The following is a 288,358-nucleotide window of genomic DNA, read 5'->3' as shown; positions in this document are numbered from 1 at the left end:
GTGTGGTGACAATCAAGATAATCTGCTCCATAACCTTCCCCAGCACCAAGGTCAGACTGACGATAGTTTTCTGGATCCTACTTCTGACCCTTCTTGTAGATGGGCACTACATCTGCTAGCTGTCAGTCAACTGGGACTTCCCACAATAGCCAGGACTGCTGATACATGATGGAAAATGGGTTGGCGAGCACTTTCCACCAGATCCTTCATTACCATTAATTGTATCCCACCTATTAACATAAAGTTGTGTACATCTAAGCGGTGTAGCAGGTCACTAACCATTTCCTCTTGAATTATGAGGGCTTCATTCTGCTCCCCATCCCTATCTACCAATTCAGGGGGTTGGGTACCCAGAGCAGGGGGGAGGGGGAGGGAGGGAATGAACAGATGGAGAAGGGGGAAGCCCTAATTCCTATGTCAGGCACCTCTATAATTTTTAATCCATCAATATCACTTGTGCCTTTGTTATTGCATGGCTCTCTATCCCCTAGCTTCACTGGGAATGCAGACCAAAGGACCTTGCTAGCACACCATCCCACAACCACTGGCATACTGCCCCCAGGCTTATCTCCAGCAAGCCTGTTTTTATCCCTTTCCCCCTTTCAAATCTGGTGTAAAGCACTTTCAGTGAGCTCTGTTAACTCTTGAGCAAAGATCTTTTTCCCCCTTAGAGACAGGTAAGCCACATCCATTGCCTGCAGGCCTTCTGTCTTGTAAATGACCCATGATCAAAAATACTAGAATTCTGCTGGTGACACCAGGCTCAGAGCCAGGTATTGATCTGCTGTGTCTTCCTGTTTCTCCCCTAATCATCATCTGCAACTGGAGGGATAGAAGAATATGCTACTTGTGCTTCTGATCCCTTAATCTGAGGGTTGCACCAAAGAAAGCTTTCTATTTTTCCATCTCTAACTCAGGCCCCTTGGAGGCAGCAGGCTTCCCTATGAAGTAGGTCTGGTCTGCATACTGGGTCTTCTGTTCCCTTCAGAAGGGAGTCTCCTCTGACAATGACACAACCTTTTGTCTTTGTGCAAACAGTTTTGATGCAGGGCATAAGCTGACTTAACCTCAGTGACACCTCCAAACTAGTTGAACCGTACTCCTCAATATCATTTGATTCCACTTGCAGAGCCTCATACCTATTGCACACAGATACTTGGGAAGGTGGGGCATTCGCTGAGGAGATGCACCAGCCACTCCAGGCAGGGATTTGTTGCCACTGCCCCTTGTCCATTAGGTCACTGTGTGCAGCCAGGTGGGGAGAAGATAGGGAATCCTCCATACAGTGTGTCCCTTCTGCCTGCTGGGCCTGTCCCATGGAAGGTAGGGAGCAACTCCAGTAGTCTGTCTCCACCTCTGACTCCCTGATACTCTTCAACATACTCACCTTCTCCCTGAGCTCTGTCACTAGGCAGAGGAGTTCCTCCACCTAGGTTCACCTCCCATGGTTGTGCTCACTCCTGTGCTGGTGTAGGAGTAGGGCTCAACCTGCAGCCTGACATCTGAGTGGTGGTGTGTTCCCCCGGAGCTCTGTCTGCAAAGCTGTGTCAGTTGTGGTGGGTGCTGAGCTCTGAGAGGCTTCAGTCATGTGGATACCATTGCTCCCTGGTCAAGCCTGTCCAGCTTCAGTGCCCTCCCTGCACTCTCCTGTGTGAACTGCTGCACAAACTGCTGTGCTGTACCATGACCTGGCTGGTTCGCCACGCTCAAAGTGGGCAAAAAGAGAATGCACACTATTTGACAAACAGATGCAACCTGCAACTTGAATTATATTTATTCTGTGTCATTACTGTTGGCATACATCATCAACACATGTGAGTTCATGCAAAAGAAGCTTATTCAGGGGACAGGACACAGCAGGTGGAGAGTGCTTTCTGGAATGAGGATATAATATTCTATGATTCTGTGATCTGCATTCCTTATGCTTTCTCTCTTCCTTCAATAAGTACACAGCATGAGTCCAGACAGCAAAACAAATGAGTGAAGAGAGCAGACAGATAGTAAATCATTTTTAGTACTACTAAATGGCGGGAGTTTCTAGAAAATGCCACTTGCAGTGTGAGTCACAAATATGTTATGTATATCAACTTTATTTTAGGGAAAAAATAAAAATCCCTACATTACATTTACATTGTTTGTAAATTAATTTAAATAAATTAATGTAAATAAATTTAAAAAGTTTGTAATAAAATAAAATTACAAAGTTTGTAATCTAAATAACTGTTATATGCAGAATAACTTATGAGAGAAGTAAAAAACTCACTTGTCCTGGTTTTGGCTGAGACAGAGGTGTTTTTTTGTTGTTGTCGTTTTGTTTTTACCAGAGGCTGGCATGGTCTTTTAAATTTAGGATGAGAATAATGTTGATAACACGCTGGTGTTTTGATTGTTGCAACACAGTGCTTACACTGACTTTTCAGCTTCTCACACCTCCCTGACAGTAAGGAGACTGGGGGCTCACAAGGAGCTGGGAGGGAACAGAACCAGGACAGCTGACCCCAGCTGTCCAAAGGGATATTCAATACCATATGGTGTCATGCTGAACAATAAAACTGGAGTGGTTGGCTGGGGTGGGAGGGACCACTGCTCAGGGATGACCTGGTCATTGGTGAGCAATTGCATTGTGCATCATTTGCTTTGTACATTGTATTATTATTATTATCATTATCATTATCATTTTTATTATTACCCTTCCTTTTCTGTCCTGTTAAACTGTCTTTATATCAACTCATGAGTTTCTTCCTTTTTTTTTTTTTCTCACAGTCCTCCTCAGCTGACTAGAAGCTTGCTAAATCTGAAGCTTGCAGTCTATGAATCCCACTGATGTTTTTCTTAATACCAAAGAGAAAACAAAGCTTGCTTGACTCTCTGCAGTTTCTACACATCATTTGGTTTCATCTGAAAATAAAGAGTACTGCAGAATATCCAGTATGAAGCTACTTGGTATCAAATCCTTTGTCAAACTCTTTGATATTTTTTTCTACATTGAGTCTGCAGTGGCACATGTACTATATACTGTACTTGAATTCACTCCAATATAGCCTAACCAGGGTAACTTCATGTAAGATAATTGACTTTGGTTTCTGAATATTGGGTAGATTCAGTGACTGACTTTAGAGCTTATTTTCTTATTATTATTTTATTTTGCCTAACAGCTTTGTTCATTCCTAAGCATAGACTAAAATATAACCCAAGCTTTGGACACTGTCAACAAACTGCTTGTCATTCAGTGATTTCAGAGAAAGAAAAAAAAAAAAGGAAAAGGAAAATTGGGGAAAAGGAGAAGAGAAGAGAAGAGAAGAGAAGAGAAGAGAAGAGAAGAGAAGAGAAGAGAAGAGAAGAGAAGAGAAGAGAAGAGAAGAGAAGAGAAGAGAAGAGAAGAGAAGAGAAGAGAAGAGAAGAGAAGAGAAGAGAAGAGAAGAGAAGAGAAGAGAAGAGAAGAGAAGAGAAGAGAAGAGAAGAGAAGAGAAGAGAAGAGAAGAGAAGAGAAGAGAAGAAAAAAAAAAGAAAAGAAAAGAAAAGAAAAGAAAAGAAAAGAAAAGAAAAGAAAAGAAAAGAAAAGAAAAGAAAAGAAAAGAAAAGAAAAGAAGAAAAGAAAAGAAAAGAAAAGAAAAGAAAAGAAAAGAAAAGAAAAGAAAAGAAAAGAAAAGAAAAGAAAAGAAAAGAAAAGAAAAGAAAAGAAAAGAAAAGAAAACGGAAAAGCACAAAGACTCCAATAAACCATCTTTCCTGAAATCCCCTGGATAAATCACTCCTTAATAAGTTCAAAGGCAACATTCCTCACTTTGATGAAGCTTTAAAACATACACATATTTGTTCCAGTGTTCCCTGCACACTCAGTACTCCAAGGTTCAGAGCTGTGGCAAACAATGACAACAAAAAATAGCAGAAGGCTTTTATAAACAGTTTTCTGACATGAAGCAAATGCAATTCAATGCTGACAAATGCATAGTGTAGGGGCTTGGTTGCCAATAGAATAACAAATAGAAAATGAATTAAATGTACCTGACTGAGAAGACTGAAAGTCATCTTAGCATGTATAGACATGCTGGGTTTGTGAACCTTCGCCCTCTTCTTCTCATGTCTACTGTCAATCTTTTTTTTATTATTATTTGGTTCTGTCCTCTTAAAAATCCTTTGACTTTATTTGTTTGTTAGTTTCTTTCTTCAGTGTGCCCTTTCCTTTTTATTGAACAGGTGACCACAGGCTACATAATATATAGTCTCTCTCAGAGGCTGGTATAACCTGCCATAGTATGTTTGATAACTCACACATCACTGAAATTGAATATATTTTTAATGTGGTTTTACTCTAAAGGCTGTATTTAGAAATGGCCTTACAGTGTTCTGTGCTTCTATTTTTTTTTTTTTTTACATTAATGCAATCCCAAAAATGGTCATTTAAACATATATATATACACACATATACATTTATTCTTCAAATATATATACTTCAAATTGATATTGTGTCCTCAAAGCCAAGCTGTTTTCCTTCCTTTTCATGCATCACCGTTTCTTTAAGCCACATCATACTCTATGTGACACTTCTGCTTTTGGTAGCTTTATTCAGACAATTCAAAAACTGACTATTGTATGTACCAAATCAAATCCATGAAAAGCTTTAAAAATAATTATGATAGTTACTTATTTGAAGTAACTGTGAAATAATGAATCATTATGTAAAAAGAAATGCTTGTAAACTAGATTTACCGTCCCCCCCCCCCCGCCACAAATGACTGTATTGCAGTCTAGTGAACTAAGATCTTGCCAGTCACAGAGGTCCATAGCTCCCCGGGTCTTTCTTTCTATTGTTTTTTAAAATGGGAGTGATGTGTCCCTTTTTCCTGTTACAGATAACTTTGACTTCCAGGACTTTTCAAATATGATGGGGAGTGGCTTGGCGACTACATCAGCCAATTCCATCAGGACCCTGGGATGCACGTCATCAGGCTCCATAGGCTTGTAGTTTTCTAAAAAAAAGCTCAATCTTCTTTCTTTATCTTCAGGCTATTTTTTTCCCCTTCTTTCTTGTTATACATATGTGCAAGTAGTTTCAACCTAATCTTTAGATGTTAACAGCCATCAGCTTTCAGGTTAATCAACAATGATACCAGATAGAATGCTGGAATATTTACTGCCATTATATCAGTAAGCATATGCTGTTTATTAAGTCTAGTTGATTTAAAACAAAACAAGCAAAACAAACAAAACAAACAAAAAGCCAAAAGCAAACAAACAAAACAACAACTGAAACAAGACTATTTATCAGCATATTTCTATTCTCTTCATTTTGATTCCTAATTATTTTCAATCTAGTTTATCTATGTCTGAATCCAAAAAGTCAAATCTGCATATACTGTTGCAAGCAACACACGGAGTAATGATCCAAGAGATATTAACCTTCTTTTGGTGATTAAAAAAAATACTTTTCATTCCTCTGGTTGCAAGACTAATTGAGTCCAGGTCTCCAGCCCTGACTCACCTTCATCTTCCCTTAATCCTTATTTCACTGTAATTGAAAAGATGCTTTAAGGGTTGAACAGATGCTAATAGTCTGGTCTATGAAATAAAATGTACAGAAAAGTCAACCCTGTGCCTTTCAGGTATATATAATAAATATTCTTGGGCTATCCCCATTCTGAACCACAATGTATATGGAAATAATGTGGAAAGAGGAAAAATATCAGTTCAAGGAAAACAGAAGAAACTATCAAGTTTCATATAACTCAAATATTTTGAAGCTTGGAACTAACACAAATACCTTTTTATATGGCAGTGGTCATTAGGGAAACTGCTCTATGCATGTTTGTGGTTTTGAAAGACTCTTCCCTATATATGTTTAGAATTAATTTCAGTTTACAAACCAGAACTACAGAAAAGAACCTTATCCTGCTTCTAAGACTTAATCTATTGAAACAGTTCTTATTTCATCCACTTTGGGACTTGCAGAAAAATTTGTTCTAAATCATTGGGTTGATATAGCAGCTCCTGCATTCTGGAAGACAAAACAAACAAACCATCATCAACAACAACAATAAAACTCACATAAACAATGAAACAGACAAAACCACCACCAACAGCAAAGAAATATTAAATTTCATTAAAATACTAAGGATGTAGGAGTACTGTGTACTATTCCAGATGAATCTTTTGCATTTTAAATCATAATCCATCATAGTCAATATAAGTTTTCCTATTTATTTCAAATACTTGGTGTCCTGCCAAATTCTATGTAAAAATTCTATGTAAATTCTATGTAAAATTGAAATTGAAGGCTTAATTTAAAATAATATCTATTTTTGATAAATTAACATATATAATTTAGAACTTGAAGTTCTCTGTGTGTCACTGAATAACCTTTCATTAGAATCACCTGAGTAAGAACTTCAGGTAATGTTATGATGTTTGTAAACATTACATAGTGGAAATCAATTCAACACAGTAATGCTTAACAATAAGATGCTTTGAGCTGCAATTGAATTAGTTGATTCAGAGACCTTTGAAAGGTTAGGTTGTATTAAGAACTTGAAGTTGAATGACAAGGTAGGAAAAAATAACTTGTCTGAAACAAACAAACAAACAAAAAAGACTGAGAAAGTATTGATTAGCTTAGCTTTATGTAGCTATGGAAAATCACACTCACATATTGGTGCAGAGTTTTTATAATTCCATATATATACATGAAATATATGACATTTGATAACTGCCAAATTGGAACACTAAATATAAAAGCAATTTTTAGGGGTGTATGTTGTGGGAGTGAATTACAGTAATTAGATTGGCCTTATATCCAAAGAGAACAGCATAAAGGAGCCAGTAAAATGCCTGGTAATCTAGTCAAAAGTTAAAAGAATCTTAACAAGTATTTATTTTTGAATATTTTAGCATACTTCTGGTGTGTTGCTTAATTTCATGGACATATGAAGTCTTTGGAATTGTGATTTTAATCAATACTGAAATCATTAATGTCACCAAACACTAGAAGAGCTGAGGTTGGATGTCAACTCTGAATATCACCTAATCTAATCGCCCTGCTGAATGGAGACTCCACAGCCACTCTGGGCAACCTGTTCCAACTTTCAATCATCCTCACAGTTTAAAAAAAAAAATTTTTTTAATGTTTAAATAGAATTTTCTATGTTTTGGTTTGTCTCAATTGCCCATTGTTCTGTCACTGGGATCCACTGAGAAGAGTCTGGCTACATCTTTAATGCCCCCCTCACAATACACAATCCCCAAAGCCTTTTTTTCCCTAGGCTGAGCAGTCCCAGCTCTACTAGCATCTTCTTGTATGACAGATGCACCAAATCCTTAATTATTTTTGTTGACCTTTGCAGGACTCACTCCATGTCTCTCTCATACTGGGGAAACCAGACCTGGACACAGAACTCCAGATGTGGCATCACCAGTGCAAAGCAGAATGGAAGCATCACTTCTCTCAATTGTTTGGGAAATGTAACTGCCTAATGCATCCCCAGAGGCTGTTGGCTGTTTTTGTTGTGAGGGTGCATTTCTGGATCATGGTCAGTTTGAGGACCTCCAGGGTTTTTTCTGTTAAGCTGTATTCCAGCTGGTCGCTCACCAGCCTTTACCAGTGCCTTGTATTCTTCCTCCCCAGGTGCAGAACTTTGTATTTTCCTCTTTTGAATGGTGTAAGATTGTTATTGTACCATTTCTCCAGCCTGGTGAGGTCCTTCAGAGTGGCAGCATCTGATATCTCAGCTGCTTGTCTCAATTTTTGTATCACCTATGAAATTGATGTGAAGTTTTTCATCATCTAGGTCATGAGTGAAGATGTTGAAAGGTATTGGCTAGAGAACTGACCCCTGGATTACTACAAGTTATTGGACTCCAACTGGACTTCATGTCCCAGGTCAGAATGCTTTGTGGCTGAATGTTTGGGCAGTTTGCAGTCCATAACAATTTACAGTTACCTAGCTTGTACTTCATCAGTTTGTCAATGAGGATATTAAGGGAGACAGTGCTGAAATAGATCCCAATGAGATCATAATCTGTAACTACACATAGACTTCAAATCCCTCTTGTGTATTCTCCATGTTGCATGTACTAGTGAACAGGCCAATAGCACCATTCTCCAGGAAGGGTATCAGAGTCTTCCCCATGATACTGTCTGATAAGCACTTCCTTATTTATGTCCAAGCACTTGGGGTAGCACCACTTCTGACATATTTTGCTGATTATGACATCCTCCACATCACCAAACACCCTCAGCTTCCCTACACAGTCTGCCACTTCTTCATTTGAAAGCTGCACATTCTCTCCCTCCCCATTGTTCCTGCTTTAAAGCTCTACTTGACATCTTGTCCAGTGCATTAACAAAGGTGGTTTTGTTCCCCTAAGTCTGGTGGATCTTGTGTCTTCCAAATATTTCTTGATTCTCAAAGAGGATCATAGTCATATGTGAGTCATCATGCATCAATAGGATATTTAATGTTTTTTGCAAAATGAGCTGAAGTATAATAAAGCCTGGAAGTATGACACATATATCCAAAATCCTGTCATTTTAGCAGAAGTTACTGAGCAAGTAAATTTCTGAAAGAAAATTGGAAAAGCAAAATAATAGTAATAATAATAATAATAATAATAATAATAATAATAATAATAATAATAATAATAATAATAATAATAATAATAATAATAATAATAAAAATAAAAATAACAAGAATGAATGCAATTAAACAGTGGGTAAAATTGTTCCTGCTATTTTGGCATTGAAATGTAATTTAAAATAATGTCATTCCAAACAGAAAGAGTTGCATGCTAAAGCATGCAGTGGAAGAGAGATGAGTTGTGAGAATGACTAATATATACACTTTCTTAGCATTGAGGCTACAATTAGACTGATATTGCTCAGGAGATCTTTTATTATGGTTTATACAATATACTAATCTAAACTCAACTATAGAATCATTAAGGCTGGAAAAGACCTCCAAGATCATGTGGTCCAATCGTCCCCCAACCACCAATATTACCCACTACACCATAGATTGTGTGTTGATATAGTCAACTACCTTAAGAATAGAGAGAAAACAATTAAGTTTGGATGAGTTGTGACACCAAGTTACCCCCTCAAAGTAGAACAAGTTTGAAGGATAAAGTTTGAAGCTGAATTTGTGAGATGCTATATAGTCAAACTCAGCAAGGTTAAGACCTTGTTTTCAAATGTTCTGACAATGAGCAGCTCCTGCTGAAGGAAATGGGATGGCAAAGTAATTTTGTCTTCTTATGGTTAGAATTAGTCATATGTAGTGCAAAGTAATTTGCAAATACTGAGTTTGGCTACAGAACAAGATTGCTGTGTGAAGCACCAAAGACAATTCTTACTTTTATTTTAATTGTAATATTGCATGGATAAATGTTTCTTTTTGAAACACTTGGTACCATATGAAGATGATTAGTTTGTTTCTGCTTTAGACTGCAGACTTACATTAATCCTATAAATTCCCAAATCCATATCAGACACTCTTCAATGTATGAAAAATTTTATTTTTATGTTCAAAAAGATATAGTGCTGAAAATAAACACTAAAAGAAAGGGAAATAAACCCCTTTGTTTAATAGTAGATTGCATAAAGTTGGGACTTTGAGTATCATGGGATACTCATGGGATAAACTGCCAAAAGGTCCTTCAGAATTAAAGTTAATGAATCAAACAAACAAATGTATCAGGAAGTTTTCATCAAGTTAAGAGGAAAAAAATGGGAACAACCAGAAACAACAGATGTTATCTGAAATAAGCTCCTTTATTTTCAGTCCTTTCTTTGGTCTAGATCTGTTCCAAAATTTGAACATTGGGTAAATGAATTAATAAAAACTTCTGGGGAAAAAGAGGAAGAGAAAGAGAAAGAGAAAGAGAAAGAGAAAGAGAAAGAGAAAGAGAAAGAGAAAGAGAAAGAGAAAGAGAAAGAGAAAGAGAAAGAGAAAGAGAAAGAGAAAGAGAAAGAGAAAGAAAAGGAAAAGGAAAAGGAAAAGGAAAAGGAAAAGGAAAAGGAAAAGGAAAAGGAAAAGGAAAAGGAAAAGGAAAAGGAAAAGGAAAAGGAAAAGGAAAAGGAAAAGGAAAAGGAAAAGGAAAAGGAAAAGGAAAAGGAAAAAAAGGAAAAGGAAAAGGAAAAGGAAAAGGAAAAGGAAAAGGAAAAGGAAAAGGAAAAGGAAAAGGAAAAGGAAAAGGAAAGGAAAAAGAATACAAGAAGAAGAAGAAGAAGAGGAGGAGGAAGGAAGGAAGGAAGGAAGGAAGGAAGGAAGGAAGGAAGGAAGGAAGGAAGGAAGGAAGGAAGGAAGGAAGGAAGGAAGGAAGGAAGGAAGGAAGGAAGGAAGGAAGGAAGGAAAAGAAAGAGAAAAGGAACCATTTACTGTTGAATAAAAACACCAATCAGTAATTGTTATGCTGGACTTATGCTGAAACAAGAAATTGTAAGTTTTTTACTTTTTTTTTTTTTCCTTAACTATATTATAAATACAAACTGCAATATAAATTATCATTATACCATGCAATTTATTATTTGTGCATAAAGGTTTTATTATTAACACTACTGAAATTACTTCTTAAATACTGAGAAAAAGTTTTCAAAAATGCTACAATTTTCCTATTCTCACTGCATGCATTTACTTTCTGGGTTTTTAGAACTGCTGTGCAAAAAGTTTGAAGCAACTACATAGAGAAGAGAAAACACCATTCACATTTACAGTGTAACAAATCTTAATTATTCATATAATCAGATAAGCCACAAAAAGTATCTTTCCAATGCTTTTGCTGTAGGTAAGTAAAACCATAACCAGACAGAAATCATAAATAAGTCACTTAAAATATTTTATCAGATTAATGTTATTCAATCAGTATTAATGTCTATTATGTTAATCATTTATCACCTGATAATAAAAGCAGCTGTTTCTTAAAAAGCCCAATGACTGAATGGCTTATTAACTATAAGAATGTACATGAGTACACTACTAGTAATTTTAGAAAGCCATGAATACGGGCCACCAGAAAACAAAAATCATCCTTATATATCTGTGATTATCTATTAAGATGTGTATTATTCATAGTTGTAAATAATTGCATTCTTATTTTCATTTAAGCAAGTAGAATACTTTTACCATCAAGGAAAAGTATTGTGATCCAATAATGGAAACATTATTATGTTTATTGAGAGATGGCAATCAGAAGGTGTGCAAAACCAAATTCCTTTCTTGAATATGCATGATTGTCATCTGAATATGGCATAAGTACCCAAAATTAACAGTTGAATGGTAAAGGATTAATCATCAGCAAGGTAGCTATGTCAGCTATGTAGATGTTGTAATGGAAGAAATCTTATGGGAGTTTATTCCTGGTGAGCACTGCTGACCCTGACTGCCGTTGTCAGACTCAATTTACTTACATTGTTTGTTGCTGTGGGACTGTGCCTTTACAGCTCCTGCCTACCCTGTCACTCTCACCTCCCCACTCCCTAGCAGTGACGTAGGGTCAATTGACCTTCTGGTGGACAATACCTATGAGAAAAGCTGTCATCACAAAGAAGGATGAGTGGGGATCACTAAATCTGAACAGAATTTTTTAATTGCTTTTAGAAATGGGTGTTTGTGTTTTTGTTTGTTTGTTTTTCACTTAACTGATCACTTTCTGACATATCCATGAACATGTCCGTCTTATATTTTTCTCTTAAAATATATTAAGTGTAGAAAGGATAAAGAATAATGTATTCTTTCCTGGGTCAACTCTTAAAAATAATTTTAAAGATAATAAGAAACAGGTGTTGCTTTTCTCAACTTAGTATATGATGTTGAATGAAAAAATAAGAGTTTTAAAATCAAATATTTAAGAAAATGAGAATTGTTATGGTACCTAAGGATGAATAAGAGGTGGCAAAATCTTATTAGAAAAACCTGCTCAATGTATCTGTATTCTGCTGATCTTATTCATTCAGACTGACTAAAAAAGCATGGTAATGCACAAAAGATATCAAGGAGGAAATTTTTTCATGTATAAATTTTCAGCAACATCTTTGGGTTTACAAGACACTCCTGTTTCCAAAAATGACTTAGGAATTTAAGTATTGTTAATATTTAAATTGAAGCTGTGATCCAATATGATTCTTCCCTCAATAATATTCTGATCCTCTTGTAGTGGAATAATGTAGATATACAACACAACGCATATTAAATCAGTTGAATCTGTTTTCCTAAGCATACTGACTGAATATATTTCCATCTTAGATTTTTATACAACAATCAAATAATGATTCAATGAAGCTTGATGAGTGCTGATATTTACTGTCTGAAAGACACAGATGTTGTACTTTGATAGAGTTCACAGGTGATGCAGTAATGAATAAGCAATCATTCTTACTCCAAAATTTAATTTGGACGAAACTTTGTTGTTGTTGTTTTCTTCCTTTATTTATTTATATTTTTTTCCTGTGCTGAATGTCTAGATTAATTAGGGAAATATCAAATCTTTATTTAGGGTCAATGTGTTAAAAATTATGTTCTGTTGTTCTGCATGTACTTCTTGCACTGATAGTGACATTGAGTTGGTAGATAGGGACAGGAAGCAGAATGAAGCCCCTATAATCCAAGAGGAAAGGCTTAGTGACCTACTAAACCACTTAAATGTACACAAGTCTATGCAGCCAGATGGGATCCACCTAGGGGTGAAGAGAGGTGGGAATCAAGCTGTTCTCCCGAACACCATGGGAATAGGCTGCTGAGGGAAGTAGTTGAGCCGCCATCCCTGAAGGTCTTCAAGAACTATGTTGATTTAGAACTTAGTAGAATGGTTTAGTAGTGGACTTGTTGATACTAGGTTAATGATTAGACTAGATGATCATGGAGGTCTTTTCCAACCTGAAAGGTTCTATTGTTCCATGAGTGGTACGGTAAATTAAGAAAAAAATAAAGATAGATAGATGAATAAATGTAAGTTTCCCTTGGACTTCCATGGTGAATTTCCATGTTCAATGAGTTCCAGAAATTGTCTGTAATTCTTAAATAAGTTAACCAAAAAACATCATAATCAGAAAAATAAAGCCTCACTCATTACATTCATTAAATTTCACAAGGGGTCCTCATATATTGATTAGTGTGCAGTTTAGTAAACAGTTTATGCTATTTATAAAAATGATTAAGGAAATGAAAATACACCAGATCAGTTTGGTGGGATTACTACTAGCAAATAACACAGCGCATTGTCAGTCTTTTTACTGATATTGTGGGTTTTACTGAAAATTTTAGAAGTCACCATCAATTGTAGAATCGTGGGATGTTCTCAGTTGGAACGGACCTTAGAAATCATCTAGTTCCAACTCCCCACACGTCTCCCCCCGCCAGGGGCACACCTCCCACCAGACCAGGTTGCTCACAGCCTCATCCAACCTGGTCTTGAACACTTCCAGGGATGGGGCATCTACAGCTTCTCTGGGCAACCTGTTCCAGTGCCTCACCATATTCTGAGTAAAGAGTTGCTTCCTAATGTCTAATCTAAATCTACCCTCTTTTAGTTTAAAATCATTACACTTTGTCCTATCACTGCACTTGCTGATAAAGAGTCCTTCTCCAGCTTTCTTGTAGGGCCCCTTTAGATACTGGAAGGCCGATATAAGGTCTCTCTGGAGCCTTCTCTTCTCTAGGCTGAACCCCGACTTTCTCCTCCTATCTTCATTGGAAAGGTTCTCCAGACCTATGATCATCTTCATGGCTCTCATCTGTACTCATATTAACAACTTTTTTTATGGTTCTGCAGGTCCTAGAGCTAAACACAGTACTCCGTGTAGAGTTTCATGAGAGTGGTGTAGAGGGGGAGAATCACCTCCCTCGACCTATGTCCCATTCCAATTGCTCAGAAGGCCATTCGTCAGTCACCCACAGTGAGATTAAGACACAAGCAAGGTCAAATGTTGTCCACCAGTGTATCACTTTTGTATAAAAAATACCAAAAGAGAAGCAAGACTTAAGAAAGGAGGAGTGATAGAAAATGTATCGTAATATAAGTAAAGGTGTCTTGTAGATTGCAATAGATAGTTACCACCATAGATCCAGCAGCATTCCGTTAGTCTGTTGTCTTCAAAGATGTGGCAGGGAGGTTCCCCTGTGTCTTGAAAAGGCGCTGTCTTTTTATAGTGTCCCCTCGTGTCTTTTTTACCTGGTTACCAAGGTAAGAGCTGCCAATGTATTTTGGTCTCTTTAGGCACCAGACGATCAAGAAGAGATATGCTAGCCATAGGAAAACTCTGCAATATTAGAGACAGAGCATAAATGCCACCACCCTGTTGCTCAAACTTTTGTCATCTGGTCTTCTCCCACGGTGATATGAATGATAGAAATAGAGTGGAAAATTTCAAGCAATGATTTGTATCATAGCCAATGCAAAATAAGAACAGGACAGCCATAACAATAACACTGTACTTATCAAACAATTACCACAGGTGATGTTTTTGGCTGATATACTGCTCAGATATGAGGTATAACATCCCTCATGGTCAGTGGTATAAATTGCATGTGAGAAACAACTCACCTGATTAACTATACATAACAAGGGATTAAACATGGAATAAACATTAACTTAACAATTACACGTAAAAGATAGAACAAAATACATTTCATCCAGGGTCCCCCTGGTAACCAAGAAAGCATGTTAGATTCCCTTTCTGTGTTTTCACATTTCTTTTATTTCCTTCACTATTTTCCTGTTGTTATCAGTTTGCAAACAGCAGTGGGTATCATTTAATTTTCCACATACCCCTTCTTCTTCAGCCAACAAATAATCTAGCACCATGCAGTGTTGGAAAATTACATTCCTCATGTGGCTGGATTGATCAGCCGAGAGATCAAGAGTTGAAGCATTCTGGTTAGTAGTTATTTCTAAAACAGCCTGCAATCTAATTATCCAATTTTGATTATAAATTGGTTCTCTTGCCCTGGAAACCCATTCATTGGGGTTCCATGTCGCTGGTCCATAATACTGTATTATTCATTGTGGAGGCCATCCATCTTTTCTACATTTCTGGGAGCTGCCTCCAACTATGGAGTAGTCAACTGACCATTTTTCCCTAATTAAATCATCATATACTCTTAATTCCCAGGGTCTTGCTTTGGGGTTAGACAGCAGAAAAAAATAGTGGCTATACATACCCTCCATAGCAAATCCCTGACCAATTTGTTGCTGCAAATTTGCTTTGAAGGTGTTGACCTAGACAGAAGAATGAATTTACCTTATCATGTGACTTGTCCTCTGGCCAATATTGTTCAAAAAGAAGGATGCAGCCACCCTCTCACTTCTCATTTGTTGTAGTCCAGTAAATATATCTTTTGCTATATTTAGTAAAATGCTATAGGCTCTGTTTTGACCCAGTAGTTCAAGACTTTAGCACTTACCTGTACATGCCTTAAACTTGTGACAATGTGCAGCTTGAATAGAAAAATTAGAAACATTTGGACACATACCTATAATTTAGTGGACACAGTGGTTCTGCAAAAAGTGTGGAGAAGTGGTAGTGGTCTGGCTTACAGTATCAGAAACACAAACTTCATCTCTTATCAATCTACTGCAAAATTACTTTCTATCACTTGACAGTAAACAGTGCTGATAGTAGGAAAGAGGTTAGATACACATTTTAAGAAAATGTAAACGTAAATGGACCCAATGGGAATAATGACAGGAGTCTCTTCATTCAGTTTATTAGGAAATAAAAAGAAAATTGAAAAGTGTTCTGAGCAGTGAAGTGTGCCTGTTGGTAAGTATACACTATACATCTTATATCTTAAACAGGACCTGTATAAGATCAATACTGACACTGTGAACATGATGATGGGGATCACTACACATCTTTCTCTTTCCTGAATTTCAAGATTGAGCATCAGCTGATCATTCCACCATCTATTTCCTAAAACCATAGGGTTTCATAAAAACTAAATGAAGTTCAGATCAAATACTTAGATCTCAGTGAGATTAAATAAGTGTTTTTTCCAAGTAAAATGGAATACAATAGTTCAAGCAGTTTAGCAATTTCTATCAGTGCATATGAAAGACTTCTGAAGAAGTTCTGAAGAAGTAATAAGAACTATTAAAATAGATATCTCCTCTGAATGACTTAAATCACTCCCTAGAGAAGAACAGTGAATTCTGGAGAACTCATTTGGAGAAACATTGGAAATTCACACAGAATTACTAATTAAAAAATGAATCAAAATCAGATTTAGATTTTTAATTGTCATCAACCACCTATACTTTCTAATTTGCTAACATCTGAGTGACAATTTCTAAATGAGGACAAGTATCTCAAAATCATTTTGACAGACAGCCAACATATTCCTCAGACTTTCTCCTGTGGATTTTTGGAAAATGCTGTAGGTGTTGAATTCTATACAGCTGAAGTGTGTAAAGCAAACATCTAGAATAAGTCTACAAACAAATTATATTTTTCCACCTTGATGCAGTATGACATAGATCAAAAGCTTTAGATCCTACTGAAACAGCAATCTCCTTAACCTTGCTAAATTCCTGACATAGAAATATGAAGTCTTAACAATGTGTCCCTCAAAACAAGTTTCAAGGTTAAACATAATACCAAAATTATTTAGTGAGAAGACAATTTTATATTCCCAGCAAATAATACCATAAATTAGGAACTGCTATTCAGCAGCCAAAATTAGATGGGCCAAAGAAAATCAATTCTGTTTTAAACACCAAATGTTAGTAGACACTCAACACTGAACATCTAATATTTTTCCACACTAGGGACAGATTTATCTAAGTCATCATGAACTGTCTGATATACCTATTATATTTGGATGTCATCAGCATAAATATAGCAATTAAGATCTTGCTTATAGAATAATAAGATAGTCTTCTTATTTAAAGTGATATGTTTCCAGCCTCAGTATCACTAAAGAAGCTTAAAACTTGTAACTGAGAACTTTAAGAAACACAGAAAAACAACTGGGAAAAAAAAAATTGTTTCTCTCTCATTCTCTTTTGATTTTCTTCCCCAGCCAATTAAAATAATGTGGAAAAGACTATTAATATTAGCACTTACTATATCTCTAGATTCAAAAATACCCAGGGTGTATTATGCCAGAGTTTTGATTTTTCAATTATTATTATTAAATATTATATATTTAACTATATGACAAAATTAGGTAGTTGTGTGCACAAGAAAGAAAGAAACCCTGCTCTCTATTCATGATGTATTTGTAAAAATTCCTAATGAGAGTAAGGGCATGGAGAGAGTGAAGCTTTTGAGAAGGAATTTGCAGTATTAGGATTTATAAACTGCTTGTTATGCAGCTCTGCTTAGTTGTTACTATCTAATTAATTATGGACTTGGGAAAAGGATGATTAAGCAGACAGCTTTCCTCCCCTTCCTCCTCCGCACCTTCCATCCTAAGAAAATACTGTTTAAATGTTACTTTAAATTTATCTTTCATTGACCTCTTGAAAGTTATGTTTTTGACTTACCTGCACATCATTGTTGGTTATTTCAGTAATTGTTCATGTTTCCCTAACTTTTAAAATTAGAAAAAATAAAAAATAAAAAATAAAAAAAAATCAGAGGAACAGATTCATTTATGCTACTCTTTTTTATGTTACAGACAGTTTTTTACTTTGCTGGAATTTGCATTCTTTAATTAATTGCACTGGGAGCTTCATGCAGAGGAGAACAGATTTCGGAAAAAGCTCATAAACAAGCAAGTAAAACAAAAGATTCAACTTGAAATATATTATCAAACTTCTGAGTTCTGTAGGAAGTATAATGGTATTTATTGCATTAATCTTTCTGTCTAAATTTAAAATAATTATATGAATAATTTTTTTAATCCCTTTAAAAAGGTAATATATCTTTAAGTTTTATTTAAGCTTTTACTGCAGCTGAGAAGAAATGTTCTTCCTGAATGCTCAAAAATAATTCTGGTGGTAATTTGGGAATTTTTCCCAAAAAAACGTGTATTTATGAACAGAAGTACATAAGGAAGTAAAGTAGTTTGAATGAAGAAATGTTTATGTAAATAAAAATGCATAGAAAACTACTGATATGTTTGATGATAAAAATCAGTTTCTACTAAAGAGCAATAAACATTTTCTTGGGCTTCAGCATTGACAGAAAATATTATAATTTTTAAATGAAATCTAAATCAGTTCTTGTTCTGTAATTGTGAAAACCTTGCTCAACATAGGTTATAAACAGCTTATAGATTTTTGGAAATAATAAGTTTTAACTATAAAGTCTACCAAAAATATGGTTGATAACCAAGCTGAGAAACTGAACTTCAAGTCACATGGATCATACAACATTCCTGTATCACAGTGAATTCATGTAATTGCTGACACAACTTTTTACTTACTTGGTATAATAAAAGTGGTAGATAATTTTTAGGTGTAACTACAGATTATCTCATGATTTTGCCAAAGAATATTTACACATCTTATCTGAGTCTGAGAGATAAAATATTCTTAACTTATATTTTTAATTAATTCATTGCTATTTCAACTTGGGGTAAAAATGACATGAATTATGGAAATTTCTTACTACACTGAGTGTTAGTTTTATTGTCTAATAATATCCACACAAGAGTTGATGTATATTTTCAAGTATGTGATTATGCTATCAGAATATGCTATCAGAATTTATGCACCACTTTTTACATTTGATTCTAATTTAAGATACAATTTAAGTAGAAGTAAAGTAACTCAGATTTCTCCTGCAAGGAAATACTTATATTCTTTGTGGTACAAGGAATCCTCCTGTTTTACATAGAAACACAGTTTTTTGATTGTACTATTAAACACTCCTCATAATAGCTCAAAATGGTCATTAAATCATTAACAGTTGCACAGTAAAAAGATTAAGCTATCTTAACATTGATATTTTTGATTACATTATTTTCAATATTTCATAAATTTTATAATACTTTTAAGATAACGGTCTGTATTAGGCTCAAAGCTATCTTGGCATTATATCATGTTGACAGCTAATCAATATAATTGATAATCTGTTTTCTGTTGCTCCATTGTAACTATCAAGTGGACCTTAACACATCTGAGGAAAACTGATAGCATTTTTATATTTTGAATTGTATTAACTGTATCACTACTGCACAGCAGAGTCTTGCTCTTATAAAAGACATATATAGACATCAAAAGACATCTTATAAAATCATAAAAATTATCATTTTCACTCCAGTTTTCAAGTGGTTAGAGTAATGACAGCTCCAGAAGAGCATCAAGAGATATAAAATTAATCCTCTTCCTCTTTTTTTTTTTTTCCCCTGCAGATAAAAAACATACATACACAGCTTAGTTGAGCAGTGTTCCCATTGCATATCCATTTCCATTAAACAAAATTAACTTCTGATGCAGGTTTTTTTTTTTGTCCTTTTAAATTCTAAAATACCGTGGACAAGAAATTAAGTCCTCCAATTATCCTATCACTACTTGCTGATATGCCCCATAATTGGTATCTAACCACAATACAAACGGCATTTCTTCCTTCCAAATCTACCTCCCCCAAAAAGTATTTAAACCAAGTCTCTCAAAAATACACTGGAGAGTACTCTTATTTGAATAACGCAGACAGAGGTAGTCCCTTTACTGTTTATCTCGCAAGTGAGCACTTAGACTTCTTGCTCAGGTGCTGGTGGATCTGGGGTATTTTCACTGCCAGATGAGTTTCAAGCTTGTGATTGCCACAGGAGTCATTATGTATATGGGAAGTTCTTCCCATATGTATATGGGAAGCTCTTCCTGTTCTCCTGGAGATGTGTCTTACCATATATATATATATATATATATAAAAGATTCACAGTTATAAAAATTGAAAATGGATACAAGGTGAGGTGAAAAACAAGTGAGAAGGAGATTTGTTTTGTTTTGGAAGAGTAAATCCTGAGATTTAGTTTTTGCCCAAAGTGTTTTATATTGGACATAATAGTTACGATACACTTCAGGTTTCTTAGTATGTGTTTAACCTTAAAGAACGCAGTGGTATAGACATCTCTATCCCTTACAGTTCTAGCCAGCATGTCTGACTACAGTTTTAAAGATTAGGAGTTCGGATTTATGTCATGTGTATGTATACATGTGAAATATAATTTTTGGATCTAGGGGTTTCTAATTCTTATCAAACTCTACTTCAGGTGCTTAAGTCTTCTGTAGAGCTTTTGAAAATTTCCTCCTGTCACCTACCACATCAACATATACATAAGTATCTGCAGTTTTCAAGGTCTCAGATGGCTGAGCTATGCCTAATAATAAAAGTCTTTTTTTTAAAAAAGACTTTTTTTAAAAAAAAGAGTGAATCATAGAATATCCTGAGTTAGAAGGGACCCACAAAGATCGTCAAGTCCAACTCCTGGCTCCACACAGGTCTACCTCCTCCCAAAAATTCATACCATATGATTGAGAGCATAGTACAAATGCTTTTTAAACTCCAACAGGCTTGGTGCTGTGACTATGTCCCTAGGGAGCGTGTTTCAGTGTGCGACAGCCCTCTCCATGAAGAACCTTTTCCTGATGTCCAGCCTGAACCTCCCCTGTCGCAGCTTGACTCCATTCCCTCAGGTCCTATCACTGGTCACTAAAGAGAAGAGATCAGCACCTGCCCCTCTACCTTCCCTCGTGAGGAAGCTGTAGGCCACAATGAGGTCTCTTCTCAGCCTACTCTTTTTCAGGCTGCATAGCCAAGTGACCTCAGCCACTCCTTGTATGTCTTCCCCTCTAGGCCTTTCACCATCTCTGTAGCCCTTTTCTGGACGCTCTCCAATAGTTTTTGAACTGTGATACCCAGAACTGTTCAGACTTCTGGTGAACTCTCAGTAAAGCCAAATTTTCCTGGCTACTACATATCCTTAAAAAAGTTTTTCTACAGTTTATTTAAGAATTTTCTGTAGCAGCCACTTTTTTCTTTTTTTTTTTTCAGATCTGAATTTAAGGAAAAAAAAAAAAAAAAGCTAAAAGAAGGATCTACAAGTGATAAATATCTAGTGCCTTTTTTGTGATTTTTTTTTTTTTTTAACAAGTAGGTGACAGAATGGGCAAAAATAGACAATTCAGAATGTTGGCTTTCTGTGCATGGTAACAAACAAGATATTAAAAAAATATACTTTTTTATGAGGAAAGAATGGGAGGAATTGGTAAATGGAATATTGGGAAATCCTCTTGGGTAAAGAATAATAATACTGAAATACCTGTGCCTGCTAATCAGGGGTGGAAGACTAAAGCCAGTATATCCAAAGAAGAGTATAAAACCAGCAAAGCCAGGACAATGTGGAAAGAATAACACTGCTTATCTGCTTATTTGAGAACATGAAAGGGGAAAAAAGAAATAAGATAAATTGAATCATGTGAAGTAACTCTCCTTTAAACAGCCTTGCATCTGTCCAGTACAGCTGGAACAGAACAATAAGTGTATTGTTGTGCTCATACCATGCACTTGCTGTTCCAGTCAGGAGCACCTGTGGTGCTCTCTCTGATGAAGCAACACCCCTGAGGAGAGCAGACTGTCCTTCTCTTATGATGAGTACACTCTGGGATTTGTATTTCCAGACTATTTATTGACAAATTTGTGTTGGTTCTAGTCAACATTGGAACAGGCATTTTCTGTGTGGAGACATCCAAGGAGATCTTTTAATAACATGTAAAGACATGCTCTTTAGAAATCATAACTGAAGCAAATCTGAATCCAGCACCAGACAGTTATCTCATCTAGATATATAATGACAGTGTCATGCATGCAACATGAACAATGTGAGGTATGGCATACCTTCTGCTGCTAGTACCTTAATTGTTCAGGTCAAGATCCTAGAATAAGTGTGCAGACTGGTAAACTTTCTGTGGAAGCCAAGATGCTCATCCAGGCATGAGAGTACAGTTTAACAAATCTTCAGTTTGAAATCAAAAGTGTTCAGTCTTAAGAAAGTTAAATAATCAAAGGAAATCACCCAGTGTCTGATTATCTCCCCAGGTTATCACTTGTGAACCATGCAGCTGTGCATATCCCTGCAAGCACTTTTGTCTAACATTGTTTAATGATGACTGATGTCCATTCCCAGACCAATATTTCAATTATATTCAGTTTAAATTCCTAGTCTTCAAAAATAAATGTTTCCCGTCATATAAGTGAAGCTTCAGAAGACTTGTTCACCCTCTGAATATCCTATGATTCCATGGCTCTGGTAAGACATTATGGTGGTTTTACTCAACTGGGTAGCTGAATTCCACCACAACTGCTCTCTCACTCCCCATCCTCAGGGGAAAAGTGGGAGAAAATATTGTGAAAAGGGGCTCCTCCATGGGCTGCAGCATTGAAATCTGCTCCATGTGGGACCCACAGGCTGCAGGGGGACAGCCTGCTCCACCAGGGGCCTCTCCACAGGCTGCAGGGGAACTTCTCTGAGCCTGCAGCACCTCCTGCCCTCCTTCTGCACTGACCTTTGTGGTTGCAGTAATGTTTCTTACTCCTCATTCTCCCAGCTGCTTTTGTGCAGCATTTTTATTTTTATTTTTCCCCCCTTTCTTAAGTCTGCTCTAACAGATGCACAAACAGCATCGCTTATTAGCTTGGCCCTGGCCAGCGGCAGGTTCCTTTGGAACTGGCTGAAATTGGCTTTTATCTAACATGGGGCAGCAGCTGTACTCTTCTCACAGAGGCCACCCCTGCAACCTTCTGCTACCCAAACTTTGCCATATAAACCCAGAGCTGTTTAACCTGTTAATGAGGATTCTTGCAGTACAAAACAAGTCTCTGAAAACTGTAAATGAATTCTCTCGTAATATTTTGTTTCATGAACTCCAAATAATGCTTTAACCTTTTATCTCCAAATTTTGAAGATTTTTCTCACCATTAAAAAAAAATCATGTGAATATTTTAAAATAACATTGATAGTTTCCCTGAATAAAATCATCCTTTAAATATATATATAATGAAAATAGTCAAATACTTATTTCTGCAGCCTGTAACATTTATTGAATCATAAAGGACATTGGTTTCTGATATACTAATTGAACTCAAGTATCCGATAAGAATGTAAAGAAACACAGTGAACACCTGATGTCTAAAAACATAATATACTTCTATGAAATTAGTTAATACTGATCTTTAAACTTGTAAATAAATTGTATTAGGAACATTATCTTGGATGTCTTGATGTCTTCCTTGAGGACCGGTGTTCCATTAAATGAATGCCACCTTGGTATACTTATCCATTTATAGAAATATTTTCATTAAGAAATATTTGTATTTATTATTTCAAATTATTATTCTCTCTCAAAGATTCTGTAGTTGTGCAATTTTTGAAGTTTTTATGTTGCACTGAAGTTATGTTTTGTTTAAAATATGAGACCTCTGAAACACATGATCTTTTGCAACCCAAATGTTCTGTAAAGAGAGAATTGCTGCTGCGTCTAATGAAATATTACCTGACACACAAATTCCTTCCTTTATTAGTACAGTAAACATTCTGTGATCAAATCCTGACCCCACATACACAAATTTTACCCATGATTCTATCCACTGTCTTAATGTTCAACAGAGCTACAAAACTCAATTGTTACTAATTAATTGCTGTCAGATAAATATAATTCAGTCTTCATTGTCCACTACTTTTTAATAGGTTCAAGGTTTATTGTTAAAAATCAACAAGAACATTTTTTAATTTCAATTTCTAATGATGCAAGTGCAAGAATTTATTTGGGTTCCTAATTATGAATTCTGTCAAAAATAAGGTTATAAGGTAAGTGGATAACTCTTTCCTTGTACATATCATTTTTTATAGTAGCAGGAGAAGAGTTGACTAGTATAGGTACAGCAGCAGGAAAGCCTTTATTGTACCCTCTTGTCCTGAGTTATTTATAACTTACAACCCTGCTTTTATAGCCTTCTTCTCATAGGAAAAAAATATCTCATCTGGGACAAGTACAAATAATTCAGCAATGAAGATTCTAAACACATCAGCTGAGAAGAAGCATGTCAGAATCTTTAAGTTGAATGGGCTGGTCTGCATAACACAAGGAGGAGATGTAAAAAATAATTAATTAGTTTCCATAATTTTTTGTTGTTGTTGTTGTTTTTTGTTTTTTTTGTTTGTTTTTGTTTTTGTTTTGTTTTTTTTTTAAGGGTCATCTAAAACACTGAATAGTCCCGCATGTTCCTCCAGGTACCAATCATTACAAAAGCATATTAAAATTCAACCTTAATATTAAATTTTATCAAACAGCTTGTATTTGTGATATGAATTAAAATTTAATTTTTACTTCATTATACTCTTACCCATGTATCAAGATTTTGCTATAAATTGTTAATAGCTCAGACAGGCATCTGCTTTAGTTGATGTTACAGTAATTTGCATTGGAAGTTTTGCAATAACAAATATTACTCAGACAATAAGCCAGTGTTGTATATCAACTTGCATTGGTTTGCTAACAAATGAGATTGTCATGTTATACATTTAACTGTATTTCAGTGATTAATTCTTCAAAATGGCATGATTAATATTCTTTGAAACTAACTTCAGAATAGTACAATTCAAAACCACGAGAATTCAGAACAAACTAAAAGTTTGCTATAGTTTTACCTGTTCTAGAGTGTGGCTGAACACATTCATTTTATTTCACAGGTTTGCCCAAATTTCTAGTGTTTTTTGTTTGTTTGTTTGTTTGTTTTAGCTGAAAATGGGAGCCATCCTTTTTTTTCTTTCAGATTTTCTATGATTAAAAAGTAATAGAGTAATAGAATGTGAACTACTTCCATAAAAGTGTATCTTCAAGTCGGTAAGTAAACTTTGCTTTAAGGGTGTAGATTCACTCACCACCACCACGCTTACACCCACTGGTTCCATCTGCAATAGTTTGGACTTTGAACGTGACAGATAAAGGGTGTCCCAAATGATTTTTAAACTAATCAAGTATGGAAAGCACATAAAAAAAAGTTTCTAATTTCATATTTTCCTGGTGGTGAACTGAGGCAACAAAGAACTTCTTCCCTGTTGAGATCTGACTTTACATTAGCTGCCTTGAAGCAGAATATTGCATGTTACAATTTCAGTTCACACAGTCCATAAACCTCATTTCACTTGTATAATGCTGGCAATAAATCTACAATGTGAGCATTGTTTCATGTGTATTTTAAGTGTGTAATTTAGATTCTTAAATGACTGTATTCAATAAAGATGAATTAATAATTTATATGCATTAACAGCAATCCAGGCTATTGGAGCTGATGCCCAGAGAAATACATTTTGAATAATGTAATGAGAATCAGTTCTTAGTGCCACCTCTTATTTTTCTTGCTGAACATGCTTTGTCAGAATAAAAGCAAAAACAAACAAGCAAGCAAACAAACAAAAAACACCACCAACAAATTCTTTTCTGTACTCATTAAAGATCTTGCAATCAAATATTTTGTTGTAGAAACATAGTTCTAGAGTCTTAATATCTGACACAGTAAATTGTTACCGCACACTGGAGAGCTCCCAGCTATCACTGCTGATATAGTATTTGGCAGGTATCATTCTAATCTTGACATAACAAGAAAGAATCAGGAAATGACAAGAAACTATACTCCTCTCCCTCCACCCCACCCCCTTTTTTTTTTTTTTTTATCAGGTTGGGGGAAGAGGTGAATAAGATTATTTTCATCGCTTTCATTAGAATGAACACATCCAAGACTAGCTTATGTATTGACTTGATTTTCCAGGGATCCATCATTCAGTTTCTCCAGAATTCTGCATATAGAGAAAATACAAGGGCTTCACAGAAGAGAAATGAAAATCAGACTGTAATTTTCATTACAGCTTTTGGAAAGACAGTATTTGCTTCTATAAATAGAGATGTGTTTAACAGAGAAATTAAACATTATCTCAGTTTTCAAGAGTATGAAAACTGAAGCACAGAAAGCATCTCATTCAGTATTTTGCTGGCCACTAACAGGGCCAGAAATAAAATGAAAATCTTTCCATGCTTTAACTAAATTCCCTGAATAATTGCATCTAGCAGGTATCTATTTTCTCTATAAAAATAATACTGAAAAAATTATATATAGTTTACATATAAATATATATATATATATAAAATGCAATCTTTACATAATGAAATAAAAAAGTAATGTATGGAAATAATTAAAAATGGACAAAATGAAGTATAAAGTTGACCACTAAGTGGGATTTAGGAAAAAACTAGCAGGGTTGTTCGATTACATATAAAGTCATGTAAAAAAAAAAAAAAAGGAAAAATGTTCTTGATTAGTCATACATTTTCTCCTGTTGCAAAACCCAACAATAGTTAGACTCTAAAGTCTGTTTACAGACTTGATTCAAGTATGCTTTTTCATACTTTTAACCAGTAGAGATATAAACAGTACCTCTGACAGATTTTCCACACTACAACACCTAAGCTAGCTTCACAGGCACAAAGGAAATAGAAGCAGCTCTTTTAACTGATTCACTTAATCAGAGCAGATGGTTATTGCCATTAGCTCATTACAGCTAATTACAGAAATTATAAAAGCTTGTATGCCCTAATGTAGTGGGTTTACATGGCAAGGTTTTGGTAGCAGGGGTCTATAGGGGTGGTTTCTGTGAGAAGGATCTAGAAGCTGCCCCATGTTTTTTCTATGTTTTTGTCTGAATTTAAAGCCATATTGAAAGCATAAAAACATTCACCTCCGAAAACGTGAAATATCTCTTACAACATAGTGTTGTATGTCCCCTTACCTGATTAACTTTGATTTCATTTACTTGATCACATTAATCACATACTAGGCTTGTCATTACTGTTATTATAAAATCATCTGAGAGTCATTTCAAAATCTTTACTCATAAAAAGAACTGCTTGCAATATAAATTGTAACTTGTCTGACAGATGTGTGTTCAATATACTTTGTTACCTATTTAATTTTCAGCTCTTCTGTGACAGGGGGAGGATATACATCAAGTGTACAAAATCAAAAATTGATTTAATGTAACCAACAGAACTTTCATAGTAGACTCTAAGACTTGTGACAACCCATGTTATCAATAAAAGGGTATAATTGCAGGGATTTAAAAAGGCTGGTTTCACGAGTGGACAGGGCTAAAGGAACAAAAGAATGATTTTAAGAATTCCTCGCACTGCTATCAGGGTCCATTAAGTTAAGCCAGAAGAAGGTTTTACAGCTGCTGAAAGAAAACTTCTGCATGCCAGGGAAATATATTGATGTTGAACCAAGCACCAGCAGATCACCAATACTTGCTGAATTATTGCCACTCCTAATTTCTAAGCAGAGGTATAACAAAGGAATCCTTGTAGTGTTCCATGTGTGACAAATGGTTTGTTGCATACGCTTTCTAACATTATGTTGCCTTGTTCGTACCTTAGGATTAGGTAACATGTTTTACCATACTAGCTAGGATAGGCACCCAGAACAAGCACCAGATAAGGCTATACTGATTATTGATAAGGGTTGCTCGAACTAGTAGCCTCACAGACATGAAGCTGCAATGGCTTAGCACCTCCAGCTGCAGATGGTAGCAAGGGACCTGGAAGTGTTGATCGATGCTCGACTGAACATGAGCCAGCAGTGTACAAAGCAGTAGGTGTTTGGTACAGGTCACACAAAGAAAAAACAGGATTTGACAGTCAAATCTTTTTCATAAGGATTATACTTTTTAGTGATTATTTTATAAAATTTAAGGGACTGAAAATGAAATGGAATGAAATGAATGAAATATTGTCTGTTCCTTAGTTGTTTTTGTTTTGTTTTGTTTTGTTTTTCTTTGTTTATTAGAATTGCCAGCACAACTAAAATACAGATGAATGTGAGAAACATTTACTCTGGTCACTGCTCAGTAAACTGTTGATAAATTCTCAAAGTTACTGAAAACTCCTGGAAGAAAGACTTAAAGTGGCAGTCATTTCCCATCCTTCCCAAACTGCTGCACAACTTCTGGAAGACAGTGTGGAAAAAAAATCACTCTCAAAATAACCAACAGAAATAAGCAAAGAAAATGATGTATTTAAAAGTGTTTAATCTCCCAAGTTGCATGTTTTTAGTGATTTGGGACGATTGATGGAGATTATATGGCTGGAGATTTTTATTTTGTACAGGCATAGTGATATTTACCTACTTAGGAAAACTGGCCTTACAAACCACAGTTCTTGTGATGTTTTATTGTCACATTAAGCTGTTTAATGCTGAATGCCATATTAGGCTTATTAAAACTTCTGTGAATCTCCCATTTATCCTGTTGACCTGATGTCACAGCAGAGACTTCTGTTACATCAAAACCATAACAGCTCTGGCATTCTGGGAGTGGGGCCAGGCTACAACTTTCCAGCTGCTTACTCAAGGACAGAACTTGTAGCACTGGACTCCAGTATCATGTCACCATGTATGATTGATACAGGGTCTCAGCAATTCCATCTTTCTGATACTCTGTCAACTGAAAGGCCCTTTCACCAGTTTTACATCTTTAGCTTGCTGAATCAATGCCAGAGAGATTCCATTGTCATTATGTATGTAACTCCAGACCATTGAAGTACATCAAAGCAGAGGTTCTTATGACATTGTTGGCCTGGAAAGTCAAATGGTGGAAATGGCCCATAGCTACAAAATCTCAAGTTCTTTTGTTAGTTACGAATGAACATGAAATTATGGAATAACTCCTTTCATCTGCAGGTACCCTAGATCAAGAGATATTTGTACTAAGTAAAAAAAAAAAAATAAATAAAAAATAAAAATAAAATAAAAATAAAAAAACTGTCATATGAAAATGCTTTAATTCTGAAGCTATCGTGTTGTCTTACAAATCATATCGGGGGACAAAACCATTTGTGGAAGGGTAGTTTAAGAAGAAAGCTTTTTGGGGAGAAAAAAAAAAAAAGCAATCGAAGGATTTCTTTTTTTTCAGTTACTGGTTTTGTTAAATCTGACGGTTACTGAGTACAGCAGCAGCATAATTTTATGCTAAATACTTCAATTGCAAGAACAAATGACTGGATTGCTGATGGATCAAGGCCACTGTTTGTAGAATTAATTCATTCTGGAGATCTCATAAATATTCACCACATTGCAAACAGCGACTCTCCCTCATGACTACAGCATATTGATTTTTATATTTATACCATAGATTCTTTCCAACTTAAAGAAAATTCTTCCACATTAGACTGTAAATAATTGATGTGCCTATTGATCTTGTTTAATATGTTTTAACAGTTTTTCTGAGTTTGTATACTTTATCATTGACCTAATGTAATAGTGGGAACAACATGTTATGACTGTCATAAACGGTTACTCAAGGGGAAACACAATTACCCCAGCACCTTTCAGATGTCTCATGACAGGTATGCTAATGTAAGTAATTATCGCTCTCTTTTTTATAATTCCTCTTATAAATGTGAAAGTTCCTTCAATCTCTCAAGTGTCCTCAAAAATAAATAAATAAATAATGTGTAGCTATAAAAAAAAAAAAATTCACTGAAGCACAACCAACTTTTGCAGTGATCAGTGGCACAAAGTGTAGTGACCGGCACTGTACCCCAGTGGTCAAAACTGGGTCCAGTTATGTTTAACATCTTCGATAATGATCTGGACAATGGTGAAGAATGTAACCTCACCTTCTGTAGGCACATCAGTGACAAAAAGAAGGTAAGAGTAAATGCAGTCCCACTGTACTGAATTCCTGCCTTGCCTCAGATGTTACTAGCAAGACTGGCCTTCATGAATCACAGAATTAAAGAACGGCTTGGGTTGGAAGGGACCTTAAAGGTCATCTGGTTCCAACCCCCCTGCCATGGCAGGGATGCCACACACTAGATCAGGTTGCCCAGAGCCTCGTCCAGCCTGGTCTTGAACACTTCTGGGATTGGGACATTTCACACCTTCTCTGGGCAATCTGTTCCAGTGCCTCACTGCCCTCTGAGTGAAGAATTTCCTCCTAACATCTAATCTAAATCTCACCTCTTTCAGTTTAAAACCATTCTCCCTTGTCCTGTCATTATCTGCCTGAACAAAATGTTGCTCTACATGTTTTTTATAACCCTTTTTTAACAATTGAAAAGCCGCAATGAGATCTCCTTTTCTGTAGGCTGAACAACCCCAGCTCTCAGTCTTTCTTCATAGAAGAGGTGCTCCAGCCCCTTGATCATCTTTGTGGCCCTCCTCTGAACCTGTTCTAACAGCCCCATATCCTTCTTGTGCTTGGGCCCCAGACTTGGATGCAGGACTCCAGGTAGGGCCTCATGAGGGCACAGCAGAAGGGGACAATCATCTCCCTCAACCTGCTGGCCACTTCTCTATTGCAGCCCAGGATGCAGTTGGCCTTCTGAGCTGCAAGCACACTCTGCTGGCTCATGTCAAGGTTTTTGTCCACCAGAACCCCCAAGTTCTTCTCTGCAGGGCTACTCTCAGTGAGTTCTTCACCCAGTCTGTACTCATGTCTGGAGTTTCCCCAACCCAGGTGCAGCTCCTTGCACATAGACCTATAGAATCTCATTAGGCACATTCACATGTGCCCAATTCTCAAGCTTGTCCAGGTCCTTTTGGATGGCATCCTTTCCTTCTATTGTTTCAACTGCTCCACTCAGCTCTGTGTCATCTCCAAACCTGTTAAAGGTGCACACAATCTCACTGTCTATTTCATAGAATAAGAATCATAGAATGCTTTGGATTGGAAGGGACCTTATAAACTATGTAATTACACTCCCACAAACATGGACAGGGACATGTCCCACTAGACCAGGTTGTTCATCCATCACCATCCAACTAGGCCTTGAACACTTCCAGGGATGGGGCATCCGCAGCTTCTCTGGGAAACTTGTTCCAGTGCCTCACCATGCTCTGAGGAAAGAATTGCTTCCTTATATCTAATCTACACTCTTTTTTTAAAACCATTACTCCCTGTCCTATAACTACACTCTGTGATAAAGAGCCCTTCCCCAGCTTTCCTGTAGCCCCCTTTAGGTACTGGAAGACTGCTATGAGGCATCACCAGATCCTTCTCTTCTCCCAGCTGAACATCCCCAGCTCTCCCAGCCTCTCTTCACAGGAGCGGTGCTGCAGCCCTCTGATCATCTTTGTGGCTTCCTCTGGACCCACTTTGTTAAAGTGAAAGCCCCAGAACTGGATGCAGCACTCCAGCTGGGACCTCACAACGGCAGAGCAGAGGGGTACAATCATCTACCTTGACCTGCTGGCCACACTGCTTTTGGTGCAGCCCAGGATATGGTTAGCTTTCTGGACTGCAAGCGCACAATGCCATCTTGTGTTGAGCTTCTCATCAACCAATGCCCCCACCTCCATCTCCTCAGACCTGTTCTCAGTCCATTCTCTGACCAGCCTGTATTTGTGCTTGGGATAGCCCTGGACCTTTCAGTTGGGCTTGTTGAACCTCATGAGGTTCACACAGGCCCACCTCTCAAAGCCGTCCAGGTCCCTGTGGATTTCATCCCTTCCCTCCAGTGTGCTGACCGCAAGACACAGCTTGCTGTCATTGGCAAACCTGCTGAAGGTGCTCTAAATTTCACTGTCCATGTCACCAACAAAGATGTTAAACAGCACCGGTCCCAATACTAACCCCTGTGGAACACTACTTGTTATTGATTTCCACCTGGACATTCAGATCTCGACCGCAACTCTTTGAATGCAACCATCCAGCCTATTCCTTACCCACCAATTGCTCTATCCATCAAATCCTTGTCTCTCCAGTTTAGAGACAAGGATATCATCAGGGACAGTGTCTAATGTTTTGCATAAGCCCAGGCAGATGATGTCAGTTGCTATTCCTCTATCCAGCAATTCTGTAACACCATCATAGAAGGCCACCAGATTTGTTAGGCACAATCTGCCCTTAATGAGGCCATGTTGGCTGCCACCAATCACCTCCTTATTTTCCATGGGCCTTAGCAGAGTTGACAGGAGGATCTGCTCCATGACCGTGCTGGGTACAGAGGTGAGACTGACTAGCCTGTAACTCCCTGGGTCTTGCTTTTTTCTCCTTTTCAAAATGGGAGTTACGTTTCCCCGCTTCCAGTCAGTGGGAAGTTCAACAGAGTTCCACAACTTGTAAAGCTTCTTGTAATTCAATTACAATGTGTTTAAAATTGTCCATTTCTTCATTTTCAACCTACTTGTAACAATTACAGATCTCTTTCTATATCAATAGAAGACAAGCTGTTTCGTCTAATGTAATCAAAATAGCCTTCCCTAAGCTAAAGACTCCAAGAATAATGATTAATGACATAGGGTAAGATTCATGATTACATGTGTAAATCAACAATAATCTTTGTTCACAGAACATGTTTTTGTGTTAGTTTTACTTTGGTCTTTTTTTTTTTTTATGTTTTGTTTTTACAGCCCGTGTTTGATTTTTTACTGAAAAGTTTTAAATAAGAGCAGCCCCTACCACAAAAATACTTTGCTGTATTGCATTGGTTGTATAAACAAACTCTATTTATCATCAGTAGGTCACTGAAGGATAGCAATATTTCATTCTGCTTACAATTTATAATTAAAGTTTTATCATTTTCTATGAGTTTCCTATGTTCAGAGGTACTATCATGGGTATTTAAATTATGAAGTTGGTTTGTCATGGCCCTTGCAGCCTTGAACCGTTTTAATTGTTGAACCATGTGGAGAAATGATTGGTATGAAAAGAAAATCATAGTAGTAAATTGTTGCACTTTAAATAGCTCCTTTCCATATATCACTGTCTATACAAAACCCCTCCAAATTAGCCTTGTTTAAATATTATTTGCATTTAAATTGCAGGATAAATTATAGATGATTATATGAACAAGACTAAATGCTAAAAACAGAGTTATATATTCTCTTAAATAGTAAAATCCACTAGTACACTTTGAATGAGGCACAGTTATAAGCAGGCTAGAGTGAAGGACCTTTGAGGAAAAATTCTTTTGATATTTGTAAGGTTAGGGGTTAAGAGACAGTGTAGAAAGGCACTGACTCTGGGTTCTGAATTGTGAATAACGGAAAGTATTTCCATGTTCTGAACAGTGTTTTTGTAAACACATCTTCATTCAAGTATTGTACAGCCTAAATGGATTTTCTATATGCTGAATTGTTTTGTTATTTTGCAGTTAAACTTCAAAACATTCTGCAGAATGGTAGCATGGTAATAGAGTGCTACAGTGTCACTTCTATCCATAGCTTAAGTAATGAAGATTCTAACTTTACATTGACACTAAAAAAAAACATTGTTAGGAAGCCCAATTATATTTTTTTCCATGCTCAGTTTAAATAACTGCAGCAGGTCAGTTATTCTGAATAACAAATCAGCTCCTTAGCCTTTCCCAGAAATAGTTTATTATTTGAATAATCCATCATTGATTTTCATTTTCCAAAAGGATGATGAAAGTTTTATAAAAGACCACTTTTCTTCTCCAGGGCCTTTCAAAATTCAAGACCTATCTATTTAATAGACTGCCAAGAATATAAGATGTGCATTTATTTCCCTTAAAAAAAAATCTCATGCAAAAGGCTATAAAATGGAAAATATAACTACATTTTTTCTATATGGGCTAAAATCTGTGGGGTTTTGCTTTATTGTGCAACAAGCTAAGAAAGGACAATGTATCACAAAATGCCTATTGAAATCTGTTAAAGAAGGGCATGGCAATATTCTTAAGAGACTAATAGTCTCAAAGAACTAATTTGACAGCAAAGTATTTTTCCAATTCAGAATATTATAAATGAGATCCTTGTCTGCAGTGGCCATGAAATGGTGGAGTTCAAGATTGTTAGGGCAGCAAGGAGGGAGCACAGCAAGCTCACACCCTGGACTTGGTCAGAGCGGAACTTTGCTCTCTTCAAGCATCTGCTTTGTAGAGTACTGTGGGATAAAGCCCTGGAGGGAAGAGAGACACAAGAAAGCTGGCAAATACTTAAGGATCATCTCTTCCAAGCCCAGGAGCAATTCATCCCAACAAAGAGGAAGTCAGGTAAGAATGAAAGAAGGCCTGCTTGAATGACTAAGGAGCTGTGAGAAACTAAGTTGTGCTTTTGCAGTAGAGAACTCATTTTCTGTATTCCAAGGTTGTTGTGTAGTTATAATAAGGAGAAATGCTAAGTAGATAAGTGGACAGTAGAAGGCCTCACTGTTCCAAAATAAGGTAGAAGCTTGAGAAAAACAGGATGGGAACAGTAAAACAAAGATCACAGGTTCTCAAAACATAAGGGGGGAGGGGGGGGAAGGGAAAAGGGAGAAATTAAAGGGTTGAAAAAAAATAAAAATTGTACATATATGGTATAGAGGAGCGTGAAGTAGCTTGTGAACCTGTAGTACTCAGCCAATGAGGAAACAGGGGAGGTGATCAGGTGTCAGGTAATAGGGAATAAAAGGTTATGATTAGTTTACTGTAATGTGTTCCTAATTGACAGAACGCCCACTATTGCAATTGCAAATAAAATATCTTCACAGAAGATCCTGTCTGAAGAAAATTATTTGAGATTTTTCTCACATGGTCAAACTCAAACACAAAAGGGTAGCACTACAGAGGGTTGAAGAAAGGACAGATAGTCTTGGAAGAATAGAAAGACATTTTTTTCTGAGCAGCCAGGGATGGAGTTAGGAAAGCTAAAGCCCTGGTAGAATTGAATCTAGACAAGGACATCAAGCATAACAAGAAGGGCTACTACAAGTACCTCAATGACAAAAGGAAGACTAGGGAAAATGTGGGCCTTCTCCTGAGGGAAACAGAAGACATGGTTACCTGGGACAGTGAAAAGGACAAAGTACTGAATGTCTTCTTTGTCTCTGAAGTCTTTAATAACAAGACTTCAGGAATCCTGGGCCCCTGAAGGCAGGCTGAATGGCTGGAGCAATCAAGATCTATCTTTTGTGGAAGAGGATCAAGTCAGGGAATACTTGGGCATTTGCAAGTCCATGGGCCCTGATAAGATGCACCCATGAGTACTGAGGGAGCTGGTAGGTGTGATTCTGAGGCCACTCTATAATTTTTGCTCACTTGTGGCAACTGGGAGAAGTGCCTGAAGACTGAAGGAAAGCAGATGTCATTCCAGTCTTCAAAAAGGGCATGAAAATGGACCTGGAGAACTACAGGCTGGTCAGCCTCACCTTGATCCCTGGGAAGGATGCGGAACAGCTAATCCTATAAGCCACTTGAAGGCATATGAAGTAGAAAAAAAAAATCATTAGGAATCATCATCAAGGATTGATCAAGAGGAATTCATACCTGACCAACCTTGCTGACCAACAGGTTCATCAATGTACCCTTGCTGCTAAGAAGGTATTCTCAGTATTCTTGGATTATTCTTTGCATTAGGCAAAATACCACCAGCAGGAGGTGATCCTTCCCCTCTACTTACCATTCGTGAGGCTGCAGCTGGAATACTGTATCCAGCTCTGGGCCCTCCAGTCCAAGACAGATGTGGACATACTGGAAAATATCCAGTGGAGGGCCACCAATATGATCAAAGTAATGGAGCACATCTCCTATTAGGAGAGTATGAGAGAGCTGGAACTGTTCTGATTGGAGAAGAGCAGGCTCAGGGGTGATCTTATCAATGTCTACAAATCCTTGAATTCAGGGTGCAAAGAAGATAGAGACATGTTCGTTTCATTGGTGCCTGGTGCCAGGATAAGAGGCAGTGGGCACAAACTGAGCACAGAAGGTTCCATCTAAAAATCAGGAAGCATTTATTTAATGTGTAGATGATGGAGCACTGTAAGAGGTTGCTCAGAGGGGTTGTGCAATCTCCCTCCATGGAGATCTTCAAAAGCTGCCTTGTCATGGTCCTGGCCAACATGTTCTAGGTGTCCCTGCCTGAGCAGGGGAGTTAGAGCAACTGACCTTCAGAGATCCCTTCCAACCTGAACCATGCTGTGATTTTGTGAAAAGATTGGGTGACAAAGAATCTCATCCTAACATAGAAAAACTATGAAAGAGTGTAGTAACTGTAAAAAACAACTACAACGAAATAAACTCCTAATAGTAAAGGTGTTTATTGAAAGATTTCATCAGAAGGATAAAACAGTCCCATCTGTTTCCTTGCTGTGACTTCCAGGGCAACAGTAATCAGCAACAGGGCTTAGAAAATGGTTCTACATAGAAGGATCACAGAGGACATATTTCTTTAAAAGATGAGAACTCCTCTATTCAGATCTAGTATGTTATTTGCTTTTTCAAATGTACTGTTTGCTTTTTGGATGTAAAACACTTAAGAGCAAAGACAAATGTCCTATTGTGCATCACATTAAGTGGCAAGCATTACCAACCTATTAAAACATGTCTACGAGTTACACAGAGGGTTTTTTTAATTTATAATATGCTTACAAGTAGTGCCAAGTCACACACACAGACATGCAAATATTGTTTTTATGAGGTCTTCACTTTCTGTTATATCCTCTTTTCAGACAGAATAATTTCAAGAAATATCAGAGAACTTTTTTAAGATAATTGTCCTGCTTTCTAAAAAGAGCAAGAAAGTGATTGCAACAGCAATATTGGCACCTCCTCAATCTGTCTGTATTGTTATCACAGAAGCAAGTACAGGAGCAAAGACACTGATAATGGCAATGCTTATGTGAGAAGTGAACATAAGGCAGGGGTAGTATGTCCCATACATCAGTTTTTCTTTGCCTCGTTTTGTATTTAAAACAAAAATGAGGTAACCAGTTTTTCTCAGTTATATTACACCAACATATTGCTATCCACCCACTCCCCAAAATTATCAGCAGTCTACAGCTTTTCAACTGCTGCTGTATAAAAGTGAACTGTGAAAAGAAGAGGCTAAAATAATCAGTCTGCTAAGTTTAAAGTTAGGCAAGTTTGGATGTCTTGCTTAGTTGTTCCTGAAAATGTATGGTTAGCAAGAGAAATCCTAGTCAGCAGTCTTTCAGAAACAACCTTCAAGATCCTTTTACTAGCATTATGGCTCAGAATATTCTCTTTAAATCGGTTTTGTGGGATTATTCTAGTTCCCAGAAATGGATTTTTTTTTAAGTTATACGATATATGTAGAAACATTGTTTGTTTGTTTGTTTGTTTGTTTGTTTTAAGATGTAGCCAATATGTCTCTCTAGGACTAACATGTCCCTTTGTCAAAAGCCAAAAATGAATAATAGCAGTTTGTATACATGTGACTGTGTTATCTTAAGACCTTAAGCAGAATGTTCATTTTCTGTAAAGCATCTAAGAACATATTAAACTTTTCATATAAGAGCAATTTGACAAGACCTTAAAGCAATGTATTTATGAAATAGAAAATTTATCTGATACTAGTTCCTGAACATGCAATAAGAATCAGTGTGCAAATACTAATAACTTAGTGCCTTGATCGGGCACTCATTTCCAGGACGGATTTTAACAAAAAATATTTTCAGAGCATTGTTGAAAAAGTTTTCTAGTTTCTGCAGTTTCTGGTTAAATTTTGATTTGCAGGGGCTTACTCTTTGATATATCTTTTCCTACTTGTATGGTGTCATTACCCCCACCTCCCCCCCACTTTATTATTTCGTTGGTGTAATATTTGCTTTATTGCTGCTGCCTTACTTTCTCCTGCATAGGTACTAATCCTTCTCTTTTAAACATTCCCTCTCTTTTTTCAAACAAAATAGTTGAACGGAATTTTAAATTCCTCAACAAAAACAGCACTCACTTACCATCTACTCTATGCCTACTCATTTTTGAACAATATTTCTCCATTCTACAGGCTCACAAGAATCACCTGCAAGATTTAAGTAATATGTATATATACAGTCACTGCTTTTGAGAGATGGATACAATTGAATCTAAAGCTTTTAACAAGTCTAAAAAATTAATTCTCTCTATAAGACCCCAACAGTTTGTTCAGAGGGGGAAAGAACATGTTTTACAACTGTTAACCATTTGTATTACATTTTTGACCTTATGATTTTTTTTTCTTGGATTGAAGAAAATACGCCAAAACCTCAGAAGATATCTGAATATAGAAGATGACAGCGTTAAGTGAATTGAGTCTATGAATAAATATTGTGAGGAACAATTGTTTGCTTTTGCAAAAATTTACACTTTTACATTTTTTTCTTGTTTTAATAAAAATTCTTCACAACTTTTTATTGTTCATGTCCAGCCCTCCCTCTTTAGATTGAAGGCATTAGACATAACCTATTCAAATAATATTATTTTTATTAAGAAAATCATAATTTAAAAAATGGATAATCAATAACAGAATTAAGTAATAAATCCACCACTACTTCTAATTTAAAATTTCTAATTGCTGATTCTGGAAACCATTCACACTAGTACAACTGCACTAATTATCAAATTAGATGAATCACATACAACTATTACTGAATTATAATTCTACTATCCATCCCTCCACACAGCACTTAGAATAGCTCAATGTCCAAGTGGAAACTGGTGACAAATGGTGCTCCTCAGTGAGGTCAAGTATGATTTAACATCTTTTTTTTTTTTTTTCTCATGGACAGTGAGATCGAGTGTACCCTCAGCAAGTTTGCAGATGACACCAAGATGAGTGGTGTGTTTGACATGCTAGAGGGAAGGGATGCCATCTGGAGGGACCTGACAGGCTGAAGAGGTGGGCCCATGTGAACAGCATGCAGTTGCCAACAAGGCCAAGTGCAAGGTCATGTAATCCCAAGCATGAATACAGGCCAGGCAATGAGTAGATAGAGAACACCAGATAGAGTGCTTCTCCCTGTGCAGAAGGATTTGGTGTTGCTGGTGGATGAAAAGCTTGAGATGAGCTGGGAATCTGCACTTCCACCCCAGAAAGCCCACCGTATACTGCACTGTATCAAAAGAAGCATAGCTAGCAGGTTGTGGAGTCTAGCTCCCCCAGGCACCTGCAATACAGTTTTCATTATGTTTTAACCATCCGCCTGACTATCTGGAAAGAAAAAAGACCCCAAGAGTAATCACAACAGTTTTCATTGCATGTTAACCATCTACCTTAAAAGGGAGCTAATGTGAGGGAGTGGGCATCATGGAGACAGGGCAGTGTCTCTCTCAACCGATTTCCTCATATCACCACATCAGCAAAAGTGGCTGACTGCACCTGAAATGGGAGACGAGATAGAAGACCACCATGGACCCTGAGACCTACCCCAGACTAATTTCTTGAACATTCCACTGTATGAAATACACATGCTTGAGAAAGGGTTGCATAGGACTTCTGAATCTACCCAAATTATCAGTAAAAGTTATAACCTTGTTGAAACCCTGAAACCCATATTCTCTTGTCTTATGACCCACGGATTCAAACAAATTTATTTTCTCCCTCGCCAAGTGGGACCCAGCAAAATGGGTCCCACTAGAGATACCCAAGAGCATCTCACCATCACTGTTCTTCATCTGGACACTGAGTAACTGACTGCAACTCTTTGGACATGGCCATCCAGCCAATTCCTTATCTATCAAATACTCTATCCATCTCTCTCCAATTTAGATAAAATATTATTGTGTGAGACGATGTCAAAGGCCTTAAAAGCCTTTATTCAGTTTATACCTATAGCAATAGAAAGCAATCAAACTAACGAATTGGTTGGGTTGGGGTCCCCACTATACCAGACTGCAGAAGAAAACACAATAGTGTGCCCCTAGATTACAAGGAGAGATAAAAATGAAAAGTTGGTGTATAACTCATTTAGTAAATATGATGATGAAGGCCCAGAATATGTGAAGATATAGAGAATGGTAACTATAAAGAACAGCATATTTTATAAAAAGAATGGAAGACATTAGAGAATGGTATACTTGTATGCCTGCAGTTCCTAATATGCTCAGTCAAGATGGCAGGAATAAGGCAAAACTTATGGTGCAGATGATGAGTTAATTGTTGAGATCAGAAATGACCAAGACCTAAAGACAACCCTTTTCAATGAGATTGCAGAACCCTATGTAGCATCAGACTATATTAAAGGCAAAATATATCAATATTGCAGCACTACTGATGAGAGAAGCACATACTCTCTGGTTTTGAGTATCGTTCAAATTCTTCCCAGATTCACCTTGTCTTATGTGCAATATTAGAAAAGTCAGCGGGAATGAGTAAGTTACCTGTGTCACTAAAGGAAGAGAACTGAAGGATTAGCAAAGAAGACTAAAACCGTTAGAGCTTCCTACCATAAATATGCAGTTGCAAGAGAGGGCAAATCCATTTTTCCTGTTTTATACACAGAGAACTGAAGCTTGAAGGTGCTAAGTGATTTGATGAATATGATTATTGGAGAGATGTAAAGTGAAATCTATGTGTATTTATATTTTTTGGTTGGTTGGTTTTTATTTTCCCCTTTTTCCATCAAAGGAGAATTTTTCTTATCCTATTTTCATATCTATTGCTTTTCTGATTCTAATTTTATCTTTGTACTGTGAAGATTTTAGGATATAGATAATTTTTAACTTCCAAACTGCCTTGCACAACATGACACTATTCTAGTGGCATCTTCTGGAAGCACATTTCTTTATAGTATAGAATAAATCATAAATAACAAAAATGCAAAAAAAAAAAAATGCAGTAGAGATCCTAAATAAAGTAATAAATTGCTGTCCAACCAGCTTCTGTAAAGATGCAAACCTTACCATTGGGACAAATCTTCAAGATAAAAAGAAAAGAAAAAGTGTTATTGCTTAGAGTTGTGCAACCCTTCTGCTGACGATGTGTATTCAGCATTCATTTAAAAAGTAAGCCAAACTATGTCATATATTTTTCAAGAGACAATGGAAACACAAAATTTATGATCATTGATTATTTCTGAAGGCTGGTACTGTGGATCTGTATTTGTCACTTCAATTGTACAAAGTCATTTTTCAATTTTTTTGTGGCTGGCTGAAGAGTTAGAGTGCAAATGGCAATAACACATTAAAATAACATATGTCAGAAATTTTGCAGAAGGAACTGAGAGCTGCCTTAACAGACCTTATAAAATATCACTCCTCCTATTGAATGGGGGGGAGTATTTCACATTTGTCTTTTAAGTTTATGTTTGAAGTCTACTTTGAACTGGAACTAGAGGATGGAGCTGTGAAGGAATTTCAGTTTGTGTCAGCGCATGTGAAGATTTCCTTTAAAAACATTGAGCTACTTATATTGTCTTCTACTAAACAATAAATACGTTTGCTATTTTAAAGGTCCTTGAATAGTATAAAAACATTCAATCATACCTTTAGCTGTTCCACTGCAACATACTTAATTGCAACATACTTAATTGTTGTCCTCTGTTGAATTCAACTACACAAAGATTATTAATTTCCTTTCTAGTTATGCTTCATTCAGGGACTGTTCTCCAGTGCTTTCTGGCCTAAGCTTTGCTCAAAGATTTTGCCAGCGTAAGTATATCAAACAGGAGTGTGAAAAATCATTTCCCTCTCAAGTACATTTCTTCTAGAAAACAGAAGTGTGTAGGGGTAAAGAGTAGATGTAAAGAATGTGAATGAAAAAAATAGTGAATTTGTGATAGTTAACCAATTTTATTGAGGGAACTGGTCTATCCTAAAAAAAAGTCCCTTTGTTGATTAGGTTTGTTGGTATGGCAGTTAACAACCACACTCTCTAATAAAGGAAAGGAATCATTTTTGCACTTCTCAGGTCTCCTATCCAGCTGCTTCCTTTGTTGTTGTTGTTTGTGTTGTTTTGTTTTGTATTTTTGATTGTTTGATTGATTTTTTTTTATTGTGTGTGATTGTTATTTTTCTCGGTGATGGTTTTCCATTTTTTTCTTTCTTTGTTGTGATAACTTCAACTTGGCATTTGCTTTCCATTCTAAAAACTGAGAGGATTATGTTTACAAAAGAAAGAATGTGTGAAAGATGTCCTTGGATTTCCTGGCCAACTCATTCCACCTTGGCTGTTATTAGCTTGATTCATTATACTTCAGTTGCATGGAAAAATAAGGTATGAATCTCAGGCAGCATCCCCTGGGGATGAAGCTTCTTCCCAAGAAAATCTGTCAAATCAGTTATGATTCAGATGATGTTCAGTTAACAGTAAACAACATGAAATGAGAACCTGTATTCAATTTCAAATCCAATCACTAAGCTAATGTGGAAGTGAGCACATACTCCATGAGACCAGGCTGACTTTCTCACTCAGGCACTGAGACATCTGAAATTGTTTACTCATCTAGGAGATCGGCTCTGTAACAGATGTGTTCTGCTGTACATCTATACCAATGCCAACAGCATTGGCGTTACACAGGAGGAGCTGGAGGCCATTGTGCAGCAGGAAAACTATGACATAGTTGCCATCACAGAAATATGGTGGTAATAGATGGTAAAACAGAATACAGAAGAATAAATACTACCTTACTGAAGAAGACAACTGTATTGGACACCAAAGAAAAAAGAGTGGTTATAAAAGAATGGTTATCAAGACTTTTCATCTTATTGGAAAACTTTCATTCAGAGCTTATACATCCTTTGGACACTGTGAAATCTAATCATAAAACACAAAGCCATAGGAAACCAAACTTCTGTGCACTGTATTAATCAAAGATCCACTTTTACTATAGCTGAAGTTAGAATATTTATTTTTATTTAAAAAAAAATGATACCTATTAATTAAAAAAAAAAAAAGAAATAAAAATCACTTCCTGTTTTAAATCCGTTAGAAAGAAGCTGTACTAAACTAATATATGCTAAAGTTAGAACCTTACCATTATAACTTTTCTTAATTTTACCATTAAATTCCAGACCATTTTCCTGTTTAGTTTAAATATTTTTTCTATTTGTTTTAATAGCCTTGGTTCTGTATTCTCTGTATGGATTGAGAAAGAAATCATTTGCTGAGGAATTTAGTCAAATTTACTAAATAATACACCAGCAAAGATTAGTGTGAGCAATCTTACGAATAGAGACTAGTTTCCACACTGGTTGAAATGAATACTAAACATCTGTGACTACCACTCTGAGTTTTGATCTGTTCTGTTCCTGAAACCTATACAAGCATTAAACTCCAGAAATAACTGCTTTTCACTGTTTATTTATGTTGCCTTGTTCTCATTTTTCTGGTTTTACAGGAAGTTATATTCCATGCTGTAATATCATTAAATGAATTTGATGTATTTTGAAAATATATGGAAATATTCATATCTTTAACCTGCATTCATAGTAATTGTATTTCACACTGGAAATCTGATGTTTCAGAAAAACAAAACAAAACAAAACAAAACAAAAAGTATATGGCACATATCTTATCATTTGGACATATAAATTCTGAGCATTTACAGTGAGACATGGTTATTACATGTACGCTTTGAAAAACCACTACCCTAAATGAGTCATTCATACTACTGAATGGAATTCCAATTTCATTGTTTTTCTGAATAAAATACCTTGATTTATTTAAAAAGAGAAGAATGAGGTGAAATGTTTGAAACATTAACTGTGGCAAAAAAAGTGAATAGGTGAAAGCAGAGCATTTGAATTACTTTTAACTTGTTGAGGAGAGATTTTTAAGCGACAAACAGGAAGAAGCATTGCATCTTCACTCTTTCCTATTAATTTCACCATTTCTGAATGTAATGTGGGTCTCTGCATACATCAACATCCAAAGAACAAGGCAAAACAAACACTTCCCCCCAATAAATAAATAAATATATTAATTGCTTTCTTAGGAACTTAACGTATTTTATTAATTAGGTATTTTTTCCAGTTTGTTTCCTTTCTTTTCAAGATATTTTTACATTGGGACTGTTAATAAATAAATATACATTTTAGATAATTTTAGTGATATTAATCTTGCAAATGTGCACATTTTCTTCAACGTACAACAAACTTCTCTTACATATTTTACAGCATCCATCATTCTTTCCATATCCTTATCAGTTTTAAATCAGAAAATACAGTTTCCATAAAATGCTGTCTTCTTTATTTATATATTTTACTTTGATTTACTCATAAATAATAGGACATTAAATATAAAGGGAAAGAACATTTTATCAAACTATTTAAAGCCTTTCCATAATAAATTCCATCACTTAAAAATAAACAAAAGGCTAAACTTGAAAATTAACAAACAAGCAAACAAAAGAACATCAACAACAAAAAGTCAGTCATGCATGGCTTTAAAGTATTTTCAATCAGACCTAAAGCATAATGCCTGTAAGCCTTGTTAATACAGAGGCACATGATTTAATAAAGTCAAAAGGTTCTTTCTTTATCAAAAAGCCTAAAAATCATGACTGCATTCTTATGTACTTCAGGATATTTTGAAACCAAAGCATACAGAGACACCTGTGCAAGGCCATAAGCTCCCCTAAGGTATATTGAGAAAGCTAATACACAGAACTAACACTATCAATCACTTTGCACATAGGAATAACAAACATTTCACAGAATGGCTTTTTACTCTCTCCCACTGGAAAAAAAAAATGGTACTGGAAGAAAAATTTTGCTAAAATAGTCTTCCCCAGAATGAAATTACAGTGACTAAGTAGCTATGAATAAGTTGTGCTTTAAATAAGGCACTTTTTCAGTACTTTGTAGTGTAATGAATTTTTTGCAATGTGATAAAATAGTAGTGGTGCATGCTATTGATTAATGGCATAGTGTGACATAATGAAAAAAAAGGTAAGTTTTTTGTTTGTTTTTGACTTTTAATAGAAGAAAAAAAAGCTGCTGCTGCACTGACAAGATCATCTTATTTCTGTATCAAGATTCATCTGAAATATGTAATATATCAAATACATCATAGTCTAACTCATTCATTCCAATACTGTTACATTATTCTGATATGTCATTTTTAGTATCTGGTTATTTCCTGAACAAGCATGTGAGAACATAAAATGTATGTGCGTGATCACTACTCTTCTAAACCGTTGTCTAAATGCATTGATTGAAGCAGATTAAAATGAAATTAAAACATTATTTTCTGGAAATTTCATGACACACAAAGTTCTTTATGAATGAAATCACCACAGGTTTTTAATGACTTCTAGAGAACACTTTTTGGGAGAAGTTACATTTTAAGATAGTATTAGAAAAAAAATCAACATAGTAGATTGGGAATTCTAATCCTTTTTTTTTTTTTTGCATTTATTTTAGGTTACTTTACTGCCTTCTTAAATGCAATGAGATATATATACATATATATATCCTATTATTGTATTGGTTTGAACAGTGTCAGTCTTCGACATCTAGAAAAATTGTAATTCCCCTTGAATTGAAGAAGGAATTTAATTCTTTAACACAATGAATTTTTTTTACTTTTGTAAAAAGTAAAAAGGTACTACCCAATTTTTACTTTCATAAAAAAGTACCTTTTGTAGCGTATTAGAGGAACAATTGCATAGCTAAAACAACAAAATTCTATTTTGTCAATAGTTATTGGTTATATACCAACACTTGCCAATCAAAAGAAAACTTTATGTAAATTGTTCCTTAATATATGTTTCTATATGCTAGGAATATGGACATCCTAAAAAGATGACGTGCCTTTTCAACCTTTCAGTGACTGCTGCAGCTGCTACAAGGAAACTATCAGTCTCCATCACAGTAATTTTATCTGTGTCCTTACTCTTTTCTCCAATAAGTATAAAATTAGAAAAGTGAAATGTACACATTGGTCCTCCCTATATAAGAAGTGCCAAACTCTCTTTTTATTCTACATACACATGCTGTGGCATTCTTTGCAATATTTCAAAACACTGACTTATTTATACCCAATCTAAGTTTTTCAGCTGAAGCTCTTGATTTCTCAACATGTTCAATTACTGTTGTAATAGTCCATCACATATATGTCTGTATATATATATATATATATATATATATATATATATATATATATATATAATATAAATCTCCATCTTTTCTCTGAATTTCTCTATTGCTGGGGATAGGATAGGCACTGTGTTATTCTGAATGTTGCTTAAAAGTAAAATCAGTTCTCGAAAAATTGCAACTTCAAAATTTCTTCTTCACCTGTGTGCCATTAAGGAAAAAATAAAAAAAAAAAAAAAAAATTACTGCTTGCATCATGGTAGTGCCTAAGAAAACTGTTGTTTCCATTGACAGTAACATTCTACTCTGGCCTTGTTGGAGGATAATATTTTTTTATTATTATTATTGGTCTGTTCTCTGTTATTATATTTGTCTGTTATTATATTTGGTCTGTTCTCCCATGTGCCTGGTGACAGGACAAGGGGGAATGGGCTTAAGTTGCACCAGGGGAGTTTTCGGTTGGATCTTAGGAAGAACTTCTTTACCGAAAGGGTTGTTAGACATTGGAACAGGCTGCCCAGAGAAGTGGTGGAGTCACCATCCCTGGAAGTCTAAAAGACATTTAGATGTAGAGCTTAGGGATATGGTTTAGTGGGGACTGTTAGTGTTAGGTCAGAGGTTGGACTCGATGATCTTGCGGTCTCTTCCAACCTAGAAATTCTGTGATTCTGTGATTCTGTGATTCTGTGATTATTTATTTTTTGGTGTAATTTGAAGAATTCAGTAGCATATGCAGGTGATGCTCTTGTAGCAGCAGATTTGGATAGTTGTGCCACACCACCTCTTCCACAGTCTGAGCTAATGAAAAGGTATAGCCTGCCCAGTCCCACTCTGCCCTTTCCTCTCCCCACCCATCATCTTACTACATCATGTCTGATGCTGACCATGTGCAAGATCAAGAATTCCTAGAGAAACTATGCTAAAAACATCAAAACAGGAAACAGTACAGTAGATGTAATTCTAATTTGCTGGACTTGCAGAGGGAAGAAAGAGTGTCTTTTTAACTATTATGTTAGGAAAAGTGGTTTTTTAATTACTGGCATTAATATATTTAAGAAAGAACTGTATTATATCTATAGAGATTTTTATATATATTTTTTAACTTTTATGAGGTCTTTAAAATGTTCGTCTATTTTTTCTTTTTGTGAAGGTGCAGGGACACTTTTTCACTAAGAATGACAAATTTCCCTTGTGTTATTAGGATGCATTTCTTAATAACATTTTTTAGTTAGAGGAGGTTCAGTAACTAAATTATTGAAACCTACCTAGCTTATTTCAAAGTTCTTAGGTGAAATCATTAATTCTGTCACTTTCTTCTAAATATTTATGGATTATATTTATGGATTGTGGATTAGAAATAAAGGGGCAAAATTGTTTATCACTTCATGCTTTTAATTAGAATAGAGACATGCCCTGTTTGCAATAGCAGACTTAATGAAGGAGTCAATGCAGATTCTCTTTCTGATTTTGCTTAAGCCTCACCTCTTGCATGAGAAAAGTGTCAATATTTTTTCTGGGTCGGAGGCATTCACCCATTTGGCCAGGTGAATGCCCCTCCTTGCTAAAGGCACCCTCCCAGCCATGCTCCCTCAGGCTGCCTCCTACAAGGGTTGGGGTGTCCACCAACAGTGCTGGCTCTGTCCATGCCTCCTCAGGCTCTCTCACAGGAGCTGCCAGCCCTGGGGGAGGGGGGGAGGGGGGGGGAGGCTCTGCGCTCCCCGGAGCTGCTCCATCTCAGGAATCCCCACCCCCACTCTCCCCATAGGCTGTGGTCCCCCACAGTGCTGCAGAATGTGTCCCCAAAGCTGATCACCTTGCAGAGTGTTGTGCCCAGCAGGCAGCCAAGCACTACACTCACTCACTTCCCCCTGCCATGATGAGACGTGAAAGAGAATCAGAAGTGCAGGAACTCATGGGTCAAGATAAATAGTTTTCTAGGTAAAGCCAAAGCTGTGCAGGCACGCAAAGCAAAACAAATATTTCATTCACCAATTCCAGTCAGCAGGCAGGCCTTCAGACACTTCCAAAAAAAATAGGGCTCATCATATGTAACAGTTACTTGGGAAGTAAAATGTGCACTGTGAACACAGTGAACATTCACACCCTGCTACTACCACCACCACTTCTTTCTTCTAGCTTTTATTGCTCAGCATGACACCACATGGTATGGGATATCCCTTTGGCCAGTCTGGGTCAGCTGTCTTTGTCCCCTCCCAGCTGCTTGTGCAACCCCAGTACCCTCACTGGTACAGGGGTGCCCGTGTGAGAAGAAGGGGGAGTGCCTCACTGTGAGAAGCTGAAAAGTAGGCATTGTAAGCACTTACTGTAAGCACTGTTCTTCAACAACTAAAACATTGGTATGTTATCACCACTATTTTCATCAAGAATTCCAAACACAACACCATACCACTTACTATGAAAAAACTTAACTCTATCCCAGCCAAAACCAGGACAATGAGGGAATTAGCATTTATAAGCTGATCTGGAGAAGGCATTTATTGCCTTATGGACTGCAAACTATAGTGGAACTATACTGTATCTGTGTCTTCTGTGAATGCCTATTTCCAGGTTCTGGTATGAATGGCAGCATCATAAATGTGAAGAAATGCCACTGGCCTTGTTAGACTTATGCTGATTTTCAGTGTAAAGCTGTTTTAGGACTGAGCTAAGTTGCAGCTTAGGTTGTACATATAGTTATCCTTGAGTGAGGGTCACACAGTTTATTTTCTCCCCCCTCATCAGACATTGGAGTTTAATAATATAAGTTTCAGGTCGATATTGATAGGTTTAATTTCCAGCTCTCCCATGTGCCATAGGTGCTTTTCAATGAATTATTCATTAGATATTTGTATCATCTGTATATACAAAATGAGATGCAATATCTGTGCCCTGTAAAAGCGCAGAGTGAAAGTTGCTGATTTGCTATTTAATATACCTGCAAGTTCCACATATATTTTTGAAAACACTATAAAAAAGATAACGTCTGCCCTCCATTGTCTATTTTATTTTTCTGTTGTAGTGTTAGGATTGCATGGCACCCTGATTAAAGTGAGTAACAAAGGAAGTAACTTCTAGATTTAGTAATATTGTTACTCCAAAAATTCTTTTTATTATATATAATTTGCCAACTTTCAGTGAGATAAAGAAAAACATATATTACAGTCTTGAAATTACACATAATGCTCAATCTGTTTTTCAACTAATGAGAGTATTTTTCTATATTTTAAGTATTATTTTTTAATAGTGCTAAAATATTAGGGCTTATTCTAACCCTGCTCATATTCCTGTTAGAGTGAGTATGAACTGGAGTACTTTACTTATACCATTCATAAATGCCAATGCCTTGAACAGAAGTTGTTCACAGAGCCTTGCAAGAACTTCCACTAAAGTTCCACAAATCAATCAAACAAACAGCAGCTTTCAGGAACTTTTATTTCTACTTCTATGCAAGATTGTCACCACATACTATACAGTTATTTACTTCTGCCAGAGACCCAGAAACTGCGAGGTAGAAAATCTAATGACCCAGAGTGGTTTCTTTGTAAGCACGTGGTCTTGAAAAGAAAACCTGATATAGAATTGGTTCTTAATAAAAGCTTTAGCGTTCATGGAAATACTTCATACAAAATAATCCTCTTAACAAATGTCAATGTGCATTGTGCAAGTTCCCCCCATTAGTCATTAACATGTCAAGGCTTTAGCATCTTTGCCATACAGCTTTACAAGGGAAATTCATTTTAAGAATATCCGGCCAATGTAAGCATTCTTTCAGCTTCAAAAGGTAATATGTCTTCTAAATTTTTTATGTATTTGTCATACATGCATACTGTGCAGAAGTACACATTACTTCGTAGAATGAAGCTTTAAATATTTAAAGAATGCACACTTTTCTGATGTTAATGGATAGTTTTCATTGTGACTCAATAAGAAATTGCAGTGGAGTTCTTAGATTTCAGATCTCTTTGCCTCTCTTTTGTGGCAAGTTTACAATGGATTCTATTGAACTGCTGAACTCTGACAGTCAACATAACTGAATTACACAATGGTAATCTTAGTATGTTGCAAACATGCATCATATACATATATTTTCTTATGACAAGGTGCAAAAGGTGCTGTGCTGGAAAAATATTGTAGTGTTTCTGCCACTCATTCATTTTCACTCCCACAACTGTTTTGTTATTAAACAATGAATGAAGTGATGAGGAACCCTCTTACTAGTTGGCCTAGCAGGAGAGCACAGAGACTCAAATATGCTTAATGGTAAAGCAAAAACAAGAGTAGTAAAGAAAAAAAGAGTTAATAAGATTCTTTCTTGGTGGTTAGCAATTGGGAGCTCCATATTGACAGAATCACAATCAAGCATCAGGCAAACAATCATTGCATTCCTGTGTTCACAATGGAAGAAATTACAGCATAATAACAGCATTATCAGCATTGCTGCTAGAAAGCTTCATCACTGTTATATGCAGCCAGATTATAATAGCCTACATATATTATGAAAGAGAATGTAGGAGAGGAAGACAGCAGGCATCCATGCTCCGTATTTGCAGAAGAGAGCACAAGTGGCTCATTTTCCTCAAGGTGCGTGTGAATTTAGAGCTCACAGGACCGGGCTCTTCCAATTGCTGTGATGAACTTGTGTGTGTACAGCAGTTTTAGTAAACATTCACTCTCTCTGATTGTGATGCTACGTGACCTCTTAAATATTCCAAAACCTCAAGAAGAGCTCAGCTGGAGTGGTTCTTCTGCAATGTCACAACTCCACCAGTCTCTAGAGGCAGATTACTTTTAGACTGAATTGATAGCTAGATTTTGTGCTCCTGGTGTAGTAGTTCAGTGCAGGAGCAATGTTCCTTGTTCCTCTGCTTGTCCCCTGGTTGCAAAAAGAAAATAAAAAGGTACTGCACTTTTCTCTGTTTGTTCCCAGAATTCCAAATCATTATTTTTTATTTTTTTTTGTCTTAATAGTTCAGGTCCATCATACCTCTCTGAACTTCCTGGAAATAAAGTAGACATTAATACATTAATTCAAAATGATTAATTGAAACATTACTTCTGGCACAGTTACAGATACTTCAGCTTTTTATTGATTTGAGTTTGGCATTGACACCTAGCTTTTCTTGCCAGTGTTGATGAGAGAATAAGACCTCATTACTAAAAAAAACAAGGAGCTACTGAGGTGAATGTACATATGACATATACGGTCTCTTAAATATCCCCACCTTAAGAGGGATCTGTCAGAGTTGTTTTTATTCACCAAAACAGTTCAGAAAGCTTTTCAGCTTTTTCCTTTAAATCTAAATATCTCAGGAAATTGTGTCTGTTTTGATTGTCTTTCTCACAGAAGAGTTTTGAAATCCACTCGTTGAGAAGATGAAATGAAAACCAGACCTCTCTGAGCAAAAAATAGACTTTTTTTTTTCAGAACTGTGTTTTGTTTTGTTTTGTTTTGTTTAAAAAAAAAAAAAAAAAAAAAAAAAAAAAAAAAAGCTTTTTAACAGGGAAGTAGTGGAGTTACCATCACTGGGGGTGTTTAAGAAAAGGTTGAAACTGGTGCTTAGGGACATGCTTAAGTAGGTGGCATTGGTAGTAGGGTTATGGTTGGACCACATAATCTTTAAGGTCTTTTCCAACGTTAATATTTCTATGATTATATGATTAAAAATTTTCTCTGAAGTGGAATGCAAAAAGAATTAGAAAAATTACAGAATAGTATTTCTGGTCTCCAGCAATCTCTATTATTCACATAGCTGTTGAACAGAATCTTCCTGAAGTTCTTGGTTAACTGTTTTCAGAAGAATAAATACATATGATTTTATCTGAAAATTGAAGAAAACAGAAAATACCAGAAAGAAGAGATGGGAGGGGAATAGAACATTTATATAAAGGAAGAGACTTAGAACCAAAGGACGACAACTAACCAGAGCAGAAGTGTTACTAGACCTTGTGCTCACCAACATAGATCATTAAAGAGGTCAGGATCAGAGGCAATCAGGGCAGCATGATCATGCAGTGGTAGTTTTGATCTGGAGCGATATGGATGGGCATAGTGAAGATTCAAGTCAGGACGCTGAACTTTAGGAGGCTGAAATTCCAGATGCTTAAAGAATCAGTGGATAGGATCTACTGGGAAACTATCTTTACGTATAAAGGAACAGATCAGAACTGGCAGCCCTTTAAGGACGCTTTTCATAGAGTGCAAGATTTCTGAATTCCCACATGTGAGAAATCAAGCTGGAAAGGCAGGGAAACCACATGGCTCAATAAAGACCTTTTGGTCAAACTGAAGTGTAAGAAGGAAATGCACAGTCAGTGGAAGCGGGGACAGGTGGCCTTGGAGTACAGTGATACTGCCTGGATGTGTAGGTATGGGATCAATAAAACCAAGGCACATCTGCAGCTGAAATTAGCAAGGGATGCAAAGTATAATAAGAAGGGATTCTATAGATACATTAGCCAGAAAGGGAAACTAAAGGGTGCACAACCTCTGATAAATAAGGTGGGAGAACTGATGACAACAGACATGGAGAAGGCTGAGGTACTCAGTTTTCACTAGCAGCCACTCTTTCCACCACATCTCTTAAGTCTCTCAAGTCCCTAAACTTTCAGACAGGGACTGGGGGAGTGAAGCTCCTCCACAGTTTTAGGAATGCTAAAATCAGTACTACAGAAGCAATACTGCATTACTGGAACTATTAATGTTTAATATCTTAATTGGTGACATGGACAGAGGGACTGAATGCACCCTCAGCAACTTTGCAGATAACACCAAGGTGAGTGGTGCAGGTGATATCTAAAGGTAAGGGATGCCATCTAGAGGGACCTAGACAGGTTTGAGAGGTAGGCACATGCAACTCTTATGAGGTTCAACAAGGCCAGGTGCAAGGTGCTGCAGCTGGGTTGGGGCAATCCCAAACATCAGTACAGGCTGGAAAAAAAGGATTTTAGAGCAGCCCTGGGGAGAAGAATCTGGGGGTGCTGGCTAATGAGAACGTCAGCATGAGCTGGCAATGTGTGCTTGCCACCCCAAATCGCAATTGACTCCTGGGCTGCATCAAAAAGAAATGTGGCCGGCAAGGCAAGGGAGGGGATTCTCCCCCTCTACTCTACCCTCATGAGGCCACACCTGGAATACTTCATTGAACTCTGGGGCCCCAGCACCAGAAAGACATGGACCTATCAGAGCAGGTCCAGAAGAGGGTCACAAAAAATTTCAGAACACTGGAGCACCTCTCCTATGAAGAAAGGCTGAGAGAGCTGGGCTTGTTTAGCATGGAGGAGAGAAGTGTTTAAGGACAGGTTTGGGCAACCTGGTCTAGAGGGAGGTGCCCCTACCCACAGCAGTGGGGGTGGAATTAGATGATCTTTAAGGTACCTTCCAAGCCAAACTATTTTGTGATTCTATGATTCTATGCTGGACAGGTGGGTTGAAACTAGAAGATGTTTAAGGTCCCTTTCAACCATTCTGATTCTATGATCCTAGAACAGCTGTGTAAGCCTGAGGTAAGTACTGCACCTGAACTGAAGGTCTAATAAAGCCTAATTCAAGAATTAACAATTTACCAATATAGCAAGGGAAATGGAAAAGCTCTAGAGGTGTCTGGAAGTTAATGATGCAGCATTGTGGTAACGACCAAATCAAATTCACAGTTCTCACTGCAAAAATACACTAAAACTAAAGTACTTCAGGATAAGGCTGTCTCATGCTGCTTGGTGCATTACTCCTCCTGATGTATTTATTATTTTTTTTTCCCTGTTCATACTGCTAACTGGATGTCCTGCACATAAATACATTCTAGTTGCCAACCACCAGCTACTTAATAATTTTAGAACTTTGAAGTCCTATTGAACCTGCTTTGGCAGGGGGGTTGGACCCGATGATCTTTCAAGGTCCCTTCCAGCCCTTACAGTTCTGTGTTCTGTGATTCTGTGAAATCAGACCTGGCTGAACATTGACCTAAATGGAGTGCAGTGTCCCCCATGGGAAATGAACTGGTGAGATATTTAAACTAAAAAGATCCCTTGCAACAGAGGCAGATTATCTGTATACTTCTATAAACTCTCCTGTATGTATGTTTGATGGTGACTGCTATAATTCTCACATTAAATAATAACTCGAGATTCATATGTCAAGCAGAAATAGATGTTATTCCCTGGGCTTCTATTTATATTTCTATTTACTTAGTATACTAAATTAGTATCATTTTCCCATGTAGGGATGCTGTTTTACTGTGACCTATGCATAACAATATGTTTTTAAGTCTTGTTTAGATTTTCCAAAAATGCAGTGCCCAATTCATAGCCTTGTTGCCTGTCCAACTGACTGGACTGCCTATAGAAAAAGGCAGTCAGTCTATCATAGATATGGAGATACCTACATATATGAATAGATGCTAAGAGGAAAAAAAAATCATTATAATAGGAATATATAACACAAGAGTTCAACGGAAAATCAAGTTATTTATCATTAAGAAAGGCTTAAAGCATACAGATATTTAAAAAGACAAAAAGACAGTTAAAATGTTTTTATTCTCATGAGCTCTGAATATATGTAACATGAATAATTTTAAATCAAAGTCTCTGTTGATCTGGAAGGCCTAACTGAGTTTAGCTTCTGTCTTATGGATCTTCAAGGAGTTTTGATTTCAGAATAATTATTTATGTATTTATTTATTTATATAGGCTGAGTAGCAGCATATAGCTCCTATCTTTTGAGCAGCCTTAAATATATATATATGTAATTCCAGACTGGCCCGTAATATAAGGATAGAATGTCATTGTCAAGGAAATAAGGATGGCAAATTTAGAACTTGAAAGGAAAGGGATAAGAGATTTGTTCTCCCACCAGCTGGCCACAGAGAAAGCTTGTTTTCTTGGGAGCACTAAAAAAAAATCATTTGACAGCAGATCTGAAAAGGTGGTCACAAAATAAACAGAGCTGCTAACAGGAGCTGTCACCATGCTTAATACTGATGAGTAGTAATTAATGCGGATTCTTTCAGGCAAGACTTGCAGGCTCAAATGGTGCTTAGTGATTCATGGAGGGAGAGGAAAGTGAGAGAGAGAAACTCTGAATGTGAATTTACCCCGTGTTAAAGTCTGGCAGCAATAGTCCACAGAGCCTTCAGCAGCAATGAAGTGACTCTGTGTATTTACTCACATTGGAAAATGCTTTAAAGGCAAGAATATTCACAGTTACTGGAGATGAACAAAATACATTCTTATTCTCTAATATACTTTGTACCTGAGGGCAATTTAGATCTTGATGGAAAATCTCAGCTTTCTGGATCATTGTTTAGAAACCACATAATAAGATTATTGTGAGGTTTATAAGTTAACTATGTGGTGGTCTAAGAATGAATCATTGAGAAAAAAGTTGATATGGATGATGATTGAAAAGCACTATTTTAATACCTTTCATTTAACTCAAGTGCCAACAATCTGGAGAAATATATTTTAATAATAATAATATGTAAGGTGTAAGATGTAAAATATAGGATATAAATTATGATAGATATAGATGTTTTATGTGTGAGAACCTTTTATCTCTTAAATTTTAGATGGAGGTGCACTAAGGTTGCATCTCATTATGCTCAGACAATCTGTCATGCTGTAGAAATGTTTATGCACTTTGGAAATACAATACAAAATTCCACAGTTTTCTTTATGATATTTTTAACATTGATCTTTTCAACATATGGATACTGTAATTTATAATAATGCAGAAACCAAGAGAGTGTGTTTTACATCACTGATAGGTTTTACACAAATCTGTGCATCACATAATAGTGATTATCAAACATAGTCCCACTGATATCAGGGGAGATAAAGCTGAGCTCTTGGATTTTTAGCTCTTGTAATGCTACAGCTTTTCTAAGTATAACTTGTTAGCCATTCTCATAGTATTCAAAACCACTGTAAATGTGTTGCTTTGCTACCTATTTCAGCTAGATGAAAAGTGCTCAGGGATGTCCTGCTTGTTAGATTCTCTGAAGAGTTATCAATCAGGAAACTAAAAAGTATGTCTTGTGAAGAATTTCTGAATGGGATAGTTATTTGGTGTGATTTACCCTTCAGCTATCTGTAGGCTCTGTATGGTTCAGCAGTAAAATCTGAGGAATGATGACTTGGATTAAGTTTTGTGGCAGGGTGACCTACTGGTAATTTATTCTTTAGGAAACACAGATAATGACAGATCTTTGTTCTGCGTATGGAAGACATATCATATATTTCCCAATGTAAAGGCAAGTTGGGGAAAATAATTTTAAATGTATTGTCAATTAAAAATAAAAGTTGAATAGTGAGAAATAAAGACAAATTAAATCAACACCTTCCCATTAACTGCTTCCCATGTTCAACTTCACTTACAGTTCATCTACCACCCTACACCCCAAGTCACACAAGGGAATGGGGAATAAGGGCTCTGATCAGTCCATCATAATTCCTTTCTGCTGTTCCTTCCTTCTCACAGCTTCCTTCCCCTGTGGGTTCTATCCACAGGGCTCAATTTCTTCAGGATAAACTTGCTTTGGAAAAGGTCCTCCATTGGCTGCACTGTGGGTATCTGCTCTAGTGTGGTCAAAACCAGTATCTTCATCTCAAGCAACCAGGAACATTACAGAGTGCAAAATTTTTTCAATATAAAAATTAAAGCTCCATGCCGCAAAGAAATAATGGTTAATTGATTACTTATGAGCTTCCTAGTGATTAAAAAAATAAATCAGTAATCAGAGAGATGTATTAGCATAAATTACATATGCTTAGCATAATAGCAAAAACACCAACCATGTGATACTCTGAATCTGACTTAAAAACATGAGTATGTATTGTTAAATTAACGACTCAAATTTGTTTGTCTATTGATTTTGATCTTTCACTCCAGACAATTTCAGCTGCACATAGGTTGCACTGAGAGAAACAAGTACAGTGAAAAGGTGTTAATCTGCCACAGGAATGGGAGATGTTGCATATCAGAAACTTTGGTAGCTCTGGCAGCTTGGAAAACTTTTTTCTTTTACTTTGAGCCTGGTATGGAACGTGCCATCTGGAAGTGTATTTCCTAGTGTATTCTTGTTTCATTACTAATTATTTCTACCTAGACATGAGGACTAGAAACTTAACATTTTTAGTGTGTGTAATGAAAACTCCCTTAGTGAAAGCTCCAATACCTGTGCTTTAAAACATTAATCAGGTATTTTCAGACTTACAGTAAAATCCCTGAGCTGGCAAAATATCAGCATTTCCCAAACAAGTTAGTTCAGCCTGCCTGCTAAGACGAGAATATACATTTGTTACAGGGAAATTCAAAGAAAATCAAGAGAAAATAGCTAATAAAAATGTGAATTATTTTATCTGTATGATATGTTTGGCAAAATGTTAATTCTTTCTTTTAAATAAACATCAAGCAGAAAGTGCCTCCCCAAAGCCACAAAGCAACCAAAGCATTCATAGATGACTCTTGATCAATTCTTATAACAGGCTTTTTCCATGAAGTACATTTCACCAAGTGTGCAAAGTGCAGCTCCCTGATCTCAGCTTAATGCATTTAATAAAACCTAATGAAACATTTGTAAACTTAATGAAGCACTCTGGAAATGAAAATAAAGGCAAGCCGATCTTCTTCTAAATGGAAACTAGACCATCATAGTAGTACTACTGAAATAACTGAAATAATACTAAGCTTATAATGTGTCTTTTGGGGTTCATCAGTAGGTTTTCAAGTAGAACAGAGTATCATAAAAATACTGTTACATTAAATAAAAATGATCACAGATGCATAAATAGTGCCAAACTTATTCAGAACTATGTTCTAATTCATTTTTTTTTAACTACTGACAGTGTCCAGTGTCATATTTCTCTGAAAATGGTGGAAAAAGAAAAGGGGGGGGGGGGAGAGAAATAAAATTGTTTGGGATAAAATTGATATCTGGATCTTTTTTACAGTTGCCTTGTCATTTCCCTCGCCTCCCCTCCCCTCCCCTCCCCTCTCCTCTTCCTTAATATACATATTAGCATCTCTGGAAGCTTCAGTCCGATAAAGGTCCCAGTTCTGCAGAAGCCAGGTACAGGCACCTTCTCTTTCTGGAAAGGCTATGTATGAGCCTCTTGAACACCTGTAAATGAGGTTCAATTAACTAGTGAAAGCCTTTGCTGCTTTCCTAGGAAGTGAAAGCTGGGAACAGGTGCCTTCCACTGTTTAATTCATTTTATATGAATTCTTGCATGGTCATATTGTATAGCTTTACCTTTTGAATTTATGATAATTTTTTAAGGAGAAGAATGATCTCATTCTTATTGAAATGATAAACTCCTTAAAATGAATGGTCTTCGTCCACAGCATTTTGTCTGTTTTCTAGTTGTTTGATGTCTGCTAGCACAAGCAGTGAATAAGCAGATATCCAGGACTTGGTACTTTTGGGGACGTTTTCAGAGTCAAGTTTAGAGTAACTTGAACCGTTGTTTCAGCAGAAAGGTTTTCCAATACTGTGAATGTACTAGAAGCTCTTGAATAAGATCAAGTGAGATGTGGCAATATAGTTTGTACATATGGACAATTCATCCCATATTATAAATATGGGCCTTGTTTGGCGTCATGTAAGTAAGTATAAAAAGTGCATTTTCACTGTTTTATCCAGGTCATCTCATGTCATCAGATTCATCCTGATGCTTTCTGGCTAGGACATGTATCACCTGAAGCATGCCTAATTCAGATACATGATTTATGAGGTAGGCTGGATTCACTGAGTTTAATTTGACTTAGTGAAAATTCTGAGAACTTACCAGGGGAAAATCAGTTATAAATCAAAACATCATATTTCATAAGATTTTACATTTTCTCCTAATATTTTAAAAATACTTCCTTAAGGCCTGATTCTATGGTAGTTTTCACATTAAGCTGTGTTACACTTTCCTGGATTTAAGTACAATGAATAAAGAAACTTCCTTCATGAGCATGCAGTGGCTAAACATGGGCTTTGATTATTTCTTACACAGGTGATGCTTCGTAAGGTTGAATTGTTTTTTGTTTGTTTGTTTTTTGGTTGGTTGTTGTTGTTGTTGTTGTTGTTTTGTTTGTGTGTGTGTTTGTTTCCCTAGTTTCTTATTTATATTGCAGGTTTTCCTAGGGAATAGCCCTAATTTCAACAGAGTTGGCACAGATGACATTGAAAGATCTTTAGAAGTTCTGCTCGTTTTCCAACATGGCTTGATTAGTCACGCTGTCCAACATTATACATGTAATCTAGGTTATGCGCATAGGATTTTTGGGTAAATGGTGGCCAGGTGTAGTCTATTAAGATATCTGAAAATTCTCTTCAGGTCTTTATCATAACTAGAAGAAGCCCAGGCTTTCATCTTAAAAAATATATATATAATAGTAATTTTAGATGCTTTACATTTTATGAAATGAATACCTTCATAGAGGTATGAATGGCTTCAGGGATCTGACATTACCTTATAGCATTGTGGCAAAAAGCTTACATACAAAGCAACTTCTGCTTCTCATATATTGCTTGTATAGCACTGTATATAGTGCTATATATAGTGCTTAGGTAGAAATTACAAGTGTTTATTAAAGTCAAATATTCTTGCTTGCAGGGGGATTACTACCTAGTATACCTCAGCTCTTTATGTAACAGCTTTTACTAACTTTATCAGAGTCTACAAGCTGCCTCTTAAAGAAAAGAGTAACTAGGCAAATTCAATGAATGCCTGAATGTACTTGTGTGTATATATGTGTGTCTAATCCAGCTATTTTAATAAATAGTCACATAAAGATTTTCAAATCAATCTGGGATGACACTGAAGTGACAATCATTACAATTTATTTTAATAAGAGAATGTGACGGGACTTTCATTGCTGTTAACTTTTTTTTGGATGAAGGAAAAAGACCTTTCATGAACATATTACATTTACACTAGGACTTATTAGAAATACCACTGGTATTTTCACTCTAATTCAGTAGTGTCTGTTCATTTTGATTTCTCAAAATGTAAATACTGAGAAATGGTATATAAATAATTAGTAATTTCCCATGTTTGTAAATAAAGTCTGATTTGTAACTAAAGTCTGACTTTAAGGTTTTCTCTGGTCCAGATAAGATTTTAACTAAGAATTTCCATTTTGTCATTTGTGTTGACAAGTCAGCACTTTAAAGCACCTAGCAATTCAGTCCCCTTCTTAACTTTATAGATTCAAATATAAAAAACAGACAAATAAACAAACAAATGAAAATTGTAATGTATCTGTCCTGCAGCTAAACGAAGTTTCATATATAATGCTGTCAAAGTAGTCCTTTCAAGAAAGGCTGATTTTGGTGTTGAAATCTTAAACACTGAATGTCAATGAAATAAATTAATTGAACTTCACTGAAACAAAGCCAGTTAAAAAACATATTCACTTTCAGATAACCAATACATTATAGAATTATTATCTAATCTTATATAACATATAACTCTTTGGCATGTCTTTTAAAAGCATATGGTTAACATTGTTACTAAATGATACAACTCTGTTATATTGTTGGAATAAAATATGAAATGGTTTCAGTTTCTGAGAACAGGTTATATTATTTTTTTTTTAATTGAGCAAAAATTTATACATTCTATATCATGTCATCTCCTTTTTAAACTGTCTTAACTACATTTTACATTTGGTGATGGTGATGGTTTTCATTTATTTGTTTGTTTAGTGGTGAGGAAGGACTTGGAAAATATGTAACTGAATGCAATCATATATTTTATTTAAAATTATATAGAAAACTAACTCACATTAGAGTAAATTTCTCACATTACAATGCTTTAATTCTGTAGGTAAAAGAATTATGCCCTAATAAATAACTAGCATACCCAGTGACTAAAGTGGAGGAGGTTGTCAGTAAAAAAAGGCACGTAAAAGAACATATGCACTTTTATAATGTTAATTATCTTTTGTTTTTCTTTTATGCACATGTTTAATGCTTAAAGTTTCTTCCACACTGAGAGGGAAAGAAATATATATATATATATTTTTTTTTTTTGCTCAAAACCAATTTTGGCAAATTATCTCATGTCACAGTCACACCAAGCAATAGTACCTAAACTTTATATTTCAGGTTTCCTGTTGTATTTATCCTTATTGTATCTAAGTCTTCTTGGACTGAGTTACACACCTCTGATGAGATCCCAAAGACACTTTCAGAGATTCTTTGTTCTTCCTCTTTCACCTACAGAAGAACCATAGATTGCACACACCCAGCTTTAATCCTTTAGATTGCACACACCCAGCTTTAATCCTTTAATCCTTTTTTTTTTTTTTTTTTTTTTTTTTTTTCTCCTTTCAGTTCAGAAATGACAGAAGCTGGACCTTCTCACAGGAGTGATTTTTTCCAAAGCAAAGCCATCTCCACTTCCCAGGTGCTTCTTCTCTCTTTTCTGTTTCCTGCATGTTGACAAGGAGATATAGAATAACTAGTGCAGCAGTGTCCTAAGAGCAGATAAGCCTCCATCATCCATCTTTACCAGCATGGTTGTTTAGAATCGTAGAATCACAGAATCATTAAGGTTGGAAAAGATCTCCAAGATCATCTGGTCCAACCAGCCACCAATATCACCCACTAAATCATGTCCCTAAGTACCACATCCAACCTTTCCTCAAAGTGGGGAGTTTTAGATTAGAAAAAAGCAATTATTTACTATGAGGGTGGTGAGGCTCTGGAACAGGTTGCCCAGAGAAGGTGTAGATGCCCCATCCCTGGAAGTGTTCAAGGTCAGGCTGGATGGGGCTTGGAGCAACCTCGTCAGGTGGGAGGTGTACCTAGATGGAATTAGATGATCTTTAAGGTCCTTTCCAATGCAAACCATTCTGTGATTCTATTAATTTATGCTGGGCTAAAATGTACCATAAAATAAGAGCATTTTGTATGTTGAAAAAAAGACATTGACATTCACATTTCTATCAAAAAAATAAAAATAAAATAAAATTACCTGTCTGGAAAGAAATAGTTTCACCATTCCTGGAAGTTATTCATAACCCCAACCTTAATGTTGGTTATGAGAGGAAGAAAGACATTAGGAGTCCTGCTCCTCAAGATACATGTACTCCCAAAATGGAGTAGTCTGTGGTGTGGCTATATATTATATATGTGTGTGTGTGTGTGTGTGTGTGTGTGTGTATGATCCTATAATCTCTCAGAAAGCCATACACTCCACTTTCACATGGGTACACTGACATTATATAGTTATAGGTTGCTTCAGGAGTGAACTGTATGTGTAATATGAGATTATTATGCTACATTTAGAATAGGCTTTTCACTTACTGTATGAAGGTCAATGTGTGGATTTGAAGTCAGTTGTGCAGCCCTGTAAACTGCCTGTGCTGTAAATCTCAACAAAGTGCGTATGGTATTAATAATACTTTACTAGCTGTGTGTCAAGGTCTATCATGCCACTGATTCTCACACAAAAGGAGCCATGATATGTTTTGTTACCAACTTCTATCACACCCAGGGTAATTTTGGCTTCTTTTTTTTTTTTAGCTACAGTGAGATACAGGTGTTCACTTCCACATTTTTAAAAGCCTAATAAAATGATATCATTTCCCTCTCCACTTTTTCCTAGGTTCTAAACTGCACTCTAGCTGTCTTGTCAGGAACTCCTGGTACACCACCTGGAGCATGCTCCCATTAATAAAAGTGACTGTACCAGAACAAACAATAGTTCAGATTCTGCCATCTACCTGTCAAAGAAACAACAGCCACTAGATTGCAAAATCCATTATCATATCACACCACCCATTTCCTATTACACCTGCCATGCAAGACATGCCATAACTCAGTAGGGCAGCAATGTGTGTTGATCAATTTTCTTTCTTTGTGCTCTGCAATGTTTTGTTTTGTACCAATATGCACTGTTTTCAAGCAAATAACATTTTGATTTTTATAGCACCCTCCTTCATGTATGTCCCTGTCCTCCTGTGTAAACTGCCTGGCTGCCTATCCAGCCTGGAAAAAATTCCTTACTTTTGCTTCTTTAGTCAGATAAAGTATCTGCTGAGTCAATTGCTTTCACAATTAATGTGGTCAGCTTATGCATACTTTAGGAAACAAAGGCTCTTCCTTCAAATATTTGTAAAGACAAAACTGTCCTGTGGCAAAGGAAGTAACACCATAATTCCGGCTTAGGCATTGATAAGGTAGCAAATCTTTATTATCCTTTGTTCCTGTAATAAAACTTATAGATGTTAGCTTGGCTTCTTGCGTCTTTGAACATAGTCTGAACTGAGTTTCCTTGGAAAAGATTATTATAGAAGTTTGTCACTGGTTGTGTTTTTGTTTGTTTGTTTGTTTGTTTTTATTTTTACTGGATAGCAGTTGCCTTCACTTAAGCAGGAAGGTTACTGTGTTATAATGAATTGGTTATTGTGCCTATAGTCACTAAAGTTTTTTCTGATTTTTTTTTTCAGGTTGTTATCATGCCATCGCATAAATTACTATCATTTGCTTGTCTTTTTTTTTCAGTTTATGCATGTAATAAAAGCAGTAGTGAATGCAATGGAGAATGAACAGCAAAAAAGCAAAGAGCAAGGATCTGAGGTATATCATACACCAAGCAGAGGAAAAATATGTTATGTCTGAGTAAAAATGAGTGTACATATGTAAACCCACAGTTCCTTCTTATCCATAAGTGAATTCATATCTAAATAAACAACAACAAAAATTTTATGCCTTGAGTTCTTGTCTGTTTTGACTTGTCCAGACTTTTTATTTTTTCTCTTTTTATTCACCCTTAAGTTCTCTTTGAAAACATAGAAATATTTCAAATAGAAAAGTACCAAGAGAGAAATATCATTGGCTCCCAGTTGTAATGTGAGAACCTAATAAATTCTGTGGGTTTTTTTGTTTGTTTTGTTTTGTTTGTTTGTTTTTGCTATTCACTTATGATTTTCCTTTTATATTTGTCTTTATTCCCTTACTATTAAAAGAACCCCCTGGTTCCAAAGTCTGTAAGTGGCCGATAGGATTTTTTTCAGTTAAATACACTTAATGTGTTGTGTAATAATTGTCTGTCTTAATCCTCTTTTGGTTTCATCTTTTCTGTGTACATATTTGGGTCTAGAGAAGAACTTTTATTCTCAAGAAATTAAAAATTGAAGAAGAAAAAGAAAAAGAAAAAGAAAAAGAAAAAGAAAAAGAAAAAGAAAAAGAAAAAGAAAAAGAAAAAGAAAAAGAAAAAGAAAAAGAAAAAGAAAAAGAAAAAGAAAAAGAAAAAGAAAAGAAAGAAAAGTAAAAAGGAAAGGAAAAAGAAAAGGAAAAAGAAAAGAACTATTTTAGGAAGGAATTTGAAAAAGGGGAAAACATCTCAGGTGATTTGCCACAATATAACAGTATTTTCTTTAGCAAAGGGGTAACATGTGAGTGCTTTATCACTGCCCCACATTTCTAGTGTAATTTTTATTTTCTATGAACATAATAGGATTTCTTGCTTTTTGTATATTTTGTTACACCATAGTCTTCTGTTTATTTAAGAAGACTACAAGAGGTACTGACTAGTCAAATCAAATTGTCTAATTCTGCATTTTATTACAGTTACAAAAGACATGCCAAATGAAATACTTGAAGATAAGGAGTAGTAAGAATCTTAACTCAGAAGGTCTTAGTAACGTAAGCCAGGATTTTGATACAGACAAAGAGACGGAGATGCATTATTTATCAGCAAAAGAAAGCTGTGAGTAGAAACCAAACAGGAATTCATCTAGAGGCTGATTTGGGGAAAAATGTTAACGTTAGTACCAATAGGCTTCCTGGTATAGGAAGTATAAGGAATTATCTGAATGTGTGTTGGTGAAATAGGACATGTTATAACTATATGATGAAATCAGGAGGGAGATGAAAGAAGAAAAAGAAAATTCTCTGTTGTAGTGGACTTTTTGAAGTGTTTCTGACCATGCATTTTAATTTGATTACATATTTAATTTGCTTACAAAACATAGCATTTCTTTTGCTGTTGTGGTCTACCTAGAAACAAACTGAAGAGTGTACCTTAAGTTCAGACTAGGCTGCAATTCAGAATTAAATTGTAAAATAACTAAATTGAAATTAAATTGAAATTAAATGAATTTAAATTGAAATTAACTTTTTTTTTCTTCATGTGCAAGCACATAAATAGTGGTTTTATATGTAAATTCTGTTCCATTAAAAAATATATATATATCTTTACATAAATGGCATGAATTCAGATTTCACATAAAGAGGTGTTACCAAAAGACTTCACATCAATTTCCTTCATTTTATCCCGTATTTACTTAGAAAGACTTCTGAAAGCCCAGCCATTTGTAGTATTCACTGCTTGACAGATGTAGCAGAGATTTCTTGGGAGTCCCAAGTTATGCCATCTTAGATGCTTTTTTTTTTTTTTTAATGTTTAAAATATCAAAGAACTTAATTCTGATCCACAAGTATGCACCATAGTTAATTCATTTCATTAATAGATAATTACATTTATTTTCCCCTTCTGCTTTTTAAACTAGATTCAAAAACTTCCATGTATATGTAAAAGAGTGTGTTATTTAAAATTGAAAAATCTTGCACTGAAAGTTTATTATTTGTACATAAGACAAAAAAATCCACTTATTAAACACTTGTATTGTTAGAGAATTTTTTTGGTTGAACTTGAAGCGTGTCAGCATGGATGATATTTAGGTAAGTAGTTGAAAATAGATAATTCTATATTAATTCTAATATGTGTGTACATGGGGGAAGGGACAATATATACATAGGGTTTACTATTTCTTCTTTCCAGAACTATACAAAACACATAGTCAAAGCAAAGGATTATGGAGACTTCTGAACAGGTCTTTTTCTGGAAATGATTGTCTCTTGTAGGTGAGTAATATCAATTTCACAGGCAGGCTCTCACCTGTCTGCTATTGAGCTAATGCAACCTTTTATTACTGTGCATCTCACAATACTAACTAACATCCTGACCATCCTAAAACCCTCAATATTGCCACTCTGGGAGTCTGTATGTCATGTTAAGCAACTTGAAACCTTTTCAAGTCTCAGAAGTGTAGCAAATAAAGCATCACTACAGTTGTCATGTCAGCTCAGCATGAACATTTAGATTCATATCCTAATAATATAATATTCCATAGTTTTGACTTTTCTGTGGTTTCTTTTAAAACCATAAGTCACTATCTTTTATTTACCTACAACCCGTGTTCAACACACAAAAGTATATCAAGGTTACTACTTTTGTGTAAGAAGAAAGAATCCCACAGCGTTTCTTTTTAATAACTGTTCAGCTACAAAATTTTATTGGTATCCTTCTATGTTCCCTCTAAAGGATGTAATGCACAAAAGCATTGGCACGGAACATATAAAATTACAAATGAAATTTATTGTAAAAAGTAGAATGTCTTCTAGACTGGTGTCAGTATTTATTTCATTCATAAACCAAAACTGCAGGTATAATATATTCATTGTCAGCAAGTTCATGTGTGTAAATTGCCATCCAACAGTATTGACTGATATAAGACAGATATTGAGAAGACAATTTAAATTTACTCTTCCAAACATAAACTGTTCCACAAAAGCACTGTAAAAACTCCTTCAAGGTTTTGTGTTGTGCTTCACATTTATGGTTAACTACATAATTTGGTTGTGTCATAATCCACTGTGTTTGGCAATTTGGCATTAAATGCCTGCAAAGCAGATTGAATCCTCACCACTTCACTGGTAGACAGTTTGAGTCTATGACGGAGCAAGCAAGAGAAGAGGTCTAGACGACGTTGACCAGGTGGAGAGAGTTTATTTACACGATCACGTATCTCTAACAGCTGCAAAAGTGCCGAGTCCTGTGATCCCTGAGTATAGGGGTAGTCCAGCTGCAAAATCAAGTCTCGAATTGCTTCTGGGTCAAAGTGCATGCTGTAGCCAAACACTTGGATGTTATTGATTTTCATGTAGCCCAGATTTCTTGAGGGATCAATAAATTCCAGGGGTTCATAGTAGATGCTCTCATTGCCATTTGGACCATTTGACTTTATTCGACTCCTCAGATAGATGTGTACTGTCTCAAAAAATGTCTTCCATTTGTTGCCCAGAGTCAGTGTCCAGTTATAACACTGAAGGGGTAAGTCCAGCTTAGTCCGCTCCCAGTCTGGGAAATTATTTTCATTCACAGGCATAAACCAGCTCTCAGAGTGGCTGCCCCCAAAAGGGTTGATGTAAACAGCAAGAACAGGCTCTAAGGTGCTGTTTTTAGTTAGGCAGATTTGAAGAGAGAGGCCTAGTATCATATGAACCAGGCTAGATTTGTACTTGTTACTCTTAAGGGTAAGGAGCATCCGCTTGCGCCAGGAAGGATCAAACCAGCTGTTGAGGCGCATGTCGTTGCTGATGAAAATTGCATGGACCTCAATTCTCCGATCTGTCTTCTGCAGTAAATACTTCATTTCCAAGTCTTGAAGATCAGTCTCGAACCCAATGTAGTGTTCTGTTGATTCTGCCACTTCAGGCTTGCAAATCCCTTGGCTTAGCATGTATCCAGCATTGCAGCTCCCACAACGTGTGCGGTTGTCAGGAGCACAGCTCAAACATGCAGAACCATCTCCAATTGTGCAGGGAAGGAACCCATGGCAGGCAACTTGATCATTAGGGCAGGTGCATGTGTGAGTCTCTTCAGAAAAGCTCCCCAGGAGGCCATTTTCATTGCAGTAGAGAAAGGACTGGATGCGGTTGAGCCAATAGTTGGAAGATCTGCAACATTAAAATAATATATTTTAGCTCAAACTGAGACACAAACACAATAAGTACAACCTTGTAATTTTTTTATCAGGAAAAAAAAAAAAAAAAAAAAAAAAAAAAAAGGAAAGATAAAGCTGTTTTTAACAGCAGATTAAGGCACTATAAACATACCTAAAGTCAGATGACAGCATCTGCTGTCAGATAAATACATGTCTAAATCACCTTTTAACAATGATAGAGAACTTTCCTTATAAGATCACACAACAGGAACGTTTGGTTCATTTACTTTTTTTCTCTCTATCTCTGTCAAGAAAGCCTATCAAAGAGCTGTTTTTTTGTAATTGTCTTCAGATTAACATCTTGAAATCCTATACACTTGAGATTTTTTTCCTCGTACTCTTTGCACAGGGACATGCTTTGTATATATCTGTGTGTATGTGACTTTGTACCACCTCTCTGTTTTTCTTTTGAAGATTTTTCTAAGCTTGCACACTTTCTTGTTACTAGCTGTAACCATCCTGATTTATAGACAATGAGTTACAGAATGACCAAAATTCTTACCTGGAATAGCAAAGAGGATCCCGCACCCCACTAAAACAGATTCAGTCTTAACTCTCTGAATGAACAGAACAATATCTCTATGGGAAGCCACAGATGACCAAGCTGTGTTTAATTTTCATGTTCTGAGATGAAATTGAATGATCACTTATCTTTTTCTTGTCATTTCAGTTCAGTTCCACTAGAAACAACAGTTTATGTCCTAAATTACACTGTGAAAACAGATACCGAAACCAATAATTTAGCTGATAAGGTACAGTTGCTAGCAGAAAGAAAATGTGAGCATAGTTATATGGACATAGTCAAGAGAAAAATTATCTCCTTTTATAAGTCCTTCTTAGTAATCCTACAAGTGCACAGCTTAAAGGACCTGTTTTGTCTGCTGCAGAGTCAGTTTTATTGTTGCCATGATGAAGATGGCAATGATGATGGTTGTACAGTTCTTCTGTTTCAATTGCACTGCTTCGGAGCGAGAGCCTCATTTACTAACTTACATTTTCTGTTATACCTGAATTTATCTCAAGCATTGGATAGTTCAAAAATCTTAATGATTTTTTTTCCCAACTCTAGTGTAAATACTAAAAGTAAATACTAAAAGTAAAATTTTTTGGAAACATGAAAATAAAAACCAGTAATATTACATCATTTTACACTCTGGTGACTCTCTGTTTTTAATGTTGTGGTTTTCTTTTGTTTTGGGAGGTTCTAGTATTTTTTTTCACCTCTTTTCTGTTTCTTTTTTATATATTGTCTATCAATGTTTTATGGAGGTATAAGTATATACAATAACACTCGTGACATGAATGCCTAAACAACTTGTTTCTCTATACTTAGTTGAAAGTCAACATTAAGGAAAAATATGTTTGGAAAGTTTATATCTTCCTTTCCTGAATAAAACTAGAACATCCATCCTACAAATAAATCCACTGTCACAATATAAATGTTACTCCAAAACTGAGTAGTACATTAAAACTACAGCTTTCCCAGGTAGAATGGGAAGTTACTGTGTACTTGCTTTGACAGTAATCTGTATCTACTGAGCTTGCCCTGGCATCACTATATGTTGTGTAGGTTGTTGTATCTAAGGATACATTTGCATGATATATTCTGGTCAAATGAAAACTCACTGTGCCTGAGCTCCAAGGTTAAACAAAGGCAGGTAACTACATTAGTTTCTCAGCAGAGATTAGCAGCTTGGATTTTGCATTGTGCTAGTATGGACAAGACATTTCTATATGGCTTGGAGGTTCAACAAAGACCATTTCTACTGGCCCAGAGCCCAGGCAGTGTTATCTTTCAACTGTATTCCAGCTATGAATTTTGGAGCTTGACTTCAGATATTTTTAAGCTAGATTTCTGAATAGTACTTTATTAAGGTATACTGGATGTCAGTGGCACGGTTATGGCAGTGGAGAAGGGGGAGTAAGGGCAGCCTTTGTGAGAAGAGATCAGGGGCTGCCTTAGTCCAGACACAGAAATTCCAGCCAGCTTCACAACAGCCCCACTGTAGCCGTAGCCGAGTCTGTCAGTAAAGATGCTGGCACCTCTAAGAAAACATTTAAGAAAGGGCAAAATGCTTTCTACCAGACTGAGGTAGAAAAGTGTGATAAAGGAGGGGGAGGAAAGTGTGATAAAGGAGGGGGAAGAGGTGCTCAAGGTGCTGGAGTAGATTCCCCTCCAACCGGTGCAGAAGACCCCATGACAGAGCGGGTCTACCCTAAAGAGCTGCAGCCTGTGGGAAGGACCTACACTGGAGCAGGAGCAAAGTGTGAGCGGAAGGAGTGGCAAAGAGGAGCTGTATGGACTGATTGTAGCCCCTTGCTCACCACCCTCCATCACTGCCTGGGGCAGGAGGAGGTAGAGGAGTTGGGAGTGAAGGAGTGGAGTAGAGCCAGGGAAAATGGGGGTGGGGGGAGATGTGTGTTTTACTTGTTGTTGTTGTTGTTGTTGTTTCCTACTATTTAAGTCTCTTTTGCTTGGCAGGAAATTAAATTAATTTTCCCCAAGTTGGGTCTGTGACTATAATGGGTAAGTGATCTCCCTGTTCTCATGAGCTTTTTCATTTGATTTTTCTGCTGCCTCCTGTTGAAGAGGGGGAGTGAGAGAGTAGCTGGGTGGGCATCTTGCACCCAGCCAAGATCAAGCCACCACATGGGGAAAGGGAGAAAATTTGCAGCTTTAAGATGATCTTTAAGATTTAAGGTGTTATGTTTCATTTACCCCTTCTTCCTCTTAGATGTAGTGCATAGGATTCCAGCTTATTATATTATATTGCTACTTTGAAATAGTTCAAATAATGTTCTTCATGGTAATTTTCAGTATAAACAACAAATATCACTGTTAGTGTTCTGCAGGAAAAAAAAAAAAAAAAAACACACAGGAAGAAAACAGGAAGAATATGAGGCTTTCACACTAGTTAAAGTCAGATACTGTCTACTCTTATACAGGTATTAATTGACTCTGGAAAAAATGTTCTGTATCAAATGTGTATACTAAAAAATGTATATAATACATGTGTGTGAAAAGTTTTGGGATGTGCTAGTCCACAGTTTGCTAGGAAACTGAGTAAGTAACTAGAAGGCAGTGAGTAAAGATGTCCAGTTTGTCTTATCCTGGTTGCTCAGCCCCCATTTTTATATAAAAGACTTTGGGGGGGGGGGGGGGGGGGTGAATAAAGGAGGATGTCTCCTCCTGTGGATACATCTGGGAAGGTTAGATTGGACAAGTATCTGGAATGCATGGTGAGCCAGACAGAAAGAGAGTCTGCAGAATTATTGCAGATTGACAAAGAATGGAGTTAAGAGAGCAGGGAACAAATTCTTTTGGTGCACAGAGGTGATGGAAGGAGGGAGACCTATTGATAAACATGACACTGTTGGAAGAGGAGGATTTTCAATTGCTGGATTAAGGTTATTTAAATTAATAAAATTAATTGACAGGTTGAAGGGTGATTTGACTTGGGTAGTTTACATCTCCAGTCACACAGTCTTTAGAATTTTTTTTTCCTTAGTAATGATATAATCTACTGTTTCTGTTATTATGACAAGTAAAATCCTTAATGACACTTTCTTGTTCTTTTTATTTTTAAAAAGCCTACCTTTCTTCTTTTTCTGTTAAAGGATAGAAGAAGCAGTCAAAAAATCTGCATAAAATTACACAGCTGAACAATTAAGTTGTCTGCAGCTCTGAGATTTAAGGTGCTGCCTTTCTTCAGTGCTATAGCCAACAGATGTAGATTGAGTCTCTAATACTTAAGGACAAAAAGAGCTTGCCTTCCCGAGTGATATATTAACCCCTGATATTTACTGTCCAAATAGAAAATTTTGCTGCCTCTGTAAGCTCATTACACAAGTCCAATCTATGCTAACACCAGAATTTGAGGACCATTGAGCTGTTGAATATCCTCCACAAGGACCTCAGCCACAGGTTGACTGAAAATTTTACACAAATGACTGACTACAAGTCAGTAATTACATCTATATTATGACAGATAGTTCTGAAAACATAATTAAAATAAACAGCCTTGTAAGGAAAATCAAAATACATTTACTAGATATCTTTCAGGATTTTAATGGGATCCATTTTTCTTGCTCAGATCTTGCCATTGCCTCCAGACAACAGTATAGTGCAGGAATATTTTTTTGAAGCTTGGTGCATATAGCACGAGACAAACAAAATCTTACTTTCTTCTAGATTATTTTCTTCACCTAAGATTCAACTAGTATCGGCTATTACTTGATGCCATTAGTTAGATTTCCCTTTTCTAGTACATGAGATCTAATTATTCTTTATTTTTCTAAGTTAGGTGACTGAGCTTGTTCTTGGTTGTCTAGATACACTATGAAGTCTTGAATGTACCACTTCTAATTCATCTGGGTCGGGGCAATCCCAGATAAGAGTACAGACTGGGAGAACTCATTGAAAGCAGCCCTGCAGAGAAGGATTTGTGGGTTTTGGTGGACAAAAAGCTTGACATGAGCCAACAGTGAACAATTGCAGCCCAGAAGGCCAATTGCATCCTGGGGTGCATCAACAGAGGAGTGGCCACCACTGGAAGGAGGGGATTGTCCCGCTCTACTCTGCTCTTGTGAGTCCCCACTTGGACTACTGAGTCCAGGTTTGAAGCCCCCAGAACAAGAAGGACATGGATATGTTAGAACAGGTCCAGAGGAGCGCCACAAAGATTATCATGGGGCTGGAGCACCTATCTGATGAAGAGGGGCTGAGAGAGTTGGGGATGTTCAGCCTGGAGAAGAGAAGGTTCCAGGGAGACTTTGTTGCAGCTTTTCAATACTTCAGGGGGCTTATAAAAAAGGTGGAGAGCAAAGGGTTTTTTTTGTTTGATTGTTTGTTTGTTTTGTGGTTGTTTTGTGTTTTTGTTTTTTCTTGGGCAGATGATAGGACAAAGGGGAATGGTTTTAAACTAAAAGAGGGGAGATTTAGATTAGAGGTTAGGAGGAAATTCTTCACTCAGAAGATGGTGAAGAACTGGAACAGGTTGCCCAGAGAAGCTGTGGATGTCCCATCCCTGGAGGTGTTCAAGACTAGGTTGGACGAAGCCCTGGGCAACCTGATCCAGTGTGTGGCATCCCTGTCTGTGGCAGGGGGTTGGAACTCAATTATTTTTAAGGTGCCTTCCAACCCAAGCCATTTTCTGATTCTATGATTCTATGACTAAATTTTCAGTACATCCCTTCATTCATCACATCATTCTGGACACTGCCTGTGTCCTTTTACCTTTAATTGGTTCTATTTAATCAGTTATATTCTCCTTGTCTTAATGGGTAACTAGTGACTAAGAGGCTACTTGTCTTGAGCAGTTGCTACTTACTTATTAATTAAGAAATAAATTAAGACAATAAGTATCTGGGGGAAAGCTGAAAGGGCTTTTTAATTATCCTTTCAATAAGATTATAAGCAATATTATTTCATTTGGAAAATTACATTTACTAGCCTAATGTGTTTGTTTTTGCAGACCTTGAGCTGTAGAACTTTTGTGTTCCAAACCTAGTGAAATATTATTTACTTCAATGAGCTTTGAAACAAAATGTGTTGCTCGAAATATCTGTGCTTTCAAGATCATATAATGCTATACGATAAGCAATTATCAAAAGCTATTTTAATGAATAGTATACTTGACATCATAATTACTTGACATCATAATAATTACTTCTAAATTAAAGTAATATTTAATTTAGAGAAATAAATTAATTGTAGTGTAAGACACCTTTTATCAAATTACACAATGCTCCCCAAAATTCCTCCAAATTATTCTGTAACTTTTTTGTTGATTAATATAGAGTTATGGAAATTAACCATTCAAAAACCAACAAAAAAATACAAAAGAAGTGCATATTCTAGGCTGGAATTTCTATGTAAACATAAATATCATTGATTTTTCTGATAGCAGAATACCTGTTGTCTTACTAGGAAATAGACCATCAACCCTCTGCTTACACAGTGTAGGACACTGAACCAGGTAACTCACACAAAACACATACAACTATAAACCACATACATGTACCCTTTAGTTAAAACCCATCAACTGCCCTTCCACTTTGACTGCAAAGAATTTCTAGTCACCTGAACCACAAATCTCTTTTGTGGACAAACATTTATATCCAACCCTATTTAATTAATATATTTACTTGTGTGTGACAGTATTCCAGAAATCTTTCACAAGTCTTAAAATTTAGTGGGAAATAGATTTCTAATTATTTATAGTTTAACAACAGGTCCAGCCAACTGAAAGAGTAAATTCTACCTTCTCACAGTTAACCCTTTTCCTACTATATCAGAAGAAAATCGGGCTGTTGCTGGATCACCAGTATCTTTTGTGGGTGAACTTTATGTTGCACAGGATGAACTAAGCAGTTGTCTACCATGCTTTCAGCTAGAATATTTACAGAGCAAATAAAGCCTGCCATGTAATCCCACATTTACACAAGCATGGCAAAAAATAGCAATCATAAGTGTTTTTGTAGATGAAATAATTCTGTGAGAGATGCACTGCATTGCCTCTTTATGAAGTGCTTTCTGATTTTTAATTCTAATATGTCTTTAAAATATATATATATGGCTATGCAATAACTTTACATTTCAAAAGAAAAATTAATTTCTTTGAACAATAGCAGTTGCAAGTTGAAATCCAAAACTTAAGCTTACTCTTGTTCAATACACTGTAATATTAAACATAAGAACAAAGCAGTATGGTCACCTTATATAACAGTTATGGCAAGTACTTAATCATGATATGACACTTTTACCTCCCCCTCTGCCTCACTAAGTGCTTAACATCTGTTGTACATCAGATGGTTCAGTAGCAGATGATGAGTACTCAGCGAGGCAGATGCTAAGTAAAGCAAATTAACTGAAAGTGTATAGGCAGTAAAATACCCATTACCTATTTTTCCCTCTTTTGGAGGTTGAGTCCAGTATAAATCTGTAAGACAGGAACATCAAGAGCAAATACAAGCTTAAAACATCCTACTCTTGATCTTGTGGGATCACTGCTTGGGAAGGACAAATAAGAATCCAAGTACTTAGTTCCTCTGCTGTGATTCTTAACAGGAACATTAATTTTTACTAAATTTGATAATGGCCTTTATGTGAATGCGCTTTTCTTCTGGAAATCACCAAAAAACTACTATCCTGACAGTCACCAGAAGGCCAGTGAATGATTGATTAGAAGACTGAATGTGTTTTGTTTGTTGAGCCTTACAAAATTAAAGTAGTACTACAAACACGGCTCCATTAAACACGCCTGAAATTATTTGACTATGGCTGATGTTACAGGTATGTCAATGATACTCTCAATGACAGCTTCAAATGATGATAAATGGGAGCAATGCAGCTGTTCTGAGTTCACGTCTTATAATTTCACAGCTGGTTCTGCCTGAGCCAGATGTTTTAAAGCTCTTCTAAAGATCTGCACTAGGTACATGGCCTGTGGTGAAACTGAGGTTTTCACAAGCTGCATACTCATCCCACAGCATATTGTGAGGTAGAGAAAGAGGATGATACTTTTCTGAATGTATATACATGTAAATGAAAGAAAGAGCTTCTGGTTAGAAATTTGCTAAAATCCCATGCTAGTGTTCACAGAAAACATATTAATTATGTGTGAAAATTATATAGAAATATCATTACCATATGCTAAAATTGCTTCCAGCAAGAGGATGTGTGAACTAAAAGGTAGCTTGGTTTGAGACCTGTGTATGATACCTATACTACAGGAAAGGGACTGGAAGATCAAGTATATAATTGGACAAACTGAAGATAGACCCCCCAACTACATATAGAAAGGCAAGTAACATAAGAACATGATAATATAAGAACATGATAATTCCACATAAACTGTACACAATGGAGAGACTCATACACTAGCATGCAATTGACCTATTGATTTGACAACAAAAAGAATATCCCTCTGTAGAGATGAATGCTTACATCTTGAAATCAGCATGATCAGTGTAGCCCTGTACCATTGCTGCCTTTCCCCCACAGCTTCATGTTAATGTAGGTAGAGCAATGACAGCTCTTTGTTCTGTGTTCAACTGTCCATAAGATAGATAAAACAATGAATAAATTAAATGGAAGGAACATTGGCTTACAAAAAGGAAAAAATAAAATAATGAAATGGTATTTTGAGATTAAAGATATTCCATTGTAAGACGCAAGATGTAAGTGTAAAAATAGCTAATTTTTGTGTGTCTTCTGATCCAAAGTTACACATAGCAGTGAAGCAATTGTAACATAATTATGAGAACAGGGCTTCCCGAAATTATCTGAATCTATTTTAATTAGGCATACTTCCTAATTTATAGGAAGAAGTGACACAGTAGGGGCTGCTAAAACCAACTGGATTCCTTTATCAATATATATCCTCCCTTTGTAAATTCGTGGCAAGGTTTTGGCAGCAGGGGGCCATAAGGGTGGCTCCTGTGAGAAGAATCTAGAACCTGCCCCACGTAAGGTAAGGGCCCCAGTGCTGACCAGAGCTGAGTCAATAAGCGATGTTGTTTTGTGCCTCTGTGACAGCATATTTAAGAAAGGGAAAAAAGAAAAAAAAAAAAAAAAAAAAGTGCCACACAGCAGCTGGGAGAGTGAGAGGAGTGAGAAACAGCCTTGCAGGTGCCAAGGTCAGTGAAGAAGGAGGGGGAGAGGTGCTCCAGGCACCGGAGCAGAAGTCCCCTGCAGCCTGTGGTGAGGACCATGGTGAAGCAGGCTGTCCCCCTGCAGCCCGTGGAGTACCATGATGGAGCAGGGTTCCACACTGCAGCCTGTGGAGGAGACCACAGTGGAGCAGGTGGACCTGCACCAACGGAGGCTGTGTCCTGTGGAGGACCCTCACCAGAGCAGATTCTGGGCTGGACCTGTAGCCCGTGGAGAGGAGCCCATGCAGGAGCAGGTGACCTGGCAGGAGCTGCTGCCTGTGGGGGAGCCAGGTTGGAGCAGTTTTCTCCTGAGGGATGGACCCCGTGCTACGGACCCATATCTGGAGCAGTTCTGGAAGAGCTGCTGCTTGGGTGAAGCCCATGCCGGATCAGTTCAGTAAGGACTGCATCCCATCGGGGGAACCCCACAGCACAGGGGACAAGAGTGACTGAGAAGGAGCAGCAGAGATGAAGTGCTATGGACTGACCGCAACCCCCATTCCCCCATTCCCTTGCGCCGCTCAGGGGGAGGAAGTGGAAGAAGGCAGGTGGGGTGAACACGGTTTTGCTTTTGTTTTTTTTTTCCTTTGTTTCCCACTTCTCTAACTTGTTAGTAATAGGCAATAAATCTTACCATCTCCCTATGCTGAGTCTGTTTTTCTGTCATGATAATTGCTGAGCGGTCTCCCTGTCCTCCACCCTTGAGCCCTTTTTGTCATACTTTCTCCCTGTTCCTCTTTGAGGAGGGGGAATGACAGTGATTGCGGTGGAGCTTGGCCACCCACCCAAGTAAAAAACCACATTACACCAAAGCAAGAATCTCCCAGTAAATATTAATGATTTTAATTAAAGAATACGAAACTCAGTTCTGTATTCATACCTCATACATGTATATTATATTATTATTTTTTTTAATAAAAAAAGGAGTTCAATGTGCTTTTTTTTCTCTCTTGTTAATAGTAACTGAAAACAACATAAAATAACTACATTTTGAGCAAGCCCTCAGTTTTAATGTAGGCACAATATACTTTACAGGAGAAGAGAAATTTGTTTTTCTGCCACAATATGCTTGAATAAATTACAAAGGCACCCTTATGGTTCTGAAGAAAATTTAGAGGCTGTCTAAAAAAATAGTTTCATGCTGGTTTTAAAGAAATTATTTCTGTATTTTGTTTAACAATGTATAATTCTAATACAAAGATGCCAATGGTGTGAGGATCATAAATAGAGAAAGTATTAACGTAAATGGACAGATGTTGCAAGTACATAATATAGACATATAAAATTTTATATTACATACAATATATAGAGATATGTAATGTAATGATATTGTATAAAACTAAATAGGTGACAGTATAGTAATAATGCTTATAAATAAATTCCAAGTAATTACACCATAATCTTTTTTGTCTATCTTAAATGAACAAACAAACAAACAACAAAAACAAAAGAACCAACACTCAAATGCAACATATAAATTGACAGAAAGACTGGATGAATTGTTGTTCCCTCAGAATTTCTTCTGGCAGAAACAAGTCAAAATGTATACTTGTTATACATGCCACATTAACTCCTGTGCATTAATTTGCAGTTCTGCCAAAAAATCAAAGTTGTTAGGATATATCTCACCGTTTTCTAATGGAGCTTTGATGGTTGTGGTTTTTGTGTGTGTGTGTTTGTTTCTTTATTTCTTTGCTTGCTTGTTTTCTTTTTGATCTTGTCATTGGCTCCCCAGTACAGTGGTTACAGCCCCCAGCCTATCAGTGTTCAATAAATGATTGGACGATATTCTTAGATAAACAGTTTATCTCATAGGTTTCTCAGTATGGAATCAAGAATTGGAATTAAAGATCCTCATGGGTCCCTTCCAAATCAATATATTCTATGATTCTATGATTTTATTTGTTTTACAAAAAATTGTTTTCCTACAAGAAAGCAGGAGAAGGACTCTTTATCAGGGAGTGTAGTGTTTGGACAGGGAGTAATGGCTTTAGACTCAAAGAGTTGGATTAGACATAAGGAAGAAATTCTTTACTATGAGGGTTGTGAGGCATTGGAACAGGTTGCCCAGAGAAGCTGTGGATGCACCATCCCTGGATATGCTCAAGGCCAGGCTGGGATGGGGCTTTGAGAAACCTGATCTAGTGGAAGGTGTCCCTGTTCGTGTCAGGTTGGGTGGAATTAGATGATCTCTAAGGTCCCTTCCAACCCAAACCATTCTACAATTCTATGGTCAGGTCAATCTGTTTTGTCCGCAGTTTTCTTTGCTGCATCATCATGTTATCTGTTCAAGAAAATCACAGATGTGGGATTATGTTAATACTCTCCACCTCAGAAGAATGTACTATCAATTATAAATCATAATCTGAAGTTACAACCTTTGATACAAAGAAAGAACATAATAGTTCTCCTAAACTGTTTATGTTTCTAGATATTCAATCTCATGCTGATGAATTGCTCTTTCCTCATTATTATGTGTTTATACTTACCATAATATCAAAGGGGAGAAAGAAAATCTCCCCATGCAGAAGAGCTTCATAGAATCATTTTTCTTTCTGTTTAGTGAAACTAGCATGCTGTTCCCAGAAGGGACACAGAACTCCAGAGAAACCATGTGTACTACATGTTTATGTAAAACTGTTAAATAGTTCTGTTAAATGTGGTTTCTGATATGGAATTATACAGAAATGCAAGCAGTACTCTTACTTCTGGAAAGTTACCTGAAGGGAGATTGATGCACGAGCTGCAGAAAAGTTCAGTGCTGTCCTCAGTTATTACAGAATGAAATGCCATGTAGAGCAACTTGCTGTCTTTTGCTTGACGTATTTGGATGTAATCTTGAAACTCATATGCAGAGTAAATGGCTGATTTTTATTTATTTTTTCTTAACCTGTACAAAATTGTACACCTGTAGTATCTTTGCACTTATAACTACTTAATATCAGGAAGGATTGTTAAACATTAAGATTGTGAATCCGGTTATGAAACAAAGAATTCCACAATGACAGTTTTTAAATACGTAATTAGTAGGATAATAGCTGTACCAAGATATCTCAAAAAGGATTTTGTCTATTCTCAGCACCTTGCAAATATTATTGTACTCTGTATCGTGTTTATAATGAAAGTGCCTTCAGAACAAGTATGAAGACATTACCAGTATAGAAAATGCCAATCTTTCTTGAGACTTTGTATAGAAGAATTTCCAACCTATGTGGCACAACAGACAAAAAGAAAAAGAACTGGGATGTCGGATGTGCTCACAAAGGTTTTAGAGATATAGTGAGGGGATGACAAGAACTTGAGGTGGATAACTGCAGAGCAACTAGCTGAATTGTGCGTCTGGAGCTTTAGTATTCCCTCTGCCCTGCAGAAGATTTCTTACTGTGCACAGTGAATACCACTAAATAACAAGGAATAGCCACAAAAATAGCCCTAATGTCCTGAGACATAAATATCACCCTTTTATTTTTTTTCTTCTGTTTATTCAATACACAATCTGTCCACGTGAGTTTCCAGGTCTTTTTTATTTGCATTTTGGTGGATAAAGTGACTTCACATTCATATTAAAGGGGCATTTACAGGTGCTGAGAAAATTTGGTTGGATCTTTTTCAGTCTTCTTACTATGGCACTTTCCCTCAATGCATTAATGCCTTTTCACCTGTCTGTAGCTGCTACCATTTTGTGGTTCTTTTGTTTGACAGCAAAGGCAAGCAGATCTGTCACTGGGAAATTAAGCAAGGCTTTAACACAAACGCTCTCACCTTGATGAATAATTACAGTCTCTGCTGGCAAAAGGACAGAAAAGCCCAAATCTACACAGAATCCAGTGTTTTTCATAAAGCTGGTAACAACTGGAATTGACATTACCAGGAAGTTAAAGAAAAATAGACTCTGCTCAAATTTTGCCTACTTGGTTGTTTTTTGAAGTTAACTGTATGCAGCCAAACATTTGTAGGAAGACATGAAATTAATGTTAGTTGTATATCTGGCAGGAGTTTTATGACCTGTGCAGCTTGCTGCAATACAGTTGTCAAGCGTTACTATTATCTGAATGCTTATTACTTTTTTGATCTCCTTACCTCACTATGGACTCATTCAAAAAATGAAGGCATTGATGAAAAGACTACCTTTAAATTCAGAGCACTCATGATCAACCATTGACATCAACCAGTTTAATATTAGCCCTGTGAGAACATGTGTGTCTGACTAGAGGCTGAAACTCAGTGACATAATTTTAAAAGTATATAAAGATACTACCTGTACTTACAAACAGTACATTGCAAATGATCCTTATTTATTCAAATGTAACTGGACTGAATTCTTTTAATACTACCTAGCAGCTTCCAGTGTGTTTTTAGTTTCCATGGAAACCATTACAAATCTTTTTCACAATATTTCAAATCTGAATTGCTGCATGAACTACCTCTCCACATATGGGTACTTAAGCTTTTAATTATTTATTAAGAGCTTATCTATTATCTAATTTAATTATTAAGCTCTTCATATTTACACCATTAGCTCCCCCCCCCCCAAAAAAAAAAAAAAAAAAAAAAAAAAGAGTTGGTGGGTTTTGTAAGACCATTTGATTTCCCTGAGATGACTGAAATGGATGAGAAAATTTGAAACTTCGAAGAGCTATGGCATAATCTGCAGTCTATTCTAAGATAACCTAAAGGTTGAGGATTGCAACAATTTCATAACATCCATAGGAAGACAATATTAGGGTAAAGATAACCATTAGAAAAAGAGGAGGGAATGTTTATTCATTGTCATTGCCCTGGAAGAAAGTCTTGCTTACTTGCCCTAGGGTTATTATTTTTGGTACAGGCTGATCTGCAGTTTAATTGATTTTTCTTTTTCTTACTGATTCTACTTAAAATTTCCTACTGAGTTTGAGCATGGCTGTCAAGCAGGCTGTTTTATAGATGCTTCCAATTTTAAACTTTTTAATATGGTTTACATTTTGTGTTTTTTGTTTGTTTGTTTTTACAATATGCACTGTGATTAAAAAAGACTATGTTTTGTTAGCCAATTTGTATTCAGCTTATGCTGCTAAACACGTAAAACTTAAGTTCACTAGAATGACTTCAAAAGCAAAGACTGTAATGCCAATACTCAGTCTCTCACACCCACCCCTAATAAGGTACTTACCCTTCAGGTAATCCTACAGTCAAGTATAATTCTCAAGTACATGAAGAGAAAGCAAAAAACCAGAAGACTGACTGAATCCTGTCAGTATGCTTGGGTAGCTGATCCCCATGCCCTTTGCTAAAGCACGAAACATAACTTAAAGTGAGGGAATTACAATTCAGAAACAGAAATACCAAACTTCAGATAAAATGAAATCAAGGTGAAGAACAGAGAACAAAAAAAGAAAAAGCTATCTATAAAAGCTTAGCTTTAACAGTGTTGTATCAAAAAGTAATATGATATTTTATCAGCTCTCATACTGTTGTTTGGAAAATTGCCACCTTTTTAATATTGGAAAGCTTTTTTTTGTTGTTGTTTTCTTTTTTCTTTATTCTTTTTTTTTCTTTATTCTTTTTTTTTTCTTTTTTTTTTTTTAACATATGATTCATTTGGAATACAGAGTTACAATACCTTACATAAATATACTGTTAGTTATGACCAGCTTATGCATAACAATGATCTGGGTTTCCTCTTAAAATCAGTGGGCTATTAATTCCTAATAAACAAAATATTGTTCATAAGATTTTTTGTTTTTGAGAAACATTGAAAATATTGAGGAATATCTATATTACTTACATTGCACTAAGAAATACCTTATTCTAGTTCTACAACTAGTCCAAATATGAAAGAGCTTCCTTTTCTCAAGGGAGGGTGGAAGCAGTATGTTCTTGTGTCAGGTAGAAGGGGATGGATTTTTTCATCAGAAATTTATATAAATCAGAAATGATTGATGGATAGGACTTTCTGCCCCCAAAGCATACCAAGGACATAGAAGTACCTCTAAGGATCACATGAGGCCACAACACAATGAACTCAGACCTACTACCGTGTTACAATTTGTTTCACATTTTCTTTCCTTATGAACTATCAACATTGCAACAACAACAAAATAAAATAAAACATCTGATGATTAGAAATGAGAACATATAGGAGTTCCCCTAGACCTAGGATTTCCCTGTATTGAATGAATGCACTGGGATTTATCTTTTCTTTGTCTTTTCCTGCAACTAGTTCTTTATTCATTTGCACTGCAAAAGGCTCATGAATGGTTCATATCTCACTGTTTTCAAATTTCATACCACTTTAGTATTAGTTGAGTAATGTTGGATATATCAGTCTCCTGTAAAGTACTTTTTCAGAGCATTTGAAACAATAGTATTTGAGCTTTTCTTTAGAAATATGCAGCTTCCCTACTTAGGATCCACTATAATATAAATGATTTGTGAAAATGTTGTTTGAGATGCTACTCAAGATTCTTCTGTTTTACAACCAGAGCTTGCAGGCTCTGAGCAGTGAATCTAATTTAGTGCATGAGCAGCACCTGTTGTGTTCACAATGACAATAACTTCTAAATACTTTTTAGATGAGCATGCATACTAAATTTACAGGCAAAGGAAGCCCTCTCCAATTAAAAATAGATTGTCCTTAATAGACAAAAAATGCAAAATACAGTACCTGTGCTATTTTCCTTTGGCAAGATTTTTTTCTCTTTTGTAGCAAATTTTCCTCAACTTTTTCTGCTTTATTGTCCTGATAAGATAGAAAATTCCATTTCCTGCCATCTGTTGTTAAATTTGCAATTTTCTACAATATCTGTATGCATGTGTAGTATTTCTTTCGTTTGTTACTTTAGAGAACTTACTATAGATAAGCAAAATAATTGTTCCATTTTTCACTTAAAAAAAACTATCTTGATGTTTTGATTAAGGGAAAAAAAAAAAAAGAAAAAAAAAAGTGGCTAAAGTTATGCTCCTACATTATCTACATTGTGAAAAGGTTTGCTGGGTATAAAAAATTGTTCCCCATTTCATCTGGTGCCATTTACAGAGACATGTGGGATAGCTCACATGGCTGGAATGTGGTCATGGATGGTTATATCCTTCTCAGGAAAGACAGGCCAGCAAGGCAAGGTGGTGGATTTGCTCTTTATGCGAGAGAGCAACTACAGTGTACTGAGTATTCTCCAGGGGCTAATAAGGAGCAAGTTGAGACTCTGTGGGTGAGAATTAAGGGGCAGGTTAGCATGGGGGATACTTTTTGGGGTATCTATTACAGACTACCAGATTGGGATGAGGCAGTTGACGAGGCCTTCTGCAGGCAGCTGATAGCATCCTCGGAATTAATTCTAATGGTGGATGTGCCAACTAGGAAAGGAGCACTACTGGATTTTGTCCTCACTAACAAGGAGGGTCTGGTTGAAGCAGGGAAGGTTGAGGGCAGCCTTGGTTGCAGTGACCATGAGATGGTGGAGTGCAGGATCTCATGGCAGGAACGGAATACCAAGCAGACTCACAACCCTGGACTTCAGTAGGGCCAACTTTGGTGTTTTCAAGCAATTTCTAGGGGAAATCCTATGGGACAAGGTATTAGAAGGTAAAGAGGTCCAGGACAGTTGGTTAGCATTCAAGGACTGCTTTTTCCAAGCTCAAGATCAGAGCATCCCAACAGGTAGGAACTCAGGGAAGGGAGACAGGAGACCAGCATGGTTAAACAGGGAACTGCTGAACAAACTCAAGTGGAAGAGGAGAGTCTACAGATCATGGAAGGAGGGGCTGGCCACTTGAGATCAATATAAGACTGTTGTCAGAGGATGCAGAGAGGCAACTAGGGAAGCTAAGGCCTCCTTAGAATTAAACCTTGCAAGAGGGGTCAAGGACAACAGAAAGGGCTTCTTCAAATACATTGCAGATAAAATTTATACTAGAGGCAAAGTAGGCCCACTGATGAATGAGGTGGGTGCCCTGGTGACAGGAGATACAGAGAAGGCAGAGTTACTGAATGCCTTCTTTGTCTCTGTCTATAATGCTGGAGGCTGTCCCCATGAGCCTGGTGCCCCAGAGGAAGTTGGGATGGAGGAGGAGTTTGCCTCAGTTGATGAGGAATAGGTTAAGGACTGACATGACCATGAGCCAGCACTGTGCCCTTGTGGCCAAGAAGGACAATGGCACCCTGGGGAGAATCAGAAGGGGTGTGGGGCAATGGGTGCAAAATGGAACATGGGAGGTTCCACTTAAATATGAGAAACTTTTTCACAGTGAGGGTGACAGAACACCGGAACAGCCTGCCCAGGGGAGTTGTGCAGTCTCCTTCTCTTGGGACATTCAAAACCCCCCTGGACATGTTCCTGTGTGACGTGATCTAGGTGTCCCTGCTCCGTCAGGGGATTGGACTATATGACTATATCTTTCCAGGTCCCTTCCAATCCCTATCATTCTGTTATTCTGTGATCTGTCTCCTTAAAAGTACAGTCTATTTCTTTTGAGATGTTTGGTTTTTATTCAGCTTGAAAACATTTTGGCAGATTTCTGGGAGAGAAAAAACAAACAAACAAAACAAAACAAAACAAAACAAAAAAAAACATAAGGAGAAAAGTCTGATATATGGATGCTGTATTTTAAATTCTTTTATTTATTTATTTATTTATTTATAAATCACATCTTTAACAGATCTATGAATGCTGAAGTTGGTCAGAAGCTAAAACCAGTCTCTCTGAAGTCATTAAGGAATACCAACTAACTCCTGGTTTAATATGTTTATGACAAAGGAAAAATGACCAGAAGAAAACATGATCTATATACTCCATGTCAATAACTTCTTCAGTACAGTGTAGCCAGCATTCAGAATGTTCAGAAACCTGTCACTACTTTGCATATCTATTTGCCACTGTATCTCAAAGAATACTGACAGTTACATTCATAGCAACAGTCAATATACTAAGCTGAACCTTTTAAAGTGGGCATACTCTTTAAGGACATCTTCGTTTTCACATTCAGTTAAAGGTCATTCTGTAAAGCAGCGTTTCAGGGTTTGAGCAACTGGAAAAAAAAAAAAAAAAAAAAACTTATTTAAATGTATTTTACAAAGCATAAGGAACAAGAGCATTTTTTAGCTCTAGGCAGAATTTGTTAATATGTGTTTACCTTTTTAATCATGACGATGTTTCCATGATGTGTAGTATATTTGCATTACTCCTGTTTGTTAGGTAAAGAGATGCATTGATGCATTATTTATATTTTTTCTGACCTGTGAAAATATTTCTTATTACGAGTTCAGCTTCACCTAGCTGGATCCATCTTTGTAAGTTCTTGTATAGCAAAAAATTGATACTGCAGTAATATATTAAAACTACCAACAACAATTTTCAGTATGTAGCTTAAGTACATAGTCATTGCTTGTAGCTAAAAATATACAGATACTATATTATACTTTCTTATAAATAGTTGATGAAAGTTAATATACTAAAGAAAACTACTGTTTTAGAAATACATATCATTTTTGTATTCATTTACTGACAGTTTAACATACCTATGTCAAATTAAATACTAGTATGGGGAAGTATTATCTGAGCTATGCATACGGAAAACATACAGTTCAGAAATGTGCATATAATTCATATTATTCTATTAATGAAAAAAGGCTAAAAATCTGCTAAGGAAATTTTATTTGCATAAAGGAACTTCATTTTTTTTTTCACTTGTTTAATTGATAATTTTCTTTCGACCTATGTCTTTTTGATACCTGTCAGATTGCCAGTAAATTGTTCTGCAGATTTATATAATTGATGCTACAGAAATCAAACTGAATCCTTATGACAACAGACAAATATAGTTGAAGTTATTGGAAAAAAAGTTAATATGCTATCAAAGGTAAACTTATACTGCCTTACAAATAACAGAAAAAAAGGAATGAGTGAGAATCTGAGCAATTAAGAAAAAAAAAATCTCTTCTTGTGTCTCAACCAGTCATAAAAAATAAGATACTTGAAAAAATACTAAAGACTTAAGGACGATTTCACTTATATATAAAAAAAAAAAAAAAAAAGGTAACTTAGATAGTCTTTATAAAGGAGAAGCTTTTATCAGCTGCTATATCCTGCATGTCAGTAAGTTGATACAAATTGGTATGTTTAATTTGTTGTTATCATCAGCCACTTCCTGATTTCCAAAGCATAATATATTATTTTACAATATTATTTTATTATATTATGGTTAATATCATAAATATGTTTTTTATTTTGAATACACCATGATTCAGTAACAATTGATTCTTTAAAATGTCTGATTAGTAGAAAGTATTCAAAGGAAGAATACCTACCATGGCCAATAGATATAAACCATAAATCAATAGAGTAGAGGTAGACCATGACAAAAAATTGCTTGAGATTAGTGTGTATCTTCCAGCTGATGCTAGCAGCGCATTAAATGAATATCTTTTGTGAGTGATATTTCACGACATGGCAGCAATTCCATTTGTGTTTCAGCAGAATTTATATGGTTGTAAACTTCTTTTCCTGCAATTAGTGAGTGGTAACAACTTAAAGTCAAATACACTGCTTATTCAGAGTTGTCAGTATACCTCTTACTGCTGTTCAGGGTATTTCGGTGCTTGTGCATAGGTCCTATCATGGATGCCCTAAATGTTGATATGGTATTTCAGGCACTCTGTGCCATCTCTTCATGCTCAAGCATGAGACTGAAAGACAATGCATTTGATCCTTAAGAAGTACACAGTCACTTTCTTCACAATATATTCAATGGCTTTGCAGCTAAACCCTTTAACATGAAGTAAAGTAACTACCATGATACTGGGACTCAGAGCAGCAGTTCCCAGCATCCAGCTGTCCCTATGCCCAGGCATGCCCCCTACATCTCCTCAGTCTACCTGGGCCACACAAGTTAAGAAAATATTATTTTCTTATGCTCCCATGCAGATCCAAATATTTACATCTCTTCTGGCATTTGTATAAGGACATCAATGTCTTCTGAACACCCTTACAGAGTTTTATACTCCTCATCCTCTTTGAAGGTGAATGACTGAGGAAGACACTGAGTTTCTATGCAGAATATTTCTTTTTCTTAGAACATGGGAACTGTTAAGATTCCAATAATTTTTTAGATATTCAAAAGTTCTGTACTACAATAATCTACTTTTATGAGAGTTTGGAAGATGAATATACAATAACATAATCCCCAGCTGTGCTGTTATGCGCAAAGCTATCCCATTAATCATACTCAGTTTTACTTCATAGCTTAACAGTATGCAAAGTGTTACTGCCATTCAGGTGCCTTAATACCAGCAGTTGCACACCTTAACTGCGTTTTGAAAGCTATCTTCTCAAGAAATTAAGCACTCAATCTTTTCCTTTGCTCCAGTGGAAATGTTAATTCGGCACCTTCTGATGTCAACAACATATTCAGAACAGCCTAGAAATCCAGGCATGCAAATGAAACCTCACCGGTAGACCAGCTTCCACACTCAAACACAAAGTGTTAACTACATTAAAAATAAGTTCAATTATTCGTTTTGTTTGCAGATTATCTGAAATGATTCAGCATCTTTAATTTTCCATCAGGACACTGAGCACAAATAACAGTAACTGGTTAACCTACATCATTACAGGAAAAAGGGATTAGATTACCTGAGCTTCAAAAGAATAAATCCATGCCAGATTAGACTGATGTTGCCAATAAATATATACAAATGTCAGTAATATCTATGGGAGCTTACAGACATAAGACTGCAGAGGAATAGTTCACTTTTCTGGTGCTGGTAACAACGACGATGGATTTGAATTATGATCAAGCAACTGAGTTTAGGTCTACAAGAAATATACAAAAATCTCATGAAGAAAGGACATTACTGTAACTAATTACAATTTTTATCTGCCTGTTGAATACTCCAGTTTTCTACTTGTGAAGGCAATGCGTCAGATCACAACCAGGAAAATGTAAAATAAGGCTGATATAAGCCTTTTTTTTTTTAAAGTATGCAAAGTGCCATGACTTGGAGGGATTGATCTGTGATATACCCTCTTAATACAAAAGTCCTAGGAATGTTAAATTAGCATCTGGAATTCAAGATAGTCTTATAAAATTGTTGGGGGTAGATTTAAGAAACCAGTTGTGGTTTTTTTAAGATACCAGGTTTTATGCATTTTAACTTGTGTGCGTAAGAAATTTCAACTTGGTAATTATGATAGAAAGTTACAGAATTTCAGTAGAGTCCTAGAAATATTCTCTTTAATTTTATTTATTAAATTTCTGTATCTGTATTTGTGTGAATACGATTTTGTGTGCAGAGTTGTACTTTTGATATCAATGAATAGGGATTACAACATGCAAAAATTACAATTTATGTTTACCATTAAGGATAGACATTTAAACAGAACAACATCAAAATTATGAGAATTTCACACACAGAGAAAGTTTCATTTCAATTCTGCACCCACTCCAAGGTTAGAAAGAATATAATGAATGCTCTTGCATGTTCAGAGATGAAATAGATTTTTTAAAAATGTTTGTAAAATATATTTACAAAATTTGGTGAGATGTATGATCACATAGGCTGTGAGACCTGCAATGTCATTGATTTCAGAACTGCATGGCTCTATTCATCTGGATTTGTCTATAGAGTTCTACAACCAATGACTGTCGGCTATTCAGAAAAAAAAAAAAAAAAAAAAAAAAAAAAAACCAGGCTCTGGAATCATTATTTGCCAAGATTCACAGGTGCCTCCTGTAGGAAACTCCTTTATAATGCTTCACTCCTCTGTATTAGGACACTAACCTCTATTCAGTACAGAGAAATTTTGCCTTTCATAAACAGAGGGTCTCTTCTTATCTTTGAAGTTAATCCAACCCCAACTTGCAACAACACTTAGAAGCACAGATGTAGATATCCTGTATAAACTTCCTTTTAAATATTCATGGATGGAAACATGTTCCTCTACTTCTCACATTTATAGTTGAAAATTCTGGCTTTTACAAACTTTTGCTTATGTCATAGTCCACAAGTAAAATGCTTCCTCTCCAATTCTGTTGACATTATACCCTAATGTGGATAATATGGATAAGCAGCCTGCATATGCAGCAGATGATTAGCTGAAGAAATAATAAAATAAAATAAAACAAAACAAAATAAAATAAAATAAAATAAAATAAAATAATCACTTAATGTTGAACAACCCCATACCAGTAGCAAGATTCATCAACTGTGGACTCAACTCAGCAAGAAAGAAAATGCTACTCAACTGTTTTGCAATGTATTGAGGGCTAAATTGATGAAACTGAAAGTCTGCCTGCTGTCTTAGGATTTGCTACATTGGTCTCTACTCAGGGCTAATTTAACTGAAGTTTTGTAGAGAAACATTACGGACAACACAGTCATCAGCTTAGCTATCCATTTCACAGTACCTTGCTCACCTCTTGGATATATTTGCCAGCTTTCTCATTTATATTTATACTGTATCTTAGCCATCGCTCCAGGAATTACGTAAACCAGTAGTGCTTTCTGAAGATAATACACTGATGAAGCAATCTATACAGATGGTAAGCTTTCAACTTACATTAAAAAAATCATCAGTTATTGTCACCACATTTTTCCAAAATTAAGGCAAGTTTATCCTAAAATGTATGAACTAATATACACAGTTTCAAGGGCACAATGCCTGTGGTTTCTTCTAAGGTCAGTTAAAGAATCTTTTAGGATTTCTACCTAGCTATCAAAAAGAAGTTTCCTAACACTGGGAAAATGAAAAGCAAACACAAAAAAATGGGCAAGTCTAAGATAATCACCCCGATTCTGGAAGCTATTAGAAATATCGCAGTTTTACAGAAAGGAGGAGGGGTGTAGGATCTATAGTGAACAAAGTCTACACCATATTAACATAGCACTGCATGCCAGTTGAGAGAATTGACTGTTCTGAGCTGGTGAGGCTTCACCTCAAGTAGTTTTTGGTGCCATGATATAAGAAAGACATAAAACTATTAGAGAGTGTCCAAAGGAGGACAATGAAGATGGTGAAGGGCCTAGAGGGCAAGCCATATGAGTGAGGAGTGGCTGAGGTCCCTTGGTTTGTTCAAACCCGAGTAGAGCAGGCCAAGGGGAGGCCTCATGGCGGCCTGCAGGTCCCTCATGAGGGGAGCGGAGAGGCAGGCGCTGAGCTCTGCTCTCTGAGGACAGCAACAGGAGCAGAGGGAATGGCATGGAGCTGGGATAGGAGAGGGTCAGGCTGGGTGTTACAGAAAGGTTTTCCACCCAGAGGGTGGTCAGGCATTGGAACAGGCTCCCCAGTTCCAGTAGTCATGGCACTGCGCCTGCTTGAGTTCTTTCTTTCCTGGCTGAAGCAGTCTGAATGCGTGCAGTCAATTGTCTTGTCCTTGATAACTTCTTTGGAGGATGTTCCTACACCTCCCCACTTACCTCCCCTTTGACATCCAATGTTTCAAACCTATTGCTTAGGGGGACCTCAGGGGATGAGGGAAGCAGATGGGGGGGGGAAGGCAGAGTGGCTCGCCCACGATGTCGCCGAGCAGGGACCCTCTCCCAACCCTCTCCATCCCTCAGGTCCCCCTCCTCTGCCCAACAGGGGCAGGGCAGGGGTCCACCACCAGTTGTGGGATACCTCCCTGGTGCCTTTCCCTCAGGCCATTCCCTGATGGCCCTCAGTCTCTCAGCCTGCTCTTTCAGCTCTGCCACCATGCTGACCAGATCTTCCACCTGCTCATATCTCACACAGGACACAGGTGGTCTCCCCGCTGCCCTCCCCCGGGCAGGCTCAGGCACTCCCTACAGCCAGAGGCCTGAACAGCCAGGGCTCTGGGCAGCCCTCTGTCTGGGTCACCACAGTCTTTTTGGAGTGAGCTCTCTGCCTACTGGACACCATACTAGGCGTTTGATCTCGCACACTGCCAACAGTGCAGAGGCCCCACGCCCTGCCACACCAGCAGCATGCAGCTGTGGTCCCCTCCCTCTCCGTGATGGCAGCACGCAGCACCGCCCTCCCAGGAGCTGTTTCTAGGTAGAGGGCCGGGGGCGTAACCGCCCTTGCCCTGTCAGCCTCTCGAAGGAGCTGGCGGGTGCGGCCTGGCCACAACGGTGTTCCAGGCCACCCCTGGTGAAGCAGGGCCCCAAGGTGTGCCTAGTAAACAAATCCCCCGAATTGTTTATTTGTGAATATTTTACGATTCAGAGACTGGAAAAGCTTGTTTTCAGAGACTGACAGGCGTGACCTGCCAAGAAGAGGCCTCTTTGTCAAAATGAGGCATTGGAGCAATGAAAGGTTTTGCCTGAAATATGCTTATGTATGGAAATAACTCACGCACGCACTTTCTGTCACCAAGTCCAATCTTCATATTCCCTTTTATTCTGCAGTCATATCAAAGCTTTTGTGTGCTTTGCATTAATACTACCTTCCCGCAGAGGAGACACATTTTTACTTCAAATACCACAGGTCAGAAAACCATTTATATTATACAAATTAATACCAGCCCTAGCTGAGATTGGGTCCCCACTGTGACATGTGCTGTACAAACACATAGTGAGAGACAGTCTGTGTATCAGTCTGAAGAAAGACAATAGACAAAAGAGAGCAAGGGAAATGTGATATTGGCAGTATATTGTCAGCTCTGTTGCCTAAGAGGAGCACAGGCAGAGGGACTTTGGTTACTCCACAGAGGAAACCTGATGCTGGAGACTGAATATCAACGATTATTCTTTCTTATTTTTCTCACACCTTACATAATAGATCACAGATGATAAAAGACCTGCTCATTTGCTACATTTTATACTCTTCAAAATTACATAAAGCAATGCTCAAATGTTCTCTTATTCTACAGGTGAAATCTGGAGAATACTAGAACTATATGGACTTGTGAACAGCATGAAGCCCAGGATGATCTGAAGTCCAGTATCTCATGCTTATGTGTATGCCTGACCTCCAGCTGAATTTGTGGTTTACATGAGCGTGCTTGTTGAACTTGGGGGGCACTATTTAGAATGCATCCTAGCTATCATGTCAAATGTCATGACTACAAAGATAGACAAGCATCAGCCCAAGAGCAAACAGAAGCTGCCAAGCCAAGAAAAGTTTGCCAAGATCTATCTATATGTCAAATAATTATTTTAAAGTACAGGCTCACACTCCTCGTGAGTCACTGCAGTGTTGGCTCTAATGTTATTTCTACAAGCAATTTGTGTGGAATGGTGATTAAGATATCTTTAAATTTGGCATGAGTGAATGTCCATTACAGCATTTAGGTCACAGTGAAAACCAAAAGGCCAAGAGCAAGCTCTGCAATATCCTGGATATACATTGGAGAGCAAACGTGCTGAAAACTGGATCTTTATAATAGAAATTCTGTAGCAGCTTTTTCTTAATATGCCCTTTTCTTCTTTCATACACCATGTCTATAAAATAAAATTTAATTCAAAGTTGATTTCATTTTATTATGTTAAAATTTTCAGTCTCCAGTGCTGACAGCATCAATCACATTATAAAACTTGCCTGCAGGAGAAATATATATTTGGGTTTTTAGGCTATAAACAAGGGACTTGGGCACTTGGGCATTTGGAAACAACAGAGGCAATTCACAGTGCGATGAGTGTTAGCAGATCTAAAAAAAAAAAAAAAAATACTTCTCAGAACTGCACTGTACAGAGGAAGCTTGTCTTTGAAAGGAATTTAGTATTTCTGTTCCTCTTACCCTGTTATTCTTAGAAGATAACTTACAAGGAGTTTGACAGTAAAGTACTCATCAGTCTTCTTGAGTGAAATGTTTTCATTGAGTCATTTTCTGCTGTTGGACCTCTGAATACTGTCACCTGTGAGCTATTGTCTGAGATACTGTTGTCTGAATATTCAATGTTATTATATAAAGGAACATGGAATGAAGTCACATCCCTCATGCCAATGTTTTGTTCTTTTAAAGTGTAGACTGTTTGCCATTCTTCTAATAGTGGTTTGTGCTTTAGTAACATTTTAAAATCATAAGTGTCAAAACAAGATGTGATGCAACATCCCAAAATATTATATTAAGCATGTTACATTATTATTTTATTGGTAGAAATCCTTTCATGTCTGATGATTCCTACTATTTTTTTTTAACGTTTTGTTACACGATGCAGGACATTATACCTTACCTGAGACTTATGCTACTAAAATGTGATTACCAAACCACTATTAGAGTACTGTTGCACTAGCAAGTAGTCCATACTTTAAAAGGACAAAACATTGGCATGAGAGATGTGGTTTCAGGTACACTCTTTGCTGGGTTAAAAACTGGCTGGACGGTAGTAGTTGTGAATGGAGTCACCAGTGGTGTTCCCCAGGGGTTGGTGTTGGGGCCCACCCTCTTTAATATCTTTATTGATGAATTTGGATGAGGGAATTGAATGCACCCTCAGTAAGTTTGCAGACAACACCAAGTTGGGGGGAATTGTTGATCTGCTGGAGGGTAGGGAGGCCCTGAAGAGGGACCTGGACAGGATGGGTGGATAGGCAGAGGCCAATGGGATGAGGTTCAACATAGCTGTGTTGGATCCTGCAGTTTGGGCACAACAACCCCAGGCAGCGCTCCAGGCTTGGGGGAGAGTGGCTAGAAAGCTGTGAAGAGAAAAAGGGTCTGAGGGTGCTGATTGATGCTCATCTGAACATGAGGCAGCAGTGTGCCCAGATGGCCAAGAAGGCCAACGGCATCCTGGCCTGTATCAGGAATAGTGTAGCCAGCAGGGCCATGGAGGTGATCGTCCCTCTGTACACAGCTCTGGTGAGGCCGCACCTCGAGTAGTGTGTTCAGCTTTGGGCCCTCAGTACAAGAACAACATCGAGGCCCTGGAGCGCGACCAAAGAAGTGCTACAAAGCTGGTGAAGGGCCTGAAACACAAGTCCAGTGAGGAACGGCTGAGAGAACTGGGGTTGTTTAGTCTGGAGAAGAGGAGGCTCAGGGATGACCTTATTGCTTTCTACAACTACCTGAAAGGGAGTTGCGGGGAGCTGGCGGTTGGCCTCAAGTTGCGCCAGGGGAGGTTTAGGTTGGAAATGAGGACACATTCTTCTCAGAAAGAGTAGTCTTTCTTCTCAGAAAGAATGGGTTGCCCAGAGAGGTGGTGGCGTCACTGTTCCTTGGGGTGTTTAAGGAGATGTTGGACGTGGTGCTTAGGGACATGGTTTAGTGACATTGGTGATATTGGTAGTAGGGTGATGGTTGTACTAGATGATCTTGAAGGTCTTTTCTAACCATAATGATTCTATGATTCATTCCACATATTGCTCATGTCATAATTTCAGAACATGGAAGCAGGCATAAGGCTGCTCTGTGACATTACTATAACCTGTCTATTAGTTTCACAGCAATTTATAAGATGATGAAATTATTTTCTTCTAATGTTGTTAGTCATCAAAAATTCACAAAAGGAGTTATCGGAAGGCTTGAAAAAATGTCATGTATGGCAAGAGATTGAGAATAGCTTATGTGAGTAGATAATAAAGTGCAACATTAGAAAACCAAAACAGAGAGCAAACAGAGAGCTTCTGAGTGGTTTCCCCTTTTGTATGCACAGCTATTATGTTATGTGTGAAAACATATCTATAAACAAAGTTTTATCCTAGATTTCCATGCTATCAGAATTATTATTTGAAGGCCTGTGTATCATATTTTTATATGTCACATTAGTTTTAAATAACTCTAATCCCCCATGCAATTAAAGGCATCACCTCAAATTGGATTGTTTTACTGCCTCTGAGGAAAGATGTGGACTTATTATTCAGTTTACTAAAGCAATCACTGTCAAACTGACCTTCATTTTATCTCACATACTTTCATCTTATCACTTTCCTTTTATATGGCATACAACTTTCAGATGTGTACATGGTGTCTTAGCTCAAATCAAAATTTTAACTGGAGAGGGTTCCCTTACATTCAAAGTTGCCAATTCCCAAAGGTGAATTGATCCACTTCTTAATGAAGTGGATCAATTAATTTTCTAGTATTTGTTGGTAATTTAAAATGCTGTACAATCTAAGTGCATTTCTCTTTGTCCTTTCTTAGAACATTTTTTTTTAGAAATGTCACTAAGTTGTACTCTATAAAAAGGTGAACATGTCCCCCACCCAAAAAAAGAGGGATATTATTGCTAGTTCAATTTTGCTTCTTCAGAAGCACCATATTTAGACCCAGTCCATACAAATGAGTTTTTTCCATCTTACACTGTGTTTCTGTAATGCAATTTTTGTCTAAAATCATTATTTACCTATTACTATTTACCAGTCTGTGAAGTGATGTGTAATCAGATCTTTTTCCTTACATCCAGTGCCACGAACATGCTTTGAAAGAAAGAACATATTTGTGATGTATTGTGAAATATCCATGTATTGAACTTTGTGGCTTCCTTAGTGGAAAATTTTATTCCTTAATAATTCTATGCCCAGAATCAATTATGCTTACAGTAAAGCAATCTAAAGTAGCCTATAACCAACTTTGGGCAGTAAGGAATTAATGCTGTGTGACATCTTGAGGGCAAAAAACATTATGGTTTTTGTGTATTTCATTCTGAAGCATTCTCACAAAAACAGGTTACAAAACCTCCATATTCAGAAGTTTAAAATTAGATTTTGTTATTGGTGTTATAGAAAAGTCAGATTTCTCAAATGCTTCTTTTTTTTTTTTTTCTTTTTATTTCTGCATATGGACTGTAGAGAACGCTGAAACACAAGTACCTTCTGTGAAGTGCTTTTAGAGTACTCAGGCCCTGTTGTGCTCTTAGGGCATGTGAATTTTTTACCCTGTGAAGTTCATAAAGAAATGGAAAAATGCAAATTCATAACTCATCTTTTTTTAGACCTTCCTGTGGCACATTCTTTGGGAAATTCCAGAACTAACTTTCTTTTCAAAAAACAACTATTTCTGCAGCTCTTCAGTTTGATGCATCCATTCACCATTTACAATGATGAACAGTATCTAAGTCTACATTAGTTCCCAAAGTATGTTTCTTTAATAAATAAATAAATAAATATATAATATTAATAGTCCTTCATGAAGATAAGGACATACTTCAAATGTAAGGTGACTGAGAATGGCCTTCGCTTTAGAGATAAGAATTCTAATATTTTAATTAAAATCTTCTTTACAAGCTATTAAACAATTTTTTTATATTTGCCTTCAGCTTGCACTATCAGAATCAGATTTGGTTTTTGTTTGTTTTCGTGGTTTTGTAAAATCCATTCTGTTAATGACTGGGCTGGAATGTTGGTATAACAAAATTCCTTGCTGTACATTATATGACGATATGAAGCATCCATTAGTTTTAAAGATTCAAAAACTGACATTTTATTCAAGATTATATGCTTTTTGTGCAATATTTTTCGTAAGTCTTTTAAAATTAAAAGTTTTATTTACATGAGTTGCTCATAATCTTCAGCTGCAATTTCTTGCAGCACATTTGCATTTGTTACCATGCCAAGCAAGACGTAGTTTATTCCACTGGTTTATTGTTGTGGTTTTTTTGTTTGGTTGTTTTTTTTTTGCATATTTTTGTTTGTGTCTTTATTTAATCACAAATTGTGTTGGTTAAATTTGCTCTTGAGTGTTGCTTCTTCATTATGAAGTGTTTTAAACTGCATATAAATAAGGTTCATACATACAGCAATATCCTGCACAACATTCATTTGCTCGAATAAAATTAGCCAAGGAACCTATTTGAATAACATAGAAAAAGAAGGAAACCAAGCGCCCAACTGGCACTTCTGAAGGAAGAAATGAAAGCTGCTTCAACGAAGAAATGAAATGAAAGACGTCTTCAACGTCTTTCAGTAGTGCTTAAGTATCAAGTCCACTCATGGAAAATCATTGCAATTCTAATTGAAATTATAGTTGGGAAAGTGAAGATTCTTTTTCTCCTTCAACACAGTTTATACTTGTTTTACACTCTTAATCATAAATCTGCCAATTTTATAATTTCAGTTCCCTAATTTGGACAGATTTAAGTGCCTGCTTGCCCTCAGCTCTGATTCATGTCAGAAGTTACACTGATAACATTTCATGGGTAAGATCACATCTCTTCCTTTGATTTTCAGCTTCTCAGTATATAGTCATTACATTTTAAAAGAAATCTTACTGCTGTGTTAACCAAAATAGAAACTAAACCCACTTTCACTCCCCAAAACACACTGACAAATGTATAACCACAATTTAGGTGGCTGTTTGCTATATGGCCCATTGCTATATGTGAACTAGAGTGATGTATATGGACTATTAAAATATAAAACCAATTATGTAAAATTGATACTTCTGCATTTCCTCCATTTGTTTTGTCTTTGAAAAATGAGGAGATTCAATCCAAAGGTGACATTAACGTGAGATGAAAGATACACAGATCCCAGGGCAACACTTCCTCACCACATTTGAGAAAGACACTAACAGAGTCAAAAGCTTGGACTAACTTTAGGGTTGTGTCATTCCTTTTCTCAGGCTAGATATACGGAAGCACAGATACCGTATGCAAACTGCTTCCAAAGATTTACAATTATTAATTAAGCGTCATAGTCTCAGTACAGAAGTATGCATGATGGCATTAGTGAAGAAATACAGTTTTACACAACACCTTGATTCCTATAGAGCAAGATGTATTGAGCTGCTAGCAATGATTCAAGAACCCTCTAATGTACATTTTATACCACCTACTGATTCCTGCAAAGCGCAATGTATTGTGCCACTAGCAGTGTTTCAACAATCTTCCTGTATAAAAACTGCAGCAAGATCTGGCCATCTAGTGGAATAACAATTGCTGCATACGGTGGACTCTGGCAAAGCAAACACAATAAGCATATCATATTTCAAGGTTTTAAGGCTGATACGTAAATGCAATGAGAGCATGTTAGTAATAATCTCTTGAACCTTTTGAAACAGCAGAGCCTCAAGTTCATGGAGGCATTAGATCACCCTGGTAGTGGTCTTTCACAAAATATCAAAAATTTCTCTTTCCAAGTACATTTCTTTTAACCTTGCTTTTTTTGTTGTTTTTGTTTTTGTTCTTTTTCCTTACTTGGAATGTTTTATCGTTCTATCACCCCTATATGCAACATGAGAACAGGTTATCCACACAGTGATTTCTGTAGAATTTCTGTAGTCCTTGTTGGTTTTGAATAGGTATTTTTCTTTGAACTTAGACAACCAGTAAATACTTCAATGATTATTGAAGTGTATTGATTAATTCAGGTGAATTTTAAAAATTATGCTGAACTGTGCTGTATCAATTTACAATGCAAATACATAAACTTGTTACGTATCTTGGCATGACATGACTTTCAGGAAGAGGAATAATGATCCATTTCATGGTAATGAAAGAAAGCTTAAATATGTGAAGAATATCCGGAACTTAAAAAGCTTTGTAATGAGCAGAATAAAATAAAAATAGTAATCCTGTTCCCATCCTATGTGTATATGAAAGTGCTGCAGTAAATAAGACATTCTTCTGATTGCTAGTGCAGACTGAAAGAAAACTATTTACACATTATTCTAGTTGAAGAATACAAACTGTCTTTTAAAAACAGATAGGCAAATGTAGTATCTTTAACTTGCAAGTTAATTGACCCTCTTCTACCATGAACAATGATGCTAGGAGAGGATTCAATGCTATTTTCATTCAAGGATTAGAAAATGAATATATAAATATAATTTAGTTTCAGCATTATTTTAGCATTATTAGGGGGCTATTTTCAGGAAATATGGATAAAGTTAAAAGCAGTTGTGACTAACAGATTAATTGAATATCATTGCAAAAAAATAAAATAAAAATAAAAATCAAGCAACATTTTTTTTCATGTTCAGTAACACAATTCTAAGGCCAGAAAGATGGGTATTTTCAGTAATGAATTACAACCTTGACTCTATGTAGGAGCTCCTTCAACTGTGACAAAACGATTTCTGGCAGACTACATAGATAAATCCCTATAAAACTCAGTCTTACAGAAAGTTTTCATGAATTAAATTAAACTTTTAGGACATAACTCCCAACTTCATGAAATAGAAAGCCAGCTCTCACTTTCAACATGTTCATTTAAAAATCTTTTGTATATATATCATCTATTGACTTCTGAAATGCAATGTAAAATTAAACATTACCACAGTTGCTTTGTTTTACTCACCGCCAGCATCATGATCTTTATTAAAATCTGAAGGCTTTTTAATCTATATCTGAAAAGACAAGTACCTAAAAAATATAATTTTAAATAGTATTTATACCTCCCTTAACTCTCTAATACTGGTTTTTATTTTTGACTGGTCTTTTGGGGACCCAGCAGTTGGACTTGATGATCCTTATGGGTCCCTTCCAACTCGGATATTCTATAATTCTGTCATTCTATAATCTCTCTTTACATAAAACAATTCACACTTAACTCTCTGTAGCAGGACACAAACACTAATCCAAATGAGTTGTTTTGAAATCCTTTCAAAATTATTACATTTTGTTCAAATTCTTGAAAAAAATTCTTTCTTGTTTTTGTTGGAGTCTTTAATATCATTGCCACATGAAGCTGTTTTTTGCTTTTACTTCTGTCTTCTCTCAAACTCAAGAAAAAATAGTATTTAGCTTTGCTCTTTCATTCAATTCCCTTTCTGTTGAAATGTCTACTTTATAGCCTGAGAGATAATTCATGCTTCTCCGTTGCATTCCTTAGGTTTTTCCTACTCATTTACTGCTTAACTGTTAGCAGTTCCTTACAGACAAACACAGCATGGTGTTTGCATTAAGTATACTGTCATCACTAGAAGTACCTGAACAGTATTGTCATGACCTCTGTTTGTATTCTTCCTACCATCCCTCGCGACTGAAACCTTTATCCATCTCTGTATCTCTTTCTGAGTTATTTGTTGTTTGTTTGTTTTTCTAACCAGTTTTGGAAATTAAATCAGTTTCTTTTGGCCTTTGCTCCTCGCTTCTCACTTTAAAGCTTTTTCTTATGAGGCATAAAAGCCTTGATGTTAGAAGGTAATTTTCCCACATAATCTGATGGAATCCATCCTTTGAAAATGCTCTCTTTTAGTAATGCATCCCGCTGGCTAAGTATTCCCAAACCTGCCTTTAACATTGATCTTGGAGCTATCTATTGATCATCATTATGTCATCATATTCCAGTTTTCTTCTGTAGTAATTATATAACTTTCTTAGTGGAATGTTTTATAGTTATGAAATGACTCCAAGAAGCAAACATACATACATATTTTTTGTTTCAACTAGCAGATCACAGGATGTGAAAAAAAAAAAAAAAAAAAAAGAAAAGAAAAAGACATTAGAGCCATAATGGCTACCTCTTTCTGGAAGGAAGGAAGGAAGGAAGGAAGGAAGGAAGGAAGGAAGGAAGGAAGGAAGGAAGGAAGGAAGGAAGGAAGGAAGGAAGGAAGGAAAAGAGATTGGATTAGCTGTGTGCTACCAAAAGGCAAGGGGAAATTGATGGAACTCCAGCAGAGCTGAAAGAAAGGGAGTGTAAAGTACCCCTGGCAGTTCTGGAACACTGAACCTAAACTAGATTTCTTCAAGACTGATGGAGATAAGTGCTAAATCCAGGAGTCACTGGAATAAATCCATGATGCTTTTGCTCAGAAAAATAATTTCCCTAAAAGCTCATTCATTTCAGATTTACTCTGTGTCATTCCACTAATTTCAATAAAGTAATTTTCGATCAGCAATCAACAATAACCACTTAATGTTAATATAGATTTGACTAGGTAGCTTTCAGGTTCTCTGTTTTTAAGCAGAGCTAAAACACGTTTTCTTTCCTTAGGCATCCTTTCAAATCTAATTCATATCTGACAAATGAGACAAGAAATCAATAGTATGTAGTATACACTGTATAATGACCCGGAAAGTTCTTAAAATAGCTATGCTTGCTTCAGAATAGGTATTGAGTATTCTGTATACAATTATTTGGCACTGTTACAATTGGCCAAGTTCCACTGAAAATACAATTCTGTAAAAAAGGGGTAAACCAAACAGGGCATGAATCTGTATGCTCACGATACTTTTAAATTGCGTGACAAAACACAGTAGCATACAAATCAGGTTTTATTTTGATCTTTACCATCACATTTAAGACAGCATGAACAGAAAAATATGAACATATGTAGAACATACACAGCATGAACAGTATGTGTATGTTGTACATACACAGTATACTGTACATTCCCACTTCCATGTCATTAAGGATACTGTAGCATTAGACAATACTATGAGTTTCTCAGGTTTTCTTACCTCTGCCTTGGCATGCGGATGAGTGGCTGTTTATGGCATCTCTTACTAAGGCCAAAGAGCTTGTGAACAATTTTCTGTGCCTTGAGGAAGAGCTGCTTCATGCTGTTTTCTAGTTGCTCGTAGCGACGTTGAAAATTAGAATCCATTGTCCACAAATGCATTACAGTAGATGTGTTCAAGAAATAATTCATGGGCAGCCTCTTCATAAATAATTTGAATTCATCTAAAAAAAAAAAAATAAAAGAGGTAAAATTTAATAGACTTTAATTATGTAGTTATTTTTGCAGCAAAAATTAACTTCTTATTTGGTGTTCTCAAACTTCAAAAATTTTCAAATGAACTTTTGCAATTTTGGAATTGAACTTTTTAACTGTTTTAAAGTAGAAAGATAACTACATTTTTAATGTCAATACTAGCACAAAAAACATCAAACGTTGATTTTCCATATTCAGGACAGAGGTCCATGATGAAATAAAACGTATTTTTTGGCATAGATTTTTCTGTGATGGATTATGATTCATTGGAAGAAAAATGACATTGAAAGGTCTTCAGGAAGGTACAAAATGAAAAGCAAGGGCAAAAAGAGTGACTTAATATCTAATAAGCTGGTTTTAATAATGCATTTGGGATCTCCTTAGCAATGTGTTATTCATTTTCTTGCCTTGCCTTCCTCTTCATAGCCTTCTACTATTCTCCACTTGAGGTCAACACCACTGCCCCCCTGCTGTCCCTGGGTGCAAATTGAGGGTCTTAAGGAGTTGTTTCATTTATGAAGTATTTGAACCCTAATTCTTACCCTTCACCTCTTCCTGATCCTTTTCCTAATTTTATCTAAGATATTGGTTCTTATCCCTTATTCAAAAAGAGTAAATATGTGTTTTTACCTTAATTATTCGATTTAATAGAAGTATTTGACAAGTTCTGCTTTACCACGAGCAGCTCTTTGTCTTTTGGTGTAATTCTGGGAGAACCTATTCCCAAGTGACAAAGTGACAATTACACCTTAGTCTCCTTGCACAACACATCCTAGATAGCTTTTCCCTTCAAGGCTTGCATAGATCTTGTGAGTGAGGGTTGTTTGGTTTGTCTGAAAGAGGCACAGTCTCATTGATTTGGTAGAGCATTTCAAGCCTGAGGAGTGTATTTTCAAATTTATGAAACTAGTATCAAAATAAATAAATAAATAAATAAATAAATACAATAAATACAATAAATACTATAAATAAATAGGGTTAACTGAACTGTTTCAAAGTATGTCCTTTGGCAAAACTCTGATCTGCAGTTTGTATAAATCAGCTAAACTCTACTGACTTCAGAGGAATGTACTAATACACCCAGGTAGGATCAGATCCAAAAGCTGCTTTCCTGAATACCTGTTTTAATCACTAACTTCTCATTTCTCTTCTGTTCTTCTGAGACACTGGTATATTTACTTAAACTCAGTGTCATGATGACCAAAAATAAAAATAAAAATCTCAGAGAAGAGAATGTATTCAGAATATGCCTTTTCAGTTTCCATATTTATGCATTAATTTATTTAAGAAGCACTGTCCTTTGCACAATGGTAATAAACTCTACAGCTAACAACTAATCAGATGCAATGTTTAGAAGCGATAAGGAGGGTTTACAGACTTTAACTTACAACGAAAAACCATTCCAACAAGAAAATGCTCCTTTTCCTTCCTGTAATAAACATCATCCTTGACTACCCCTGTGCCCAGTATGATCATGCTAATGAGCACCACCACAATGCAGGTAAAAGAGAGACAGAGATAAAATGAGCATGGTTACATAGAGCCTTCTGAAAAAAAAAAAAAAAAAAAAAAAAAGGGAAGGGAAGGGAAGGGAAGGGAAGGGAAGGGAAGGGAAGGGAAGGGAAGGGAAGGGAAGGGAAGGGAAGGGAAGGGAAGGGAAGGGAAGGGAAGGGAAGGGAAGGGAAGGGAAGGGAAGGGAAGGGAAGGGAAGGGAAGGGAAGGGAAGGGAAGATAATGTGCTCATACCTTAAACAGACACATTTCATGATCTGTGAAACTACAACATGAACTCCGACCATTGAGAGATGATTAAACTATTACATTCTAATCAACACATTATACCAGGCGTTTGTGAGGATTAACAGCAAGTACTATAGTGCTGGTGGCCATATAAATTGATACTGTTAAAACATGATACCTGATACCACATATGATATGATTTCAGCACTTTCTAATTTATTTTCACATAGGTGGCTATCAAATGCACACATAATACTATTTTTTCATATTAATAACTTAAAATAATGTGAAAAATATAAACAGATGCAGTGATTGATCAAACAAGTTTATTTAATTGTTTCATTTATAGCTGGTCATGTCTGCTGGTAAGCCAAGGTTACCGTTATCACATCCCCAAACAGCACTTCCTTGTTAATCCAGCCAATCCAGCCCTGTGTCACCTCTCTTGGTCCATACAGTATCTATATCAATCAGTTATCCCTCATACTTATAAGGGCTACAAAGATGGTGAAGGGCCTAGAGGGGAAGATACACAAGGAGTGGCTGAGGTCACTTGGCCTGTTCAGCCTGGAAAAGAGGACACTGAGAAGAGACCTCATCACAGCCTACAGCTTCCTCACAAGGGGGAGTGGAGAGGCAGGTGTCATTCTGTTCTCTTTAGTGACCAGTGATAGGACCCAAGAGAATGGAGTCAAGCTGCGATAGGGGAGGTTCAGGCTGAGTATCAGGAAAAGTTTCTTCACCAAGAGGGTTGTCGCACACTGGAACAGGCTCCCCAGGGACATGGTCACAGCACCAAGCTGAGTTTAAGAAGTGTTTGGACTGTACTCTCAGTCTTATGGCCTGAATTTTTGTGTAGATCTGAATGGAGCTAGCAGTTGGACTCAATGATCCTTGTGGGTCCCTTTCAACTTGGGATATTCTATGATTCTATGATTCTATAGCCTCCAGAAACCTCCTTAACTGCTTGTGTCCCACAGTGTTGACCTTCCAACAGATGTCAGGAGGATTAAAGACCCCCATGAAAACCATGATCTGTGATCCAGATATATCCTTCAGATACTAAAAGAAGGTTTCACCTACATTTTTGTTCATTTCATTTTTGTACACATTCATGTGTACATTTTGTTTGACCAGAAGGTTTGTAACACACCCATCACAATGTCACCCTTGCTGGCCTCTCCTCCAACCCTGGCCAACAAGCAGGATAAGATCCTCTGTTGTCCATCCAATAGCAGAAATCCATACATCTAAGCTGCTCCTTAACATAGAGGAAAACTACCTTCATCATCTCTTGTCTTTCCTCATGAACACATCCATCTTTCACAGCGCTGCAGTGACGCAAGCTGTCCCACCCTGTCACTTCTGTTCTAACAATGTTGTACCTCTGTGACCTCACACATAGCTCTGGTTTGTCCTACTCACTTCGTGGGGTGGGTGCCTTTGATTAGACATATTTGAAGCATATCCTTTCTTCCTGTTTTATCATTACTCTTTTTACTGTCACCCAGCACAATGTATTTCAATGCAAATTTTTCCCCTTACTTAACAGGACCAAGAAGATATCCCTTGGGCCTATGCTCAACCCTCAGAACCATGAATGCACTCCTGATATTCAACAGGTCCCCCATGGAAGTCTCGTCAGTGCTCACATGAATGAGTAACAAGAGATAATAATAATAAATGAGCCAAATGAGACTCAGAAGTTTCTCCTCAACATCCTTGATCAAAACCCCCAGCAAGCAGCAAATCTCCCCAGAAAGCAGGTCAAGAAGAAAGGAGTCTCCAAATACCTTTTCTCCACAGGAAGGAAGGTCTCCAAATACCATTACCCACTATTTTTTTGGAGTCTGCATGTGGGTACAGCCTAGCCAACTCTGATGGCTGACCTTATCTGCTGATGTTTTAAATAAACCTGCTATTTTAATACAACTACTGGTTTATTTTTGCTATATGCTAGAATCTGGGGAGAAGACTACCAATTAATTTCACACAAAAGTTAAGAAAAGCTTCTATAGCTGTTTCACAGCAAAGGCTCCTTAGTAGATCTGCACAGAGCATAGTAATCCATTTTGTGATAGGATTTTTAGTATTTCAAAATCAGAATGCAACCTAAATTTTTTGAAATTTTAGGTAATTCTTCAAGTGTCTGATTTCTCTAAAATTATATGAAGGGAACATTGAAAGGTTTTCTTGATTTACTTTTCTGTGAATCAGTCAAAATTCTTCACCTTGACAGAACAGAAATTTTACATTTATATGTCAACATTTAATTTCATATTATAAGAGAAATGTTATAAAGTCAGAAATCACAAAATGAATAATTATTTTAAAAATGTCAAAGTGTTTTCCTGTATTCTGGCAAAAATGTATTACTTTGTAATTATTGAAGGATTGTTTTTCTTCAGAAGAATTGCCTCAGTATTTCGTAATATTTTGTAGATAACACTTTATGCTTTCTACGTTTCAGCAGTCTTTTCTATTTAGATTGCCAGTTCTTCAGAGAAGAGCCTGTCCCTTATTATATCTTTACAGGGCACTTAGCACAATAGACCCCAAATTTAATTGTTGGCATGTAATAAAAATAATAATAATAATAATAAATTTGCCTGTGTCTTAAGGCAACTGTATCCTCTCTGGAGTCCACACTGATAGCTGCATTTAATGTGAAGAGCGAGACTTCTGATGGGAACAATCTCATAAATCCCAACACATTATTACACCTTTTACGTAACAGGACTGTATGTGGAGGAAAAAAAAAAGTTTCTCCTTAACAATATGAACATAGTAATATAATTACTTTCCCATAACAATGTTTTTAATTGTTACCAAGGCAATAAATATTACAGCAAGTCAAATACCAGCATCAGCTGCAAATTGATACCTCAAACCACAAAGCTGTTAGTCTGAGAGAATAAAAAGCAATAGGGCCTACATTTCTAACAGTTGGATACGGTTGCTGTTCAATAAAGTGCTGCCTCAATATTGTGTAGATATTATTAAAGAGATTTATAAAAGATATATGATTTTTAAAATAGCCCACTGTGATTCAAAAGCCTGGAGAAAACAAAGTACTAAAATGAACATATATTTGTTTTTATGTTGCAATGAATTATAGTTGTTTGTGATACATTACTTAATTTGTCATGGAAGTAGCAGCTGTGATCCAAGAAATATATGTTTGAAACTAATCCAACTGAAGGAAGCATAAGACTGTGGCTTTAAAACCACCTTATTTCTTCACAGAAAATACAGGAAAAGTAAACTTTTTCTTTCCTTCCTCCCTTCCTTCTTCCCTTCCTTTTCTCTAGTTTTCCAATTTATCCACATTTAAAGGATAAATCATTTAGCTTTCCCTATAATTAAAACACTTACTTCTCCGAAGTAAATTAACTTTTTTTTTGACCTTTCTGAAGGACAAAGATAAGGAATGAAATGTATCTGCTCTGGCAATATGGACTGCATATGAAGGAGAGAAGCTCAACATTTAATATTGGAGATGCTGTTTGAACTGGTACAATCTAACTGCTTTGCAAGTCTCAAGTGAAGCAAATTTTTATTATTCTTGTAGTGGGCTAGGGGCTTCTGTTTGTTTGCTCTTCCTCTTGGCTTTCTTTTTTGAATTGAAGATTGCTGCAGGAATAGATCCTCTAAACCCTAGTCCTCTAAACTCCTCTCCAAAGAGGAGACAACAGGGCTAAGTATCAGCACAGTTGAAGGTGAGATTGGTGGGGAACAGAGATCCTTTGGTCCTTCATTAATGTGTAATTTCTTAGGAACCATATGCAAATGTTACAGTGGAACTAATTTTACTGGAACAGGAAAGTCTAGATATTCCCATTACAAACACCTCTTGGTGCACAGATAAAAAGGAAAACATTGTAGAGTTAAAGGTGTCAGTATAGTTAGAATATCATCCAGCAAATCAAGGAGAAATTCTGAGGTTTTACTAGGCAGCAGATAATTTTCCCTAGACTCTGCTGAGAGCAGAAAAGACCCAGATTTCATATAATTAAGAAAAGACTAATTTCTTAATTTCAGTCTAAATATGACTTTGACTGTGAATTCACTTTGCAGAAACCCACAAGATGAACTCCAACAGCCATCTCCGTAAATCCTAATTTATAAAGGATCCTTCCTTTGTCCTGTTATTCTTTCAGGTGTGATTTTAAATAATTGTTCCTTTCAAATTGTTCATATCACTACCCTTCCACTGGGCATTCTTTGTAATTAATTGTAAACTCAAAAAAAAAAAAAAAAAATAATCTCAAGAAATGTATCTGTTTTGAATCATGGGTTATTTTGGATATTTTGTGAACATTTTGATAATTTCAATAGTTTTTTTGTTATACAAATATTCCTGCAGCATGGACATTCCAATCTCTATCTTGTGCTAACTGTTATCATTCTATAGCACTGTAAATGCACCTAATGCATAGGACATAATTCTTATGTGTAGATTTTGGTATAACCTTTGTCATCCCCAAAAGCTACCTTTCTTGTTCTTGGCCATGTTGATAACTCCTACACCTTGAAATCTGGTTTAAGCAAATAAACACATAAATATGTCAGAGAAGGATAGTTCAGGAAAGAGAATGAGTTAAACTGAAAATGTTCTTGGAAAATGCATTGAAGTAAATAACCAATGTTAAGCTGTTACAAAAGAAGATTTAAGAAGCTACAAACCAGAATAGACAGCATTGCCTACATTAAAAGTGAGACCATGGAGTGACATCCCTCTTAATAAAGTCCAAAGATGCCAGAGAAAGTCGGAATTCCACCAGGAGTGAGTTTGTCACCAGCTTTGAAGTGAATTACATTATGTCCTGTACATGGTGGACATAAGTAGAATTGTATTAGATCAACTCTTACGCTCCTCCTCTTATTACAATGTCATCACAACATTTAAAGTGTCTAAGAATGCAAATACTGTGCAAATCTTTAATAGGTTGATTTGCCAGGTGCTGCTTAAGCAGGAGGTATATAATGCTTTTAGGTGTGAAATAGAGGCAATTATATTGACAGGACCTAATGGACCATAGCCTCATTTTTTGAATCAGAGATGAACATTTTAGATATTGACTCTCTGAAGAAATTCTACACATCCCACCTGTTCATTTTATTAAAACAGTGACACCTCTGCAGGGGTGAGGTGGGGAGTATCAGTCACGGAAGGAATGACAGGTTGGTATATCGATTAAACTTCCTGACAACCACATAGGGAAGTTAATTACTGGGAGGCAAATTAACACCTTTGCAAGATAATAGAGAAAACAATAATTATGTTAGGAACTCAGGAGGCTAAATTTTCTTGGCCTTGAGCCTGAGGCTGTGAACGCTGTTTTAAAGAAAACCACTGCTCTAGTGCTCTGGGGCAAATAGTTTGAACCATATTGATTGAAGTCTTTATTCTCAGTGATTAAAAAGCACCTTCAACTTCCAGTGAGTCTTTTGAGACATTCCACAAGGAGTCTTTCAATTAAGATTTCAAATGAGACTCACTTTGCATTGCAATTGGTCTATTCTGGTCAACAGAAAGGCAAACTGTGCTACCAAAATGACCTGTGCAGTTATGCCTTATGTGTGCCATGTAAAATGAGATTGCAAGGACCTTTTGACAGGTACATTCTCTCTCCTGAATCAATAAAAATTAAGCTTATTAGAGAGCAAGATGAAATCTGCTGCTTTTATAAACAGAAGAAATCCTTCAGTATTCCATTTTAATTTCAGGTTTATTTTTTGGAGCTTATGCTACATGCGTATAAGTTAAAATACAGCAACTGGAAAAGTAGTAATCTGTCACTGAATCACAGTAAGAGAGAACTTTAAGTGGATATTGTTTTCTCTGTAAATGGCACTGTGGAGCTTTAGATTTACTGCCTGTCTGTAATGCAAAATCAAACCTATGCAGCTCACAATGTTATCTTTTAAGAATTGGAATCCCAACACAGACCCTCAAAGTCACTCTGGGCACTTTTCTTCTATTATAATTGCAAGAAGTTTCTTCTGGTCAGAATGTATGTATAGCAATACCTATGTTTGATGTGACATTCCTAAATTAAACCTTTAAAAAACTTAAAGTATTATCACAGTAGTTTACACATGAGTTATTGAGGGCACTGTTTGGATCTTAGGTTGTCATTCCTACTGGTAATAAGTGAGAAGTCCAGAACCCAGGCTGAGGTATACACAATGTAGTGAATCTGCAAGCTTGGCAGATGGGAAAAATTACCTTTTTTACTTGTCAGCTAGGTGACTGATTTGAAGATAGCAAGAGGCAATAAAAAGAAATTCCATAATGCATATTTTTGCTAAAGCAGTTTTAGAAAGAACTTGCACTGGGGAATAGAAAAATTGGTGGCTTATTGGGATGGCAAACAAAATTATATCAGAGTCTCCTGACTAAATGGAGGGATTGTTAGTGTTAAACATCACACATTTACAAAATGGAGTGCTAACATTTCTTTCAGATGACACTGGACAAACCACCTTAAAAGAAAATTGATACCATTTAAATTATTTGAATGAAGTGGCCAGATTTCAAAAGGTACTCAGCAGCCTACCACACCAGGACTGGTCTTTGGTACAGACAATGCATGATAATTTTCTTACCCCACTATCAGAATCCAGAGCGTGTGGATGGATATTCATGCCTTCCATCCATTTTAGAACAGCGTATCATGATTTCTAAAAGATGCTAAGTTGCCAGACAGGGGTTGACAGGGTTGTTTGTTAGAATTTGCTTCTTTGCATTGGTAAGTCTTGCTAAAAAAGAGTCTCTGGACTTTCAGAATCAGCAATGTACAACAACTACATGTTCCTTAACAGCATTACACACATCTTGTAACCAAAAGCTTTTAGAGTCCTACATAGTTTTAAAATTTGGGAATATTCCTAAGTTATCTTCTGACATGCTTTACTGTGTGAAACTAATTAGCAGTTGAGTGTTTAAATCAAACATTTTTCCTGAATGGGAAAGATTAAATTTACAGAGCAGGTGGAGTAGGAGGGGGAGCTGGACATTGTCCTAACAAAAGGAGTAAAATAGGTAGGGATACAAGAATAAGTGACAACCTGAAAAGAGCAACACATTCAAAACAGATATAGTCCTGCCCTGCAGAGCGGTCATACTAAATTTTCGCCTTTATGCAGTTGTAATTGTAATGTACAGGACCTTTCACTTTTAACTATGTACACACATTTTTCTTTTGCATCTCATGATTTAAAAGGCAAAGTAATATTGTAAACTGGCTAATTTGGAAGAGAGCAGTAAGCCCTAGAAAACAGTCATCTTTTCTTCTTTCCTTCCTTCCTGCATTCCTGCCTTTTTTTTTCTTTCTTTCTTTCTTTCTGGAGATTCAGATGGAGAGTTTTAAACATACAAACTAAATCTAGCTACCCATTGATTTTAAATGGGATTTAGGCAACAAAGAACTGCCCTTTTTCACTTTAAAAAATACGTTCATCTGTTGTTTTATCTTGAACAGACAGAAAGAATGATAACACTGACTGTAAATAAGCAATTTTAAATAGACTATTTACTTCCTCTTTAGGCTAAATTCTGTCCACAGATAAAGTGCATGACCTCAAGTGAACCCAGGAAGTTTTATAGGTCTTCATCTGGGGAAAAAATTGTCTCTGAATTCAGATAATTATTCTGTTATATGTAAAGTAAGGAAGGGTTAGGGTTGCAGGAAAGTTAGGAAGTTAATACACTTGTATTTATCTTTATGTGCATCCGGAGTTCCATATAACCTCATAATAAATGTAAAAGTATGGAATTAATCCATTTATTCCTCTGCAGTTTGCAATAGGCTATATAGGCCAGTAGTTAGTGCACTGGATTATCCTGTATTTACCTACTCAGATTCCAAATTCTTAATCTAGACATCCTTTTCCCTATTCTTGTCTAGATAATTTATTTTTATTCTAGATTGATTTCAATAAAATAACATACTCATCCCAAAGGCTGATTTACATTGATTAGACAAAGCCTGAAGGATGTACTTCCCTCATCAAACATACAGAATATCTATTTAAAACATTAATTTTGTCTAGTAACAGTCACTTTTGTTCTCAGAACACATAGTTAACATGAATCAGATATTGCAGGTATGTTACTGTTCTTAAAGTTTTCACAAGGAAGGTCTTATTTTCTTCAGAAAATCTCCCAGTAATCACTGTTGCTGGAAATGCTTACAGATTATGTGTGTCAATATTAGACAGGCATTTGAGGTGGTGACATATGATTTATACAGGAAGACTGAATGAACCATGACTACATTATATGTCAAATGTTCACATGACAACTCTTCTTCAACAAAGTGCAGGCCCGAGCACTGAACAAGGTTTCTTATGCAAAATTTCCTAAGCTACATACGAGATGTAGACATGATGCTTCATACATTTATTAGATTAAAAATAATTCAAGGGCTTAAATGTACATGTGGCATATGGCTTAATGATACTGATAAACCATATTTCACAGTTTATTAGTTAATGTGATTACTAGCAATAACCTAATTGGCATATGTAGGTAAAGTTTTCATGTTGGGTATTCACATAGCTGAAAAGATACAGAGAAAAGATAAAAAGATAAAATTTCTAAGTTTTTTAAAAGCATAGAATTTAACTCTTACCTATTTGCCTCCTGACAATCATGGCTCAGTCCTGAACACAGGACTACTTGTGTCTGACAATAAACTATTCTAACTTGTAAGTTATTTGATGTCCCTGTATATCTTGCCATAAGAATTCTCCACAGGTTCCAATACAGGTATAATCATTATTTTCAGGTAACTAAAATTGCTGCTAAGTAGGTACCATCAAATGAAATTCTTCAGTGATCGAATAAGATTTCACCCTGATCAAACAGGACAAAATTTGGTAAACAAATCCGTGTCCTTTAGTAGAGTCAATACACTCATGCCAGTTTGCAAAGCAGTAAATGATAGCATTAATCCAGAAATGTATAAGGGTGTTAAAGTAGCCATTGACAAAATGCTGCTTTTATGTACACAAAATGAAATATAATGTAATGCTTTATAATCAGTAATTATATATTTTTTAATTTTATAATTAATTTTATATAATTTCCAGGCAGAAATGTTCTCCAGAAAGAACGTTCTGGTGTTCTCATGTCAAGAGTAAGACTGGAGCTTGGAAAAGGACCTGAGATCTTCAAAAGCAGACTGAGATGCAGACATCAAGTCTCACTAACAGTTAAAGTGATGAATATGTAACTGATACAGAGTCTTTAGAAATTTTTGAATTTCTTTAACAACAAAACAGCGAATGTAAAAATGTAAAAAGTAGACCCCTGAGGAGGTTACACCTTGCTCTCCTGAAGTCCAGGGTCACAATCTTACATTTTGCCCTGTTTCTTCCTCATAAGATCCTGAACTCCACCATATCATAGTCACTGCAGCTACGGGGCTGCCCCCTACCTTCACATCTCCAACTAGTCCTTCTTCATTCATTAGTACAAGGTCCAGCAGCATACCCCTCCTTGTTGGCTTCTCCACTAACTGTGCCAAAAAAAGTTGTCATCAATGCACTGCAGGAACCTCCTGGACTCTGTGGGCCTAGCTGTGTGATCTTCCCAGCAGATATCAGGGTGGTTGAAGTCCACCACGAGAACCAGGGCTTGGGACTGTGGGGCTACCGGGAGTGGTCTGAAGAAGGCTTCATCTACCTCCACTTCCTGATCAGGTGGCCTGTAGCAAACACCCACAACAGTGTCAGCCGTGGTAGCCTGCCCTTTAATCCTTACCTATAAGCACTCAACTCACTCTTTGTTCAGCCCTGGGCAGAGGTCCACGCATTCCAGTTGTTCTCCTGTGAGAGAACTGTGCTCTATTGTTCTCTTGCTGTTCTCTTCTGTTCTCTTGTAAAGAGCAACTCTACCACCTTGCCTTCCTGTCCTGTCTTTTTTAAAAAGTGCGTAGCCTTCCATGATAGCATTCCAGTCATACGAGCTATCCCACCTCGTCTCTGTGACTGCAATTAGATCATAGCCTTGTGACCACATGCAGCTCTCCAGTTCTTCCTGTTTGTTACCCATACTAAGTGCATTAGTATACAAGAATTTCAGGGAGCTGAAACACCCATTGCTAAAATGCTTAGTCATTTTGCCCCTCTCTGCCACTTACTCATCCTCTTTCCCCAGTACAACTCCTTTCAAACTATGATTTCTGCTTTTTCCTTATCTCCCCCATTTATCTTTTTTCTTGGTGATTTTTCCCAGATCTGCTTAGATCTCCTTACTTTTCCCACCATCTGGCTAGACAGCTGTTACTGATATCACTGAGTGAAAACAGCTGTTTAGAACCTGATTTTACCTGTGGTTTTCATTCTCTAAGGGACAGGAAATTCTGAAGATCAGGACAGATGAAATGATGTATGAAACAAACCTTGATGCTTTAGAGAAAACTGATGTGGTATAAACATTCTGCAATGGCAATGGATAGGCCCAGCATAAGCAGAAATCTCATGAAGATAATATACAAGTTATCAACTACAATGGGATAACTATTAACTATTTGGTAAATTAAAGGCAGGCTGTGCTCTCTGTCTCTTGGCATCTCCAGAGGTATGAGATAAAAAGGAAGTACAACTCTGACCCAACACAGCAAAATGGATGTGAAATGAAACAGTTGTTTCAGCAATAATTGAATAGACAGTTGTTTCAGCAACAGAATAAAAAATCAGAATACCTGTGTCAAGTATATGCAACCTGATTTTGTTCCCCATTTGATTTGCTTTCTGCCTGCTCCAGCACAATTCTTGCTCCAGTAGGGACCAAGTCCTCACAGCCCTGGACTCCACGAAGTGTAACAGATGCATATTCAAACACAGCCTGCTTAAACACTGATGTAATCACACAAACTGTTCAACATGATGTGATGAAAGCACTTTATCAGAATGTTTTAATAATTAAGACTGAAATCCAGGATGTTTAGCTTTAGATCTCTGAACCATTCTGGATATAGATGTAGTCTGTCGTATAAATCTTATTTATAATGCAGAGCCAAACAGACAAAAATCTTATAAAACATCTCACCAGATTCTTCAAATTCACTGTTGTATGCATTCCAAGTTTCACTTATACGTAGCAGATTTTCTTCCATGGCTTGAATGTCCATGTAGGGACAGTTGCACTCTGGGAATTTGGGGCCACACTGACACCAGCAGTCATTGTCCTTGCAGATGAACTCCCCCTCTGAATTGCAGGCAATATAGCTCAGAGCTGCCTGGACAAAATGTTCTTGAAGATACTCAGGGAGGATGACTTGAAGACCTGAAGGAAACAGAGTAAGTACTGTGTTATTAAACCCAAATGTATATTCAAGTCAAGCAATTTCCCGTACCTATATAACATGGTAATAAATAAATAAATAAACAATAAGCTAATAATAAGCTACAAAAATAAACTATATCATTTACTTAGGACAATTTACATATATGTCAAGCATTTGCACCGTGTCATGCATTTCCTTACCTAAGAATTAATTTCAGATATATACTTTACATTCCTGTCTCATTATGGAACATCCATTCCAGTAGATAGTAACTTGTGTTCCTCACATTGTATACTAGTGTAATTTCTTTTTTCTTTTACAAACTCAGCTGTAGGAGCTTTTCAGTAAGGAAACATGCAGATGAATTACAATACTGATACTATGCAGCTAATACAAATTCTGGGAGTGCTGGAGGGAAAGCAGCTTTGAAAGACAACAGTGAGAGTAAAGGGGATGTATAACCAGAAGAAAAGAGGTTTGAAGACAAACATTTCCATTCTGTATTGGACTTGTTTTCCATGTTGGCTTTGACGTAAGTAGGTATGCCTGAAGTACAGAAATGTCTAAATTACTCTAGTTATTTCTCCATGATTCTGTAGACACAAACTAAGAAGAATCAGAAAATTGAACTGTAGGACATTTTAGGAAAATAAAATTAAAATAATATTTCATTTTGTAAAACATCAATACATAATGGCCTATTTTCAGCAAGGTATTGCAAAAATATGTGTACAATGATTCGTTATGACCAGTAACTGTGTCAGTTTGAGCAAAATCAGATAAACATCAGTTTTGTTATTGATTTTTTTTTTTTGCGTGCATGCATTTATAATGTGGTTTACCCCTATTTCATCTTTCAGTACTTTAAGCAGACTTTGCAGGATGGGACCTCATCCATCACCACACAAAGTCCTCTGAATACAACATGCATTGGAATTAGCTCAAATCAGGTGTTATCAAATAGATGTTTACACTCCTACAGGATTTCAGAATGCTAAGAGACGGTTAGCTGGATGTTCTGGGTACAGCTATGAAACCCTAAGAAACAGAATTCATTCTTAAATCAACTAAAACTTTAGCATGGAGAAGGGATGGAAGATCTAGCTACCATGTTGTTTAAAAAATTAGCATGCTATGTCCCAAATCCCTTTGCAAACCATTTTCACACTTCATGACAGGTAGAAGCCTTATAAAATCATGTTTCACATGTATCAAAATGTATGTGGTTCAGATGTATCAGAACCACAGAGCACGAAAATCAAAAATTCAGAATGTCTGTGACCAGAAGTTTATTCATCTGAAAATTTTTACCACTGTTAACATGATTTCACTGATGGGAATGAGTATTTTATACAGAAGCATTGTAAATTAATTGTAGCCATCAGTCCTTTAGCTACAACAATAGTCAGAAACAAACAAACAAAAAACACGCACAGCACTATTTTTGATTTATTACATGTAGCTATATTCTGAAGTAAAACTAATTTTTCAGGAACCAGTGGGGCTTATTTGTAGGCCAAGTAATTTCTCAGCATATTAAATGTTAATTTATGATAAAGGGTACTTGGACAATTTCATAGAGATTTATTCCTAATTTTAAGGTAAATAAAAAACATATAACAGTAATTTTATGACCTTTCCAAGTAGAAAGCCATATTCAAATTCATTATAATATTGCTAAAACTGTGTCTGTTCGTGCTTTCTTCTGCATCATATCAAAACTTGTAAAACTCTTGTAAAACTCTTGACTATAGTTTTTAATGTACCGGTATATTTGTGAAAACCCTTGGTATTATGAAAGTAAAAGAAAGCCCAGATAAGCAATCCCACCTTGTTCAATTCCTACATAGTAAGCATGAAATAGTCTAAGCAGTTCTGACACTAAATTTCTTGTGACAATTTAATGGCATGTGTAAAACTGTTCTCTGACTGATGTGAGGATTGATTTCCAAATTTTAACTTAGAAACATTGCGCAAATGCTGCAGACCATTAAAAATGGCTTTTTTTTTTTTTCCTGGAGATATTTCATTGCATTTCAATGAAAATGACAAGTTCTTTTAAAAAATAAAAATCACATATATATAAATATATCGTCTGTGAAATCATTGTTTGATTTAATGGCTTTATACCTATTCTCACCTTCTGGAAAGAGAGAGGTAAAGCAAAAAACAACCCTCTCCTCCTTCCCCCCCCCACCCAAAAAAAAAAAAAAAAAAAAAAAAAAAAGGATGTATTAGACAAGAAGATAATCTTTCCCAGACAATCTTATTAATCAGCAACAACTTCACACTATATGTCCAACTGAGATATGAACCAATAGTAATTTTAATTACAGCTGGAAATAATTGTGAAGCTACCTGTAAAAGCAAATTGAGAACCATATTCTTCTCTTCTTGTATATACACGGGTATACACAAAAACATAAGTTAGTCTGTTTTCAAAATAATAATAAAAAAGTTGTTCATGTTACATTTGTGTAACTGAAACAAACAATAATTAGTAAGGGCCCTAGAGGTTCACTTTCAAAAATGTTTAGGTGCCTAATCTGCAATATGGGGTATGCATCTGTTGGAATTAACAACATATGAATTAGAAATTAATCCTCTTTATATATATATATAAATATATATATTCACTTTTCCTTTTTCTTTTTCTTTTTCTTTTTTTTTTCTTTTTTTTTTTTTCTGTTGTGTGAGATGTCTAAACTTCCAGGTTTTCTTAAAAGTCCCAGAGGAGCCTTTGGACTCTGCTTTATTCAAAGCCTTTGTGTATTTATGCCCTGCTCCTCCAGTGACTACGTTTGTTCCAGTGGGATGACTGCATGACGTATATGCCACTACTCAAAATGTGCAAAGCAGGCTGAACACATTAAATGTCATTCCCTGCTTGGTAGAATCCGTGGGAATTCAAGCTTTGTAAAAGGTGAGCAAGTCATTGCTAAATAAGGCTGTAAAATGTTAACATTATTCAGATTATATTCTGATGGGCACAGAAATTGTTTCTATTTCAAAGGCAACATGAGTTACTGACATTTCTTTCACTTTCCCTAGAAGATACTTATTGGGGAAGGAAAAAAAAAAAAAAAAAAGAAAAAAAGAAAATGACCTTTCATGAGGTGGAAAAAATAAAAACAAATAGTATGATAAATGTCATCCTGTTCCAAAACAGATTAATGAAATTGTACCTACATACCTTGCAACTGAATCTTATTTTCAGGACTCTGAACCAGAACAGAACTGACAGAATCTAGGTTGTCATAGTTACTGCAGCCAAGAGGACCAGTCCGCGTTTCTGTTACCTGATGGTAAGGGAATGGAAAAGCATTTGCTGCATTATTCAAAACAGACTGAAGAGTTCAGAAGCTTGTTGCATAAAGTTTCCCTTTAATTCAGCTGTCTGTACATTTCAGACTTAAGGTGAAATATCTCATTTTATATATGACAAGTATGATTGTAAATGTTTTACCAGTACAACAAACTTTGGAAAGTGCTATTTCTACAGCAAGGAATCACTACAAGTGACCAACAGTCTACAGATGATTTATTTCTTCATAGCTATAGAATTAATTTAATAAATATGGTTCATAAAAATGCAGACTATGATTTTCATTGATGAAACTTGTGCACATGGCAGCTCCCTGCTGAAATCATGAAAAAACTTTGATTTCTTCTCTATAGCACAGCAGGACTCAGAAGTAAAAATACTTTATGAGCTGCGCTTACAATGGTGATGCTGGGTTATCTTTCATCTGGGAAAGATCTAAAATAAGATTAGATGTAAGACTCTAGACATCCTGCCTACTGTAATCACAGAATCAATGACCACAGGATCAAAATACATCTAAATTTATCAAAACAGTATCACCACAAATAAAGCTTTGTGTTAGCAGTGGTGGGTTGTGCTTGGCAACATGCAGTTTGTTAAATGAGTAAATACATTATTAATAATAATAACAATAATAAAGGCAAGTGATTTATATACGTTATGGAATATTATATATGATACTTAAGTGTCAAAAAAAAAAAAACGATTAGAAAAGCTAACTTCTTTTTAAATGCCATAGTAAGTGAAAAAAATAGGGCCTAATCCAGTTTCTCTGCAATTAATTGCTACAGCTCTTGAAGCTCTTCAGTGATGCCCTGAGGGCATGCTGGCAGCTCCACAGCCAGCCAGGCAGTGTCTCAATGGCTATTATAGCTTCTATACGTAGCTGAGGAAAAATCTCAAATACTTAGGACAAGTGGGTATACCAAGATCTCACTTTTTTTAACTGGATTGGATGCTGTAGAAAATTCATGGCTTTGGAATTCCTTCCCCTTTTCTTAAACTACTGAGATTATCTATACATTGTTTCATATTTTCCAAGCCCTAAAATTTTAATAAAATAAGTGTGAAATCTTATGCTATCCCAAGTTATTGGCCCCTTTCTTTTACTCTGAACTAGTATTCCTGAGAAATGAGAAGGATTTTGCAATGCCATCAGCCTGTGGGGAGAACACGCTGAAAGGATTTCAGCCAAATCTGCTAGCAGAGTGCCAGCCATGCAAGGAAATAAATGTAGTCAGGATCTCTACTCCCTGCCCAAATTTGGCAGTGTCTGATATTTATGCCAAGGCCAGATTTACCTCGTTTTTTTTGCTTAATCATCCTGAATCAACATAAAAATTCTTGCATGGGTATCAGATTTGTGTGGGACACAGCCAGAACAACAACTTTGATTTATCCGTGACCCTCCAGGCCCTTTCCCTTCTCCCAAGTGATCAGAGTTTCATTCTAAAATCCCATTTTCTATAGTACCCTCAGCCCATATAAAGAATACTAAACTGTTCATATAGTATCAAAGACAGGCATCTACATTAAATAAGATAAATAACCAGAAGAAAATAGGACTGAAGGTAGTTATAAGTTTTATCCTATTTCTGAAAGATTATGCTAAGCATTTATCTCTGAAATTCTTTATATAAAGATCCATTTATTTTTTCATTTTTTTTAATTATTATTTTCAATCATTTGTTTATAAGGCAATGCAGCTTCATGAATTCATCTGAAATGTAGGAACTATAAAGACAGTTTTACAAATTCCTATTCATTCTGTTTATTCTTATGCTTCCTGCAATTACAAAATAAGAAAGGTTAGTAAGTAGTTGTACAATTATAATATCTCATTTTTTTCATGTCAGTCTTCACTTGGATGATGCAAAACACAGATAGCAATAACCATTGTTTTGATTATGGAAGTGACAACACTTGGTGTATCTTGGTGTATCTAGGAAGCAGAAAGGAAATACATATCATTACAAGGTGCTTTTTTTTTTTTTAATTGTTTTCTAAGGACCAGCCAGATAAAATTTCTGATTCAAATGAAAATTAAATATATGAGGAAAAAAAAGAGCAGGGTTAGATTTTTTTGTGGACATAAACTCACGGGAAGGGCTATGTTGAACTGACAGACACTCATGCTCATGTAAGCAATAAAATATTGTTTTAAAATAATAATAATTTAAAATAATAAATAATGTTCTAAAAATAAAGCAATATAAAAGGCCTTTTTCTAAGCATTAGATTTTCACTGAAATCTATATATTTCAATTGTGCATTCTTTTACTTTTCAAAGTGCTCTAGCCTTCTTCTGTCTAATCCTTTTCTCTGGTACTTTAAACTTCTGCATACAGATCATATTGGAAAAAGAAAATAGACTGCATAGTTCCAAAATAACTCCAAACACCAAAACCAGATAAAAACAGTTACAAAACAGCCAAACTCCAGCTTTCCATGGATGGCACTTCTAGTCAGAGGCCAAAGTTACATATATCATATTATACCCTGCACAAGCCCTACTCAACAAAGATTGCAAATTGGAAGAAAAATGTGAGTAGTCAATAAATGAAATGTGGATTACATAAGAAAGCTTCAAATTTCTGACAAATTATTTGATCAAATGAAAGGATTTTATTTTGTGGAAAATCCTTTAAGTAGAAAAGTAGACTACAAGGGGAAAAAAAAAAGATGGGGGGGGAGGTAGAATCCAAATGAGTTGATTCTGTCTCAGTGCAGGTGTTACTAAAATCACTGATAATTTTGCATTTTCTGTCTGTCAAAGGAAGAATATATAATGATAGAAGAAACATTGGAAAGGAATTGGCACTTCTTTAAGTATGTTCCAAACACAGAAGTATGACTATATTCAGTTCCAGGATCACAGCTGAAGTGTTTTGTCTGAAGGTGTACAATAAAAGCTAAGTCAAAAACAGGAGAGGGAAAGTTAAAATGTAAATATTGTATGCTAAGATGCTAGTATAGTCCAGAAGTGATTGCAGATGAATAAAGACAAATAAAGATGAATAAAGAACACTGATTTCTAAGAGCTTGATCCAGAGTCTGTAAAGGACACTAACTCACAAAGCAAAATACAGCAGAACAGTTATTTAATAATGAAAAACCCCTAAGAACCAGTAACAAAATATTTGACGTGAACCAAGCAAGCTATTCTCAAGTGCCTTGTTTTCAAAGATTATCACAACACAGGTTTCCCTGGGCAGCAGGATTTTCAGTTCCCAGAAATAAACTGTAACATGTGGCATTAACGAGATAAATGCCTACAGTTTTCAGTCAGTTAAAACTCATAACCATGGTGATAATGACCTGATTATAAGTGCACTGAGTATGTACCTCCCAGCGCTGCTTAAGGGCTGAATTCTTGCGATATCAGTGGGTAGTATTTCCCTGGGAAACTGTACTTTTTTTTTTTGTCCATGATAATTAAGCCTATAGAAGGTTCTACTAATACGAATAAAATATATTTCTGCAGAGCTTTTTTTTTTTTTTCCCCAGGTGTTTCCTTTCAAATACACATAGCTAATATTCTTATCTACATGCCCATCCAGAGATAGTAGGCTGTCTTACATAAAGGACTGTCCTCTTTACGAAGACTCTTTTAAAATGTATTTGGCTTCTAAGGAAGATAACTAAGCACATACAGGAGAAGGAGACAATGCTAGTCACTTCAAAATAGGCAGCTGCATTCATATTCATATTACCCTCTTTAATATTTTAAACATTTAAATAGTGACTTAGAGGAAATTCCTCATATATATGTGACACCACTGTTGGAAGAAGGTATCTTCTGAATGACTGGTACATATAGAAGAATGAACAAAGGCATATCAGGAGAAGAAACCCAAGGAAAAAGACAAAATTGGAGTGATTTAATATTTTGGAGGATCATCTGATGAAGAGGAAGAACTTTTTTTATGCAAGGAAGCTAATTGTTAGGTAAAACCAGATCCTGCCACCATCACTCACTAAGTTCTTTCCTTCATAAATCATTCAGTGGGATTAATTGCATAGTAACAGCGCTTGGCAGTTCCTAAAATAATTGGAAGTCCCCAATGTAATTACACATTATCAGCAATCAGACATAAGAGTTAACCTAGACACAATGGCGTCCATAGTCCAGTAGTGCTGCAAGGGGGCAAGGATCACTTAATGGTGGTAGGCAAAGGTCTGTAAGGGGTAAATCATACCTGTGAGCTACAAAACCTATACATTTTTTTTTATACATTTTTATAAAAAAATGTATATATGACCTTGATATGGAACAGAAGATTCACGAGGGGCTGCCTGGCTGGATGTTATCACAGCACATATTTTTCATCCCCTATTGTCTTTAGAATTTTTCTGCATGACTCCCTGTCAACCCTACCTTAAGGACTTGTCTTCCAGCCCATGTTTCCTCACCTTGTCATCCCTGTACATTCAAGTCAATACTCATTTCACTTTAAGAAAAGTTGATCACATGAATAAGACCTTACTGTATTTTCTGTTTAGAAGTGGCTCTCCTGCCAATGCAGTGGGGTGGTTTCATGCTGATGGACAGCTAACATCCACCCTGCTACTCTCTCACTTCTCAAAAGAACAGTGGGAGAAAATATTATGAAAAGAGACTCATGGGCTGAGATAAGGAGATCACTCACTAATTATTATCATAGGCAAAACAGATGCAGCATAGGGAGCTTCATATATTTTATTGTCTATTACTAGCAGATTAACTAAAAGTAAACTAAAAACCTTCCATTACCATCCACCTTCTTCTACTTCCTCCTTCCAGGTGGTACAGTGGAATAGGGAATGGAGGCTGTGGTCAGTCCATAACGCTTCGCCTCTGCCACTCCTTCACGGTCACTCCCTGCCCCTGCTCCACGTAGGGTCTCTCACACAGGATGCCATTTTAGGAGTTTGCTTTTTGTTGGTGGTAGGCTTTTTTGTTGTTTTTGTTTGTTTCTTTGATTTTAGAATTGCTAGTATTCTAAAGCAATACCTCATAGGCATGTGACATTTTCAACACATTTTCCATCAACTGTCTTGTTAGTATAAGACTGACTTTTTAATTTGATGAATCCACTAACTGAGACAATCTGGAATCACTACCATCTTAATTTTCTGTCAACTGATGTTATATGACATTGCAGAGTCAGTAAACTTGATGTTTCAGCAAATGAAATAAATTGCAAAATGTTCATTAACCAGGAAAAGTGGAACAAGAACTTCTTTCAAATTTGGGGGGAAGGAGACAACTTTCAGTTTCACTGAACACAGCAATAAAACTTCCCAAGAGATCGGCGTAATCCCTCTCACTCCTTTCTTTCTCTGTTCTCAGGAATGTACTGTGAGCTACACAGCTACATTACAATGACAAAGAATTGAAAGGTATTATCCCCACATTAAACATTAAATACCTTGGAAATCAGAATATTTTATGAATTGGAAATGAACTCAGACTATCTTAATTCTGTTCTGTTTTTACATCCTTATAAAAGATAATGATTTTGGGGAACTGTTTAGTTTCATCTGATACAGAGCAAACACTTGTAAGTTCAGTTCTATTTTCCACTATTTCAGACAACAATTTGTTAACTGCTAATTGCAGGAGGATCCACATGAACATTGACAAACCTTTGAATCTATGCTATGCCACAGGAAAGTTAGAGAAGAAATGAAGACATTCAGGAATGCACCAGCTTTGAGCTACCAAAACATATGTAAGTTAAACAGCTTTCTAAAGATAGCTGGGATAGAGGTGGGGAAGGGAAGGAAAAATGATTATTCCTTATGCTGTTCCATAACACTGGCTCTGCAAACTTTGAAACACTTCTGAGGCTCTAGAACTTGAAGCTGAGGAATTACCCCAACTGAAATTGCTGGCAACATTGACAGTTCTGACATTGGAGCCACAATCTTCCCTTTTCAAGGACATTTTAAATCCACTATATGTCAGATGCCATATTCCCATGTATGTTTATCTGAAACAACAGGAAAGCTCCCAGAAAATTAGGCTGTCTGGGCAGGAGTGCCAAAATCTTTATTACCTGCACTTCCAGGAATCAAGGGTTGCATCAGCCTTACAACAGATAATGAGGATAGGCATTCTCATTGAAAGAACAAGTTATTCTTTTTAACAAGTTTTGAGGAATACATGAGAGTGAAGTTCTCTTATGGAGAAGTAACGGACTTCTTAGTAAAGATGTAATAAACGCTCAATATTTTATTTTTGTTTACATTTAGATACTTCTGCTAACCCACATCTTGAATGAATACTGCTAGGATTTTTTTCAAATCTGTCATTGCATAAAGAGAAAGCTGAGCAAAAAAATAAATAATAATAATAATAATAATAATAATAATAATAATAATAATAATAATAATAAATGAAATCTATATATTCTGCTTACAAGATAAAATTAGATACAAAAAAGGCAGCATAGGTTACAAACTTAAATAATATTTCATGAATATAAAAATCTTATGGTGTCTGCAGAATGCAAATGCAAAGAAGGTCAATGAAGTATAGCATGCTCCCTAGCCCTCACTTCTTTTCCAAACATAATACAATTATTATATAAAGCACAAGAAAAGCTCCAAAAAATCCTGGGATGCATAATGTAAAGGGACATCTTCTGTCATTATTTAGCCCAACTGCAAAATCCCATGCAAGGACTTCCAAAAAGGATTAGGAATAGGATTTATATCTTCATTGCTGAGTTTCAATATACAATGCTGAGGATACTGGGATTTTTCATTGTGTTCCCGTTAGTTTTAAACTGATAGAACAACTTGGCAATTTATAAGACTCACAGATATTATCACAATCACAGTTGAATGGACAATTATTGTCTTAGGTTGGGAAACTATACACAAAAATATAAAGTCTTTCTAGAATCAGAATACAAAGTCAAAATATTCCTTTGTGAAACCATAGGAAAAGGTCAAGATTAATATAAACATTATTTCTGCATAATTTTTAAACATTTTACCTTTTACCTGTGGTTGGTTTTAAAAATTATACATATTAAATTTTCAGAAAAAAAAACATGTATTAAAAAATGTATTAAAGATATTAGAACTTAAAAATAACATCAAAAGAAGTAAAGTCTTCAAGCTCAAAAATCAAAGTAATAAGAATAGGTTAACTAAGATACAGATTTTCTACAGAGATTTTACCTAAGATTAAATAGTTCAGTACAAGTTTAAAACTTATTTGCAATGTCTTTGGTAGCATTATTAAAAATTTACTAATTTAAGATATTCCCAAATTTTATATTTCCTCTTGTCAAATGCATATAAACTACAGAATTATTTTTGCTGGCCATAGCACTACAGTTCCTAACATTCAGCACCTCACATGCGTTGACATCTGCAAGGACATTTTACACATCCACTTTATTTTACCATACTCCAGTCAAACTACCCCTTTTGGGGTTGTCACTGTAACCTCGAAAAAGAAATCGCATTACTGTCCATAATATGCATGTCTGCTGGTTTGCTCTCTATATAAAAACTTGCATGTTTTTAAGGATTTATTTTTAGGTTCTATCCTTATTATTTCTTGCCCATTTATTCCTTCTGGTAAATGACTGCAACACATTTGCCCTTTCTGATTCACCATTAATGCCTAGTCTCCATTTATAGTTTCATACAATTCTTATTTTTATGTGACAGTTTTTTACACTTTTTCCTGCCCATCAACTTATCCATTACAACTGATCTATAGTTTAATCATTAAGCACCTCTCAGATGTTCAAACTAAAGGGAAATTCTTGGCTAAATTTGTTGTAGAAAATCAAAGCAACTTTATATTAAAGTTCTTAACTTCATTTAAATTGAAGTCTCCTTTTTGTTATCTGAACAGTTTAGGTTTATTGTTCTGTAACTCTGACTAATTGTGCTGTTCCATTACTATTGTGTAATTTAATGTTTGGGGAAAGCAAATACTCAGCCTTTAAATCCCATGGATTTATGTAAAAACATAGAAAAAACACTTGAGATGGGAATCTGATTCCAAATTTTGCTGCAGTAAATACATATATTGCTGACGATACTAAACTGGGAGGAGCTGTTGATTCTGTTGAGGGTGGAAAGGCCTTGCAGAGAGATCTGGACAAATTGGAGAGCTGGGCAATCACTAACCATGTGAAGTTTAACAAGAGCAAGTGTCGGGTCCTGCACCTGGGACAGGTCAACCCTGTCTATACGTATAGACTGGGCGACGAGACACTGAAGAGCAGCCCTGCAGAGAGGGATCTGTGGTTGATAGCAAGTTGAATGTGAGCCAGCAGTGTGCCCTGGCAGCCAGGAGGGCCAACCACATCTTGGGGTGCACCAAGCATGGCTTTGCTAGCCAGTTGAGGGAAGTGATTGTCCCACGCTACTCTGTGTTGGTGCGGCCTCACCTCAAGTACTGTATGCAGTTCTGGGCACCACAGCACAAAAAGGATGTGAAACTGTCAGAGAGGGTCCAGAGAAGGGCTACAAAGATGGTGGAGGGCCTGGAGGGGAAGATATACAAGGAGCAGCTGAGGTCACTTGGCCTGTTCAGCCCAGAAAAGAGGAGGCTGAGGGGAGACCTCATCGTGGTCTACAGCTTCCTCACAAGGGGGAGTGGAGGGGCAGACACCAATCTCTTCTCTTTAGTGACCAGTGGTAGGACCCATGGGAATGGTGTCAAGCTGTGACAGGAGAGGTTCAGGTTGGATATCAGGAAGAGGTTCTTCACTGAGAGGGTGGTTGTGCACTGGAACAGGCTCCCCAGGGACCTAGTCATGGCACCAAGCCTGTCGGAGTTTAAGAAGAGTTTGGACTACGCTCTCAGTCACATGGTCTGAGTTCTGATTTTTGTGTAGAACCAGGAGTTGGACTTGATGATCCGTGTGGGTCCCTTTCAGCTCAGGATATTCTATGATTCTGTGATATATCATGTGTAACATATTGATACAGATAATATGATTCTTATTCAAAGTAGTCTAATATGACTGGCCAGCTTTCTCACTACAAAAATTATTAGACATTTAAGATTTGGAAATCAAATCTCTGGCAATTATCTTTTAAAGTAAGTGCATGTGTTGTTTGGCAAATATTATTTGTTAGGGAAAAATATCAAAAAATATTTATTATTAATTGCACTGGAAACTCAAATACCAAATTGGCTAAAAATAGTAAAACGCAAAGCACTAAGTGCTAAATCTGTTTTGAAGTTTATATGTTTGCTGATATTTTCTATGTCATTTAAGTGAGTTGAAGAAGCAATGTTCGAACTCAAAACAAATGTAAGCATTTATGAACTCTACCCTAATTGCAAGACTCAGAGTACTGGGTTCTTAATTTGATAAATGAGCTTTTATATCATCCAAGCAGTTTTGAGGACTTCATTTGTGGGATTCTCACAAGATACAAGAAATATCAGTAGCATTTGTCTCTTTGTCACCCAAGCAACATCTGAATTCACTGCAGGGTGGGGTGTTAAGGAAAACTTTGGGGGATTACATAAAAAACAGCATAAATCTCCAGTGGTCTGAAAAGTAAAATTTGTCATTTACTATGATTAATCTTCATATGTAAATTACTCATAGAAACTTCTCCCACAGAGTTCCTATTTCTGTTCCAGCTGCCAGTCTTCAGGCAGAACTGCCAGTGTTTACAGGCTTGTTTCAGACTACTCATAGCAGAGAAAGCACCATCGAAGAAAGAGTGTAAAAGAAGGCATTTTATTTATGATACTAACTCGCTATGTTAGGTCATCTTTCTGCAATCATGAGCTGATGGTAAATAGTTGATAGTAAATACACTGAACTTTTCTTTGAGGCTAAATTTTATGACAATGCAAATATTCACACATTTCTAGATCTCTACTGTGTCTCTACTGATCTCTGAATCTCTACTGTGAATCATTTACTGTAATCATTAATTTTACCTAATTTAAATTCAGATAACATTTTTTAAGCAAACAGAAAGCTTGCTGCTATGGTAGTGAGCATGGCTCTTGAGAAATAAATAAAGATTCAGAAAGGTAAGGCATAAATGAAAGAAACAAAATTGCAGTTGAATTACTATTTGAAAGAAAAAAAAATGGTAAAAAATAAACTAACTTATCATAAACTCAGAGCAGTTTTCTCTAAACAGAATAAATTCCCCCCCCCCCCCTTTTTTTTTCCTCTGAGACCTAGTGTTTTCTGGATAATTCCATTCTCTTATTACCTTTCTGCTATTGATTGGAAAGGAGAAGGATCGAATCCTAATTTCTCAGTTCAGTTGAAATTTATCGGAAATATGAGTTGGTACTTGTGTTTTTGTTTGTTTGTTTGTTTGTTTTTGTTGTTTTTTGTGATGTGGTCTTTCAAATTTAGTTTGTCAAACTAATTGGAAAAAAAGACCATTGATTTCAAACTTAAGCCATGTCATAAATATATAGGTTAAGGACATATATGCCAGTATAAGGACTGGGAAGTTTTTGGTTATGCTCAACCTTAAATATAGAAACTTTTAATGTCACTCCAAGATTTGAAGATTGTGGAAACTACGTTTAGCAAATGAAAACTGGAAAAGATGTAGGAACCAAACTATATTTTCTTGGTATCCCTTAAAATTTTAATGCATATACAAAAAAACTTACAGAATAAATGCAAGCAAATCTATCCAAACCTGCTCAAATATCTCTAATATCTGTAACAAAAGACCATTGTGAAATGGAAAAACAAAGAATCAAAAAAAAAAAAAAACATCTTGGGAGGAAGGAAAACAGATGAGTGGCAAATTCCTGTATAGTCATGCCAATATCCCATATTTTTATTGAGAAATATAAGATCCTCGTTAAATCAACATTAAATTTGATGGAACATTGTGGAGTTGTACCCTGTTGTTTTCCATGTTTCTGACAGTGAAAATACCTTTGCCCCATGGCATTAAAGCTGTTTTCATCAAACTCTTCTGCTAAACCTTAACCCATTCACCGTCTATAAAGACTTATGAATGAACAAACTGACCACTTTTTAGAAAGGTTCAGATAGTGACTGAGTGATCCTTGATATTCTTATTTGATGAAATAGACAAAGAGATAATATTAATATGCAGAATACTGCTCTTAGACTTAATCTCAAGGGGCAATGTTATCATGACAAAGTGGTGTGCCTAGACGAAAAATCCTTCAAATCAACCTGATTTGTGGTAATAGAAGGCCCTGCAAAATATCAAGGCCCATTCATTAGGCCTTGGATGTGGACAGATATTTCATTAATGAATTCATGTGCAAAAATTGTTTGGAGTACAGAATCTTGTCCAAGGACTTGTTTCATTCATCTCTTTCTGAACCTGATGTAGATGAGAATACCTAGAGCAAAGAGTAATGTCATAAAGACAAGCGCATTTCTTCAACCAAAAAAGAGACCAAAAAAAAAACAAAAACAAAACAAAAAAAAAGAGATCTTGAGCATGAAAATCTAGAAAGAAGTTCAGAAGAAAAAGAAATAATAAGAAAAAAAAAAAGAGAGAAAAAAAGAGTTATCATAAGATATAGTATAGAACTGCTTTTACTATGTGCTGTAGGGACTTGCTAGCTTCCTATATTTTCATCAAGACCAGATCCTCCCCAGTGTAAATTGACACTGAAGTCATTGCCAAGCTTGATTAAATTATCTTAATTAACTTTGCTAATTGTCTTACCATTTTAAGCTCCTGATACTGTGGAGTTTAACAGTTGTAATGCATGAGTTATTTAAGTCAAGAAAGAACAGCATAATATTTTACCCTTGTGTTTGTGTAATATAACAACTGCTTTCTACAAGATTATTTTTAATAGATAAATTTATATGGCCAAATGAAAAAATTTCAAACATAGATTAAAAATCAAAAAGCACAGGTCCTCATGTATATTCTAAAAAAAAAAAAAAAAAACAACACATTTTAACATTATATAAATTTTGCTATGCTTTATGTGTATTTAGTGTATGCATTTCTTCCAATGATATGTATGGCTCAGTATTGCCATGAGTATTGTATTTCAAACAGATAACCAGATTTATAATAAATAACAAAGATTTATAAAAATAATAAAGTCTACTTAAATTCACTAAAATAAGATGGAAAAAAAATATATTAATGTACCTCTTCAATCCATTTCCTCTATTATCAGTACTATTTTATCATTACTTTACACAGTAAGGATTTCATTAAAAGACAAAGAAAAAAATATGGAATGATTTTCATTTTCAAGGCTTTATGTACTTTGGAGAAGATATATTCCTTACAAATCTGCATACTAGGTAGGACACTGTATACCAGTGTCCTCTACTTTTAGGATTATTAAAACTGTTAGAACAAAATGAACTAGTATAGCTAATATGTTATAGTACATATTATTTTGTATTATTATATATATTATTATTTTACTTTTCAGGAAGCAAATATCAAAGGTAGAATACTGCAGCTCCCTGCAAGAACATGAAATGTAGCTACTATTTTGTGGGAATTAGAGTGTTAATTCTGATAATCTGAAGAAAGAATATGAAAACTGGTTTGATAAATTAGGAAGATGATGGTTGAATTTGAATGGAAAAAACCCTGATCTCGATATTGATTTGCTCACAGAGAAACCTTGTTGACTTCATTGACTTCTATGGAGCTTATTTATTGTGTAAGATTGCAAAATGCAAAATTACAAATAATTTTGTTTTGAATGCTCGATTCAGCAAACAAATCTGTAGAACGATGATGAAAACACCATCACTTCAGACATTAAAGAGTTGAAAGCACAGTATAGCAATCACTTTATACTATAGAAAGTGTCCTTCCTGGATGAGTTTTTTTCTTTTCTTTTCTGCCATTGCATATATTGATGTTATAAACATTATAATGCATTGCTTGCATTATATAGTTTTGCTATAAAAAATGTAAATCCTGCTGTAGTACCATGTCAAGTCCTGAAGATAGAAATAATTGTGAATGGCATGAGAATTCAATGCTGTAAGTCTAATAATCACTTGCCTCTAAAAGATTTAAACATGAAGGATTTTTCAGAGGTGTTTGTATCATTAAATTAATAAGATTCAAGAGGAAGACTAGATTCAAGTTTTAATTATAAAATCTAAAAACAAAATACATGAAAATGTATTTGTAAATGTATGGAATATAGAATTTATAAGATATCTATATCTCCTCTCCTCTCTCTTCCCCTCCCCTCGCCTCCGCTTCCCCTCCCTCCCCTCGCCTCCCCTCCTCTCCTCTCCTTTTTCATCTTGTCTTTTGTTTTTCTCCTTGTTCCTCTCTTGATTAAACTACATAATTAATTTAACAAAGTTGTTCAGTTTTTTATGTTCCATTATGTCTATTCTTGGTATATTTTATTTTATTCTACTTTATTTTTATTTATTTTATTTTATTTATTTTTAAGACTGAAGAATAATTATCTAAAGTCTTTCCAAAGTATATATCATAACATCTCCATTATGTGCAATTTTGCTCTTTTGAAAGCATCTCATGATGTCACCAACTAGCTGGCAATGTTAGAACTTCTCTTACTCATTACTCTATATGCTTTATTGAAAATATATTGAGACAGTGTAGTCTGTGTTAGAGGCTGCTAAAGCATATCCGTTTATGATTGTCATGTTGCAGCTGCTGTGATGCATGGTGTCAATTACGCTGAATATGCACTCCGAGATTATGTAGTAAAACGTGACTGCATGGACTTGCATGTGTGACTTCCCCCCCACCTTTTTCCTCTCACTGGGATAGCGAGGATCAGAACCAACTGAAGAGCTGACCTCCACATTACCTCTGAGGAAAAGCAGATGTGGAGTTTCTACTTAATTAGAACTCTACTGTCCAAATGAATTAAGGTTGTTTTTAATTTTATCACCTTAAACTCCTGAATAAGATCTGCCAATAAATCCCTAACCTTTACAGCTGGTGTATTCTTAGAATTAGTTTACGACCCTACATAGCAGTCATGATATTTTGTAATGTCTACAGATAATTTGATCCAAAGATCTCCAACAGCTCCTAGACATAAATGTATAAAGCCTCATGTATTTCGATTTTATAATGAGACAAGCACAAATTCTGTGCTGTGCAGTAGGATGTGGTACTGTGATACCGTCAGAAAAAATCTATCTTCAGAAAAAATCTATCTTCAGAAAAAAAGAAGGGATATAGCTGTAGAAATTCAGGGTTGTAGAAATTCAGGGCTACTCCTGAGCAAATAAACCCTGTTGAGCAACATGATATAATTGTCTCAGCACATAATTATGATACTGCTTTCAGGTCATGTCCTCAAAAGCTTCAAAAATTTTGCCATGAGGCAATCTGTGGAAACAGTTACAGTTTGTCAGAAATTTAACAAGGGCAGCATTTCCACTTTTGATTGCAGCAACTAGTTGAATCCACAGGAAACCACATTCAACTAGAAGGTATGAAAGAAAGATTTAAAAAAAAAAAAAAAAGGCAGGAAGTATTTTCAGACCAAACAAAGAAACAAATAGTCTGGATTTCAGTCCGAGTTTTGACTGAGAAGCTAATTTGTTTAATTTCCTTTCTAGCAGTCCACTGTAAGATGGGGTCATTCATATATAATCAGATATATTTACCATCAAAATAGAGCCCTGTTCTTATAAACTATATGTGTTTCTTATCTGTTCTACATATCTTTTCTAGTGCAAATTTCATTCAGCAAGTGTTTAGCACATCCTCTAAACTATCTATGGTCCTATAAAGCTGTGTGCTCTTCTCAACATAGCATTTCCTCAGGGCAAATCCTACATTCAAGAGCCATACCAGCCAAGGGCAGGCAGTGATGCAAGCTAATTCTCACTAATAATGTCATTCCACTAATTGGTGGAAATGACAGTGGCTTCCAGTGAACAGGACTTAGGGTTGCTTATAGGAGTAAGAGCTTATACTGCTATGTATCCCCATTGTGTTACACTCAGAAAACAGAAAAACCTTTGGACATTTTATTCATAGCCCTATCTACCCACCATTAAAAAGTCTTCTAACTAGGTGCTAGGAAAACAGATGCATGATCTCAGGGCAGTACAATGAGGTCATTCTGCTAGTGGGCAAAGACAGAATACTGTCACAGAAGGTGCTAAGGAACCTTGTGACCTTCAAATGTTGTTTACACCATCCATCAATCAGTGAAGGAAAAGGTCAGACATACAGATAAGGGTTATTTTATAGTGCTAGGTCTCAGGTCATTTGCCCTTCCTCTGGACATTCAGTTATGGTGAAATCTTCAACAGATGCAGATTAGTATGGCTGTACAGAGGTAAGAGCATCAGTGAGTTGGAATAGCTGAGAACATTGCTCATTAAACACAAACAGAAAGAAAACCTTTCCTGGCTTTGTCTGTATTATGCTTCCATAAATTTACAGGATCATATAAAACAAGAGGAGTACACGCCCCATCATCCTAATATGCATGTTAATAGGGAGACTTAACAGCTGTCAGTGCATCTGAAGAGAAATATTCATAGGAAAAAGCTTCTAAAATGAGTATACAAGGGAAGTAATGTTGGATCTGTAATATTTCAAACACAACAGGATGTGCATTCATGTAAATGTGTATGCAAATTAGATGCAGCCCTCAGGCTCTTGGCAAGAGTCCAGTGATGCCCTTGAGGCTGCAAACTGTTGATTTAACATAGGAGCCTAACTACTTACACTAAAATGAATGCATTAAAATAATACTGAAAGAATGTATGTATCAGAGATTTTTAAATAAGGCAAATATTGATATAGGCCCTGGGTAGCTCCCGTGAACGTTTGATTTCCACTTGGAAAATCAGACTTGGTGTTTTTTCCTCTTTTTATGTGAAATAAACAATGTCTTGTCAATGTAAAAATGTGAAGCTTCAATCAGTTGTGCTGATGTCATTTTTTCTTGTTTTGATTTTTTTTTTAAGATAAGTATGTCACAATCAACAAACCTGATTATAAATAGATTTGATTAACAAATTTGATTTATCAAATACATCTCTTGTACTCCTCTCATGCTGCACAGGAAAAGATTTTGGTCTGAATTATAGGTTTGTTTTACACTACTTAAATAATAATTAGGCTTGAAGACTTTTAATGTTAATTCTCATTTCCCCCTTCCTAATGTTTTCCTTTCTCTATAACATAAATCAGCATTTCTGACAGAAAACCTTAATTATGAAACTTATCAAAATCTTATCTTCCTGATCAGTCCCACAAAATAATGTATCAAGACCTGTAAGAAAAAAAAAAAAAGAAAGAAAAAAAAAAAGATACTACATACCTCAGTGAATTTGAATTGAAAATATAAGAGTTGCTCAAGTATTAATTGTTTTAAGTAAATTAGGGAGAAAAATATTTCTGCCATTTTTGTTTGTAATATTTGAGAAAACAGATATATATCCATAGTGATATATACATATATGTATATTTTCTCAGAAGATTGATTGAGCTTGATTATTCACATCTAATATTTGACCTAATATTTGGCTCTGCAACTCAAGAGACTTAATGGATCCCTCTCAATGTCCCATCTGCAGAAAATTTAGACCTTAATCTGTGGAGGATGCACCAAAAGAAGAAGCTGGAAACATTAAGACCTAAATGTACAAACACAAAAACAGATATAGTTTGTGAATGGATGAATTACTCATTGCTATCTTTACATTTGACTGAACACTGCTATAGCACTTTTGAATGCTCATCGTTTTCTGTCCTAGACAAATCCATCTTTGGTGGTGCTTTAAAAGTAACTGAAAGTGCCCATCTGCTCTTGGATGCTTAGTTTTTTTCCTTCTGCCTCATGGTCCAGTAGAAGAGAGAATATTTCTTCACATAATATTATTGTGACTTTTTTTTTCATTTTAAATGATCATTAAATCTTAATAATGTATTTGCAAGTTACAATGTAACCAAACAGAAAATATCTCTTTCCCAAATCAGTTAGCCTAAATGACAGATCAAATGAGTAAAAAGAAAAGAAAAATTGCAAGAAGAGGCATAGAATTAACATAGCAATTTGTTTAGGATATATATCATGGTGGAATTTGTAAATATCATCCTTTTCCATTTTATGAGAAAACATTTTTATTTTTAAGGGAAGAATGTGTCTTCATGATCTAATTTCTTGTGGAATATTTTTAGAGGTGTTACAGTCATCAAGACAGACATTTGAGAAGACTACAAACAGAAAAATATGGTTGTGCACAGTTGTTTTTAACTAAAGTTGCAGTTTCAGATTGCCCATAGTTACAGGAAATGTGAAAAATAAACAAGCCAACAAGCACATATAGTATCAAATATCGTCTGATTGTTTTGGAAGTCCAAAACTCCAGGAACACCTTTGTGGCAGAACATTAACATTGATAAAGAAACACAAACGATTAAAGGTTGTTTTAAACTGCATGAATTTGCATGCAGATGTAATGCAGATATTCTTTGCACAATATAACATGTTAATTCATTTTCATGAAAACACTGGAATTGTTTACAGACCAGCAATCTATTTAATCATGCATCATGTCTCCAAACATGATCAGAAGCCTGTTTCAAAAGGTAAAAAATGCACTACGGTATGTAGTTATATTATCCAAAGAACCAAAGGAAAGGATAGTTGTATCCCTTACCTTTGATTCTGGATGCTCATTTGTGCACTGAAGCATTGTGTTTTATCCACAGTACTGTGTATTTTGATTTGTGTTTTGTCTTGCCTGTTCTGATTTTTTTGTTTGTTTGTTTCATTGAGGTACACATTCCCAAAAGGATAGCTGAGTTTTTCCTAGTAAGGATATGAGTAATATGAAGCATATTAATATTCTCAGTTCTTTCTTCCTAAATATAAACAACTCTTTTAGTAGGGTAGAATCTAGTATACAGCATATTAAAAAGCCTTCCGGAATCTAACTAAAGTTGACTGATAAAAAGGAAGGGAAAACAAGCAATTCAAAAAATATCTAAATATCTAAAATATCTAAAAATGAAAATATATCTAAAAACTATCCTTTTAGTCTTTTTCTTTTCAATTAAATGAAGTTTTATGTACATGCAAATACATGAGACATGGAATTGCTACCTGGGAGTGAATCATAACTGATAGTGTCAAATACTAAATAGATTCTGAACGTATTATTTTTTGTTAATTAGTCAGCAATCAAAAAATGATTGTGTATTACTTAGAAAACTTATACATTTCACAATTTCAGGGATTTCTAAATGTGGGGAAAAAATCATCACCTGTTCCAATATGTTAGTATTGGATTTGTCAGAAGGGAGTTATGGCGAAGTGAGGGAACGTTTCTTGGACTGCCTTTGCAAATCCCAGTTTACCTCTCATGCAGAAGATTTGAGCAGGGCTCTGGAGATCAAGGCAGACAAGGCTTCTGTGAATAAACCCATGCAGAAATTTACAGGCTAGGTTCACTCCGCTCCCTGAAGCAGTCTAGGAGGGGAAGGCACACAGATGGGTGATGGCCCTCCCTGTCCTCAGGTCCTGCAGGGTGTTACTACTGCCAGATCTTCCCCCAGGTATAATCGCAGGGATGGTAAGATCTGCAAGTCTATGGAAAGCCTGTTGTCTAACTCGGTTATCAGTATGTTTTAATAAACAATCTGAAAATATTCTATTTACACCATGGATCTGGACCATTATTTCATGGCTTTCCAATGTAAAAACTGTAGTGTTTCAAAAATCTGTGTGGAGAGAAAACAAAACAAAACAACAACAAAAAAAGCCTTATCTGTCTGCTCCTGTGTTCAGTGCTCAACAGAAACAGGTTTTTATGTTTAGTTAAGTGTTCTAACAATAGAAATCTGTAATGCAAATATTCCCAATCTCAATGAAAGTAAGCTATAAAATGAGTGTTTCATGTGTCAGTACTGTTGCATCTGATGTGAAAACTGTTTTCTAGAGACCTGCTGCAGTCAATTACCCAAATCAGATTTGCGTATGGACTACCACTTGCATTTGTATCCATCTCATAAACAGTGGGGGTGTGTAGAGAAAACTTGGTCATTTTGTGGTGTTTGTAAAAAACATTCGACATGTGGAACATTCATTACCTAAATCATTAGGAAGCAGGGTTTAATTTTGTATTATAGCACAGAATTGCTTTGAAAATGCAGCTATTAGGAGACATTTCTTTCAGAGATTGCTTTGCTTCTGCATTTCTATATTTTAGCACTTTTGTTACTACCTTTTCCTGCCAATAAATTTTCTTAACAAAGAAGGAAAATTTTGCCTGTGCTTTGAAGGAAGCAGACTAGTTTTAAAGGTTGCTGCAGCTCTGCGTAATGAATGTTGAGATTGCAGAGGTAAGTCAGATCAGAGGGATAGGTAGAAGGACAGTCTGCAGCAAGATTGTGTGATCCAGCAGGCAGCCACCGGATGAGACTGGACTCTATGTTGGTTCTGCTGGGTTTTCATCTGTTATGCTTGAAGAGCCAAACACTGTCTTGCACCTGCAGGTGACCAGCTCTGAGCTGAGGTTAGCTGCCACGATGGATGGGACAGGAGAAATATCCTCCATATAACAGAAAAATGAAGTGGTTGCTGCCATGCCACAAGTTCTGCATGTATTCTTGTATGTAAAGGACCTGGCACTCCCAAGGAGGTAAATTTATATTTACTTAAGTAATAACTAAGGTAGCTGAAAAATACAAATTGGCTTCAGATGGTCTTTAATAAAGACCCTTGTTACCAGTGGTCTGATCCAATAAATGTAGTAGATTCTAAATCACATCTTACATTAAAAGCCTCATAATTAACATGCTTTCAACTGCAAGTTGCATTTTGATTTGCTCTTCAATTCTGGAAATGGACTGAGAGCAGCTATTTCCAATAAGAAACATTCAGCTAAAGATTTGCTCAAAAGAACAGTTGTTGCTTTACATAATACCTGCAGAGACACTGAATTTATCCAAGTATCCTCTAGTGCTATGAATGACATACTGCAGTCAGTAGGTTGGGTATTTTGACTGTACCAAAGCAGTTCTTGGCAGAAAATAGGATGTGCCTCCACGGTGCTGTAGAACCAAGAACTCCATTTATGCATATTTATTTGAAAGATCAGTAAAAATTAATTCATGTCAATCATAAGAGTGCACTAAACTATATTTAGAAAAGAAAAAAAAAAAAAAGTGCAAGGGAAAACATAAACTATATGTACCTGTAGGAAAATATAAGTCTGGCTATAAACATGATTGCTGAACACACATGTAAAGATTGTCTCAATGACCTAATACTTCTGTAAGGGACATTTGTAGCATTAAAATTATACAATGATCATTGAGAGTGCTATCTTTAGTGTGTCAGACCCACCTCTTAACAGTCTTCTTCATTATAAATGTAATGCTTTGATTCAAGTAAGGAAATGATTAGGACAAAATTTGTTATTTTCCAAATCAAGCTTTTTTTACTAATCAAAACATCTCTCCTGAAAAGCAGGTAGTGAATCTGGAAACATGTCTGAAGGTTTCTATCAGAGTACTTCCCGTACCTTTATGGCAGTGGAGGCTATCTGGATGTGGTGGAGTCTGCGCAGAGTGCTGTCCCTGTCAATGAAGTAGGAGGCTGCAAGCTGATGCAGAGTCTCCAGAGTCACTGCAGAGCTGTTGGTGCTAGGATCGCTTCCTTCTGATCTCTTGCTCAGCTTCCTTTTGTCCACAAAAATTGTGAGTGACTCCTCTCCTGAGTATGGAAACAGAAACCACAGCATTCATCAGTGACATCATCTACAGCTTTTGTTTTGCCAGAAATAAGGTGGCAAGCTATTGTTTTCCACAGCAGTTAGATAAACACCCTGCTGTCATACTTAGCTACTTTAGTGCCTAAGCACATGAATGAGGACTTCCATGGGTCTAGTGGTCTGACCAGTGTTTATCCTCCCTCTCTGACATTTCTGAGAATTTATCCACCTTTATTAAGGTAAAAAACAACACTTTCTATTTTTTCCATATGAAACATCTCTGAAAAATCAACTGAGAATTACTGTTCTTTTCCTTTTTTTTTTTTTTTTAATGCCTTGTAAGAATAGCGACAATAAAATTGAACATATTTACATATTTATGCCTAAAAAGCAGTGACACCAGGGATAAATCTTCTACACTAATTCCAACTTTTTATATATAAATATTATGTAGACTTTCAATCTTAATCATATAAAAATGTGTCTGTATACAAGGTTGCTCAATACCTTTGTTGTTTTTTTTTTAGTATTTAATGTTAACATGAAATATAACCAAAATAATGTTTGCGTCTTTTTGTTATTTCCTTCTTTTGAAATATAAATCTCACTTGATTTCAGAAAAAGAAAGATAATACCTTCTTATAATCTTTATAAACTGTCAATATGTTTATGCTGTGTAATTAATTCAGCAATGATAAGATGCTTGAAACCTGATTTAACAGATCTCTTAAACCAAATTCATATCATGAAAAAGTATAAAAAATATGTAATCAGAAGTTTAATCAGTTTCTTTAAAAGCAAGCAAACAAACAAACAAATAAAAAGGGTCAGGGGGTGTGGAGGGGACAAAAGTAACACTTCCCTAACTTCTAAAGCAGATTTGTTCTTCCAAAAGACAAGAGAAGCTCTAGCATCTTAGGTTGTGGTTTTCTCATTTCTATCCTCTCTAAATAGACATGGGCAAATACTTGAGTTTAGAAAATTTAATTCCCATAGGATAATTAAAAACGAAAACAAAGCAAAATCTCATCCATTTAACTGAGCAGGTTCTTAAAAACAGTTTAAGTAAAGAGTTACTGGGAATGTTAAATTTGTAAGGAATATTCTACATTAATTGTTTACATTGTGGATGTTTTTTTTCCTGTATTTCAGGCTAAACAAGAATTCATTCACTTTGTGTTTTATTTAGACAAAGCTCTTTTCTTCAGAAAATAAAATAGAAAAATAATTTATTGACTAATATTTTCTTCTGTGCAACTTATGTAGAAAGTAACTACTAAAACACTTTTCTCACTTTCCAAACCTTTATTTGGTAGGCAGCATTCTTCTGTGTTAATTTGCTCAAGAGTCAATAAATAATATCATTATACCTGTATTTTATGTGCTGAACAGCTCCACAGAATGCTGTTTCCTCACTCCTGGAAAGGAAACTACACTGATATGGCCTAACTTACCACTCCAGTTTCATTGCTCATGCATCTGCCTTGGTGGCATTTTGCCCGTTCAAGGGAAATGATGGCAATTTCAGATGGGCTTATGTGCCAACAAATATAGCTGTAGAGGAATACTGTGTAGGACAAAAACATGACATCTTATTTAAAAGGACATAATTTTGGTGGTGAGCAATGTTAAATGAAGAACTCATGTCTCTATGCAGAACACATCTGCTGACACACACAGCTACTTCTGCTTGAAGAAAATTCATTTGTGTTTGGAGAAAGAGGAATGTGTTCATATTAATTGATTTATACTGTTTCCCAGTCTCTCACAAGTTCAGAGGACAGACAGGCTCTTCAGCCCATACACAGGCAAAACTTGTGTTATCCAGGATTCTCGTATCTAACTAGACCTTCCTGGCTTGCCCAGTATATTCATTTCATCCTGGAAGGGAAAGCTGCTGCCCAGAATATTCCAGCTGGTGTCTACCTCATTTTTTTTGCCACTCTGTTTATGCTTCCCCTTCAGTAGTTTCCTTTTGGGTAATACTTGTTTTCTTTTCTTTTCTTTTCTTTTCTTTTCTTTTCTTTTCTTTTCTTTTCTTTTCTTTTCTTTTCTTTTCTTTTCTTTTCTTTTCTTTTCTTTTCTTTTCTTTTCTTTTCTTTTCTTTTCTTTTCTTTTCTTTTCTTTTCTTTTCTTTTCTTTTCTTTTCTTTTCTTTTCTTTTCTTTTCTTTTCTTTTCTTTTCTTTTCTTTTCTTTTTTCTTTTCTTTTCTTTTCTTTTCTTTTCTTTTCTTTTCTTTTCTTTTCTTTTCTTTTCTTTTATTGTGGTTTGTTTGTTTGTTTGTTTGTTTGTTTTGGTGCATGCAGTCATCGAAGCAGGTTTTAATTGCTTGAACTCCAAAAAACAGAAATCAAAACAGTCTCCATAAGTAACAGGATTTCCCCATCCAGTTACCTAATCTGTCTGCTCTAATAAATAGACATGCATTCACATTGTATTTAATTGATGCCAAAACCTCCTGCAAAGCAGACTAGGTTCATTTGGCAGGAGAGGCATAAGCATGTTTTATGAGCACAGGCGTGTGTGCCACATTTTGCCACACCACCCTGATGTGAGATGGTGCGGGTCTTGTGGCCAGATGGGCCATTACCCACACTGGGATGTTGCCACCCTTCCTGCAGTGAGCAGAGGGAGAAACACAGAAAAGTCTCATGGCTGGTGCCTTGAGAGAAATTTGCCATCAAAATCTGCTCTAGATTCCAGCACTGTTGGCTTTCAGTTATGCCTATGAAATAAAACCTGCCTTTTCAAAAGTTGCCCTGTGACACTAGTCACAATATGAAATGCCTTTCTGAAATGAAGAGCGATGGAGTGAGCTGAGATGGGAGCAAGGGGCTATGGGCTTTGTGCAGTTTTTTGTGGCACTTTAAAGACACAGCTGTATCAGAATAGACAATACCACAACTCGCAGGCAGTAAACACTAAATCAGAGGTCAGTACAGGCAATGCAAAAAAGGTGTAATTTTTCATTAGGAGATTTCATTTGCTTTTTTCCTTTTTCCAGGTGTCTCAACTAATGTATTTAGATTAAAGTGAATATTGGAAGCTCAGTCAGCTTTCCACTGAAAATCTGGACAGTAGAAGGGAAAAAAAAAGAACAAAAAAAAAAAAAAGAGGTTCTTTGTGTTTCACTGGGCAGTGAACAAACTTCTGGTTTAAACTCAGAGAGTCCTTTCGATTGATCTATGTTAGAGATTAGTAGGGACAGTGAGGCTGTTTCCATCAAAATCATATTTCAACAGAATTCTGATAAGCTTTATTATTAAAAGAGACTCTGTTTGTTTTTCTCCCATCAGAAACAGTTGCTCTTCAGGGGGTGAAGATCAGAGTAGTGATAAAAATCCTCCCATTTCCAAAAAGAACCTTGAAAAAGAACAGTGTTGTATGTTGCTTTGTTTTGTTTTTATTAGAAAATGTCAAGAAAAATAACCTTTGAATCTCTTCACAGCTATCACATCATCCTATCCTCATGGTATTGTTTGACCCCATACTTTCTGCAGCAGTTGCCAGTGGGTGGATTTTGGCAGGCAGGATCCCCTGCCAGCATCCTACGCTCATCCCCAGCCCTGTAGTCTCTGTCCCTGCTCCATAACAGATATGTTTTGTTTCTGTAACTGGATTGAAATGATTTTGCATGTTTGTTTTGATTTAGATCACATCAGATTACATTTCCCAAGGTTGAGCGAAGGCACACAGCTGGAGTGAAGGGGCCTTTGGTGTAAAAATGAAGGAAGCTCTTTCTCCTCAAAAATCTCTGCATCGTTCTTGAATGGCATGCCAAACTAATTCATCACTAATATTCTCAGGCACTGTGGTGCAATCAGATACAGTTCAAAAGTATTTGATGTTCAAAAGGCATTTCGCATATTCAGGAAGTATTTAATCTTACAGCGCTGATATAGCAATTGCTAGATAAAGCATTAAAGTGGACTGAAAAACAAAGACCTCCACCATACTTTGTTACTTGGGCTCTACCATGTAACTGGAGAGTTGTAACAGGGTTCCCTTTTGCACCCAGAACTGTTGGCTTTGTAAAGTAACACCATTGATTCATGTTTAATTACTGGGAGACAACTTGAATTTTAAATTTATTTAGGAAAAATTAAACCCATGCCAAAAGAAACTCTTCTGTCACACTTGAAACATGAATGTATTTATTTATTTATTTATGAACTAGTTATAGTCTGAAAATGGCTAAAAAGACACCTAGGCTTTAGCTAAAAATTAACTGTAGTTGTAGAAAACTATTCAAGGTTATGTATTTTAAAAACTGAAATGGATTATGGCAGGGAATACAAAGAAAAAGTGGTTATTCAGCACTGGATCCATACAACTGTGTCTTCTGTAGGCTCTAAAAGCAGTATTCTCTCTACTTCACGAAATTCAAGAGTCAGTCTACTTCATTTTCTCAGGGTTAAAAGAGATAGCATAAAAACATTTGGTCATCCTTACAAAAAATCCTCACATGATCCAATGACTGGTTCAAGAAATTAGCAGACTTATATGCTGATGCTTTATTACCATGTAGCTGCTGCCACTGATACAGATATTCAGCTGGGGACTGGGGACTGACATTCACACTACAGACTGACCTTGGCACAATATACACTAAAGTCCCTGTGAGCCTTGGAATTTGCAAGCCTATACCTTAGCCTATATATTTCTTTCTTTCTAGATTTATTTTGCAGGATTTTTACTTATAAGTTAAATGACTGAGTTGAGATAAATATTCTATGAGCTGTTTTTAAGAAATGAAATAAAATAAGTATGTAGAAATTTACCTAGACAAATAACCCATCCATTTATATATGACTCCTAAACAGCAGTTTATAAATGGCATTCAGATATCAGAAAATAATTTTGTGTGTATCTTATTAATATATTCACAAATTATCTAAATAAAAAAATGCAAATAATCTTTTGCATAGTAGAATAGAATAATGCCATAACAACTGTAACTCAATAATATATATAAATCAATATATAAATCAATAATATATTGGAGTAAATGTATTTTGTTACACATAATAATACATCTTCATATGTTTTTAATTTTTAGCCCTATTTTATGCTTCAATTATTTAGAGATTGTTTTCTTGTACCCACAACTTTGTAATGACAAAAGGATCGCGTTCCTTGATGTTTTATATTTTCATGTGTAGACTAGGTAGTGATAGGAAAAAGTAGTGATTCAAGCAACTCTCATCAATTCCTTACAGAAAATGAGGAAATTATAAAAATTAAAATAAAAAAATAAAATATATATATAAAAAAAAAAGAGAGAGAGAGAACACTCAGAGCTGGATACATCTCAGCATTGTCCACAGTTACCTACTTGGAGCTCTATATTCATACATGTAGATGTATCTTAAAAAAGATATAAAGGTCTTTGTTTTGTGCACTTCTCAAATGTTTCTTGTTAAATAGAATACCTCAGTTACAATAGCTGTAATGCAATATAGTATTATATGTATATAAAACCATTGTTATAAAAAATCGCTTAGTACCACTAGAAAATCTATTCCTGTATGAATTACAGAACACACCATCAGATCAATTTCCCAAACCTAAGCAGATGCTGATGGAAGTACACAGCTTCAAATACTATATAAATTAATGCTAGACCAGATGTGTCATCATTTCTGTGGTTCAACTGAATAACTGCACATTAATTCCATATATACCATCTGTGAAATTATTTGATTATTTTCTTCCTTGAGCAGATAGGAAGAGAGAAAAAAGAGAATATATCGTTGGGCTTTTTTCTTCCCCTTAACATCCATTATATTAAATTTACAGACCTAGGGGGGTTTGCATATCCAATAATAAATTTTCAAGGTTCTTTATCACATCAGTTACTTAAGACTGGACTCTCTCTTACTTTTTTTTTCAATACTTTGTACCTTACCTTGAATGAAGTGACACAGAAAGCAAAGATCATATCAGCAGTTAGTGTAAATTATCGTAAATACTTTAGAGTTCATTGAGATTCACTGATTTTCACCAAGTGAAAATCTCTCCCATCTCTATATGCAGTGTAATGTATTACTCAAGAGGAATACCAATCAGGGAAGGAAAATCTGACCCTTTCTTTTTTGCAGTTCACAGAATAGTATAGGTGTGAATATCAAATATGTTTGCATAACTGTAATCAATGGAGAGGAGAAAAACGGGAGGTTGGAATTAAACTGATTTGCTGATATCCTTAAATTGTTGTAAAGATAAACTACTTTTTCTTTTTTTTTTTCTTTTTTTTTTTTTTTTTATCTCAAAGCTTTCAGAGTTATGAGAGATATTTCCTGACCAAAACAAGCGAATGCATTGATGGTCTGGTAATGAGCATTTTGAGCACTTGTCTAACAATAGGAGTAAAAATCTCAAACATTTGAAATTGCCCTTTAGCCAGTTGACCTCTAATGCTTTAATTTCATAACAAGCTTGGCAACCTTCTGCAAATTTGTTTTTTTTTAAGAGCAGTTATGGTGTTCCAGCTGCTAAGAGGACCCACTGTCTTCCTCTTGCAGAGCACCAGAATCAGACTCATTTCACCCAAATGCCAGGAATAAGACCAATAATTTAATCGTAATGGGTCAGTTAGCTGTAATTTCCTCATCACCAAATCTACCCAGTTTGCTAAGCAACTTTGATATCCTTATGTAAGAACAGTGTGAAACGTGGGATCCAATGACATTTTCATCCTCCTACACTTATTCCACGGTGGTGCACTGGGCTTTACAACAATTTTCAGTTCTGTAACTCACTGCTCCATCATATTTGTTGTAAACCATTAAGGCTTATGGCAGCTAATACTTTTGTATATTATTCAGAAGGATGGACGTTCCTTGCACCGTGCTGTAGGCAAGCAAAAGCATTAAGTATAAATGCAGGAAAAAAAAAAGGGGGAGAAAAATAATATTGTGTGTTGTCTCTCACTTGATGAAGAATCTGCTTAACAGCAGTGCTAGTTGAAAGCTGGTAAAGAATTCAGAACTACATTTAATGGAATCAGAGAATAATTTAGGCTGGAAGGAAGTTCAGAACGTCATACAGCCTAAAGCAGTTCTAATTAGATGAGATGTTCAGGGATTTGTCCAATAAAGTCTTCTCTCACCTTCTAGGATGAAGATTACATGTACGAATCCTCTCTTGCCTCTCCTGTCAAACAGTCCCAGCCATTTTTGGATGGGTTGTGTAAATTTGCAATCTTACTAAAGTAAGCAGGACATGTGTCCCCCTAGAAGAGTGGAGGAAAATGCCTCACCTACTAGTGATGGCCCAGCCCGATACAGCATACATTAACTTGTGGCATCACGGAAAATAGAACTTCCCTAAATTCTCATTTCAGAATGCCCTTGAGGAGTATATTTCTGTGTTTGTGAATAAAGACATGGGAATGTCTCACAAACAACTATGTGCAAGAGTTCCCTTTACAGTCAAAAAAGGATATTCATGAAAGCCAAATAGTCACAAGGGCACACAAATCTTACCACAAGATCATTCATTTGCCAATTTTTCCTTTATGGCCATGAATACAGATGACTGGGAATTCATTAAATAAAAGAAATATGTGCACTCTGTTTGGTCTTCTGCTTTTTAGAAGCTGCATAGGTGACAAAGCTTTCAGAATAAAACTCATAATTAAAGAAAAAGTATGATTACATTATTGAAATAAAATAGATGACATACATGTTAAAATATGGACAAGCATCTCTGGGAATTTCCATTCAATCTAGCCCCAAAACAAGAATGAACACATACAGAAAAGTATAGGGTTATTAGCCTCCTTATGAAAGCACTCTTAGAAATTACTATTTTCCCATAATTATTTTAATAATTGAATTTTTCAATGTATTCAGCACCCATCCAATGATAATGGAAGGCTGCAGGTGTGTCTGAAATTATGCCTAAAACTTAAGGCTAGGCACTTAAATCAAAACCTTAAACAGTAAGCTTAGGCACAGTCCTAAGGTCAACATTGTCTCCTTGCAAGTAGTACACTTTTGTAAGTATACAGCAGCTACTGCATTTTAGGGGCTTTCTGAGATGGTATTAAGAGAGAGGAGAAAAGGGGACCCTACCCTGGATTCCCTGCAGGAAATCCTATGGGTTTGTGGATCAAATTTAATGTTTAAGATGAAATTGTCAAATGTCTTTTTCTCTAAAGACCTGTCCTTAGGTTTTAGTTTTTACTTAGGGCTATACTTTCTAAAATGCATTAAGTCTGAAGCTCTTTTGTGATCAGGGTAATATTGGTGCTTTGTACTTTTGAAATAACAATTATAATTGTGTTAGTCTGTTTTTCTTAGGTTGTTAGGTTCAATTTCAACTTTAAAGTGAATTTGATTGTATGGCTGTTTGTACCAAAATTTATGTTAGTTAATAATAAGAAAATAGCTAATAAAAATAAATGTTTTACCACTGCATAATCTTTGCATTACCATACCTGTTGCAGCTAAATCTTTAATTATTGTACATAAATATTTGGTAAAAAATTAATTTCTTTTCTGCAATTAGGTTTACTGTTCAGCTGTGCCACACACATAAGAAAATATATGCTTATTTCTGAAATATGTACTTTTTGTATGAAAGAAATACACGAAGCAAAATAAAAAAAAAAAAAAAAATCTAGGAATTTTATTCCAAATTGCTGGTCAACACATGTAATTTATTCTTAAATTTCAAAAGATTGATGGATTTGCTGAAGAGGCACTAGTTTTGAAAATAATGATAGGAATTAGTTCTGTATTGTTATTTTAATATCTCCAGTAAGGCAGAAATTCACCTTGTTTCTAGAATAGTCTTCTCCAAATGAGAGTTACTGTTAGCCATTTCAGTTCTACAAAGCTCAGATATCAGCCAAAAGAGAAAAGGAAGGCTGTCATTTCCTTAATATATGGTTTGAAATCTGTTATGAAATGTGTTAAAGAGAACCATTCCTCAGGTGAATAAAGGATTTTGACAAGACTGTCCTGTTGGAAGGATACTCAATCACTAGAATTATCTTTAATATAATCACCCACCAAGGGATAAAACTGCATTTCTAAAATGTCAGTTCATTTTGTGATGACTCGATGGGTAATCTCAGGCACTAATTATCTTTTATTCGGAACAATTTATGCTCTCCCTTGGACATTAGGCCTCTTCACTGGATTTCTTCAATCCATTTTATGACCAGATCCCAATTACACATCTAGCTACCCTTTCCAAATTAGTCCATGGAGATTTAGAGATGCAGCTTCCATTAAGGTAATGCTAATCGCATGGAAAAGCCTCTCCATCCCATTCTGAGACTTTTAGTCCCACTGGTTAAGTGGAGAGTAGTCCTAAAAAGGGTAGACTGGCAATATATGGACTTCCAAGCAGTCAAAGTCATTTAAAAGTCTCCTAGGTGAAAAGATTTGTCGGAAACAACTGTTACTGGGTTTGTTGCTTTATCTCTGCAGTCCTGCAATGGAGCCAGACACCTGTGTAATTTGTTATTGTGTCAGATTGTTTTAGGGTCCTCTTACTGAAAACTGTTGCTCAATGACTTCTCAGTTCAGAGCAACATCCCCAAAGGACTAGGATCATGCACACCAGGAACTCAGGCCTAAGTACGTCACTCTTAGCAATGGGCATTCTTTTCTTATTGTCCTTAAAACTGTTTACAAAGAATCAATAAAACAAAGTTTATCATCAGCAGAAGAAGGAGACATAAGGCTGGAAGACAAAACCTGTTCGTGTTCTGTAAAATGTAACTGAGGCATAGTGGCTCAGTTTAGCTGCTCTGGGAACAGAGAACACCACAGTTTTACAAGGAAATCAGTTGACCAATGCTTTTAGTTCAGTCATATCAAACTCATGCACCATATTTCCAAGCATTAACCCTACCTCCCAAGGTAGCCGATAGTAGGAAGTGTGTCCCATACTTCTTGATAAGGTTTTCTGTGATCTGTTGAAGTGTCGGGCGGCGTCCTAATAGCCTTATGTTACGGAAGAATTCAGGGGCAAGTGGCAGTGGGGAGCCAAGGAAATTTCTTCTTTCAACAGCAAGATTGTTTACTTTCCAGCGGCCAAACTCTCTGCAAAGTAAAGTGATTCTCATTCAGAAATATGTCATTCAGACAAATATCTTAATTTGCAAACTACTCTGCTCTGTTGACTAGCTGGGGGCAACAAGCTGGGTATTACAGCAGGCCTTGACAGTGACAGTGTCATGTATCATAGGCATAGGACAACAATAAGTGTTATTTATTGGAAGTGCAGGGAGTATTCCATTACAAAATAACTGTCCAGAAAAAAAAAATAATAATAAAACAATTGGGGATGCTGCTGTTCTTATTGTTTATGTTTAGTCCCTGATATGAATACAGCCTTGAACAAACAGATATGTTAGGAACTGAAAGTCTACTAATAATTTTTCAAACTTTGAAACAAAAGAAATAAATAGTTTCATTAACATAAGGCAACTTTTAAAAATATTTCAAGAAATGGCCCATGTTATTTTCTTTTTGATAATAAGCCACTTAGGTACATAGCTAGCTAATTTGAGCAACATACATTATCACACCACATTTTACTTTACTATGATGTTTCCAAAGTTTGCTGTAGTTTTAGTCTTCATTTTGAAGAAATATACAGGTAGTATGTCTGATTCCTAAAACAGATCACTTTTCAATTGCAGGAGGGATAAAAATTAATTCATAGACTTGTCCCCTGCCTCCCTGCAAAATACATCACTGAGAACAGTGAAAATCACAGGTCAATTACACGGTAATAAACACATCTTTTATCCATTTACATACCAATTAAGATACCAGGTACAGTTTTTACCATTGCTCTCAAAATCTAGACAAGACACTGAATGTCTGCAGCAACTTTGCTTTTCCAAGATACACCAACAGCGACTTTGGTTACAGACTCGAATGTAAGAATTAAGTCCAAGACAACCTTTGGACTGTTGTTTAGCTTTTCCAAGTCCTCTGTCAATTAAGATTTGCCCTCAGATAAAGTTGTAAAAAAGCAAATAGATTAGCGATCTTGAAAGACCCTACTGAAGGTCCCAGCTAAATATAATAAAACATTCGTTTTCAAAATTAATGCAAAACACAAAAATCATGGTTGTAGCTAATATATAACATTTGTGTGATATTTGAAACAAAACAGTTTCATGGGGCTGAATGAGTAGTATGAGCTGTATAATACATAAACATTTTTTTCTGTTTTCAATACTTTTAAGTCCAAGTCTATGGGTAGAACTCAAATTAATACATTTTTATAGTGCTTCTTTCTAGCAACCTCCTACTTCTCTTGAAGATCCCAATTGCCTTGCCCCCAGGGTAGCTTAGACATGCACATGATAGATGACAATTTGGTGCAGCTTCAGTGAACTGCCTTCCCTCTCAGACGCACTCTTGCAGATGATTTTTTTCTCAAAAATAAATTGGCAGAATTATAGTAGAATTAGTATTATGTAACTTAGTTGATCTTTAATGTAATTTACCACTCAAGAACACAGAACTAATCAGATGCCCACTGTTTCTTAAAGACTCTGTATATTTTCTATATGCCTAAATTGGTATCTGAAAATTGTTATTTTATAGATGGTTGATTGTTTTGGTTTGGTTTCGTTATGTTTTGTTTGTTTTTTAATTCATTTGCCATTTGTAAAAGTTTTAATCTCACAAATTTATTTTCCTTTTATGAATCTAGAAAAGTAATAATATATTCTTTTAACCTTTATGGAACTACTGCATATTAGAAAGTGATGAGAAAAATGAAGCACAAATACTTTCATTTTCACTCTAAAATGAAAAGGTATTGGTTGGTCACAGTGACCACAATAATACAAGCACTAAATACAGTAACTTACCCTGGGTTGTAAATGTACTATTCAAGTGAAAGAAAAAAAAGAAATAAGGAAAGCAACATGTGTTTTTATTATTATTATTAAAATTAAAATTAAAATTATATGCTTTTTGGACATATTTAAAGTTGTTTTCATTTTTTTCTTTCTTTTTTTCTTCATTTCAAAACATCAGAAATATAGCTCAATTACAGTTGGTGAACAGACCATCAAGACAGAAGTGCTTTGACAGTGAGATAAAAATTTAAGCTTTGTAATATAAACCATTCATATAAAATACATTTTATAACTAGATTAAATATTTTCTTCTTAACTTGCTATCTGACTAATTCTCTGTATCAAAGCTGAAGTATAAACACAAGGATAATGGAAAAGTCACAATTCTTATAAAAGCTAGTTTGCTACTGCTGTTCATTCTCTTATTGCTGTCAGAGCTTCTTAGAAGTGAAGATGACCATAATCCATGCATATTTATTTTTTATTGCATCCAGAAGAGTATCACTAAATGGCTCTTGCTATCTATGTCAGTAAGTTTGTGACTGAAGAAGAAACTGTCTCTCAGAAAAACATCTCAATCCTGAGTTAAAAACTGATGTTGAAGATTTATCAGAATTTCTTGACAATATGAATACTTTCTGTATTCAGAGAGACCATTTTATTTTCAGATTAAACCTTGACAACATTACTTTCCAAATCTTAGAGATTTTAATTCATGTCAGGTAGATTAAAGGCTCTTCTAAATACTACTCATGTTCTATGTAACTAATTACAGCTCTTGTCTGAATCATCTCTTAACCTTGGACTAACTAGGTCAACAGCTGCCTTTTGTGTTTCTTCCTGAACTGTAGTTTTAGATGGTAAGTCATTCTTACCATTCCAGCTCTTCTTCAAAAGATGGAAAATTATTTTTGGAGGAGTAAAGCTAGAAATGGTGGTCTCATCCATACTAAATTCAGAAGTATTTCCAAGTTCAGGTCCTCTTGTTCTACTAAAAGTCCTTTGTTTACTGAATTTAGGGACTGAGTTATTCTAGCACTGTGAGAAATTTATTTGGCTTAATTAATCAGACTTGATTTAGAGAACCTCCCTTCCACAGTTTTTGCTGTGGAAGCAAAGATTGTTTTTCCATATCTTATGCTATTTCAGAGAGAGGACCTAGGCTAATGATTTTGTAAAATTTAGTTTTGTTTTTATTTTGAGCATATCAATAGAAATAATTATTAGTACTCCAATTAATCTTCTTTTCAAATTCACTGCTGTGGAAACTGAGAGGGTAGAATATGGGATCTGCTTTTTTGTTCTTTGTTTGTTTATTTGTTTAATATAACATTTTTGTGACTCTGTCAGGCTGAGATGAAGCTTTTAAAAAACTTACTAAACAGCGTACAACTTTTTCTGAAGTCTTTCTTAAGTCATGTGTTTTGGAACCGTGACAGATGAAGATCTATTTCCCTCTCCCTCTTCTTATCATACAGTAAAGCTCAACTTTTATTTACCCATTCCTCTTACAGTCGTTCTTTCTAACACAAACTCTCCAGCCCTCAAATGATTTTTCTACCCACTGTGTGATATTCTCCTTTGGAAATAATGTTCCTGTTCACTGCCAAAGGCAGACAGATTTAATGAACCTTCTTAGGAGAGAAAATACCACCTTCCATAGTCACTGGAATACCATTTACCAGAAGAATACCGCCCACAGAAAGGCATAGCATCAGCGCTGGCTGCTGGTCAAGAAAACCAATTACTCCTTGAATATAAACAGTGGTGTTACTAGAAGTTTATTCTTTCCTCCTCTTCCTCTTCCTCTTCTTCTAATGTGTAAGATCCGAGACTAGCAGCTGTCTCAGTGCTGTCAGGAAGCTAAGATTTAATAGCATGTGGTAACAGCTATGCTTCCAGTCTATTTCCAGCCTGAACAATATGTTAACCATTGGATATAGTGCTCAGGGCAAAGTTGTTGGGAAGGCTTTGAGTTCCTGAGCTTACACAAGAGGAAGGGCTTATATAAGGAAATAAATAAGTCCAGCTCCCAGGATGAAGGGTATAATAGAAATGCATTATTGTCATAAGCAGCACCAGAAGCCATGAGCAGCATTCTCTCTTCCTACATAACAGACCCACAGATTTGTATGTCCTACCAAAAATCTGTTCCCTCGCTGGTTGGTTAACACATATGCAAGAGATCTGAAGCCTATTAGTGCCAATTCTGACCAGCTGTACTGCATGCATGCCACAGCCTGTTTCCTGAATGGGGTCTCCTGCCATTTGCTCCATTTAGAGAAGGTTAGGTTGAAATCATATAGCCAGGACAGTGTAAAAATAACATAAAATCTTACAAAGCGCTGCTTAGATATATGTGTGTGTATATATATATATATATATATATACACATTTATTTCTTTTTTGTTTTGCTACACTATGTCATAAAGAGTGATGCTCAATCAAATACTGTTCTGACATAATGTACCTCTTTGTAGAGTAGATGTGGACATGTTTTCATCTTGAAAAAAGTTAAAATTACATGTGGATCTGAAAGTAATTCTAGGTCAGCAGGCAAACAAGGGTTGTCAGTGCCTCTTTTGAATTTCAAGCCATTGTTATTTTATTTCAAATTTATATATAAATTATACATTTCTTTTTACTGTTGCATTCATTTTGACACATTTTAAATTATACAGTATGGGGAGATATAGGGAAAGCTCTCGATAAAACATCTAGTTGAAGGAAATAAAAAATGCCATTGTACTCTAATATTGTAGTGTGTGTAGAAGATTTGAAATGGTCGTATAATCTCTGCTATTCCAGATGATTAACTAATAGATTAATTAGATTTATTATGAGTCTAATGGATTCTTCTTAAACACAACACTCTTTTCTAAGGTCAACCATACCCAAGTGGAGCCCAGATAAAATTTGAAGTGTTAGGCCTCGTTATAAGTAACTTAGGTGTTCCATAAAACAGTATTAGTGCCAGGAAGCATAAATATTAATAAAGATTAGTGTTGCATAGTTTGGAAAACCTGCTTGGAGAATGAACATCAGATCATTTTAATATTACAGAACTCTGTTCTCCATTCTCTGTGCTCTTAATGTCTTCTAAATGACACAGCTCCGCTTTTGGCTGGTGAAAAGGTAACTGCTTCAAACGGGCTGGAATGACAGCAGGATTTTAAAGCCAATTTTTCCCAAGCAGCTGAAAGTTAATCTGTTGGCAGAACAGTTCAATGGGAGAATATATAGTGTTTTTCTCCACCTACTTTCTTTGCAAGACTTAATTTTGCAAAACTTAAGATTTCTTAATGCCTGAGGCCATAACTTAAATAAGACCAACATGATGCAAAATGAAATGACTGCCATAGTAATCCTCAGAGGAAAAAGGTCAACCAGACATTATAATGTTTATAAGTTGTATCATACACTAATCATGCACTGATCATACACTGGGGCTCATGTAAACTGTGAGCTGCAGAGACATGAACCAAAGCTGGGTTCAACAGTCTGGTTTCGACAGGAGTTGTAACACTGTCAACCATACTCCCTGTATCCCGTTTTCTGCAAATGCTATTTTTAGATAGCTTTAACTGTTAAGAAAACTTGTACACAGCCTAATTCCAACACAGGAGACAGGCTCAGAGTGGGTTGTAGTTATGCTCTTTGAACCCAGCTGCACCACATCTTATAGATGTTTTTAAAGGAGGATCCCATAACAGCAATATTGCATTACCTTGCAATACCCACACACCCACACACCATTCTGCAACAGTAAATATGCAAATTCTGTAACATGTAAATATGGAAAACATTCTCTAAACACTGGAGTTAAAACACTGAAGAATTGGCTTTTAAGCAGAAACTTCATCCCCATATGGACAGAATCAGGTAATGCCCAAGGCTGCAGTATTCACAGATTTTCAGGTGAAAAAATCCCCCTCACTGGCACAGGTCATAAAACTTTCCATGCTAATTAAAATCAGTTAAGTGGTGGAGAATCTGCCACAACTTTCATTAAATGTTTGTTACAGTGGTTTTCTACTATTCAAAGTGAAAGAGAAAGGAATTAGTGACATATTGACTGAGCAGCCTTCTAAAAATATCTACCTACATATAGAAACATGATAATAGGGACAAACACTGTAACATGGGGAATATAAATATAACATCTTTTGTCTGAAAGAAGAAGCTGAGTCTGTTAGTATAGAATGTATCATATCTGTGTTTCTTAAAATTGCCAATTATCAAGAATTGCTGATTAAAAAGAAAAATAAATTTTGAGATATATGAAAGTACTTTTAAACCATTTTCTCATTGCTGAAATGAGAAATGCAAAAAATACTGTATTTCTTCATTAACCATATTATTTTTCCAATATCAAAGCAGAAATGTTGGATATACATATATATATCTTCTATATTATTTCTTATATTTAGACTGACTTTCAACTTATAATGATTAAGAAATATCATTAGGATTATTTCTTACCTTAATATACCATTATTTTGAAACATCCTAGTAATATTTCTTCCCTTTGTATGCCATTTTCACCTTATCAGTTTCCTAGTACTTGAAATTCTACTTCCAAAACTTGAATTCATTTGTACCAGCTTCACTATCTTCTTGCATTATGCAAATGAAATATACAGAAATTTAACTTATGAAGTATATAGATATCCATGAACAAATATGAACAAATTTTAATAAAAATTAGATATGTTATATACCCCTAATATATTAAGAATTATTTATTTTTCTATGCATAGTCAGCCAGATTACTTTCCCTCATACTAGCATGTAAATGATTTGAAACATCTCACTTGTCATGAACGTGATGGATGGTGTACTATGGAAGAGAAAGAAGGATAGATTTCTTTTTGTCTCTGTCTGATATAAATTTAACCTCTATAACATATATAGCTAAAAATTCTTCCTTTAATGAAATCTGAGTGGGAACTATTTCTGTGTTTTGTCTTTGTGTTTGTGTTTGCCTTTTATCCACAGTTTGTGATATACTTCCAAACACACTCGTGAACATTAATTCAATGTCTCACTGTTCACATATTTAGCTACACCTTTATTCCTGAAAAGGTGTTTGCACAAAAGTAACAGCTTTTAGTGATTTACTCTTATTTACCTTTTGCCTCCATTCAATCACCAAACAGAATATAGTAATGTTATGAAAAAATGCACTAACTAGTGATAAATTGCAAATTAGAAAAAATAAATAAATAAACAGCAAGAACAGATAAGTGTGCAGAGTCTACTGAACTGGAATATATTTTATATGAGCTGTTCCTCTAACGGTGAAGAACTGGTGAAATAACTTGTAAAATATGCTTGTAAATCAAGGATTAAATTCAAGTAAATTTTTTATCAGCTTTACATATAATAATAATTAGTCACAGAAGGCAGAGAGGACAAGAATTCCTAGTAAAACCTTTCTTTGTCTGTACTACATCTGAAATGGAGAATGACTGAGTTACATGGGAAATGTTTTGCTGTAAATGTGTATCTTCATACAGTCTGAGTAGGCAAGAAGTAGATTTTACAGCTTTTTCAGAAAAAATAATCTTTGTAAAAATCTAGATTTTTACAGCTTTTCTGGACCTTGATAATTTAGATATGCTGAGCAGTAGATACATTAATGACAATAACCTTTATAATCTGTTAGTTAAAATGGTGACACTTTGGAGTAACAAGCAGTTGTCCATCCAATTAACTACAAAAAGTCTAGGTCGCTTTTCATTATAAGGGATTTATATGTTTATCCTTCCTTGCAAGAAATTCAGTATTGATTTCATGTTCTGGCATATGTCCAAAAGGGATAACAAGGCTTTTCATTCTCCCTTTGATATTACAAGGAGAGTTTCTAATACCTCATACCCACATTGCTCAGACTAATCTAAACTTCCTATAAAGTCTTGGCAAGCTCAAAACTTTCTGTTTTCCCTGCTCCCACCTGCCCAGAGAAACAAAAATATTACCTAGGAAAACTATTACCCAGTTTTCTGAAATGGTACATTTGCTTAGACTTGCAGAAGAGAAATAAAATAAAATAAAATAAAATAAAATAAAATAAAATAAAATAAAATAAAATAAAATAAAATAAAATAAAATAAAATAAAATAAAATAAAATAAAATAAAATAAAATAAAAACTTTTGATTGGAAGATTCTTCCAATTACGTTTATTTTCAAGTATAGTGAAAACCTATGTTGTCTAAATTTCAGTGTGATGAAAAAGTGTGGATGTAAGTTTTGTAAATGAAATATAAATACTGTTTTCTATATTTTTCACAATGCACCAATTACATTCACTCTTATTCCCAGAATATCTTTTGAGAAGCCATTATCTATAGATAAGACAACAGTAACCCTTAAAATGGAAAATATCTCTGCCTTGAAGAAGAGCTTTTTGATGCATTAAACAGCTATGATTAAGAGAAGAAAAGTATATTTACAGTCTTTTTTAATGACATTAAAAGACAATAGGTCCTGTTCCTGTCACTGATTGTTCATTAAGAAAACACAATGACTCTGGAATTTCATAAGAAAAAAAGTCATTAGAAGTCATCTTTGGAGTTCTCAGTTGAGGAGAGGTTTTAAAGAGCTTACAGCACCTACTGTTGCTTCAAAATCAACAAGATCAGAGGTTTTGTTTTGACTAAAATTAAAATAATGGGATTGGATTTCTTGTAGAGATAAAGAAAAAAGCTGAGTCTGTGGAAGTGTTTTAGTGCATGAATCAACACAAGAAGATGTAGTTTTTGAAGATGGAATCAGCAAATAGATCTGTTGGAAAAAATGGAGGAGAAAATAAGAAGGAACTGAATAGAGCATTCATTGATTTGGTGTTGGTGAATACCCAAAGATGAATCACAAAGGAAACTCAAAATGCTAAAATTCATTGTTAGTATGTTGCTGCAGTTCTTAGTTTCAGTCTTTTAAACATCTTATATTACTGCTTTTATAATTTCTGTACCAGAACAACAAAATTGATCTGTTTTACTGGGCAATAGAGAGACATTTAGTTAAAATCAAACCGTGATGAATAATTTAAAATTTAATAGAAGTGCTTCCTAATCACCCTATTTTACATTCAGAAAATTGTGGTATAGTAAGGGTTCACCTGTACAGAGCACTGTGAACAGACATAACCTTATTTCCATAGTCAGAGCAGATGAAAAGCCTTTATGACCTGAACGGAGTAGCAGTAAATGTGAGCTTTTAAGTCCTTTGAAAAGGTTTTGTTGGATTGTTTGCTTGTTTCTGGAATGTTACAGCTGCTTAGTATTGGCTTTGGCTCAATGCCATGGAGAGCCCAAATTCCCGTCTCTCAGAGCAAAGGCTGGTGTTGTGTCTGCCTGCCTTGAACTGGTAAAAGGTACCTTAAATGATTGGCTTGAAGGCAAACAGAAATTGGATAAAAGAGGCATCACATTCTCAAACAAATGCTTATCCAAAACCTTATCTTTGAAGCTACATATAAAGTCTAGAGCCTTTTCCTTTCCAGTAAGAATGTTACATAAACATAAATAAACTTTTATATTGTAAATGATTTGGCTCATATTCACAACTGATAAATTTATCTGTCCAAATAAGGACTTCTTGTCTCCCATTTCTTTATATGTTTGTCTTGCAGAGCACATGCCAGAGGCACTGGCACTAACAGACAACACAGTTACTTACTTGCATTTGAATTTATAAGGGCAGTTCTTTCTACCAACACTGTGGGCTGAATATGGTTTAACACAAGTGTAAATCTCATAGACATAGGCCTAAACGCTGTTCTGATGTTGTGAAATGTAACAGTCACACTATAGATGTTTGTAGCAATTCAAGTTGTTGAAAACAATAGTAAATGTAAAAATGTAGACTTTCTTTCTCTCTATATATATACTTTGGTGTGTTATTTGTTTTTATGTATTCATTTTTTAATTGCTTAGCTCTTGGAGGAATATGCTGTTGATCATCTTTAGATCTAAATGTTGACCTCCAGTATATGAGTTTTCATCATTAGTAAGAAATGCTCAGATCCCTATTGCCCATACAAACACAAGGAGGGAAAAAAAAAAAAAAAAAAAAAAAAAAAAAGACTTATTCAGTATATAAAATGTTTGATTTTCATTTTGCGCCAGAACAAAGGATGCTTCTGTTTTAGCATAACTATTTGTATTAATTCCAAAATAAATTTTGAGCTTTCTTTATTAAAAAAAAAAAAATGGTCTGGTGATACTCTTTCTTCCAGTGGCATAAACTGCATCTACCTTTAAAGAACAAGTGGAATTACAACAGTAAACTGAACAGAGAGTAAGGGCAATAAACTTGCCAATACAGTTCCAAAATATAAACGCAGAGTTTTCTAATGCTCTTAACTAAATAAAAGTGTTGAACAGGAGTTGAGTTACTAATTTCTGTAACAGAAACAGTTAAACATTACACGTATTCTCTGAAAGAATAAAGCCTGTTTATAGGTTGCATTTCAGTTTGAGTCATTGTCAAATGGCATGGACATAGCGTTTATGCAACCTGAGAAAATGGTTCAACTCTGAAATAAAACTTTCATTACTGTCACAGGTTTCAGGAATCCTGGGTAGGTCAGCTTGTATCTTATGACACATATGTGGAGACTTTGTATGCAACTAGATTTATTCTGGTGTTTAGACTACATTAAAACTGCTTAGTAAAATACATTATCATCTACAGAGTCCACATATGATTTTTTCTAAGAAGCTTGAGATAGAATAAATCTCTGCTCTGAATTGTATTACTTTAAAATATATTTATTGATCATGCATTATTGTAAAATGCATGTGTCTGTATTCATTTCATCATCTCTCTCAGCACCTCTGTACAATAGGCTTGTGAGAGTAAAATAAAAGTGATCATGGAAAAATTCAAATGGGATACAAGCATCAACAGGAGATGGAATATAATTTAGAATGTCATATGATTATCATATATTCCATGAATTGTATTTATAATACCATAAATATTGACACAGATTTGGAAGGAGTGAGACTTTATGCACTCAACAGAGACTGGAACAAAAACTTCAGAAGAGAGACATTTTACAAACAGAAGCAATACATGGCATATGCTCACAAACATTTAGTTATGCTCAGGGTTACCCTGCCTTTAAACTAAAATGGCTGAGTAAAAGCCTATTCTGAATCATTGGTGTCTGCATTTACAGTGTCTTTACCATGCTTGAGTATCATCATCCGAAAGTGTGAGCAAAGTGCCATCAGCAGCTGTACTGCTGATTTGGATCTGGTCAGCTTGCCAGGGTCAGGAGCCTTCATTTCTCTTTGATTTTTTTTCACAAAATATGAGTTTAATATAACATAGGAAGTACTGTAAGATAATCAGGCCAGTTGCAATAAAGAAGAGACTTAACTGTTGAATTAAAATAAGCAACAAGATTATTACTTTTCTTCTAGATGCTTGTCAACTTCAGCTGATTATTAGCCTTAGTATAGCAACCGTGCTTAGGGCTCCATTCTTCTGGTTGCTATATTGCTCCAAGCTACAGATAATAAGGATCTACATGAAAGTTACAGTATTTTTCCTAGAAAAAGTTCATTAGAAGGTTACACAATGCAAAATGGCTGTACAGAGCTAGAAATAGTGCCAAGATTAACTATCTTTCGAAGCCATATACTCAATGGATGTGATGGTATTTTTGTCCAGCTTCTTTGCATAAGGAGAAATGCTGAACAATTACTGGGGATTCTGTTTTGGCCACAGTAAACGTAACCTTAGCTATTAACGCCTTGGCCAGAATGATTTTCATCCTATTGTAGAACATGAAAAAAATACCAGTGAACTTCCATAGCATGTGCTGTTTCTCCCAGACTGAGAGATGTGTTAAATATAGTCCAGTATTTAATATATAATAAAAATATGTTACATCAAATGAAAGATGTGTATGGATAAATGAAGTAATCTAGGTTGTAGTGGATAAATGAAGTAATCTATGTTGTAGTTATGAACAATGTAAGTGCATTGATACAAATCTGTTCAAGTCCTACCTGATTATAAAATCTTGCCCTTCCAGATTTCCAGCTTGAGCACAATTCAATGTGGCAACAAAGAAATTATTTTTACCCTCCAATGATGGTCTAATGGCCAATATGAAGAAAACTGAAACTCTGGTTCCTATGGTAAGTGGATATAACTAGCAAACAAATCACAGGAGAAAGGTAATCAGCTTATTCATAAAATACTTTCAGTAAAAAGAATGCAGGCAGTAGAAAATACTAGTCTTTGGTCTCCCTGAATGAGAAAACATAGGCAGTGAAAAAAGACAGGACAACCTTCTTTCCTCAAGCTACAGGCTATCTTTATGCTGCCTTGCATTTAGCTGGCTTGGTATATGGCTGCTCTGTAACACATATTGGTTTAGCATGACATACATATTGGTATTAGCATGAAACTCACAGTGCTACTAACATCCACAGATACATTCATCTCCTCTGAGTAGACCTACTTTGGTGCAGAGAGTAGTGATCCTTGACATGTTTTAGACAAGGCTGGAGAGAGTTACCATGCCACATGTGTGAAACAGTTTGCTTCACCCCTCAACCTGGCTGAAAGGGTATTAAAGATGACAACAAATTAGGAGTAGACCATGAGGTGTTCTACAGTAAATAGCTGAATAGCACAGAAACAATCTGTGCTGTGAGACTCCTTGACTTACATGTACTTTTCTTAGAATAAATTGTTCACACACAAACAAATCTACAAAAACACAACCTCCCCAACTCCTCTACACATCAGTTACTTCTCTATGGTTGGACAACAAAATATATATGTTACATTCCAGAGCTCAGCTACCGTCTTAATAGCAATAGTGCCCCCAGAGAGGAGAAACAAAATGAAACAAAACAAAACAAGAACAGTGTTCAAATAATTTTGAAAAAAAAAAAAAAAAAAGACATTAAAAAGTAAAAGAAACTCCTTATTAGGAAAGGTCTTCTTTGTTTTGTTTTGTTTGTTTGTTGTTTGTTTGTTCTGTTGTTGTTTTTGGTTGGTTGATTGCTTGGTTTTTGAAAGAGAACATGGCTTTCAAATAACAAATCTTATTCAGAAATGGGAAGTGAAGAACTACTCTTTAGGAAAAAAAAATCTGTACTGGGTGCAAAGAAGCCAGAGCAAGAGATATGTCTCTGTCCTATGCTTTTATGAATCTAACACTGTACATCTGAATAAACTTATTTTGTTGACTAACGTCATACAACTCGCTGTATTCCACTCTCATCAATATCCATCTACTATCTCTTATTTCTTACTTAGATTGCAAGTATTTTGTGGGCACCTTCTTACTTGTTTCTGTACACACTCTAGCATGAGGGAATCTTGTTCTGTTGGCAATTCCCTGTACACAAATAACAATAGTAGCAACTATTGTGTTATCTCTGGACAAAAGTGTAGAAACGTTATCACTGAAGGAAAATAAAGAACTGTCAAACAAATAATTGGATTTAATTAACTTTTATGTAGAGTAAAGATTTGGTACAAGTTGATATGACAATTTAAAATAAATGAAATTTTAAAGAGACAATTATTATTGTAATAATTTATAAAGTGTTAGTCATATAATGGATATTGCAATATGCAGGCAGCAGTATTCTGAAGTGCTGAAGTGGACCTGTAGTCTAGAGCTGTGTAGTCAAGAACACTATTTTCTACTGAAAAAGTCACATATGCAGTATTTACTAGTTGTTTCAGCATTTCAGTAGACACATACATAAAATGGTTTGGTGATATTCAAAATATGCCTAGATTCTTTTTTATTGACTAGCATTTTCTTGAGACTAATACTTTTCCACACCTGATACATTTTGACTCAGAGACACCAATAAGATGTCATTTTGATTACATACATGTGCAATTAAATACAATATAAATTTTACCCACATGTGTTTAAAAATAAGACAAAGCTTATATTTTGTGTAAATTTGTTTTCCTTTATGATTTTAGGCCTACCCTTAGATAATCAGTGATCTTCATTTTACGTCAAACATGGGCAGAGAAAAAGAAAAAAAAAAAGTAAATTCATACAAGGAGGAATAGTCAGAGAGAAAATCTGCCGCTGATTTCTGAAACTATGAAATTGTTTCTTACTTGAAGTCACAGAGAGAGGAAAAGCTGGTCCTAGATAGACATGTTGTGTTTCACACATACGACCTTGACAAATGACACACCTTTGTCCAGAAGCGTAGTGATAAGACAAGGACTAATGGCTTTAAACTGAAAGGGTAGTTCCTTCACTGTAAGGGTAGTGAGGCACTGGAACAAGTTGCCCAGAGAACTCCTTGATGCCCCATCCCTGGAAGTGTTTAAGGCCAAGTTGGATGGGGAAAGCCTGTGGGGAGTTGTCCCTGACCATGGCAGAGGGGTTGGAATTAGGTAATCTTTAAAGTCCCTTCCAATCCAAATCATTCTATGATTCTATGACCTTACAAAAATAATAAAGTATCACTGTGTGATTTGAGGACATGACAGAAAATTTAATTTTACAAAAATTTTTCTCCTTTATATTTATAATTGGGTCACTTTGCTGCATTCTTCTAGTACATTGTTCAGTAACAGGATTCAGTCTGAATCCTTACCACGTAAAGTACTAATTTTGTGTATATCACTGTTAGAAACTAGTGCTGTCTTGATCAATAATTGTGATTATACTGATCTTAGAATTTCCTACATAAAAATAATATATATTATATATATATATATATATATATATATATATATGTATATATATATGTATATATATATATATATATATATAATGTTACAAGAACTATATTATTTCAGGTGAACACTCTGAGAAGTGATTCATTAAAAGTTTATGTCCTTACTGTGAATGAAAACAAACAGAAAGATGGTTCTAATTATTACTTATTAGGAAATTGTATTTCTAGACTTTCTACAGAACAACTGTAGGTCTTTAATAAACTACAATTGTGGTGATGTCCTGCCCTTTCAGTCCCACAGTCAGTAATTCAAATGTGCTTGTAACTCAGAGATGATAGCTACTGACAGCTGGAGATAAGGTGACAAATAGCTTTTCCAGTTGAGACACTGACATAATTGAAATGTGCTGCCAGGGGGCAACAGAAAAGAAAGCACGGATAAGCAGCAGCAAAACCCAAGTGAAGGGTACAGTTCTTCCACTACCTTGCTTTTACTGGCACAGCAGTTTTAGATTGTTCAGGTCAGCTGTGATAATTGTGATCCCCTAATGGGATTGCCATCACACTGGAAACAGAGTGGATTGATCTTTCATTAAACATTTACAAAGCTTACATGGTAGCCATAGAAGATGAAACGTGAAAATTCCATAGAGATAGTAAAACGCCATAGAGGTACTAAAGTTTACAGGAACATTCCACTTTAGAACTTTCATGATAACATGTTGGGGAAATATAACCTAAACTGTATTTTAAGGTTCTATTTACTTTAAGTAATCCTAGGATTATTTGTCAAAACACTCTACTATATTTGTTCAGCCAACAGCCAGGATGCAAATAGTTTCATATAGTTGACAAGGCTTGGCACTGAAAACCAGACCTGTAAGAGATCTTATCTCATTTTCACAGGTGACTCAGACTTTTTACACACTCATATACATTTTACAGTTTACTATACCTATATACCTTTGAAAAGTAGCAGAATATATCTATATTTTTTATTTTATATATATATTAATTTTTTTTTCTAGCAACTATTCTGGGATACAAAATATGTCACTAACCAGTCTGTTCTTGACCTTATGATGTTTGGAAAGGGGCTTTAGGGACTTTGAGACTAAAATATGTTTTACATCAATCATATAGTCATTGCAAATGGCACTTTTTTAAACACAGAGGAAAATACCTTGGAGCCTCAGTTTTCCCATCTGTAAAATGATAGGGATTGAAACATTTATTCCTTACTTTACTATGTCTTAGATGAAAGGCATAATAATTCTATTTGTAAAATGTTATTCAAGGCACAGTTCTGTGCCACTCTATAATCAAAAATGTCTACACTGGGAATATAATTTATACCTTTCTTCAACAAGAGAAGAGTAGTATTTTAAAAGCTGCTCAGGAAGAACATAACCTAGTAAATAGTTGTTTACAAGGAATAAACTGGAACATTCGTAGAGAACCTTCTTGGCCACTATTGTTTTCGTCCCTTTGTTCTTTAGAATTAGAGGTATTGAATTTCTCAATATTCTGAGAACAAGTTTGGGATTTCCAATACTCTTTTCAGCTAATCATGGTCATTCTTGACTAGACTGACAGATAGTCTATGGGTAAGAATTCTATACTCTTAACCCTATTATACCGCAAAATACACTATCATGTTCTTGGGATGAGAAAATGCAGAGTGAGTCAAATACTCTATCTAGGGACCAGCAAGAACAGAGCTAATGCTCGGAGGAAAATCACAGCTGCATAGGCAGCTAATCTTTTGAGGGCAGTGTGTCTGGAACCAGGTGGGAAGAATTAGGAAATTCCTCAGAGCAGTTAAAGATGGTTTTATTTAGGGAAAGGCTCTTATGTGCCTTTTTTACCTGCTTTTCAGGTGAGGGGAATGACATATAGAGAAAAAGAAAGAGAAGGGATGCTTAGGAATTCTGCTCCTGCCAACTACAGACAGAGTCAAAAGGCTCTATGCATATTTTTGAGATAAGCCCTGCAGAGAAGGACTTGGGAATTCTGGTGGACGAAAAGCTTGGTATGAGCCAGCAGCATGCACTTGCAGCCCAGAAGTCATCCTGGGCTGCATTAACAAAGGAGTAGCCAGCAAGGGAGGGAAGTGATTGTCCCTGTCTGCTCTGCCCTTGTGAGGACCCACTTGGAGGGGGTCCAATTCCTAGATGTGTTCAAGACCAGGTTGGAGGAGGCCCTGTGCAACCTGGCAATCTAGTGGGTGGCATCCCTGAGCATGGAAGGGGGGTTGGAACTGTATGATCTTTAAGGTCTCGTCCATCCCAAGACATTCTATGATCCTATTCCTTCTACAAAAATAATTTTCAACGAGGCTGGGGATACTCTTTGAATAGTTTGCAGGAAGGTTCTGTGTTTGGTCTGGTATTTTTAAGGGACCTCATTGCACTTTGATTCAGTAGTGAAGCTTCATCATTAGTTCTATGCAATCGTTGTTTCTTTGAACTGATATATCTTGCTTGTCCTCCTTGAGACAGTTAAGTTGCAGTTATCTGTATTTCTGTACAGATGTACACAGGCCTATAAGCGATACTAAGTCAGTTAATGAGAAACAAATATAAACCTGTTATCCAGAAAATTACCATGGTATCATAGGATGACCTAAATGCTATATTTATAATTAGTCAAAAAGATGGCAAAAGTCAAAATTGACAAGATTCAAATATAATTACTTTCATAGTTAAATAGGCCACATCACTTATGCAAGCCTCCCGTGTTATTGGGAAGGTGAAAATGAGTATGGGTTAGTTTTAACTTCTTTGCATCAAGCTGTCAGTCATATTACTGACATCAGCAAATGTATTTTATTCACAGCAATGGAGTTGAGATTAGAGGTGTGCTTGATTTTGTTATATTTTCACAATTGTATATATCATCATGTTGAACTGAAGTTGTATCTGTCAAGGTTAAATCCTCACTAATAAAAATGAAGCCTTCACACAGGCTTTATGCTAAACAGACAGAATAAGAAGATGGATATCTTATCTTTTGCCTGCTAAGGTTCTTTTAATTTCTACTTAGTTTTTACTGAAACAGGTCTCTTATCTCAATACACATCTAAGTACGCATAGGTACCTTGCACTTGGTGCTTGTTAGGGAAACACTCATAGCCAGACCCAGAACACCTCTAAGACAAGATACATTTATTGACAAGATATGAAGTTGTTGGATCCAAGTGTAGGGGCTTCTGTGATAAATTTAGCTCATCTATCTATACAGAACACTAACACTGGTAATGGTAAAAAAACAATCAGAATACTGCATGACAGCATGAAAGCTCATTAATCAACAAACTCTTTTTTTTTTCTGTAGGGTTGGAGGGGGCTAATCTGCCCCTATCTTACAATTAATAATGATAAATCAGATAATTAAACAATTTTTGTGGAAATAATGCCTTCCAAACTTCTCAAACAATGTAAACGTGTTAAATTGTATAAAAATAAAAGATGGAAACAATGGATTTTGCAAAAATCTACAGTCACTTTGCTAGTGCAAATGGAGATAAATTTAATGATTAAATTTAAAGATAGATTAATTTTAATTTAAGGTGAAATCTGGTCCACTATTTCAGTATCTGATTCAGTAAGCAGCAGATATGCTACATGTTTGTATTTCTTTCTGCTTTCCCTCTCTCACCTGCCCAATGATTTAATAGATTAAAGAAGATTTAAAAAAAAAAAAAAAGTATAAAAATTACAAATGCATATCTTAATTTTATCTATACCTAGAAATTTAAATATCTTTCTCCCTGAGGTGTCTTTACAAGGATGAGCCATCAAAGTGCTTTCAATAGCTCAAATAAGACAGTAATCTTCTAAATGCAAGTTTGGAAACATAGCTAATGATGTAAATAAAGATTAGTGTGAAGAAGGTCAGATATGGCAAGGGAATGAGAAATGCATAATGTTTGTTCTGCACCTGCTATAGGTATGCAAATTTGCCATGAGCCACTGGAGGCCTCCTAGCACTGGGAGGTGTCCTCAGTAATGAGAAAGAAGTTGCTTTTTTTCCCATAATCAAAGACAGACATTTTTCTAGTCTTATCCAGTGTCTAATAAACATATTTCAGGACACTGATATTGTGTGAGATTATTCTGAACCTTGGGATTCAAGACCCTCTGAGATTCTTACATGTGGTTCTGATACTACCTAATAATATACAAAGGCAAAGTTATTCAACATTGACAAAATGTCACTATCTGAAATGTTTTGGTACTGAGCAGGCATCAGTCACTAAAGAAAAGTGAATTGTAAGTGCCTGTTGACTAATTTGCAGTATATATAAATAAGTGTTTATCTATAATTTTCATATAAGATATGTAGTGTATATCTATATTTAATTTTACATGATATATTTAAGAGGTATAAGTTAATCATACATTAAAATACCTAAATTAATTTTAAATTATAAAGCCATTAATAATCTCTGAGGAAAACCCTACTCTAAGCAAACTTAAAAACTAAAATGTGTCAGAACATCTGACAATACCATGAGTTTAGATCATATGATTGATGTTATAGATCTTAACAGAGTAAAGAGAGCATTAGCAGATAGAAATGATTTTTCATACCATATGCTAAGATTAAAGAAGCAAATGATAAAATGGACCTTAAATTTAATGATGTCCTCTATCAGTCTAGTCTATTACAGTTCACTACAAACCCCACTGAAGTAAATGAAGAGACACTCACAAGATAAATCCACAAGCCACAAAGGCTTTTAAATGGTATTTTTACTCTTCTTCTCTTAACAGTGATTTAAAATTACATTTTAGTCAATTATTCACAAGATATGTTTGATCAATTTGAATTCTCTTGATTCACTGCATTTTTGTTAACAGATTATTTTTCATAGCTTATTCACTATTTACATGTACTGAGACTACTTTCCTTGTATTTTGTACAGGTAATAATTCACTGTATATATTTAACACTTTAATCATAGAGCCAGTAAGCTGTGATTGGTACATGAATCTTCTTTAATTGGATTAGCATAACTGGTACGCAAGCAGATGTATGGCTGAACTGAAATCACATGAGAACATACTGCTCTGTCAATTTCAAATTGAATTTCTGTGGCTTTGGGAAGAGAACATTTTTTTTTTTCCAAAATTGTACAATAAAATGGATACCAATGTATTTATAGACCTGGTATGCACACAAAAACAGGATTATTCACTCCGAATGAAAAAAAAAAAAAAAAAGTATCTGAAACACTTGATGGAGAGGAACAGGCCATCCCATTACAAACTATGCATATGAAAAGCTAGCTTATATATTTGATATCAAATTCTTCTAAAAGAATTGGATCAATATAAGGTTACCACAGCCAGACATCCAGATGGTGTTGATTTCAGCCAACTAAAATTAGCTGCATTGGTCTTGGCTCACTTATCTATTCCTGTTGTTTAATGTGATTTTCTGGAGAGCTGGATAACAGACAAAATTATACCCCGTTCATTACAGATGTGACTCCATTTTTTTCCAATTAAAGTATATTACAGTGGAAACTCTTTTTTATTGAAAGCATACATAAAATTAAATTTTAACCAGTAGTTACATTTTCTATGACAAAAGCAGTATATCTGCTTTTCAATCAATTTTCAGAATGGACATATTCAATTTTTATTTTATCAATCAAAATCTCAGATGACTTTAACAGAATAACTAATGACCTTTTAATATAACCTGAATATATCAGCCTTGAAGGTTTCAGATATGATTAATTCTCCTTTGTTACTTATTTATTGCTATTTCAGTAGTGCCCCTGTATCTAAGCTACATTATAACAGGGTTATTATATAAACTACGTTGTCACAGCACATGGCAGCTAGAATTCACACAGCCTCTTATTAATAGTCAAATATGTGAAAATGAAATATTTTGCTGTCTTATTTTATAGATAATGGGCCATGCTATGTGATCATAAACTGTGCATCTACAATATATGTGAATGATAGGAAATAGTCTCAAGGAAAAAAAAAAAAAAAAAAAAAAAAAAAGCTTACTGATGTTAAATATGCCCGAATGAAAATACCTATAACTTAAATTAATAGGTGTGACTTATTATTTAGTGATTATTAGTGTATAATGCAGTTTTAAGTCCTCTATTGAGGCAAGCTGAAAGATATTTCTGAAGCACAGTGATCACAGGTTTTTTAACTCACAGATCTATATTTATTTCCAGATGTACTAGGTCATCAGAATCAAAGGCAAAAAGGCAGAACTGAAATTTTTTGAAGTTCAAAGTGCATGTGTATTGACTCAGAAAGGTCTTTGTCAGTTAATCTGTATGTCTCTCTATTGCGATCTGAACTGTAATTTGTTAGAAGTATTTCTTGATACTTGTCACACATCTTCTTAAGCAATATCATAAGTAGACAAAAGTGACAGGAGTTTTGTCAAAATGCCTTCTGGAAGTTCCCTGACAGAAAGCAAGCTTGCTAGCAAAGACAAATATGAAGGTGTAGTCTTTGCTTAATTTTGTTTTGTATGGAAAAAAATATTATTATACACTATAAAATAGAGTGTTCACAGGCTTTTGTTTTGATGGAAGAATTTACACTGTTACTGTCTTGGAATTTTTTTTGTTAAAGTTGGCAAACAACTTCTAAAAAAAAAAAAAAAGCGAGGCAGTTCAAATCTTGTTGTTAATTGGACAAAATGCTACCATTTTTGACATTAAGCATATGTGGGGAAGACATTCAAATTTTCATTAAATTTCATTTTACATTAAAAGTAAAGACTGACCAAGTGAATTAGTTGCAGCCATATACATCAGGATTGAATTACAAATTTAATATAACTTGTAGACTACAGTGGAGTCCACTCAGTTGTGTTCACCTCATACTGTAGTTATATTAGCTGCATGTTCTGTGTACATTTATTTTATTATTCTGTAAATTCAACTTAGAAAGTGAACACAAAATTCAGAATGAGCTTAATGTAGCAAAAATCCATTTGTGAAGGCAATTCTTTCAAGTATTACAATCTGATATGACCAATTAATTCTGTGTCTATTATTTAAGTTAGAAATTCAAACTATACACTGTATGTATCCTAGTAGATAACAATGTAATCAAAATGCTGAAGCTGATGACACCAAGGTCATGATTGTAAATGAGATGTTGTATATCAGTATATCTGTCCCTAAAAGAAAAAATAAGACAATTTTTCAGTCCTAGCACAGTGACTACAGAGTAGGGTGAAGAAGTGTACACATATCTGGGGTTGTCTGGAGCTGAAATGAGAGGGGCATTGTCCTTTACCTTCATCAGTATTTTTAACATATAAGGTTTTCTTCCGTATTGGAAAGCGATTATAAATGAATTTCTATAACTAGTCTGTCTTGAAGTTCATTTTTCTGTATTCTCTGAGTGCACAGTTGACACATGGTGGCAAATATTACCCTCTGTTACACTTCAGTGGAATTCTGTCTATTTTCCCCAGTGCCCAATTTACAGTGGAGAAGTAGCTTATAGCAATCACCTTCCTCCAAGTGTTCTGTTTATCATTTCTCTGTTTCTGTGCTTGATAGCTTCTCTGTGAGGAGTCGCAAGACATTTCCATTTTCTTTCATGTGTATTTTCCTGCTATTTCATTATCATCTGCTAAATAGCATTGCAGCACATACTTAAAGGAATTGTCTGGGATAACAAGCACCACACAACTGAGAATGTGCTGAGATGGCTGCATATGCACCAACTATATAATTGCTTCATTTTTATCTTATCTTCCTCTGGGTTTGTTTTCCTCTCTTTTTGTATCTGGTTACCATAGCTCTAGTTTTGGAAATAACTTCTTTTTTAATTAGGGCATTCCTGAAGTATCTGTATCTTGAAAAAGGCATTGAGGGGATTCTATCTCTCTCTTGCCACTAGGAGCTGTGTCTTCTTCCCTCAGTGCCCACTTGCCATCTGCATTCAGGCAACTGCATCTATATCTCTGACAAAATTAGCTGTTCTCCACAGGTAAAAGGCTTGAATTTAAAGTCTGTTTCCTCACACCTTTTATCACCACACAAGTACAGGCAGAACAAGTACTCACAAAGGCCAGTTTTCAGTCCAAAATACTAGTCTCAGGAAGATCAAGGAAAGTCCTATCTCCTGAGCAATTCAACCTTTTTTGTGCACAGTTATAATCTTACTCAGGTTTTCTTTAGCTAAAAGTCTTACTTTTTTCCATTTGTTCTCAGTCAGCTTTCATGGTAAGGAATTACTTTTCTCATTATAATCACTAGCTTTTCTTCATAAGATACTGAACAGCTCAGAAATGACTTTGAGTATGCCCTTCCCCCATTTCACCAATCAGTTGGCATGGTGACACAACAGCTGCTACAAATCACAGGAAAGCTGCTTAACAGGGACATTTCAGAGAAAAGTTAATGCTGAAGAAACCACTAAATTTGCAATCATAGCATTTGTTCTTTAGGCCACTGTGTTCTTATGACAGCAGATAAGGGAAAAATATTTTGGAAGTGTTGCAACTGATGTATTAACAAGCTTGTGTTGAGAAACAAGCCATGATGTGATCCAACACATTTACATTCTGTTGTTTCATGGATTCATGATGATCAGAGATGAAGCCTACACAGGTCAGCACCACACAGACCCAGAGACACTGAGGTGCAGCTGATGCTGTTGCCTCAGCTTTGAACGTCTCTTTCTCTGTGTCCTTGCACACATTATCGCATCCCCAACAATCAAAAATGTGGAAGTTTAAGCCTGTTGCATAAAATCATAATATTCATTCTTCCTAAGGTGGTCCCAGCTCTGGAAATTGTTTGGTGACCAAACGATGAATCAAGTCATAATGTGTCTAACAATAATGTATGCCAGAACAAGAGCTAGGTCCATTCTCTTCTTCCCATCCTCCTCAGGAGTAGATAGACGTAGGCCAAAAAGCACTAAAATCTTTCTCATTCTGTATTGTTTGGGATTTAAGGACGGTATGTTTGCCAGATAACTGCCTTTCCAGACCTTATACCGTTTTTAATAGTGCACTTTATTTGAAGAACTGTTTTCATACACCTCCTGAGTCCGATTTGGAAATTCCTAGTGGCATCTGAGGATCAGAGACAATTCTATCCATTCTTTTTGCTAGATTTCTTTTTCCTGGTATTCTGCTTTTTCGAACTGTCACTTTTTTCCTGATTTTTGTTAACAACCATGAAGAGATCTAAAAGATCCTTTCCCCAGATGCCTCCCTTCCCCTGTCAGCAGACATTTCTATATTTTTTTTTTATTGACTATTTGCATTTGCAGCTAGAACTTAACAAATCTTCAGAAATTAAACTGAAATTCCCTAATCTTCTGTTTTAAAAAGAGGTGAGTGTCTACTTTTAAAATTACTAATGTTCCTTTGAATTGATTTGTGCTTGAATTTGATCGTGTATATGCTACTTTTCTGTGTAGAACACACCTTCTTGCAAATGAACAGTATTCACATTAAAATGAGATTTACAATAGAAATGCTGACATAGTGCAGCAGAAAAGTTAATGCTATTGAAATTATGCAGGGTTAAATAACCAGAAAGCAAGACTTGAAAAACCGAATCAGGTGCAATACATTCTCTCATACATATTATGTTCTTCTTACAACTCTGACACTCTCCTTTTGCAGTGATGAGATCCCGATGGGTTTAACTTATATTTTTTGGAAATGTTATACCACATGCTGAGAAACATGTTTCCAAACTCAGATACTTAGCAAAACAGAGAGTAGTTAAAACTAGACAATGATACCATTGTTCAGCATGACTGAGAGTTTCAATCCTGACCTTTCTCTCACATCTCCAACTTTTTTTTTTTTTTAAGAATTTAGTATTTATATCAGCAATATTCCATGCTTTTCAGGAGTAGATTGAAAAGTATTCCAGGAAAGGTTTGTCTTCATAGCAGAGGAGATGCAAAGTGAACTGACCAAGGCTATTCAAGATACAATTGGCAGACACAGAAATGGAACCACTAATGGAACACTATAAGCGATACTAGTTCTTTTATCCCAAAAATGTTCAAATGGTGAAAGCACCAATATGAATAGATTTTAATTTGGCTTTTACTGCTGTTATATATACATATATATACATATATTCTTGGAATGTTGTATATAGCATACATATTCATGGAGGACAGAGTCAACCGAGTAATGCTTTCCAAAAAGGGATTTTTATCTCTTTTTTCTTTCTTTCCTTCTTATTAAAAGCACCTTATCTGGGAAGAGTGTCTGATAGTTCCACCATTGCTGATGTTGATTCAACAAGTAAAAATGGAAACAGAATACATATAAAATTTGTTCCAGCTTTAGAGAACACAAATATGTACTGCATGTTAGGAGAATTCTTGTGTTATTTTGCTTCTAACTTGAAGTTTCCACAATGTCCACTGGGAAAAACTGAACTGGCGTTTTTGAGACATTGAGCATAAGTACCGTGGCTTCACTGTGAAAACCATGATCAAACCAGACAAATCCATCAGATCCCAGGCCCACATGTATTGACTAGACATAGGAGTTGGTTTCTAGCCTCCTAGCATTCAACAGGAATTCTAACAAGAACTACAGCTACTTTAAAATATATATATGTATATTCACAAAGTGAAACAAAGTGAATAATATCTGTCTTCTGACTTCATTTTCAGTTCATCTCAGAGCAGTTTATAAAGGAGTTGAGAAGCATGATCCATTTTAAAGGTGTCACCCATAGTTAAAATATTCAAAATCATCCGGCTGGACAGCAAGATACCTATTTCCCTGACTGACCCTATATAGAATCATAGAATGGCATGGGTTGGAAGAGATCTCAAAGATGATCTCGTTCCAGCCCCTCTGCCATAGGCACGGATGCCACCCACTAGATCATGTTGCTCAGGGACTCATCTAACCTGGTTTTGAACGCCTCCAGGGATGGGGCATCCACAACCTCTGTGGGAAACCTTTTCCAGTGCCTCACCACCCTCTGAGTGAAGAATTTCCTCCTAACCTCAAATCTAAATCTCCTCTCTTTTAGTTTAAAACGATTCCCCTTGTCCTGTCATTATCTGATTGAGCAAAGAGTCACTCTCCACCTTTTTTTATAAGTCCATTTTAAGTACTGAAAGGTTACAATGAAGTCACCCCAGAGCCTTCTCTTCTTTGGGCTGAACAACCTAAGCTCTCTCAGCCTTTCTTCATAGGAGAGGTGTTCCAGCCCCTTGATCATCTTTGAGGCCCTCCTCTGGACCCACTCTAACAGATCAATGTCCTTCTTGTGCTGGGGGCTCCAGACTTGTACACAGCACTCCAAGCGGGGCCTCACAAGGGCAAAGTAGAAGAAGACAATAACCTCCCTTGTAATCTAGCCCAGTCACTGATCAATCTACAGTGTATGACAGGGAAATAAAACCAGCAATAAGCAAACACAAAAATCTGTAACAGTTGTTTTTGGAATGTTTTTCCATTATCGGAATGCCTATGAAATATCTGACAAAGAGTAAGTAAATGGTAAAGTGTGACTGCTATCTATTTATTAGCATGATACTCTGCCTCCTTGGGCAGTTCCTGTAGTGCAATGTAGACTACTGTCCACTGGTATTGGGAGAGTCTGTAGTTTAGGTGCATGTGTGTGGGCAGGTTATGTTTAGCTATAACTGCATAGCTTTGAGAAAGAGAAAAGATCATCCCATTTTATTTTATTTAAGAATGTCTACTTTTAGAGTCCTTGAAAATGTTGAAATGTTTGGAATAGCTTACTCTCCAGAAAAATACAAAGTTTGTTGTTATCTAATGCAATTCTTACAATTAACATTTTTAGTGTCATTATTATTGCTATGTAAAGTTTATGTTTCAGAGAGTTATGGCCTATTTTTATGCTTGCTGTTGATCAATCAAAGTTTGAATAGCTTCTGCTGCTCTGAGAAAAGCTTAAACTGGTGAGAGCAGGAAGGTGAATGATGCAAACAGAGGAAGGAAGCTGCATTAACAAAGGCTAAAGGAGGATAGAAACTCAATGCTTAGGCTATAATGAATATTTTCCTCCATCTGATTGGTCTTCTTGTTTTCTGTGCTGGCAGTTTGCAATTCCAGGTAAGGTTATGTGAAAAACTGAAATTATCTTCTTAAATTAAAATACTCACTGAGGTAGCAATAAATTCTTTCCTAGAGTTATAATTAACAATTAAACAGATTTTTTACTCTTCAAAATCTCTGAATGTTGCTGACTAATCTTCATGGTATTTCAATGACTTGTGCTAGAAAGCAGAATATAATTGATACTTCTCAGATGAAGGAGAAGAGGAAGGAAGTTCAAGTCAAACAGAAAGACAGTAAATGAATGAAGCTCCACAGGAACCTTTTAAGAATGATGATTATATAAACATGTCTTTTCGATATAAAGTTGTCTGCAGTTTATTTGGTATTAACTATCTTTCTTTGAAAAGCACATATAGGATCTGGAATACTGAAAGTCAAGGTGGTATTAGTCAGATTTTCTGGTCAAAATTCAGATTTTATCTGCATAGACTATGTCTTGACTAAGTTATTTTTGTATCTCATTTTTGCTATCCATATATCTGAAAAAAAAAAAAAAATTCTTTTAAAGGGGAAGAATTTAAAGAAGAAGAAGCTATGATAATTAATTCTTTAACATCTATTCCAGACTTGGGAAAGTGTATTTCCCATTTTTTTACTTAGAAATATTATCGGAAGACCGTGCATATATTAATTTACGCTCTATCTCATCTTTCAGTTGACATTTTCTTCTTAGTGAGTCTCCTAACATCAAAATCTCAGTACTTCAGGTAATGAAGATGTGAAAAGTTCACCTAAAGTAGAGCTATTTTATAAGGTGTCTCACCTCCCAGCACCCTCAGAAAACTATGGCAGAAGCCTTTTGTAGTCCAAAATAGCTTATATGTTGGTATCCATTTGCTGGATGAAGCAGCAGTAGAGTCTGTTTCGTCTCCCTTTGTATCACCAAGAGCTCTCACTTTTCACTTCCCAGCATATTTTTTTTTCTGATTTGCTTGAAAAAAAAAAAAAAAAAAAGGTAGCCCATGTATAAGAATAATCTGACTAGCAAGTGTATCAATGATTGTGAAATGATCCTTCAAAATATTTAGCTGCAGTAATTAGATTACTTGTGACCAAAATTGCAAAACTGGTCACCACTATCTCTAAGATTTAGACAAAGGCACAAATCCATAAGTCTTTCATCTCTACTCATTCAAGCTTCTGCACAAGCTTGCCTGCCATTTTCAGATATCCATGCTGTAGAAGGAACACTAGCTGACATACCTCCTTATAGATGGTTTCAACTTCAAACTGGTAAGCCTCCTTAGTAAGAATTAAATATTTTGTGTCTGAGTGTTCTTGTGTTTTGATTTCACAGCAAAAACCAAGGGGGATGAAGCTGGTAATCTCTCCTGTGTGTCAATAATAAACCATTTTCATTTTAATCTCTAAATCAGTTATTTTACTTAGCTTCTTTAGCTCTCTTTTTCCCAGCTGTGCTGTGACTGAATGACAGTGTGACACCTTGTAGAATGTCTGCCCAATTATGAATTCTGTTTTGTAATTGCAATAACCTCAGTGGATTAAATCACCCTTTCTTTGTGAAAAATTGCAACACATTGTGGAGATACAGTCTCAAAGAAATCAAATCCTATCAACACTGAATAGCTCTTTCCAGCTTGAATTACAGTGTTATTTCCAGTAGGGCTTTTGATTGCAATGGATTTTGGAAAGAAAACTAAAACAAGCCTGGCCTGTCAGGCCACACCCAAAGTCCTCCATATTCTGCTGCAGCCTATGATGTGGAGAACTGATTTACATCACTTGCCAAGAAAGCATGGAAGCTCTGCCTGTTAGCCTGCAACATGATTTGGAAATACTTTGAACAAACAAATGCTGTACATGAGCATTAAAAATTAAATACTTCATAAGATTTCAGCATGGTGATAAAGACAAAGCTGTAAATGACTGTTAGCAGCTTTTTCAGCTCTTGGTTCTGTGAAAACAAAGATTTTGCAGTAACAGGCACCTTTAAAAAAACTTGGGTACAAGAAGCAGTCTAACTGCACAGCACGAATTCCTCCCTGTTGAGTAAGTCAATGTGCTGACTATAGGTCAGCTGAGGCTCTGGAGTAACTAAGAGACTAGACATGTGGTTGTTGCACTCCATTAATGAAGGTATTTATTTACAGAGTATACTGATGTCAGACTGCATGGCACAATGATCTGACTGAACCGGGCTTTCCTACCAGAATATCTTCCACCTCACATTCAACCATGTTTAGTCACAGTAAGTCAAGAAAATAACTGGAGAAAAATCACTCATGTAGCTATGAAGTTAGAATAGAACCATAGAATCAAAGAATATTCTGACTAAGAAGGCACCCAGAAGGATCATCAAGTCTAACTCCTGTCTCCACATAGGAACATCCAAACATCAAAACCTACGTCTGAGAGCCTTGTCCAAAAACTTACTGAACTCCAGCGGGCTCTGTGCCATGACCATTTCCTTAAGGATCCTGTTCCATTGCCTGGCTACCCTCTCCATGAAGAACCTTTTCCCAATACCCGGTATAAACTTTCTCTGATTGCAGCTTCATGCTATTCCCTCAGGTCTTATCACTGGTAACCAGACAAAAGAAATCAGTGCCTCTGTCTCTGCTGCCCCTCACAAGGAAGCTGAAGGCCCTCATGAGGCCTTCCCTCAGTCTCCTATGGGCTCAACAAACCAAGGGAACTCAGCTGTTCCTCTTATGTCTCTCCCTTTAGACCCTTCACTATGTATGTTGCCCATTCAACTAGTTTTATGTCCTTCTTATATTGTGGCACCCAAGAGTAGACACTGAATTTGAAGTAAGGCTGCACCAGCACAGAGCATAGCAGGACAATCACTTCTCTACCAACTAGCAGTGCTGTGCCTCATGCACCCTAGAATATTGTTGTCCCTCCTGGCTGCCAAGACAACTGCTGATGTATCTTCACACTTACAATTGTCCAGGATTCCCAGCTTATTGTCCTCCAGTTTGTACATATACCCAGGGTTGCCACATCCCAAGTGCAGAATTGTTTTTTTTTAAGCTCCATGCAGTTCAATATATGATTTTCTTTTCTGCACTAAACTCCATTTGTGAAACAGTATGATGTCAGCTATAGGATAGTTTCAGACACTAATTAGTTGTTCCAAGATATAGTCAGGCTGTGTTTTTTTTTCTGCTGAGTTCAGTGAGCTTTGGATTCCATCCCACATCAGCAATTTGGGTCTCTTAGTATGAAAATTGAATTAATTCCAAAAGCAGTGTTAAAAATAAGAGGATTTAATGGCTGTCAAGACTGTATACAAAGATGTAAAATAGCCAAAGCACAGGTAGAAAGATGGTAACCATCTGGATAATTTTCATGTGTTAATTACATGTCCTTCTGGTTAGGGACTCAGCATTTCATTTTTGCAGAGTTTACAGCCAGGAACAAGACACCTGAGCAAAACTCACACTGCATGCTTTTCAAAGGTCTAGAGCTCTTTTATGTGTTCTCTAGTTCAATACCTTTGCTTGTTGAAACAATGACAAAAACAGCCTTTGTGAGACTTTGGCTCACTATTTCTGCATCAAGTTACAGTGTTCCACAAAGGGATCAGCATTGCTTTCATGTTTTAGCCAAAGCTAAACTTGCCAGTTCAGTTGCTCCAGAGTTCATGCTTGTTGATCTGATAACCTAAGGAAACAGGCTGCCAGAAGACCTGTTTACCATTTATTTTATTTTGTTTTGTTTTTGTTTCCAGGTTGCTGGGCAAAACTCAATGCAAAAGCCACTTTAACACTGGTCAGTGAATGTCTCTAACGTTCACATATGCGGGCACTAGGCATTTGTGAAGTTACTGATTATAAGCTTCAGCTCATTGCAAAACTTCCTGTGCCCAGTATCCATGGTATGCCAGGTATATATTAATATCACTGTTAATTGGTCTCCCTGGCAGTCTGCTCCAGTCTCAAGGTCAAGGTCTCTGGGATGTATTCAGCTCAGGTTGTCCCATGCTGGACTGAAGTTACAGCACAGGACTGCAAAAAACTCCTATCTCAGCACATATTCTTGAATGAATGATAAGTATACACAGATTTCTGTGATGTCAAGGGAAGGACATCTATAGATTTATAGATTGCTGGAATGATGGGGTACCTTTTAGAAAGCTAATGGCTCCACAACTGCAACTGAAAGGTAGCAAACCACAAGCCTTAATTAATCTCATTAATCCAAAGCACTACTTGTAGAAATTCAGTCTTCGGAAACTTAAAGACTTTGCCTTGGCTAAGGTTGATCATGAAGGTTAGATTTCTGGATCTCATACTGCTGATTGCACATTCTCTAAAGTTACTAGTTGTACATTTGAGCTTTTTTGATCAGACGCTTGGGCACTGTGAGCTCATTATCTGTTCAATATTGGTATGGCAGAACAAGGTTCAGAGAGGCAGTGGACCCAGCATTTTCTGTTGTGACCAAAGCACTTTTTACTGTAGAATCACTGCAATATCATGTTTGTCTTCACGTCCCAATAGCGTGCTTCAATATTATTCTAATGTAAATCAGACTGTATAGGACTAGTGTCTTTTATCTTTTTTTTTTTTTTTTTTTAATTTTTAAGTCTTTTTATCATATGTTTCGGTAATTGTAAGATATACAGTTGTCATCCTCCTGATATATTAGTCTGTATTAAAGCTTTGTATAGTGCAAGGCTTAGCATGTGGTGAGGGGAAATTGATCACATGGGCTGTCATGGACAGTGAAAGGTATGAAAAGCTAACTTAGCAGTGGATTACAAAAACAAACAAACAAAAAAACATGAAGAGCGTGAAGAGCATGTAAAAGCAGAGAGACTTTGAAAACATTTGTTTTGGGTATAATAACCAGTATATCTTGTTAATAGGCACAGGAGAAAAGTGGCATTAAAATTTCTGGCATATAGTCAGAAAGACTTAATCATACTTTAAGAAAGATGAAAATAAAATCAGACATCAAAATATTTTTTGGTAAGTGCAGAAGTATGTAATAAAGGAAAAATACAGTTAAATTTAATAATCAATTATCTGTTTCTCTTCTATTTTTATGGGTCCTTTAACTTGGGATATTAAAAGAGTCTAGAGAATCAGGCATGTATTGTTAAGTTATGCAGACAAATGACTAAGCCCTGGACTCAGTTTTGGGTAACCGAACAGACCTTGGAAAACTACCAAGCATGACATAAAAAACTGCTGAACCTAACAAATAACACAGTGTGAAGAGTACAAAAGATACAGATAGTGCTGTTAGGAATGTCTGCTAGATTTTACAGGTTTTTAATGGAGCTTATTTTAGAGAAAGCCCTACTCTACAACTATTTGCAGTGGAGCACCAGGGACCTGTTAGAAAGGCAGTCTGCAATGCAAGCAGGGAACTGTATCAGTTACACCAAGATTGTCTGGGAAATGCTATCAGAAATACTCAAGTTGTATGCTGATGTAGAAAAAATAACTTCTCTGGGGAAAAAATAACTAGGGGCAAGTTGTTTAGTTAGGAGGAACCAAGGGCAGAGAGGGAGAGATCATGGTAGGTGGGGAGAAGAACCAGCATGGGGAACTGGTGGGAAGGGCCTGAAAAAGGGGTCTATGGAATTTGTATGAAAGGCTGTGTCCATGCTGTGTTTTTAAGAATGTGTGTATGTCTACATGCCCAGAATAGGCCTTGCTGCCAGCTAGTCATGGGGACAGACACACAGCGGTCTCTCAGCCTACAGGCTGGGATGGGAGAGGGTGGGAACTGTTCCCGGGGTCTGGTAGGCCAGGAAGAAGGAAGGAGACTCCTCTTCATCCTGAAGCCCAGTGCTTTTAGCTAACCAGAATTCACACAGAATTTCAAGAGACTGAGAATTCACTGAAAAAGTTTCAAAAATTTCCATACAAAGCCACTTGCGCTATTTATATTTAACAGCATTAGGAAAAAAAAAAAAAAAAAAAAAAGTCTTCTAATACTTTTCCAGTGATTCATCATAAAGAAACTAAATCTAAAACATATATTTTAGCATATTTAGAAAAGATCATAGGGTAGAATCATAGAATCATTAAGGTTGGCACACCTTCCTTTCAGATAGTTGTAGGGAGCAATAAGGTCTCCCCTGAGCCTCCTCTTCTCCAGACAAAACAACCCCAGTTCCCTCAGCCTCTCATTACAGGACTTGTGTCCCAGGCCCATCACTTTTTTTTTTTTAAAGTAAAACACTAAAATCCATTGATGATCTGAGCAGATTGAATATAAGTGGTTTTTTTTTCTTTTTTTTTTTTTTTTTTTTTCTGATTACTACACTGTTTCCTTTGTGCAGAGATATATATACATTTTTTTAAGATTCTATAGGAGCTTAGGTGTACAATTTATTATTCATTCATCTGCATTAAAAGTGCTACAGATTTTACAGACTAAAAAAAAAAAAAACAAGGGATATTAAAGGCAAGCATCAAACAAGAGTAGGTAGAAACATCTTGCAGTTTGAGCAGTAGGGGTATTTCTTTTTCTTCAGTATGTAAAAGTTCAGGCTATGTAAGATTTGACTAAACTGTATGTTTACTGAAACAATGATATCAAAGCTTACTACAAATGTATTACTTCAAGTTTGTTTTTAAAGGAAAACTACCTTCCACATCAAATGAAATCTGGTATTGGGTGATTTTTAAAATAATGGTATTTCTCTTACTCTTTATACATAGAATTGAATCCAGTTCCCACCTGTCTGGTGTTTTTTTCCCCCAAATTTCAGATATTTTCTATTAAAAATACTTATATAAAAATTAAAGATAATCTACTAAGATATCTGTTTTCTAGTTTGCAATGTTTTATTATTGTTGTTGTTGTTGTTGTATTGTATTGATTTATTCTTACTCTCCAGACCAAGTAACAGCAATATTATTACTATTCATTAACTTTGTGTGACCTTTCCTCAAAAACACTAATTCTTTTATATGCATGCTATTTCAGATTTTGCTCCTTTTTTAATTCCCGTTTGTCTTTCCAGTGGTGTGAACTTTCCCATTCTTGGGTTGGGGATTCAACTGCTCCAAGCAAAATGGACCATGTAACATCAGCTAATGCACATGTAAGTGTAAACAGTGTTTGAGTGAAACACCAAAAAACATCTGAGAGCATTTGCTGCAAAACTGAAAATGCTCAGAAGGAAAGAGATGTCCCTTGGGTTAAGCAGTAACCAGGTGTCACCTTGGCAGCATCACAACTGCCAGCTTCACCAACCATCAGCCAGCAACCGGCTCTCTACAGGGAACAGCACCCAGCACCCTCAGGTGTTCAGCTGGGACACCTGGGGAGCTCTGTGCGTGTGTGTTGGGGGGATGCATGTGTGTGTTTGAGCCTATTTATGTCATATTAGAACTCTTAGGATTGGTTACAGAAGTGTGCCTGGAAATTACAGGTGTATATTAACTTGTAGGCATCTAGTATTGTGGTTTATCATTGCATTACTAACATTGTCTCTGAATGTATAGTTCACTAACAGAGAGTCAGTTGTTTAACATCAATAAATTACTTACACTTTTTTAGTTCTGATTTGATTTAAAAGCAAACAAAACTGCAATTTCCTTGCAGCAGGCATCTATGCCACTGATTCACAGAAGCAGGTGCTCTGAAGCCCATCGGTCTATTTGCAAAGAATCAAGATAGCTGTGTGACAGGTACCCTTGATATAATAGATATGTTTGGAAAAAAAATAAAAAATAAAAAGTAAAATCAGTGGTGAATCTTTTTCTGTGACCTTTTCTTCTTTTCCCCATCCAAGCATTTTTTTAATTATGAGGACTATATGTTTATTTTTGTTTCCTAATGGAAGGTTAGTACCTCCTGTGGTAGAATAGACAGAGATCTATATTGAAGGTTTTCTTTCAGATTTTCTACAGCAGAGTTGAAGCCAGTCCTCCTCAGCTTCTATCTTTGAGTCTATTAAAACATCTTGTCTCTTTTGGATATGCCCTCAGCTTTCTCTTACCACTGAAGGAATTGTACTGTACTATCAAATTTAGCCCAGAAAAAAATATCTTTTCCTAAAACATCCCAAAGTAGTTATATTTTAAGGTATGCCATTGTATATATTTTTCATGTTGCTAGTTTTTTTTTCAACTTCCAAAACACTTTACTTTACTTCATAACTCCTTACCCTAGAAAACAGATTCATTAACTTCGTGCATGCAGTACATAAAGCAGCAGCCATGGCTCTACTTCATTTATTACATTCATTTTTATTTTATTTTTTTACTACTATCATTTGAAAATGTCAGGAGTCAGAGATCTAAACAGTCTGAGGAGTAACTGAACAATTTGTTTGTGATAAGAACGAACAATTTCAGGCTGGTAGACAACTTCCAGCATCTGCATTATATACTTTCCAGTGTGACACCTTAACAGATCAAACACCCTCTTCTTGTAAGAAAAAAACAAGGGCAGGAGAAAGGGAATGGTGTGTGTTATTGCACCTTCATTTATCTGAAAGCATATTTCCATTTTTTTCAGCCAACTGAACAGCAGATGCTGAGATGAATTGTCCATGACAGCAAGAAAATTAAAAGCAATCTGTAGGTCAGACTGGATTCAATTTTAGATGACTTTCTAAGGATGCATATGGTATATCTCAGAAGTGCCAATATTTTTTTCAATTTATTGGTATTTTCAAAAGCCACATGAAAAAACACTGTGGTCACATGGATGCCCAAAACAGCATGAAACATGTTTGCTTTCCATCAGATACATAACTATAAACATGCTATAAACAGAATAGCCTGAAGAGAAGAAAGAATCTTCTAAGATCTTCACATATAGCTCAGACTGCAAATAGTGTGTATTCTGGCTGAAAGTTAGATGTGGATGAAGAGTGGTCTGCATTAAGACTGCTGATCTAAGAAGCTGTGTTACTCCAGTATCATAACTCCTGTCACTGAGATAACACTAGGAAGAAGAATAAGCATAACAAAAAAGACAGCAGCATGAAGCAGCTGCATAATTGCATGCCTATGGAAATGGCTTTAGCTACAATTTTTGAGTCCATGAAAAGGAGTGAATCTTTTCGTAGGATCAAATGGAACCTTGCATGAATAGAAAGGAACAGGAAGAAAATCTGTCCCATGAGCAAGAATGAAGATCAGAAATTTGTAACTCCACATATAATTATGTATGAAGATGAATGATCTCTTTGAAGAGCAGCAGGACCAATTGCAAGTTTATCACCAAGCCAAGCACCTGGACCAAAATTTGTTCATAATATCTTTATGTGGGCTCAAGCCTCAGCATTGTCTATAATATCTCCTCATCTAAGCTATCTGCCTTAAGCATCCAACATTCTACCTGAAGGGTGAAGTTAGTATTTTGGGGCATCTAGTGATGAGAAGCCAAGATTGAATCTGAATACAATTGCCAAGGGCAGTACAGCTTGGGCAGTACAGCTTCCTTCTGCATTCCCAGAGTTGTCTTGTCTGAAGCCGAAGAACAGCATCTGTTGTCTCCCATTCCAATTTTCACCAGAGAAGAAAGTTAGCTGCATACCAGTACTGTAAAAAGCTCAAAAATTTTGAGGTCTGGAAGGAAAGGACTTGGTTAGTGTTGTTTTGTTGTTTGTTTGTTTTTATGGGAAAGGGGTAGTGAGAGAGGAGGGAATGGAACTGACCACACACAAGAATGAGTTACATTTTTATAAACAAAACAAATGTTCTCAGTTACCTGTCTCACAAAACCATTTTGTCCCTTCTCCATTGTGCAATCATGACAGACACACACAAACATGCAGCGGGTTTATATGCCAAGGTGCTGGCATCAGGGGGAGATACAGGGTGGCCTCTGTGAGAGGAGATGGGGGGCAGCCCTGTGCCAGACACAGTCGGTTCCAGCTGGTCACAGCCAGTTCCAGCTGGTCACAGCTGGTTCCAGCCAGCTCTACAACAGCCCCACCACCAAGTCTGAGTCTATCAGCAATGCTGGTGGCATCTCCAGGGAAACACAGTTCAAAAGAAAAAAATGCTGCACATCAATGTGGAGTGGGGGAAAACAAGGTGTAAGAAACAGCCCTGCACCAGGGCAGAGCAGAAGGACGGGGAGGAGGTGCTCCAGGCACCAGAGCAGGGACTGCTGGGCAGCCCATGGAGATGCCCACACTGGAGCAGGGGAAAAGTGTGAGGAGGAAGGAACAGCAGAGAGGAACTGTGATGGACTGAACACAAGCCCTTACTCCCCATCCTTCCCTGTAATACTCAGGGCAGGGGAGGAGGCAAGAGTCAGGAGTGAAGGACTGAACTTTAGCCTGGGAAGTTGTTAGGGAGCAGGAAGGTGTTTCAGGTCTTGCATTTGTCTTTCACCATCCTAGTCTAGTCACCATCCATTAATTGCTAGTAAATGAAATGATTTTTCCACAAGTCAAATGTGTTTTTCCTGTTATGGTAATTGAGATGTGAATTCCCTGTCCTTATCTCAACCTATGTGCTTTTTTTGCCTCCTGTTTTCTCTGCCTGTGCTGCTGAGAAGGGGTAGTGGGCAGCTGATAGCTGACCAAGGTCAACCCATCACAATACACACACACAGTCACACAGTCACAAACTCACGCTCACACTTACACTCTCTCTCCCTCTCTCTTTCTCTCTCTCTCTCAGAGACACACCCCCACTATAGTGAGTTTTAACATTGTGTTTAAATTCACCACAAATTTCCTGGCCTTCCTAATCCATTCTGCTCTCTCAGATATCCCATTCCAATCTAGAGAACTTCACAGCATCCCTGCTTCATGTTTTCTTGCAGTGTATTTCAGTGACCTTTATTGAGTAGCCTTTTCTCATATATTGCTTCAATCCTTGCCTCACTCATGCAACTTTTTTATTGTCAATTTCTGTTGTCATTTTACCTTTTTATCCTTTTTGTTGTATAGATAGTTGTATAGAAATAAAGGGTAAAAACAAAGCCAAGTTCATAAATTTGTAAGCTTGGCAACCTCCACAAGTGTGATACAGAATGGAGAAAACTTGGTATCAAAGTAAGGGTTCCACATTAATATGGCAAACAATTTTTTATGTTTATTTTTTCTGCCAAAATCTACAGCAGAGAATGGAAGATTTGAATACAGGTGTTTTCTTCATCTTCAGCTTAATAAATATTTTATATTCATCCCCTCTTTTTTTTTTTTTCTAACATGCATTGCAATAAATATATAGAGATAGATAGATGTGTCATCTCTCAACTGCAGTGCCAAATGAAAAAGGCTCTCAAAGTCAAGCAAAGTAGGAACAAGAATGATGTAGACATAACTTTTTTTTTTTCCCTTGTAATCAGAGAATCATTGCGTGCCTTGTGTTGGAAGGGACCTTAAAGATCATCAAGTTCCAACCCCCCTGCCATAGGCAGGGATGCCACCCACTAGATCAGTTTGCCCAAGGCCTTGTCCAACCTAACCTTGAACACCTCCAGGAATGGTGCATCCAGAACTTCCATGGGCAACCTGTTCCAGTGCCTCGAATGCATGACCACAGTTACATAGGCCTTGATAGATGGAAGCATAGTGGGAGATTACATGCTTCCTTAAGAAAAAGAAAATTTTGACACCTGACCTCTCTGATGAGTTTCTCATAATTTCTAACACTCGGTGCATTTAGTTTATTCATCTTTGGTAATAACTGTTATATTATGGATCAAAATATTTTTTAAAATTTATCATAGAGAATAAGTCATTTAAATTCATTTTTTTAAAAATAAATGTATTACTTAATGTATTACTATAATGTATTGAATGTATTATTTAAGTGTAGCCTGTGATATCAAAATGTGTGATTTCTTAGCTGTGAAATGGCATAACACAGCAGGTCTTAATAAAAATATATTATTAAAGTACACACCTTTCATAGAAGGAACTGCTGAATCTTTTAGAAACACTTCCTATTTAAAAGAATAAGTTTGCACTATACTACATCTCTCCTTTGCATAAGTGCAAGGGGCTGCTCTGTTCCCATGAATTGCTACTTGAAATAATAATCTTTCACATAGGAATTTATAAGCTGATTTTGCAAGAAGGTCTGTAAAAAGGACTACAGGACTACCTACAGGAGATTTAGTAAACCCTTTGAAAGTAAGAGCAGTATTTTCAGGTGAAAGTTATTAAAAAAGTGCAACAGGATAAATAAAATAAATAAATAAATAAATGGCTATGGAAGTGTTTTTAAATAACCACTTTTTATTGTGTTCTCTGAGATACTAGCCTTCAGAAAGTTCAGCACAGTAACGGCAACAGAGAATACATTAACCTTGTATATTCTCTTCCGGGGTTGTACACAGTTTTGTTTCAAGTGGAATAAGGCAGCTAACAGAAAATCTGTTGTATATATAACTTTTTAAAGCTATTTGCTATCAAAATTATTATGTCAAAATTATCAATGTTTTAGCTGATCACATGTGTGGACATGTAATTAACGTTTAAAGATGTTGTTTAGTGACCTTGATGTTGAACTTGATCAGGTCACAAATAAAAAATAAAAAATAAAAAATAAAAAATAAAAAATAAAAAATAAAAAAATAAAAAAATATATATATAGCAAAGCAGTTTGGCTACAGCAAACTGAACTTCCCATTAAATTGACAGCTGCAGTCATTTTCAAGGTGCAAAGCTTATCTCAATCCCTAAAATATACATATGATAGCTAGAAAGCATCAAACTTACTTGCCTAAAGTAGGGAAAATTCATATTCAAGCTTCAAGTTTGGAGTTCCCTGGCTTATACAGCTGCACTATATGAGATTTTTTAAATAGATTTTTGGAAACTGGAAGCCTCTTAAAGTGGTCAGACTAATGGGTATGAAGCCTGCCTATCCATCCTTATTTCTGCAAAGATATAAATTAACTAGATATAAATTATGTAAATTAATATATTCCAAGTGGTCATCAGTTCACTTTTTTACTTGAGAGTTGAAATGAATCTAAGTTTACTCTTGCTTCTCTGCACTAGCAACAAAAAATGAATTTATGATTTCCTGATTTGTAGCAGTTCCCTTGCTTAGTGGGTGACTGGTTCTGAAATTGTTACTGGTGTCCAGCCACGACCCAAATACCACAGCACATGTCAACAACCAGGCACCTTCCAAGGCTGCTATTACTGTGTGACATACAGTCATATTTCCCAGATGATCTCTCTGAATCAAATGACCTGCCAATCTTCTTTCACATCATCTCTGAAGATAACAAGAACTTATTTGAACTGCTTTGAAACACAGAAGTTACAAACAGTAGCCATAGTAGCCAAAAATGACTTCTGCAAGGACTCATTAGAGGGTAAAGGAGGGCATTTTCACCTGAATTCCAAGTGACACAGACAGTGAGACTCACTCTCGTAAAAGTTTTGCCGTATACTATGAACAGTATACTTGAGGTCCAAATTAATCTTATCCCCTGTTTTCTGTCAAGACATGGTAAATTGTTTATCTTTAGTAATGTTAAGTTCTTAAACACTTACAGTTATGCTTACTACCTTATTTTCCTCATGCTTGTATGAAAATTATTGGTTATAACAAATCTTCCTATCCCCTTTACATTTCCATGGCATTTTTATTTTGACTAAGCTCTTCACCTCCATAAGTCATTAAGGTATCTGCTTGTCTTTCTCTGAAATTATAATGGAGGAAAAAAGTTTTATGGATGACATAGATACGGATGGCATTTGCTTTTCACTAGTTGCACTATGGCAGTTTTAATTTTATTCTGGAAATTGAATGAGTGCTACCGATTGTTGGCAGAGCATTGTTAATCATTTATAAAATATTCTTTTAATTGATGAAATGCATCCAGAGTCCTCCCGAGGAAAATGAGCAAGCTTGTATCTATATGCAAGTAAACCTAAAACTGTTACTATTAATAATCAGAATGTCAGCCAAAATCTCCTAGACACTTATAAGACAGCATTTCTCAAACACTATACTGTCTCTAAACTTATGGGCTTGATCTCTTCAGTAGGATAAGGGGCTACATAAGTGACATTAATTTTATTTTCATTCTGAAGTCTGGGATTGACCTGATTCTCCCCTTGATGAACTACATCCTCACAGACATTTACATTTAAGCATTTTTAAGTATAAATTCCTCCAAAGGGTCATAGCCAAGCCAAGATAGATTATTTTCATGAATAATTCTTGTAAGCTATGGTATCAAATGCTTTACTGAGTTCAGATATTAATCTAATGCATTCTCCCCAGAATATGGAAATTAGAGTCAGTGGTTTAGAAAATTCCTCAGTGAGGCTGGAGGTCCTTGTGGCTGAAGATATGAAATATAACGTCTTTTGCTTCAAGGATGAAAGGATCAATGAATAAAAATGGGATGAATTGCCTAGATTTTTTCAAAGTTCCTGAAAGGGTAGGAAACCTTATCACAGTGTGTGTGTAAATTTGCCTGCACTCACTCTGATTAGTCAAATCCATATCAAAACATAAGGCATAACACAAATGAGATACATTAGATTCAAACATATTATAAATTATTTGGGAATTAAAGATTCCAGCTGAGACCTTTGAGCAGTGTTTTCTAGAATTTAGCTATAGGAATTAACTTGGTGGAAGACCCCAAATATAGAGAAAAACCACCATGAAAAATTCTGATTCATATACTAAGCAAGACCATACTGTGGCTGAGATTTGTATGTAAGTGTACAAAGATGAAAATTGTTTTTGTTTTTGTTTTTTTTCTCCAACCATCAGAAGAAAGCTCTTCTGAAGAAAGTGATTGAAGAGTAGAGCCAAGTTCTCTCCTTGCAGTCATTAACTTCCCAAACGTACAGAGAATAAATTGGATACTAATGAATGTAAAGCTGCTGATCCCTTATTTATGTATAAATTTGCTAATCAAAATTTGCTATTAGTATAGTGCTAATAAATTCACAAGTAGTGCCATTATCAGAACAATGTCTGCAAACTTCAGTTGCAGGATAAGATTCCAATTGCAGTGTTTTTTAAAAACAGAATTAAAACAGTCCTTTAGTCCAAGAGGGTAGTACAGGGAACACAATTAGCTCCAAGACAAATTTTAAATGTATTAAGTGGAAGCCTGACTGCAGGGATATTTCTCTCAAACTCTTGTCCACCCCTCACTCCCTCAACAGCTTTCCATAGGATACCAAAACTATATAGTTCTCAATGGCTAACTGCTATAGGTCTTGCGGTCAGTTTTTTTGCATGTCTAATGCAGCAGAACAGAAGCCACTCTGTCACTCAAAACCTATTCAGCTATTGTAAGATTCTGATTTTACTTCCAAGCTGTCATCTAGTACTGCCCTTGAGACAAGACAATGCATGCTGTATAAGAAGACCTGTTTTTCTGAAAGGCTTTTTATGGAAATGCTTGTTCCTAATATGCTGTGTAATGTCATACATGACTTGCTTGAACACACATTTATTTGCATTCCTGGAAAGGAATTCACCATACAGTATTAAAGAGGAATTATCTATCTTATAACTGAAGACTATTTAAGTATGTCCAAAGAAATAATACTTATGAATAATCTTGTTCCAAGACTTTTTCAATGAAGTATCTTGTTGAAAATTCTAAAATTATGGGGAAATGAATAGGACTTCTTTTCTGCATGCATAAATATAATGTATTAAAATTGCATCACTGAATTTTATTTTTATTACAAAATTCTTTTGTTTTAGTTATATGCAGTCTTTTTTCCTTTTGAATTTCAGTTTATATCTGACTTTTCAAAATCAATGGGGACTCTTTTTTTTTTTGGACAAGGATTATGTACAACAATATCAAACATATATCTCTGTGTTAAATATCTGGGATTCCAGTTTCTCTTCCTAATGAAAACCAGGAAACTTAGCAGCACCCCACTCCCCAGGACCATTTTTGTGAGTATAATCCCACATCTTCTGTTCTTAAAAATAAAAAAAAAAAAAAAAGAGAAAAATGAAGTCCAAAGAAACTCACAGTCTACAGGGAATGACTGAAGATGAAGACTCTAGTGACAATTCCATAAGCAAATGAAATTTAGAAAGAAAAGCATGAGTAGAGGTAGAATTTTTTTTTCTACTGAGAAATAAAATAAGCTGAAATGTGGATATTGATGAATGAAGGTGGTGGAAGCAGAAATGAACAAGACCAGTAAAGACAAAAGAGAAAAAATAGAAGAAATTTGAAATAATAATAATAAAAAAACGCTGTTTTTCCACTCATCCCTTATCACATTAAATTAACATAACTATAAAATAATAACTTATTTTCTGCAGCATAGGTTAGCCCTGTCTTATTTGTCTGGAAATATTCTATTAAGTAAGCAGAACTTATCCCTTGCTGTAAAAAACTCAAAAGCTCATACAGGTTGCATCAGCAGCTCAAAATTAAAGCAACAATACTCCCATGCATGTATACTTTTTGATGGTATTTCCACACTGTTTGCAATCCATAAGCACTTACAGCACTGATGTAATACCTTCTGTTTCACAGATGAACAAAACCAGCTCTGGACAGTTACTTGAGATCAAGCTGAAAGTAAATTATCTCAGAAAAAGGGAAAACTGTGAAAGTTCTGTGGAAGTGTGACTTGAATAAAACATGGTACACAGTGATCAAGAGGTGAAAGATATTCTGAGCTGAGCCAGCTGGACAAGTCTCTGAATTTATGAAATTCTTCTTTAGAGAAGTACTTGCTGCTTGCATCTTGAACTACATTTTTTTATCTCCTCAGTCATGTACTCACACTAACCAGTATTAAACAGGCTAAAGCACATTTGACATGCCAAAAGCATCAGCTCAGTCTGCATTCATGACATTCAAATTTTGAAAGTGCATACTCAAAAATGTTGCATTGTGCAGAAGAGAATAAATATTTTATGACAACAGTAAAAATATGCTTTCTGTTTTCAATTCTAAGAAACTAATGCTTCAATACTGTATTTAATTTCAATGTATTCTTTATTCCTATAACAAAAAGTGGCCATGTAGATTTGCAAAAACTACCTTGAAACTGTTAAAGGCCTTTGTTATCTTTTGGCAGTCTGCAGTTTTGATTTGTGTGTTTCACATAGAAAAAATTTTAGTGGTAACATTTCTACATCCAGATTGTTCTGTAAACATTACAGGCTAGTTCTGCTCCTGTCTGTATCAGTGAAAAGAGCTTTTTGTCTAAAGTAGATTAACTCTAACAATAAGCTTTCCATTAAACTTGTAAATAATAATAACAAAAAAGATTTTGGATGTTGATGAGGTGGTAAGGTGTGTATGATGATGGAAATGAGTGGTAGGAAGGATTACTGTAAAGTTTTTTGTCTCTTTCAATGAATCGTAATATTAAAAAAGCAGAAAATTTTGGATCCTTTGCACAATTTCAGCAGGAAGCAGAAGAAAGTCAGCTGGAAAAAAAAAAAAAAAGTTTGCTTAGACAGCATAACCTGGCAAGAAGCTACTGTTTATAGCCCCTCAGTTGACTGTAGCCCTTGTGACTATGGGTACTGAGAAAGGAACTATAGAAGTTACTATACCCTGGCCCTGGCTCAGACCTACACTTCAGGATGAGTTGGAGCTTGGGCTCCCATGCAGTATTCCTGTGTTATGCACAAAGGTAAGTACAGACCTTTCCTATTAGTGTTATATTTTTATTTGGACTGCAAGCCAATATTCAGTGATATAATTGCTCAGGAATGCAGATCATACTAAGTCAACTTGAGTATTAAACTTGGATTCTTCCCTTTCTTGTGCCCAGACTTTACCATGGAGTCAAGAATCTCAATAATATAAACTGTTGGGTTTATTTTATTTTATTTAACAAAAGTAGCCTTTCGTTTCGCAAGATAAAATTGTATATATTTGGAGATCAAACAAGTATTGGAATGGAGGTGCCCAGGTCAAGAAAATGCTATGACAAGTGCTGATAATTCACTGCAGGAATTCAGGGATGACAAAATGCAGGGAAAGACAATCTGTTGTTGCTGTTGTGTTTGTCATCCCTTGTCATCACAGGACATGGAAACCCATAATCTCTCCTTTTCTGATTCAAAGTCCTACAAGCATTTGCCTTAGATATAGCAGTCAATATGATCACCAGTTTGTTACACATCACTTTGAAAGAAGTCCAAAATTCAAAGACCTGTATACATCAGGAGATGTAACAGTACTCCTGAGAACTTTCAATACTGTTTTGATGCTATGCTGATAACATGAAATCATAGTACGACATCAACAACCAGATCATGCATTGAAATGTCCTTTTGAAGATGGCATTTTGTCTGTGCTACCCTTGAGAAGAGATACCACAGCTGCAATAAAGAAGGGCCAGGCTTATTTACTTGCCTTGATGAGTCCATGTATTTTACCTGTCACACAAGTGGCTGTTAATTCCCTCCCCTAAGGGGAAAAATCAAGGCATTATGCTCAAACTGACCATGGAAAAGTTCCAGTACCAAGCTAGAGATGCCTGAGCTGACACAGCTGGTTTGAATAGAAGTCATATCACTGGATACCTCAGTATGTCTTCTGTGAATGACAGTACTTAAATTACATCATTAGCTGTATGTTCCTATTTTATGTAGGCAGAAATTTTCATGTAGCTGTCAATTTATACAAATATACTTCATAATCTGTTCTTTATTTCACTGGTTGTGCATGAGCCTTCAAAATCTATGATGTTTCAGAAAGCTATGTAGCAAGTATTAAAAGAAATGGAAGAAATTGAAAATTCTTAACCTATATATATTACAGTTATTAACATATGCACCCTATGAACAGTCTGGTTGTTACCTGGTTATTACCAATACACCTGTTTGTTACTGTGAATCTTGTCTCTCCTTCCATGATCCTGCCATAGTTTTGTCTGGCCTTTCTTCTCCCTGGTAAGCATGATAGCATACAGCCTAGTATAGTATTAGGCAATAGATTAATTAGACATAGATAATAGATCAATTAGACATAGATTAATAATGATAGTTTTGATATAGCTTTAGAATAACATTTATTCAGCCTGCTTTTCAGGATTTAGTGACCCAAAATCACAATCACATTTAGCTTGAGATGACAAGAGCAAAAATGCTTAGAATCGTCTCCTTTTATGTATCTAAGACAGCTAAAATTTCAGTCTTGAGCTGTGTAACTCACAAGAAGGTTATCTACCATTCTGGATGACTGCAGAATTTTTTTCATGATTCATGTTATGTAAACATAATACCTGTATTCAGGAAGAACAAATGGTATGCAAACTTCAAGGCATTCTTAGTGTTGTTGCAAATGCAGGGACACTGGAAAATGTACCGACTGATTAAATCAAGAAATCAAAATCCTTGAGGGAGAAAAGAATGAAAATACCTTTGGTGAATTGCTAAACCAATGTGAACTGATTTCAGTGTGGACTGAAAGTCATCAGTATTATGTGTTTGTACTGATAGCTAGTTAGTGCTCCCAAATATTAACATAACATACTAGTACAACTAATTATAGAATGACATATCTATCTACTTGATTCCTTAAGCATGTGCATGATGACATTAAAGTATTGCACAAGACTAAGTTTATAAACATTGAAATTGCTAATAGCACAAGATTAATAGCATATGCCATGTTACTGAAAAATTACAGTCATATGCAGCAACTTCTGTATTTATTGCATAGTGTAATGACAGAATGCTTCAGTTTAGCAAAGCTTAGCTTATGGTATCTTAAGTCCTTCTAACTGTGTTGCTACAGGCTTCTTTACTTTTGCATAAAACCTTTGTGTACTAGTAGTGAGCTATTTAGGTCACTCTCTGGCTTTAGATAAGGAGGAAATCAGATATTGGCCCAGGACTACGTACTCAGCAAGGCCATTGATGACTTATGATAACAATCTAACTTAAAAAGCAGTGAATAGTGAAAGGAATAGATGTCCTGTGGGGAACTGCTTACAGGGACATATAACACTGTGTTGAAGTTGCAACCCAAGATGACACCACTACGGCTAGGTGACACCACCAGCCAGCACGCAGGAATCTGGAGGTGGGACTAACTGTACAGTTCCTTGGGTACAAAGTAAACATCTGAACTGGACTGGATGGGCTGTGGTCTTGGAAAGCAAGAGTGTGAAATGAGTGAGTGTCAGAGGGTCAAAATCTGAAAACAGAAATCACTATCCACATGCTTTTCTAATCCCACTTAGCAGATACGTTTTAGATCTTCTGACACCATAAGCAGTGTGGTTCTGTTCTTGTGGTTCTACGCTAATTTCCCCAATAATAGCTTGTGTTGAAGCTCCTATTACAGTGTAGAAGGGAAATAGAAATGAAAAAAAAATGACAGAAATCAAACTGATACAAGTCTAAAGCTGTAAGTTCTGGCAGAGTTCTAACAGAAACTTACATAGTTTCTAATAGAAATAAAAATAAAAATTTAGAAATAGAAATAGAAATAGAAATTAGAAATAGAAATAGAAATAGAAATAATAGAAATAGAAATAGAAATAAATAGAAATAAAATTAAAATTTAGCAACTAATTTGTGTCTTCTTAAACTGTCTTGAGAATTAAGTCCTTTATATTCCTTAAATTACCCCATAGGATGAAATTCTTTTCTCTTTGTTGCTGCTGTTGTTTTCCCTGGGTAATTTTAGCAACAGTTTTGTTTATATCAGGTATAGTACTGCCAGTCAGCCATTGCCAATCCCTTTATAAGGCCTTCCTAATAGTACCCTATTTGCCAAAGTAGCATGACTGCATCGAAGACGGAGAGATACTGTAGTAATGGGCATGGTTTGAATTTCTAGCATAAATAGAACATTTCATTTTAAATTATTAAGAGATTTAGATGGTGATTCCTTAAGGCAGCTGGTGTAATGGACAGTAGCTGCATAGGGAATGCTGCAAAGTGCAATAGAAGTGCAGGGACTAATTTTGCCTTTAGGCACAAGACAAAGATGAAAAAAAAAAAAAAGCTAGGCTAATTCTATGTATTGGTGAGCATGAACTCAGTCCTAAACACCAATGAAGGAACAAATGATTTTCCGCCATGACCAAGCACTTGATTTCCACAGTAGCAATGACGTGGTTGACAACTGTGCCCAAGTTTGATATTTATGTTCTTTTTCCTTCCCTTAAAAAAAATAAATAACAAAACAAAACAAAACAAACAAACAAACAAAAAACCCACTAACTTCATTCAGACAAGTAGTAATTCTTGAGTTTCTCCTTTAAGGTCTTATGAGCTGTTTGATTTATGGTGATACTATGTATAGAAGGTTAATTCAGTGACACTAGAACATGACTAGAAATGGACACTAAAAATGGACAGTGGCACACTCAGAAATATATTTGAGATAACACTTGACATGTTTTAATGGAGAAAGATTTAGAATCATAGAATCATAGAATATCCTGAGTTGGAAGGGACCCTTAAGGATCATCAAGTCCAACTCTTGACACCGCACAGGTCTACCCAAGTTCAGACCATGTGACTAAGTGCACAGTCCAATCTCTTCTTAAATTCAGTCAGGCTCGGTGCAGTGACCACTTCCCTGGGGAGCCTGTTCCAGTGTGCAACCACTCTCTCTGTGAAGAACCCCTTCCTGATGTCCAGCCTAAACTTCCCCTGCCTCAGCTTAACTCCATTCCCGCGGGTCCTGTCGCTGGTGTTAATAATTATTTAATATTAAATTAAATATTAATTAAATATTAAATATTAATATTAAATTAAATAATAATTTGCTACCTTTGAAAACATTGCTGGCTTTACAGGATTTTTTTTATTATTATTATTATTGTTATTATTATTATTATTATTATTATTATTATTATTATTATTGCTTTTCAAAAGTGTTTAGGGTTCAGCTCTCACTTTTAGAAACTAAACAGTAATGTAAAATAGCCACACCGTGTATGAACCTTATGTGGCAAGGTTTTGGTAGTGGGGCAGCTGCAGGATTGTCCTCTGTGAGCACTGCGCAACAGCTGCAACATGTCAGATCAGAGCTAGCTCCAGCCAGCTGCAAAGGGACTCACCACTGGCCAGAGCTAAGCCAGTGAGTGATACAATAAATGATTTTGGTTGCCCCTCTCTGATAATATGTTTAAAAAAGGAAAAAAACACTACTGAGCCACAGCAACCGGGAGAAAGAAGTGAGAAAAATCTGGAGTAGGTGGGGGGAAAGTGTTTTTAGTTTGCTTTCAGTTCTCACTGCTCTAGTCTGTTTTCAATATGCAATAAATTACATTAATATCCTTTAAGCTGAGTCTGTTTTGCATGTGATGGTAATTGGTCAATGATCCCTCTGTCCTTTTCTCAATCCATAAGCTTTTTTTTTTTCATCATATTTTCTCCCACTGTCCTGTTGTGGAGGGGGAGTGAGATAGCAGTGTGGTGGATCTTAGATAGGCATCAGTGTGAAACCCCCGCATACAGACCTGAACTAAGGTTCCTTCCTTTTAATAGAGTGATAATACTTGAGCTGCTGAATAACAGAAGACAAAGACTAAATTATTTGTTAAATATCGCTCTTTAAAGTCAATAATAATAATAATAATAATAATAATAATAATAATAATAATAATAATAATAATAATAATAAAGTCAGACAACAAAATGAAAGTGATGGCAAGTTAGAAAAAAAAAACACACACACACACAATATTTTTAAACGTACAGTAAGACAAAATGTTCTGGATTTCATGAGACATCCACTTCCAAATTTGGTGACTTTACCAATCATGGACTTTATACCATGGATGTTCAGCTGTTGATACAAGAGCATCAGGTGGAGGTACAGCAGAGTCTAGCCAAACCGTCCCATTGTTCTTACAATCAAAAATAGCAATTTAAATTGAATAAATGCCAAATGCAAAGCATGTGAACCAGGCTGAATTTAACTGTAATAATGAGTACCTAAAGTATTCATATTGTTGTCTTTAGAACTAACTCAGTGAATTTCTCTCACGAATAATGAAGCATAAAGTGATTGCTATAACTGAGTTTTGAGATTGCAGCAGTGTGACTTTTTACTGGATTGTCAGCAGATAACTGCATGTCTGAACAGAGTTCCCAAACCTACAAAAAAGACACTCAATAGTATAAGCATAATTAAAAAATGAGGAAAGCGTTTAACTTTTAACTTCCACTTCCAAGGCTTTCAGATAAGTTCACTCTAGCAAAAAGGCAAGATAGATTTGTTTCATAAAAAATAATCCTTGTTCATCAGATCTTTGTCAGCCAGTAATGAGGATCCAATTGCCATAGCACTGATTTCCCAAAGTGGAACTCAGTGCTTCACATTTATGAGCAATATCCATTATTGTTTGAAGCAAACAACAGGCTTGACTGTACCAAAAAGGTGTAACATAACCAAGTGATACTACTCAGATTCTTAAGTTCTGATGGAGTCAGACATATATTTAGAAAGTGAAGTTGGAGAGTGGGAGAAACACATCTAGGAGTTCTTTTGCAAGCATTTCCAGACTGAAGAGTCACACTCATCTGCTTTCCACCAAAATGCAGGATTTGTGAACAGATTACAAGCACCTCGGTACTAATCACTTCTGATAACCAAGCCAATTCCAAATATTTCAGCAGACTATTGCATCACTGTTTCCTTCCCAGTCAAGAGGATGTCAATGGCAATAAAAACTGGCAGTATTACTTCAGCAGTTGGCCAACAATTTACAGCAATGTAATGTATTAACTATATCTGGCCAGACTCAAGGTCATAGTACATTAAAGATAATCCTAAAATACCGAGGAATATATTCTAAAGTAAATTGATCATATCCACATGGAAAGAATTGCAAATGAGTGTAATAAAAGCAACTTTGAAATCTTTATAGATTCTAATAAGCTTGCTCTTGGAAAAAAAAAAAAAAAAAAGAAAGAAAAAAATAAAGGTTTCCAATCAGTGACCTTTCTACTAGTCACTTCAACTTACTTTCAGTCTAAACCAGGATAGTTTTCACTCACAAATGTATGTATTGACCTTCCTCACTTCTGCTGAAGTCTTATGTAATCAAGATCCCATTTAACGTGTGTCTATGTTTTCTCTAGAAACAAATGCTAGTACATGTATTTCACACCTGAGTCCAAAATAGATAGGCTTCATAAATTATCTAATCGGGGATATACATTTCAAGAAGGAGCAACTTTTCTATTGCTGTTTGACCATTGAAAGTATCAGTGTCTATTAACATTTTTTTCCTCTTAATGTGAAATTGTGATATACTTCAGCTTATGAGGAATTTCAGTCACTTTAACCAATACTATTATTTGCTATTTTTATTTTTTTTATATTTTTATTAATATTTTATTATTTTACAGAAATCAGAAATCTTTTGATACCTACATTATCTTAGATTTATGAAAAATTAAAAAGAATTTTGTAAGTGGAAAAGCTTGGGACAAAAGATAAATCTTTTTGTCTACAATTCATATATGCAAGTTCTAAGAAAAATCAATTCTGTTGATTTTCTTCTGCTTCTGTTCCAAGCCACAGTAAGGCAAATTCACTTCCATTTCAAGTCTTATGTCATTTGGGTATTTTTTTTTTTTTTCCTGTTCATAGCAGAAGCTGTATTCTCGGGCACATCTATTCATGTGACAATGTTCTAGTAAGACTAGAAGAACCTATGAATTTAGGGCCTTTAGAGACTGTTGCAAATGATAACACTTCGGTCTACCAGCCTGGCTTACCAGTAGAAAACAAACAAACAAACAAATAAATAAATAAATACTTATTTGGGCAGCAAATGCTGCAGGTGTAAAAGGAACAGATACTCAGCATACTGGTTCTGTACTGCAGTGATGGAACAGAAGGGCAGAAGGGGAAGGGCAACAGCTGCTGTAAAGGGCCATAGTCCCTTCATGCACCAGCAGTTCCTACCTAGCTGTTAACAGGAGTGTTTAGTTCAATTCTCCCATGTGAGGGGCACAGGCTTGAGCAGAGAGTAGGAGGGCAGATTCCAGAGCTGTAAGGGATAGTCTTAGTTTCACTCAACCTATTATTTAGATTTCTCCTGGAGAGTCTCAAATAAAGAAAACATTTTATTCTGCCTATTCTGTTGCCTTAAATTACATAATTTGGGTAGACCTGTGCGGTGTCAAGAGTTGGACTTGATGATCCTTAAGGGTCCCTTCCAAATCAGGATATTCTATGATTCTATGATTCTATGATATGCTTGGATCAATACAAATCTATCTGCTGTTTGCATCAGGGTCTCTGTGTTGAGGTGCTATCTTGATTCTATTACTTACTCTGTCTTGTCATACAGAAAGACCATAGATACTTCTTCCTAGTGCTTTTATCAACTCACGTTCAAAGATCTAACACCTATACTACGTGTAGTCTTGGTTTAAATACCATAGATATTTGAAGGTAGTGACTCCTGTTAAAAGAGATACCCATTGCATATATACTTATTTGCTACATTAGGGCATCAGAACCTAGCTCTGAAGAGCAAACAGAACTGGAACACAAGTCCTGTAAGAAGCAGCTAAGGGAACTGGGGTTGTTTAGTCTGGAGAAGAGGAGGCTCATGGGAGATCTCATTGCTCTCTACAACTACCTGAAGGGAAGGGGTGAGGATCTGGACAGTCGTCTTCTTCTCACAGGCAACTAGCAATAGGACTTGGGAATAGGGAATATTCCCTATTCCCTATAGCGGTAGGACTTAGGATAGGGAATGGCCTCAAGTTGTACCAACGGAGGTTTAGGTAAGAAATGAGGAGATATTTTTTCTCAGAAACAGTAGTCAGGCATTGGAATGGATTGCCCAGGGAGGTGGTGGAGTCACCATCTCTGGGGGTATTTAAGGAGAGACTGGAGCTCAGGAACATGGTTTAGTGGGTGACATTGATACCGGGCTGATGGTTGGACCTGATGATCTTGAAGGTCTTTTCCAACCTTAATGATTCTATGGTTCTATGATTCTATCTTGCTATATATATATTTTTAATTTTGTGGTCCAATTTTAAACTAGAAGAACTGCTGAAATGAAAATAATTATATCTATTCATTTTAGGAAGTTTTCTTTGAAAATTACAACCTTTCTATGTCAATTTTGAGGGTATCATTAGTGTTCTAGAAATCAGTTTCATCGTTTTCATTTTAAAGATAAATTGTGTCCTGAAGGGTTGTTTATAAACAATTTCCCCAAATTATTTTATGACCTTGCAGATTCATGCTTTAAGCTCCAGCTATCTGACAAAGCCTCATGACTCATTTCCTGCTTGTATTTTCAGGTGTATCATCCATGACTATTAGGAGAGCACATCTATCCCTCATTATCCTTGGGAACGGACATATCTGGTGAAACAGAAATGACACAAAATAGAGTGATTTCTCTCTTTTATCTTTACTTTAATTACTGATTTGTATAAATTCATACCACTTTCCTGTAAGTTACCTGGAGGCTTGAATTGCTTATTTTGTTATTTTTGCTCAGATTTTTTGGCTTTTGAATTCATATTATAACAAACAGATGTTTCTTAACCTCTTGTGGTGGTAGTGAACTGGTTGAGTACAGCTTATAGTATCTGAGTTTTAATCGGCTATCCTCACTGAGCTAAAGCTTGGTTCACATTACTAAATATAAAAATAAAAATAAAAATAAATTAAAAAATCCCATTATTCTATCCTTTTTTTTCCCGAATATCTGATGGGATAAAACAGTGTCCAGATATTCAAGTAAGTATTCCTAGCAAGCAATAATGCAAAACTGTCCTTGAAATAAAACTAATTTTATGGCTTGTAAAACTGTAGAACATTTCAGAAATATAGTAGGATGTTTGCATGCTCTTCAAATGAATATGTTTAAAACAGAGGATTACATGCAAGCTATAGTGCACCCTGTATAACAAAAATATACATAACACTTAGAGATGTTCACATGTTCCCCTGTCCAGCAGTTTGTATCAGTGGTTTAAAGGTTTTTATGTTCTTTGTTTAACCACAGAAATGAAGTCCTGTTGCTAAGGTGTTAAATTCAGCATATAGCCTACAGGTGTTGAGATTTTTAGCCCCCCATGTAGATTTTATATGACCTTTAATAAATATCTCTGTGCTTCATTGCAATCATCTAAGAAACAGGGGTGATAAATATGTCTTTTTCTGACTTCCTTTTCCCTGTTACCATTCCAGGTATTAAGCACTCTCAAGATTGTGTTCTGCTGTAGCAAGTGTTAGTTCTACAGTAACACAAATGCTGATAGCAATGCCATGGAAAAAAAATAGCAATGCCATGCAAAATATGCAACAGATAAATATATGATTCAAGTAATGCAGTGCAGCTACAGGATATGAATCCAGTTTTATTTTTGATGTCTTGCTTCAGGACAAAAGGTATGCAAATAAGTGCTCTGGCTTCTCACTGAGATGCAGGAGCTTTGTCTTAATGAAAAGATGAATTTCAAAATTTAGAAATGGCACTGGTTAGAACTAGTAAAAGTCTGTGAGTTTTTTGCTTGCACTGAAAACTAGAGTAACATGCTGGCTAACCCATTTGGCACAGGCTAAAAGATCATTTTAGCACATATATAGCACATATATATTCCTACAGATATGGATAAATGCTCCTTCTCAAAATATGTGAAGCTTTTATGCAGGTCTGAGTTGCACCCTCTGTACTTCAGTCAAAAACTTAGTTTTGTCAAATAAGAAATACTGTTGATCAATCAAGCTGTTTTCCCTGTTTCCATGTTTATTCCATGGTTAGCAGCCACAGGATTTTCTTCACCTTTTCTTCATAGCTCTCTATATGAACTATTTCTCTATATGAACTATTATTTTTCTCTGAAGAATATTTTTTCTCTGAGCATAGAATATCCCTTAAAAACCTTATCACCAGCACTTTTTGGTGTAGGACAAATGACATTTTAAAAGGTTAAACTAAAGGAAATGTGTAATAGTAAATAAGGTATATGTGTGTGTGCAAATGGATTCAAGAGAAACTACCTGCTGGATACAAATTCACAGCTTCTGCTCCTCCAAAATGATGTATCTTTCAGGAAATCACCCTTATCTCCCTCTAGCCACAAAGGGACAGATACCACAAGCACTCTCATTTGTAGCATATTTTTAAATTGCATTCTCTTTAGGTATGAGCTAACACATCATCTGATCACTTGTTAAGGTCTTGCTTCATCTGTTAAGTTCAATTAGCCTACCTGTAATTATCAAACTTTTTTTTTTTTTTTTTTTTTCCATGCAAGCTCTCCATCAGAGCTGCATTTCTTCAAGTAACTCTGCCGAAGCAGTTTGGCTAACTATCTGGTGGTGCTAAAAGTTAATAAATCTTTTTAGGAGCACAGGTAGCCCTGTGTATGCTTTGAATTTAAAGTCTGATTTATGTCCTTTGCTCAGCAGAAAGATTCTTTAAGAAGTACCAACACTGAAGTAAAGCTGCAAATTCTTGAACTGACAAAATATTACCTAAGTCTGGATTGAGATTTAACTGCGTACTCTCTGAGAACCTAAACCTTAACTGGCCTGTCTTTACTTTAGTAAACTTTTCACTTTTACTTTGAAAGCTGATCTAATTGCCAATTAGATTTCTCTTTCCTGAGGAAAATAAAATTACTGTTTGGAGTGAGATTTCATATTCATCCACTGGAAAGAAAAAAAAAATCATTCAAATTACTGGAAGGCTTGAAATCAATAAAATAAAGTATCAGTGAATGAAAACCCATTGTGAAAGGAGAAACGCATTTCCAAAACCTTTTTATAAAATATTTTGGGATAGTCTGATAGAAAAGTGACTGTAGGAGTTTTATAAATATTTTATTGCATGTGTCTTTTCCTTCTACAAATCTGAATCAAGCATGACCATGAAAGAAAGAATATTTATAGTACTCTGTGTGTTGTTTTTTTTTAAGGATTAAGTTATTTTTTGGTCTATGTTATTTTTTGGCTTCATAGACTCAGACCAATTTAGATTGAGAGGAAACACAGGGGTCATTTAGTCCAACCTCTGAAAGCAGATCCCATAAACTTAGGCTGCTTGGGATGTTTTCAGTTGAATCTTTAATATTTTGTCCAGTTGAATTTTGAAGATCTCCAAAGAGGAAGATATTTGTACTTTCAGTTTGTGGACAACATAATCTCTTGCTTAACTACTCTCATTGTGAATTTTTTCTTCTATGCCCAGCTGCAATTCCTCTTGCTGCAAATTCTGATCATTTGCTCTACAATATTTTGCTGTAAATTTTGATCATTTGCTCCACAGTATTTTGCTGTGCCCAGGTCTGACTCTGTCTTCTCTATAAACACAGTTATTGTTGTGTTGGGTCTGTCTGAGCTGGAGTCACCTTTTCCCTGCAGCAGCCCACACAGTGCTGTGCTCTGCACTGGTAGCTGGAACAGCACTGATATCACTCCAGTGTTGTGTCTATTGCTGCATAGTGCTGGCACAGCATCAGGCCTCCTTCCAAGCCCCCAAGAGCCAGCAGGCTAGGGGTGGGCAAGTGATGGAGACGGGACATTGCCAGGGCAGCTGACCTAAACCAACCAAAGGGATATTCCGTAACACCTGATGTCACACTCAGCAATAAAAAGGGAGGCTCTCGTGGGGGAGGGGGTGGTTCCTCCTGAACAACCACTACACGTTTTGAGGCCCTGCTTCCCAGGACGTGGCCAAACATCTCTCGTTGATGGGAATTAGAGAATAATTTTTTTCCCTCTCTCTGTGCTTCCGCGTGGACTTTTCTTTTTTCTGTTTCTTTTGTTTCTTTTTTCCTCCCCATTCCCTTTCCTTTAATTAAACCTTTCTCATCTCAAACCTCAAGTTCTCTGTGTTGTATTTTCTCCCCCTTCCTCTTTGAGGATAGGGGGAGTGAGAGAGCAGTTGTGGTGGAGCTCGGCTGCCCACCTGAGTAAAACCACCACAACTGTATTCAATTATCAGTGTAAGTTCTGGTAACTTCAGATATCTATGTCTCCTCAGCTTTTGTTTTTTCACGTCCATTTCAAATTATGTTATGTATACTACAGCTACTCTACCTTTAGATACACCTTGTGAAAGCCAGTAACAGAATGGTGAGTCAGGACCAAATTCTACCACGGAAAAATGAGGTGATGGTCCCCTAATGATTTGTAACCACTCAGGAGGGATAATCCCAAGTCTTACTAATTTCTAGCTGATGGCTGGCAAACAAGATGTCTCCATAGCCAGAAAAAAAACTGCTAATAGTAGACAATTAGAATAAAAGCTGGCTATTTTTTTTTTTTCCTTTGACATCTCATTCCCTGTTAAGTACTGTTACTTAAGTATGATACTGCAACCCCACTAATATGTTTCATACTTTTTGGGAGAGTTCAGAGCAGAACAGAGACAGAGATTCAGAAATTTATCTCAAGGATACATTCTCTGATATACTGAAGAGGCATGGCTTAAACAGGAAATAAACCCAGTAAGCAAGTATTATATGTACTATTTTAATGTCTAAATTGATTTAATATGTTTTGTCTATATAAAGATTTTGTATATCTATAAAAGATTATTTCTTTAAATAGTAGATTTTCTAAAGCTCAGACTTCTTGCACTCTAACACATAGTATACATTCTGTTGGTGAAATAAGAGATTTAAAATAAGCTATACGTCTAACATTCTTTACACTTTGATGAATGTTATGCTTATTGATAAATATATGAGAAAATGAAAAACTTTTTTAGTTACAAAATAGAAAACAGAAATTAGTTTTCTCATTTTAATAAACTGAATTAATTTTTTCTATGTACTATAATTTTAAAAAATCATGTACAGGGATAGATATACTAGCAAGTAATAAATCTGCCTTGCCATTGTTCTGTTATTGCTAACTGTGAATGAATGGTACAGATTTATGTTCTAGTAATTCATCTCTTTCCATCCATTATCCTGTAGGTAATTTGTTATGCTTATAATAACAGATTCTCAAACTTATTATATTAAATCCTCAGATAGTAGAAAATATATAAGATTGAAGGGAAAATCCTGAATAAGCCACTGCTGCTTTGGTAAAATATGGATACAAGTTTTGTTTTGGTTTTGTATTTCAGAGGTAATAAAACAGTATTTACATGCTATATCGGAGCCAGAGATGATAGTGAAAGCATCTGTTGTGACAACTAGCAGGATATTAAGAAGCAGAGATAAAAATTGCAAGGCTAGTCTCCCAAGTTTTGCAATTGCAAGCCAACCTCTCCACAGTTGCTGCTTCAGCATTCGTAACTTTAACATTTTACCTGTATTTGACATCTTTTTATTATATGAAAACCTAGTCAGCTTTACTATCCAACAACAATCTACATATACGTACACTTCGTGGTGGTTTCACTATAATGGACAGATAAACTCTACCACAACCTCTCTCTCACTTCCCTTCCTCAAAGGTGAGGCCGCACCTCGAGTACTGTGTTCAGCATAGGGCCCCTCACTACAAGAAGGACATCAAGGCCCTGGAACGTGTCCAGAGAAGGGGCTACAAAGCTGGTGAAGGACAAAAGTCCTGTGAGGAGAGGCTGAGGGAACTGGGGTTGTTTAGTCTGAAGAAGAGGAGGCTCAGGGGAGACCTTATTGCTCTCTACAACTACCTGAAGAGAAGGGGTGAGGATCTGGACAGTCGTCTTCTTCTCACAGGCAACTAGCGATAGGACTTGGGAATAGGGAGTATTCCCTATTCCCTATAGCGATAGGATTTAGGATAGGGAATGGCCTCAAGTTGTACCAACGGAGGTTTAGGTAAGAAATGAGGAGACATTTCTTCTCAGAAACAGTCAGGCATTGGAATGGATTGCCCATGGTAGTGGTGGCATCACCATCCCTGGAGGTTTTCAAGGAAAGGTTGGACCTGGCACATAGGGACAAGGTTTAGTGAGTGACATTGGTAGTAGGGTGTTGATCGGATTAGATGATCTTGAAGTTTTTTTCAACCTTAGTTATTCTATGATTCTATGATATGAGACATTGCCTGATTGATCTGATTCAATACTTAACTGGACAGTTGTTAAGTTTGCTTTCACTTATGCCTTGAAAAAGTGGAAGTGAAGAGACTGAGACTAAGAGACTGTAGGAACTTTCAATCCAGCCTCCTACAACACCTTTGATATTAAATAAGCAAGCCTCCAGGATAAAACTTGTACCTTGCTTCCTACACATGGTAGGATAACAGTTTTATCTGCTTTTCTCTCTTGAATTATTATGGGGCTTAAAAAAATGTAACAGCAAACTAACAAAACAAAACAAACAAAGATCTCCCCCCTCACACACACAGGCCTTTTTTTCAGGCAGACTTTAGTGTATAGAAAAATAACAGGATAAATTAAAAGAATTCATTGGGTACACCTGGAGCAAGGTCCTAATTGCTGTGTTTCAGATTATCAAATCTGTCTGTCTACAAGAAATTCTGCAACATTAGCTTATGATCTGAAATTGTATCCATGGAAAAATGGGTAGACAGGAAGAAATTCTTTCCAAATGATTACATGAAAAAGAATGATTATTTGCAATGAAGAATGGTCAGCAAAACGCTTGGAATTTTCTGTGAAACTAGGTACCTGCAAGATAAAGGTATAAAAGTAGGTTGTAAAAGCAGAGCAGCTGCTGTAAAAAAAATAAATGCTTACGTAAAACAAGTGATCTAGAATGCTTCAGTTCTGCTAAGGTTATTTACAGTTTATGCAGACAAAGAGCAAAAAGATAGGAAAGCTCTCTAAAAATTATTTAATGGCAATAAGTGTCCAAAGAGCTTGCATGGCCAGCAATAAAGCTTTTCATGATAAGCATTGGAAAGTACCACTGTGTAATTACAGGCACGGAAAAGGGGAAAGAATTCTTGTACTTGTCTTCTGAGCTGCAGTTACATTTAATACCTTCCTCAAATGGATGAAAACTAGTTACTAGAGAGACATTGTTCATTAATTTATAAAAACAAAGATGAGCTTCAAAAGTGATTAGCAGCTGGTATCAGACATGATACTGAAATAAAGGCTTGCTACCATCAATGTTTTTGTTTTGTTTTGTTTATTTTGTTGTTGGTGGTGGTGGTGGTCTGTGTGTGTGTGTGTGAAAAACTAGTTTGTTGCCTGGACTCCATGAAAAGTATATGCATGATGAATATGTATATGCATAAGATGATGAATTTAAATAACAAGATTCTATGAAAATCCTCCTTTATGACATTATGACACAAATAGCTTGAGTACTTTAATACTTCTTAAGTACTTGCTAAGTACTTAAGTACTTCTACTCTAAAAGCAGAAATCTTGGACATAGCTGAATTGTGCTTATCTGTCTTTTAATTAAATTTCCTATGAGACAAATATGCACTACTTTATTTTAACATTGAGAAGACCATGTCAGTCCAGACATCACAAGTATGTAATGTGATTTCGTTCAAATTCAAAAAGCAGTGATGGCTACACTTGCCAACAAAACTGAATTCCTGCAATATTCAAATTCATTCTGAATTTAGATGGGATAGTAGATACTATGTCCAGCTCATGGAAAATCTAATATGCATGCAAGAAAGTCTTTTGTATTAATGAGAATCCCACTAAAGATTATATTGTCACCTGGGTGTACAAAAATTGAACTGATGGTGATGAGCATATGCAGGAAGAAACCTGAGCGCTGCTGATTACCATGCTGGAGAGATCAAACAGCAGCCCATAAGCAGAAAGAAAGAAAACCCTTCTAAATTAATGAGTTGGGTATCCCTAGCCTAAGCATAGTATTACAGAAGGAGAGAATATTTGTTAATTAAGGTTTTACTGATGAAAGCATTTCTGACTTTATGGTATTCCCAGCAAAATCCTGTGCAATACGCTCAGACAAAATGCTTGCACTTTGATGCATTCAGCTGCTTCTGCAATGCCGTTTCTGGAAGCTGAATGCAGTCCTAATGAGCTCACCTAATATCACTTTAATGCATAGTGCTATAACATTACATAATAGCATGTGACAAGAGAAGTTTTCTGCTACAGTGAACTACTATGTGTTTTTTTCACACATTTTTATCACAGGGAACCAAACAGGATTCAGCTGTTTATCAGCAAAGACATACTAGGATTCAGAGTTCTGGAACTAGAAGACTTGATGCATCACCTCTTTCAGCCCTTCCTTCCCTTGAAGCCTCAATACATTTCCATATTTTTCTCCATTTTTACAATATTCTATTTTACCTTATATCCCATTGGAAAAAAATAAAAATAAAAATAAAAATTTGTAATTAGTCTGTAAATGCCATCACAAGTTCTTCACCTGTGAAGGTATAATCTGGTTAATTTTCAAAGGTCTTCATTATCAGAAAAAAGAACTATCTTTCATCCTAGGAAGATGGCAGGATGAACTACATGGTATATAGAAAGCTATTCACAATTATTTTAGAATTTCTTTAAACCACCGGTTTTCTTTAAACCACCAGAATTTCTTTAAACCACCAGTACTTATAAACAGCGATAAGGTCGCTCCTGAGCCGCCTTTTCTCCAGGCTGAACAAACCCAGCTCTCTCAGCCGCTCCTCGTAGGACTTGTTCTCCAGACCCCTCACCAGCTTCGTCGCCCTTCTCTGGACTCGCTCGAGCACCTCAATGTCCTTCTTGTAGCGAGGGGCCCAAAACTGAACACAGTACTCGAGGTGTGGCCTCACCAGAGCCGAGTACAGGGGGACAACCACTTCCCTAGACCTGCTGACCACACTGCTTCTTATACAAGCCAGGATGCCTTTGGCCTTCTTGGCCACCTGAGCACACTGCTGGCTCATATTCAGCTGACTATCAACCAATATTCCCAGGTCCTTCTCTGTCAGGAAGATTTCCAACCACTCATCTCCCAGCCTGTAGCTCTGCTTGGGGTTGTTGTGCCCAAGTGCCCAGGACCCGGCACTTGGCCTTGTTGAACTTCATACAGTTGACCTCAGCCCATCAGTCCAGCCTATCCAGATCCTCCTGCAGAGCCTTCCTACCCTCGAGCAGATCGACACATGCACCTTTTTTGGTGTCATCTGCAAACTTACTGAGAGTGCACTCGATCCCCTCATCCAGATTATCAATAAAGATATTAAAGAAGACTGGCCCCAGTACTGAGCCCTGGGGAACGCCACTAGTGACCGGCCTCCAACTGGATTTGACTCCATTCACCACGACTCTTTGGGCCCGGCTATCCAGCCAGTTTTTAACCCAACAAAGTGTACGCCAGTCCAAGCCACGAGCAGACAGTTTCTTGAGGAGAATGCTGTGGGAAATGGTGTCAAACAGTGTCAAAATTTTCCCATTAAAAAATCCCAAGTTATCTGAAAGAATGTAGGATCATACAAAATACTCCTGAGAATATAGTCAGGTAGCTGACTGAAAACCAGGTATTTCAAAACATCCTTCTGAATTCCCTAATCCCAAGCACTGAAACTATTATTTATAACTGACTGAACATATACTGACATGTGGTGTCACTTAAAATATCTGAAGTAGCTATAGGCTTAGTTCAGAAATTACTGAATGACCTTCCGTAATTGTATTACCTAATTACCTAGGAAGCTGGGACAAATGTTCATAGACTTTCTTTCTCACTACCAAAAAAAAAAAGAACCAAGGAACCATTTTATTTGTTTTCATTGCTGGAACATCTGGAAATCCCCACTAAGGCTGAGTGAAGCTTCACTGTGTCTTTTGCCTCTCCACCATAAAGGGAGGAAAGGATGCTTTGTCAGCCTGACTGTGATGTTGCAGATGTGCTCACACCAGGGCAAACTACAGAAATACAGCTGCAGAGCAGAAAAGTAGGGTAAAAAACATTTATTTCGTTCCTCAACAGGATACTTCCTCAAAATTTTTGGCACAGTGGGGGCAGAGTTTAGTGTCTCATTTTTGTAGCTCAGTATGTCATTTACCAGGGTACCAAGACTCAAAACATTCACATACTTCCCTTCTCTTTCACTATTCGTCTTCTGGGACTTATTTTCTTTAATTAGCTTAGCTAAATGCTAAATCTGATCTCTTTTCTGATGGATAATAACAAATGTTTGAATAATATTTTTTTTTCTTTGCTCTTAATGGATATTTTTAACTCTAGGGTGGGCTCAGCATGGAGCTTGAGGTGGTCCACAGAAGCCTTATTAGTCTTTGCAGCATTTTATTGCTGCTGCAGATACTGAAATGAAGTTAGAGACAGATCATGTCCTCTGTCATCTGTCAAACTCATTCCATATGCTGATATGGATCCATTTCATATTTCAGAGTGGATTGCTGGTTGTCCATTCATTTATATCTGTCTTTATGAGATCTTCTTTAACTTGAACAACAAGCTGTACTACAGATACTACAATATATACTACACATCCTGTGATAGTACCCAATAGTACCCAAGATACTACAGTTTCTAAGGCATGGACATTAAAAGAGAAAAGGAAAGGAAGAGGAAAAAGGAAAGGGAGAGGGAGACAAAAGCCTCAAGCCTCTGAAAAAAAAAAAAAAAAAAAAAGAAAAAAAAAAAAAAGAAAGGGAAAGGGAAAAGAAGAACACTGACACAACCACCACATTTTTGTCTCAGAAAGGACACTATTAAAAGGTTTCATTGTTTGACTGTTTCATTGTTTGACTTTTATTCTCCATTGAGAATAAAAAAAGTAAGTTAAATAAACATTTTAACTTTCATACTTTCATTAATACAGAATTACTTTCATTTATACAGTGCCTTTTTAACTCCAAAGTATCATTAAGCTCTTAGACAAACTTTAATATATATGCAACCTGTATAGATGAATCACTTCACCCACCACAGGGGTGGAATGACTACTGGTATGAAATATGTGAGGCAGTTAACAGTCTTGGCAACATAGATGCACACAGACAAGAAATTGAAAAATAACTTCTCCATCTAAAGCTGAAGGGAAAGTAAATGTCATGAATGGAAAGTGCTCCAGGCTTTGGGGCTCATAACCAAATTAATTTTGGATTGATTTTTTTTTAACTGTATTACTATAAAAACCTTTTGCTCTCTGTCTCTAGACAAAGAATAAGCAGAGTGTTCACAACTATTAGATCAGTAGTTCAGTGCTATTGATTTGTATTGTGTATGCTGCTACAGTTTGGCTTATTGGTAGTTTTGTTCACCAACCCATGCTGAGTGAGGTGTTGAATTTCACTGATTTGTTATGAATTTCTGGTGCCTCATATGGTATGAGTTCTCAGATCACTAACAAGCTATGTTTTTCTCAACAAGAGAAGCAACTCTTTCCTCTGCATTTCATGGAGTTGCTCCTCCTTTTCAGCACATGGGAGGAGCAGGTTGTACTGGCTGTATGCTCTTCCTTGGACCAGGATCTGTGACTGCCTTTTGCCAAGGCAGTCAGATGCTTCTTTGACCTCTTCCATTTCAGATCAAAGAATCACAGAATCACAGAATCATCTAGGTTGGAAGAGAACTCCAAGATCACCTAGTCCAGCCTCTGACCTAACACTAACGAGTCCTCCACTAAACCATATCACTAAGCTCTATATCTAAACATCTTTTAAAGACCTCCAGGGATGGTGACTCAACCACTTCCCTAGGCAGCCCATTCAAATGCCTAACAACCCTTTCAGTAAAGTTCTTCCTAATATCCAACCTAAACCTCCCCTGGCGCAACTTTAGCCTATTCTCCCTTGTTCTGTCACCAGGCACGTGGGAGAATAGACCAATCCCCACCTTGCTACAGCCTCCTTTAAGGTACTTAAAGCCTCCGTTCAGGTACTTGAAGGATATTTCCATCGTTGCAGATACACAGGGGACTTTTGCACTTGAGCCCAGTATGTCAGTTCTTTGATCTGAACACAGAGGGAGGTTATTAAAACACACTTTGTTTAACTTTTTAAGTGGAATTGGGTAACAGTGTTTTAAAGAAATGGCAGCTGCATGGCCCCAGGACTTTTTTCATAGGTCCTTCCATTGTGACGCAAATGGCATAAGCACCTAAAAAGACATATGGCCCAGCTGGGCATGTTAAGAGATATGACACTCTGTGGTTTAATGAAGACACAGTTCTATTACTGGCACCAGTGATGAGGTCCATTCAGGAAACATTTTGTCTCTGATTCATAGCCTACTTCTTGCTCTTTGTATCAGAAGAAAACACAACATGGCTTAAAGTGAATGACTTTGCACTTCATCCCACATTATATTTTTCAGTAGCAGATAAATTTATGAGTTTCCTGATTATAGTCACAGAAAAGTGGTATTGAAAAAGTTAAGTGCTAGTCTTTCATGTGGAAAGTGAAAAAATATTCCTAAAAGTCTAATTTTTCATATTTACATCCTGCGACCCACCTCACCTAGACTTCCTAGTTTCTCAAAGACACAGAGAAATGCAGAAACATTAGCGAAAGATGCAAAATTCAAATGGCTTGGAGGATTTCAAGAAGAATGCCTCATTCAGAACATTCAAAATGTCCTGAAGTATGTAAGATTTTACACAGAAAAGCTGCAACTAAGTCTATACCTGCCTAGAAGGTGTAAAGTTACATTATGTTATTCCTGAGACCTTTATTACTCATGTGGCTGGTTGTAATCCATATCCAGGGGATGGGTGGTGGGAGGCTGATCTATATTGAAAAAGATAGATAGATAGACAGACAAACAGACAGACTTGGTTGTTGAACGTTAGCTTGAACATCTAGAAACACTGGCATTCAGTTTGGTGGCAAAACACAAAGGTCAACCACTTCTCTTTAAAAATCTATGATATAGATCCAGCCACATTTCCCAGTTCTTTCCTCCATTCATGGTTGCTACATTACCTGTGTTGCGGTTCCCCATAAACAGCTAGCTGCAAAGCATTTTCCTGACTGCATAAAAACTAATGGCTTGAGCTCTGCTTCTTCAGATAGATCAACAGGATTGTGCAGAAGAGCCACAGTTTATTGATTTGTATTTCTCATTATAGTTGTAATACATATATCTAGTGATATATTTGCTGTATGTCATTCCCATGCCTTGCCTATTGTTAACAAATGTGCTTTCAAAACAATCACACTAGGCTTATCTGAAAATTTTAACAACAAAAAAATTATAGCTAACTGTCATATGATAAATTTACAGCCTGACACAATTAAATGTAAAATGAAGACCCAAAAGAGGGGTCACTATAAACAGCCTTTGCAGAAGACACTTGAAATCTGTGAAGTATTTCAACTAAAGTGATTTTGAGTAACAAAGAGCAAAAAGAACAAACTCTATTTGTCCCTTCAATGGGAAAAGTTCTCAAATAGTTTATGTTATGATCATTTCACAGAGAACTGCAAATTGAGTGGTTTTGCATGAGCTTTGTGTGTGTGTTGGATGTGTCTAGCTAACCTCACGGTTTTTCACAGAACCATGGAAAAAGCAGTATTGTGAAGAAGCATCATAGAACTGGTGATTCAGAGAACTGCTGCTACTTGCAAATGAAGCAAACACTTCTGCAGTGCTACCGACCTTTGTTGTTCCTTGCACAATAGATGGGACTTGAAAACAAATTGGAGAAAAAAAAAAAAAAAAGCTAATGAAATTTTACTGTAGAAAGAGTCATTAACTGCTTAAATAAATACATTTTCTAAGATTATTACATTAGAATAAGTGCCGTTTTTACTGACTTGAAAATCTGTGGAGCTGCTGAGAACTGCTGCATCCCTATAAAAGATAAAAGGAGTAGGATTTTATAGGCTCACAATTACGTTTACTGGACACTAGACAAAGAAAAATGTGCTGGTCAGGTAAAGAACTATGTATGCGTGTTTGGGGTAAAGAGCAGGAATCATCTGATGTTAAGATAAGAAATAGAAAACTTGTTCAACTTCCTCTACAAATGTCCTTAGTTAGCATTTTATATTTGTCTGGTTTTTGTGGGAAAATACTAATTATCCAAAAGCTCTCCATCCTTCCAAAAAGGTTTGATGAGATACTTGTTTTCTCTCATGAGACCAATTTTTGTGGAATGAGATGATACACTGCTTTATTTTATTTCACATTGTGGGGTCATTTCTGCAAGAAATCTGTGCTATAGCCCAATAATACTTTTAAGCATACCAAACCAGTGTGACTATTTAGCTACTGATATGCTCAGAGTGTCTTGTCAGAGTGCTCAGAAACTCTTCTTTTTTGTCTTTTTCTACCATGTCCTGTCCTACCTGTAAAAAAAAAAAAAAAAAGTATATTTTCTTCAACCTGTCCCCTCCTTTCAGACCTCTTGAACAGAAAAGGTTGAGAAGCAACTATACTTGATATCTTGCAAGTATTCAACAAAATCTTAAATGAACTTATTTATTTATTTATTGCAAATTTCTCAGAGGTCGCAATAATTGGTACTCAGAAATAATGGAAAAACGATGAAGATATTTAGGGTGGTGATGAGCTGCAAGTCTTAGAGAAACTAAAGACCATAACATATTATACCATTTCTCAATTTCTACTGGGAAAAAAAAAAAAAAAAAAAAAAAAAAAAAAAAAAAAGTTATGTGAATTTCTTTACTTCACTGAAAAGAATCATTAGTTACTTGTGATAGTACTCTGTAAAGGCAATTTGAATATACATTAATAATGTCCAAATTAATAAGGTGCAAAAACTATATTAAATGGAGGTGAGATGTCCAAGGTAAACTGTATTTTGTATTTTCAGTAAACTTCATTACTTCATGCAGCACAGCTTGGAAACCAAAGGAGATCTAAAGCCTGTAGTCAGCTCTTCTCCTCATTTAAAATCTGTGTATTTTCTTTTTCCCTCCCAAATAACATCTTAAACTGTGCCAGAGGAAGACAGACATCAAATTCTAAAGCATTACCAGAAAACAGAGAATGAAAGAAGTGACTACCGTAGAAAATAAAATGGAAATGCAGTTTTCTTCAAAAAGTACAAGAAAATTTACCAGTCAAATAGTGAAAATCATACATTGTACTCAAGTATTTTTTTCAAGGTCAAATAGCTTTTTTAATATACCTGCAGCTGTGTCATAAAGTAGTCTGAATGAGATTTAATACTTCTAAAAGGTTGGAACTTGATGGTGATTCAATCTCAAAATATTTTATCTGTCAAATAGCCTCATGAAAGTTATTGGCTGATAGTCACATAATTTATTTTTTTTCTTGCAATGCTAAAACAGTTAGGTAAGCTTCACCTTACATAGACTGCTATTTTATATCAAAGTACACTAAGAAAGAAATTCATTTCTGTTTTCTGACTTCATTATTTCCTTTTCAATAAGAGCCCTAAATTATCTTTGGCTGGGATTCTTACAGGCACAGAAAGCCTTTTCTGAACCAAAGATGAATTGCCACACTTGCCACTTCTCCTCTCCTGTTCCCCAAACTTTTCTCAGATCAATATCATTGAAGCACAACAAGACACAGAAGAGAAAGTCCCCGTATTTTCCTGAGCTTATATTTTATAAGTAGTAAATATTTTGTATATAGAATATTTTAGAGGATTTTGTAAATAGAATGACACTTTCAGAAGTTCCAAATGAATAATAAAATAAAATAAAATAAAATAAAATAAAATAAAATAAAATAAAATAAAATAAAATAAAATAAAATAAAATAATCATTAATATTAGGAGGGGAAAAGGGAGAGAGAGGAGAGAGGGAAATAATTTGAAGGTGTTAGAAATCACTCACACTTCCTGTCCCACTCACAGTCCTGTCCCTATGTTTCCTTTGGATAAATGGGTTCACAACTTAGTTTGATTTTAAGACTGCATTTGTGATGAATTTACAATTCTCCTATCACATTATCTTCGCTTTCTTCCTAATAATCTCTTTGTATTCTGCCACATATTTCAGTGCAAGTATACCGAAATGACAGTGGTTTAACAGACTATTGTTCATTATTTTCTGCATCTTACCTTCATCTGTGGTAGAGTGTACAGTTTACAGAGAAGTGATAGGGAAATTGCCTGCTCATATTTTCTTTACCGTTCCCTTATCTTTCCTTCCGACTCTACAAAATCTTACACATGTGACTAACTTGATGTTACAACTATCTACATCTGTCTCCTTGGAGATAGCAATGTACATGAACTCTCAGCCAGTGCAAAGCTGCAGCTTTCATTTATGAATGCAGCAGAGTGAATTGTTCCAATGTAGCTATGACCAATGCATACCAAATGCATAACTGATAGGTGATGACATGGAAAATACTAATAAACTGACATTTTGATAACAAAATAAGCAAGTACTTTGCATCGAAGAAAAAGTATGATTTCCAAAAGATAAATTTGTCAGTAAGAACTGAGATGTAGTTGACCCATTTTTAAAAGAGGCCTTCAAGGCCTTCAAAAACTAAGGCATAGAAATATGGGAATAATTCAGCCTTTATAAACAGTGTGTAGAAAACATCACAGTATTTTTTTCCGAAATGCTGTGTAAACCCCATAGACTACCTTTTAAGCAGAATCAAAAGCCAAATGAAAGCATACTAAACATACTAGTGTTTTAAAATATGCTTTACTGTAGTGGTTCAGTGGAGTTTCATCACATTATACAGGCCTGTCTGCACAGAATATCCCAGGGAAAGATGATATGCCTTCTAGGTAAATTGTTGTTTGTTATTGTTGTGTGTGTTTTTTGTTTTTTTTTTATTTCGTTTTGTTTTGTTTTCTTCTGTCTCTCTCTTCATTGTTGGTACCATTGTTGTTTCATGGTATTTCACAGGTCAGGTGAATTTCCCTGCACCATAAATGAAATTGGAATGGTGCTGAGAGACCTATTTTACGATACATATGATAGTAAGCCTACAGGCAATCTGTTCTGCCTACTAAGTAAAACAAGAAATTCAATTTTTGCTCTTCATTTACAACTTTAATCTTGTATACAAATTACATGAGATGTCTGTGATCACAGGAGTCTGTTAAGACATATGTTTAACTAGTACCAAATTCTCAGATTGATTCAGGCTCTAAAACCAGGAATTCTAATTCTGCTTATTTGGCTAATGAAAGAGGTTAATTACTGCTTATGATGTGAGCCATTATGAAAGATACTGGGAAAACAGGAACAAGATCTGACAAACAGCAACAGGGAATATTATGTGGATATAAGGTATGATATCTGTGGTGAGGCATAAGTATTTGTTACGCCTATGGCAGGATTAGTCCCAGGATACCACTACCGTATGAAAAGAAAAACAGTCATGCTTTGATGGTTTTGCAGAAGTAATGACACTAGCTGTGCATGGTCCCATTACAATTCTTCTGTAGGGGATTACCAGAGTGAGAGTGTTTTTCCCCTGTCCAAACAGAAACAGCTTCACTTTAATCTTGTAATACTCAGCTTTCCAAAAGACTTTAGACAAGTTTCCTACCCAACCTCTTATAAAGAAACCATGGTGCAATGGAACAAGAAAGAAGGTCCTATAGTGGATAAATAACTTGTAAAAAGACAGGAAAAAAAGAAAAGAAAAGAAAAGAAAAGAAAAGAAAAGAAAAGAAAAGAAAAGAAAAGAAAAGAAAAGAAAAGAAAAGAAAAGAAAAGAAAAGAAAAGAAAAGAAAAGAAAAGAAAAGAAAAGAAAAGAAAAGAAAAGAAAAGAAAAGAAAAGAAAAGAAAAGAAAAGAAAAGAAAAGAAAAGAAAAGGCAGAAAAAAACAATGGTTTGCACAAGGGAGAAGATTATCATTTCATCCCATGTAGATTTCTGTGCTTCAGCATATTCCTAAATCATCTGGAAAATGGAGTGGGGAATGAGGTGAAAAAGTCAAAATTTAACATTTTAAAAATGTAATAAACAACTTCAGGTGAACTGATGATAGTTCCTCTTTGAATTTTTTGTTCACTTTTTTTTTTTTTTTTAATCTTTCCAGTCCAACATTTGAAACCTATTTTTAGTATTGGAGAATATTCCTTCACAGCTCCATTTCTGAACATCTTCTAGTTTTCCTGAAGAAATAGTTGAGTTATAATGACAATTAAAAAATTTGCTTGTCAGTCCTCGTAAGACACTACTTTACAATTTTACACCTAATGCACATTCTAAGTCAGTAGTGTACTAACTCTTTGGCCTTGAAACTTTTTTTTTTTTTCCTAAAATCAACACCTTTACTCAAATCTATATTGCAAGTAATTTGATGGTTGTAAATGCAAGGAAGAAGATACACAAAGGATTTTTTTCCCTTTCACTACCTGTCTCCAAAAAATTCCAGGGCTGCAAAATTTTGATTCCTATTTGGTACTCAAGTTCTTCTAGCAATATATAAGTACTATAGGGAATATGCGTATTGTATGACATGAGATGGAAGGTGCAGCATTCTCTCATTGTGTGGACTGTTTCTACATGGTGGTGAGCTGTGACTAAGAGATGCAACCCTGTTTCAGAGATTCATATATTCATGTGCTTTAAGGCCAGAAGGGACTCTGTATTCATCTGGTCTGACCTACTGCAGTACAGGGCAGTGAATTCTGCCTTGGAATGTGTCCAGTAGAGAGAAAGATTCCTCCATCCTGTATAACCAAATGATAGTAGAGCAGGAATTGTGGCTTCTGGATCTAATTCTTACTCACAGTGCTGATAGCTGTGGAAGACAATGACAAAGTCCTACTAGTGCCTACAAATCTGTAAAGGTATTATATCACCAGTTTATACTGGAAGTTAATACTTATTATATAATTTGCAGCAATCCTTGGTTTCCTTCAGATTCCAATTTATGGATAATCCTTCCTCCTTCCCCCAGTTAGTCCAGGAAAAAAAATGTTCCTAGACTTTCCTGATATTTGCATTTCCTCTCTGACCATATGTTTTATCATCTTCAGCTGCAATAAATTAATCAAGGGATATATGTGGAGCTGTGTTTGAACTACCAATCACTACTCACCTCTCACAATCACTGCTTCATAAAACCATGAAATGGAAGACAAATCCTACTTCTTCATGGGTGAAAGGACTTCAAAATTTGTCCTGAAATCTTCCACAATATCACTTTGTTTTTCCTTCTACAAATAGCAAACAACACCTTGAAGTAGGAAGTAAACCTACAATATACAATATACCTATAATACACTGAAAACATGCACAACAATACAATAACAACAATGAAATCATGCAATGTGTTGTTGTGATTGAAAAAGTTGTAATTCCTCCCTCTCTGCTAAAAGAAGTTAAATTCATTAACAATAAACTCAATTTATAATGATTATTACTATCTCCTACTAAGTTTTTCATTTCTAGAGGTTTCAGTTGAGGACATGTATATACATACAGGAAACAATCCCCCTGCACCTACAAAAAGATTAAATAAGAAGGAGAGCACATTGCTAGCTTAATGATTGTGTGCTTAAGATTTTAGGAACTACTACGGACATTATCATTACACAGATAATTAATAGAAAGAAAATTATTTTGATTGTGATTATGTATTATTGCCCAGACAGCTCATCTTAGAAAGACATATTGGTCTAAATGCGAAACAACAAGCAAGTTCATATTCAGCAAAAGTGGTATTCATTTAATGTCCGTGTCCCTTACCCTTGACATAGTACCTGGAAACATTTATATGAATTAATCCTGACAGATTCCTGTGAGGCAGGAAAATGTTTTTATCTATTGCAAAAGCAGACTAAAGGATTTGGCATGGTCACACACAGTGAATCTGTAAGGAAAAGGGATTTGGGCATAAGTTTTCCAAGTTACAAAAAGCACCCTAAGCCCTAAACCCATATTCTGTTTCACTTAAAAGCATGTAAGATTAGTCACCCATATTTTCTCAGGTAGCAGTCAGTTCTGAGTCCCTTAATGAGATATATAAATCAGCACTTTTCTAGAACTTAAGGAGGAAAGGCTAGAGTCTACTCTATTAAACCCACAAGGTTAAATCTGCCAGAATATATGCACAAATCATTGTCTTTTTTTTTTTTTTTTTTTTAATCTTATAAAGCAGATATATTTGAGCCATCAAAAAGGAAAATACAACTGAATTTCCTCTCTCTGCAAGAAGTGAACAATGAAGCTTGTCAATTTTTTTCTGCATTTAAACACTTTTCAAAAGGAAAATGCTTTTGATCAATTAGAAGTACAGAAATAGTATGTCTTTTTTGTATTTTTCCTTTTTTACATTAAAAGCTTTTTTGGTTTTGTTTTTGGCTTTTCCCAGGGTAGGGACTGGGGGGAGGTTAGTTTTCCTGTCTTGTTTAGCCCACACTTAAAGTGCTTTTACCTGAAAACAATATTCTGGAACTTCATAAAGGTTTTAGCCCACTCACCTCAAAAAGTATTATGTATTATATATTATTTCCATTGATAATCAATGATGAACCAAGTCTGGTCAGTCACACTAGCTTATGAGAGTGTGTGAGAATGTAGGCATATTTGTCCCAAGAAGGTTATCCGATGGAGGACTTAGGTGGGAGACAATCAGTAGAAACAAACCTCCCAGTCACATTAATTGGTGGACAAACAAGTTAGAGACACCATTTCTAGAAAGCATGAAACTTACAGCTAATAAGATTGCAAACCAAGGGGGACAAGAGTGGGAGGGTGCAGTAACTGCAGAGCTCTTAACCCGTGGGGAGTGTGCAGGGTGAAGGGGAAGCAGGACAAACAAAGAAGGGGGATAGGTAGAAAAGGGGATAAGAGGGCCAGTCACGTGTAAAATGGGGCATGTCGATATGCTTGTCTGTCCAAGCTCTGCACCTAACACCTGCAGTCTGTCTTATCTTATATCTTTCATTCATTAAATCATTTTCCTATCTCTCTGTGTATTTGCATTCTCTCTTCCATGTGTATGTGAGCTGAAAGGACTAAGTGCCAGTTACTGGTGAGACCTGGATGTAGATGAGTAAAACTCAGTGCCAATGACTGCAGTTGCATTGGGGAAGGACACCCTAGCCTGTGGTGTCTGCTATTGGAGGTACATAACTTAATCAGGTGAGTCAGACAATTTTTCTTTGGTCAATCCACGCTGACTGTTCCCAACCACCCTTCTCCCTTGTGTCCCACAGTATTGGCCTTCCAGCAGATGTCAGGGAGGTTAAAATCCCCCACAAGAACCAGGGCTGCTTAAGGAGGGTTTCATCCACTTCCTCATCCTGACCAGGAAGTCTGTAACACTCCCATGGCAATGTCACTCTCTCTGGCCTTGCCTCAGAGCCTGACCTGCATGTTCTCACCCCTGTTGTCCATCCCATAGCAACGCTCCATACATCTGAGCTGCTTCTTCTTCACATGGGGAAAAAAAATAAATTAACTTTCCACAAGTCAAAATTATTTGGCTTGTGATAATAATTGGTAAGTGATCTCCCTGTCTTTATTGTGACCCACAAGCATTTCCTATCCTGTTTTCTTCCTCTGTCCTGTTGACGGTGAGTGAGAGATCATATGGGTGTATAACCCCTAGCCAAGACTAATGTACCCGTTTTTCTCTGTCCATCACAGCACTACAGTTGTATGAGCTCTCCTACAGTCTCCATTACCCCCACAATGCTGTGACTGATCTTAGAGCTCCAGTTCATCCTTCTTTTGTCCAAGGCTATATTTCTGTGTATAGATACTTGAGGTGAGTGCCTCTTTGCTTTTTTTTTATTATTATTATTTTTATTGCTGCTGTCTCTCTTGTACCCATCACATTGCACCCTTCCAGCAGCATAATATGGAAAAGTAGCACATTAACAGAATTCTCCATTCTCAATAACAGTAGTAATCCCAAAGGGGAAGCCATATAAATGAGAACTATTTCCATCAATTAGTACTTCGTTAATTGATGGAAATATTAATAAAGATGTTCTGGACAGAGGTATTCCTTAACCATAATTTGGAACCTGTGTGTTATCTCTGCACACCTGATTTCTTCTAAAGAACAAAAAATGCCAAAGATCTCCCTAACACAGAGATTAGCATAGACCTTTTTCAGGTCATTCAGTATACTACTCAGATTATAGCAGGAGACAATATAATCAGACATATCACAGATTCCAGAATCATAGAATGGTTCAGGTTGGAAGGGACCTTAAAGATCATCTAATTCCGACCCTCCTCGCATGGGCACAGATATCTACCACTAGACCAAGTTGCTGAAAACACCATACAACCTGACTTAGAGCACTTCCAGGGAAGGGACATCCACAGCTTCTCTGGGCAGCCTGTTCCAGTACCTCAACCTGCTCCATGATCTTACCACGTACAGAGGTGAGACTGACTGGTCTGTAGTTCCCCATGTCTTCCTTTTTTTCCTTTCTAAAAACAGGTGTGACGTTTCTCCTGTTCCAGTCAGTGGGAACTGTACCACACTGCCACAACTTCTCAACTGGACAGGTACTTAGCAACTTCATCTGACAGTTACCTCAGGACCTGCGGTTGCATCTCATCAGGTCCATGGACTTGTGGACCTCCAGGTTCCTTAGACAGTCTCAAACCTGATCTTCTTCCACAGTGGGCAGTTCTTCATCCTCCCCAGTCCCTGCCTTTGTCTTCTGGGACTTTGGGCTGTGCGGCTAGAGCTCTTGTCAGTGAAGACTGAGGCAAAAAAGTCATCAGCCTTCCCCATAACCCTGGTAATCACGTCTCCCGTTTCCTTCCAGAATGGGCCCACAATTTCCCTGCCCTTCCTTTTATCACCAATGTACCTACCTACAGTAGCCTTGCTTGTTTTCTTTGATCCCTGGCTGCTCAGACAGTTTCTCTGTATCCCTCCCAGGCTATCTGTCCTTGCTTTCACCCTCTGTAGACCTCCTTTGTCTGCTTGAATTTGGCCAGGATCTCGTTGTTCTTCCATGCAGGCCTCCTGGCATTTTCACCCAGCTTCCTCTTTGCTGGGATACATCTCTCCTGAGTTTGAAGGAGGTGATCCTTGACCATTAACCAGATTTCTTGGGCCCCTCTTCCCTCCAGGGCTTTGTCCCATGGTACTCTATCAAGCAGAACCCCGAAGAAGCCAAAGTCTGCTCTCCTGAAGTCCAGGGCGGTGAGCTTGCTGTGCCCCCTTCTCGCTGCCCTCAGGATCCTAAACTGCACCATTTCATGGTCACTAAATCCAAGACTGTCTGCCCTTGAGCTTCACATTTCCCACCAGTCCCTCCTTGTTGGTGAGAATGAAGTCCAGCACAGCACCTCTCATTGTTGGCTCCTCTATCACTTGGAGAAGGAAGTTGTCATCAATGCATTCCAGGAACCTCCCAGATTGCCTAAGCAAGCCCTGCTGTGCCACGTTACATATCCGTACCACATTAATTGAATTATTTGTTCTTACCAGGATCAATGCAAGAATGAATGTGAGAAGCTGTGTGTCTTTCACCATCTGGGCAATCAGATAACACAAAAAGTTTTCCTTCTCTTCTAATGCTATTAATCAACATACTTCCTGTCACTTTAGAATTTCACGTGGTACATTACTGAGCATCTCACCTAACTGTTGGTTCTTAGCAAAGTGTTTAGTGGAAGATGGTTCACAGCATAAATCCCAGAATTAAACAGTTGCTGTAAAAAATAAATAAAGAAAAGAAAACACAAACAACAACAGCAAAACAGTAAACAGTAAATTGTTTACCTCTCAGTGAAGTGGATAACAACTTCTAATTAATGCTGAAAAGTGCTGCCCCTCCTACAGATATTGGGATGGCTGAAGTCCCTCATGAGATCCAAGGCCTGCGAATGTGAGTCTGCTTCCGTCTACCCATAGAGGAACTTATCTGCTTGGTCTTCTTGATCTTGTGGCCTGTAGCACTCCCCCACCATAATGTCCCCTGTCCCTGTCTTATGTTTAATCCTGACTCATCAGCTCTCTGTCAGCTACTCACCCATTCCCAGGCAGAGCTGTATGCACTCCAGCTGCTCATTGACATTGAGGTTTATGTCCCCCCTTTGGCCCCCATGCCTGTCCTTCCTAAAAAGCCTATATCCTTCCATTCCAACACTGCAGCCATGGGAGGCATCCCACCACATATCCGCAATGTATAGGAGGTCATAACCCTGCAGATGCCCATACGTCTCTAACGCCTCTTGTTTATTCCCCATCCTACTGCATTAGCATAAAGACATTGGAGTTGGGCCCCTGATGAAGCTGGCTTACTGGCTGCAGTGGCTGGAATTCCTTTGTGCTGCCTTCAGGTGCTCTCCTGCTGACCTGTGACCTTTTTCTGGTATCTGGACATCTGTCACTGAAACTGGCATCAAGCTCAGAGGAGTGGGATGGATTGAGGTTCCCCTTCCCCAGCAACTCCAGTTTAAAGCCCTCTTCACCAGCTTGGCAAGCCTATGACCACAGATGCTCTTCCCCTTCTCTGACAGTTGGACCCCATCAGACCAGGTTTCTCAAAGTGAGTCCCATAGTCTAAGTAGCCATACCCCTGCCTGTGGCACCATGCCTGCAACCACCTGTTGATTTGCCAGGCTTAACTGGCCCTTTAAATCTCCTTTCCTTTCAGTAGCAGGACTGATGAAAAGATTACTTGCACTCCTCAGTCCTTTACTGCTGCTCCCAGGGCTCTGTAATTCCTCCTGAACTGCTAACTGCTAACTGCTCCAACTGCTCCTGGCTGCATCATTGGTGCTCGTGTGAAACAGCAGCACCACATAGCAGTCCATGAAAGACTTTACATTACAGATGCAGTTGGCAAAGCCCCTCTTATTATTTACCCCTTGGCAGTACCTAGGTCCTGAAAGTCAGGGACCACATCAGCTCTGTAACAGTGTTATACAAAAATACTAATAAGTTGCCTCTAAATTAACCTTCTGGGATAGAAAACCCATTATCTCAGATGAAGAAATCCATTTGTAATTAGAGTAAAGGATCTGAACTGACTGACTACAGAAACCTGTACGGCATGGTGTGTTGATCCTCATTGTAAATAGACAGCCATATCAGAAGAAAATATGTGAAAATATAAGTGTGTCCGCCTTTGAGTTGATGCTGAGACTAATCCTGCAAAAGTATTAGGATTTTAGCTCCTTTCTGACATAAAGAATGATGTTTTTTATCACTGATAATAAATGCTGGAAATTGGAACAGTGTAATTGAGATTTAATTCTCATGTGAAATGAGCAATGGTCACAGTCCTCACAGGCAGAAGCAAAAGGTCTTCACAACTAATGTGTCCAAGGATTACATCTTATTTACTATTTATGAGATCTTCGTTTACTAATGGATGCAGTATGTAAATTTGTGAACACTAGTTACAGAGCTTTCAATGCTTTTCCATCAAAATCTTAATGACAAGCAACGTCCAATTAAATGAAAATTTAACATTTTTAAGGATTCTTTGAAAACCTAAATCCAGACTTTAAAACAGTAATTTGTTTCTTCAGCCAAGAAAACAGAGACTGTTGAGAGTTGGCTTCTCACCCCTCACCATAATCTCTACAAATGTCTCCAACATATGGTTTTATTAGATGATTTCCCTCCCTTCTCCGCCCCTTCCCCCCCCCTCCCCCCCAAACAATTTTAATCATCAGTAAATATGATACCTAATGCCAGTTCCAAATCAAACCTGGATACAGAGGAAGACAAAGTGTCCAATGATTTTTATTTTTGTTTGCTGGAATTTCTGATCCTAATGTTCTGTGAACTAGCTGCAGAATAGCATGCTGTAGGATAGGAAACTAAAACATTAGAAGGTGATTTGGATATCAGAGGGGAAGTTTAGTCCCAGTTATATTGGTCCAAAAACAATATAAAATCATAGTGACCCGATATAGAGTAGGTACAAATGCTATAAAATGCACTATGCTGCATCATCACATAGTGCTTTATAATACATGGCAGTTGAGAACTAATTTTTTGTTTTGTTTTGTTAGATTTCTCAAAAGTCTTTGCAAGTAGTTTGAACATTTTTTTTTATACCAAATAATATTCCAAGCTACCAGTTTCACTGAATTCAAAGATGTAATTAACATTTTACTCAAAAGATGTAATAATGTGAAAATATGTGTGCATGTGCAGCTTTTGGAAGACATTTTGATGCTGGTAAGATATTAGACACACCCTATGTGCCTCTAAGTAGTTGGTAGTAATTCCTGTTTCCAACCAACTTTGTTATGCTGTTAAGCTAAAATTGTCATTGTAGAGAAAGAACATTACTGTCTATCATAAACATTCCTGATTTCTCTGTCTTCCCTAATGTGCTACTATCATTTCTACTGTGTAAATCTTGTCATGTTTCTGGTATTTGTGAAAGGATTAGATTCATTCTGTATGTCTTTCTACTCTATTGCCAGAGGTTTTCAATGTTACAAGATGATTTTGTTGTTGAAAATCTGACAAAGTATGGAGTAACACAATCCTTCTGCTTATCCAACAATATCCTGAAAAGCAAATGGGGTTCACTTTTACCATTTTAATGTAATGCTATTTCCTGCATTTAGTTTAGTTTAGTTTAGTTTTTTTATTTTCTAGAGCTGTGGACATTATATAGCAGCAGCAGGCAGTGAGTTGCAGAAGTAGGTTCCCTCCAGAAGCTATAGTGGTATTGCCTTTTCTGTTTAAAGATACATGGAGACCATGATGTTGCTATAGATGCTACAGCAGCTGCTAGAGCTGCAATACTGGTTGGTGAGGGAGCTTGTATTTGTGCATTCATTCATTGGGAAAAGTTATTTGATACTGTATAATTGTAACTGTCCTTCTCTGGTTTTACTGAAATGAAAAAGGTATTTGTCAGATGAACGGGAAATAAACTTGTAAGGATAGATTCTTATTTTCTTGTAGTGTATTCAACTGATTTTGTAGATTAGCTGATACCAAGTATGAAAAAATCTTGTATTTCACTCTTAAAGCATAACATATTTCACATTTTCACATCTTTTACTCTATTTTGTTTCCATGACAAAACATTAATCATGTCAGGAGAACAAAGCTGACTCTGTATTTCATATTAACCCCTAATAAAAGTAGCCCATGTAAATTTTTCTGAATACTAAACCATTTCTTTCTGTCAATATAGACAAAACTTACTGATCAGCAACTATAAAAGCTCTTTAATCGTATACTTTTGTAATACATATTTCTAAGTAAGCATTTTCAAAGTATAAAAAGCACAATTAAAATCTATATTTCAACTATCTGGGCTCATTGATAAAAATATAGCCATGTTTTAAATGAGTTTTAACAGCTCTGTGCTTCAAAGAAAAGTAGATTAATACAAATAGCCTGCAGGGAAAGATAAAGGTTCAGATCTCAGAAATCTGAAAAACTTTGCATTTCTATGGAAGCTAATTTCAGTCTGCACAAATAAAGTTAAAAGGATGAGTAAACTTGCCTCATAGAATATTTTGTTATCTTAACCATTGTTGCACACTGAATTAAATTTGGTCATTCTGATGAAGTTCCAATTTTTCTTTATTCCTCAGAGTACAGATATGTTCTATCTTTGATGTTCTCTAAATATAATTGAAGCTAATGCCATATCAATTAAATATGCTGTTAAAGGACCATTTTTTTTCTCACTAGATAATCTTTGTTGAAATTTTCTATAAAGCTTAACATTACCTTTCAGAACAAGTATCTCAAGAGCCTCATCTTTTCAGAAGATTTTAGTCCTTTAGTATGATATTTGTTTATTTAGGCACCTAACAAGGGAAAGAGCTGCACTGAGGAAGATGGCCCATCAATTTTTGAATTAATTTCTAGGATGGTTCCATTGTCATTAATCATCTAATGCTTACATTAAACTGGTGTTAACAATTGATGTGTTTAACAAGATTATGCCTATTAGTTTGAATTAGCAGGTTCAGATCCTTATTGCAAAAAGTTTGGAATACAGAATGATAGATGAATAAAATAAATATCACTCTGCTCCACTCTTCTCCTCTATTCTTCTGTTGTGAGACCCAACTTAGAGCATTTCATTCACTTCTGAAGGCCCAGACATAAGAAAGATATGCACCTTCTGGAGCAAGTGCAGAGGAGGACTGTGAAGATGATCAGAAAGCTGGAGCACCTCTCCTATAAAGACAGGCTGATAGAGTTGGGGTTGTTCAGGCTGGAGAAGAGAAGGCTCCAGGGTGACCTTCTTGTGGCCTTCCAATACTTAAAGGGGGCCTAGAGGAAAGCAGGAGAGGAACTTTTTGTCAGGGAGAGGAACTTTTTGTAGTGGTACGACAAGAAATAATGGATTTAAACTAAAAGAGTGTAGATGTAGAGTAGCTATAAGACAGCAATTCTTTGCTTGAGGGTGGTGAGACACTGGCACAGGCTGCCCAGAGCAGTGGTGGATGCCCCATCCTTGGAAGCATACAAGGCCAGGTTGGATGGGTCTTTAGCCAGTCAGGTCTCGTGGGAAGTGTCTCTGCCCACATCAGGGGGTTAGAACTCAATGGTAATTCAGGTCCTTTCCAACCCATTTTATAGTTCCATGAAATAATGACAAGAGGCTACAAAAATAAGAGCAAAAAGTTCAGTCTCTCAAGAGGAAATCTTGATGTTTTTGTGAGGTAGGGGAGATTTATTAATGGGTGATTAATGGCTACTTACAGGTGACCTAGTACTGTGGATTAGAAGATTAGGGAGCAGAAAAGGAATTTGCAGAAAACAAAACAAAACAAAACAAATAAACAAACAACAACAACAGAAAGATTTTTTATGGAATGATGAAAATGTACATATAATGAGCTCGGTTAAGAAAGCTAACATTTAAATGAAAATAATATTTATATATTTACATCATATAAAGTATATTGATACATCATCATTTTATATAGTTTATGACATCTTGTTTTGAATAAGTTTTGCCACCTGCTGTGGCAGTGAATGACATTGTATTGTTTGGCTAAAAAGTTGTCTATAAGTTTCTAACACATTAATTTCTAAGTTGTTGTTAGAGACACCTCATTTTAATGAATTACAAGGTAACATTTCCCTCCTTTCTTAAGCTTCTGAACAATTGGTGTTTGCTTCTGACACTGTAACTGATCATGGACTACTTGGTTTACTTGCAAAGAGTTATCATGAAACAATGTCAGGATGTGGAAAAAAGCAGGATTCCTATTCATGCTTATTGATAACAGAATACTTCCCATTTGAATAGCTAGAATTATAAATTAATGTATTTAGAAAGATGTAAACTCATATTTTGTGGTGGTCTACCCCAATAATTACCAAACAAAAACAAAACCAAGCAACCAACCAACCAACCAACCAACCAAAAAAAAAAAAAAAAAAAAGATAACTGAAAAAAAAGAAAGGTAAAGAAAGCAGGTGTAGTGTTTTAAAGCATCAATACATGATAATTGATACAATTGCATTAACCAAGTCAGTGTTATTTGGCTGTGTGAATTTTACGTTCATTGCCCATTTACTTTTCCTGTTGACCTCTTGTGAAGAAGCTAATAGTATTTCAAGGTTGTAGGTGAGCAGAGTTCTGTCAGTATAACACAGAGCTATCTTCTTCAAAGTTTACCTTAGAATAAAGGAAAAAGGATACTGAGTGGTTATCAACACGTCTTTCAAATTATCTGGCTAGATTATTATGGTTTTTCTTCATTTTATTAAACAGAAAAAAAAAAAAAAAAAAGAAGCAGATTAAGTTGTGTCATTGTTTGGGTTGTTAGGTTGTTCTCTTTCTTGTAAGGCACTAGTTTACTTGACAAATTGTTCTGATCACATTCTTCTCCAAAAGCATTTCTGAGAGGAGAGCTTTTTTTGTCTGAAGTTGTACAGTTATTAACTTTTTTTATAAACTTTAGCTTTAGTTTCCTGTTACATATATTAGAGACAGTGGTCTCCTAGTACACCCTGAATCAGGGTGATAGGGAACATTCTGCATTAACAGTCCACGAGCGTGAAGACAGGAGAAAGTAATATTCATCTTGCTCCATTTTCTGTAAGAAATTACCACATGGGGAAGAGGGATAAAAACCCCAGAATTAAGACTTTTCTTTTTTTCTTTATGTGCTAGAAAATGTATGTTCTAAGGGGAATTGTTTAAGCTCTATGGTTTCAGCAAATGGTATCTAGAGCTGGATTCATCTGAGTTAGCAGTAAATTGGACAGTCCACTGCAGCGTCTCTCTTCCCTGTAACCTGACTTGAAGTCCCACAGTAAAATTTCCCAATATGGTAATATGGTACATTTTTACTCCATGGAAACCATTGATTGGGTGTTATTCTGTCATTAAAACGTAGATTCTGCTAAGTGAATTGGGCTACTCCTTGTATGGATACACATTTGTAAATTAGATTAGAGCTAAATCTATAGAGTAGCTAAATAACTGGATACATTAACAGGAAATTTTTTGGATTGCCTCACACAGGTGCATAAGTAGATACAAAATAATCTGTACTCCATTGCACAGGCTATGTCCCTTAAGTTCAAGGCAGGTAATAGAAAAAGTGTTCTTCCCATGAATGTAAGTGAGAACTCTGAGCTGGTGTAGAACAGGGAAATAGCCTGTGCCAACAAATGGGTAAGTAGAGATGACCTCAGTCTTGAAGCAAGGAAGGAACCCAGGCACTAATACAAGTCCTTCTGGACCTTCATCTCTCTTGGAAAACCAAGCCTACATGTTTACCTTGCTTCAAGGCAGAAATCCATGAGTCTGAGTGAGAAAGTCTACTCATTAAATCTCACAATATTTATTTTGAGCTTTCTTAAAGTGAATTTTGCCGATCAGTTCCTTCTGAGAAGAGTAGTAATGAGGCCTGATAGACTTTGCTTAATTAAAAAAAAAAAAAAGTGAGGAAAAACAAAGAATATGCTACTTTTTCATCAGTGCGGATTTTGTTGTTGTCGTTGCTGTTGTTTACAGCTTTGCTGTTTTATTGGTGTGAAGTTGGTGCTGTCCCAGCAAGTAACCAGATACCTATTCTGTGCCAATGTTGCAACTTTGTTCAGCTGCTTTAGTTAATGTCAAGGCTGACATGTGCTTTGGAAATCTTAAAAACATAATTGGCTCCCTGACTGTCATCTCTCTCTTTACAGAACAAACTCAGATGTTGGAAATGATCTAATTCAGAATGTCAAATACTCAATGCTGATTATTCCAACAGTTAAAAATCTTTCTTCCAGCATCATTCTGTCATTAAAAAAAGGAAAGTTATATTGACAAAAAGCTTACACAAATAGATTAACATTTCTTTTTAGTTCAACAGGTTAATTTCAAGTAAGGTATAGAGGCTGATAACATGCAGACAGAAATAATTATGGAAAACCCCATAGAAAACAAGATTATTAAAAATGTATTACTGTCAAGCTATTCATGATGATATATGCCAAACACTGCATTATGCAATGTTTTTAATTATACATGTACTTCAAAGCAAAGGGAATAGCCACTAAATATCCCCAAATTCAGAAGGGATGCTGCTGTAACAATTATGCTTCTCAAAATCTCTACATATAGATTCCTTCCTGTAACCATCTACATACAGCTTCCTAGAGTTCTTATAAAACATACTTTCACCTAACAGTTGAATTTAAAAATAGCATCTCAATTGCAGACTTGTTGGGTAAGTGTTATTTCACTGTAACAGTTAACATATGGTGCTTGGTGCTGAGAGAAAAAAAAAAAAAAGAAGTCAAAGCCAAGTTGTTAGGAAGCTACCAGAATGTCTATAACATAAACTGCAGGATTTCTCCAATGTTTTGGGGCTCCTTTCTCACCTACTAGCATTCTGGTATTTATATCTGTATTTGACAGTTTTGGAGCAGTCACAAGATATCACTGGAGAAAAACAGATCCTTCAGAAATTCTGATGTGTTGGCATATGTAATTAAATATCTGTTCAGACTATTACTCCAATTAGTGAGTGCCTTTTTTCAAACTGCAAAGCTTGGATGGAAATAGACTATATTGAGCAAAGGGACCCCTTCCTTGCCCATCTGGCCTCTCCCAGTCACAGATGTTGCAGATCTCATAAACCTTTTAGCAACAACGGGTGAAAGGACAGGTTAGACCCTAAACAGCCTTTGTTTTTTTTTTCATCTACCTTCTCTACTAAATTAATATCGTTTTCTGTCTGCTTCTTTATCACTTCTGCTTCCTTACAAAAACTGGTGTTTAACAGAGATAACTAATGCAACAGTCTTCAGAACTGAGGCTGCTCTTGTAAGGAACTCACCAAGCATTACTGTATTAAATTATTACGTTTCTCGACATCTGTTTTACTGGGTGGAAAAAAACAAAACAAAACAAAACAAACAAAACCAAGAAGGAAAACACATGCACACGTGCACACACACACACACACAAACAAACATACACCACCAACAAAAACCCAAGCAACAATGTTCAGAGGTAGCTATTCATTCCTCAGATGGAAAGTTGCACTAATAAATGAAATTTAAACTTTTCCTACAGTGTAACTTTTAGAGCCTGATATGAAGAAACATGCCACTTCATAAACACAGGTTGTCATATCCACAGTTACATACGAGATGAACAGTGTGTAGAAATGCTGGGTTTTAAATATACCTCAGAAACAGTTAAATTTCTGGCAAGAGTAATGTGATATTTGTTGGTCTCATGCCATGTTAGAAAAGCAGCAGCAATTCTGATTCAGCAGTAAGCATAAACAAATACGATATACTGCAGTTTTGGGGTACTTTTATTAATGATCTAGATTGTACAGCTAAATAACAGTTCATCCTCTGAAACAGAGAAGCTTAGAATAGTTTAACATTCATTAGATTTAATAGTGAAGGCACTAGTTAAAAAAAAAAATTGCCATTTAAATTTCATTTAGGTACATATTTCAATCAGTAGGTTGTTGAAGGCTAAATACTTTTGCCTGATTTAAACATAAATCTCTCCTAGATAGACTTCCTTAGCTCTTCTTTGTAATTTCTGGTATTATCTTCTTCACTACAAAAACTACAAAATATAGGAAGCTAATATGGTGCAATGACTTGCAGAAATGAACTGGTATATAAAGGACTTTTTGTGACTCTGTAGAGATTTAGATAGAGAAGTAGTCACAATTATGATCAAAAAGTAATTAAAATCCCAGTTTCAGCTACCCTCCAGAGAAAACAATCATAATCCTGTTTGTTTTAGTTCAGCTTTTCATTTTGTCAAACTCCTACAGCTTGACTTATTTAAGAACTAAAAATCTTACCAACCAAATATTAATATCTAGACAGAAAAGGGAAAAATAGCATTCAAGCCCTTCCTTTTTCTTTCTAATGTTTCATGTCAACAAGCATGAAAGAGATCATGAGTCTTAACTGCTGAAAGTTTCCTTAATTTTAAGAAAGGATTTTGCAATTAATTCTTGTAATGTTGAAATATTAATGTGTTTTCTCTGGCTGCCATTGCTATAATCTTGCCTGCTGTTACTGGAAATGAGCTAATTATAGGTATATTTGGGAAGAAAAAATAACACTGAGAAAACAGTGATTTGATATGAGCTGCATACCCATTTTTCTATTATTTTGTAATCAGTATAATATCAGTAGGACATGTTGGAGTTAGTGTTTTCTGACTGCCTGTCAAATGAGTCTCTGATTAAGTCTTTGGTTGGAGCCAATTCTTGAAGTAAAGGCATTCCATGCAAAACAGTTATTGATGCAAATCACCAGGTCTTGAAAAAAATACGACTTTAATGGTGCTGAACATCTCATTTTCATATTGGTACTGTTATGCCTAAATACAATAAATCTTTGTGTGTATTGTATTTGTCAAATGGTTTCAGACACAAAAATTGAGATAAATTCTTCAGCCTGCTTCTTTCAAACTGAAAAACTGTATTCATTTCCTTATTTCTTTTTTTTGTTCAAAAAGGAAAGGTATAAAAAAGGATTATACATCCCAGACCCATGCCAATATTTTTATGTGCTGAATGAACCCCTGGTAGTACTATTCATAACCACTATATCATAATGCCCTTCTCCTCTCACATTCTCTTTCCCCCACAGTCTGGTCAGATACAAAGAAAGAAGGCAGATGTGAAAAATGGGAAACAGTAGTTAACAGCTGAACAAAGATCTTTTGTTACTTTATTGTTAAAAATAAAACAAATAAATAATAACAACAACAACAATAATAAAGGAAATGAAGCACGGTTTTATGCATTTAAAACTAAACAAGCAAACAAAAAAAGCTCTTGCAGATTTGAAACAAAATCTTGATGTTTATCTAGGGTCTTCCATCTCCTCAGAAATGCAAAATATGAGAGCTTTATTTCTGCCTTTATCATTTTACCTATTTACCTTTCAAAAGGTCACAAATCAACAATACTTGTGCCCTGAAATCACTGGCTGGGGACGCACCTCTGAGTGAAGAAAGCATACCTGAGGACACTATCACTCTAAGTAATGGCAGGTAAATACTTGGGAACTGCCCCATATTCAAGTATCACTTCCACCAAGCTCAAGATTGGTGCATCCCTTTGAGCAAGAAGGCAAGCAAAGGGGGCAGGAGACCTGCATGGATCAGCAGGGAGCTCCTGGCAAAACTCAGACAGAAGAAGGAAGTTGACAAAATGTGGAAAAAGGGACAGGCCACTTGGGACGAATACAGGAACACTGTCAGAGTATGCAGGGAGGTGAACAGGAAGGCGAAGGCCCGTTTAGAATTAGATCTGGCACCGGATGTCAATGACAATAGGGAGGGCTTCTTCAAATGCATCAGTAGAAAAAAGAAGATGGGAAAATTTCAGCCTGCTGCTGAATGGGGTGGATACACTGGTGACAAACAATATGAAGAAGGCTGAGTTGCTGAATGCCTTTTTTTTGCTTCAGTCTTTACTGCTAGCCCTCAGTCATCAGAAATCTCAGATCCTGAAGAAAAGAGCAGAAGTCCAGAGAAAGGAGGACTTTCCCATGGTTGATGAATATTGGGTCGGAGGTCATTTAAGCAAACTTGACATCCACAAATCCATGGACCCTGATGAAATGCATCATTGGGTGCTGAGGGAGCTGGCCGATGTTATTGCTAGGCCACTCTCCATCATCTTTGAAAGGTCATGGAAAGGTGCCTGAGGACTGGAAGAGAGCCAATATCACACCAGTCTTCAAAAAGGGCAAGAAGGAGGACCCAGACAACTACAGGCCAGTCAGCCTCACCTCCATCCCTGGAAAGGTGTTGGAAAAGCTCATCCTGGAGGTCATCTCTGAACATGGGGAGCATAAGAAGGTGATCAGGAATATTCAGCATGGATTCACAGAGGGGAAGTCATGTTTGACCAATCTGATAGCCTTCTATGATGCAATGACTAGCTACGTAGATGAGGGAAGAGTGGTGGATGTGATCTACCTTGATTTTAGCAAGGCTTTTGACACTGTCTCCCATAATATCCTCATAGGCAAGCTCAGGAAGTGCAGCCTAGATGAGAGGATAGTGAGGTGGACTGGCAATTGGTTGGATGGCAGAGCTCAGAGAGTTGTGCTCAGTGGTGCAGAATCTAGTTGGAAGGCTTTAGCTAGCGTTGTCCCCCAGGGGTCGGTACTGGGTAAAGTGTTGTTCAACTTATTCATCAACAACCTGGATGATGGAACAGAGTGCACCCTCAGCAAGCTTGCTGATGACACAAAGCTTGTAGGAGTGGCTGATACCCCAGGGGACTGTGCTGCCATTCAGAAGGACCTCAACAGGCTGGAAGGTTGGGCCGAGAGGAACCTCATGAAGTTCAACAAAGGCAAGTGCAGGGTCCTGCACTTGGGAAGGAATAACCCCAAACACCAGTACAGGCTGGGCACAGACCTGCTGGAGAGCAGCTCTGCAGAAAGAGATCTGGGAGTCTTGGTGGGCAGCAGGGGGAGTCTTGGTGGGCAGCAGGCTGACCATGAGTCAGCAGTGTGCCAAGAAGGCCAACAGAATTCCGAAGAATGTTGCCAGCAGGCCGAGGAGGTGATCCTCCCCCTCTACTCAGTCCTGGTAGGCCACACCAGGAGTACTGTGTCCAGTTCTGGGCTCCTCAGTACCAGAGGGACATAAAACTACTGGAGTGAGTTCAGAGGAGGACTACAAAGATGATTAGAGGACCGGGGCACCTGTCGTACATGTATGAGGGCAGGCTGAAAGAACTGGGCTGTTTAGTCTGGAAAAGAGAAGACTGAGGGGAGACCTCATCAATGTATATAAATCTATGTATATAATTATAAATGTGGTGTAGGCCAAGTGCGGGGTCCTGCATCTTGGGCACAACAACCCCAAGCAGTGCTATAGGCTGGGAGATGATTGGTTAGAAATCTTCCTGGCAGAGAAGGAGTATTGGTGGATAGTTGGCTGAATATGAGCCAGCAGTGTGCTCAGGTGGCCACAAAGGCCAACAGCATCCTGGCTTGTATAAGAAGCAGTGTGTCCAGCAGGGCTAGGGAAGTGGTAATTGTATATTTCACGGTATGCTAACAAAGACATCACTGGATATTTCATAAAATAAAAATAGCAACGAACAGTTGTTTGTAACAAGAGACTTAACTACAGGTCCTTCAATTTTAAACACTTGACATTATTACTTTGTTGTATATTTTTTCACAAATAAGTATGTGAAATGTAAACAAAAGTCTTTTTCCTGTTTGTTAGTGTAGTTTATCAGATGGGTTATGCTGTGTATTATTTAGAATTTGGTTTTATTATTATAATTTATAGCTAGTGTTTTACATAAACAGCTAAAGACACGATTTAAATAAAATGCAGATGAAACTGGATAAAATTGTGTGGCCTCTTTTTAAAACCTAAATATAGCATATATATATAAGTAGGCAAAGCTGATACTGTATTTGAGTTCCTAGTAAAATATACAATTTTACTACTAGCAGTCAGGGTATAGGTTAAAAACCCCTGTTTTTTAAACTTCAAGAACTGTAAGAATATAGTTCAGAATTAGTTCAATTCAATAAATACAAATATTTATTTTAAATGCATCAATTATATTTCAGATTCCACTGATCTTTCAGAATATTTGGTAGAATATTGCTTATGCTTCAGATTTTGAATTATGTTGCTCATATAAGTCAAAACCTGTATATGTCTTTATGTCTTTTTCCCTTGAGAAATTAATATTCATTGCTTAAAGCCAGATGGTATCTCTTCAACACATGTGAGACCTGCATACACAACTTCTAAATTGCTAGTGGGCTTTGTGTGTGTAGTTTGCAGAACTCTCTCCATATACATAAAATTGTCTGATCAGTAAAAATGCCATCTCTTTTCAAACTGCATAATTAGTTGGAAATGAGTGTGTCAGAAGATGAATTGAGATATGCAGCCATTAATGACCTTAAGAACACTATTTTCCGTAACAGTCATATTGGTATTCTAGTGATAATCGAGCAACAAGACATTATTTTGAGGCATTGCTTTTCTTTGCAAGGGCTTTGTTGGAAGGAATCTGGAGTTACACAACAAAATTTCACAACCAGTATAATGACAAGTAAAACCCATGCAATCAGAGGAAGAAAACTAAGATTTGAATTCTGAGATACTGAGCATGACCTTAAGTCAATGATATCAGAAGAAAATGAAAAAAAATCCTAAGTAAGCACATTTGGTGCCAGTTGTTATTTGTATGGAAAACATACAACTACTCTTCTATAAAAAGAATCATACTTTCCAACCTATGCTTCTGCCAATACAGAAAATGTTTCTGTGCTGTTCTGTTCTTTTCTCTGTGTAAAAATTACATACCACCCATGCAGACTTAAAATGAGGATAAATTCTAATAACAACAAAAAAAAATACTGAAAACTTTAGCCATTCTGTTTGGAGAGTACCGCTGACCTAGCAGCAACAATGAAAAACAATAGTAAATGGGTTAAAATGAAAGTACAGATAAATTGTTTCGAGTAATAATAGAAAAGCCTTTAATTTCAGTAAGCAAAATAAATATTGGCAATTTTTTTTTCTTTCTTTTTTTTTCTTTTTATGGAAATCATCAGCATTTGAGATGCTCTACATCTTGAATACCAGTAATAGTACTATCAGGGATATTCAAAGAAAAATGAAAAGGAAAAGTAAATGGAAGAACAAAGCCCCATCTAACCAAAAATCATCAAAGAATTAATGATAATGGCCTGATTTCATGTCCAAGATCTTGGCAGACCATCCTGCTGACTTGAGAATTAAGCTATTATTAGTATTAAACAGCTTTAATATTACTTCAGTGATTGTTTGAAACCATTAAGTCACAGCTTCTATTATCTTATTTTTTTTAAGACATCTTGAATGATTTATGAACTTACTAGCTGAAATGATGATACACCACATCATCTAAATAAATGTTCTTTGTTCTAGGAAAACAAGTCAGTAGGGGGCTTAGTCTAGTAATAATCTTTAAAATATTAGATTTTGAAAGAGGATATATTCTGGAAATGGATTACAGTAATGTTCACAAAAAATAAGATTCACTCTCCTCCTTTTCATTTGATTTTTCTCAGGATCTATGATTAATTACACCATACAAATAAGAAGAAATACAAAGATTGTCAAAACACAGACTGCTGCAGTGTATTATAAAATAAAACAAAAAAATACAGAAAGCAATGTTGGCATCAATATTCTCTTTTGTTGCCAAGTTTAAACATTCTTGTACTCTTGTCAAAAAAACTGACTCCTAAGAACCCTCGTCTTGCTGGGTCAGCCAGCACCATTCCCCAGTATCTTATCCAGTGCTAGCACTTGTTTTGAAACCCAGTAATTTAATACGCAGCTAACAAAATGGAGTGTGATGTTAGGGTGCAGGTCTCATTCTGGTCATTGGAAAAGCATCTTGAAGATATTTGAATGCTGTAGAATTGGGTTCTGATAAATTTCTTGTTTTTTTGAGAACCCTGTAAGATTCAGTAGGAAACCAGTATCTCTTAAAAATATAGTGTTTCATCAGGGTGTGGTCATACTCTTCCCTAGACCTTCAGACTGACTTAAAGCCAAAGCTGCAGAAAGTGTCAGGAAGTGTCTGCTTGATTTCTTATGTGTTCGTTCTTGAATAAGAAGCTCTAGGCCTTTACCTAGACCATATGACTTCTCTACTGTGATGCCTCACATATACAACACAGATGGAAAAGGAGGGACATTTTGGAAATCAGAACTCACTACTCTTGGCTCTTTCTACTGACCTCTGATGCCCTTGTGCTTGTCTCCCTCTTGTCTCCTGAGCCACAAGCATCCACAGGAGCTCAGATTCTTTTATCTTTGTTCTTGGGGATAATCATACTTTGGGTAAACCTATTTCATAACTGGGATTGTGAAGACATACCTAAATGTGTTCAGTCCTTATCTCCTGCACCTCCTATTTTCATCTGAGAGGTCCGTTAGTCAGCCAGTGCTTTTGTAGGTAGTCCATATGTGGCAGTCATAGGACTATCATTGAAAGACTTCTCTGACTTTGTGAATGTCCACTTGATGTAATCACTAACTCCTTGATATTACTGGTGAACCAAACTAGATTCCAGATTTAATTCATGTGAAAGCATTTTAAAAACTTTCCTGTGATGTAAACGTAACTTCTCATTTTAAATTACATTTCTTTTTTTTTTCTTTCTACCTCATCACAGACATGTACTTTTCAGAAAATCCACTTGATAAATAGGTCAAGAAACTAATATAATTTTGATAATAGCAATTTCTAGTTGTAAAGCACTTCTGGCTGATATATGTTCAGGCCATAGAGGTAAGACAGAAATGCTTTCCTATGAAAGGGAGATTTGCATTTGAAACAAAGAGCTGGAAATCTAACACTTTTGCAGAACACTGTCTAGATATTGCTAGAATGGAAATACAGTCATTTAAAGCTTTTATCTTGCTCAAGTATGTACTTATACAAGTAGCTTTAGCAAGGTCAGTTGTTTAAATTTTGACGTCTTTGTTGTCCTCAGCTACCTAGACTAAGAGAGGCTGTTAAAGTATATTGCAACCAGAAACAAAACTTATTCATATTTTTCAGATCCATAGATTCTTAAGAAATATTGTACACTTTTTATGTTAGCTTTCAAATCTTTTTTTCCTATAAGAAACCACAATTGTTCAATTCTTCAGAAAATAATTTAATGTTTTTTTGTTCTGTGTAGTTATACTGCTTGCAATACAATAATAAGGCCACAGTGCTGGATTACAAACTAAAGTGAAAATCTATCACTTTACTATGCCAGAAATTCTCTTTAAGCTGTTCTTCTCTATTCCCAGTCTATGAACTACTGTATTTAAAAAGAGGACTTTGTACATTCGGTAGATTAGGCCTTTGTAAACCTTCTGAGAATGAAGACACATCAGATTACTGTACCTTTTATCCACCAGGTTGAATGGAAAAATCTCTAAAGCAAGCTGACCAATTATGATGGAGGCTAGAACCAATTTACTGATACACTGAACTTCTGGAATAGGCAGATAGAACAGTTTCTGCTATTTATTTCCTACTGATAGGGCAGTTGTGGAAGATAAACTTGTTTTCTCTTTCATACTTTTACAATTCTAGTCCTCAGCTCCCCAGCAGTGACACTGCATGCAACTGAATGCCCAAGGAAGCAAAGGCTCTGAAGAGTTGAAAGCAATGGCTGACCAATTTGCTAAGCTTCCCACTGAAAGCTACCTCACACTGTCACCTGATAAAGTCAGAGGTTTCTGACTACAGACCATTTATTTACTCAACTTCTGCTGTACTAATTTGCCCCCCACTTCAAAAACAATAAAAATAAAATAAATCCTGTTCTATTCCTCTGTAACTACGTCTCTCATCCATTGTGGGTTTTGTATGTTAAGAAAACAGGTGCACGGCTAATACATGAGTTCCCATACAGTTTCCAAAGAAACAGTCTTATTTAAAAAAGACAATACCTCTGATGCTTCCAGTATCAAATGGTCCCTTCCAAAAAATATCAACGATAATGGCTTCTAGAATATGATCAAATACATACATGAAATAACATCACGAAGAAATGCCACACCATTGTTTCCTTTTTTTTTTTTTTAAGGGATGACAGAAGCTATCTCTTTTCAGTCCTCCATTTTACTAAACATTTGTATTGGAAGAAATTACTGAAGACATTTACTAATTCCTCTCAATGTCCCAAAATTCCTAAATTATCAGTTGAAAGCAGCCTTGGGCAGAGCACAAGGAAATATCATTCCAGACTATAAAATGGGGAGAGAAGAGCAAATCAGGGCATGCTGTTGTGCACACACACAACCGAATCTGCCTTTTTTTTTTTTAAATAATGCTGTACGTCGAAGGCATATAATTGTGAAGAAATTTGTTGATTTAATATCTTTATTGATGATCTGGATGAGGGGATCGAGTGCACCCTCAGTAAGTTTGCAGATGACACCAAGTTAGGTGCATGTGTCAATCTGCTCGAGGGTAGGAAGGCTCTGCAGGAGGATCTGGATAGGCTGGACTGATGGGCTGAGGTCAACTGTATGAAGTTCAACAAGGCCAAGTGCCAGGTCCTGCACCTGGGGCACAACAACCCCAAGCAGAGCTACAGGCTGAGAGATCAGTGGTTGGAAATCTTCCTGGCAGAGAAGGACCTGGGAGTATTGGTTGATAGTTGGCTGAATATGAGCCAGCAGTGTGCTCAGGTGGCCAAGAAGGCCAAAGGCATCCTGGCTTGTATAAGAAGCAGTGTGTCCAGCAGGGCTAGGGAAGTGGTTGTTCCCCTTTACTTGGCTCTGGTGGGGCCACGCCTCGAGTATTGTATTCAGTTTTGGGCCCCTCACTACAAGGACATCGAGGTGCTCGAGCGAGTCCAGAGAAGGGCGACGAAGCTGGTGAGGGGTCTGGAGAACAAGTCCTACGAGGAGCGGCTGAGGGAGCTGGGTTTGTTCAGCCTGGAGAAGAGGAGGCTCAGAGGCGACCTTATCACACTCTACAGGTACCTTAAAGGAGGCTGTAGTGAGGTGGGGGTTGATCTATTCTCCCATGTGCCCAGTGACAGGACGAGGAGGAGTGGGCTAAAGTTGTGCCAGGGGAGGTTTAGGTTGGATATTAGGAAAAGCTTCTTTACAGAAAGGGTTGTTAGGCATTGGAATGGCCTGCCCAGGGAAGCGGTTGAGTCACCATCCCTGGAGGTCTTTAAAAGACATTTAGATGTAGAGTTTAGTGACATGGTTTAGTGGAGGACTTGTTAGTGTTAGGTCAGAGGTTGGACTAGGTGATCTTGGACTTCTCTTCCAACCTAGAAATTCTTTGATTCTGTGAAATTCTGTGATTAAGTGGGACCAACATTGAAGTTAGTTTAATTTTACCCACCTATCAACATATTCTAGCCTACAACTATCACGGAATCACAGAATTTCTAGGTTGGAAGAGACCTCAAGATCATGAAGTCCAACCTCTGACCTAACGCTAACAGTCCCCACTAAACCATATCCCTAAGCTCTACATCTAAACGTCTTTTAAAGACTTCCAGGGATGGTGACTCCACCACTTCCCTGGGCAGCCTGTTCCAGTGTCTAACAACCCTTTCAGTAAAGAAGTTCTTCCTAACATCTAACCTAAAACTCCCCTGGCGCAACTTAAGCCCGTTCCCCCTCGTTCTGTCACCAGGCACGTGGGAGAACAGGCCAACCCCCACCTCACTACAGCCTCCTTTAAGGTATCTGTAAAGAGCAATAAGGTCACCTCTGAGCCTCCTCTTCTCCAGGCTGAACAAGCCCAGCTCCTTCAGCCGCTCCTCGTAGGACTTGTTCTCCAGGCCCCTCACCAGCTTCGTCGCCCTTCTCTGGACAATCTGGACTTCCCATACAAGTGATAAACCATAGTAATGAGTGTTCAAATAGTCTTCAGTCTTTTTCACTTTACCGTATAGGTTCAACTGCCAAAGTATTCAGAACGTATGAGAGGAAACCAGTATGACTTAATACAAAACGAACTTTAGTTTGATAGCATTACTTTGTAATCATTTTGAGTTGTTCAGGAACACAAGCCTTTTTAAAACAACTTCTGAGGGAACACTTCTCAAACCACATACATGTAAATATTATTCTGCACAGAGCTACTTAGTACTTTAAGAGACAATTTCTTCTCCCTTTGCAGAATACTCCTGAATAGTATTCTACACTTGTTAGGAACACTTACCTCTATACTTACTAAAACATAGTCCACTATCATAAGCAACATCTTATAACTTTTCCCCAATTCCTAGGATTTTAAGGTTTTGCAACATAATTTCTCCCAGAATGATTTTATTCTGAAGGTTAGAAGCCTTTTTTAAATAGCCAGCCTAGACTTATTTGTAGCCAGTTTATATCAATTTGGCATTGTGACAGATTTTTGTTGAAATAGTTCATATCACTGTATGCTATGTATATTGTCAATAATTGTATCCTCTTCCAGATCTCTCTTTTTTTTTTTTTCTTTTTTTTTCCAAATGTTCCAAAGCTTTCAGACTTGAAAGAAAAAGCTAGGCTTTTTTTTCCCCTGATTTTTCAAATATGTTTCAGATTTTAAATCATTTTACTTGAACAAAACTAAAGAATATCCCTGTGGAAATTTCCTCAGGACCTTATTTGATAGCATAAATGCTTCCATATGTTCGTAGAAATTACCTTTTCTGATATGATATATATTCTTTGCATAATTTCACATTCACTCTTTCCACCCTGGTAACATCTTTTCTTGTTTTATTTTCATTTAAATTCCTTTGTCCATGTAGCTGATTTACATAAGCAGCACAGGATTCCTATTGTGTATTAAATAAATTATAAAATCAGGTTCCCTTGCTGAAATACTTGCTGTTATTAACAACACAAGCTACCTTCCATGAAATAGACGCCTTCCATAGACACAGCATTCCCACCAATTTAGCACTTTTCAGCAGGCAAGCAGATGCTTCCCTGACATTTCTCTTCATAGATTATTGGCAATAAATGCCATCAGAAACTGCAACAATTAAATTTCCTGCAGGAGGATATTTCCTATGAAGAAGTATAGAAATATTACTCCACCACAGATTCACCATAAAGAGTCCACCTTCCCCAACTTATAACAACAATGGTGACATCAGTTGCAATTATTTAGTGTTCTGCAAATCCTTGTTTAAAACATTGTATATTGGTTTAAAACATGTATATTTTGTTTCTTCCATCTCTATCCTGTAACACTGAAAGTTCCTTGAGGAGCTAGGCGTTCTACAGGATCAGCTTGTTTGCCTGTGGACATAACTGACCTTTAGTACATAGATTAAAATATGGGTGAGAGTAGATTTTTCTACTGCTACTCTCCCATAATTTATGCATCAGTTGTTTTTCTCAAATAGTTGTTTTATGTACAGAAAGCTAGATAAGGCAAAGTGTAATTTTATTTCTTTGTGTTTCATATGCTTAAATTAAGACCTCCCATAAGAAATTGGCCTCAATTAATAGGTACATTTTCTCAGTACCAACCTTTGACATTATCTTCACAATTTATAACAAATTCATGGTCAGATGAGCAGTTGTTTATAGTGCTAATACAAAGCAATGGCTTTTTTGACTCACTGGCATACAAACAGGAGGAAAACAGAAATGCTAGCATAGAGTCCATATATTGATGTATTTTCTTGTGTTTTAGTCTTGAAGCTGGACTCCATTTGTTTTAACTGCAAGCCGATTATACAATGTAAATGAAAAAAAAAAAAAAAAAAAAAGATTGCCAAACATTTTGGAAAGCAATTACTATATACATGTAGGTGAAACCAAACCTTAAAAATAGTCTGTCTCCTGCCATACAAATGACAGTACTGGTGTGGCAGATATGGGCTCTCAGGGGTGAAAAGAAGAGAAAAGGAAAAGGAGGCCCTCCTGTCATCACTGTTTGGAGTGGCACCTTTTTTTCTTGGCCATATGACTCAGATAAGTCAATACAGGCCTATATTCTGTGTTTCACCCTCTTTCTTCTCCTTTCTTACCTCTCCATTTTAATCAGGACTGTGTCCCAGTGGGTTCATTTTCATTAGATAAAAGATAGGTGAGGCAATGAACAGTCCAATTAGACTCAAGATACTTCAGCCTGAGAAAGCTTATAGACAAGCAACAGGAATTAAATTTATGGTGTGTGGTTTGTAGCAAGGTCACCATGTTCTGCACTACTTGCTAATGGGACCATATTTTATATGGGAACTTTGCAGTTAGATTTGTACTGGGAGAACTAAATTAAAAAAATAATAATAATAACTTAAAAGACAGTTTTCTATTTATTCTGGTAGCTTGTGTCTCTTTCCAGTTCATTTGTTGAAGAGAATAAGCAGAGGACAGGAATAAATACAAATGACACTCTCTTTGGATTTGCGTAAATTAAAGTCAATTAAAACCTATGCAGAAATATTAGAGATATGATTACAGATCTAGAAAACCTAACAATGTTTCTGTAATGATGGCTCAGAAAAGAAAAAATCCTAAGGACCTGATTGAAAGAGCTGAAATGAAATACTATTCCATCTTTCATGTTTTTAGCAAGATAATTTTTGTTCAGTGTTGACTAATATAGAATAATAGGAATAAAATATGTTATCTCAGTCTCTGCATTATTCACTTTACATTATTGGTCCTGACAGCTAGCTTTTAAAATGCAATAAATATAGGACAATGCTGTTCTGTTTAGACAAGCCGCTTCATAGAGCATATTTCCAAATCACACTTTCTTTTCAAAATGTGTTTAATTTCTCTATAATATCGCAAAAGAACCCACTACAAAATTGACCTGCAACAGAGTGCCCTCTACTGCATGTATTTAGGAAAGAAAAATAAAGCAAGTTCCTTAAAAATAAAAGCTTTATATACTGAGACCAGCAGATTTGTTACAGGGCACTGGTCATTGAAATAAAGAATGGCATATGCATGTAGGCATGCATCACTCTTTCCTTCTAAAGAAATATATACCACCAGGGAATAACAATTTAAAGTAGGTATAAAATTTACACAGACTGTTTCGTTGTTTTAAATCTAATCAGTACGTGTTGTTCCATGCCAAAATGGTCTGTGTTTATAGGCTAGAGAATTATTAGAGAAGTTAACAATTTGTCCTGCATCGCACCACTGCTACCACTATCTCTGCTTCTGGGAACGATCTATAACAATAAGTCTCTCTGCTTATAGATTTGTTTTTTCAGTCCTTATTCTCTCATGTTTTCTCATTTCTTCCCTTCTTTTCATTTGTCATTGACTCACGACCATTAAACTGAACTCTCTTTTTCATTCCAGGTCCATTATAAACCTATTAGGTGTTACTGAGTTAAACCTCTTGCGAATGATTAAGAAGGTATTTCACCAGTGTTGCCTCAAAAGACTGAAAACTGACAGGTTACAAATATATAATGAAAGTGATTCGATAGCCAGGTACAAATTCTCAAGCAGATCTATACTTCTGAAGTCTTCCCGTTTTTTCTCTTTTTTCCTCAGCTGGTATACTGCTGAGGTTTCTGTTGGAACAAACACTTTAATATCTTTATTGATGATTTGGATGAGGGAATTGAGTGCACCCTCAGTAAGTCTGCAGATGACACCAAGTTATGGGGAAGTGTCAATCTGCCGGAGGGTAGGAAGGCCCTGCAAAGGGACCTGGACAGGATGGGTCGATGGGCAGAAGGCAATGGGATGAGGTTCAACATGGCAAAGTACTGTGTCATGCACTTTGGTCACAACAACTCCATGTAGTGCTACAGGCCTGGGGCACAGTGGCTGGAAAGCTGTGCAGAGGAAAAGGATCTGGGGTTGTTGATTGATGCTTTCCTGAACATGAGCTGGCAGTGTGCCCAGGTGGCCAAGAAAGCCAACGCCATCCTGGCTTGGATCAGGAACAGTGCAGCCAGCAGGGCCGGGGAGGTGATCATCTCCCTGTACTCTGCTCTGGTGAGGCCGCACCCTGAGTACTGTGTTCAGCTTTGGGCCCCTCAGTACAGGAAGGACATTGAGGCTCTGGAGAATGTCTAGAGAAGGGCTACGAAGCTGGTGAAGGGCCTGGGACACAAGTCCTGTGAGGAGCAGCTGAGGGAACTGGGGTTGTTTAGTCTGGAGAAGAAGAGGCTCAGTGGAGACCTTATTGCTCTCTGCAACTACCTGAAAGGAAGGTGTGGGCAGCTGGGGGTCGGCCTCTTCTTGCAGATAACTAGTTTTAGGACTAGAGGAAATGGCCTCAAGCTGCAACAGGGGAGGTTCAGACTGGAAATATCTTCTCAGAAAGGGCCGTCAGGCATTGGAACAGGTTGCACAGGGAGGTGGTGGAGTCACCATCCCTGGGGGTGTTTAAGGAAAGGTTGGACGTGGTGCTTAGGGACATGGTTTAGTGAGTGATATTGGTGGTAGGGTGATAATCTTGGGAGGTCTTTTCCAACCTTAATGATTCTATGAACTTCCATTAAAATTAACAGGGACTCTTAGACCTCAGTCCCTCAGGGATAAGAAAGCTACTTCTCTAAACATGGGAATAAACTAACGTAAAATCTTTTGAGTTACTTTTGAAATGCCCTTATTTGTACAGTGAAGCCTATGCTTTGCCAGCTGTATCTCTGAAGCCACAATTTCTTCTGTAAAGTATCAGTTTATGTCTTGATGAGCAGCACTGAAAGCAATTAAACTGGATCTTTCTTCACAAACAAGGGTGTCCCATAGTAACCCCAGAAAAGTTGATTGAATACCTTAGAACATTTTTGAGTATGTCACTAGGCTGTCAGACTAGAGATAGGTAGTAAACAATGCTTTCAAAAGCAATATTATCAATTAGCAACATTTCTTTAAACAGAATAGAAACAATACAAGCAAGCATTTCCATAGTGTGCAGTGCATATATGGACTTGCATATATGATTTTTGTGTCTACGGACATGTAAAACTTTCATTTAAGGAAACTCTTGTTGATAATTTACAGCTTCTAAGGATGTTATTTCTGTAATTGCTTTCCCTTTGCTTCATACCTGTAAATCTTGTATCTTGTGCTAAATCCCTGTCGACTTCTGTCCACAAAATCTGTGTATTCCTGTGAGCGATGGAAGGGTCCCTTATCAGAGAGGAGCCAGTCGAAGGGGCTTGTGGCATGCTGATCCGAAACAGCAGCAACCGCTAAAACCCAGCAATGAAGACTCAGTGCTATCCACTCCCATAGAGCCATCAGAGAGAACAATTCAGCACCAGCACTGCATCGCCATATCATGCTTCCACTGGGGACTTAGAGCCTTCATTCTCTTAGCTTTCCCTCAACACCTAGACAAAATACACAGTCAATTAGATAAGCACACACTAGGCATCCCTTGGAAGTAGAAACAAGTTTCCTTTCTTTCAGCTTAAAGAGATAGTGGCCTCTACTTTATTACATTTTACATTAGCATAAACCCCACTAGGCTAGTTAACAGTGGAGTGTTTCAATACTTCAAATGCTGTGAAACTAATGTCTTCATTAACATCATCAGTATAATGTTCACTGTCAAAAGGAAATCTTAACAAATTTTCAGGGGAGGGATTGTTTTTTCTTTCTTTTTTTTTTTTTTTCCCCAAATAATGCTGATCAATAATGAAGAATATACAACAGAAGAATGATTGCCTGTTAGCATCAGTACAAAAGCATAAAAAAATGCCTATAAATAAGGTCTCAATTCATCTACTGGACAGAAGACAGGTGAGATCCAGAAGACACAGCCTGCTTTCTCTCTTTTTTTTTTTTTTTTTTTTTTTTTGGCCTTGGAAGAGTCACTTAATGGCTTGCCTTCACTACAAACTTAGTTAATAGACTTGAGTTATTCTGTTCAAACTAGCATAACTGGACAGAGAGTGACTATGCCGTTCAATAGTTCTGGAGCCAGAGAGAGTGATGAGTTCAATGAACTATTCAGGCTCCAGGTGCCACAGTTTTAAGTCTCCCTAATAGCAGCACTTGACTGGCAGTCCAATTCACTCCAATTGAACAGATCAACCTAGAAACACGATTTAAATTGAACATAAAGAATTGTTTGGGTGTCCAGTTAAAAACCAAGAATCAATCATAGCATCATTTAGGAATTCAGTGAAGACAAGCCAGTTTCCTTCTATACCTCAGTCCCATAACTGTGAACTGGAATAATGATTTGGTATCCTGTTCAGATTTTGTGAAAACATCTATTCAAGAGCAAGACGTTCTCAGAAATACTGAAATATATAGAAACATTCAGTTCTAATTTTCAGTATTAGGCAAAACTGCACAGAATTAATCAAAATATGTTAATGTGAGGGCCTTCCTATTTCTAGTTGATGAAACAATGTGAACACGTTCATGAAAAACAATTTCTAATTCACAGTCAAATAAAACAGCACTTATTATGACACTTTTACATTACACTTGCTATATTTATTTTTTTTTTTACTTGGCAGGAACATTTTCTTTTCCATCAGTAATTTGCAAGTGTATCCCAAACGAAGCCTGCTTCCAATAGAACCATCCTGCAACTACATAGTCTTTACTGTTCAGTCATTATAATGGAAATGATGTAGCTGAATAAATACACTCCTCTCATATTTTCTAGACATTAATATTCTAAAGAGTGTTCAGTATAGGTTATAAGCATATCTGCTGCAAGATGTTAACTGCCTCCAGAAAAGAATAGAAATTCATATGAATCAACAGGAATTTGCAGCCTGAGAATGGAATAATTGTCTATACAACCAGAGAAGGTTTATTGTCTTCCTAGGCAAAAATGTAACATGATTTGGACCTATCATGCAACCATTAAATGTGTAAGTAACCTCACTAAAAAAAAGACTAGTCATCTATTTCATGCTGAGCCAAAGCACCGAGTTGAAATCATGGTTGTTTATGATCACAAAACACAGACTGCATTAATTTTATACATCTTTTTGAAATGAGATTCCAGGATGTTGCAGCAAAGAACTCTCAAATTTTTATTTATATTTTCAAGCAATCATGTACATGCAATCATTTACAAGCAATCATCAGATCTGTGTATACTATATGAAGTTTTAGTCTTATCCCTAGACCAGTGTTCTTTTCTTTTGCAGACTGAAGTTCATGTACGTGAGATTACACTGCTGTGTAAACTTTATGAGATTGATGAACATGCATGCATAGATCTGAAGCAAAACAGGAAATCGTTTACTCTCCTGGCCCATAAAAGCCATTGTAATTATTCAGGTGTCATTTCCAGGTAAGAATTATCTCAGTATGAATGAAGAAGTTAGTCTCTTCCTGACAGGCCAGATGAGTTTTTGCATCACAAGAGTTAAAATCCACAAATACTACTCTCCCTCTCCTTCCCACCAATACATTCCTATAATCAGGAAGAAATATATTGCACAGCAAACTCACCCCCCTCCCTCATCTTCTTAACAGACTAGGAAGATCCTGGGCATAATTTCTTTACATTATGTGAGGTTATAAAGGGTATGATGATAATTTTAATTTTTACATCTAATGCTGTTATAAAAATGCAAGCTAAGACATAATTTCCTGTGATTCTTACATTATATTTTCTATTGGAAAAAAATATATATATAATGGTTTAAATTAAGAAATAGGTATTTACTCTTTTGGGTACTTACTAACACCGAAGTGTTTCAGAGCATTAAACTGTAATGATGACTAACTGAGCCCCTTTTGTATTAAAAATGTTAATAATAAGACTAGAAAATGAATTACTTTGTATATGTAGCATCTTCCTACATGCAGATCAAATATGCACTTGTAGAAGGGATAGTGAAGTGCCTTGCACTATACTATCCTTAAGGTTACACCTCAGGGTATGTCATAAATTTACCACTGGCAAAACATCTTTAGAGAAACTATGTAGTTACAGGGCAAAAAAACTTCAGAGAACCTGTGCAGCTGCAGAAGAAAATAACCTCTTGGTTTTAAAAATACGAAAATATTTTGCAAAAACGTGTAAATATACAGCTAGTCTTTAGGGAGTGGAAAACAACGTGTACATTTATGACACTTATCCACTTGTATATACTGTCCAGTCACTGCAAAAACAATCCGTAAATCATTAATTCCCATAATATCCTTTAATATATATATCATTATTATAATCATCAATATATCAATAATATAATACATCATTAATTCCCATAATATCCTTTGCTGAGGTAAGCTTTTACCTCAGTTTAACAAATAAGGAACTGAAGCATGAAAAGACCAAGAATTTTGTAAGCTGGCAAAAATATTTAACTATGTATTTCCTATTAAAAGATAATTTAGAAAATCCCAGCCTAAGGAATTTTCCTAAGGTTACACTGTGAAAAATATTTCAAGGTTTTAAATACTCAAATTCTCTAATAAATGCAAATACATTAAAAACAATTTTCAAAGACTGTTACAGGCATACAAAGGTTGTAGTTAGAACAGCCAGCACAGAACTCCAGGGAGGAACAATCTGAATTAAATTTGTGGTAGAGCACCTGCTGTTTTCAGAGTGAGATGTGAGAACTGAAAAATAAATGAACACCTGTTAAGTAACTGAGCTGGTGTATTTTAAAGGAGAGAAGACACTCTGTAAAGAAGACACTTCAGACAAAACTGGCTTATCAACATGCTGCCTCTTTAAAGTGCTAACTTACAGGATAATTATCAGGTATAGGTGCACAGCAAAATTACATTTTGCTATCCCCAGGGTTTCACCCAGTTACCACTTGCAAATGCTAATAAGTCTTCAGCCTTTCCTCTTCTAAATTCTGAGGTTACATTGAGTTCAAGAAACATAATGGGCTAAATTCTTCTTTAGAAATCTGTTGGAAATCTATTGTCCTCACTGGCGTTGATACAGAATGAATTTTACTCATGGAATGAGTCATGAATTTGATTTCTGGAAATGCCATAGCAAAGTCTTAGCTTTCACGAAAATGTAAAGGGTGCGGTAGACTGGTAAAATCTGTGCATTTACATCAGCCGAAAATATAGTACTGGCAAGTGCAAAACAAACGTGACCACTGGGACAAATTTCAAAAATTCAGCTTTGAGCAAGACAACAAGAAGTCTGTAATCTTTTTGTTATGTACTTTAGGGTAAAATCCAGCAAATTTGTCTTTTTTCATGGAAATATTTTTTTAAATATTAAAAATTATATATAGTTGCACAGTGGTAATTTATAAACCCACTAAGCTACTGTACCTAAAATAGTATAAAATTGAAGTGTTTAAGATTTTTGAGTTGAGGCCTCTTGTGTAAAGAACATTAATTGATAAACCATGCATACTAAGATATACAGAATAATATGGGGCAAACCAAATACATGGACAGCTATGTTCAAGAAAAAAAAAAAAAAAGAAAAAAAAAAATAGCCAGGAAGTTTAAAATCTTCCTAAAATTGAAGTGATATCCTCATCGCATAAAACTCACTCTTTCCTTTCCTTTCCTTTCCTTTCCTTTCCTTTCCTTTCCTTTCCTTTCCTTTCCTTTCCTTTCCTTTCCTTTCCTTTCCTTTCCTTTCCTTTCCTTTCCTTTCCTTTCCTTTCCTTTCCTTTCCTTTCCTTTCCTTTCCTTGTTTTCTTTGTTTTTGTAAGAGAGAAGAATTGTGTATAAAACAGACATGTAAAAGTAGAGATATATCTCCTAAGTAGATCACTGTCAACTGGGTCATCACTGGAGTAACTGTATAGCTAATAAGGAGTGAGTAAAGTTGACAGTAGTCATCAGTGGCTTTTGGGGGGCCATGTTTTCACCTGCAGTTCTCAAGCATCCTAATAAAATAACTCTACATTAAATGGACAATTTTAATAACATGGGGGGTGTTGTTTATTTTGTTGTTGTTTTTTTTTTTTTACAATATTTCACTTTACTTTGCAAGTCTGAGAGATGCAGAACTCAGAAAAAAATACTTAATTTTATTTGAACAAACCAAAATAATAACTGATAAATACATTTCCCTTTAAAAACAACAAATCTCTGAGTCTCAGAGATTCCTCTTATTTGCAAGAACACTCTAGATTCACTACTTCATGTCCCTGTGCTTCCACTTCCTTATCTGAAGTGAGAGGATGAGAGATGATCATGTTGTCCTCAACTTTTGGCATGTCAACAATATTAAATGAATGAGACCTAGAGATGAACCTGTTCTCAAAATTCTCATACAGTCATGAGAATACAGTAAATGAAACAGTCATGAAGGTGATGATGTGCCATGGAAGAAAAGAGCTGGAATCAATATGGGCTAAAGAGAACGAGGAAAAAGCAGAGAGTTAAAGTGCATGTCCCTTGTGCTATGCTCTGCTCTCAGCCATCACATGGATTTTGTTCTTCAAACAGACATATTCAAATCCATAGAATAAAATCTCCCAAGCTAAACTTTCTGAATAGCAAAAGGACACATGAACCACTAAAAGGCTGACACAGTAACAAAAGCAGGATGTAAGTTTGGAAGTACAAGATACAACAGAGCAGAGTCTGGGAAATTGAAGGATGCCTGTCACGAGATACACAGGAGCTTCAAGATATAGCTGGTGCCATTATGCAAGAAGTACATATTTGTCAACAGAGGATTTTCAGTACGAGGATTTGAATCAGCTTGCTCTCTGTTGTTCTTCAATGAAGACTCAAAAGCAGATATGTTGGCATATCTGAAAGGAGAAAATAATTCTATACGTAACATATTTAGGTGAATATAATATTTCTGGGCTTAAAAATAAGTAGGATGCTCATATCAGATGCTGCTGTTTGTTTTGACTGCATGCACCCCTTTAACAACTCATCTTCTTTGCTCAAGCAGAGCTTCATCCACTGCTGTATTTCGTTTTTCTTCTCTCTTCTGTATGTGACAAGGACTAGACCCCAGTAACTATGTCCCCAAAAGCTGAAACAAAGAACAAATGGGACATCTGACCCCACTTCCCACCCTCCTTTTTTTTTATTTATTTTTGTGGGGGGAGGGGGAGGGAAGGGTGTTGTGGGGGGTAATCTACCAAAACCCTGCCATGTAAACCCAATACAAATCCCACTATTTGTTTTATACCCCTGCCATCAGAGAAGAGGAGCAAAATTAAAGCACAACCACAAAAAGATGAGTTTATATCATCCTGACTTCTGCAGCCATCATCGGCTCAGTTTAGAACATGTTTTGAATGTCAAGGGTTGCATGGTTTCAGCTATAACCAACGAAAAGTGCCTTGGTGTTTGCTCTATATGAGCAGGATTTCACCCCTGCAAATGCCTGTGAGTCCTTAAATGGATGTGCTTTTTATTATATCTTTGTACATCTAGTGCCAGTCTCTTTAGTCCTTCAAGTAGTATGCATTAGCTGCCAGGTATGCTGAGGTAATTGTTTTAATGCCTGATATTTGTAACAGACCTCATTTTACATTTGCTGTCCGATCATGATGTCTAAATTCCCTCAGGTGGTTTTTCAATCTGTTAATCTAAGTTCATCCTTCTGGGCAAACTAGTCTTTACATGTTTTAGCTGACAAAAGAGGCCAACATCCCCAAACTACCATTTCAAGTTTTCTACCTTAACAAGAGAGTCTGCTCCTCTCATGAGCATGCTGTGGAGAAGTTCGCTAACAGGGCCCTGAGTGCATGAATGGGCCTCAGTGGCCCTGACTGGCTTCACCTGGGGCCTCCACCAACCTCTTGGGATTCCTGGGTCTTCAGTCCCTGCCTGGGTGATGCTGGTTTGCCTGCTCCTGCCCTGGTCCCTGCAACATTACTTGGGCTCCCAGCTGGACCTCGGAACTAGCTGCACCTATACATGCATGACAGTCATCAGGCCACTGACAGATCCCTGTGACGATCAGCCCTGCACTGCTCTCCAGCATGGCCATGGGGCCATGCCACCACTGAGGCCTGCATCTGCCTGCGTTGTGGCTTGGCTCCTTGCTTAGATGCAGACTCTGGCTCTTTAGCCTTTTTTCTGTGGTCACAAACCAGGAGGAGCAGCTCTTCTCTACCATGTAAAGATGCAGCACAGTGCATGATTTATGAAAGAATGTGAGGCATCTGGATGCCTCAAACACATGAATTGTGTAGGTTATAAAACAGAGAGAAATTTACCCACTCTTCATGGTATCTCAGCTCCTCATCTTTAGATGAGGGTTACTGCCTATGTCCTTGGGAAGATGAAATCCATCAGTTACACAAAGAGCTACAAAGATGTTAAATCCTGAGACATCTAAGCAGGATCCTGCTTGACCCCTATGTATCAGACACCCAGGGTGCCATGAAGACACAGTAAAACCTGCACCTTTGAAAGCTTTAAACCTACTCCAGGCTGAATTACTATATCCATAAAAATTCTTAAGCCTTTATGTTTCCAAGTTCATGAATGTGTGTGGACTGTCCCATGTACAAAAAATATTTACATGTAATATTGTACATGATAATTCAGTCTTGTCACATCTCTATCCCATAAGTTACTCTAAGCATTCTCCCAAAACATTATCTTAAAACATCTGATGGTATGAAAAAGGTAAGAATGGAAACAACACAAGATCTCTTTGAAAAAAATTGTAATCTGTTATACAGGAAAAGGACAGGAAGAGTTTCTGGTACAGTACTTCCTCAGGTACATACTGATGTGTATTGCTATGACACCATCTTGCACCCTGGAGTATTCATGTTCACAGAAAATCCTAACAGGAAATAAATATTTAGAAACTTGTGTTCCAATTAATTGCAATTTTTAAAACTTAATGTTTAACCTAAAATGTTCAGTGTCACGTACATCTTGTTGGGTGTATTTTAATAGTGATTAAGTAGGTCTTTAATATGCTTTCTAAAATGGAAGGAAGAAGATAAATATCAGGCTGCAAACTAAGGGTTGAGTCTTCAAGTCTGAGGACCAACCCTAATAAAACTAATTGTTGATTGCAAAAGGACTCATTAGGCTAAAAGGAGATGGGGTGAGCGGAAATTTTGTTCATCAACAGTTTGTTGAGCTGAATAAAATTCACATTAGAGGGAATGGAGACTGCTTGGTGCAAAGTGATGTTGAATTCTCCCTCTGAGGGAGGGCAGGGCAGGGCAGGGCAGGGCAGGGCAGGGCAGGGCAGGGCAGGGCAGGGCAGGGCAGGGCAGGGCAGGGCAGGGAAGGGAAGGGAAGGGAAGGGAAGGGAAGGGAAGGGAAGGGAAGGGAAGGGAAGGGAAGGGAAGGAAAGGGAAGGGAAGGGAAGGAAAGGGAAGGGACAGACAAAAAATTTTTTTAAAGCTGTTGAAGCTTTAGCATTGTTTATAAAATGAGGAAGTAACAAAAATTATGGAATGCAGCTCTTCTCTGGTTTTAGCAAGAGACAAATATTTGATTGAATTTAGCAAGGACGTATATACAACATTCAGTTGACGGCCTAGTTTCATATACTTCCAGTCCATCAGACAATATCTAACCAAATCCATAACCTTGTACCTGTTTCAAATTTTCATAATAAAAATCATGGGTTTGGGATTTCTAAAAATGAATTTATCAGTTTAGGTGCTTTAGTTCAAGTAGTGGAATATTGCCCTGTAATTTTAGAAAAGTGATATCTGATTAAAAACTTATACTCCTCTTGATTTTATTTTTTCATGTGAAAATGAGTCATTACAGTTTAGACCAATAGCTAGAAATAATCTCCATAAAGATCTAAAAGCATGACATTTTTCTTTCACTGCATTTCTGGATACATTTCAATAGGAATTGACAATTTTTTGTACTTTGTTTCTTAGTGTTGATATCTAATAGAATGATAATGTCTTCTATTATGTCTTTCAGACAACAGTGCTCCATATTTTACAGATGATTTCACAGACGGTGGAGCTGATTTGCAGCTGTTGTAAATGGATGGTTTCATCTCCTTTCAGATTCCCAGGTTTCAGCCGATTTATCCTAGCAGAAAAAAATAGACTTATACCACGACTGCCCTATCAGGGAAAAAAAAAATTGTAACCTGTTGTGCACGCTGCCTACTGCCTACACAGGACTCATAAAGGATTCAATAAACCATAGTTCCATGTCTGATCCTACCATAAACTGTTGCATGACTTTGCGTAAGTCCCTTTGCCTCATCATTTTAAGCCTGTAACTAGTATATGGGAAATAGCCAGATCCTCTTAAATGTTCGTGTTATAGCTATTAATTTTTTATAGTAAGAGTAGGGACTTTATGGCTGACTGAACAAAGATTCAAGCTTCAGCAAGTCATTCTGGACTTAATTGCATCTCAGGATGGATAATACACAAGACTTGGTTGTAAAAGTAATAATTATGTCATATACTGGGCAGCTTGCTATCTCATACAAATGTATCATTGAAGCTTTCTCTGAGGTCTTGTTCCTAAGCATGATTGTGATTCATTAATTTTATCTAAAAAAAAATATTCTTTGACATTTTTTTGACAAATTTAGAAGAAATTACAAAATTAGGAAAAAGAATAAGTATGTCTGTTAAAAGATGCCTCTCAAGAACATCATTATACAAGGAGAGAAAGTCTGGGTTTTAGACTCCCATCACAAATTACAATCTCTCAACTGTTTTAATTTAGCTATGTGATAAACTAAAACCATGGTAGTACAAAATTATCACTATTTCTTTTTGCAGCTGATAGAAAAACACATTCTGAGATAGATTCTAAGCTAATGCTGAAAAGCTTTAAACTTTCAGTTAGTATCTTTTCAGTGAAGAACAGGAGACATTGACTATGTTTCTTATTAGAGATTACACATCAATGAAGTCCTCTAGATACGAGGAATGTAGGATGTCTTTATTACAGCCTCTTTCTTTTCTTTTCTTTTCTTTTCTTTTCTTTTCTTTTCTTTTCTTTTCTTTTCTTTTCTTTTCTTTTCTTTTCTTTTCTTTTCTTTTCTTTTTTCTTCTTCTCTTTTTCTCTAGAAGGACTGAGAAAATGTTCTAGGAAGGAAGGAAGGAAGGAAGGAAGGAAAGACTGGTTTATAATGGATTTTAATAATCCCATTTGACTTGGAGTGGTCATCCACAGTCAGTTAACCAGGTCTTTTTGTTATTTCCAATGGATATAAATCCATTGTATTTATTCAGTATTTTTATGCAAAATACTGAAAGAGCTAAATGATCTCTCCACAGTTCTCAGTAGTAATAATATGAGATTAAAAGTCTAGAGTAGTGATCTGAATCCCCAGATTTAAGTCCTTTATTTGTAATGTATAATAAATATCCAAAAAGTCACTATTTCATTAATCATGTGCTGGTAGATGTGGCAGTGAAAGTTTTACTGCAGATGAGCAGAATTATCTAATCATCATTAGTGTGACTGCTACTATAAAGATATCTGAAAAAACAAGCCTTGAAATCACACCTTATTATTAGAGAAACCGCTACTGTTTAATAATGTTAACTTAGCTAATAGCATATATTGCCTGGTCAATCTTCTTTTGAAGGTGGAACAAAATTTGTGGCATTTGTGAAAGGCTCATTAAATATTAAAGCTTTGATGTGGCAGAGAATGTCCTTGTTTCCTCTTGTCAGCCCTTTATCTTGTGGCACATAGAATAAATGGAGACTTTCAATGGAAGGTGGGAAAAAGACTGCTTAACCGTATGGTGTGACCCAGGGCAAAGGAGCAATTATAAATACCATATGTGTGGAGAAATGAATGGATACATATGTATGGTATAAATTATACATGTTTATATACACCTGTGCGTATGTATATAAAAACTATCTTTATGCATTTACACTTATTATAATACATAAAAGCAATTAATTTCAGAGTCTGGAAACAAAAATAACCACATAATAGTTTCAGTAGCATGATGACTTGAGTCACAAGGTACTGAATGCCTGCAGTTCAGTGAGGCATTTCAGAAAATGGAGCTCTCTTAATGTTCTTCATTATGTATATAATGTTTATTTATCAATGAAGATATAATAATACTAAGATGTAAAGCAGCATAAGCTCATATTAAAAATCCTTCAATTCTTTATTGTTTTAATAATATTTGAATCACGATATGCAAAGTCTTGTATAGCTCTGTATACAGTATTTAACTTCATGGTGCTTGCATTTTTTTCAAAAACTGAAGTTAATTTTGGTTCCAATTTATTATCTTGGAAATTGATCTTTCTTTCAGTGAAGTTAATGACCATGCTTTGATCTACTTTAATAGTACAAGATCAGGCCCTCACTGAACAGCAGACATATTGAACAATAGGAAAACAATGCCACAAGAAAAATGTGGTTACAATTTAAAAAACAAAGAAAAAAATTATCACTCACACTTGTTTGCATGTTAGGATGAGAATACGAAGAGTAAGGTAACTTCTGAAATTACTAACTTAAGTTACTGCCTGCAGCAGTCTATCAAGACAAGTTTTATTAATGCAACCTATCTGAAAGAGTATTTTGGCTCTTTTTGCCAAAATGTCTTTCTTGTGATTTCACTCCCAAACGAGATTACTAGTATTTCAGGACAGAAAACAAAAAAACAATGTCTACTTCTGACTTTGAGAAGGAGAGATGAACCTTTGGGAGGAGTAACAAAGAACTACACATAACACGTATAAAACATGTAAGGTTTCCAGAAAGTATCAACCACCACTCCCTTTTTCTCCTAAGCATAAACAGGTGAAAATTATTTGATGTCCCATTTCTCCATTTAGATGTTCAAAAACCACTGAAGAAGCAAGCTTGCTGGTTAAAAAAAATAATAATAATAAAAAAAAAAAAGTTTTGTTTTAGTTAGGTGTTACCTTTTTCTTTGTTGAAATCTTAAGCAAGATATTTTCCAGACTGATCATAGCCAGATGTGATAACTTAATTCCAAATTAGTCCAAATGAAATAAAGCTATTTTAGTCCCATTAAAAATGATTTCCACATGGGATTGAGAGGAGTGAAATCACTGCAATCTGCGTGACTAAAGAAATAACTTTTCAGACACACATTGGAGTAAACAATGAGTAGGCTCCTGTAATTGATTCTTCACAATACCATTCAGACTGTAGTAGAAAAAATGGGAAAGGATGAGACAGAGAGATTACATCACTTCAAGATCTTCAAGTTGTTTTGCTGGTTTGTTGAACAAATGCTGCCTTCTGCAGCAAGATCTGTAAAACATTCAGCTGTTTGTTTTCATGTCTCCTAGTTAACGTTTTCACTCACAGGGTTTCAGCATTTCATGAAAAAGCACCCCAAACAGCTCCTCTAGTGAACTCAGCATCTGTTGGGAAGGTTAGTTCTCACTGGAGGTTGATCAGCTTACTGAAAATATAACAGATTTTGTTTTTTTTTTTCTTTCTCACTTAAATTATGTACGTGATTTAGAGAGAAAAAAAATGGTTGAAGGCAAGAAACTGTAGGTAATTTCTTCATGGAACTCTGATAATTAGCACAGCAACAGTGTATAAGACTACAGCTCTTGCTAGGCTTAGATACAGAAAGAGATATACATCAAATGGATCTTTTCTCTAAGCTAGGGCTTCCAGTAAAGCTGATAGAGCACATATTTAAAATGAGAAACCCCTTGTACCGCTGGAGTTGGGCATTGACAGCAGCCTGAAAACTCTGATATCTAAATGGATTCTGAAGTTATCTCTGAAGTTATTTCTTATATCTTGTAAATGTAAGTAGGACCACTCTAGCTTTACCTTTATTTGTATACTTAATGTGTCGGAGTTACCTGTCTTTGAAAATAAACAGTCCTTGATGTTTTGACTTCATTTATTCTTTTTAGAGCATTCTTTTGTGATGGCATATTTAAGTAATGTTAGATGTGAACAAATACGTTATTTTTGCTTCTTCTGTCAAACTTGCTTGTCAGAATTATTCATTATTCAATATTCAATCTCTCTGAATTATTCAATATATATATATATATTTTGTAAATCAGGTCTGACTCACATTGGCCATCATTTCATGTGGATCTATGACTGATTTTGATGCTGTAACAGAATATTCTTCACTTATCACATGCATTACGTTTTTCTTCCAGTCGTGAATTTACTTCACTTCACATGCATACACTTCCTTAATCTCTAAAAAAAATCATTACCACTTGAAAATAATGTATTTTTTCAAAAAAAAAAATTTTCAAGTGGTAAATCATGCCATATTCCACTTCTTCCCACTCTCTGCACTGCATGATTTAACACTTAAAGAAAGGTATGCAGAAGATACACTTGGATTTGGGAGTCAGTCACAATACAGATCTCTGGTAACTAAGTCCTTACCTTTTTAAATGTGTGATGATCTCTAAGTAGCACAGGAATCGTAGCCCCCCAAAATCAGGTCTCCTGCCTTCTGATATGCGGTGATGGTGTACACCCTATTTTTTTTACCTTGCTTTTCACACCATGCTACATATAGTTCATGCTTCCGTTGCCTAGGATTGGCTAGCGCATCTATGAGGAGCACTCAGGACTCATGCTTGGAGCACCCTGCAACCCCTGATTAACCCTTCCCAGTCAGGTCCCTCTGGCCCCCTGTCATGAGCAGTCTTGGCAAGTCTGCAGGGACGGTGGGTGGCCTCAGGGCTGAAGCAGCACAGACACCCAGTCCCCTAAGGGCTCAGTTCTTCCTTCCCCTGCTTAGGACAGCAGCAAGCCGCCCTCTCCAGCGGGGAGTTGGTGGGAGGCCAGCACTGCCAGTGGACTGCCGGAGCCCCTCCGGCTGCCCCCGCCTGCCCTGCCCACAGCGTCTCACCCCCAGGGACAGGCACAACTTACAGGAACGATGACGCAGGGTTAGGTCCAGGCATGCATCTCTAAAGGTGTTTCCTCCATCCGAGCCCCCTCCCTGGGGGTCAGCCTGCCACTGACAATATTTGAGAATGGAAAATCAGCTCCTAATCAAAACAGAGTCCCAAAGCCACAGGGAGTTTGAAGGTGACAGAGGAGAGAACGGTAATCCTTGACAGTGAAGCCAGCCACAAACAAGCAGAGAGGCTGGACACCTAAAAGAAGGGCAGAAGGCTGTTTCGGACCATTCCCCCAGGACTGGGGTGTGAGGATTGGGAGGTATTTACATGCTGCCACTCCTTTGTACAAAAAGCAAAAGAACCAACCAAACCAAAGCAAAAAATTGCCAGGCTGCTCCCTGGCATTCTTATTTTTTCTGAGTCATACAGCCCTATGCAAGTAGAGGGTATCCTCTGGTCTGGGAGTGCTGGACGCTGGAAATGAACCATAAAGGCTAATGGGAATCTTCTGTATTAAACGTGCCTCACGCTCGCTGGTTACAATCGCCTATTAAGACTACATTAATTACGTTGATTTATTTGATGTTTGTATGGAAAAGGTTCGGTGCCCCCCCTCCCTGTCTGTTGAGTATAGAAACACCAACATGTCCAACCTATGTCAGTTTTACTGCCCAGGCACCGCTGCCATCCATCACCGTGACTGTGATCTAAACCCTTCCGCTGCCCTCATCCTGTCCTACCATCTCCCACCCTCGTCGGCATAGAGAAAATACAGATTGCTCTGAAACCCGGGAAATATTCTGCTGATGGGCACATAAATCTCTTCTGCAGAGCGCTATCATTTAACTAGCAAGGCAGGGTGATGCTCAACAACAGATGAGTTATTCCCGCAGTGAGTTAACCCCCCAGGACTTTTTTTTTACGCTTGAAAAAAAAAAAAATAGGGTGAAATTTCAGGTAGAGATTTTTGAAACACACTTACCTACGTAATCCTCTATACTTGGAAAGGGAAGGGGGTCTGAATGAACAGAAACTTTCCTGAGGAGCCTGGTGCGGGAGAATCCCCGTAGCAGCAGCGTCAGAGGCAGGCAATTCGGGAGAAACGGCTGGGATTTGGTTCATTACCCCGTCCCGTGCTAAGAGGGCCGAGGCAGGAAGCGGTGTGTACAGCAGGGGGGGCGGGAGGGGGAGAGGACGCCAGGTCGGCAATGCCGGTAGAAAGAAAATCTGCTGGAGGACAGTCTCCGGGAGAAAGACACTTGTCTGTAAGGAGGGAAATAGCCGGGGGCGGGGGAGGCGGTGGGGTGTCCAGCTGCTGGGAGAAGAGAGGAGCTGGAGGAAGGATGAATTTTGTATCCCACGCTTGAAGGGCTCTTTTTTTCACTCCCCCTTTCCCGACATCAACCAGAAATTTGGAGGCGGGGGTAGGGGGTGGGGGAGGGGAGTGGGGCGGGCAGAGCACTCTCGGGAGCACGATATAGAAGAGGGCATTGATTTTTTCGGTTCTCTGCTTGCCACCAGGCAATAAATTCAGACCTCGTGTGTTTCTCACTGGCACCTCTACCTGCTTGCAAGCCTTGAGCACCCTTCTCATGATCTATGCACGTACTGCTTTGGAGACATGACTGCACACACACACGCACGCTTATCCCGCACACTAAATGACAGATTTAGATGGAGCTCAGTCAATACCTCCCCGTGAGAAGTAACATGTTCCCTCCCTACCTTCTGCTATTGAACGTGGGTGGATCTCTGCCGCTAATTAGAGACGCTAAAATGTTGGAAGCATTAGCCAGAAATAGCACTCTAAAGGTGCTCGATCTTTTTTTTTTTTTTTTTTTTTTAACAAAAACAATTTATTTCCCTTGGTCCTCTTCTGTATTTTTCTGTCAAAGTAAAGAAGTGCCTACATGATTCAAAAGACAGTCTTCACTTTGGAACGCGGCAGGTATATATATATATATGCATATATATATATGTGTATGTGTATATATATATATATATGTGTGTGCATATGTTTTGTGAAGGTGACGCCTCGTTCTTACCCTAGGCAAGCAAAATTATAAATATTCCCTAAAACAGTAAAAAATACAACCAGGACGTGCAGTGGGATTCAGAACAGCAAGAGTGCACAGTAGGTGCAAGCACCAGCGCGGCAGAAGCGCGCTGCAGCAGCGCTCCGCTCCCCTGGTGAGCCCGGCCTCCCTTCCCGAGCTGTTCCCTTTGAGCAGAAACGGCAGGACAGAGGTCTGGAAAATCCCTTCTCTTCCCCTCCAGCCCCATCTCGGGCACAATTCCCTGCCCCCAGTCCAATCCAAGCTTCTTCGGGGATCAGTAAGAGTGATGGACTTTTCCACATTATTTCCCCACGCAGACCTCCAGCCACTCCTTTCCACACACAACCCTGTAACCACTGGCGATTTCTGTCTGTCTTCCCATTCGGAGAGAAACACCGGGCCCTTCCAACAGCCCTGTGAGTCGCTGTGTCTGCAATGGGTTAAACCAGAGAATGTAGCAGCTAGAGTGATGAAAATATTAATAAAACGTGATGAATAAGCAGTGGAATGGTAAGGACGGTGCATGTGAGACTGCGGTGCAGACTGCAACTTAGTGCTGAGAGCTGTGACTAATGTGTGGAATGGAGTAGGCAAATAGGGCTGTTGCTTCAGGTTTTCTTCGAGTTCAGAAAGTGGAGAGAAGCAAGCTATTGAAAGATTGAGAAGCAAGACGAGACAATTGGAAGGTTCCTTTTTCCTTTTCTTTTCCTTTCCTTTCCTTTCCTTTCCTTTCCTTTCCTTTCCTTTCCTTTCCTTTCCTTTCCTTTCCTTTCCTTTCCTTTCCTTTCCTTTCCTTTCCTTTCCTTTCCTTTTTCCTTCCCTTTCCCTTTCCCTTTCCCTTTCCCTTTTTTTTTTTTTTTTAAAGGGTCTGTTTGGTGGAGACGAGCAATCTGAATGTGAAATAAAACCTACTCACCGGGTGAAATTTCAGGAAGCGAAGCAGCTGTGAGAAAAATGCACCCCGAATCCAAACATACAGTCCATGATCTTCAGCTTCAAGCTAAAGGAGGGATTTGCATGGTGGTGGGACTTTGGAAACCATCAGCAGCTCCTTGTGGCACAGCGGCAAGTAAAACCATTCACACCGTGCGTGCCTGTGTGTGTGTGTGTGTGTGTGTGTGTGTGTGTGGCTGTCTGTGTGTCTGTCTGTGTCTGTGTGGGGGAGAAGCACAAGACCCAAAGAAACTGAAGGGGGAGGGGAACGGAAGGAAATACAAATAGCAAGAGGAGGGGATACGATTTGGTGTTCTCTTGTGTGTGTGTGTGTCTGTGTGTGTGCTTCTTCTTGTTTTGTGTTTTGCTGCTGTTTTTGTTGTTGATGATGGTGGTGGTGATCCTTAAGGAAACCGGGGGATCTGAACAGTGGGCAGGACGAGAGGGGTTTTGCCGACCCGGGCCGAGCAAAGACAAGCCTGCACCGAGCAGCAGGTGACTCGCAGGCGCGCTCGTCCCGCTGTCTGCGGCAGAGGGGCGGGCTGGGGCGCTGGGGTGGGGACACCAGGAGGGGTCCCCGCGCCGGAGCCAGGATCCGCTGATAGCCCCCGGGAGGGAAGAGGGAGGTGGAAGGGAGGGAGACAGGGATAGCGCGGGGAGGGGCAGCCGCGGAGAGGCGCGGCGCAGGGGGCACCGGGCTCGCCGCCGGGCCTCGGAACACGAGAGAGCGGCACGGCCGGGACGGGCAGCCGGCCATCGTCTGCCTGCAGCCGCAACCCAGCGAGCGACAGCAGCGGTATCGACCGGGTAAGAGGACCCCTGCCTTGAGCATCTCCGCTGCCCGCGGAGAAGCCTTTGTTTCAGATCCCTTTGTTTTGGGTATTGGTTGTGCGTGGCTTTTTTTGTTTGTTTGTTTGTTTGTTTTTTTCTCCTTTGCGCAGACGTTTTCTCGCCACCGCTGGAGCTGCCTTTCCCCGGCGCCTGGCTGCCCGTCCGGCTGCGGCGGCCCCATCGTGGCCGCAGTGGCTGGGGCCGGCTCAGCATCCCCGGCGGGGAAGGGCGGCAGGCGGCGGCTCCCGCACGGGGAACCCTCTTGCAGGGGAGGGCACCGGGGGTGGACGGTAGGGCTGGAGAAGCGCAGGGGGAATGTTCCCGCGGAGCATCCGTGCCTCTCTCCCTACCCTGTCTAAACGAAGCGTTCCCCCCTCCCTCCTCCCCTTCCCTGCGCTTCTTGGCTCTCTGTATGGAAATCACGAGCTGGATTGGTGGAGAAAAATCTCCCTTTTCCTCGCACAGTGGCTCCAGAGTGTGTGCTGAATTTCAAGGTGTGTGTGTGGGAGGGGAGCCAGCGACAGCATTTGTGGAGCTTGATCTTCCTTCCCATCCTCCACCCCTCCTGTTCTGTCCCGCTCTTAGATATATGTACTGCAACCAGACATGCATGTTCATGGCAAGTAAACACATAATTCCATAGGCATAGTTAGCCTGAGAGCTTATTATTAATAAACTGAGAGCTAGCCACTGACAGGGAATGGGCTGCAGCTCAACAAGAAGTTTTGGCATCTTTACATGAGAGTAAGGTAACCTGGCCATGTTTACAACATGTTTACATGATTTCCAGGATCAGTAAGTGATCATATAGACCATGTGATGTATACATTGGACAAAATGGGGTGGCTGCGAGTATAACATCAGCTCTTGTTCATTGTGCTACATCTGCTCTTCACAAGACACATCATTTCTGTTGACCTTTTTGATCAAAAAGGTTTTTGTCTTCTCTCAGTCATCTCACTGAGCACTATGGTGAAGTGTCCGTATATATGTCAATCAGGCAGTTTTTTGCTTCCACAATCTTTTTTGAGCAGTTGAAGAAGCCCATTTGCATCACCTTGCTTTGCTCCTGTCAGCATTTTTAAGTCATTTTTATAGTAAAAAAATCATGAAGTAATTTGTTCTTAGTAATGATTTAGCCTGCTTTTTGTTGGTGGTGGTGTTGTGTACTATTTTTTTTCTTTTTTTTTTTCTTATGGGGGAAGAAAAGAAGTAGAGGAATCTGTTACTGTTAATGAAGAAAAAAAATATAGTGTCCATTCCAGGTGTAGTAGCTGTTAAATATGTAGGCATATGTGTGACGCAGTTATAAAAACGAAAGGCATACCATCTTTCCCCTTTGCCTTGAAATACGCTTTCTCCTACATCAACAAGTAGTACAGGCTCCCTCCCCCTCCTCTCACCCCCTCCTTCCTTCAGCCCGTCCTGACAAAATACCAGTTAAAAAGGTCAGTCTGTTTATGTAAAGATCAGTGTTTCTTAACAAAGACTGCTGCACATCAAGTCTGCAATGACTATCAAATAGACTTTGGGATTCAAAATACTCAATAAGACTACTGTTCATTTTCTAAAATTGATGAAATCCCAGAGAAAACACAAGACAAAGAGACACAGAGTGTGAATGGGATAGATCAACAATGCCAGGTTGTGCGTAGGCAACGATGTCTTCATAACAGTGTTTGTTGCTGTAAATGCTTTTAAGATCTGGTGGACCTTTATATGTTTATGTGTGTATATGATATATATATATATGTATGTATAAACAGATTTTCTGCTATGCTAATGTTTTTCTCTTCTTCTTTTTAGGTTTCATGCTAGCCCAAATGATGTCATAGGCTGAACTTGTTTTTCAGTCATTTCACACCAAAGATTGTCTAAGTCAAGCAAGAAGAATTTCGAGTCTGACTGACACCACCAAAAAAGAGAAAATTAACTTGATTACAGATTGGCTCAGACCCTTAATAGTTAGGTTCATTCTTTATTTATCTAGAGTGCAGTAGAAACTGTCTGATACGTATTTCACGTTTCCATTTCCCTCCTGATAACTTCTTTAATCAAGAGTAATGAAACTTTGGTTCCTCGATTCATATCACTTCTCCTGGCGCTTTTTCTGCTTTAAATATAATGAGGATTTTTGATATTATTCATTTGTGCACATTTGCTGAATACCTAAAAGTTAAAAAAATGTTGCCTTGGAGTAATGACATAGATCTTCCAATGATGCCGGTTCACAGAATCATAGAATCATTAAGGTTGGAAAACACCTCCAAGATTATCTGGTCCAACCATCACCCTGCTACCAGTGTCACCCACTAAACCATGTCCCTTAGCACCAAGTCCAACCTTTCCTTAAACACCCCCAGGGATGGTGACTCCACCACCTCCCTGTGCAGCCTGTTCCAATGCCTGATGGCCCTTTCTGAGAAGAAATGTCTCCTCATTTCCAACCTCCCCTGGCACAACTTGAGGCCGTTCCCTCTAGTCCTAAAGCTAGTTATCTGCGAGAAGAGGCTGACCCCCAGCTGCCCACACCTTCCTTTCAGGCAGTTGCAGAGAGCAATAAAGTCTCCCCTGAGCCTTCTCTTCTCGACTAAACAACCCCAGTTCTCAGCTGCTCCTCACAGGACTTGTGTCCCAGGCTCTTCATCAGCTTCGTAGCTGTTCTCTGGACACATTCCAAGGCCTTTATGTCCTTGTAGTGAGGGACCCAAAGCTGAACACAGTACTCACGGTGCAGCCTCAGCAGAGCAGAGTCCAGGGGAAAAATCAATGCTGGCTACACTGTTCCTGATCCAAGCCAGGATGGCGCTAGCCTTCTTGGCCACAGTGCCAGCTCATGTTCAGGCAAGCATCAGTCAACAACCCCAGTTCCTTTTCCTCTGCACAGCTTTCCAGCCACTGTGCCCCAAGCCTGTAGCACTGCATGGGATTGTTGTGACCAAAGTGCATGACACAGTACTTAGCCATGTTGAACCTCATCCCATTGGCCTCTGCCCATAGACCGATCCTGTCCAGGACCCTCTGACACTTCCCCATAACTTGGTGTCATCTGCAAACTTACTGAGGGTAAATTCAATTCCCTCATCTAAATAATCAATAAAGATATTAAAGAGGATGAGCCCCAACACTGATCCCTGGGGAACACCACTGGTGACTGGTCGCCAGCTGCATTTCACCACCGCTTTGGGCCTGGCTATCCAGCCAGTTTTTAACCCAGCGAAGAGTGTACCTGCCCAAGCCATGGGCTTCCACATAGTCTCCAGTCATCTGGGATCTCTCTGGATGACTATGACCACTGATAGATGATGGAAAGCGGCCCAGAAATCACCTCCACCAACTCCATCTTGCCCCATGACTTGTGACAGTCAAGGTGGAGCAGCCTGTCTCTAGCCGTTTCCACCTGAACTATGGAGGGGTTCTTCTGCTCCCCATCCCAGACTTCCAGGTCGGGAGGCTGAGTACTCCAAAGATGAGTGGTTTGGCTAAATAGACCTTTTACCATGAACTAGAAATACTAAATACAAACTCAGACCTAGTCTCACCTGAGGAGCGAGACAGCAGAGCATCATGTGAGAATGGAGAGGCACATGACATCTGTCAGTCTTAAAAGCCAAGTGGTACTGAAGTATAGTTCATTAGATTCCTTTGTCCTGTTAATATACATTCGGTAGTGCTGTGTATGTATATTGGTAAATGCACATCTTAACAGTGTATCCCATAAAATATTTTTTTACTTCATATAATCAGATTTTTGACCCTCTGTCTTCCAGAACTAGCTCCATGCTTCTTTTTAGCTTCCAAAAACACATGCAATTCATTAAATCAGTTCAGGAGTTACCCTTAGTTTGCAACAGGCAAACATACTATGCAAACAACATGGCCACCTTCTTGAAGTAGCTTCCTCTTCAAGCTATAATGAATTCTCTGCATGGTACTCTCCTGTAAATTCCTCGTCTAAAAATTCCATACACTACATGTTTTGTCAGGGGAAACTACTTGACTTTTCAAACAGTTGGGAAGAGCAAAATGATAACCTACTGAAGACCCTTGCCCTTAACTGAAATAATGGCAAAGTAATTAAAGTTAAAGGAAAAAGTCTTTGGACTCCTCATATTCTAAGAATTACGTGTTTTGACATGGGTGAGTTTTTTTTTTAGGAGTCTGATTTGAATGTCAAATTTGCATATTCAGCTAGAAGGCATAGGGAATGCTTAATTGTCTATGTCCAAGTGTTCATATTTTGCTTTGAAAACAATGTGTCAGATATTCCTGGGTTTCATTTTCTGTTACTATTTAAGTGTGTCCATAAATTGAACTCATATCTAAATAAGTCCTGTGTTTGCTCACTGCAGAAATAAATATGCTACATTTAGAATTTTACTTCACAAACACGTTTCAACATATATGCTTTTATTTAAATGGAGACATGATTCATTTGAATAAAATTATAACCACTGACTTTTTCTTTTCTTGCAAAGGAGTTTATTTTTAGGATTACCCAGCATTTCACTCCTAGGGAACGAATTGGAACTGTAGATTATCTTTAATTTCTTACCAAAAATTGCATCAAAGAAATACAGCATTAATGATGACTTTCTGCCTACTTAGACTCCTATAATCATAGATTATCCTGAGTTAGAAGGGACCCACAGGATCATATCCAACTTGTGGATCCACACAGGACTACCTAAAAATCAAACCATATGCCTGAGAGCATTGTCTAAATGTTTCTTGAACTGTGCTGGTGCCTGGCTACCAGTGATGAACCTTTTCCCAATATCCAGTCTAAACTTTCCCTGACACAGATTCTTGCTGTTCCTACAGGTCTTATCACTGGTCACCAGAGAGAAGAGATCAGCACCTGCCCCTCCACTCTCCCTCATGAGGAAGCTGTAGGCCATCATGAGGCCTCCCCTGTCTCCGCCTCTCTGGGTTAAACAAACCACATGACCTCAGCTGCTCCTCATATGTCTTGCTTTCTAGATCCTTCACCATTTTCGCAGCCGTCCTTTGGACACTAACAGTTGTACATCTTTTTTATATTGTGGTGCCCACACAGTGCTTGGGATTTGGCCAAACCAGCACAGAGCAGAGTGGGACAGTCACTTCCTGGAACAGCTAGCAATGCTGTGTTTGATGCACCCCGGCGTACCCCAGTGGCCCTCCTGGTTACCAGGGCACACTCCTGACTCAGATACAGCTTGCCGTTATTCCCATATTACTTTCCATATGCTGTTTTCCCACCACAAGTCCTCCAGTCTATTTGTATATTCAAGATTGTCTGGTCTCAGGTGAACAGTCTGGCACTTGCTCTTGTTAAATTTTACATGGTTGGTGATTGCCCAGCCCTTTAATGTGTCAAGATTTCTCTGCAAAGGCCTCTATCTTGGCTATAGCAAATGATTGTGTTGTCTTTTGAGTGTTTTTCAATGCCTCACAAAATAATCTTCTCCATAATTTTGTCAGTCACTAAAGTGAGACTGACAGGCCTGTAAATACCAGGGCCTTCTTTCTTGTCCTTCTTGGAGATGGGGACATCTGCCAGCTTCCAATCAACAGGGACCTCTCCAGATTCCCAAGAATGTTAAAGAGAAATTGAAAAGTCTCAATGACATCAGATGGTTCTTTCATTACCCTGGGATGAATCCATTGGTCCCCATACATGTCTTATACTCACCCTATTATTTGGCAGTAGAGAACAAAAGATGTTTTTTTGTTTGGTTGGTTGGTTTGGTTTGGTTTGGTTTTCAGGCTTTTAGTATCATTCAAATACCAGTCTTCTGAGATGGGATAATGCATATGAAAAGACCAATGGTATTTTGCTACTCTTTTCGGGCCTGTAAGACCTGTAAGCTCACATGACCTCACTAGAAATAGCTATACATATGTGTTTTGAAGGGAGATAAATGCACGTCAGATACGGAGGCATGAACATTTCTAGGGCTTGAACATTTCTAGGGCTTAGCAAACTAGCTACTCATTCACTGTTCTTGGAAGATTGAAGTCTCTTTTGTGGAATCTTTGGTGCAGTTATTATCTGTGCTAGGTAGAGCACTACAAGGTCCTCTACTTTTATTGGACACAGCAGCCCAAACCAGAAACACTATCTTTGAATGAACAGATGGATTTAATGTCTGTGCTGCAATAGACATAGCTTTATAATTGTAAATTCTCCTTAGTGTATAAAGCAAGTGATCACTGCTATCTGGTATCTTGGTGGGTAAAATCACATAATTCCTTCAAAGTATTCCCAACCTTGACATTAGAACTGAAGTGGGCAACAGAAAATGAAGCAATTTTCTTCAAATCCATGAGAAAATGACAATAATAATGTGTTAGAATATTGTTACTGTCATTTTTCTCTGTTTTATTTGTTTATTTATTTTTAAATTAAGTCATATTTGGCCATGTTTCCAAGATTTTGTAGGCAACGATAAGGGCTCTGAATTTTTAAGTAACTTCTGATATATTAATGTATTCACTTTTTATTGGTAGCTGGACTTTAAAAATCACCAAAGACTGTTACTTTCAAGATGAAAATAGAACAGTAGAGAAAAGAGTAAAGAAGATGTGTTTAAAATCCCATTGAAGCTTTGTGCTGGAGTGTCTTATAAATCAAATGTCATGTTTTATTGTGGAAAATTTCTTCTCAATGACTGTGGTAGCCTACTCTTCAGTATCAGAATAAATGTCCTACACATTATGCCATATGTACTTCTAGTAGTTGGTGTAATGGAAATGGAATGGAGGAAACTATACCACAAGCACTAACTTTACAAGCACTTTGAGAAACACTAGCCTAACATTTCAACAGATCTGCAGAGGAATGGAGAGGTACTTTCAGTGTTTTTGTGTTTAAATGCAGAAGCCATGCATTTAAACAGCAGGTAGCTGACTATAGTATGTCACACAGACTTAAAATCTGGTTGTTGGTATTTCGTTACTCCTGTGTCATCAGAATTGAGTCATTTCTGGACTAGGCAAGATATTAACAAAAATAATTAAAAAATAAATAAAAATAATAAATAAAAAATCACTGCCCAGAGAGGTTGGAATCTGGAAAACATTTGAATTGATAAAGGAGGACAGAGAAGTGTTAACATGAACAGAAGACTCTTCAGTGTATTTTCTGTGGTGCAGATAAAAGACCAAGACCATCTTTCAGATGAGATTTTGGAAGGGTGGTTGATTCAAATGAAATTCTTTTCTATCTATTCTGTGGTACAAAGGACAGACTTGCTGTAAGTTTAGCAAAAACAATTCTGTATTCAGCTGGTAGGGGATCCTGATTAAAATCTATGTACTTTTTCTTTATGAATGCTTGCAGAAGTAAAATATATGTTTGTCAGGGTGCATTAAAGAAATTTGTCATGGACTGAAAAGGAACAACTGGCATATACCACTGAAATTATTGAATGATGCTTTGCAGTGTGAAGGAATTACACACTAGAAAAGTAGGGTTTTACAGGATAGTTATGCTGGGAAGAAAAGGGCACGCATAGAAAGTAATTTGCATTTGGAAAATGGATTATTTTACAGATATTATTCCAAATATATAGTCATTCCCTGAATAACATCTGGTGCATTATCTCAATAGATGTATTTATGTCCCATATAAATGAGCTGAACAAAAGATAAGACTTGAAAATAATCTTTGTTATTATATGTCATTGCCTCATAAGAATCAAAATACATGGGTCACTAATGACAATGAACAAGAACAATACAGTTTCTTGAACAATCTGTTCAATGTGTTTCCAGTCTCTAGCATACACTTAAAATACAGCAATATTACAAGCATTTATCATTTGTCAAGGCTATGGAGTTAATGAGATAGAAAAAACATGATATATGTAGATTGATGAACTTAATTTATTTTGTGTTTATTTATTTATTTATTTTCTGTTTCTGTCTTTTACAATTTCTGTGGGAGTTTGGTCATCGTGGAACAAAATAGATATATTTTTGTCAGCAACAGCTATGTCCATTGTAATATTTCAACTTCTTACAGACTTGTGGGGGATTGATACTAGAAAGATCTCAGGTTCTTTTCTCAGTCACAAAGGAAAGGAGGCAGTAAAAAAGATGTCTTGTGCTTCATTTATTTGATTTGATTCTCCATTTGTCAAGGCAGTGGAGCAAAAAGACCAAATGTGTTTTATGAAGCGCTCTAGAATCTGCTTGATTTGAAGCACATGCTTAAAAACTTCAGCAAAGAAGGATGAGATTATGTCCTTGATAGACCTTTAGCATGTGTTTTTCCAAGTCGCATGGCAGTAGTAATTTATATAATTAAGGTGGTGAAATTCCTTTATCATAAAGCAATGATTTCAGTCAAATTTCTTTTAATGACTTTATAGGGAGAACAAATCAAATTTTAGGACCTAAATCAGAAAATGTGTATCCAGTTTTGAGTTACCTGCCTTGGTTTTGTCCAACCTTAAAAATAACATTGACTTTTTGGCAGAAATCTCTTACACAACAGAACATTAATTCATGTTCCTATTTTGAACACTAGGAGGTCAAATGTGTTTCCTTATGTCTTCAGATAAAGATGTGAAAAGCAACAATGAGAAAATATACATGTAGGATAATCTCGGTGCGCATCAGTTGCACATTTTGCATGGCTAAATAAAACAAAAGATTACAAAACACAACCCAAAGGTAAAGTTTTCATTGACTATTTTTTTGGACCATCTAAAGGCAAGAGATGGCCTTTTCAACCAACTACTGGAATTTATTGGACAATTCAATGTCAGCATATAAAATAATTGGCAGTTGCTTTTTTGAGGCAATAAACATTATTTGAGGCTGAATAACTTTTGTAGCTGAAGTTTGATGTATGTATGAATAGAATAGGTCAGTATGAATTTAACCAATCTGCACTTTACAGCTGCACCTTACAGTTAATGGTCAAATCATTGTCTACACATAAGAAATAGCTGTAGCATGTTTTTTTTTTCAAACTCAGTAGCCAACAATATTTAGTTGCTAATGCAAAAAATAGCATAAATAACAACAGCAAAAAAAAATGCAGTTATGAGTACATGAAGAAATCACTTCCAGTTTCCCAGACTTTCAAGAGAGAAAAATATTTTTCTCTGTACAATTAAAACAAACAAACAGAAAAAAAAAAAAAGAGAGAGAGAGCAAGAAAGAAAGGACAAAGGTATTCAAATTGTTCTTCTACTTCCAAAAATAAAAGGAATTTTTGATCATGAATTTTTATTCTGCAACAAGAAAAAAACATTGGTGATGTATAACAAAGAAAGCTCTACTACCACAGCTTCAAAACAAGCTACTCACTAAAACGTGGGCTTGCAAATGGATGTTGTGATTGGAAAATATCCTGCCTCAATATGTATTTTAGCTTGTTATAGAATATTAAGACCTCTTGATTAAGAATATTCAGTCTTCTGTAAACCTTTTTACTCGGTCTGTCTGGGATAGAGTTAACTATTTTCACAGCAACCCATATGGTGCTGCATTTCAGATTTGTCACCAAAACAATATTGATAACACACCAATGTTTCAGCTATGTTATTTTTTATTCAAGTTAGTTAAAACACATTCAGAATGCTAGCTTTTCCATGAAAATCTACCTCTACACCCAATGATATTCTGACCCCACTAAGACACTCTCCAGTATTATTTAAATAATCCTCTCACAAAGCAATGACAAAATATTCCCTGGAGGTAAGTACATAAGCACCTCCTTCTTGCTAAAATCACAACTATTGTCAGAGGTTGGACTCGATGATCTTGAGGTCTCTTCCAACCTAGAAATTCTGTGATTCTGTGATTTAAAGCCTTCACTCTCTAAGTAGCTTGAAAATAGTTTCTAAGTCTTCTTTTGATAATGCAGCATCATTAAGGTGATATTCCTATGTGTGAAACTGACCTAACCCTGCACCATTGAAGCTGGTAGAAATTGCACATGAACCATGCAGAAATTGTTCCACATACCTCTTGTGACAGGAGCAATCTGTACTTGCATTGGGTTGACCTTGCTCAAATGCTACACACCCACTCAGCCACTCTACCACTGCTCCATCTTGACAGGACAAAATAAGATGAACAATCTCATTGGTCAAGATGAAGATGATGGGGAGATCACTTAATAGTCACAATCATGAGCCAAACAGACTCAACTTGGGGAAAATTAATTTTGTTTCTAATTAAAGTAGGGCCAGATACTGAGAAACAAGGGCAAAACTTCAAAACAACAACCCCACGCACAAGTCTTTTCCCAGGCTCAGCCACACTCTCATTCCCAATTTCTCTGTCTCCACAGAAGCAGTTCAGGGGGTTGTCAGTTCTCATTCCTCCTCGCATTTTCCCCCTGATCCAGCAGGTGCCCTCTCTTTCCATGGGCTGTTGTTCCTTTGGGAAACAGCACAGAGTGCTCTCCTCCACCCCAGGCTATAGTGTAAATATCTGTCATGGTCCTCTCTGTGGGCTGCAAGGAAATACCTGCTCCACCATGGTCTCTTCCATAGTCCTCAGGTGAATCTCTGCTCCAGCACCTGGGGCACCACCTCCCTCTCCTTTTCTGACTCTGGAGTTGCGAGGTTGTTTCTCTCTCATTTTTCCTTTACTCCTGTGCCTGTCTGACGTTTCTGCCTTTTCTCAGTTATGTTTTCCTAGAGGTTCCACCAGCTTTACCAATTGGCTTAGCTGTGGCTGTAGTGGGGGCACTGTGGATCTGGCTGGAGCCAGCTGTACCTGACACTGGGCAGCCCCTGATCTCCTCTCAGAGGCTGGCCTGTAGCCCCCTTTTTCCAATGTCTGGATGTGGACAGTCAATAGAACACCGTTGTGGAATACTTTAGAAAACACTTTTTCATAAGAATGAGGGTATATTGACCACATTTCTGTAAAATAAATAAATGAATAAGTGCAGTTCTAGTTATTAGATACTAAATAAGGACAGGAATAATGTTAAAATACAGAAACCCTGGAATTTGTTGTGCTATATCACACCATGCCTGAAGTATATTACTGTGGGCTAACATGAAACACAAAACACGGATAAAAATTGCAGGGACATTACATAGGGCTGGTCCTCCTTTTAAGAATGATGTGTGAATCTGTTACCTTGTTGATCTCAGTTTGTTTATTATCACTGGGCCAGAAAAGACCTGACAGGTAGTTCTCTGGTATCTTCAGTCTTTTCATGCACCTTCATTTTTCTTCTCCATTTAAAGCAATATCTATCTATCTATCTATCTATCTATCTATCTATCTATCTATCTATCATCTATCTATTTATGACAGCAGCATTGTCTATATCTTTCCTTTGAAGGAAAGGAGGAGCTGAAAACAAGGAGAGTTGACTTTCCAGATGTACTTACAGCAACATGAAGTGAGACCTTTGTTCCATTCAGATTTAAGTTTGCCTAACACTTTTCACTACACATATCCTGTCTGTTTGTCTTTGCACAGGTGTTTATATGCAGACTTGAACAGAAATAGATCGAAAAATATGCCTGAGTGCTCTGCTGAATGATTGTCAAAATCTGTACACAAATGAAAGAGGGTCTGCTCTAGTTTATTCTAAAAATATTGCTGGAGGAGAAAAAAATGGTAAGAACGTTCTATAAGTTGTCAAGATGCATGTAGGCAATGAACTAAAATCCAGAAGAGAATAGTTCCTCTCCATTGTATGCCAGTTTCTACAGTTCTCACTATAGTAGGCAAAATAGAATGTACTGTAGTACAAGTATCAGCTTTGTTAATTTGCCTCTTTTCTGAAATCCTCATAAAAGAAAGATCAGCATAAGAGTGCAAGATAATTTCTGTCCATTGCCAAAGTACAATGAAACTACAATGAAATAAGAAGTCAGTTACTGTAAGGAGAAAGGTCCAACTAGTCAGAAGGCAGATATGGTAAAAATGTTCAACTGTATTGTTGCATGGTGTACTGAAAAAGATACAAAGCAATTTCAAGTTTCTTTCCCAGATTGCTTTTGAGAGAAGGTGCATCAGAGGCTGCATGACATGAAAATCTAGTATTTTCCTTTTGTATGTAAGTCACAGCAGGTTGAAGGTTTTGATTGGTTGGTTGTCTTTTGTTGTTGTTTGTTGCTGTTGTTGTTTGGTTGGTTAGTTGGTTTGCTTTTGATTTGGTTTGGCTGCTTTATAGTTATTATTTTATGTTACTTATTTGTTTTTAATTTCAGATGTTCCTTTTTTAAAAACAGTACCAACAAGCAAAGCTGCCTATGCAATGGACTGTCTGGTGTTGTATACATTAGCAATGCAGAGTGGAAAATTATGCCTTGACTTCAGAATATTCCCCCCAAGGGGATTCTCTTCTAGGAATTTAGAGCCATCTTAATAGTGCCTATATTAATTCACGTTTTTCATATTTCACGCAAACCAGTTATAGATTGGGATCTAAGGCAGCAGTTCTCAACTATACTTTGTGTCTGTATTCATAACACCTCTTGTAGTCACACTTCCAGAAACATGATTTCTAGTTTGGGAATGGTTGGTCTAAGGCAAAGATCTGACGGTCTCTGTCATGATGTAGAGTTTAGATTCAGAAGAACATAAGATTGGTTTAGTATGACATTGCTCAAACAGGATGTGGTGCGGTCTCACCAGTTGAGAGACTAGGGACATAATTCTCTGTAATAACCTGGATCTGAACAGAAAGACAAAATGGCAAATAACTCTGAGTAGGCTGCTTTTGGCTATATAGAGTAAAATTATGCTGGATACTGATAAATCACAGCAAGTAAAAGCATCATACCTGTCTTCCAGCATCCTTTGAGTAGTTATCGATGGACTTGTGGTTCGGAGACATCCCAGTTCTGAACCAATGCCACATTTAGGGGTGGAGAGGCTATTAGCAAAAGGTGTAGTGCCACCAGAAAGTATTTGTAGAACAAAATAATTAGATGTCAGCAAAAATTTTGTGTGGTGCAAACTGAGAGCACCTGGCCATCAAAAGTTCCAATCCTGTGAGGTACAGCAAGCACAGACTGATCAAAGAAACAAAAAATAAATGCCAACAGCCAGCTACAACTCTCTTCCTTCACTATTTTCCCCTGACACTTTGTTTTTCTATACTTCTGCTTCTTTTTCCTTAACACACACACATAGCATAATAATGCATGTTCATCAGAATAACTTCATATTATACTTTATAAAATCTATTCTCAATACATTGCATATGTAAGAATTGAATACTGATAGACAAATACCAGAGTTTGCTGTCAGTCTTGATTGTGCTTGGGTTAGCTTCAGCCTTTTTCACAGTGAATTATAATGTCCTTAACACCTTTCTGCCCTTCTGCATTGTTTAGCAGCTGGCATTCGGTCTCTCCAAACTTTTTTTTTTCTTTTTTTTTCTTTTTTTTTCTCATATGGAGCAATTGCTTCGGGACAAGTAAATATACAGAAAATGCAATGGAGGGGTACAGACCCTTAGGGGTTTGTAGAAACCCCTTAGGGGTTCTATAGGATCTGCTCAGAGATGTGCTAAGCCGGTATCTACAAAGAAGCTTAAAACTAAGCCCATTTCATCAAGGTTTCTGTTAATACTGATGTTCATCTCATGGCTGGAAACATCTGGTGGTCTGAGAGAAAAGTTCAATTTGCAGAAAGGGTTCCCACATGTTCATTTATTGCTTTCTTGTATTAGACCATGTGATTTTTTTTGTAGTGGGTTTATGTGGCAAGGTTTTGGTAGCAGGGGGCCATAGGGGTGGCTTCTCTGAGAAGAATCTAGAAGCTTCCCCGTGTTAGGTAAGGGCCCCACTGCTGGCCAGAACTGAGCCAATAAGTGATGTTGTTTGGAGCCTCTGTGAGAGAATATTTAAGACAGGAAAAAAAAAATAAAATAAAAAAAAAAATACCTGTGCCACACTGCAGCTGGGAGAGTGAGAGGAGTGAGGAATGGCCTTGCAGGTACCAAGGTCAGTGAAGAAGGAGGGGGAGAGGTGCTCCAGGTGCTGGAGCAGAAGTCCCCTGCAGCCTGTGGAGAAGACTGTGGTGAAGCAGGCTGTCCCCCTGCAGCCCATGGAGTACCACGGTGGAGCAGGGTTCCACACTGCAGCCCATGGAGGAGACCACAGTGGAGCAGGTGACCTGGCAGGAGCTGCTGCCCATGGGGGACCCAGATTGGGCAGTTTGCTCCGGAGGGATGGACCCCATGATACAGACCCCTGTTAAGCAGTTCTTGAAGAGCTGCTGCCTGTGGGAAGCCCATGCCGGATCAGTTCATCAAGGACTGCATCCTGTGGGAGGGACCCCACAGCACAGGGGACAACAGTGACCAAGAAGGAGCGACGGAGAAGAAGCTCTATAGACTGACCATAACCCCCATTCCCCCGTTCCTCTGCGCTGCTTGGGGGGAGGAGGTGGAAAAGGGTGGATGGGGGGGGAAGGTGCTTTTAGTTTCTTTCCTTTGTTTTTCACTTCTCTACATTATTAGTAATAAGCAATAAATCTTACTATCTCCCTATGTTGAGTCTGTTTTGCCTGTCACGATAATTACTGTGTGATCTTCTCGTCCTTATCTCAACCTTTCAGCCATTTTCATTTTATTTTCTCCCCATTCCTCTTTGAGGAGGGGGAGTGAGAGAGCAGTTGTGGTGGAGCTCGGCCACCCACCTAAGTAAAACCATCACAATATTATACAATATATATGAAAATATATAGAGATGTTCTTGTGGACTATGTTGTGAATCCAGTAAGTGTCTCATTTGCACTGCCAAAAATTTGTCCTCTCATTCCTACATGGTCCAGAGCTCTATCTAGAGTTTCCTTGAAGTGTCAGTCGTGGTTACAATGTGCTTTTTTTTTTTTTTTTTTTTTTTTTTTTTTTTTTCATTCAGGATACTGATATTACGAGAGCCTTGAATATCATGACACTCCACAAGTATGTGAGTTGATGGGATGTGGCAGGAAGACATGCACATACTTAAAGTGACAGTGTTTGTGGAGATATCCTGGATTGCAGAAAACAAGGTTGGTACAATTTGCATTCCTCTGGCTCGGACCTTGGCCAATTATATCTAGATTCTTTCTGGTAGGATTTAGCAAAGCAGTTCCCTTTCCATGGCATCAGGCAGTGAAGAGCAGGCAGTGAACAGCAAACAAGCAGCATTGGCAGTTAGGGGACTGGGGCTCTGGGAAAAAAAACAAGGAACAAACAAAATGACAGGACAGAGTTACCATGACACTCATAATTTTAATTTCACTTTCTGTATTTTTAAAACAAATATTTTCTCTAATAAACATTTTCATTTATTTAAACAGCAATATAATCTTTTTAGTCACAATGATTCATTCTGTAAGTTATGGGAATGTTTTAACCACTTCTTTCCTCATTTCCACTGGATCATTTTCAACATTAAGATTATTTCTTTCTCTTTGGTATAGGTATAACTTGACAAATAATACCTTCCAGTAATCTTGTAGTATTCCCTGTGCTGCAAATGGGAAATCATTGGCCTATCTTTAATAAGCTTAGGATAATTTTTCCCAAGTTTCCCATCTAAACCTTTCTGTCATGAATAGGTTGTTCATTAAGATTAGGTGCTGAGGAGGAAATAGGAGAGCAGAGTAGAAACTAAGGCTTCCTTTGGGAAGACAGCTGTATAAGAAATACTTAATAGGAAAGTGTCACAAACAAATGTACAGTGTCGTTGTAATGGTTGTCTTGTCTCCACATGCAGCAAAAGTGTAACTATTCAGCTCCCTCTGCTGATCTATTTGCCCAGCTTTTCTAGACTGGGTAGATCTGTATATACCTGTATAAAATTCTTAATACCTTGATCAACAGAATATGAAAGCAATGATTTAATTTCTAATACAGTTTCTCAAGGTAAATACTATAAACATGAACAAATTCTTTTCTCTGTGTGTTACTATGATATCTTTGACTCTCATCATTACATGTTTACTTAATTTTACTTTCACATTTAGAATAGAGTTGTTCAGTTGAAAGAGACCTACATGGATCATCAAATCTAACTGCCTGACCACTTCCGAGATAAAAAGGACCAGAATAACTAGATCTGTCAGAATTTCCTGTATGTTGTCTTCTCTTTACTGCTCAGATTTACTTGCAGAGATACTTCCTTCTCTGTCTTTTCAGATCCCCCACCTACCACACTCAGAGCCTCATACCTATTCATTAATGGAAACTGTGTGGGCAGACAGGGGCTGTCTTCCCACTCTTTCCTGAAGGCTGGCCACCAGACAGAGCAGCTCATTTACCTGGGCACACCTCCTACAGGTGTGTGTGCTGTCACCTTCTATATCAGCAGCTCTAGGTATAGTCCACGGCCTGAAAGCTTTGTGGTTGCATGAACTGCCTGGAGGTTTGCCTGGGTGTTTGCATTCATCCTACTGGGTGCCAGTAGTTGCTTTAGAATTCACAGTAATTTCTTTAGAATTAATGAGTCCTCTTCATGGTAGGAAGGCTAAAACATGCACTTGAGTTGCAGCTTCCTACTGGAAAAAATATTTCAGCTCCTATCAGGAGGACACTTTTGCTGAGTACAATCAACAGCCACCTAAATTCTCATCTGTGCTATCTACGGTCTTGAACAAAAAGATGCTGATTTGTTATTTAAATATCCAATTTGTTTGTGTACTAGTGTAGAGTGCAAAACACCAATTAAAATGAAGAATTTTGAAAGGAACCTAAGCACATAGTCTCTTAGATTTCAGCACTGATGTCATGCAATAATTATTGGACAGTATGAAAAATTATATATTGGACAGTCATGCTACAGGAATGGTAGAAAAAATGGAATGGAAAAAGCATAACAATCAACTCTCTACATGTGCACTTTGTGTACTTACATAAATTTATTTTATATGTTTAAGTCTCTCAAGAAATTAACAGAGGCTGAGTTAGAATGTCATTTTGGCTAACAGATGCAGCAGCTCATAAAGTTCAGCCAGGAAGAGGAAAGAAAACAAGAAAGCTACAGGTAAAGATAGAAAGCCTTTGAAATGAATGTCTTATCTCCATCCTCAGCAAAAGTAGATGAGGTCTATTTCCTTTTAATAGGTGGTTAAAAGTGTAGTGGATATAATCCTGCACTCATATTATAGCAGTTTAATTGACTTTGACAGCTGTATGTGGATTATACCAGATAAGTGTCTAACCCACTTGTGGTACTGAAATTGAAATCTTGAAACACATACTGATTTAAATTCACTAAAACATTTAGATGAGCACAGGATCAGTGTGTTGATCAGTATGGCAAAAGCTCAGCTTTTCATAAAATTGTTATGAGTTGAAACTAGATGGTTAAACTTAGAAGTTCATAACATGGCAGATATGATATTTACCATTACTAATAAAAGACCATTAGTAATGGACTTACAAGCCTTGCATTAACTTGACAGTACTGAGTCTCAGGATTTGCCAAGTTTGCTTTGTCCTGAGCTGTTTTTAACTTGTAACAATGGTCACTTGTAACTCGTAACTCAAGGATCTAATGTCTGCCCAATAGTTGCTTAAACATAATTAAAGATACATGTGATAGAAGTTTGACAAAATTCTGGGGTCACTTAGAGCCAATTATAGCTGTTTTTGTGGTTTGAGACTAGGATGTTTGCTTTGCAGCTTTCAAATTTTATCCAGGAACCAATGAGGAGGAAGAAAACTGTATTGATAAAACATATGAGTAGCCCTAAGCAGAACCCAAAACTGAGCAGAAAGAAGCCTTAATTCTAGGCTTCATAATCCCTCCAGGAAATATCTCAGAATCATAATTGTACATGATAAATCTCCCCTCATACAACTCTTCAGGAAGACCAACATTTTTAACCCCAGGGTACAGAAGAACACTGGAAGGCTAAGCATAGTGCTAAAGTAAAGCACTATGAAAGTGTTTTGAATCATAGAACAGTTTGGGTTGGAATGGACCTCAAGGATCATCTAGTGCCAACCCTCCTGCCATAGGTAAGGACACCAGCCACTAGGTCAGGTTGCTCAGGGACTCATCTAACCTGGTCTTGAACACCTCCAGGGATGGGGCATCCACAACCTCTCCAGTCAACCTGTTCCAGTGCCTCACCACCCTCTGAGTGAAAAGCTTTCTCCTAATTTCTAACCTAAATCTCCCCTGTCTTAGTTTAAAACCATTCCCCCTTGTCCTATCACTATCAACACATGTAAAAAGGTGTTCCCCCTCCTGTCTATACACTCCCTTCAAGTACTATAAGGCTGCAATGAAGCCTACCCAGAGCCTTCTCTTCTCCAAGCTAAACTGTTCCCTCAACCTTTTGTCACAGGAGATGTGCTCCAGCCCTCTGACCATCTTAGTGGCCCTCCTCTGGACCCATTCCAAGAGCTCCAAATCCTTCTTGTGCTGGGGGCTCCAAGCCTGCCTGCAGTATTCCATGTGGGGTTTCACAAGAGCAGAGTAGAGGGGGACAATCACCTCCCTCTCCCTTCTGGGCACCCCTTTTTTGATGCAGCCCAGAACATAGTTGGCCTTCCGGGCTGCAGACACGTGCTGCTGGCTCATGTCCAGCTTCTTGTCCAGCAGGACTCCCAAGTCCTTCTCTGCAGGGCTGCTCTCAAGTTCTTCTTCACCTAGCCTATATAAATACCTGGGATTTCCCCAGTCCAAGTGCAACACTTTGCACTAGGCCTTGTTGAACCTCATTAGCCTGGACCCACTCATGGACCCACTTCTCCAGCCTGTCCAGGTCCCTCTGGATGTCATCCCTTCCCTCTGTTGTATCGACTGCACCACTCAGCTTGGTGTCATCTGTAAACTTGCTGAGGGTACACTTGATTCCATTGTCTATGTCACTGATAAAGATGTTGAAGAGCATTGGTCCCAAGATTGACCCCTGAGGGACACCATTTGTGACCAGCCTCCACCTGGAAATAGAACCGTTGACCACAACCCTTTGACTGCAACCAGCCAACCAATTCTTTATCCACCTAACAGTCCATCCTTTATATCCATACCTCTCCAATTTAGAGAGAAGAATGTGGTGAGGGACCATATCAAAGGCTTTGTTCAAGTCCAGGTAAATGATATCCATCGCCCTTCCTTTGTCCACTGATGCTGTCACTCCATCATAGCAGGCCACCAGATTGGTTAGGCAAGATCTGCCTTTGGTGAAGACATGCTGGCTGTCTCAGATCACCTCTTTATCTCATGCATGCCTTAATGTGTCTTCCAGAAGGATCTGCTCCATGATCTTCCCGGGCACAAAGGTGAGGCTCACTGGCCTTTAGTTCCCCAATTGTATGTAGGCTGAACAGCACCAGCTCTCTCAGCCTTTCTTTGCAGGAGAGGTGCTCCAGCCCCTCAGTCATCTTTGTGGCCCTCCTCTCAACCTGCTCTAACAGATCAATGTCCTTCTTGTGCTGGTGCTTCCAGCTCAGGCACAGTACTGCAAGTGGGTCCTCACAAGGGCAGAGTAGAGGAGGACAATCACCTCCCTTGACCTGCTAGCCACTCCTCTTTTGTTGCAGCCCAGAATGCAGTTGGTCTTCTCAGCTGCAAGCAAGCATTGCTTTCTCATGTCAAGCTTTCTGTCCACCAGAACACCCGAGTCTTTCTCTGCAGAGCTGCTCTTAATGAGTTCTTCACCCAGTTTGTAGTCATGTCTGGGATTGCCCCAGCCCAGGTGCAGTACCTTGCTCTTGAACTTGTTGAACCTCATTAAGTTCACATGGGCCCAATTCTCAAGCTTGTCCAGGTCCCTTTGGATGGCATCCTTTCCTTCTATTGTATCAACTGCACCGCTCAGCTTAGCGTCATCTACAAACTTGCTACGGGTGCACTTGATCCCATTGTCTGTGTAGTTGATAAAGATATGAAACAGTACTAGTCTCAAGACAGACCCCTGAGGGACACCACTTGTCATCGGCCTCCATTGGACATAGAGCCATTGACCACCACTCTCTGGTTGCAACCAGAGGGAATACACTCTATTTGGCCTTTCTTTTCTGAGCAATGTATGTACTTATAGAATCCCTTCCTGTTATTCTTTACGTACCTTGCCAAACTCAGTTCCATCCATGCCTTGGCTTTCCTAATCCCATCCCTGAACATCTGGACTCTGTACTTTTCCCAGGCCACGTGTCCTTGTTTCCACTGCCTGTGCATTTCCCTGTTGTATCTCAGTTTGACCAGCAGGTCCTTGCTCAGTCATCCTACTTGTCTGGCCTCCCTGTCCACTTTTTTATGCAGTAGGATAGAGAGTTCTTCTTCTCTAAGGAAAGCATCCTTGGAGCAATTTTCTTTTGGTTTGGTTTGGGTTGGTTTGGGTTTGTTTCTTGCTTGTTTGTTTGTTTTGTTTTGTTTGCTTGTTTTTTCTCCCCTTGTATACCATTTTTCATTGCATTATTAATGAGACTTCTGTAGCAAGTAGAAAAATTGGGAAATTAAGCAGTTAAAATATAAATCTGGCTAAAACCAAGGTCTTAATGTCATATGTGCAATGCTTCTTTGTGTGCACAACAGTATTTTGATTGTTAAGGTTTTATCAGAGAAGTCTGATTTCCAAGATTGGAACATCAACCCACCAAGATGTCAATTTACTTTGAAATTTGATTTTTCCCATTGTGTACTTTGATTTTCCCACTATTATTATCTAAATTCTTAAGTTTATATAGAAAAGACTCTATGTTCATATTGTAAAATGTCCTTCATGCCTAGGCCAGGTATTACACACATTTCCATCCTATCTCTGATCATTGACGTCAAATGCATACTTTAATGAAGAGTGATACACACCAGTGCTGGAGAGAATAGGTAGAGAAAAGATAGAAATGACACCACTGCTCTCCACCCTGAGACAATCTCAGCATGCCTAGGAGACGTATAATTCTGACAAACATTCCTCCTAAGGCTGCTTTTGGTGTGGAGTCTTAGAGTGGTTGAGGTCTTTAAAAAAGAGTACAAATCACTGCTCAACCACTGTGCATTTTTCCTTTCCTGCCAGATAATTCATACAAGCTGTACAATAGGAACTTCTGTGTTTAGGCCCATCAACAATTAGAAGATATAAGTGAAACATGACAACTTCATAGTTCTCAAATAAATAAATAAATAGCCCTACTGAGGCTGTGAGTTCAAGGCTCAGAAGGAATATTACAAAACAGCTGCCTGAAGAAACATAAGTAGATGTGGAACTTGAGGGAAGTACTCTGGAGAACTTTTGCAAAATGTATTGAGTAAAGGCATCCTCAGACAAAAGGGAAAAACTGAGTGTCTCTGAAAATTCCTTGAAAAAAAAGTTGAGGAGTGTGAGGCTTCCTGAATGCAATACCTAAGGGCACAAATGTGTTTGAGTAATACCATACTAGAAGGTGTGACAGACATCCTGATTTGGAGGTTTAGACTCGTATTCTTCATTATTACATCCCTGCAGAGAGGAATGCTTAACTATGGGGTCTTCTTGATGTTAAAAGTATTTCCAGAACATTTCATAGAGTGATTTGAGTATGTGGTAATCTTGCTTTGCAATTTGCGTAGATGTCCATCAATTGAGTCACTATTAGGAGGCTACAGAACTTGGCACTTAAAAGGTTGTATCTTTTATTGGTACAATAGTTTACAACAGTGATACAATGCTCAATGTCACAACATTAGCTTCTTAATTTTAGGTGTAGTACTTATTACATTAAGTAAATTATTTTTTAGCCATCTTCCTAGATAAATTACAATACTTCATATTCTTAAATGCAACAGTTTTCAGTGTAGTCCATGACAACTACATGATTGTATGGCAAAATAAATAAGAACATGCTAGTCACCATTTATATTAAAACAGTATTTTTACAGCTGTGGCTCAGAACACTGCATCCTTCAGTTATGCTTCTTTAATGCTCTAGGCCACTACTGCAGAACAGTCTTATTTTTATAAGCTGATGGAAAGATTAGGTGTCAAATTTAATAAACCCTTTGGCTCTTTTTCCATTATTCTCTGCTGTGGGTCACCTCTGCTTTGAAGTAGAATATTTTTTCATTTGGTGGTGGCAATAATCCAAATATATAAACCACCATATATCATTTGATATGATTTGTATTGATCGACAGGTTTAAAGCAGACCTGTATTAATGATTTTTTTTTATATAATATAAATGGTTCAGACAGACTAGGGTAAAAATCCTATTAGTAAA

General features: G+C 36.7%; 1 protein-coding gene and 2 long non-coding RNA genes across 17 annotated transcripts; 1 reads left to right on the top strand and 2 right to left on the bottom strand.

Moving 5' to 3' along the window:
- Positions 1-66,034: 66,034 nt before the first annotated feature.
- Positions 66,035-265,526, bottom strand: BRINP3 (BMP/retinoic acid inducible neural specific 3). Of its 5 annotated transcripts, none has more exons than XM_013099427.5 (9): positions 265,387-265,526; positions 262,442-262,529; positions 248,775-249,060; positions 148,480-148,670; positions 138,421-138,611; positions 117,821-117,926; positions 114,390-114,626; positions 101,334-101,556; positions 66,035-67,415 (listed from the first exon to the last, which is right to left on the bottom strand). In XM_013099427.5, exons 3-9 carry the CDS (start codon positions 249,008-249,010, stop codon positions 66,299-66,301), a joined length of 2,301 nt encoding a protein of 766 aa, XP_012954881.1. In that variant the 5' UTR covers positions 249,011-249,060; positions 262,442-262,529; positions 265,387-265,526; the 3' UTR covers positions 66,035-66,298. The 5 variants fall into 5 exon arrangements, with proteins under 5 accessions (XP_012954881.1, XP_012954888.1, XP_005009883.1 ...); XM_013099434.5 differs by lacking the exon at positions 265,387-265,526 and adding an exon at positions 263,396-263,531; XM_005009826.6 differs by lacking the exon at positions 262,442-262,529 and having other exon boundaries at positions 265,387-265,525.
- On the bottom strand, positions 84,697-100,312 carry LOC140003004 (uncharacterized). 2 transcript variants are annotated; one of them, XR_011810880.1, is made up of 3 exons: positions 86,403-100,312; positions 85,229-85,279; positions 84,697-85,123 (listed from the first exon to the last, which is right to left on the bottom strand). It is a non-coding gene; the product is annotated as an uncharacterized lncRNA (long non-coding RNA). The 2 variants fall into 2 exon arrangements; XR_011810879.1 differs by having other exon boundaries at positions 85,094-85,123; positions 85,229-85,331.
- LOC110352747 (uncharacterized) lies at positions 263,598-281,215 on the top strand. Of its 10 annotated transcripts, XR_011810873.1 has the most exons (5): positions 264,530-264,660; positions 264,788-264,980; positions 265,083-265,156; positions 265,402-266,210; positions 268,041-270,692. It is a non-coding gene; the product is annotated as an uncharacterized lncRNA (long non-coding RNA). The 10 variants fall into 10 exon arrangements; XR_011810877.1 differs by lacking the exon at positions 265,083-265,156 and having other exon boundaries at positions 264,788-264,886; XR_011810878.1 differs by lacking the exon at positions 265,083-265,156.
- Positions 281,216-288,358: the final 7,143 nt, after the last annotated feature.

Source organism: Anas platyrhynchos, chromosome 8 (assembly GCF_047663525.1).
Source record: "Anas platyrhynchos isolate ZD024472 breed Pekin duck chromosome 8, IASCAAS_PekinDuck_T2T, whole genome shotgun sequence".
Lineage (NCBI taxonomy): Eukaryota > Metazoa > Chordata > Aves > Anseriformes > Anatidae > Anas > Anas platyrhynchos.
The sequence above is the reverse complement of the archived record's forward strand: the minus strand, read 5'-3'. Positions and strand labels throughout refer to the sequence as shown.

Excerpts from the sequence above, each read along its gene's own strand:
- BRINP3 (XM_013099427.5), bottom strand. The coding sequence starts at position 249,010 with ATGATATGGCGATGCAGTGCTGGTGCTGAATTGTTCTCTCTGATGGCT. Across the intron at positions 117,927-138,420 it reads TAGCCTCCACTGCCATAAAG|GTAACAGAAACGCGGACTGG; the intron begins GTACGGGAAGTA and ends CCTTACCATCAG. Across the intron at positions 67,416-101,333 it reads ATCCGCATGCCAAGGCAGAG|ATCTTCCAACTATTGGCTCA; the intron begins GTAAGAAAACCT and ends TTAATGTTGCAG.